General features: G+C 41.7%; 10 protein-coding genes and 1 non-coding gene across 17 annotated transcripts; 6 read left to right on the top strand and 5 right to left on the bottom strand.

The window, feature by feature from the left end:
- Positions 1 to 27,171: 27,171 nt before the first annotated feature.
- On the bottom strand, positions 27,172 to 62,390 carry rnd2 (Rho family GTPase 2). Its single transcript, XM_033644084.2, has 5 exons — positions 62,095 to 62,390; positions 61,502 to 61,589; positions 34,704 to 34,813; positions 31,246 to 31,380; positions 27,172 to 28,262 (listed from the first exon to the last, which is right to left on the bottom strand). Exons 1-5 carry the CDS (start codon positions 62,254 to 62,256, stop codon positions 27,993 to 27,995), a joined length of 765 nt encoding a protein of 254 aa, XP_033499975.1. The 5' UTR covers positions 62,257 to 62,390; the 3' UTR covers positions 27,172 to 27,992.
- An 8,639-nt stretch (positions 62,391 to 71,029) lies between these two features.
- Positions 71,030 to 109,926, top strand: vat1 (vesicle amine transport 1). Its single transcript, XM_033643896.2, has 6 exons — positions 71,030 to 71,696; positions 78,142 to 78,349; positions 94,729 to 94,899; positions 96,154 to 96,243; positions 98,384 to 98,625; positions 104,373 to 109,926. Exons 1-6 carry the CDS (start codon positions 71,289 to 71,291, stop codon positions 104,643 to 104,645), a joined length of 1,392 nt encoding a protein of 463 aa, XP_033499787.2. The 5' UTR covers positions 71,030 to 71,288; the 3' UTR covers positions 104,646 to 109,926.
- On the bottom strand, positions 105,742 to 118,308 carry LOC117267849 (uncharacterized). The gene is made up of 6 exons (XM_033643894.2): positions 118,188 to 118,308; positions 116,964 to 117,147; positions 116,517 to 116,620; positions 113,020 to 115,830; positions 110,644 to 110,852; positions 105,742 to 110,552 (listed from the first exon to the last, which is right to left on the bottom strand). The coding sequence occupies exons 2-6, from the start codon at positions 117,145 to 117,147 to the stop codon at positions 110,465 to 110,467; spliced, it is 3,396 nt and encodes a 1,131-aa protein (XP_033499785.2). The 5' UTR covers positions 118,188 to 118,308; the 3' UTR covers positions 105,742 to 110,464.
- A 2,823-nt stretch (positions 118,309 to 121,131) lies between these two features.
- phb (prohibitin) lies at positions 121,132 to 126,908 on the top strand. The gene is made up of 7 exons (XM_033643892.2): positions 121,132 to 121,264; positions 121,812 to 121,909; positions 123,414 to 123,575; positions 124,276 to 124,418; positions 124,552 to 124,668; positions 124,760 to 124,855; positions 125,910 to 126,908. The coding sequence occupies exons 2-7, from the start codon at positions 121,825 to 121,827 to the stop codon at positions 126,120 to 126,122; spliced, it is 816 nt and encodes a 271-aa protein (XP_033499783.1). The 5' UTR covers positions 121,132 to 121,264; positions 121,812 to 121,824; the 3' UTR covers positions 126,123 to 126,908.
- Positions 126,909 to 127,675: 767 nt separating this feature from the next.
- Positions 127,676 to 148,241, top strand: znf652 (zinc finger protein 652). Of its 3 annotated transcripts, none has more exons than XM_033644938.2 (6): positions 127,676 to 127,818; positions 132,473 to 134,044; positions 137,564 to 137,711; positions 138,091 to 138,206; positions 141,040 to 141,184; positions 144,765 to 148,241. In XM_033644938.2, the coding sequence occupies exons 2-6, from the start codon at positions 132,989 to 132,991 to the stop codon at positions 145,385 to 145,387; spliced, it is 2,088 nt and encodes a 695-aa protein (XP_033500829.2). In that variant the 5' UTR covers positions 127,676 to 127,818; positions 132,473 to 132,988; the 3' UTR covers positions 145,388 to 148,241. The 3 variants fall into 3 exon arrangements, with proteins under 3 accessions (XP_033500829.2, XP_033500828.2, XP_078017889.1); XM_033644937.2 differs by having other exon boundaries at positions 127,706 to 128,012; XM_078161763.1 differs by lacking the exon at positions 127,676 to 127,818 and adding an exon at positions 129,853 to 129,963.
- Positions 148,242 to 150,757: 2,516 nt separating this feature from the next.
- phospho1 (phosphoethanolamine/phosphocholine phosphatase 1) lies at positions 150,758 to 153,451 on the top strand. Of its 3 annotated transcripts, none has more exons than XM_033644942.2 (3): positions 150,758 to 150,915; positions 151,352 to 151,425; positions 151,960 to 153,451. In XM_033644942.2, exon 3 carries the CDS (start codon positions 151,998 to 152,000, stop codon positions 152,763 to 152,765), a length of 768 nt encoding a protein of 255 aa, XP_033500833.1. In that variant the 5' UTR covers positions 150,758 to 150,915; positions 151,352 to 151,425; positions 151,960 to 151,997; the 3' UTR covers positions 152,766 to 153,451. The 3 variants fall into 3 exon arrangements, with proteins under 3 accessions (XP_033500833.1, XP_078017890.1, XP_033500832.1); XM_078161764.1 differs by having other exon boundaries at positions 151,806 to 153,451; XM_033644941.2 differs by having other exon boundaries at positions 151,802 to 153,451.
- A 2,479-nt stretch (positions 153,452 to 155,930) lies between these two features.
- On the top strand, positions 155,931 to 174,125 carry eftud2 (elongation factor Tu GTP binding domain containing 2). The gene is made up of 28 exons (XM_033645779.2): positions 155,931 to 156,062; positions 156,766 to 156,881; positions 156,968 to 157,130; positions 157,685 to 157,763; positions 158,775 to 158,850; positions 159,074 to 159,139; positions 159,239 to 159,274; positions 159,526 to 159,616; positions 159,717 to 159,799; positions 159,902 to 160,068; positions 160,327 to 160,451; positions 160,563 to 160,626; positions 160,858 to 160,948; positions 161,062 to 161,197; positions 161,591 to 161,718; positions 162,062 to 162,255; positions 162,829 to 162,940; positions 163,027 to 163,167; positions 163,505 to 163,606; positions 163,712 to 163,794; positions 164,199 to 164,285; positions 166,260 to 166,386; positions 167,103 to 167,190; positions 168,167 to 168,285; positions 168,598 to 168,692; positions 168,827 to 168,980; positions 173,350 to 173,457; positions 173,543 to 174,125. The coding sequence occupies exons 2-28, from the start codon at positions 156,777 to 156,779 to the stop codon at positions 173,636 to 173,638; spliced, it is 2,916 nt and encodes a 971-aa protein (XP_033501670.1). The 5' UTR covers positions 155,931 to 156,062; positions 156,766 to 156,776; the 3' UTR covers positions 173,639 to 174,125.
- A 10,569-nt stretch (positions 174,126 to 184,694) lies between these two features.
- On the top strand, positions 184,695 to 239,548 carry gjc1 (gap junction protein gamma 1). 3 transcript variants are annotated; one of them, XM_078161710.1, is made up of 3 exons: positions 184,695 to 185,452; positions 188,858 to 188,888; positions 236,229 to 239,548. In XM_078161710.1, the coding sequence occupies exon 3, from the start codon at positions 236,283 to 236,285 to the stop codon at positions 237,738 to 237,740; it is 1,458 nt and encodes a 485-aa protein (XP_078017836.1). In that variant the 5' UTR covers positions 184,695 to 185,452; positions 188,858 to 188,888; positions 236,229 to 236,282; the 3' UTR covers positions 237,741 to 239,548. The 3 variants fall into 3 exon arrangements, with proteins under 3 accessions (XP_078017836.1, XP_033501786.2, XP_078017837.1); XM_033645895.2 differs by lacking the exon at positions 188,858 to 188,888; XM_078161711.1 differs by lacking the exons at positions 184,695 to 185,452; positions 188,858 to 188,888 and adding an exon at positions 226,409 to 226,671.
- trnac-gca (transfer RNA cysteine (anticodon GCA)) lies at positions 222,639 to 222,710 on the bottom strand. Its single transcript has one exon. It is a non-coding gene; the product is annotated as a tRNA-Cys (tRNA).
- Positions 239,549 to 242,454: 2,906 nt separating the features above from the next.
- Positions 242,455 to 269,386, bottom strand: LOC117268318 (alpha-2,8-sialyltransferase 8E-like). Its single transcript, XM_078161712.1, has 7 exons — positions 269,216 to 269,386; positions 251,159 to 251,233; positions 250,887 to 250,961; positions 250,308 to 250,452; positions 243,807 to 243,919; positions 243,592 to 243,684; positions 242,455 to 243,518 (listed from the first exon to the last, which is right to left on the bottom strand). Exons 1-7 carry the CDS (start codon positions 269,314 to 269,316, stop codon positions 243,047 to 243,049), a joined length of 1,074 nt encoding a protein of 357 aa, XP_078017838.1. The 5' UTR covers positions 269,317 to 269,386; the 3' UTR covers positions 242,455 to 243,046.
- Positions 269,387 to 275,813: 6,427 nt separating this feature from the next.
- Positions 275,814 to 281,639, bottom strand: LOC117268182 (alpha-2,8-sialyltransferase 8F-like). The gene is made up of 7 exons (XM_033644403.2): positions 281,186 to 281,639; positions 280,550 to 280,624; positions 280,338 to 280,412; positions 278,393 to 278,537; positions 277,938 to 278,050; positions 277,723 to 277,815; positions 275,814 to 277,653 (listed from the first exon to the last, which is right to left on the bottom strand). The coding sequence occupies exons 1-7, from the start codon at positions 281,284 to 281,286 to the stop codon at positions 277,179 to 277,181; spliced, it is 1,077 nt and encodes a 358-aa protein (XP_033500294.1). The 5' UTR covers positions 281,287 to 281,639; the 3' UTR covers positions 275,814 to 277,178.
- Positions 281,640 to 288,358: the final 6,719 nt, after the last annotated feature.

Here is a 288,358-nt window from a genome sequence, read left to right as displayed (position 1 = left end):
GGTGCCATTTTTCTTTAAAACAGTTTGTGTCTATATGTGTGTGTGTGTGTGTGTGTGTGTGTGTGTGTGTGTGTGTGAGGCTCACTATGGGGTTGTTCTCAAAAACTCTGCAAGTCTGTCAACTCTGGCAAAAATAACTGTTTAGATTCCCATCTCTTGGTGGCGGTTGAGCAGCAACAGCTATAGAGATTTGAGGGGACTTTCTTCCAGCAGAGTACTTTATCACTATTAACTTCCCTCCCAAGTGCCATAATTTTCTCTCCATTTATTCTCTCTCTCCTCTCGACACAAGAGCACTTTGTCTCACTGTTCCTCTGTCTTCCTTGTTCCTCTCCTCAATGTTTAAACCCTCTCATTTGTACATGATGGAGGTAATGTTGCTGTTGCCCTGATCTCCATTTTTACAGGCTGTATCTCTGAATCTAACACCACTTCACTGGGATGAGAAGACAGAAAGAAAGAGTGGCAAAAGGAAGAAGGAGGAAAAACTGTGTGGTCCATCGCTATGAATGCAAATTGCGGCTGTCAAAAACTAAAACCAAGTGATATTAACATTTAGCTCAGACAAATGTGCTCTGTTGGCTTAAAATATAGCTGCTGTTTTCACTGCATCTTCATCTCAAATACCCATTATAATTGGCATTAATTCAGTGTTAGCAAGCTGTGAAAATGTAATTTCCAGTTCAAGAGCTCCAATTGGAGCTTAGCTGAAGTGGAGAGCATTACACTGTCTGTTGAATTGGTTTTGCCAGGCTGAGATTGCCCCAGCTCCTCTGCTGAGAGGGACGGGTTAATAGATCAACGGTGGAGGAGGCTGGGAGAGCGATATGGGCAGAGAGAAAAGAAAAGAGCAGGAGTGTGGTTATTTAGAGGTAAAGGGAAGAGAGAAAAGTATGTGGAGGTGTGAGGTGGGGGGGAGTGAATGATTGGCTTGATTTCCCCAGTGTGTCTGTCATCACTGGGGAGCCGGTCTGGCTCCATCAGCCGGCCAGGAGCTCGGCTGCATCCCCTAATGCCGCTCCTGCCTACATTACACGGCTATTTGGAGGAAGGTACTGTGCTTTGATGGTCAGACATATTGGTCATCATTGCCTCTTTGCAGGGAATGAACAGACAGAAGGGAAAGGCAGTTTCTTATTTGGCCCCCCTTTCCATCCTCACTCCTATAAATACAGTGTGGAGATTTGCTATATTGTGTTTATTCATGCTGAAAATCTTTTATTAGGCCTTTACTTTGTAGACGACTCTTTGGCATTTTCCCGTCCTTCTTCACTTTTGTTTCCTTGTTCTTTCTATTGTCTGATAAATTTTGAATGTGTGTGCTTGTCTGTCAGCTGCTCTTGTGCTGCTGTGTTTTAAAGTTGTGTGAGGTTTGTTCTGTTTATTGCCTGTCTGGTTCCTCCCTGAACCATTTGGCTCTAGTCTGTGTGATAGTTGGATGTCTCTCAGGACTCCTCGCAGCTAACCGGGCAACGCTGGCACATCTCCGTGTTTATGAGACAGCGGGCATGTGTTTGGTCCCACCTGGCAGGGGGAGATTGAGAGGGAGGAGGGGGCTTGAAGGAGTGTGAATGAGAGGCCTGTTGTGACGCTGTGGGGAGCGGGTGGGCATATTGGAGAGCAGCAGGTGCTCAGCCAATCTGGGAGGTGGTCTGAGCCCCCAAAATGGCCACCTCGAAAGAGGGAGAGCCTCTGACTGGCTGCCGATCAAAACTGACAGGGGCAGAGAGCATGTTGCTTTGCCAAGGACCCAGTCTGAGTGCACCTGGCCTGCAGTCACATGACCGGAGATGTCTCAGACAGACCCTGTGTGTGGTGTTTGTGTGTGGCTGCTTTGAAGTCCTTGCTTCTGGCTTGTTTGTGTTGTGACCACATGGGGAGTGGAGGCCCGGCTCTTCCTCTCAGGAGAGCCGGTGGGAGTGACTTTGTCTGTCTGCCAGTCGCCATCGATGTGGCTGCTTTTCAGCGGATGCCTCTTTGTTTTCAGTTAATTTGATTTTATTCTCACACCTCTCATCTCTCCAGGGGTGGCCGGTCAGTGCTCAGCTCCTTTACTATTAGAATATCAATCAAACACCCACCAGTACTGACTATACACTCATCACATCCTTAGCCAAGAGCGTCCGCCTCCTCATCTTGTATCTTTCGAGTGTATACTCGTAGGCCAGCAGACCCATCTGGACATAGAGTAGAACTGCTGCTGCTTCTCATATACAGTATAACATACAGCACTGGTAGCAGTAAATAAAGGATTAGGATATCACTGTGAAGCTAGCGTCGTCTAAACATCAGAGCTGGCCTCATTTGTGGAGCAAAAATGCCCGAGGAATGCATAGTTAAAGTACAAATGTATATTTAATAGTCCTGTTACTCTGGACCTTGTAGAAAGCATGTTAAACCCCACAGCTCTGAGAGATACTAAATGGGTTTTTGAGGAACAGATACATGCATGTGCTTGAGATCACAGTGAGATCATTCTCTCATTAATATGTATACAAGGGTTATGATGTTGTTTTGTATTTAATGAAGGTTTGTGTTTGTTTGCTACCAAAGAAAGAAAGAAAGATTCCCTCCATGCTCCATCTCTTCCTTCTCTCTTTTCTTGGACTCTTCTCCTTGACCCTGAAAGACCACTGACTGCGAAGGGCTTTGACCCAGGAAGATGAAATTACCCCGGGGATATAGTAACTCTCCTGCCCTCACCCACCCGACTGTTGCTGACCCCTATCTGCAGCCTGCAAAGAAAAACTACAGCTATTATGTCATTATTTCCAGCCTCGGCAATAAAAGTCTGTAGAGGAAAATGAAGAGAGATAAGAGAAGGGGAGAGAACAGAAGACTGAAAAGGGCGGTTTATTGGTGTGAAACTGTTCGTTTTTCTGTGTCAGGACAAAAGGGAAATCAATAGGAGATATTGATGTTCAGCTCTAGGCTCAATTGTATCCGTGCTGCTTTGTCATCTTTCTCTCTGTCTCGCTCTCTCTCGATAGTGATTTTGAAGGTGTGTTGTGAAGCGTGTCCGTGTCTTGGTATGACATCAGATGATTGTTTTGGGAAATGAGTTTACGTCAGGATTCACATGTATCCACACACCAGCAGCTGGATTAGGATTCATGGTATCACAGTGACTTTGTCCTGGTAATGTGAAGTGTAAAACACTCACCTGTCACTCAAGCCCTCCGTGTCACCCAGAGATCCAGTGAGTCCTGTGACCTCCTCTGTGAAATTCAGTGACCCAGTCCTCATGATGGAAGTGCGCGCAGGTTCATGTGTGCATTTGTGCATGTTTGTGAGTGTGCACGTGTATGTGTGTGTGCTGTTGAGCCCTTGAGCAGATGGCAGAAGGACACCCCTGTGCTCAGCACCCTGCTCATCACTCACCTCTGTAAATAATTAGTGTAGATGCTGTGAATGACACAGAGAGACTGTGTGTGTGTGTGTCTGTGTAGTTCTCAAGAGAGGTTCTACCATTTTGCATAGGACCAAAGGCTAAAATGCCAAAATTTGCAGACTTAAATATTACTTAATATTTTATTTCAACATCAATTCAAAACAAACTAAAGTTAAAGCCCTGATGTGCAGGATATAAAATATTCAGATTTTGGGAGCTCCTAGTGGTAGTATCAAGGAGAAAAAAAGACACTGCATGCAACATCAGCTCTTGCTTGCACATTGCAAAGCCCCAGATCCACAGGCCAGTATCTCCAGGAGTTACAGAGATATTGGACAGTTCCACCTCATGATTTACATCCAATACCTAGGTTCAGAGAGAATGCAGGATGTAATGTGCCCCTCCTGCAGCGAGGTGGAGATTAAAGGTGTTGAGGTCAGGGTGGTGAATAAGCATGCAGCACATATGACTTTCATGCAGGAGAATGTTTGCATCCTGTGTCAAACACTTGGTTAACATTAGCATTTTTATTACCACTGTCTGTAGTTAAGTTTTTAATGTCCTGCCCCTAAGCCAAGTGTATTTAATATAACCACAATATATCCAGAGGCACAAACGGTCCTAGCTGAAAAGCAGTCATTCACTGCCCTCTCTGATTAAAGTTCCAAGTCTGTTGCACCTGTAACCACACCACAATGTGATGTCACAGAGTACCCACGAACCCTGGAGTATACTTGTACATCACTGCAGCGAGGTGAAGATGAACCCCTGGAGGTTTTCAGGGGGTATTAAGTTGCTCTTTAAACATGCCGCAGTTACCATTGGTAGGTTATAATGGCAGGTTCAGACGGGAGCCCAGCAAAGCACCACAATATACCGGTTCTTTCACAAGTAGTAGCCTGGTTGTTCACGCCAGAGGCAAATTTCTCCATGTTGGTCAAAAAGCGATTCTGCTCCTCTGCTCTTTTCTAATCACATGTTGAGTTAATTAATTGAATTTAATTAATTTCAAAGAGTTTGGGGAGGGGGTATTTGCCCTTTATTTGAAAGAGGACAGTGTAAAAATGTGATGGAGAGAGGGGTATGACAAGCAGCAAAGGTCCCCAGACTAAAATCAAACCCAGGATATTGTGGTAACATGGCATGCACTCCAACAACTTGGCTACCAAGGCCCTCTAATATCAGTAAGTGCTCTTGTCAGATTAGCTCACAGCCCTGAACTGAACAGCCCAACATGGGTGCCGAAAGCAAGCAAGCAGCGTTTCCTGGCATTTTGAGATGTTTCCACCTCCTGTTTGAACCTGACATCAGGCAGGAATTCAAAAGGCATCCAAATCAATGGTACTCATTCACCAGCTGTTCTTACGAAGAAATTTCTTCTTAAAAACCACTGGTGCAATTTTCACAAAGATTCTGACATTCTAACATTTGCTCCTTGGTAAAAACAGACTCTACGCACAGTCAAGAGCACATATGCACATTTTGTGCTGATGTGTTTGCACAGAATAATTTGTTGTTGCCTTTTCTTCAGTTCTACGGTTGTATAAAAAGGATTTATACGATAACATTTTTTTTTTATAATTTGTATTTTTTCATACTTATTTTAGGTATTTTACAAGAAGCATTATTTAAAAGAAAAAACACTACACTAACACATCAGTTATGTTAATGGGAACCATGCTATCTAAAAAGTAACGATTGATCATTTCATCTTTTGGGGCGGGTGGGTCAAAAAGTGACAAAGCAGCACTATGTAAGATAATAATAACTTTGCAATTTGCAATATTGCATTATTTCCTCCTCTCCGTTCCTCCCTAAACACACATACACACTTACACTCCTTGGAGAGCGCTGTGATGCTTGCTTTTGTCCTCAGTCCAGATAATTGCTGCTATAATGCATAAAGTTTGTGGTTTGCTGGTTGGGTGGTAGATTAGCGTGTATTTTAAGCATCTCTTGTGTCTTTTTGTCTGGTTTTATATTCACTCCTGGTACTACAAAATATGGCAGCTAACTTTCTGCAGAATTTCAACTTCAAAACAGAGCGTTTTTTTTTTTGTTTTTTTTTGATATTTGGGATCCAGTGCTCCTCTACCCTCTTCAGACTTTTGGGTGGACATTTTTTACTTCTTCTTCTTCTTCTTCTTCTTCTTCATCTTCTTCTTCTGTTTCTGTGTGTGCGCACGGTCCTGCAGTCATGCTCTTTTATGGGGATTTGTGGGACGTTTACCTATGCTAATTTGGATCAACTGGCACAAGCTTTCAACCGTTTTTAACCAAAAACAGTAAACTTTAGTTGCTTTTGGCTGATCATTTACACAACAGCGGCATTTTGGATGAAAATACAACTTTTTAAAACGGGTTCCAAAGTGCAATTTTCTGGAAACAGCACCATCTCTGCTGTCATGTGAATTTGTCAACACTTCTCCATCAAAGTGTAGATTTAATGCAGCAACTCCACCTCATTGTCCGTCCAGTGCGTTGTGTATGTGTTTTGTTTGTTAATACATCACCACTCCGTAGAGGGAAGCACATGTGCGCAGGCGCGTGTTGTTTCATTACAATGTCACACTGCTGACTACTGGCCTGGCATGTATACTACAGCATTTTTGGTCATATTTGTGGATCCGTGTGCACAATGAGTGTTGTCGTTGAATTTCTTCAAAACGAAAATGAGAAACAATTCTGTTTTCGGTGGATCGTTTTTGTGTAAACATGGCCTTAGGAGGACAATGGGATTTGTCATGAATCTGACATAGACTTCCTTAGGACTTTTCTTAGGCAAAAATCAAGAAAAACTTAGGAAGGTATTGGCAAATGAGGCCCATTATTCTTATCTGTTGATAGGGTTAAGGCAGAGCTTAAAGGGATAGTGCACCCAAAAATGAAAATTCAGCCACTATCTACTCACCCATATGCCGATGGAGGCCCTGGTGAAGTTTTAGAGTCCTCATATCCCTTGCGGAGATCGGCAGGTGGAGCGGCTAGCACACCTAATGGTAGACAGCGCCCCAGACTAACGTCCAAGAACACAAAATTGAATCCACGAAGTATCTCCATACTGCTCATCCGTAGTGATCCAAGCGTGCTGCAGCCGCGTCATAAAAAGTTGTTTCGAAAAACGTCATATGAACTCTGTTTTTAGCCTCACTGTAGCCTGTAGCTCTGACTGCTTCTCTGTGCTCCGCGCTCACGTGTGCGCGCTCAGGGTGATCAGTGATCTCTGAAGAGCAGCAGTCTCGTCAGTACTGATGTCCAGATTCTCAAGTGCAGGCATCGCCAATTCCCAGTCTGAGCAACAAAGACTTTCCTCATCTGTTGGCACTGCTTTGCATTTGAAACAACTACACCACCAGGTTTCCAGTGCTCGACTCCGGTATTCTGCGGCTGGCTGACGGTTAGGCTCATGAGCTGCAGTGGCTGCTTCATCCAGTAGCCTGAGTTCTGCGTCCGTATACTCAGGCTCAGACAAATACGGCTCAACAAAGAAATGCTGTTCCTCCTCAATTTCAAAGTCTTCAGACATGTTGGGCTGTCCTTTGCCCGAAGACCGTAGTGCAAATTATCTTCTAGCTCTGTGGTTACGTTGTCTCGTGAGCGCGGAGCACAGAGAAACAGTCAGAGCTACAGGCTACAGTGAAGCTAAAAACAGAGTTCATATGACGTTTTTCAAAACAACTTTTTATGTCGGGGCTTCAGGACACTTGGATCACTATGGATGAGCAGTATGGAGATACTTTGTGGATTCAATTTTGTGTTCTTAGACGTTAGTCTGGGGCGCTATCTACCATTAGCTGTGCTAGTCACTCCACCCGCCGATCTCCGCAAGGGATGTGAGGACTCTAAAACTTCACTAGGGCCTCCGTCGGCATATGGGTGAGTAGATAATGGCTGAATTTTCATTTTTGGGTGCACTATCCCTTTAAGTACAGGAGGTATAAACCAAGAGCTTTCAACTTCAGGTGGCCTCATGCATGCACTTGCCCAAGGGTCCCAAAATGACCACGTCCACCCCTATATTGGATCTCAACTTTTTATGATTTATAATCTCTGCTCATTTTCTCTTCCATTCCAAGCTGTCAGTCAGACTTTTCTTTTTTCACTTCCAACCAGCTTCATATTGCAGTTTCAATATTTAATTTTGTAAATAACGCACACTTATTCTAGGAACAAAAAAGCCCTCATTCCTTGTTTCCAGGAGACAGACCTGAATAAAGCTGTCTTGAATAATTACCTTCATCTTACAGTTCCATCATTATTGGTGCCCACGCGTGTGCTATACTGCAGTCAGTTCTTCTTTTGCATGTAGATCTTATGTGCATATGTGCTGGGCTTCACAATGCTGCACAAACAAACATCTACAAGCACACACCAAGCAACACACACACACACACTCACAAGTAATTAAGTCTGAAAATCTGAGATTAAATCACAAACACAGGCTAATTTCCTTGGCAATGGCACGGCGAACACATCTCTCCTCATAACTGGCCATTTAGAGTGAGCCTGTGTCATTGTTTTAGCAAAAGAAGTAATCAGCATGAGAGAGATAACGACTGAATTATAGTAGAATAGAAGATTAAAGAAGAGAGAGGAAAGGATGGGAGTCGGATGGAGAGAAAGAAAGCGGGCCTTTGTGAATGTGAGTGCTGGATGTATACATCTATAATCTGCTTAATTTTACATGCTGGTTAAACAGGCAATCCATTTTTAAACACTGCCATTTTCCTTGGCAAGCACTTTCTGTGCCGAGGTGAGAGAGCTCTTTCTTCACTGCCATTTGCTGTCTGGCTCAGACACTGAGACATTGGGGAGAGCTGAAAGCATTAGAGCCATTACTGTAATGTCCTATTGAAGCCATGTCAGTCATAGACACACCTGCACTTGAAAACAATCTAAAGACTTGTTTCTGTGTTGTTTTGCTACTGGAAGGCTCAAACTGAATTTTACTCAAATTTAGGTTCCTAATTATGGTCTGATTTAACTAGAGGTGCAAACTCATTAAGCATGAAAAAGCTGGAAAAGTCTGGCTGAGTTAAAAAATAAAATTAATTTACAATCACTGCAACTAAAAGAGTAGACAGAAGCTGAAATTGCAGTTTTAATTTCAGCTTCTGTCATTTGTGGTGAGTTTGGTATTTGCCCACTTCTCAAGCGTCATTAAGCTACCGTAACAAAATACAAATAAACAACAAATATCTACAATGCTGCCTCGTAATTTAGTTGTTATGTTGTGGTTGTGACAGCATTAGCCTTGCTAATGTTATCTCAGCATAAAGAAATGGACCCATTAAAGGCTAACGTTAACTTTAATTCAGTAGCACTTTGGCTAAGGAGCTCAGCTTATGTTGTAATTGTCTGCAAAATGGTAACGTTACTAACGTTACACAAGTTGCCCCTGAGCTCTAAGGTCAGTAGGCTAATGTTATACAAGTGGAATTTGGAAAAACAAGTTCGCTAGCTAACGTTAGACTCCATGGAAGATACTTTAAGATACATTGTCTTCTTTCAAAATACAGTTCTGTTTTCACAGGAAATTAAAGTTAAAGTTCACAAACTGTCTCGTTTGTCACGTCAGTACAACACCGTGAATTGACATTTTTTTTCTTCAACAACAGGCAACCACCAGTTCATGGTCTTGCTGGATGCGAACAGTGTTTGTTGAACTCATCCACCACCCCTCCCACCTGCCCTAATCGGACTTTCGCAACCTTAACTTTTGTTCTTGTCCTGCTACGTTTCCCTCAGACGCTGTTAAACTATAATGGCGACCGGCTGCATATCATGCCAGTGTAAGAGGATGGCTTTTTTCATCAGTGTCTGATGGCGCAAGTCACTGCCCATGCACCGGATTTCGACAACTTTAGAGTGAGACCAGGTTGGCTTGAACTTAAGAATGCACTCCACATTTTCATATGCCATCCACCACGGACACAGCGAGTATAAAAGTGGGTTAAGAGAGAAGAGAAGAGAGAGAAGTTTGATCAAACTGTAAAACCAAGATTATGGTACTGTATTGCCTATTTCTTGCCTAAAATGTCTTCAGAAACATTTAAGTGCACTTTTGGTTGTAATACGAGAATTTCTGAACAGGAGGTGGGTACCATACTGTTTCCTGTATTGTAAAATAGAAGGCTGAGAATACTGAGATCAAACAGTAAAACTAAACAGTGCTGATCAAATATAAACCAAGATTCTGTTACTGTGTTGCATATTTATGGCCTACAGTGTTTTCATAAACATACTGTAGCTTTTTTTGTCCGATGTGGGGCAGTGCATTCTGATAATTGTAGGCTTTCTACCTCTTGAGCAAAAGCGAATGCCACAGTTTTTCCTCTCTTTTCTCTGATCATGTATCACCACTTTTAAAAGTATTTGTGTCATTCTACTGCATAGACAGCCGAGATGATGAAAAGACCATCTTTCCACCAGTGAAATACTTCTTTAACACCTAACATTACCTCTAAATTGTGATAGCTTTTGGTTGGTTTGCTAAATCAAAACAACTCATTCAGGCTAATCTGCAATCCCAAGCTTGACATGTCGTGATATGTAAGAGATTCTTACTATAAAGGCTATGGGGAGTTAAAAATTGACCTAATTTTATTGTGCATGACATTTTCATTTTACGCAGAACCGGACCCCCCATCCCCAATTTCCGACTGAACGAAATGACTGATTTGGAATTTTAAAAATGTGATTTTTTTCCTAAAAGGTGACGAGTTTGCATTTAAACTATCCTTTGTTTCTCTCTTATCTCTGTCATTTTTCTTCTCCCTCAGACGCAGTAAGACTATATATCTTAGCATATGCAGATGTCACACCACCCCAAACGTTGAAAGATAAGCACCATCCATCAACGTGAAGTGTCTGCTTCATTCATTTAAATTAACTGTCTTTATTTATTCCAAAAACAACCTGGGTTGTGCAGCTGCCAGTTGGCAAATATTTGATAAAAATTAGTTTATAAAGAAAATGCTGCTCACGTTGAAAGTGATGACTGCACACTTTCACCCCCGGAGAATATCAAGTGAAAAGCATTTAGCTGCTCAGAGTAGATTTTCAGGGACTGTGTTAAATATTATTTAACAAAAATCCCCAGCCTCTACAAGAAAGCTATACACAGAGAAATGGATTGTGGAAAATGGAAAACAGAAGTACATCAAGGGAAATAAACCACTAAGTTAAAAAATTATGAGTATTTCTTTCAGCCAACCAGTCGTCGGCTGCGTACCTGCACTTCTAACAAAATCACACGTCCTCGTGGCTGCCAGCTTTAGCTATGTCAAGAAACCTGAACGTGCTCTTGTTTTTGCTGCAGGAAATCTCCCCAGTGTGAGATGCGTTTACGCTTGCATGGCTGTAACGGCCAGTGTTCAGCGTGGTCTTCTGACTCTGCCGAGCTAACTTTCCTCCAGTTTGCCAGACCCTGACCCTGGCTCCAGGCCTGCCCTGGGGGTGTAGGACTCATTTATAAGCCAGGATGACATTCTGGTGTTGGATGCCTCCTCATAACCAGCTTGGTTGGTTTCTGACTGGTCTGAAAATTTCATTAGAAAAGCCACCAGCTGCAGCTTACATGTTACAGGAATGTGAATGAAGAAAGGAGTATCTACCCACCGTGGTTTGAGAGAGGAGAGGGGACAAGATCAAAAGAATTGTTTGAGAGTGGGAAATATATTGTAAACACCTAAATATATGATTTAAAAGTACCTAATAAGACGTACAAGGCTAGCATTTGTATTCAGAAAGCTCCAATACTCTGTTGGATGCCGTTTCCCCACTGAGTTAGAAAATACCTTCAACAGATAGTGTATGTTTTGTGCATATTTATTCTGTTATAGCTACCAAAGAAATATGCAAAAGTTTGGTTGAGGAAATACTTTACTGGATGTTTCTTGCTGCGGCTTGCGTTGTTTCTGGGTGACAGGTTTGTGCGGTGTAAAGTCACTCTGCGGGGGAGGCAGTGATTTATGTGTCATGCAGGAGGGAGGCTACACATCTTGCTGACACAACTCAGCCATCAACAGGAGTTATGTCCACCCAAAACCACAAAGCAAACTCCGAAGGTGGACCAAAACAGGACATAAAGTAAGCTTTGATTATTGCCTCTCACTCTCACTCTCATACACACACGCACACAAAAGCCTCCAGGCCGGCCCTCCTTCACTCGCTGTTTGTTCATCTGTTCCTCTTTGCCCACCAAGAAATGTATGCATTGCCACAGAGCATAAATAAACATGGACACACACACAAGCGAAGGCATAGGCTCACACATACACTTGCGATGCAAAGCAAGCAAACCAGATCGCACTGCAAATAAGCGTATTTAAACACACTCACACAAACAAACATAAATGCCCTCCCAGTTTATAGAAATCAGCAGTAAACCTACGTGCAGTATGCTGGAAGGAAACATGCTAATTACTTTTATTTATTAGCAGATCGTTTCCCAACAATATGTTTCTTTTGAATTAATGAGGTCTATATTGCTTATCTTATCAGACAGACACAGACTGATGGACGCAATTGTTCATAACAAAGTGGAGCATAACTCAACAGTGTTGTCTTTATGAATGTAACTGCACGATAACATGCATAAATAACAGGCATAAATTTGTGGTCATGGTCTTGACGTGTCAATCTCTTGCTCGCTTTGCTCTTCTGAATTACCAATTGCAAGTCAGAGCCAGCCAGCTTTTTACTGCTGCCATTTAACTGCAGAGGCAACGTGTAACAACCCACTCTGCAGCAGCAGTCCACATAACAAAGTTGCCATTCTGTTTCTTGCTCTGGCCTCTGAGTCTAAAGGCAGCCAACTGCCAACTTGGTGATATGCCATCCAAAACTGGCAACGACAGCTTAGCTGGGGCTGGACTGCAGCCAATATAAAGTACCCCCCCCCCCCCCCCCCCCCGGTTATAAACTACACATGCTCACAGAATACTACACAGCTGTGCTTGCAAAGCCAACACAAAGTTCAATCTAATATACAGGAACAAGTGTGTGTGTACTGTAGTCATATGCATGCAGCTACAGGCACACACTTGTAAATCTATTCAGACAAACAGCAAACTATTGAAGCCAGCCTTGAAGCCTCGATCCATCTCATCTTAAAGGAAAAAAAGTTTTCTGAGTAGTTTTGGTGAGAACAATCACAGGAGCACAGTGTCAAGACAGAATTAGTGACCTTTCACAACACAGAGCGAGACAAAGCAGGATGAGGGAAAAGGAGGTGGGCAGCCAGCGAAACACTCTCCAGCCTTTTACGTCACGTTGGAGTGTGTGCTCAGGGCTACACAGGTCTGATTAGGAATGGCTCAGTGGCTTTTTCCCCCCACCGATAAACCACCCATGTCCGCATTTCCTCCCTTTCTCTTTCTCTCTATTTTTCCCCATCTCCTTCTGCCATTTCCTCCTGACATGCTTTTTGTTTTGCTGCTGTGTTTGTGCTCTGAGTACTTTTGAGTGACTCACCTCCGCCAGGTGACTGACAACGTGTCTTGGACATCAGCGAGCTCATTAACATTCTGAAGCATCACCACCATGGTTGCCATGACGTCAGTGTCTCTGTGGAAACTCATTCAGGGATCAGGGTCAGATGCACATTCTGCCACGATCATATTACTATTCATCCCATCAGGTTGTCAGAGAACACACTTTTAATCATTTGTTGCGTACTTCTTGTCTGCTTTCTGTTCTCATCATAATTTACAACCAACATTTTTATTCTGAGCTGTGGATGACAAATAGTCTCCCAATCTGAAATGCCTGCAGGGCGCACACGTATGGGAAGAAAAATCCAACAGCAGTGAGAGGTGACAAAACACCTGACTGGCTCTCTAATGTGTGTTTAATTGTCCAAACCACACTCATATTGTATCCGAAAGCCTGCTAGCTCATGTGAGCAGGAGGAGGGATTCCAGCATCAGATTAGCCGGCCTTACAAACCTGTGCTGAGATACACAAGTGGACATGGGTTTTATTACTCCATAATCACCTCGACTGAGCTGGCGAGAGGCTGAGACACTCTCTCCCCAGAGAGACGATAGATGATGAGCCCGTCTCCTCGCTGATATTATCTTTGGACAGCCGGGGTTGCTTATGTCCAAAGATGCAGCAAGATTATAATTATCTAAAGTGCTGTCCTCATGCACATGGTACACGGTATTACATACAAGCAATTACACATTTTCAGTATCCAGCTGAGTGACTGCATTATTCAAAGCGACATGATTAGTTGTTTATTGTTTAAAGGCCCCAATTATGTCAATTAGAGTTACTTGAACCTGAAATCTGTGACTGTTTTGGGTAAAAAATATGGTAATTTTATTTTATCTGTGTTGTTAGGTGCTAAAATTGGCACATTTACAACAGTTACTGTGGCTGGCACTGCTGTCTGTTCAGTCTCATGTCGCTCTGGGTAGCAGCTCGCTGCTCTTCTGGTTGACAATGCCAACAATGTTTGTTCAAACCACAGGAAGTGTTGTTAGAGATCCTGAGAGCTTTCTTTTGTATCACACAGTCTACATCATACCATCAGTCTACATACAATTTCATCACAATAGCAAATAACAAGCTATTGAAGATGTTTTCTGGAAGATAGTGGACATTTTTATTTAGCTACATATCTCTAAGTCTTCTATATGACATTATCATTAATGGGTGGTGATGGTGTTTTACCTGTTTTATGTCATGATGCCACTTGGTGTACATTGTTTTATGAGTTTTGTGGGTTTCAGGATATGTTTTACATATGTATTATATTGCATCTTATAAATTGTAGACTGTAGTCTATATGTGTTCTGTCATTCAGCTGTCTGCAATACCACTTCTCCCTTGACTGAGTCCAGACCTTTGAGTTCACCCACTCCACTTATTTCCAATTGACTGGTGTGTTTGGTATTGTTACATGAAACAGCGGTTTCTCGGTTAACATAAAAAAAAAAAAAAAAATTAATTATATAATTAGCCAATCAGCGCCAAGAGCAGGACTAACACTGTTGTCAAGCATTGTCAAGTGGTGCGCTGAAACCAATGGGGCATAATATTAACTACGGCGAATGCTATTGACAAGATAGACGCTTCTATCGAGGCTGTTCAAAATCGTCAAGTCTTCTCAGTATTGCCCAACATCACAGTTTGTTTTTGCTCTGCTCTGCTCCACTCTTAAAAGCCCAGCAAAACAGGTGTGTTTGCATAACTATGCATCAGCGTGGTCTAAAAATGATGTCAGATTCAGGCAGTTAGAAACACAGTTTTTGGTTGTTGTCTAGTGATTGGTTAGGAAAAATTGAATCCCTCTCCCCCACAGAAACTCGTCAGAGTGGGTGCAATGTCAGACTGAGATTCTTTCTGATATCTGGCAAAGTTTTCCCTAAATAACAATTAAGTTAAAGGAATACCACAAAAGTCAGTTTGTGTATCAATTTCTCACCCAGTGTCACACTGAAATCGTAAAGAAAACTGTTTTTCTCACATGCCTCAAACGAAGAATCCAAAAACTGAGAAAATTCTTGATGAATTGAAGTCCTAGGCAACTGCATTTAACAACAGCAAAACCATCTGTTTACAAAATCTCACACAACTCATCCAACATAATCTAAATCTCATGTATCCAGTCAAATGCTCAGGACTTCCCAAACAGACCGCAACTAAACTAAAAGTAAAGCTCAATCTATGCTAATCCACTTACAAAAACAATATTTTTCATCTCACTGAATACAGAGCTGCTGGTTTACCACTGCCGCAATCAGTAGTTTGTTTCTATTATTGTGTAACTTTGGTGTTTTAAAGGGTTACCTCAGATTCACCAAAGTCACACAATAACACAAACAAAGTACTGATCGACGTAGTGTCAGTGGAGTTTGGCTTTGAAGAGAGACTGAGTTTTACTTTTACTTTTAGTTCAGTTCCCTGTCTTGAAGTGTCTGTTTGGGAAGTACTAAGCCTACGACTGGATAAATAAGACTTGGATTATGCTGCACGAGTTGTATGAGAGCTTGTAAATAGATGTTTTGATATACTTTTGCTGTTGTTAACCACAGTCACCTAATCATCAAGAATTTCTCCATTTTTGGATTCTTCGTTCGCTGGAGGCATGTCAGAACAACAAAGTTTTCTTTATGAATTCAGCACAACACAAGGTGTAATTGATGCACAAATGGTCACTTGGGGGTGACGTATTCCTTTCAAGTCAAAACTGAGACGTCATAAGCACAACTCTGGTTGCTCTGCCATCTTTGTTGTACATAATAATAATAATTTCAGCTTTTCTCAGCTTTTCTTCACACAGTATTCACCCTCCAGCATGATTGCTGCTTTCCAACATAAGCACATTTAATAGGCCTGCTTCATGGCAGAGATACGGGGATACGACACCACTGTTATTGATCAGACAGGTTTTTAAGTTCAGCTTTACCCAATTATCAAAACCACTGAATTGGAAGTAAAACAGGAGACAACCGTATCTATGAACCGCAAAATAGCTCTGCAGTGCAATAGACTAAAACTGAAATTTTAGTTATCTTAAGGTTCTTCCTATCACAACCGAAAATAAATGTAGAGAACCCTGCAAACAGCTTTTTTCACCCAAAGGAAATCATATCAGGTTTCTAATGGAAACAAACTTTATCTTTTTTTAACCAAATGACATTTACCTTAGTTCCCTGACATATTTCAAGATATGACTTTTCTTGAACACTCATTTTGAAAGAAGTTCTCTCAACAGGTCAAACTATAATGGGAATAGGTGAGATTATCTTACACCATTGGCAGCAGTGAATAGATAATGCTCTCCTCTCCCTCTGTGGTTGACAGTGACATGACCTTTATTAAGGCACTAAAGCCCCAACTGCTCCAGTCGAGCTGCTCGGTGGCCAAACAGTGTACGACTAAAAGGGCATCTCCCTAATGTGTGACTATGTAAATGGGTGACGCCCTGCAGCAAATATGAAATTTCCAGCCGAAGTGTCTAAGGGGGAGGAAGGGTGATGTTGGGATTTATTGACCTCCCCCAAGCAAAACAAAAAGATGAGAGACTGTTTAAAAAACATTAATTGTGGCAGATTAGCAGAATCAGAACAGAATCCAGAAATCTTTCAATCCTGGTTTAAGCATGACAAGCACTTTCTAACTTTGTTTTGAAAAGTGCAGTATACAGTTTATTAATAAACTGTCAAACAATAAGGAGCCACATACACACATAAGATATATCAGTTTCCATGGTGATGTTATACAGCAGGTGGTACAGCAGATTGATGACCTCTTGTCCTCGAATTTAAGTGAACAAGAAAACTCCAGCAGTCTGCTGGATTGTCCCAAAAATATAGAACAGCTGCTTGCAAGGTGATAAAGTACTCAAACTTAAACTTGCTGCTGTAGTTAAGCACCACATAATTAGCTGCTGACAGGTGGTTAGTTTGTCAGCTCGGTCTTATGGCCAGAAACTAAATATTCATCAGATTCAGCCAGATCTTGGAGCAGGAAATACATATCATGTAATTGACTCTCTGCTCCAAGCTAACAAGAGTTAAGAGTCTAGCCGTGCTCTGCAAGGCTATACTTAATACTAATATTAGCATGTTAACATGCTCACGATGACAGTCATAGTGTAGCATGTTAGCATGGTACCTTTTGCTTATTAACAATAGAAAGTTAATGTAACGGACAAAGTACCGGACCAAGCAAAACTTTGATGGTCGAAGAAAGGTCAGAGGATCATCAAAGTTATCATTCTGATGGAGACATGGTTTGTGTACAGTTTCATGATAATCTGTCCAATAGTTATTGAGACATTTCACTTAAAACCATAAATGTCAACCTCATGATGGCACTAAAGAAAATGTTAGAGGATCACCCAGCATTACTGGGATACATCTTCTGGGACCCATGGATGTCTGCACATGGTACCAATCCATCTTGTGGAAGTCGACATATTTCACAAATCAAATCAAATCAACTTTATTTATATGGCACTTTTCATACAACAGTAACACAAAGTGCCTCACAGAGGTTAAAAACAACAAAGATCCAAAACAGAAAACAAAAAGAAAAGAGAAAACCCAACCCTCCCACCCCACATAGAGATACGTAAATATACATATACGCACACACACACACACACACACTAGCTATCACTAAAGAGACATGGCCGAGCACCGAGACCCGAGGCAAGGAAAAAGCCACCTCTGGGGGCCGTCCACACTGAGAGGGCCCACGGTCCACGGCCACAGGGAGCGCCGCCATAGAGACCTCCCTGACCCGGGCAGACATGAGGCTCCACACCGAGGTGCAGTGCTCTACAGCCACCCAGGTCAGAGCGGTCTCCCAATAGCACCCCCATCGGGAGACCAGGAACAACTCTCAGTGTGGTAGACCCCCATGAGGAAACACTGGAGCTAAAAGCTGAGGGACTAAAACAGTAAGACAGCATAAAAGGTATAAAAACAACCAAATAAACAAAAAACTATTTAGCTCATAAAATTGAGTTAGTAGCTAGGTAAGAATGACCTAAAACAGAGACATAAAATGTATCAAAACTAAAACCTATAGGCTAACTAAAATAACAAAAGATAAAGGTTAAATGAGATAAGAACGTAAAAAGAGGAAGGGTAAGAACATAAAAAATAAATAAAAAATAGATAACAGATAAATCAGTTATAAGAGGAATTTAAAATAGATAAATAAAGAGATCAGTTAAAAGCCTGATTAAAAAGATGAGTCTTGAGCCTCTTTTTAAAAACATTAACAGTCTCTGCAGCTCTGAGGTTCTCCGGCAGGCTGTTCCACAATCGGGGGCCATAATAACTAAATGCCGCCTCCCTGTGTGTTTTAGTCCTAACTTGTAGTATGGTTAAAAGGCCGGTGCCGGAGGACCTCAGGGTCCGCAAGGGTTGATATGGTAAAAGCAGGTCAGATAAATAAGAAGGCCCAAGACCGTTAATTTAAAAACTAATAAAAGAACCTTAAAATCAATCCTGAAGCGCATGAGGAGCCAATGCAGCGATTTTAAAACTGGTGTAATGTGCTCCCGCCCTCTGGTCCTCGTCAGCACTCGTGCAGCTGAATTCTGTAATAATTGTAGATTTGAGATACTCTTTTTTGGAAGACCAGAGAGCAGGGCATTACAATAATCTAACCTACAGGAGATAAAAGCATGCATCAGCACCTCTGTGCTGGCCTGAGAGAGAAACAGGCGGACTCTGGCTATATTCTTAAGGTGGTAGAAACCTGCCTTTGTTATGTTTTTAATATGTGGAATAAAACAGAGCTCAGAGTCAAAAATCACGCCCAGATTTTTTACAGATTGTGTTGGTTTAAAATCCTGTAGTTTTGGTAAAAGTTTCTCTCTCTGGCCTTCAGGACCAATGACTAAAAGCTCTGTTCTGTCCTGGCTGAGCTGCAGGAAATTCGCTGCCATCCAAGACTTTATATCTAAAATGCAGTTAAAAAGGGCATCAGTTGGCCCTGTGTCATCAGGAGACACGGCGAGGTACAGTTGCGTATCATCAGCATGACTATGAAAGCTGATGCCGTGCCTCCTGATGATGTCCCCCAGAGGAAGCATGTAGAGATTAAAAAGAGTTGGACCTAAAACTGACCCCTGGGGGACCCCACACTTTATCTCATGGGTTCCTGAGGAACATGTATCCATACTTACAAAGAAGTGTCAATCAGTAAGGTAAGAGACGAACCAGTTAAAAACAGTACCAGAGAGGCTGACCGGGTGCCTCAGTCTATTTAATTAAATGTGATGGTCTATTGTATCGAAGGCGGCGGTTAGATCCAGTAGTACCAAGACTGTGAGTTTATGGTTATCTAAATTGCACCTGATGTTGTTTAAAATCTTTAAAAGGGCTGTCTCGGTACTGTGGTTCATCCTAAAACCAGACTGATACTTCTCTAAAGTGTTATTTGTATTTAAAAAATCATTTACTTGGTTAAAAACCAGTGTTTCTAAAATTTTGCTTAAAAATGGTAAGTTGGATACAGGTCGATAATTATTAAAAATGTTGGCGTCTAAATTGTTCCTCTTCAGAAGGGGCTTCACCACCGCTGTTTTCAAGGAGGTCGGGAAGACACCTGTCTGAAGAGAGCAATTCACCATGTACAGTAGCTGTTCCTCAAAGAATCCATAAAATGTTTTAAAAAACGGTGTGGGAATTGGGTCTAAAAGGCAGGTTGTGGGCTTTACTTGGGAGAAAACTCAACCAAGTGTCCTCGCATCAACCAGGGCAAAACTCTCCAGTGTTCCCTCAGGTAAAAGCAATGATCCAGGTGTGTCGACAGTTAAAATCTGTTGCGATAAAAGACTGGATCTGATGTCATTGATTTTACTTCTGAAGTGGTCTGCAAACAGGAAAATTTTCAACCTGCTGGTGGCTCTAGAGGAAAGTCTGGAGAATCATCGGAGTCTTTTGAAGTCATCTTGGCACCATAAACGTTTAGATGTCCTGGCAATCTACAAAAGAGTTGCTCGGATATTTCAGTCTAGACCAAAGTGGTGGAGCAACAAACCATCCTTAGATCCATGAGCTAGCATGGCTAAAACCAATTTATTAAACTGATAGTGATCGTCCTTGATTATGATTGGCTGAGCTTTGTTAGTAAATTCGCAGCTGTGGCCGCATTACGATTTCTAAGCCACGCCCCCCTCCCCTGACTTGGACAAACTATCAACATTCAGTGACCGGGCGCTATGGCAGGTGTCACAGTACACGGCATTTCGCAGGAAGCAACTGATGATTTCTGGAGACATAATGATCAGATGTCATTGAGAAGTAACCCAAAGGGCCTACACTACGCATTGGAGGGATATATTCATCATTTTATTGTTGAGAAAGTTTAACAGGTCCCAGTGTACGCTTGTGAACCGCATCTCGTTGCCATCACCATCAAAGACAAGTTAAAGTGCCACTGAAGTTAAGGTTTTTGGCTCAGAATATGAGAAAAGGTTAACGGCCTTTTTACAATCTTTACCAAGAGAGTCTCTCCGTTAGTTTGGTGCTACAGTATTTACACTGAATCATTCAGCATAACGTTTGCCAACCTTTATCTCTGTTATTACAGATAAATTAACGAAGCTAAGCTCCAGAAGTTAACGTTAGCTTAACTAGAGCCTTATGGACAACAGCTAACAATGATGTACTATCACCAAAGTACAAAAACTAGAACAAAATAGGCTAATGAACTCCCAGCAAACAAGCTGACATGATGAACAATGCAGCTAGGAGCGAACGTTAGGCTAACTTTAGCTAACGTTAGCTAGAGATGTTAAAGATAACTTTATATTTCTTTCCAGCAAAGTGACAATATGTTGCCTCGAGCACAATGTTGACTTACCTTAGAACAGATGTAGACATCATTGTTAATCTTATTCACATTGAGTTGATGTTGTGGTCTACGGCACAACTTTATCCAAAGGAGACACTTTTCTCGGTTGATGTGTGGTTTAGGAAAGGGTAAAAAATACACCTCGTCGCCCAGCCTCTCAGGATACCTTGTGTCGGAGTTGCATGTTCCCCATGCACACCGTTTGACCATTTTTAAACGTCAAATCTCTGAAAAAAGCTCATAAAACCAAACAAAACTGACTTTCTGTAATGCATTTCAATGAACATCCAGGCAGAGAATGTCCGAGTGTATGGGAATGGCTATACGCACTGTGATTGGCTCATCGCCTTTGAGGGCGGGACATAGCCATAGGTCAATTAGTCACCTATTCTCATATGAGACGCGGAGCTAAAGATGGCTGCTAAATTTCGCTGAGGAACATCATTTCTTGGTGAAAGAATGATGGTTGGTGATTGTGTTTTTGTTGCCATGTGTTTATTTTATGCAACATTGAACATCTGCTCCATGTCATGCCTAATACCTCTCCTTAAGATCCAGACACACCAAACCAACAACAAAGAAATAGTGGCAACAAAGGCTGACTGTTGCATCTTCTCACATGTGCTGTGCATTAGCCAAAAAATTGTACTTGAACACGGCACAAGGACTATACCCAAAGAACTTACTAGCATATACATTCTGAGCCAAAAAGGGAAACCTGAGGACCAACAGGACAGATACAAAATGCTAATTAGCCAGTTAGCACATCAACACCACAACCCGATGTTGAAAAAATGAAGGATACATACCATGTACTAGCGAACGATAACTAAACAATTACGAATCATTTTGCTAAAAAGCTCAATGGCTAGAAACAGAATCTCCACTGACATTCACTGACTGGTTCCATTGACTTCAACACCTATTCGTGCTGAATTCATCAATAAACAGGCAACAAGGGTTGTTGTGTGCCAACGGTGCAGGACACACCTCAAAAACTAACACTGACCAATGACTGACCATCAGCTTGGTGTGTCTGGGCCCTTAGCTGTTCTCACTGTGAACAGTTTCTCGTGGCTGACTGCCTAAGTATCTAACAACCATAGATCAGGTAAGGCACAGCGTTTTAGTCAACCACATATGGAAAATAAACCAGCCTATCTAGGCAGGTCACTTTTGACAAATACTCAAAATTTGTCTCTCACAATTATAAATAAAGCTGGTGTATTTTCCATGGACACCCTCCAATAGGTCTATCAGTCTGTGGAGCCAATTTAAAAACTCAAGAGCAGGATGCTGAGTATCTCTGCCAAACCACTCCATCTTTGCCATCTTACCAGACCTCCCCTCGCACAGCTCAGTGACACAAGCAACTCATACACAACTACTAACCCCTCAGGGAAACACTGCATGTGTGCATTCACCTGACAAGACATGATGGGAAAAAAATACTGCCTTCTAAAATATCAATAACTCAACGCATCAGTCACTCTCCATGCTCTGCTTTTGATTTTAAAAGACATTTTAAAAAAGCATTATCTCTGCAGTAAGATGCCGGTCCCAGATGTAAATTCAGACACACAGGCACACTCAGATAAAGACATACACATACACACTAACTAACTATATGAAAGCACACACTCCCACGTTTTAATTAGCAGCACTTTAGTGCAGAAAGCACTAAACCGTAGGATAATTAATCTCCACAGTCTGTGTTTTCACTGCTAAACCACCTCAGGGAGGGGCCCAGGTTGCTCTCTACTGTGTTGAGTTCATCTGCTGGGAAACAGGAAACAATAAAGTTGAAAATCTTAAGGGGTAACAGGGGAAAGGTCGCCAGATTAATATGCTGTTGAAGGCATTTGCTTGTGCAGTACACCAATGGTCAGTTCCTGCACCATGAATGTGGAATGCCAACAATCTCTGCTGGCTTCCTGTGTGAGTGTGTCTGTCTGTGTGTGTGTGGTTGTGTGTGTGAGTTCAGTTTGGTCACATACTGCCTCTCATTACAAATCCTCTCATGACTGTATGCAATTTGTGGCTCTGCTCTGTAGCCTTTTGTCAGCAGGCAAGCCAAGTACTGTCTCTGTCTGTCTCTGTCAGTGTCTATCACTCCTCCTCAATGTGTCTCTGTCAATCGCTGGGTCTCTCTCTCCTTCTCTGCCATCTCAGGGGACACAACCCCATCTGCAAATTGTAGTAATTAGCCAAGAACGTCTGGGATCGCACGCTTCCTGTGCACATGACGTCAGCTCTGGCCGTTCAGGGATAAGATGACTGGACTCTCTGTGCTTGTCAGAGCCACTTGGAGTAGCAGAGAATGGAAGGGAAACTCAAGAATGCAGAATCAGAGCGTGAACCCACAAAGGTACTTCTAATCCTCCTGCCGTCTCAGCGGTAAAGGGCAAATGGCTGATCAGATTGCTGAAATCGAGGCTAGACATCCTGCGGTAATAAACCTGCCTGTGAGTGGGAGTAGATTGTCAAGATAAACTCAGATGCCAGCCTAATTTTACAAACAAAGCAGCAGCTGATTTGTCTTCATCTTGGTGAGATGTACACATCCGTATCAGCGTCTGGATGACTGCTTTATTTGATGGATATTCTGGCTGATGGCAAAATGCAGGCCAGTGCAAAGGAGATGATGCTACCCAATGCCCACTCTGTTAAATGCACAAACACACACACACTGGCACCACAAGACTAATCCTCTTAAGTCTCAGTCCGAGCTGTGGGGGCACAGCAGGTCTTGTGCTCCTGCTGTGGGTGCTGGCCTCATTTCCACTGCTCATTTCTTGCCCTGGGCTACACCTTCGTACAGCTCCTCTGTGACTCATGTGTCCATCCAAAAATTGTCCCACCTCCTTTTTTTTTTGCTTTAAGGAATACACACCTGAAAATCTGTCTTTTGAGTATCAAACATTTAGCTCCTTGTAGGCTTAAAAGCTGTCCTCAAAGTCTGTAGCTTCCTTCTTTGCAGAGTAGTGTAGTAGCTTGGATTCATGGCAGTTATAATAGATTACAATGAATTGGTGTATCAAAACATTAAAAGCAACTTTTCCATGTCTCCATCAATGATCTGCAACTTCACTATGTTTCAAGCACTAATAGTTTCACCATAGCAGAAATACACTATGTCACACTATTACCACTATGTAGCTCCAAAACATCAATCATATTTGTTTGTAAGGCAACAAATGTCATGACTCATCCCCACTCGTCATATTTTGGACAGAAGAGGCCATTTGCATTGTATCTTGACACAGGGTGTCAGCGTTTAGGTTTAGGCACTTAGTTAGGGTTAGAAAAAGATTGTGGTTTTGTAGTTTTGTTAGTCAACTGAGATGACAAATGACTCACATGACTAATGATGGACTCACGGGTGACTAGCAACTCACGTCACAAAATTACTCAACATTAACTTTTAGTTTCATACGAGCCATGAACACTGTTCTCCTGGGTCAAAGTCCTGTATTGCTGGCAGGGACACACTGTCAAGAGGCAAACCAGGCAAAAAAAAAATTGGCTGTGCAATGACAACTATTAACCACTATAAACTTTCCATTAAGGCACTATACAGTGCACAGCTGCTACCCCCAAAAACCCCTAAGTGGAGTTAATTTCCTTTTAGCTAACTTATAACACCTGGGTACCATCAGTAAGGACAGGGTCTAGGATCACCTCTGCTTGTTGGATCCATCCAACTCTCCTCCCACTGGCTCTGAGCAGACTTTCATTCTCAGTCACTCTGAGCATGTAATAATGGCGTGGATGGGTTCACATTAGAGTTGGTTGAAAGCTTGGTGCATTTCATACAGACGCTAAAAGAATGCAATGTGCGTCCATGTCTGACCCTGAGTGGCATATTTTGTGAGCAATTAAACAAAAGAATTTGAGAAAGATACATTTTTGTGTAGTTGAAATGTTTGTTTTTTTTTCTGTCTCGCCACTTACAGACCCTCAGAATCATCTTATGACCCCTTAGCATTTTGGGAACCACTGCTCTAGAGCACACTGATTGGGCTGTGTATTGGTGCTAAGTGCCTTCAAGGTAATGACCAAAATAACCCAGTGCCAAGTACTACTGAACATTCTTCAGTCAAACAATACCTGCTTTCCATTATTATTGTACAGGTCTAGAGAAAGTGATTATTTGTATAGTCTTGCTCACAGCCAATCACTGCAGGTGTTCCTCAGTTTAATGTGATGTGTGATTGGCCCGCTACCACAGCAGCTACAACCTGTACAGACTGTGGTGTGGGGAAGTCGAGTGCAGTGTATTTGATGGACTTGGCAGTTAAGCATTCCAAGATGTCACCAAAAAGTAAACAAATGAAGTACTCTATTGGTATCAGTGTCACTATAAGGGTGGTGGTATTGGCACTGGTATTGTAAGTTTTAAAATACTACTTAGCCCTAACTCTGACCATATGGATCAATAGTGGTAAAGATAATTATGTTGTAGAACTTTGGACGTTTTAATAAATCCTGACCCCCCATTATGCCTCAGTGGAGGAGTTATGTTTTTCGGGTTCTGCGTCCCATTCTTGTAAGCAGGATATTTCAGGAACACCTTGGCACCAATGTCCACTTGCACTCAACAATGAACTGATTAGATGGTGGTCAAAGGTCAAGGCCACTGTGACCTCGTCTGTCTCATTCTTGTAAAAGCGATATCTCAAGAAAACCTTGAGGGAATTTTTTTTTCAAATATGGCACAAACATCCACTTGGACTCAACTATGCACTGATTCGATCATGGAGGTCAAAGGCTGAAGGTCACTGTGACCTTACATCCATTTCATTCTTGTGAACGCAATATCTCAAGAAAGCCTTGAGGGAGTTTCCTCAAATTTGGTACAAATGTCCACTTAGACTAAAGGATGAGCTGTTTAGAATTTAGAGGTCAGAGGTCACTGTGACTTTATATATAACATGTTTTAGGCCATAACTCAAGAACTGATATGCTAATTATGACAAAATGTCACACAAATGTCAAATAGGATATGATGATACAGTGATGACATTTTATATCCAAAAGGTCAAAGGCCAACTTCACTGTGACATCATAATTTTCTGCAAGAACACTTTTCTGGCCATTACTCAATGTTATATCTAGCAACAGAAGGGGAGACATTTGGTCAGATACTGAATTGTTAACACTAATTGTGGGTGCCCACGCTGAAACTGTGCTGATTGTATAGATCTTCTGTGCTGCCGGGGGAAGATGTGTGTGAAATATCTGTGTTTTCATAGACATAGATGTAAAGTGGAAGTGTGACTTGACTCGCGGAGGCATACAACCACAAAGTGATAATTGTAGTTTTGTCACGAGTCCATTGTAATTTGTCGTAGCTGCTGTTAATCCAATTTACTACACCACTTTGCAAAGGAACAAGCTGTAAAACTTTCAGAGCCACATTTCAAGCCTGCAGGAGTTGTGTAGTTGATACTCAGAAGCTATATTTTTGGTGGAATAATGCTTTAATACTTCTGCACTTCCACCGTCTGTCACTTCCCCTTTTATTTCTTGTCGTAGCTTGTTTCTCTCTTCATCCATCCCAGTGCCTCTGACATTTCATCCATCATTTGAGCTCATCTTGTCAATGGTTTAATATCTGGCTGCGATGTAACAACACCTAAGTTGCCAGACAACACTGACAGTTGTAAAGGTAAAGCTCTCAGTTGCTGCCAGCGTGTTATGACTTACAGCAGACAGGCCTGTCCACTCTCACCTCCGCCTAAATCCTGTCAGGACGCAGCAGCTTGCCAACTTCAAAAACACTCCAGACAGAAAGTCCTGCTGCCTAACAGAAACTGTCCACATTGAGACTGACCAATGGACTGTTTTTACAGAAACAGCTCAGGGAAAAAACAGCTTTGAAAGGTTTGGAGTCCCTGAATCAACTGGACAGCAAAATTGTTCTCTGCAGATGAAAGAGCTCACATGTCATATCATCTGTTGTACTGAATAGGCCTTGAAGCTCCTGCAATAGTATGGAGTCCAAAAACACTACATTAGCGTTCCGGTGCTGCTGCATTGCAGTTCAATTTTGCCAGCTGAGAGGTCTGCACAGTGTGCACATTACCTTGAAAGACTGACTCATTCCTCGGGCTGCAGTGCTTTTTGACTTGCAGGGCAGCATGAGAGCATGGAGATGACACTAAAGCAGAAAATGGACAGTTATTCCTAACAGATACGGCTTTTGAAAGCTGGTAGAGGAATGCACATAGATGGAAGTTGTAGGGAAAAGAGTAAGCCTTGTGAATGATTGCTCCATCTGAGCATATTGAGACAGTTGGTTATAATGAGTAATAATGACATGATCTACATTTGATGCCATGAAATGAAATAAAGGAATGAAACTTTCCAGAAATCATCCTTTCCCTGTACAGCCAAGCTTTAGATTTATTCTAGACTTCAGTGAAAGGAAAACAAAATAGCCCTAACATTTTACCACTTTATTTTCCACAAAGAAACATCTTTAAAACATCTGAAACATCTTTGAGTCAAACTGACACATTTGGAGTTGATGAGAAAAATAGTGTTAAATGAGCAAAAATAAAATCAGATATGTTGTGATTTCTAAAAATGCACTTGTGGTAGTAATGCTCACACACACACCGTCACAATATTTCAGTGTTACAGAATCTCATTTCCAGCTCCTAATGTTTGGTATGAGCCATCATTCATCTAATCACTAGAATCCCTTTTCAGCATTACTGTACATTTCCTCTCAAATATGGCAACAGCAAGCAACTTCAGACAGTGCAGCTACAGATTTAGTCCTCATGTTCGCTGAGCAACACTCTTTGAAAAAAAACAAGTCTCATCCCCAGACGTCCTGCTTCAACATGGTCCTCCACACATGCACTTCACCCTCCTCACTGTCGCTTCGCCGCGGTGCCATCCTCCTATTAGAGTGGTTTCAGGAAATTAATTCCTCTTTAATACCCGGGACTAGACGGCATTTCCACTATCACAGCTTCCTCGTGTCCAAGGGGTTAGTCCAATTTGCCATCATTTCAAAACAACACAAATATGTAAACAGCTCAGAAAATATGCACACACGCAACAAAAAAAAAAGAGGAAAAATCCAAAGCATTTCTTTCCACAGCTTCCACTGTTTCTTTTTTCCTCACTCTTCTGCAGTGCAAAAAATCAAAATACGAAAAAAAAAAACAACAACCGAAAACAATAAATAGACTTCCTCTGTTATATATTTCTGTGTTTATGTATATACATATATATTTATAGTGATGGGTCTCTACATGAGCACACAGCTCTTGGCCCGGTCCTTCCTCATGGCTGGGGCCTCGTCCATTTGCTCAGTCCGACCCGGCAGGGGTGGCAGGGGGAGCTGTGACACTCGCTTCAGGCCTCTGCGGGAACTGCTGCGTTTTAGCTGTGGCTTGTGTGGCCGCCGCACCGACGCCACTGTGGTGATGTGGAACACGTCCCGAACGCTGTTCTCCGAAACTTTGGAGGTGCACTCTACATAGGCTACTGCCCCCATCTGTCGAGCTATTGTGCTGCCCTGGAACACGGAGACAGACAGAGCGAGAGACGATTAGCAAGCAAGCAAACTTTTAAAGGACAGTTCACCCCAAAATCGGTAATACATATTTTTCCTCTTACCTGTAGTGCTGTTTATCAGTGTAGCTTGTTTTGGTGTGAGTTGCTGAGTGTTGGAGATATCGGCTATAGAGATGTCTGCCTTCTCCAGAATATAATGAAACTAGATGGAACTCAGCTTGTGGTGCTCAAAGCACCAAAAAAAAAAGAAACCTCAACAGCAATGTCTCTCTCCAAAAATCATGATGCATTCTCTCAAGATAATCATCAAGGAAACTATTTAATTTCTACCAAACTACACCCGCCAACTGATCACCAGGTAGAAGGAAGCATGCTTCTACTGCTAGCTCACCTAGCACCACTGAGATAGTTAATGTTACGCCATTATAGATTACATCTACTACTGGCGGAGCACAAGCAGTAGATGCACTCCTCTGCGCAGTGATACATTTGGGTGAGTGGTGTAGTTTGGTAGAAAGAAAATAGTTCCTACATAAAACTGCTCGCAACAAGATCTGTGGATTATCTTGAGTAACCATGATCTCTGGAAAGAGACATTGCTGTTTTTTTTTGAGGGGGAGGGGGGGGGTTGGCACATTGAGCACCACAGCTTAGTGCCATTCAGTTCCACTGTATTCCAGAGAAGGCAGACATCTCTATGGCTGATATCTCCAACACTTGGAAACTCAAACCAGAACAATCTACATCGATAGATAGCACGACAGGTAAGAGGAAAACTTTGTATTTGCATATGGCATTTTTCAAAACAGATGAAACAAAAGCTTTTACAGGAAACATTAAAGACAAAGGGTAAGACTGAATGTGACATTTTATCAGCAGTGCCACAAAAAAAACATCAGCTTGAATAACTTGACATCTTCACAAAACATTATTGGTGTATCTTTTCTCCTTTCAATGGTTTTCTTTTTGCATTTTGCATTTTTTTCTAATACAACTCCTGACCATGACACAGCAATGTCTTGCTCCTTTTCAGAGGTTGTGCCAGACACGGGGTTTACTCCACATCAAGGTGCTGTGTGAGCGCTTCACAAAGAAAATGAAATTTTAAGACATACACCCCATCTGTCATTGTACCTTGGCATATGCGGGTGCTATATCTCAACAGTGGAAGACTAAATGTCCCTGAAAGAGGCAGCAGATGCAAGAAAAAGATGTCTGTCTAAACCGTTGACTGAATGTCAATGATCTAAACATGTCTGGAGACAAATGAAGCCCCTCCATCTGAGGCATGAATAATGTAGATGCTCTGACTCCTCAGTCTGTGGTAAGAGAGGGGGAGCAGAGCAGCACAGGGCCCACTGGGCCAGTGTTGACATGGTCTGTGCAGCTATTTAGAGAGAAGAGACTAAACTCTTAACAGAACTCCTCCAGCACTGGAGCTCACCCCCTGAGTAATGTTACAATATACCCAGTTAATTGAGACCGTAAATTGTTTGCTTGAGATCAAATCAGAGGCAAATTTAATTTTCGAGTCCCTCGGCCTCTCTCTTTGCTACAGTTCAGCCTCATCTCTTGTTACATGATCAAGACTTTAAACAACAACGCGGGATCGAGACATGCAAAGGTTGTAACAGATGAGACAGGACTGCATTTCCCATGACCCTGAAATCGCATGCTCTCCAACACAGAGAGCTTTTCATCCCCAGTGGACGTGGTTTGATTTTTATCGTGGCTGTGCACTGAGCCGCATATAAGAAGCAATGAAGTCCTCATTAGGTGGAACAGCAGATTTAGATTCAGGGGTGGCGGCGGCGGCGGCGGGAGGGGGGCCCGAGGTAGAGATTGTCGTGACAAGCGGAAAAGCTCGATCGGATCTCGGGCAGTTTAGTGGGGAAATTTCTGGAGTTCACCCAGTGGTCACTCTCGCCGGCGACTCCTCAGCTGTGTTGGAATTCAATTTAAGATCAACAACAGGATAACAACACAGGCTTTTGGATTAGAACACCAAAATGGTTTTTGTGTGCAGCGTTGGCATCTGCTGTGTGACACACATTTTCTGGGCATGTTGGAGGGACAAACAGTAGTTGCCTCAGATGAAAACAGTGACTGAGACGGAGCAAAACAATAGCATAATGCGGGCCTGGCCACAAATGGTCACCAGCTATTTAACATTAGCTCTGTGGTCTGCCACTCCATCTTTTGTTTATGTATCTTATTTACATGAACTGTCTGTTGTTTTCAGTTGCTGATTTTTTCGGAGGCTGCATGCTATTAGCCTCCGGCGAGCTCTCAGACAGCAGTGGAAAAAAAGGCTCCTTTGTTCTGAGGGCTTTTGTGTGGCGGTGAAAAAGCCCCTCCACTTTTTGTATGTCCAACACGGGAGAGCACAAAATGAACACGCTGAAAGCTGATTAAAATTCACAGATTTACAGAACAGTTTATCATCCCCTCCCGCTTCACCCCATCCCCTTGGCTTAGAGGTCATGGCGGCATGTGAGAAAAGGGCTCATTCATTTATCAATGTCCGTTTTTCTATTCATCCTGCATTTTGAAAATCCCTAAATCTGCATGAATATTTCATTTCAGGGAAAAATGTGTCCCTAGACATAAACTCCACTAACCGCCCGTGCCTCTTCCGCGGCCCTCACCATAAGCAACCTCGCATTGCTTGTCAGCAAATTTCGGTCAAAACGCCAACCCCAGCAACATGTCCCCAAGGGATATCACACAGGTCTTACTCTGCATTGGTTGATTGTGTTGCCTGAGCCCCCTCTCACACTCTCACTATAGAAGCAATGCCACTTCTGATCCAAGATGGAAAAATGGTATAAATCCCTTGATTGCTTTCTAATTTCTTTTCCCATAAACCGTTGTTGTTTTCAAGTCAGTCTTTTTTTCTTTCCCCCAGGGCACCTTCCAAGTCCCTCTCTCATTACTCATCCCACCCCCTTCTCCCCACATATCCATCATCTGCTTGTTCTCACCTGCTCGTGGGTGACAGGGATGAGGCGCTGCTTGGAGAGCTCCCTCAGGGTGCTGACGTCTGTCCTCATGTCCAGCTTACAGCCAACCAGCACCACTTTGGCGTTGGGACAAAACTCCTGCGTCTCCGCTTGCCACTGTTGAGATATGAGCCGACAGAGAGACAGAGAAATACATCACTGGTTGTGCCAAATCTGAGAGCAGAGCCACCTGTACTGACTGGTGAGCTGCTGAGATACAGTGACGACCTTTGGCTCTTCTGACACTGGATACCTGAGCTCGAGGGAGATTAATGCTCTCTTGATAAAAGACATTTCTTCATTTATGTCGAAGGGAAATTAAAACGTCCTCTGTGTACTTGCTTTACAATCTGTAATCCACTTATATCAGCATTACTGAGATTAAATAGGTTGATGAGGTCAATTCCTCATATTTTGGAATACAAAAAACACTTCTCAGAAAAACATTTTTCTCATTATTTTATTGTTTAAGGACTCGTCCACACGTACATGAGTATTTTTTGAAACATAGCTTATTCTGTTTGCTTTGGCCTTACTTTGACTCATAAAATGTGTTTTAGGTCATTGAAAACTGAGCTTTTGTGCCTTAATAAGATTTTCATAAACTCCATTTTCAGTGTCGATGTGTAGACAGGGAAACCAGAGTATTTGGCTTGTGACGTCAGAGTGTGCGCTGTTTTTCCTTTTTCCTCACAAGGAATGGCAGGCCTGTCTGGAGCTCTCACAGTAGGGTGATCTTATATCCGCAGAGACTTCAGAGGTGAGATTTAAAGCATACCCGAGCACACAGACTAGAAGCAACAAACTTCATTAAAAGTCTAATGTTTCAACATCAGATGCGTCTTCATCAGAGCCTTCAGGGTTATGTTTATATTGCTGCCTGTTGGTTTGACATGCTGTTGACAGTGCTTCAGTTGTGTTTTTGTGTTTTCACTTGGACTGAAAATGTTTTGAAGCAGTGCTTGTGTGGACGGGATGTTTGTTTTTTTTTCTTTTTAAGAACAAAGGAGGAAAAACCCACAACAGCGGAGGACAGTATGCTGTGTTTGGGTGTTGACTGGACAAAACAAACAATTTGAAGACATAATTTAAGGCTCTGAGAAGTTGTGACAGGCATTTTCACCATGTTTTGTCATTTTAGAGACTCAACAACAAATCAGGCAATTAATTAAATAATTAAGACATTAATGTAAAAAAAAAGTTGCAGCTCTATAAAAATCCCCTGTGTAGTAACAGACATTAGATTAGATTATTCTGACAGGTATTCTCGTGTTCAATCAGTTAATTGTTTTGGTCATTGCATTGTTAGAAAGTATCGAAAATTGCACATCGTACTTTCTGAAAAAAAAGCTGACATCTTCACATTGGGATTGGATCTAAAGATTCTTTTCATTTTCAATTAATCTGTCAGTTATTTTCTTGATTAATCAATTTGTTGTTTGGTCTATAAAATGTCAGAAAATGGTGAAATTGTCAATCAGTGTTTCCCGAGATGACATCGTCAGCTGTCTTATCTTGTCCACAACCCAAAAATATTCCATTTACTGTCATAGAAGAATTTTTAAGAGGCTTGAATCAGAGAAATTTTTACTTTTTTTCTCAAACTGGTTAATTGGTTATCAAATTAGTTGGGGAGTGATTTGATAATAACAACTGATCAGTTAATTGTTGCAGCTCTACTTTACATTACTTTTTGTCTGACCAACACTCCACAACCCAATGGTTTTGAATTTGCTATCAAAAAAGAGAAAGAAAGACAACAAATCCTAACAACAGAGAAGCTGGCTCAAAAGAATTTTTGGCAGATTTGCTTGAAAATACTTGCTGATTAATTTTTGATTAATAGTCAAATCATCTCAATTCTCAATTCTAAGACATTGTTGATAAAAGCTCATCTTATTTTTCAATAATCCCATGCACTGTTTCACTGTACAAAAAAGTTTAATTACACAAAGAACCATGTGAGAATAAAATCTATCATCATGCCAGCTTGATTCAGATTTCTGCAGCACCTGATGTGTGTTTTACTTTGCTCACTCAGCCCCCGTCAACAAATCTATTTCAGGTTCTGTACAGAAAAGGTTGAGCAGTCTTCCTCCCGAAATCATCCTGAGATTAAATGTCACTTCTGAAACTCAGCTGAACCAACACAGTCTCTCCTCCCTGGGACACAAACGCACGACAGCAGCCGACAGCCCTGAAATATTCCTCATGCCATGTGCAGAATGTCAGGGTGTCCATTGATCCTTCACGTTGAGAACAACCTTTGACCTTTTAAAGCCCACCCCTATTCTGCCAATAACACCCAATCAAAAGCTTTGATTGTTTCACCATCTCTCCTCCCCCAGCTGTCATCCACAAACCTCGGTGACCTGCTTGTTCTTAGAGGTCAAGAGTCTAATTTGGGATGGTGATTGTGCAACAGGTTTTCCATGTGCCCCTCAGTTTCAGAGATTACCAGGGCGACAGCTCGGGGTCAGGGGTCATGGAAACCCCCTGCCAAGGGATTCATGGGAAAACCAAAAGCTTGACGGTGGCTCTGCTTCCCCCTGTTGACAGTGTGCACTGAGGCTTGTGAGATATTTGTGAGTTAAAAAAAAGGTGTCTCGGGTTAGATCTACAAAGTCTGCTGGGGCATTTTAGCAGCTCCCTTCAGACCACTAAACACGTCAACAGGCCAGCCGTGGGAACTGTCTCCAGCCCACAAGCAGCGCAGTTCAAAGGCAAACACACACACATGGCTTCAAGATGAGAGACCACTAAAAGGCACGGGCTTATTTCACATGACACACATGCACGCAAACAAACCCATTAAGTTGGGTGTCTCTGCACATACAATAGGTATTGCCACCGGCTGTAAAAACACGTCCACGACCACAACCCTGCCCTGCCAGTATCATACTTTAACCGCCACCCCAATCTCAACTCCAGTATCACAGCATCTGAACCATAAGCCACCTTACAAATGCTAAGTGCCACCATCTGGTTAACTGTTCTGCATAAAACTCAGATTTTAAATTTTAAATGCCTACAGAAGGGCAATTCTCGTGCTCCTAAACAGGCTCCACAACAGCTCCTCTTTGATATGGCTGATGTAGCTAATTTGCGTATCTGATATTCCTCTTGAACCCACCCGGGTGCAAAGCCTCTCCTCTCATTCTTCACTCTGACCTTCCATTCCTTAGAGGGACGAGGGTCAAGTATCCGTGGACGTTTTGATGAGATAAAGGAACGGGAGGCTTTAACCTCTGTGCTGATTTGCTCTATTGTTGAGCCATGAAAATGCAAGCTGCTGGCACAGAAATCTGAGCGGGTACACGATGCTGATCAGGAGAAAGTGAAATTTTTTCCGGTTAGTTCTCCAGTGTCACGGCAGATATTAAATGCTGATCCCAAGTGTTGAGAGGAGGAGATGAAATTTAAAAAAAAAAAACACTGACCTTCTTTATGACACTGTCCAAAGTCTCCGGGCGGCTAATGTCGAAACAGACGAGAACTGCATCTGAGTCAGGATACGCCAGCGGCCTCACGTTGTCGTAATAAGAGGAACCTGCGGACACACAATAACATATGGCGTAAGGTCACGGTGTCTTCTGTGACATGCTTATGTGTACTTGTTTTTAACTTGAATTAACCCCATGAGGTCCTTCCTCCCAACCATATGGCTCATTCTGTCAATTAAAAACACACTGCTCATCCCTGGAAGGTGATCTAAAGGTCAATAATACATGGATAGCCCATTAAAGCTGAGGCTGTGACATAAACTTGGACATGCTGCAGCTTCAATGCACACTGCAGATGCAAATGAGTCTCGATCTTAACAGTTGTGTGCACATATTTGAGTATCGTTGTCTCTTGGGCTTGCACACAGCTGCGGCCTCCCCTTTATCACAGCGCTTCACGAGGAATGTCGAGGGGTTACTCAGAGAAGCACACACTCAAAAGTGAATTATAGTGGGTTGAGGACTGGAGGACTTGTGCACACAATCCATAATCATCTTGAAACAACAGCGAATGCCAACACAAAGGCCAAACTAAAGGTTGAACCCCTTAATTCTCTCAACTCATCCCTCTTCCTGTCTCTCGCAAATGGTCCTTGTTCTTAAAATCTTCCATTTCTCTCCGACTATATGAGATTCACATGCACTCACACGCCTCTCTCGGCTCTCACTTTTCATTTCTGTACCTTGATCAAATTTGAAGGCGCCGTGGTGCCTCTGTACTTTCACAAGCCGCTCGGTTACACGGGTCCTGCTCTCTTACAGCTCTCATTAGGAGGCTTGTAAAAATATCTGGGCTCTTTCTCTCTCTCTCTCTCACTGGAAATGTGGCTGTGGGCTGTGGGCACTCTCCCTCCTGCCTCTCCTGGGAGCTGGTAAGAACCTGAACCCTTACACTGCAACAGCAACCTGGGCTGCAAAAATTCAGTGTCACAAAGACTCACAAGTTTGGAGACAAATCACATTTTACACTTGCAAATGTGCATAAATCAGTGAATCATACTTGAGTGTTGCAATGGTTTATACAACAACTCCAATATTGCATTTAATCCCTTAAGGTCACACAAGCTGATTATGATAATTACAGATTTTTAACATGCCTTGTACCAGACCTGACACAAAAGGCAGCCAGCGTGTTTAAGAACCGCATGCCCTTGTCTGGCGGGGTAAATGGAGTCAGCACAATGGCGCTACAGCCTGTTTTAGCATCACTATGTTCTCTTTGTTAATGATGGAATGACAATAGCTGCACGCGGCCTGTAGCCCCAGTTATTCAGCCGCCTGTCCCACGGTGACCTGCTCCCTCCCCACGGAGAACAATGCAACAGCCTGCACATTAAAGATGGATGCTTTCTGTGCCTCCGAGTGAGAGGAACAGTTTTGTTTACATTTTGTTTCTCACCAAAATGCACTTTGCTATGAAGGGATCAAATATATTCTGAATGCTTATCCAATCTTATCACTTTTTTAAACGCATGTATTGTTAACAGCTTGCAGGCTTCTTCTTCACTACTTTTATTGTGGCATTGCGCTGTCAATATGTATCACCGCCCTCTGCAGTCAGCACAGATAGGTAGTCTATCGCACCCTTACTCATTTTGTGTATATCATAGATGTATACCATTCTCCACAGTGGTACCCTATTCATTCTAATGAAACTTGCACACTGCATACAATGTAAAAGTTCTTCAGTGAAAAACTGTATAGCCCCTTTCCCACTGGAGAGAAACCCCACTGCCATCCTAACCTGGACAACACCCGCTAACATCCGGCTTTTGCATTTAATGGGAAAGGTTACAATCAGTGTTCACACCCTGCTGTGACTCTGCAGTAGCCATGTGTATTTATCAGCTCCAGCTCCGATCACCTTTGATCGACAGTGATGGAAATACGGCACACGGGTGGATGTGCTAATTCTAGCCTCTTTTCCAGCAAAATAGAATAATGCACCGCCATAAAATACTTCCATCTCCGTCCAAGCAGCACTCAAACATCATTCAAAATCCAGTTGGCACCAAGTTTGACAGAGAGATTGAGTAAGCTACAGATATAAAAAAAAGAGATAACCATCAAATCACTGGTTTTCATGCTACTACTAACCCTTTTTTCCAGCCTGTCCGTGACATCGAATCGACACACCAGATGAAAAGGATACTCATCTGTGGCAGAGAGGTGTACACAGATCTAATTTACTGGCAGTGGAAAAACAGTCTATCGCCTATTTTAACAGGTTTTCCAATGTTTGAAAAACCCACATATATGTGCTAATTTTATTGAGAAAGACTGTTTATAGATTAAAAACTCTTCTGCACACATGAAGGATATTACTTCTCTTTTTTGAAACATATTAGTTTTTATTGGTCCTAATGGCTCAAATTTTGGTGACACAAATTTGTCATGAGACTGGACAGAGTCATTGTGTTCACCCCGCTGGGTTTATTATTAAGAGGATTGTGTTTTCTTGGTTTATGGTTTTCTGTGTTTTTTACCTCCTGTGTTCCTGTGCTGACTTTCCCTCTTTCGCCCATCCACACAGCTACCCTGAATCAGCCTTGTTAGTCCTTTCCTGCTCCCGGAGTTTTTCCCAGCCTATCCGCTCCCTGATGTTCTTCTGCTTAATCACCTCATTTCCTCCACCTGAGCTCCTCCGCCCATCTCTTCACCTGCACTTCATCCCCTCTTCAGAATAGTTTGTATCTAAGCCTTGGTTTTCAGTTCAGTCTTTATTGGATCCTTGGTTTTGTCCTGGTATTATCAGCTTTACCTTGCCTGCATGCACTGTTAATATGAGCTATTTCTTCAAGTTCCTGTTGCCTGCAGTGTCCTGCGTTTGGGTCCAGCTCCTCCACTCTGACATTTTGTTGGAGGAGCAGATCATTTTGTAATGACTGGTTAAGGGATACATTGGCCCTGCTTATACCTGGTGTTTACATGCATCTTGGAGGATCTGTTCACAAGTGGACAGCTCTAAATAAAAGTGTTAACGACCACCAAGACACATTAGATCCGATCGCTGAAACCACTTGCCAAGGTGGTCTAGGACACATTTGACCACATATATCTTTTGTTGTGTAAATGCTAAAGTGTGCTGATGCATCCCCGACCAGGTCCTAATGTAAATTATGTCATCAATGCAGGATGTGGTGGTGGTTTTGGTGACAGCATACTAACGCTCTATAACTTTTACATTTTACAACAAAGTGCACGCGACCATCCATCGTTTTGCCCTGTGGAAGAAGAGTGTGGAATTTTGCCAACACCCATATCTCCAACTATACTAACACAACTGCTAACATGACTAGCAAGCAGCTAGCGACAGATTGGATGTAATACCTGTGTGCAAGGCCTTTGACCTTCGAGAGGAAGTGACTTAGGCATCAATGAAATCAGAACATGAATGGTCAGCTAGAGATGCATGATAGATAGTGTGAGGAGCAATGTATCTCAGCTGTCCACTTGTATTTGGAACACCAAAGCACATTTAATACCACGTGTTAACAGGCTAAGTGTTTCTGGTCCCCTGTGCATCACGTGACTTGCAAGTTCAACTGTTACAACCACTGCAAAATAGCTGCAGAGCCTGGCACTCTTCCTGGGGGCTTGGTGCATGTGAATCAATGCGAAAGCAATAAAGGGACCCTTACACTTCTAGTGGTCAAAAACTTTCTCAAAGTGGTGCCTTTAAACTCTGCAAAAGCCCAAAGGCAAAACATTTTTGACAATCTTGTTTTTCCATTCTTTAAGAATATACACTGTAATTATATTTTCAATGTAATACAGAAGTAAGAAATGAAAAAATAAATGTCATTTTAGACTACACCCTACAGGACATTATCAGGAATTCACAGTCCCCTCCTCGTCTTATTTATACAAGATTGCTACTGTTTTGTACTGCTGAGAGAGCAGGACTAACACACACACACACACACACACACACACTTCCAAAAAAGCCCAATCACACGGATGCCAAGTCCAACAGTCAGCAAAGCACACATTGTACAACAGCGAGCTCTGATTGGTAGTGGTCACACATGAGGTGCTGTAGCTGCTGAAGTTGGTCTTTAGTATGTATCACAGTGCAGCAGACCTGTACTGAGGTTAGAGCTGAAGAAGAAAAGAGACGGAGCATGTGGGGGTGGAGAGGGGACAGAAAAGATTTAATGACTTTGATGCTGGGGCGAGGGCAAGGTGCAGAAGCATGAGATGATGAGAGAGGCAACCGGGGAATTAAAGCAGAATCCAGATGAAGGGGAAGAGATGTCAGATGAAGGAAAGTTGAGACAATAATGCTTGTTGGACTTAAGATGTAATTAGAAGCTGGAACGAGGCCGTTGGGATCAATTTGTCAATCCCCAAAGATCAAAATGATTGGCAGGTCACGGTCGTCGACAGGCCCCATCACAGCGCAGCAATTCAGAGCTCTTCTGCCCTGAGCGACAGGAAGGCTACCTCAGCACTTTTGCAAAGTCAGGAAAAAAGTCCTCTGAGGCAGAGGAGAGGAGAAAAAGTGCTGTGTTTAAAACAAGCCGAGCAGGCACAAATAAAAGCCAATCACCATAACGATCAAGAACATGAGAAGGAGGAGGAGGAGGAGGAGGAGGAGGAGAAAAAAGAGTTTTCTCCTGATTGTAAAATATATCACCTCCACTGCCTGAAATGCACTTGTCCCCCTCCAGCAAAGAGACATGACCAGAGATAAAAGAGGACGTAGCTGTAGAGGAGTGGAGGAGAGGAGGGTGCGCAGTGGGTGTTTGGGTAGGTAATGAAAGCACTGGACTCGGCAGGACAGATCAAATAAAGAGGTATGAGAGCTCTGGGTTGGCTATTGGTGGAGCTGGCCTGTGCCCATTCACTGTGAGGTGGAACAAAAGGTCAATTGAATTTCAGACAGAGCAGGATGAGATGGATGGAGCAGGAGGGTGAGGGAGGGGTGCACAGCCTGGCAGGAACCACTAAAAACCATCACATCTGGCAAGGAATGGGACCCTGCCTCGCCGTGCCAAGGACAGGCATAAAACACCTCCTCACGAAACCTCCTCAAGCATTAGCATTAGCCTGATTTAGCACCGGCGATCGCTTACAGTGGAAAGTAGATTTCTGTCTTTATTTCCAGCGGGCTAATTAGCACTCCACCACTCTGTAGCGCCACCCAGAAGGCTCCACCGAGAAGAGGTGACAGAGGGGGGAAGGAAAGCGTTCCTCACCAGCCATCAGTCGAGCTTCATCAAAGGCCAGAAATCTCAGAGGTCGTTGAGGCGGACAAGAACTTAGTGGAGCGCTAATGTACAGTAATAAGGCTTGAAGGTTTGTGGTATGACTTCGTTTATGTCTCCCGTCCCTCGACATGCTGACTCCCCTGTAGGAGCATCTGTTTGAAACACGACAGCTCTCTATCAGCTCATTCAAACCCTCCTCTGTGAGAATCACCATTTTATGAGGGCAAACAATGAAAATAAACTTAACAATAAAACACAAATGATGCAGTTTTACGGAGAAATTTCTTCAGGAAACCTGCAAAATTGAGTGTGCATCAACATCTAACAAAGCCTCCCAGTCTTCAGTGCATTAATCTGAACCATCACAGCAGGAATTTTCTCTCTCTCTCTGTTTGTTGCATGCTCATTGCAAACGCAGCTAAAAAGCAAACCATTATGCCATTATGAGTGAGGGGGAAAGAATAGTCTATGCCTCGAGGCTCACTGATGTGTTCATGCACATATGGCAGGGAGTCAACAGCAACTAACAGCCTCATTAAACCACATAGACACTGAAAAACACCCATGCCCACAGACAAAGGCGGGGTATAAGGAAACAAACACCCTCTCAAATGTCGCCAAATAAACGAAAACAGTTAGTGTGATTGAGTTAGCCGCAACCTTAGCAACACGGCACATTCAGCACCAAATACACCGCATCTTTTTTCTTCTCCTGCAGCTGTTTCCCTCTTGAAATTCACCTTCAAAGCAAAGGCAAAACATTTCAAGTTGGGGTGGCCGAGTATCGTAGCAACCTGGAGGGATGCAAATGGATTCATTGTGCGGCCCTGAAAGGAAGTGAGGAGGAAGAGAGCAGGAGAGCGAGGGGATCGCGGAGGCTAATGACTCCCGTGCATTGATGATTAGAGGTGACTAAAAAGGAGGAGAAGAAGAAGAGGGTTGGCACATCCTTTAAGAGGTTGTGCAGACTTTTCATTGCTGAAGGTCCAGTTGGTGTTGTGTGAACTCTTATGGTTTCTCCTCAATCAGGGTTCTTATTCAAACAGAGATAAACAGAGGCTGCTGCCAAGACACCCTTCGAGAGGAGGTGGAGTTACTTTGACCCGGTGAACCACTCTGCTGTACAAGACAGCGTGTGTTTTCGTGTGTGAATATAAGCCTGCACAAAACTTTCTTTTACAGTCCCACCACTAGAATCCAATACAGTCTACTGCATATGGTGCCACTGACCTTATTCCCATGGCAGAAATTTTCAACTCACACTCCAGATGGAAAAAAAAAATCTACCTGGATGAGTGGCATAAAACTAGTGCTTCACTTATAGAGACTTCAAAAAAAGTAAACTCAGAATTTCAGCCGGTTACATTAGCGTGGGATTTTCAAGTTTTCAAGCTAGCAAGTTTTACCGTTTTAGAGTTTGGGATATAATCTTCACACTGTCCCAGCCAACCACTGCTTTCCATTCATTTGTGTATGAAATGAAAATAAATTAGGGGTCTGAAACTTGTCTGAGTTCTGTAATCCATCACAGTGAGGATAAAGTCTCCATTCATTTTGGTCAGTGTTACATTTTTACTGCTTGGTAAGTGCAAATTGATTTGCAATACCTCATTACAGTAATGTGACAAATATTAACGCCAGCTCGATGTTCACTGTGATGTTACACAACTCAAGCAAGATTAAAGAGTCGGCTAATTGATTTTCATGAAATAAAGAAATTAATGTAAAAAACAATGGCTGTCTGGAACAACAGAAAAGTAGAAAATTAAATGGGCACTCACGGGTTTACACACAGCTCAGTTTAGTCATTAGTGTAACACACACACTCACAGTGTCAGTTAGGCTTGAGCTTGTCTCTGTGAACAGATATCTGCATATGTATGGAGAATCTGTAGACAACAGGACAAAAGTTTGGTATCGGAAGTGTTTTGGTTTCCATTTGTCGTCAAAGTAATACTGACCAATCAGATTTGAGTGGCAGGTACACAGTCCACGTGGAGAACAAAAGAGGCAGAACGCATCATCCAAAATGCAATCTCAAAATCCACCAGCTATCATCTGACGACACTTTATTCATTAACCTTTTTTCATTTTTTCATTCATATGCAGATATCTGCTTACAGAGATTAGCTGAAATTAGGGTTGGATGATATAGCAAAAATTTTAGCACAGTAATTTTTTCTATGTTGAATCGATATCAATATTTATTGCAATATTGCAATATAATCCCTCGCTACGTGATGGAGGTGGCCTGGCCGACCGCCCCAAACCCAGGCCCATGGGAGAAGGGGGCCCGGGAGCCGCCGGCCCTCCCTCTTCCCTCTAACGTTTATACATACTGTATAACGTTTTATACACAATAATAGATGGATTAGCAACTGTTTTACTTCTGACGATAAATAGTTTCCATTCTAGACTTGTATGGCGATTTAAATTGTTTTATTTAAGGTGTAAAAAAAAAGAGAGAAGACGATGCTGCGATATCATACCGTCACCGCATCCCCCCAAAATAATACCTTGATATTGATTTTAGGCCATACCGCCCAGCCCTAAGAATAACATAAACATCAACTGTGCAAACATGGATTGGTTAAGAATATATTTTGTAATAACACAATATGCCTGCTTTATCTGCCTTAACAAACATACAGCTAGCATGTCATTTAACTTATTAAAATAATGCCGTGGTGGTACTTCTTCAGTTGATCAAACTGGCGGTCATCCAGAATTCTTAGAACCTCAGTTACATCCATAACTCTCAACTTGGTGTGTTTCCCGTCTTGGTTGGCACTGACTCAAGGCATATTTTGCAGTCTTTATCCGTGCTTCATTACTTTTAAGCTATTCACTTTCTCTTCACAATTGATGTAGTGTTAACATTTTTGTCGACAATGTCCTCAGCTTTGTAGGATAACACGAGTTCACTTTGGGCACTTTAGCATAACGAGCTCTCGGTGGCTGTGTGAAGCAAACTGGACGTGGATCAAGAGGAAGCAGCAAGTTACTCGGGCAGAGAGACAGAAGGTGAAACATTTTTCAAGTTTGTGTTCTTCTTCAACATGTGTTTGATAGACTGATCATACTGTCTCCATTTTGTTGCACTTATGGATAATGAGCGTTGTCATTGGTGACCCATGTAAAATGTATCCTAAAGTCTGTTTCATCCCCACCACTGTGGGTTCTGCTCTGACGCTACGCTGCTGTCACTATGTGTGGAGGATAACCCCGCCCTCCTGTTAACAGGCAGTGACACAGAGAAACAGGCAGCAGACTGACTGGCTGTTGTCCCATTTATTTCTGGTGTGTGATGATAGGCATAGATTTCAATAATACAACTAGGTACCAGATGCCAAGATGGCACCTATTCATTAGAATGGAGTTGCTCGCCAAAAATACTTTTCTAGCTTCCGGGTTTATTTCTGTGGTATGCAGCCCACTGAATAGTGATTCTCCTGTTGGCCCTGCCCGCAAGTTCCCACTCAGCTTATAGACTTTACATGGTGATGACATCACATCACAGATTTTTAAATCACTTTTCTTGGCTCGAGCCAAGTTCTACAAATACAAAACCATGGCTCAAAAGTTAAAAATGAAAAGATTCATAATTGACATTGTTTGCAGCCGCTTTGGCGCTCGTCCTCAGCACAGTCTGACGCGTATACTGCCCCCATCAGTTCCAACAGGAATCGACACGGCCTGCTGAAGGCAAAGTTGTATCCGGTACTTACGGAAACGGAAAAAAAAAAGAGGTACCGACATGTTTTTTGCGTGTTTGCATTGACTTACCGAAGTATTGGTCCTCATGACAACTCTAGCTGAAAGATCATTTCATATCAAGTAAAAATCTCCAAAGCTTATCATTATTGACATAAATTCTATCCTGATCCTAGATCAAGATTGTCTTATCACCCAGCCTGAACTGAAATGTTTCTGGACCTGTCTCAAGTTGCTAATCTACTGTTAACCATGAGCAGCACATGAAAGAGGAAGTCTTGGCCCTGATATCTGCTTGCTACATTTTAAATATTGGCTGTTTCCACCAGAGGCTGTATAACCATCAGACCTATTGGTGATGAGTTTGGAGATTGGATTTGACATTAAAAATATTTCACAGTGTTATAAACTGGGGGTGTACAGTTAGAGAGATTAGGGCTTTTGGCAGGGAAGGTCTAATGAAGCATGGTATTGATTGGAATGATAGGAAGCTTGACTCCCAGTGTTTTTGAAGCTTGACTCACACCAGGCACAAATATTAATGATATCTTGTCTGCTGCTGCTTTGATTTGGATCAGCCCTCCTATGGATGTGAAATACCAAATCATGGGAGTAGCCCTTTAAATCAGTAAAAACATGCAAAACCACTGGTACCACTCCTTTAAATTTAGGAAGACGGCTGTTTTACATCTGGGACAAACTTTCCTATTAAATATAGCATAATTGTATTGATCCTGATAATGTGGAACACAACAGAGGTGTATTTATTTTCCTAAAATGACAGTGAAGAATCTCGACAGGACACAGTGCAGTATTAATCGCTTTAGAATCGAGGATGTATTTCTTAGCTTCATTGGATTAATATGGATTTCAGAGTTCTAGTTTCTTATTGACTCCACTATTTTTTTAATTAATGTTTGATTTCTTCAGAGTGAAATCTGTCAAATAAATGTTTCCAGTGCACGATGTTCCTCCTGGTACAGGACGACAGAGCAGATGGGCTGTATACTTCCAAATGACCACCAATGATTAAAGGTCTGTCTCTAATATTGCAACTTTCACTACTACACTAAATATTGGCCTGATTTGTGCAATATGCAGAAGCAACAGAGACACGACTATGTGTCTTATACAAGGAGCTTGAAGCGGTGAATCTGTGAGCGAAAAATCAACTCAATCCAGTGAAACAAACTATTAAAAAGCCACGATGAAGCATCCTCAGATGGCCTGCACTCACTGTGGCTTATATGTTTGGTTGCTCATGCAGTCTGACATATAGGGTATACAAGTGTATGTACCACACACACACACACACACACACACACACACAGATAAAGCTGTTGAACTGTAATAGAGATGGCTGTGTCAAGTTTTCAAAGGCATTAGCACACAGCCGGGACAGTGGAGGTGACACTGGGTTAAATGGCCATTAACCTTCCATGTCTGCAGCCTTCACACAGGGGATATTGATCAAAGCTCCCTGCGCTTTCCCCTGTGGAGGAAGTGCAGCCCTTTGAAGGGCATCGAGCACCTTCCACGGATCTGCTCTGAGCTCCGCTGCCGAGGAGTTAATGCCTGTGTCTGTCGTCCAATCGCAGGTTGAAAAGCGGGGTCGGCCACAGCACTGACAGCACAGGCAAGGGGACAGAGCCGCATTACTGTCTGTCTCCTGCTCGCCCCAGGGGTATGGAGATGGAGTAGTGTGTCCGCTTTCAGTTTTCTCCTCACCCCCAGCCCGTCTTTTATAATCACAGACGCACACACACTCTCATTCCGCCAGAGAAATGGCTTTGCATTTCATCTCCTGTTGTTTGATCTCTGTGTCTTGTCTAAGGCTCTGGTTCATGCTGTGCTTTGCTTTTAAAGATCACTATGCTCCTTTTGTCGCTCACTCCTTCTGTCGATTTATATATTCCCTACCTCACTTTTAAAAAACACCAATCATGTCTCTACTTTGATTTTCCCCTTCTGACTGTCTGAGGCATGACTTTGCATTTGGTGTGGCAGTCTTCGTCGGTACACCCCCTCAGTTTCACTGTTAATTCCTTGGAGATGTTCATGTGTTTAGATATGACAATACAAACATTGCCCCGTTTTTGTTTGTGTGAAGAAGTTAAGTAGCTGTGAACGGCTGTGGGCTGAGCACAGGGAGCACATGCAGGACCTGCCTTTATCTGTTTATGTGTTTCCTCAAGCTCCACACTTCTCATGCCAGAACCGCTGAGTCTTGTCAAAGCTGCAACGGCAGACTGTTTGGACAAGATCCACCAAATAAGACAGTTTAAAAAAAAAACAGACAAGAGCTAGTTAAAGCACACCAGATGCTGACTTGAAGATTATTTGTTCTTTGCACAACCTCTATCACCACTCAGTGTTGGACCCCAGCTGGTTCCGATATCCCCAACAAAGACTGCAAGTCTTTTTGCAGAGTTTGTTTTGTCTGATTGCTCAACTTAAACATGTAGAAGCAGAAGATTTCAAACAGGGATGAGGTATTTTTAAAGAAAGGAGACTAGTCGCTGTATCCAGTTGTACTTCTCAAAAGCTGATCAGATCGGACTTAAGGAGGATTCACGGCTTTATGGGGACAACTAAATGAAAGGCGGCCTGGGTGAACACTATTGACAGTATACCCGTAATACATTTTAATCAGACATTAACACACTAACACAGGCATCATACATACATCACTTACCAGCACCATATTTGGCTTTAACTGCTGCAGTGTAGGCAACATGACCAGATTAGCAGTCAGCACAGTATTTGTTGGCCACGATAATGGCCCTCATGTTTGAGGACCACCTGTTTTGAATTTTGCACTATACTCCGTCTCTCTCTTCACTCTTGCTTTCTCTATGTTTCACTGCATTGTTGTAACATATCAAAAGTAACAACATGCTAGCACACATCTGACACTGTAGGTAATGTAATTACCCATGTAGCTCTAATAACTGCAGCAGGACAGTTGTCCACTCTTGTTAGCAATAACAATGCAAATGTGCCTGTTTGGTAATTCTTTGGTTTCATACCATATCAAAAAGGTTTGCCAGAGAACATGAACAAATTGATTTGTAAGATGTGCAATAAACAAGTCGAGACTTAAGATGGAAACGCAACAAATTTCTGCTCCAATCTTGAAACTCACTGTCCAACAGGATGTGCATGTCTGCCGCAGACTCCATCCACAAGGAGCAGCCAGACCAAAATTCCTACAACAATGAGATATCAACCCTTAATCTTTCACACACTGCTGTATGTCTTCAAGCAATATCATCAGTGGGGGAATTTCAGTATCACCCAACCCTACTGCAGTGTGCATAGGCTTGGACGGTATCTATTTTTCTTTTTTTCCTTCCTGACATGGGGTATACAGTGGATTATGGTATTTGTGTAAGAGGAAAAACACGTAAAAGCTGATCTACTCATGATAGAAATTAGAATAGCATGTAATGTATATCATTGTCTAGCCCACAATTAGCAGTTTTCCTACTCAGACAAGTCTTGCTGAGCTTAAATACAGTATTTATGACCCATAGAATAATGAATAGATAGAAAATGAGCGCCCTTGACACTTGCAATAAGGACCCTTGCTATAATCAACTCTCAGTTAACCAAAGTTTCTAATGCGTGTGACAATGTTCGTCTAAAACTGTAATGGCGTTGGTTCTCTGAGCTGCAGCTTATTAAATCCCCTACATTTGGCAAGGTTGCTAATAATTAACAAAACCTCAAGCTGCATTTAGTATTTTATTTTTTACAGCACCATTTTCAAGGTCTTTGAGATCATGCAGTAATTTTTGGAGTTCACTGCCAGCGGTAGACACCCACTCTAATTCTTTAACCAAGTATTGGTGATTACCATTCTGCAATGAATTCTGCTATCAAAAAAGAGTCCCAGCCGTCCTCAAATAGTACCATCACCTCACGCACACGCAGTATTCAAATTTATCTCTTTCTATTCCTTTTCACCTGTAAAACAGCAGAGATCACATCCTTTATTTCCACTCCTACACATCTTCCAATCTCTGGATTTTCATTAAAACTTGTAATAACACTGACTGCAGCTTCTCTGTCCACAGCTGTCCGTCTGATATGAAAGACGGAGTGAGAATATTCAGGCAGCAGTTACATAGGCATATGAAAGAAAAACTTGTGAGTGGAAAAGGACATCCTCTGCTCCATCAACTCTGCTTCCTCCAGTGCATAACCATCCAAACACATCCCTATCATGGTGCTATCTATCCCCCAGCCCACTCCGAAACCCCCTGGGGAGGCCGCCGGGGAGACATGGCACTACTTCAAGTGCAATTTCACTTCCACAAAGGCGGCAGCAGCAGCGAGAAAGAGAGCGCATTGGATCTTGTTTATAAATAAAGTCATCCATAAATGATGGGATCTGTCGAGTGTGTGTGAGCGAGGTGCAGGTGGGGGGTGAAGGATGGAGGTGAAAGACGGCCTCTCTCCCTGTATCCCCTTACGCTCGGATGGGCTGCAGACGGATGCTGAGAGGGTTTTGCTCCTGTGGAGGTGGGGTGGGGGGGGGGGGGGGGGGGGGGGTGGGGGGGGGCAGAGGGACTGAGAGCTAGCTTTGGGAGCAGCAGAACCAGTCAGTGTGGCTGTTTGAAGTGGCCTGATCAAAGCTGGCGCTGCTTCGGGTTCTGTTGCACTCGGCAGAGGGAGTGGACCGGGAGAAATCACACAGAGCCACAGTTCTCTGGGTGGGTTTCCTGTCTGCCTGGATGACTGAGGCATTCACTGCTGCTGCTGCTGCTGCTGCTGAATAGAAACAAATGCCTGGTTCAGTGCCAGGGTGCATTAGTTTGTGTCTCTTCTCTTGTTAAAGCCAATTTTCCGAACACATGAGCAGTGCCGGGGTAACATAATGTATTACTGTAATAACATTACTATGCTGGGTAACAGGAGTTTGTTTTTTGGTGATTACATTACAGTTACTGGCCTGCTGAACATTATGTTCCTCGTGACACACATTAAAGGTCCAGTGTGTAGGATTTAGGGGGATATAGTGGCAGAAATGGAAAATAATATAATAAGTTTGTTTTGTTTGGTATAAAACCACCTGCAAATAAGAATCTTTGTGTTTTCGTTACCTTAGAATGAGCCATTTATATCTACATAGAGAACAGATCCTCTTCCACAGAGTCCACCATGTTGCACTTCTGTGTTTCTACAGTAGCCCAGAATGGACAAACCAAGCACTGGCGCTCTATAGGGCCTTCTGCCTTTTCACCTCAGCCACCGAAGTTAGCAGCCTCTCCAGAATGAGCCAAACAGCATAAAAAAATATAATAAAATTTCAATTTATTCAGTGATTTTACGAGTTTAAATTAACAGGTCCGTATGTTTTAAGGAGGAAGATACTTCTGTCAATAATTCCCGATAAAAACCTCCTGAACAATGAACACTGATGGAATTCTAACCAGGAGCTCACACTTGGCACACAGGAGAGATTTCAGCTGGTTGCAGTCTGCAATCCTCACCTCTAGAAGCCACTAAATCCTACACACTGGTCCTTCAAATTTAATCTGAATCATATTATGACACACTCAATTAAAAGTCTGTTTAAACATCTGTCAATCATAATGAAGCATTGCTACCATGTTTAAATAGAAGCACACAGGTTTACACACAAAATAAAATGCTTTCAAATAGAGGTTACATTTGTTATATATTATTAATTTAGAATGACGAAGACTAAGTTTGTTTCTCTTTCAATATCTATTAGGGAAAATTATTTTCCGCCCTACTGGCCCATTCGTGTGAGAGCTCAATCACATAAATACAGCACAAAATAGCAGAGACCTAAGTAAAATATTCTTTTGACTCTTAATTCACGCTGTGTCCCAGTCAGATCCATCAAAGAACTTGCCCAGAAAACATGCCATCATCAAACTGTCTGTTATTCAATATAAAACAAAAAAACGTAAAAACAATACAACTCCCAGTTCATCTGCTCGAGCCCCTCGTAGTGACTACATTTAGAATCAATAACTTCCTGTGTCAATGGATTTGTATGCATCATGCCATAGATCATGTTACTTCAGGTCAATGAAGACAGAGGGCGCACAATTAAAGCACACTTCCTCCATCTCTACATACAATAGGCAAAGGCACTGCATTAAATCCCCTGTAGGATTATTTATATGGCCATATGTAGCTGTGTGTTTAACATGGAACAAGAGCGCTGCAGTGCTTTAAAAGTGTGACACAGTTGGCGTTTGTGTGTCTGCGTCCCAGAGGACCACAGTGGATCAGGTCCCAAGGGTGCCACCGACAAACCTCGCTCACAACACAAAGCCTCGAAGGGTGGGGTGCTGGGTGGGGGGTGGGAAAAGCACAGATGTACACTTCTCCTTCTGTCTACCCCTTCTGTCCCCTTTTCCCAGTTTTCAATGTAGTGAACACTTGCTGCTCTTATAACATGCTCTAAGGGCAGGCCCCCCCCAAACTTGCTTCGACTCCCCCACTGTCTTTGCCCATTGGGCGAAGCAGCTGCTGCGCTTTCCAGTCTTATTGTGTCCCGGCTCCCACCCCAGCGCCCCTCATCTGCCCCCATTACGCCTCTGGTCAGCTGAGAAACAATGGTAGAGGTCATAGGGTCAGTGCTGTTGGAATTCCCATACACAAGCCCACTCAATCATACACATGCCCACACACATGTACACATGCACTCACTCGTATCCCTTATACATTTGGCATCCATCTCGTTCTTTTACTATACAATGCATTTTAAACGTGGGAGACCGATATACAGAATAAGACAGCTCAAGTTAAGTTAGTTAAAGCTGCTATAGTCTATATTTTCATAATAACATATTCGACAATGTGAAAACCACAGCTCTCCTCCTTTATGCAGCTTTATAGTGAGTTTTAGCTAATTGTTCAGGCTTCGTATAAATGAAGGCAGCGATCATGTAAGATATGCACTGATGGGAGTAAAGAAGGAAGTAGTATAAGGAGCAAAAGACCATGTCATGAAGCAGGTTAGAGTGCCCGATGGGTCAAACAAACACACGACTTTGTGTGTGAATTATTTTAGGGCACGTTCTCACATGGTTACATGACATTAAGCACATAACTTTACCTGACATAAGTAACCTGATGACCCAACCATGTTTTGTTTCCTAAACCTAACCTGTGTAACTTTACATTAAGTATGTAACGTTCTGTGGCCCAAACATGATTCCTTTACTAAACCTTTCCTATGTAATTTTACTTTCTTAAACTTAACCTACATTACTTTATGTGATATATTTTTCGTTAAGCATTTAATGTTTTGACACCCCATGACTCTTTGCTAAACCTAACCTACATATGTTTACGTTAAGTGCGTAACATTCTGACGTCCAATCATGACTCTTTGCTAAACCTACTTAACGTTAAGTGTGTAACGTTCTGACGTCCAATCATGACTCTTTAATAAACCTTACCTACGTAACTTCATTTTCTTAAACCTAACCTATGTTACTGTATGTTATGCTACTTTACGTTAAGTACATAACCTGATGACGCCTCACCATGATTCTTTTTCTAAACCTAACCTACATAGATTTATTTTCATAATCTAAGTAGTTTTACATGTGTGTAACTTTATGTTAAGTTGTAACAGGACGACACCCAATCATGATTCTTTCCTAAACCTAACCTAACCAGTAGGGGGGGCTAATTTGCTGGGTGCTAATTATAAGATATCATACAAACCAATATCACAGGATACAATGCATTGTTTAGCTGTCCCACCCACAAAGTTTTGGGTCATTCTCAACGCTCTCACTGTATCATTTCCATCCAAGTTAAGCCGCTTTTTTTCAGCAAGAAAGCTCTAAAAACCAAATGTACACTACCTGCTCAGCACCAAACAGCCAACAGACACAGCTGGAGACTAGCTGGTGAACAAAGTGGAGCATTTAGCAGCTAAAGAGACAGATTTTTCTAACAGAAGCTGGCAGAAACCAAAAACAGAACTAAATGAGAGTGATAATTGGTCTTACGTTCATCAGGTAGTCAGAAACACAACTCCAAATGACTGATACAGTTGCTTGTTAACTAGATCACTAGATCATATATGTTCGTGTACATGCATGCTAAGTTGTGTATGTGCATCTGTAATACTGCTGCTTTCTTTAAATCCTCCATTACCACTACCACTGCATTTCATATTATCTTTTAATAAGTGAATCACCGGAGTAGTTTATCAGGTATAGGCTAAACACTGGAAACAAGCACTGGCCAAAATGACCCCGAAAATTACATCAGAATATTAAAGAATGCTAACAATGGCAGTATTGTGCACCATTCGTTACAACTCATTCTCATATCTGCCCCTTTGTACGTCTGCCGTCTTAAATGCCTGCCAAGAAAACTGTTTTATATCTTCATTTATCCTTTTATTCTCTGTCAGTCATGATATAGCTCCATTCTCCTCTTCTAGTAGCACGGCATGGCAAGGCTTAAAACAGGGCTTGTAATCTGAGTCAGTGTGAGCTCATCAAAAGCTTTAAGTGCGCTTTTTCTTCACCACATACCAAAAAAACCTTTAATTCTACCAAGTTAATGTTCCCTCCCTAATAACTTATCACTTTGATTATTCCATTGGCACATTAACTAAGTAAAAGCCATATACAGTCTATCAGCAGTGTGCAGTGCATTTCAGCAGTGGACATGCTATTTAAGCAGATTATACACTTTTGCCTGGTGCTCAGCATTAAGCTGACAGTGCATGGGGGCTGAGATGTGGCGAAGGAATGTGTGGTGGCTCTCGGCTCGTAGCTGTATCCATGGTCACATTAACAGGCTCCTCTGACAGGGATAAGAGATCAGAGGGACTGAGAGGCTGTCTCCTCTGGGGCCTCCAAGAAGTGCTTGTTTTATTGTTTATGGGCGGATGGACATGTGGGACACTCAGGACATTTTGTATGCATGTAAAATGTGCACAACGGCGGGTACATGCCTGTGTGGTGCAGGTGGCAGGCTGCACTTGTGTGTGTGTGTGTGGGTATAGGTGTCTGTGGGAGTGTGTGTGTGTTTCTCTGTGTCACCGAGGAGAGCAGATATTCCGTGTGGTAATTACAGCCTGTGTGTTCCTGTCAGTGCAGCTGGCTGGCTTTCATGCAGCACTTCTGCCCACCCCCTGCTTAACACGGCCCCTGACTGACGGTGACCTCAACGCGGCGCTTGAGATTCCGCCTTGACTAATGGGCTATCAGAGATGGAGAACATCGATGAAGGGAAAGAAAGAGGGGAGGATAAATAAATAGCTCAGAGGAAAAGATAACTGACAGTCCACCTCCAGAGAAGTTACGCTCTCCTGCACATCAACAATTCTTCTCTTCTTAGTACTCTTTGTTTCTTACAGCTACTGTAATATACGGGCAGCCATTTCCTCTTCAGCTTGTTGACCCTTTGTGTAGTAGTCTAAGAATATGTTTCACAGAGTGCTGAGCTCCAGGGATGGAGCACAGCTGCTTGCCTGCTCAAGGACCAAGACCATCCAGCCCAGCAGCCAGGACTGCCGGCTGTCCCCTGGAGTTTCCATAATGTCACACAAACCCACTCAGAGAGCCGAGGTGCAATGAAGTGCAGCACTGTGCGTGAGACCATCATTATTCAAGAAGTTTGGAGCTGGAGACCATTTGCAAAGAGGAAAAGAAGGAAATGCCCGTAACACATAGGGGATTTGTTCTTGTAATGCCAAAATAATTAAAGTAATTTACAACATGAGGTCTGCCTGCGTCCTTATTTCTGTAAGTGCCATTTTATTTATATGCATCCATGTGTGAATATGGAGCAATTATGTTTCGTGAGCTGTAAAATACATTTTAGTTATTGTCTAACGCAAACCTGGACATTTAAGTCTGTCAACAGCCCCTCAGTGGCTGTTAAAATAAACCAAATGCTCACTACATTTACATTTTTCTTCTTACTTGAAGTTAAATTGCATTTATTAGTGACGCTCATTATTCCTGATCATGGGAGTGATCAGCTCAGAAGTCACTAAAATCCTCAGCTATAAAATACCAGGTGGTGTGTACGATTTACAGTACCGTGACACACAAAGATTGCACATTCACTTCACCCCACGCAGCGCCTGCCGCTTGATTTCTAATATGCAAAACGTCTTTGTGGGCTCTAACCATTAACTGTAATCCCCGGGATTATCAGGTGCAGCCTGCCAGAGAGGCTGCAGGCTCATCCCAAACCTGATGCCAGGAGGATGAGAGTCATGGATGAGCCGGAATATATTTTCTGTGATTCTGCTGTCAAGTTCATAAGGCCCCCAAGGACAGACCGGTACCGACTTTGTTCAAAAATACTGTCACAGGCATCCCTATAACTGAGGATGGGGACTGGAGACCTGGAACAAAAGCCCAAGTTTATTTGCAGCACTTGCAAAAAAATAAAAAATAAATCCAACATGCCAGTTACAAGTCAAACATTATTACAAACTGTACTCTGTGCTCAGCCACCAAATTGAAAAGGGAAACTTCCATTAAATTTGTACGGTGAGTTCTTTTCACAAATACAGTAGACAATGTCACACCTGACATGCCTTCTCATGCTTCAACAAGAGTCAGGCTGTGTTCACACTACGAGCAACACAGCACCAGGCTGCAAGTCATTGTCAATGGAGGCCGGTAACATAAAGGTACAAACTGATGCCCAACACATGCTGCGGACAGATGTGAAGTGCTACAAATCAAAGTTAAACTGGCTTCACTGTCGTCAGTCAATCCTATGTTTTTGTTTCTAGCTGTGGTACTGTGTTATTTAACTTAGTCAGCTGAAGCTATGCTAGCTTTATCCACATTAATCAAAAGCATAGCCTAGATATTTTTTTGACCAAATACAAACTTGACATTCAGCTGAGGTGCTTTGTGGCAAGTAACAGACACACGGGCGGCTGTGGCTCAGGAGGTAGAGTGGGTCGTCCATTAATCAGAAGATCGGCGGGTTGATCCCTAGCTCCTCCAGTCTGTATGTTGAAGTATCCTTGGGCAAGATAATGAACCCCACATTGCTCCCAGTGGCTGTTCCATTGGAGTGTGAGTGTACGTTTCAGCAGGTGACACTTTGTATGGTAGCCCTGGCCACCAATGGGTGAATGTGACATATGCTTCTGAGCAACTTTTGAGTCCTGAGCAACACTTCAACAGTGACTCGGTGATAAAATAGCAGGTCATGCTTTCACATTGTCACTTGTAGTATGAGCATAGCATCAGAGTCTACAGCCATGCCAGTGGCTCAGTACTGTGAGCTAATTGCTATTGTCAGCATACTAACATACCCACAATGGTGATGTTAAAGTGGAGACAGACAACCCCGTTACCGGTTCTGTTGCTCCGTTACCGGCCTCAGAGCACCATGGCTGGCTTCCAGGCTTTGGGGCACTTCATGGCACTTCTGCCTCTTGTCTTAACCTGGCGTTCTTACCAAGATGCGCTCTCAGGTACAGACATATGGCACAGGTGGATTTAACGTGAATTGGTACTCAGTAGTACCAACGTAATTTGATCGGTAACCTTAAACATACTCAGTTCCCTACCCAACCTTTGCAGGTAGGCATGCCAACTTTAACTAATCAGCAGTAAGCACAAAGTATAGCTGAGGCTATCAACAAAGTGATTACAATTCATCCTATGGGGGACATGAATGCATGTACCAATTTTCAATCCATCAAATTTTTAAGATATTTCACTCAAAACCACACATAAAAATAGCATGGTGGCACCAGAGGACAAGCCAGATGATCACTAAAGTCATTAGGATACATCCACTGGGGACCATAAATGTCTGGTTGTTGAGATACAGTATCTCAATATGGTCCAAAGTGCTGGAACAAGCAACCAAAAGACCAGCATTACCATCCCTTTTCAGCCATATGGCTAAAAACAGCACCTTCGTCATTACCAGAAAAATTTTGTTTATGTGAATTAATAGGAATGAAAATGCCTTACAATATACTTGTGTCTTCTGTGACACCATGGCAGCATTATATAAATTACTACATCAAAACTATAGGAACTTGAGCTGAGATAATTAACCGATGAATCAACAAATGTTTTCATCTTCCTAAATATGAGAATTTGCTGCTTTTTTCTTTTTCATATAATCAAAAACTGAGTATTTTTGGACTGTTGGTCAGGGGAGAGTGTAATTTACCCCAGTTGGTGGGTAAGAGGCCACTTTCCAAACTTCTTAATGTATGTGTTTGTTTAATTACCAGGGCACAAAGTAGTTATTTAAAGTTACAGTATTTCACAAACATTGCATCTTCTGTTTACTCATTACCCGAAACTGTCATGCCGTTTTCCCCCAGTGCAGGGGAGTGCCTTCCAGCCTGCTATGCATCATCAAAACAGGTTTCGTTTAGGCAGTTATTGCCCTGGGCTGGTTAGGCAAAGAGCGGCAGCAACTTTCAGGGCTTAGGCTCAGTGCATACATTGAGCCTTGTGAACAGCAGTTGAAAGGATGTCATCATCCTCCCTTCAGGATGCAGGCAAAAATAAACAAAAGGTATATTTAGTATCTGTGGTTAAATATGCAGCTCCATTTCCAGCTGGTTGCAACCACCTAAAAACAATCTCATTCTCCAATTGCAAATTGTTGAGAGAAAAGAGAAATAAATGCTGGTTTTAATTATTTAACAGTGAGTCTAACATTACGGTCATAATTCACAGAGACCAGACTGTAAGAGCCCAGAGCAAATAATGTTACAACATGTGATCAGCGTGCTTGCTACTCAGGTCAGACAGCACTTTCTGAGTAAACTCTGGCTCCAGTGAGCTGTAGGCTTGAAGGCAAAGATGTGTCTGTTGATTTTATTTCTGCTCTGCGTTGTGATTGTAGTTCACTCATTCTCTATTAAAGATTAATCAAGTGGAAAGTGTCGAGGAACAGAAAGCCCGCTGAACTCAGCGTGTTTTTACAGGCCTGTGGAAGCCCTACTGGTCCAGCGTGCTGAGAATGTGGAGTTTTTAGAGAGCATAAAGACACCAGGAATGTTGGAAAGTTGGTATGAGAGGAGGGAGACAGCCAGACCGTGACTATGAGGTGGCACTGGGAGTGGCGTTACACACTTGCAGTGTCTTGTTATCGCCTCTCAAGTCAAAACAATCACACCTCTGACTGTGAAAAGTCGAGACAGCTTTGTCACGAGAACTGATCCACAAAAAACATTAACTCTGACTTTAACGGAGGAAGGCTCAATAGAGAAAAACGGGCTTTGAAACTTGTGTGAGGGGTAATTTTTACAGAATCTCTTATAATCTGTGACATTTCCTGATAAATAAATGCTTTTCAGCTCCCTGTCACCGACTGTGCAGCACAATGGTACGTCAAACTGTAGCCAGTTCATGAAAGCTTTTAAATTTGTTGTTGTGAACACCCAGTGTCAGGCAGGTCTATTGCGGGAAAAATACTCCACTGCACAGCAAGTGATGCGTTTCATGTTCCCAGCAGCAGCTACAGCACTTTGTTTGGATATAAATAAGAGGAAAAAAACTGGGCTGTTACAATGGGAAATTATAGCCAGCATCGCTGATCGGTCAAAGACACTCCACAGAAACTCAGATTGCACTGACAGAACTTCTCAGGATAAAGAGTGAGAGACACGTGGTTTGAATGACAAGCGCTCTCTGGGGTGTACAGTGGGAAAGAAACACCACAGCATGAGCTGATTAGTTGCAAAGATGTCAGCAAAAGAAGAAAGAAAAACAAGATTCCTGTGGATTGCCACTTGAAAGCACACTCCAGCATGACTAAACAGAAAGTAAGAGTTCCAGTTCTCATGTGAGAATCAGGTCAGGCATTAGAGAGGAGAAACAGAAAGAGACATGAGTGCACTGCTGTGGGAAGTTCGGGGAAACCCAGCCTGTCATGACTCGGACTTGTTAGAAATAGCACGCACACCTCTTAGCAGGGTATTAGTCTGAGGCCAAGGCTCGAGGGAATATTTCCCAGGCACCCTTACCATATTGGGAAGAGAGGAAGAGTGCATCAGTGCCTTGGGCTCGGTAAAAAAACCCTGACTGGTGTAAGTGTCGACAGTAATCACTAATGGCCCTCAGACAAGTTATCACCGAGCCACATTGACATTTTGACCACTTAACAGCTTCGGTTGCTTTAAAAGTCCATTAGGGCACAGATACGTGCAATGGTAACAGACTACAGCATCTTTCACCATGTGGCAGCATATAGTATAGATACAGTCATACACAGATATAATGATTTTTTCTCATTGGAATTCCATTCAATCACTTTCTAATTGACTTAATTCTCCAGATGGTCCGGAGCTGAATGCAGGGCAGAATACAAAACGCAGCCGAAAGTTGCCCTATGGTTTCCAGAAGCCATAATACCTCCCTGTTTCTGTTTAATGCTTCTTAAAATACCCATTCATTTAGTGCTGCAACACAAACACACACATATGCAGAGACATACAGATTCACACCCGGTAATGACCTCAATTAGATAAACACCTCACCACTGTTCTCACCCATCCTGCAAGGACTAGACCTTGTGGAAGAGCCAGAATTAATGAGACCAAACTAATCAATGGCACAGCAACGAATGCTGGGAGCATTTTTAATGGCAATACACATCTAACCACGCAGGGGAAACGTGAACCAGGCGAGGCGCAAGCTGTTTAAAGAGCCATGCCTCAGATAGCGATCAATAATGCTTTGTGAACGGAGCCGGACCACAGCAGGCAGACTTCACCAGCAATTAAAAGCGAGACAATACTTTATGTGAAGAGGCTGAGAGCTCGGTTGTCAGATACAAAACAGCTGTATTTTGGGGAGAATGGGATGCATCTTCAAAGGAGTAAGTGGAGGATCGACTGATGCAAATGTCGGGTCGAAATTGAACTGTCCAGTGTGCTGTAGACAGCATGGGATACAATTGCTGCCCCCCACCCTGAGGAGAATAATTGGAGACTTACATTAGTGTCTTCAAGAGGCTGAGGTAAAACAGTTGTACCTTGTGAAACTAGACAATATAAGGTATCCATTGACACCAACCATACGAGCATAGCTTGTCAGAAAGAGGGCCAACTAGGGCTCCAAGTGTAGGCTAAATTTTGGCAAGGTCACAACTTTCCCTTTAAAATCTCGCCTCAAGATACCTCTATACCTCAACAGCATGACAGTTTTCCGGAAAATCAGCTTTTTGTTTTGGTGTGCCACCCTGAGATCTTTATTCGCCCCATCTGGCCACCCCTATGAAAACTTTCTGGGGCGCCACTGGGTGCAGCACAATTCATTTCCTCTCAAAAAAGTAGGTTAAAGCAGGTACGAAGACGGAAAGCTCTGCTGGCATTGCTCCTCATTTAACATCCACTACCATGAGGGAACTGCCCATTGGTTCGACAGCCCATTGGTTTGACATCCCATTGTTCCGACCATATTAAACTCATTGTTCCGAAGTCCGTTCCGAAATCATCATGATGCCCTGTGGTTAAGGTCTGGTTAGGTTTAGGCACAAAAACCACTTGGTTAGGGTCAGGAAAAGATCATGGTGTGGGTTAAAATGAAAAAGAAAGTGACAAACACATAAGCCGTGAGCCTGCTCCGCCTCAAGCCGGTCGCAGCGCACCATACGCCCACCGCAAGCCGTTCAGCACCGCGGACAGTCGGACTAATGGGATGTCGAACCAATGGGCTGTCGAACCAATGACATGGACCCCTACCATGATAGGTTCCTTCACTTTGGACTCCCTTTGAAAGCTCAGCACTGTCGTGACAGTTTGCAAGAAGGTAAATCCACAGGCCAGAGTTTACCAAAGTTTAACTCTAAGCCAGAACGTGTCACACGTTTACTTTCCCTCCATGAGTGAATCCACTGATCGCAGCCATTCCATTGAAACAAATTGATTCCACTCTGTTATAAATGATGGTGTGACCATGACTAAGAGCCTGGGCCTTTCACTGCTGCTACTGCTGCTGCTGCTAGTGTTCATGGGAGAAATAATAACAATAATAATAAAACAGCGCTAGTAAAGGGGAGCTGTCAGAGGAAAGGGGGTGAAGCAATAAAAAAAATCCAAATCTAAAAGAGGAACCATGGGAGACATGCTATTTTCTTCAGATGAAAGCCTTTTTCATCTAAGTGCGAGCCAATTATTTTTCTTGTTGAGAGAAAATATGAACATCTGTGTTTGCTGTGAATCAGTGAATAATGGCATACCACACAAGGACCTCTGAACGCACACACAAACACATACACACACAGGAGCACACACAGAAGCACCATACACACACACAGACGCATTAGCCCTGTGGGTTGGGTGACGTCATGTTTGTTGTGAGGCGGGCGGCTCCTGGTTGAAGATTAAAGACTAACACTGCCAAAGGTGGTTTAGGGTTTTAAAGATGGACAGAAGCACAACATTCCCACCACATCATTAGGCTCTTACAGCCCAGAGATAAGGAACTCTTCTAAGCTGTGGCCCCAGGTCCCGGAGGACCCTGACCCCTGACTGACAGGCTCAAGCAGATTTACTCCTCGGGTCAGCATGAGGTCCAAGTAAAAACAACATTCTTTCACTGACTGATCATGTAACACAAAAATAGTCTCGTCATCTCTCCCGGAAGATGGTTTTAGGTTTGGGAATGTTTATGGTATAAGAAAGAATTCTCCCAGGGAAGATCCCATATTCAGTCCTGTGACTGGTCAGCCATGTCACTAGTCAGAGAACTGACAGGAGCCTCTCGGCTGAGATGACCATGATGAGATGCAGATCACAGAGCAGTTAATCCATCCATGCTGACAAGACTTGGATGAAGTGGACCATGGCTTTCTGCGCAGGAGTCTCACTGATGCCATTGCTGCCCGGTGGCCAAAAATACTTCCCCTGGCCAAAGCATGTTCATACACAGAAGCCCAGTCACACAGGAAGTCATTAAAAGGACAATGTAAGGATGATCTGTCACCAGAGAAAGTTCAGTTGTGATGGCGCAACACTGCACACACAGATTCCTATCCTATCCTACCAAAGGCTGTTTTTCTGACCATATCAGCATGTTTCAACTTGACGTTTTTAATGGCTTGGTGTTTTTACTCGGAGAGGAAAAAGCTCCTGAAACAACATTTTCAAAATGACAAGTCACTAAAACTGTAGTTGAAACCTCGATGAATGAATCTGAAAAGAAACTTGAATGAATTTCTTTCATGGGTTGAAGGAGGCTATCTTTATATCAATGATTCTGTACCAGCAATTTGAAGGGAATAAAACTTAATATCACATTGTCAGCTGAAACTGAGGCAAAGGAGGAAACTCAAGCAGACAATACGTCAAATATCTGGCCAATAAGTCAGCAAACCACTGAGAACACTCACTGGTTATGCAGTTACTGGTCCCTTCAGGCCCATCCTGTCTCAATTATCCACGCCCTCACCCATTCCAACCCCTACAGTCTCCTGACCCTGTGGCCAGAGCATGGGAAGAGCCAGCCACACACAGTGGACAGCACAGGAAGGAATGCAAACACAAGACACCAGACATGGAGCTGGCACCGGGGTCTCCAGCAAACACAACAATCATAAATAGCCGATGCACCGAGCTAAAAACAAAAAAAGAATCTCGCAAACAAAAGACATCCATCTGAAGTTGGCAAGGTCAAAGCAATTTGTCAAAGAGATGACTGCTGGAAAAGTTGCAGGGGGGAGTTGGAGGCAGTCCTCCCACGGTCGCAGCCAGGGACAGGCACCATGGCAGGGGCTGGGAGGGGATTGATTTGATGTCAGCCTTTTAAGAGAGACAGTGCAGGCAGAGATATGAAATTGTCTTACCTGACGTGTCCCACATATTCAGCTCAATCCGGTGCTTGTCTATCTCAAAACTGGCTGTGTAGTTTTCAAACACTGTGGGCACGTAGTTCTGAAAATAAAGGATTTATTTTAGTTATCCAATTAAGACGGACAAGATAAGCCTGTGTTTACACTGCCACAGGCTTCAGGTTTGGGAAGAAAATCACATTTGAAAAGATGCAGCAGATAAATAAAATAATGCCAGGCACATTTCACAGAAAAGCTGGCATTGTGATCCCTTTTGGGGATATTTTAGAAATATGGTGATATTATAGCAGGTGAAGACAACGCCTTAAAGTTTTATGGGCAGCACTGCAGACAATAAAAAGTCAATTGAGACATTACAGGACTATTACAGTGATTTTACAGGCAGTCAATGGCAACAGCTTGCTCTCCAGCGCTTGTCTTCATTTAACATTTCTGTCTTTAGGCAGGTGGATGTAACCTGCTGAACAAGTAGTGCTGAAGTTGAACTGCATTGCATTTCAATGGCAGTGCTCACTCATTCACAAACTCCTGATCTCATTGTTCTCCAAATGACAAAACACTCAAGTTGAGACTTTTGACAGACCCACCTCTGGATAGCAGTCCTTGGCAAAAACGTGCAAGAGTGCCGTTTTCCCACACTGCGTGTCCCCGACCACCACAATCTTACAGCGGCTGCCTAGACTGTCCATGGTTTGTCCGTCAGAGGTGTGCTGTTGACGCGAGGATGGATTGCATCCAGCATCCAGCATAGGAGACGCAGCGGAACACAAGACGGGGAGGAAAAATGAGCAAATACATGCGCCGACCCGGTGCGCTTTATCCAGCTGCTTCTGCCTGACGCACAGCTCCCTGGTCCCGCTGATAGACTCTGTGTGTCTGACTGGTCGGCTCCCGAAACCACAGCAAGGACGCGCACTCGCAGCCCTCCCTGGAAACTCCGGTAGTTTGATTACTGGCCACGCCTTCCCAATATTCGCGTCTGGATCACATCACTCAGCTGTAATAGGTTGCTCTTATGGGAAATAAAGAGAAAAAGAGAAAGAGTTCATGGAGGAAAAATTCTACCTCCTTTTCTATCCGTGTAATATCAATATCATATGACCTTAGGAACTTTATATATGAGAACAGGGGCGTGGGTTTTGTGTGTGTGTGTGTGTGGGGGGGGGGGGGGGGGGGGGGATTCTGCGCTGCAAACACTGAATTTCCTGCATTTTGGTGAATGTTTGTGCACCACTTTGTGCCTTTTCTGCATCAATTTATTGAGTTTTGTCAAAATAAAAGTCCTTTGCCAATGCACATGTTCTAAATATTGAGGGGGGGGCTGTGTCCACTGAAATCAACACCTATGTTTGAGAACATCAGAATCATGTAGGACAGAATAACGAGTCAATTCTTCAAATATCAGAATGTGACTCCATAAAGAGCACTTAATATTTGACCTTGTATGTTAAACCTCAGGTCCAAAACATCACTGTAATGTTGCTATAAATGGCAAGCACTATTATCCAAACTCAGCAGAGCCCTTTGAGACCACATGGATGGCACTTAAACTTCTTTAAGGCTCTTATATTCCTATAAGAAGCTTGCCAGTGGTTGCACTCAATAGTTATGAGAGGTATACATGGGTGAATAGATTTCAATAAAACCATGAAAGCAGCCAAGGACTTTTACTGTGGTAAAATCAGACATTTATGCCACAAACTGATGCAGAAAAGGCACAATTTGATGCATGAAAATTCACCAGAATGCAGGAAATGTAGTGTTAGCCACTCAAGTTTTTTTAGTGGAGGACACCAACATCCCCATTTCATATGTGCCCCTAGTGCCAAAGCAAAACCTTGGATATATATGATATTTTTAAACTGGTGTTTCATAATCTTGTACACATTTTTAGCCTACTTGTTGGCCAGCAGTGACTGGATGTACCTGCATGCACAGCTTGTGTATAGGTTTACTGTAACCTGAAACAAACAAAATGCACTCTGGTGGGAGCAACTTCATATGTACTGAAACCAGTTTCTGCAGTGTACTGGGTATATGTCTTGTTCTAATTAGTGAGTTCATCGTTTTCATTTATCACTACAGTGAAGAAGTCACACTCCTCGCAGTGATCAGGATGTAAGGTGTTAATTTCTCCTCTGCAGTTGAAGATGCTGTGATGAATTGCTCTGCAGGAGGGATTATCATGTGTTTAAGTATATGATGGGAGGAAAACCGTTTGAATTAAATGTGTCATCCTTTTAAGAAGCAAAATAGAGGGTTTAATATGCCAGAAATAGCCTTTAAAGTAGCTTTAATATTCTAATCAGAAGAAGTGACAGTGTGTGTGATTATTTTTTCTCTTACTGCTTTCCCTTATTATTTAACTGTTGATAGTGGGGTTTGTTCGCCCTGTAATGATCACTGACTAAAGACCTATTTTTTTTCCCCATCATTGTTGGGACAGCAGAATAAATACTCTGCCTATTATGCTTCTTGATTTAGTGCCAGCATGACCTCCTAATGGAGATACAATAAATGCAACCTACACAGATAAAATAGTCCATCAAATTAAGTAGTTAGAGGTGGCTGAGCTGCCTTTATGGCTCTCATCGCCTTGCGTTTAGTTGATGTCCCTTGTAAGTGCCCCGCTGAGGAGTTATTGGTTTTGTGAATGGGATAATTAAATGACGCGGAACCACGTGCCACAACAGGCCGGCACTGTTGAGTCATGTTTTCTCCACTGAAGGCCTACACTGCCACCCTGTGGACACAAATGGTATTACATTCCATTCAATTTACAAGTGGCAAATAACTTTTAATCATATAGGGAAACAGGAATATCAGGAGGACAATAATATATCTCAATCCAATACAACAGACATGCAAAACTTACCTACACTACCTGTACTTGTCACGTTACTTTTGTGGTATCGTTGGATTGATGGGAGTGTCCTGCTGTTATTAATGGAGGAAGAACTCAGCTCCTTTACTTAAGTAGAAGTTATTAATACAACAATATAAAAATACTCCACTACAAGTAAAAGTTCTGCATCCAAACTCCTACTTTAGCAGAGTATTATCAGATAGCACAGGAGTATTATTAGCTAAATGTAAGTTACTGTAGGCCCTAAGTATCAAAAATGAAAGTAGCTACTCATTCTAAAAATGGCCCCTGTAACTGCAATATTATTATAGCCTATATTAGGGCTGCAACTAATGACTATTTTCATTGTGGACTAATCATTTTATCGAAAATGTTGAAAAATGTCGGTCTGTCTCTCCCAACCCCCAAAATTATGTCGTCTAATGCCTTGTTTCGTACTCACTCCAAAGGGTTTTAGTTCACCGTCATGGGAGAGTGTGTAAAGCTGCCAATATTTAAACATAAGAAGCTGCAATAAGAGTATTTTGGGGTGCTTTTATAGTACTTTTCTATGAAAATGACTCAAACCGATTAGTCGACTACTGAAATAGTCAGATTATTATAATAGTCGATTAGTCATCAATTAGTTGACTAAACGTTGCAGCACTATCCTATATGACAAAATTTAACTGTTCATACTGATGCATTAATAGGCCTCCGTAAGCAGCATTCCAGCGGTCGGGCCCCTTCTAAATGGTCTACAAGAAAAACGCGTAGTCTTTTTTTTTAAGATATTTTTTGGGGCATTTTGCCTTTAATTGATAGGACAGTCAAGTGTGAAAGAGAGGGAGTGACATGCGGCAAAGGGCCACAGGCTGGAGTTGAACCCGGGCCACTGCGGCAACAGCCTTGTATATGGGGTGCCTGCTCTATCCACTAAGCCACTGACGCCCCGAAAAATGCACAGTCTTGAACAATGCTTTGTATTTTATAGGATAATATTTGAATATACGAAGGTAAAATCTTAATCTGTTAACTAACTTGTAACTCAAAAATGTAGTGTTTATGTAGCGGAAGTGTAAAGTAGCATTGAAATATTCAAGTAAAGTAAGATGGTTGCAGTTAGTGAACAATATATCAGTGTGTGGTGTGAAAAGATTGTGCAGTTTCACCAGTGTGATCGTGGCTGCAGCTGCTGTGGAATTTAACCTATATTGTAAGTCTATTGTATTTTTTGATTATGTTCATTCTACCATTGACTCCATGAGAAGCATCAGCTTTATCTTGTTGTAATTGTTTGAGTCTTGTCCTTTTTGTCTGATTAGTAAAGTTACACTGAGGAAGGCAGTTCTGTGTTTATAATAAATAATCAGTTGCATGCACATCCTGCAGGGGTTTGGATATAAGAGCTCTTGTTTGGTTGCTGGTGTTCTTAATAGTGCATATGTTGATATTTAGTGCAGTTTATTTTTAGTCTAATGTTTACTCAAAGTACATGTTTACTGAACTACCTTTAAACTTTTGTCTAAGTACATTTTTACACAAGTAATTTTTATTGCTTGAGTTCAGTATTCTAGTAATCCCTGCTTGTTTCTGGAGAGGTTGTTGCTGTAGAGTTTTTCTAATTTAATTCCTCACTGCTTTTAGTGGAGCAGGCAAAATTACTTTCAGCTCTGTTACATTAGAAGGGTGGCACACATTTTAAAAGCAGATATCTTAAAACCCGGGGAGACTAACCATTTGGGGCAAGAGAGAAAATACTGTGTGCACTTGTGAGATTTGGGGGGACTAACCCTTTAGTTTCAAAAGCACTCCTTTACCCATGAGAACAGCAGGTGGCAGTATGCATTCATTACTAGAGGGTTACAGGTTTTGGTATATTTTGCCTCAGGGCCACCCTGACCTTGTGAGACACAGACAAAAATATTCCATTTCTAATATATATTTGACATTTCCCATATTGCTTTAAATTAATTTCTCTTAATGCTCACAGGAAGATCTACTGCTTGGATCTAATACCTCTGGTCAGCTGGTTTTCTTGTTAAGGGCATGAGGGATAAAGATGCCACATAAGGAGGCAGTGTCGGTGAAAGTCAATTGCACTCCACATATCTACTAAAGGATTTACCTAAATGCTTACTTACAGTAAATGCTAGGTGGATTACACTGACTCTCATGCTGATTACTCAACACAGTCCGCTGCATTTGCCAGCAAGTTGGCGTAGTGTTCTGCATTCCCATTGCCTGTATATTAGTATGTGCTAAGAGATGCTCTGATGGATATGCTACTCAACCAATCAACTCATCAGACCTGTGTGTGAACAGAGCAGAGATGCCAGCGCCAGATCACTCAACAAAAGGGTAAATGAAAAAGAGGAAAAATATATAAATGACACGAGGGAGAACTGGGAAGGAGCCAGTATGCAGTGGCTTCTGGCTTCAGAGCATTCGATGTCTGTACACTTGCCAAGAAGACTGAAACAAGCAAAAATTCCTCCAGACTCTGCATTTTAATTTTAACATCTGCAAATTAAATATGCAGTGCATATATGCTTTGGCACCAACTGTACTAGGCCTTTGTTAAATTGCGATTTATTTGAATGATCCGATAAGGATTTCTAAAACCTCCAGATTGGCCTTTTAATATGCCTTTTCAGTAAATGTGTAAAGCTTTAACCCAGTCAGCCATGCGTGGCTAGCCTTTGGTTCTCCGTGAGAGACTTATGAACCTCAGTTGAATCAAAACATGCCAGAAGTTGCTCCACCGCCAAGCCTAATGGCAGATGTCTGGTTGCACTTTGGATTTAAAAATCATGAAAACAGAAAAGAGCTGTACAAAAGCCATATGCAAGATGTGCAAAGATGGGGTGAAATAAAGCAAATGTCCTAAACTATTTACGAGATATCACCCATATACGCAATCTGCAAAAACATCTAATCTGTAAACAAAATCACCTAAAGAAGACATTTGCATTATTGTGACTGACGTTTCCCAAATCGAATTGATATTGTATCAAATAAAATCGCCGTGCGACCTTGTGAATCCAAAACAAATTGATAGTGGAAATCAGTGGCACTACCCAACCAACCACTGATTTTCTTCATTGCCCCCATGCAGTACAAGTTCGGTGGGATGAGAAAGATGAAAATTGTAATGCTGTGATGCACCTGTGGTGGCAGGAATGAGCACATTTACTTATTCACTGAAGTATTTCCATATTATACTCGTTTATACTCATGTTTCACTACATTTTAGAGGAACACGTTGTGCTTTTTTACTGTACTGTATGATAGCTATATACTGTATACATGGTAGAGATACTAGTTGTTGTACTTTGTACTGTCATGAGAGGACGTATAATTAGTCGATAGTGGGTGAAAAGACTTGTGTGGAAGGACTATGGATGTGCAGAGGCTTTAAGATTTTACTTATAAACTATACAATAATTGAATGACATACGATGCATTATTATTGCTTACACTATCAAACAGTATAAAACAGATGCTCACGGGTCATTTTTTGCAAGTCCAAATCAAGTCTTAAGTCTCTTATGGTTGTAATGTACATTCTATATTTAGAATTCGCTCCGCCTTGAGCAGCTTCAACATCATGAGGCTGCTTATACACTGAGGTTTAACACAGTGGTTCTTAAAGGTCCAGTGTGTAGGATTTAGCGGGTATATTGGCAGAAATGGAATATGATGTTCATACCTATGTTTTTATTAGTTTATAGTAACCTGAAAATAAGAATTGTTGTGTTTTTGTGACCTTAGAATGAGCCATTTACATCTACATAGGGAGCAGGTCTTCTTTCATGGATCTATAAAGAGACCTGGATACAGTGTTGGAAGAGGGACCCCATATTTTCCAGTGAAAGTTGATCAGTGGTACATTTTGCACTCCGCTAACTAGTGTGGGGAAATAATGGCTCAATCATGCAGCTCTTTGAGACTTTACAAATGTTATTTGATCAAATGGATGAAATTCTCTCAGTGAAATGAGTCAAAATTTATCCACAGATTAACAGATGTCATTTTTAACATGTAAGTCTATGGGAAAAGGTGTTTTTGAGACACAGGGCATTACATGACACACACATTTCCACTACTGACCACTACAAGAAATTGGCTTCAAAGCCCAGCCCACTTCCTGGGGGCCTGGTCCTCCTCCTCTCCCGGCACTGTCTCCAAAGTCAAGTTGACATACATTACTAATTCAGTTGGACATGGATTTTCAATTTAGCATTTATTTTGTAGTTGAGATGTTTTTAACTAGCAATTTCATGTTATTATAACAACCTCAGTAATCATTTGTCCTACTGACATAGGATAATATGTTAAAATAACAAACAGGAAAAATCACATTTTACAGTGTGTCTGCTGTTGTTTCTACAGTAGCTCATAATGGACAAACCAAACACTGGCTCCAAATAGAGCTATTAGCATTTTTGTGTAGGCTACCATAGTTCCCCTACAGGCTTGGCCAAGGAATTTCAGTTGGGTGCATTTTGCAACCTCACCACTAGATGCCACTAAATCCCGCACTCTAGACCTTTAACCGCAAGGTCGGCACTTTCAAAGTGATCATGACAAATATCTTAGGCATCACACGATGGTTAAGATATTACAAAAAAATATCTGTGCTATATAAATGATGCTCATCTGTATGTGACTTTTTAAAGCTAAATATTGGACTGTTTGACTTCTTCAGACCTCTATAAACAATTCAAACAATCTAAAAAGGCAACAGATTTTTTTTTAACTTTCTGGAATCAATAGACATAAAGAGGTTGCAAATAGAAATGGGCTGTGACCACTGGTTTAGCAAAGCAGCAACACTGAAAGCAATTTGGCATCTTCTCAAGAACGCTGTAATAATGCATGAAAAAATAACATTTACCTGTGTGTAAGAAACTGAATGGACCAATAAAACATTCAGGCACCTTAATACTTTCAGTAATAAGCAGTTAAGTCACCATAGCTACAGACTATGAAAGTATTCACATCTGCAGTAATAATTTATGCAGACAGCATGTGTGGGATTTGTTATAAATCCCAGTATTTGCTTGGTTTTAATGGAAGTGAAAATATCAGTGTGTTTGTATTTCAGACACACACATCCTCAGAGACCGTCCAGACTCCCTGCAGACTCTATTTGCCTGGCAGAGTGGTGACACAGTACTTTATCCAGGCCAAATTACACCACTGAGCAACATTATGCATTCGGTAACCTACTTAGACAAAAGAGGAAGTCTCCAAACTACACCAGGTGTCCAAGGCAGTGCATCTCTGTTACTGCATCCTATTCCTGCGCTCCTTTAACCGCAGCCATTTCCCGTGATGGATACATTTTCAAAGCCTGTTTAGCTGCTGGAACATGCTCTGAAAATTTCTCCTTGGCCCCACAGTGAAAGTATTATAGAAAGCGTTTGCAGTATGCTTCCCTCCTAATCCTTTTTTCAGACTCCAACCTGCAGTCCAAGTCATTTTCCTGACTGTGCTCTGCTGGTACATTACCATACTGGCCCTGTCAGAGCTAATGAGGAGAGGAGCCACTCTGCGAGCACCCACAGCATACTGATGTATATTCCGAGTGGCTCAGTGCGGTTGGTTGGGAAGAACAGACAATCTGCCTTGTAACATTTTGCCCATGTCAAAGCGGCAGATCAATAATGCCTGCATCCTACATCATTAAGCCCCTGTGGGATATTGATCGGGACACTGCCGACTTTGGCCCCAGAAGTGCTGAGTGGCACTTTACGGCCACAAGGTGTCTCACCACTCCTCTTGTGGTCACATCTCTCTGAATGGACACTGGGCTGGTCCTCAGCTCTACAGGCACAGAGCTGGAAAATGTGAGCAGACTCTGGTTTGTGACAAATATAAGACACACTGCATCTGTAATCACAAAAGTTTAACAATATATTTTTATCACAAATAATATAATGCTCTTTATGAGAGGCCCTGTCCCATGTGTACTAGCTTTAGATGGAGAGGTCATCCCGCCCTCTGGCTCCCTGCACAGAAGCTGAAGAGCACAAAGCAGGTTATATCGTTTAATCAAAACCTGGCCTGACCTCAACACAAACTCCTATTTTTCTCAGCTGCCTGCTCAGGGAAGTTACAACAATGAGCCATACGCAGCCCCAAAGTTCCTGCAGATCTTAGGCAGCATAAACAGACACTTCCTCTGGCTCCTACTGTTCTAGCAACACACACCTCACTGTTGAACAGGCAGAAATGATCACGTTTGCTCAAAGAAATATCAGTTTATTAATTGTGTCTGCTGTTTGATCACATCTGAAGGACAGAGGCACTGTCATCTGAAGATATGTCACAGTCAGACCACAAAAAGGATAAATCAACATCCAGTGTTAGAGCTTATAGTGTCTCTCAATGATTAAACTCTTATTTGGCACGCTGCCTTCTGCTCTCATGATATATCAGCATTTTAATTTCTCTGCAGACTTGCAGTAAACACATTTTGAAGAGAGCTTTTCTAGGGTTGGCTTCACTCTATTTGCCTTTTAGCCATAATGGACATTTTTGCAAATCACCCTTCTGCTTGATGCAATATAGGCTTATCTTATAGCCCTACCCAGACAGACCAAGCCCACCCAATCACAGACGCCAATTCCTTGGGTTTCATCAGCTCTCCGTGTTTTCCAGCCTGCCTCTGTCTCGTCCCACTCACACTCTCTGTCAGAGCTCGGCGTTGACAGCCACTGGCCACTGATCAGCCCACTTTGTCGGGGTTTGTGTCTCCATGCAAGACTGCTGAGAAAGAAGCTCTGACTCTCGCATCTTCTTTTATTCTCAAGGCAAGCAAACGCAACAACACAACAAGCCCGTCCACGGCACCAAAAGCACCAGAAGTGGAAGAAAAGCCTTCAAGTCGTTTTCTAGACTCATTACTGTCTCACAGCTCCCTGCACCATGTCTGGAGAGGACGCACCTGCCGAGCAGCAAAACGCCGTGGACCAGAAGCAGGAGACCAAACCCGCCGAGGAGCCCAAAGCCGAGGCGCCCAAGACGGAGCCCGCACCCGCCGCCGCCGCCGAGGCGACCACCGAGAAGGTCCCCGAGGAGGAGGCGTTCTCCTACCGCGCGCTGGTGCTCACCGGCTATGGGGGCTATGATAAAGTGAAGCTGCAGGTGAAGAAGGGCAAGCCGGCGCTCAAGGCTGGCGAGGTCCTGGTGCGGGTCAAGGCTTGCGGGCTGAACTTCGCAGACCTGATGGCTCGGCAGGGGCTGTACGACCGGCTGCCGTCCCCGCCGGTCACCCCGGGAATGGAGTGCTCTGGGGTGGTGGAGGCTGTGGGGGAAGAAGTGACGGACAGAAAAGTAAGCACACATGGCTCTCAGCTTTGTCCTGTCACTTTCAGTCTCATTTTACAGTGAATGTTTTATTGTTTAAGTGATGAATATTTGCCTCGCTTCGTTTTTGGTGCTACATCTGGGTATGGGCGTGTCAGGCTGTGCTTGCTGCTCAGGCAGTGCTGGTGCTGTGCAGTTTCATGACTTAATGAATTTAATGCCTTTATAGCCTATTGGGTCAGATAATTCACACAATAATAGGTTGATAATAAATATTGATCTGTAGTTTATGTTTGAGCTGCAATCGCTGCCCATCCATTAATTCACTCGTGCGTAAAGAGACAGCTGTTGTTATCTCAAAGTGGAACGCAATGAAGCCTGTGTGTGTTCATGTTGTATTGTATGTGTGCAGAAGAAGCCCAAAGTGTGTAAATGACACGAGCTGAGTACAATGAAGCCAGCAGCAGGCGTCGCCCCTCTTGTCTCCCCGCTTTTCCAAAATTGCGCTTAACAGTGCGCACTTAGATTGAGCAACTCCAATCCCAAATAGTCGCTGAGATGGAGATGGATTCTTTGTTCTTATGCAACATGAGTGTTGAAAGTCTAAAGTCGTAATAGACACATGCAAATCCGCGGGATGCTTTCCGCCCTTGCTGCACCTACGCTGTATGTACTGCGCTTTGATGTGTGCCAAGGCGCGGAAAGCTGCGTCAAGTCAGCAAGAGATAGCGGCAGTGAGACCGGAAATTAGACTGCAGTGCCTTCAAAATTAAAGCCTCGAACAATTGCCTGAGTGTTTCCTTTATATTTTAATGATGTTAAAGGAAGTGAAAATGAAAATATGGGCTAAATATCGAAATCAAGAAGTAGTAATGAGTATGTTAAATGTTTGTCCAACAGGCCGTGCAGCATTTGGTCATATATAGTGCACATGTAAGTTATTGATCTGCAGTTTGTCATCCTGCTGAGGCCTTTATGGCTCCAAATGTAACTGTAAAAATGACGTTTTGGGTGAAGACACGATAGAAAAGGCCACCTCAGCTCAAATGTGCTACTCCTACTTTGCATGTAAGATGTTAATTAATAAGAGACTTTATTGTGAAAGCGATCGCCACACGCCACAGTCATTAATATGGCTGACTTGACACCGGTGGCGGAGACCGGAGTCACCGACGCCTTTTGTTACCGGGAGCGGCGGTGGCGCACAGACTCACCGAGCAGAAAGGGCGAGGCGCGACGCAACAGACAGCATGGTGTAAGGAATAGGATCACTCGCCCTCTTTGTCAACACAGAGCCTATCGCCTCTGTTGTGTTCAGAAAATATTTACAGCCATAAATACATCGCGATCAAAGCTCAAACCCGCGCGCTCTCGACAATGAAGCCAAGTCAATTAAACACTCATAATAAAAAACAGATTTTCTTTAATGCTCAGCCACAAGGAATGAAGTGGTGACAGCAAGAGCGTTATTTGTCGCTTTCTAACATTGCTTGATGAGTCACACGTGCCTATATGTCTGTCTCCTGGCTGCATGGCATCACCACGGTAACGCCTTTGTAAGGCAATTAAACTACAAAGCCAAAATTTTACACATGAGCCAATGATGACTCACGCCACTTATTGTAAGAGCACCACATTTCCTCACATCAGTCACTTAATATCTATAGATAACGCCAGGCTGATCAACAGAGGGATGCAAATGCAGAATCAGTGCATCTGACTGGGAGTGGCACATATGCCAAGTCCTTATTGATGTGGAATCTGTGCAGAGTAATAGGAATATGATTGGTGACAGGTCAGCCAGCAGCAGCCAGACATCATAGAAGGCTGAGACACTTGTGTTTTTAAATAACTTCGTTCCACATTGTCAGTAATGTAGATTGGATTTAAAAGTCACGCACTACACACACACGCACACACACACGCACACACACACACACACACACACACACACACACACACATGCACGAACACCCGGCTTGTCATCAAGGCCTCACACTCCCACATCCCCTTCCAGCCCTTCGCTTATAGAGTTAAGAGCCAATCTTCCTAATGGATGGAGATCTCTGAGATCTGTTGGCAGCCGACTCAGAGGGAATGTGCTGACCCTCATGGCACAGAATTTTTTGGGAGGCTCATCACTCACTGCAGCTCTCTCTGTCTCTGCTTCCCCTCTCTCTCACACACACACACACACACACACACACACACACACACACACACACACACACACACACACAAAGACATGGTACGGGCGTGTCTGATAGTTTGCTACACATACTAAACTATGCACACATGTGTGCAATTTAATTAGATAGTGCAACGTAAACATCAGTGGCTAAGTGAAATCGGATTGATTTTTATTTTATCTTTCCGACATTTGTGCTGAAGCTTGTGCTCTCTAATCTAAGGGCGTGCTTTCTTACACAGATAGAAGTAAAATAACTTTTTGTAATATGAGATAAACATGTTTGCATGTGTCAGATTTTGTATACTCAGGTATAGAAACCATTCAAACACTTATCCCTAGTTAGACACTGAAGGGTTGACACAGGCACCATTGTTGCCCTCCAGTTCCCCTGTCTTTGTCTTGTTTATTGTATCGCCGCTTCTGCCTCTTGTGTCTTTATATTACCCACTGCATGCCTCCCATTATATTTCAATAACCTCTGCAAAACAAGCATCCCTTGAGGGAGGACGAAGTTGAATGAAGTAATACTACAGTGCCCTCACCCGAAATGACCTAAGAGGGAGTGCGGGGAAAAGTTTAACAATGAGTAAGCGAGGCAAGAGGGGAAATATCACAAATCACACCGAAGCTCCCCTGACACCAAACATCAGCACTTTTTTCTCTGCCCCCCTTCTCTTTTTTTTTTTACATTTTTTTATTCTCTCCCTCAGTGAGTTTTGTTCGGATCTGACCCATATGTTCTCAATTACCTCCCTTTGGCCCACATTGTCAGTCTGGTATTTCCTCCATCCCTCCTTCCCTCCCTCTAACTATCTCTCCTTCTTTCGTATAATCTCTTGATTCTTCCTCCGTCGAACGTGCTGTCAGTGAATCCCTCTATCACGTTGTCCTCCCTCTGCATTACTGTCCTCTCTCCTTCTCTCCTTTTGGGACATATAAACACCTTCCTCTTTCATCCTACATGTCATTTTCACCATGATGACAACATTAAGAGCTTTCTCTCATACTGAACATGGCCTGTTGACAGTCAAGCTGCTGGGTTGAAAAATGAAAAAATGAGGCGTCTGTGTTCTGTCTTTTTCCCCCTCACGCTTGTCCACATTCTAAATTTATTAAAAAGTGCATCAAGGCTTCTAATATTTCCTGAGCTGCAAAAACAAGTTGAAGAATAATGCTATTTTGTTAGCATGACATGCTCATTTGCATATTCAGTGGTGCAGCCAAGTGCAAAAAGCAGCATGTAGACCCTCCTGTCTCAGACTTTGCTGTATGCGAGCAGGGCGTGGCCTTTATCTGAACATCACACAAACCGTGTTAGAGCGCAATAACACCTACGCTCACACCGGGGAGATATTATGTTTCCTTTTAATTACATTTTCAGGAGCCGTGCAGGCCGTGTGGGTGTTAGATTTAACCTTCATCTTTTGCCTCAATCTGACTCAGGAGTACTGTATCAGAAATTTTGTTCACGTTCGTGTTTCTTTTTTTCTTTCATAATTTTTTTGCTGAGATCATCAAAGCTCAAAGCCACAGAGCAGCTGACTTGGAGGCCCGCATACCCCAAAATTGAATCACCATCTGATTAGGTCCATTCAAATACAGTTAACTGGAAGTGTCTTTGTTCAGCGCGCCCGCACTCCTGACCCCAACTGTGACTATATTTGATGCAGTGGCATGAAAGCTGAGAAAGGAAATGCGTGTGTGTGTGTGTGTGTGTGTGTGTGTGTGTGCTTGTGTGTCACACTGTGAAGATGTTGTAACAGAACTGTCACAAGGCTTCGTTCGCTTTGGCCTTGAGTGTTCCTACCCCGATTCTGTGACTGACAGTAACTCACATGCTTTACGTGGGCGCAGAAGAATAGCTGCAGTTGCATTTGAATGCAATGTGTGAGTCATATTTGTGTGTGTTTCCTGTAAAAGCCTGAACTCCCCCGTCTATCGATTTGTGCCACACTGTACCCCCAATTAAACCCGCGAGGTTGATGAGTTCAAAGACTCAAAAAGGGGATAAAAAAAACCCTGAGATGGAGATGCAAGTGAGCGAGTCAGCACAAATAACAAAGGGGAGGAAAGAGTAGTAGCCCACGGTGAAAAAGTGAAAGTAGAGTTTGAAAATAAACCAAATGACTCGGCCTCAGACAGAAAAGATGCGGGTATGAAAAGAGAAAGAGAGAGGGAGATCTCTCTAATTGGAGTGGATAGACAGCGAGGCGCATGGCTCCCTCCAGACCATTAGAGAGGCCCGGGTGGAGAGGGTTTGTTCCCAGGAGGAGAGAGCTTGTCTTATGCTCAGCCATGGGGAAGAATCTGGCAGGGACTCTGATGAGTGGAGGGAAGCCAGGGGAGAAGATGGGCCCCATTGTCCTGTCTCGCTGATGAGGAAGAGGGGATACGGGACACTCCTTCGCAAGAGAAAAGAAAGAGGGTGGTGAAGACGGAATGAGATGGTGAAGGATGAAGAAGGTGGGGGGGGGTGAAGTGTCAACAAAGGCAGCAAGACGGAGACACAGGCAGGACGAGACAAGGGACTGGACAAGGGGAAGGAAGATGTTCTAAAGTTGTAAGAGGAAAAGGAGTCAGGAAGTGAAAGAGAAAGAAGGGAAGAGAAAAAGTGAGGAGAATGGAAACGGGGTGGGAGGCAGAGCTGCGTCGAAAGGGCTGAATAAGGAGGAAGAAAACAGGAAGAGAGTTATAATGCTGCAGTCGTCTCTGTTTCCTGTGTCCCTCGAGCGGGCTCTCCTGATTGGTTCGCGAGGGCGCCGGGGGGGGGGGGGGGGGGGGGGGGGTAAGTTTACATCGTGGCTCGTCCTTCTGGAAAGAGACGGTTGTGAGTCGAAGGTTCCTGCTTTGATAAGGACAGCCTGGAGACAGAAAATGACACGATGGTGATTGTGGCGTGCATCACGTCTGCGGCTTCCTCGCTGTCAGGATAACGGTTCTGGAAGATAAAAATTGCTTGATACTCACGTAATGAACAATTCATACTTTGGCACCAATCCTGAAGCATCTAGCATGTTAGACAATAAGAAAAAGTAGAAAGTTTTCCTTTTTTCCTTTTATTCCTCTGTCACTTCATCATTTCCCAGTCAATAAACGTACTCTTACTCTGCTGTGGTTGATCGCTTTTAAGAGCAAAACATTTTGAGGTTTGGTGGACGAGGTGGCTGTGTGTTTGCATGTCTGTCATTGTTGTAAACCACACTCGTACTATTCCTGCTGCACAGCTCGCATCATTCCCACTGTACCAAAGTAACAGTTAGGCCCCAGAACATTGTCAGATAAACTCTGTTAACTATTTTCTTAGCAGTCTTGTGGTGTTCAGAGTTGGTAGCGTCAGGGGGTACACAAGTACCTGTGGTTGGGAATCAGCCCAGTCGCTAAAATAAAATGTTGGCATTGTATCTTTCTCCAAACCAGAAATATGTTACTTTTGCACGTTGCTTGTATCATATTAATGTTTCCAAATGGTGGTGAATGGGGATGATGAATGGTGCCTGCCAAGCTGCAGACCACTGTTTAAGACCAAGAATCAACAAAACCGGGTACTCCGAAAAAATATATGTGGGTAGGCCACTATGTAGGTGGGGCCATACCTGTGTTGTATGTTTTAAAAGCCGTGACGAAGACCTGCACTGGTCGAAACATGATGGCTCTTTTAATGATTGAGCCACTACAATAAAGGCTCTTTAATATTTCCTTCCTCGCCTTTCTATATTTTTTCCGAGTACCTGGATTGCCTTCCTGTCGATCCTGTTGTTTCCCGTTCTCCACAAGCATTCGACATAAGATTTTGATCTGCGTTTGTATATACACAGAGCAACCAGTTGTCTCTCTTTTTCTAATCAACAAAACTGGTTGGGATTTAGTGAGTCTTTGTTGTGTTTTCCCAGCAGCTTTTAAGGCTCTAAACACGAGTGTTTGTAGTGACCATCACTGTTTTTCCAGCAGGGGTAGTGGCACAATAAGCATTTATTTTTTATTGAGACATCCTGATTTCCTAATGTTATTTTAAGCCAAAACAAGACCTTTTCCTAACCATAACCAAGTGGGTTTTTGCCTAAACCTAATCACACATCAACCACAGCATTGTTGAAATGTAAAATTTCAATGTTGCTTCATAATAATGTGCAAATGTAACGTATCCTTGGTGACTGGGTTGTGGGAGTAACTGCATTAGGGTTAGGCTGCATTGTTTTCGGTAACTGTAAACCGGTAGAAACAGAGAGCCCTTTGCTTTGCCTCGTTCTCATCCTGTGTCTCTTCCTGCGCATTCTGTTCCAGGTCGGCGATAAGGTGATGGTGCTGAACCGCTTTGGGCTGTGGCAGGAGGTGGCGGTGGTGCCGGCAAACCACACCTTCCTCATCCCAGAGGGCATGAGCTTCGAGGAGGCAGCCGCCCTCCCTGTGAACTACATCACTGCCTATATGATGCTGTTTGACTTCGGCAACCTGCGGCCCAACCAGAGCGTCCTCGTTCATGCTGCTGCAGGTAATAAGGAGAAGGATACACAGCATACATGCACACAGCACGCACAAAAGCGCTTTTAATTAGTGTCAATCTTAGACTGGGAATGGATGCATCACTCTGCATGAAAGGGTTATTAATTTAAATGAGGGTTGAATTCATTATAAATTGATCAATAATTCATTCACAAACTAAAGCAAACATTGTCTTAGCGTTTCCTGTAGTATCTATGAATAACTCTTGATTTATGTTGTAATCCTTCAACTGAAAACCACATTTAATCATTTTCATCTCCGTACGTGTCAGCGTAGAAACAGACACAAATAAATTCAGTATTTTACCACCAGCCTTTGGAGTAAATCTCCAGAGAACCATTTTGAAATCCTCAGCAGAAGCCGAACACAAAGATGCAAAGCTTGTATTATGACATTAAGGAAACGCCCTTGAATGTTTACTGTACCACCAGACTTCTTCCTTCTCACCACCTCCTGTTTATGCATTTCTTTTCTATATGAATTATGGCTGCTGGAGAAGGTCCCGCTGTTCATAAGTATGAGATATGGCTCAGAGTTTTGCACTCTTTAGGACTGCACTTAACACCGGAGCACCTGCCACCTGGACTGTGAGGATAGAGTTCAGAATGAGTGGGTGGGAGAAAGATGGGGATTGAGGGAGTAAAAGCACCTGTTTCGGGGCGTGATGCACCAAGCCAGATAGCATTTGATTTTGCTGTGTTTACACAATCAGGCCAGCTGGAGAGAATGGGGAGTGTATTAGCCAAAAAAAATGTGTTCTTTACCCGTTTCTCTCTCGCTATCTGCCCGTGTACAGCTCTCAACTCTGGTTCCCACTCTGTCTGTGCAGAGGGAGTCAGAAAGGGATCCCTCGGCATTTGGGACAGTGAGTGGGCATAGATGGCTAAGAGAAGTAAGCACATAACGAAACCTGAGCCTGTTTTCTCTCTGTGAGACAAAAAAAATGACTGTGGGAGACTGCCAGCCCAGGTGGATGGATCCCTCGGTATTAACACAATCGCTCTGAAATGGAATGAATTCATAAGATTGTCATTAAAACGTGCAGTTTCCCCAGAGCTGAATGCTGACAGCTAACAGACTCATAGTTGTGGGATCGGTGGTTACAGAGGAATCCCAAATGTTTGCGTTTTCCATTTCATCCGGCTGATGTCACTCACCCCCGTGAACACATATCATGCCAGAGTTTTCTGTGCAGAGTATGTTTGCTATAGGAGGAATGCTGTGGAAGTGTGGTGTAAGACGCTTCTCTCCGCTGGTTTGGTCGAGGCGGCGTCTCTGGTTTCTCAGGGCAGGCTGCCAGTCTTGGCTCGCCAGCTGTCCGGACATCAGGATTGTAAAAGCACATTACTGAGGCTATGACAAAAACATTTGCTTAACAGTCTGCTTCACTGCACTCTGTCATTCTTTGCATGTGTAAATCATTATCATCACGCTGTATGCTCCGCTCCATTGAGACTTTAAGGCCGTCTTGTGAACATGATAGTAGTACCCTATGTGGAAAAGGTGTTAGCAGTGTGAGAGACGTGCACATCCCTCTCTTAACACTGCCTCCCTGTGTTGTGGGGCTGCATGGCTCACATGGTGCTGGAAGCTGAGTGTGGGTGGGGGGTCCCACCCCTGAGGCTGTCAAAAATTGTTCCTGATATTCTCTGATTAGAGAGATCAAAGGTATCTGCTGTGACAGGGCCAGAGGGAGAGACTGTGATTGTGTCTGTGCCTATCTGTCTGTCTTCTCAGATCTGATATTTTTTAATATTATGAAGGAAATTGCAGACGGGTGGCATATATTCCTCACAAAATGTATCCCAATGCCGGAACTGGTTGTTCTAGCAATATTGTAACACAGTATGGTATTGCTAAAAATATTAATTAGTCTATTATTTGATCAAGAGAAAATTAATCTCCAAGAATTTCGATAACAAATTAACCACTCAAGTCATTTATCTAGCAAAGAAGATTATCTGCTTTCTCTTTTGTATCATTTTGATTTGAATATCTTAGATTTTTGCACTGCTAGAAAGCAATTTAAACACGTCACTTTGGGCCCTGGGAAAATTCCAGGGAATCTAATTTGAGGGTGTGGTTCCCTTTTTGGCTTATCTTTTTAGTTAAATTAGGAGACAGGTGAATGAAGTAAAGATAATTGTTTAATACAGATTACAGGTGTAAAGAGTAACAGATAATGTGGTGATTAAGATTTGATAGAAAGACTTTGGCGTTTAGACTCTACAGGGAGATTTTGTAATTGAGGGATGTCTGCCCTGAGCAGCAGCAAGATCAAGTCCCATGTGGACGCCAGACACTGGTGATGGTGGGTGGTGACTCTGCAGAGACATTTAAGCTGATGAGGCTGATGAAGCTGATGAAGCTGATGAATCTGCGAAGACTAGGCGGGATGGTGATGAAGTGGGGGGTGCGCACGACTGCAGCATGAACATACTAAAGGCAGACAGAGAATCATGTTTAAAAAGACAGTAGCAAGATGATAGGCTGACAATGACAGTGTGTCGCTGGGCTATTGATTAAATGCAATCAGCTGCTAGAACGGCTGATGTCTCAATTGACAGCCCCAGACAATGGCAGCATGAAACTGTTAGTGAGCATGCATGCAAGGAGAAGAAGGCAGATGGTATAGGAAATGAATTACAGGTCTAAGCATGCAAAAGTATAGTCCTCCGTGCTGAACCTTTTTGGTTCCTGGTAGAAACTTTTACAATGGTTCCATACTAAATCCTTTGGTACCCCTTTTCCACCAACATGGAACCGGTTCTGCAAATTGGTTCAGAAGCTGAAAAGTTGGTTCTCAGCTGAAACCAAAAAAGATAGCAGGTATTCCTTGACCTGAAGTGTGAACTATGACAACATCAATAGATATGTCATATTCAACAGGTTGGAAAGAGAGGATGGAAAAGGCAATGATAGAGAAGTCAAGTGAGAAATGTTAATAGTTGGCCCATGGTTGTTTTTTGGGGTTAAACCAAATTTCTGTAATAACAGAACTTAAGTTTGCAGGTCATCAGTGTATTCCACAATTGTGCTTCTGCCAACATCTGTTGCACATTGTGCAACGCCCTCTGTTGATAACACATCCTTGATTACGATGCTCTCGGGCAAAACTGGGGGAAACACAGCCTAGTTCGCTAGATGGCACCAAGGTTCCAAGAACCCTGATCAGAACCGGTTCAAGACCCAGAGCTAGTTTGGTGGAAAAGGGGTAGCAGAGCGTTCTTCCTAGAACCCAACATGTTAGGCCTACAACCATCTGTGAACTTTTGATCCACATCCCCCAATGCCATGTTCAACAGAGGACCTTTCTATGGTGTAAAGGTTCCATCCAAACCCTTTCTGGGGTTCCTACTGAGAACCCTGTTATATTTCAAGGGTTTCATCTAAAACCCACCCAAGAGGCTCTATTAGAAATCCTTTTATATTCCACTTATCATGGTTTCAGTTCAACAGTTTAGCCTGGGGCTTCATGGGTGAGATGTGGTCCAGCACAACCCACAACACTCATGGTTTATAATCATGTTGTTAGGGAGCAGGGAGATACATTTACATTTAAAAATACCATTTGAAACATGGGTGAACATTTCAATATTTGAGAGTGAGGCTCTTTATCACCCATACTTTGAACAATCCTTGAAGAACTCTTTCTTCCAAAAAGGGTTCTTTGGATAAAATGGGCTCTTAATGAAACCCTTAGTCTTACAAAGAGCTCTCGAATAATCATTTCCTCTAAAAAGGGTTCTTCAGTAGCAGATAGTTCTGGGTAAATCCTCAGCTCTTTAGGAAGAACCCTCTTTGAACCCTTATTTTTAAGATTGTTTAAATTACTTTTTCTTTCTTTTTTCCTATCATCCTGAGACACTGAGTGGGGACCCTGACTCCTTCATCCATCCTCAGATTACTTGCAGTTACTTTGCTATTACATCCGACTTAACCCACTCAGATGTCATTATCCGACTGTAGTGTGTCACGTGTATGTGGAACACCACCACTGTTGCCTCAATTAAAATTCTTTGCTTCAGTTGAAATGTTTTCCAAGAATCGATCTCCTTGTTCACGAATATTTTGAGTCAAAACCAATTCTAAGTAACATATCAAAACACAGAGCATGTATTGTATGTTGATTATGAAACACTAATTAACAACTACTCTGTTACTACTTAACACTGCCCACAGCTTCAGTGAACGCCTCAGTTAGCCACACGGTATTAGTATGTGGTTAAATGGCTTTACTTCACATCGTCAGACTGTCTCACAAGACTTTGCCACTGACGATTTCATCAAAAGTCATATATCCAGATAAACAGCAGTGATTTTGTGTGCCAGACATGCCTGCATAGACATTCCTGCTAGATCATTGCCTGTCTAGTAGAGATAAAATATTGAGCTTTTACATGAGATTAACTGGGCCTATTTGTACAGCTGAGAAGTAGCAGTGGTACAGAAGATAGACAGCAATTTGTTTTTCACCCTCAGTTACAGGGTACGGTTTGGTAATTACCAAACAGCAGTATTTGAGGAGCAATTTTCTTTCTCTCCTGCTATAAATCTTTTCATCTAGGCATCTCTCTAGTAAATGCTTGAGGGGTTCATCTTCACTTGATTTATCTGTGGTTGACCTGTTTATTCTCATAATAAGCGTGTAATCCTCTGATTGAATCACATTAGGAAAAATTATCATCCTCTTTTCAATTAGGCTACTTTTAGATTACCTTTTCTCCAAAACCTCCAAAACTTGCAGTTAAAAAGATAATTAATTCTAGATAATTATGAAATGTAATAATATTCATATGCTGTCATCATCTTCAACCTGTATTGACATTTATGTCAAGATACACACGGTGGTTCTTCATCTCGTGTCATTAATGAATAGTGTCAACATTCATTTTCTAAAATGGTGAGTCAAGTCAATTTTATTTATGTGGTCCTAAATCCCTAATCGCCAACATGACACCCTTCTTCCTAAAAACCATAGCAAAACTCTTTAATGGAACAAAGGGGAGACAATAGAGAAGCCTGAGGAGGAACAGAGGAGATATAAAGCGTTAAGCAGAGAGCTTTAGAGGTGCCGGTATGCAGGTTTTGTTACCTTCGGACAGGCTAGCTGTTTCCCTCTGATTCCAGTCTTAATGCTAAGCTAAGCTACCTGGCTGCTGGCTCCAGCTAGTTTGCCAGTGGTATCATCTATCTCAGTGTGAATGAGCAGATTTCCCAAAATATCAAACTAAGTGTAGTTCAGTGAAAACCAAGCCGCAACCTCCAAGACTGAAAAATGAAACCAACATGGAAGTGCCAAAACCTGCAGTTCATCAAATGGCAGCTTCAGGCTAGCTCCAAAAGGCCATTCTCAATAGACCCCCATGTAAGTTACACATTTTTAAGGGCGGGGCTACTTGAGTGATAGGCTGTCTGCAAGGTGTCACTACAGTCTTTGAGTCAGATCCACCTTCTTGTTTGAATATGGTCACTTCTCGCTCCAAAAAACCAAGATGGCAATGGCCGAAATGCCAAAACAATACAGCAGTCCACAAACCAATGGGTCGTGTCATATGCATCTATGTTTTATACAGTCTATGGTGAAGAGCTCTATTTGGCAAATAACCTGTTGAGCCTGATGTTGTAGCGTGGGCCTTATGTGGGAGATGATGGGTATCCATCCTCTTGCCTTTCGCTTCGCCATTGTTCTGTTTGCAGGTAATGTCATGTCAACAAATCAAGAGCTCCCCATAAAGAACATGATTTCCTCAAAAGTGTGGTGACCTTTACCCATCATGATCAGGTGATCAGTGCAGAATGCCGCTCAGACTCAGTCATGCCTTTATGTGTGTGTGTGTGTGTGTGTGTGTGTGTGAGAGAGAGAGTGAGTAAACTCTGGTGAATAGTCCTCAGCTGCCTCTCCCGTGGGTCCACTCCTGTCCTCTCTCTCCAAACAATAGCTTGTTGTATTTCCTCCCATCGTGCCTCCCTTCTCCACCGCACCGCACATCTGCATCCTCCGTTCTCCTCCTCCCCCTCTGGCCCTCCGTAACGTCCGCTCCCTCTGCGTGACCTCCCCATATCCGTGCTCGATTCCTCGTCGCCGGGGAACGTGTGCACGTTTCCCCTTTTGTTTTCCCCAGAGGGCCTGGGCCGGGGGAAGTTCAGTGACATTTGGACGTACCTTGTGGGTCTTCCACTGTGCCCTGCCAACAGCTTTTCCTTTGACCTCACCCTGAACTGGTCCTAATGTTTATGAACCCTGGCCAGCCACCCCGTCACCCCACCCACACTACACATTCCTGCATACATATGGGGCTCGGCTGCTTCCAATGATGACGTCCACCTCTGTTTTATTTATGAGCACTCAAATGACTGCTGGCCAACATCAAGTGTCAGGCATTGTGTTGCAGATGTGGAATACATAATATGAATTAGGCAGTGCTGCAGGAGCCTGTGTCATCAGTTTATCTGATGATTTTGCTTCAGGGCCTCAGCCACTTCCCCCTGTGTGACATTTTGGCACTGATACTGCCAGAGTTTGTGGATTCCAACTGCATCTTCTCATACTGGAGAGAAACACACTCACTAATAGCACTGTAAGGTGCTTTGGCCTGCTAAATAACATGTGTTGTCAATCATCTCCTCTCATAAAACTCCACAGAAGTGTGTTTGAGGCTTGAGTTAGATTCCACACATCCTGACCATTATTAAACTTTTTATTTTTCCCACCAGCCAATTACGGTGGCTTCCATACTTTTGCAGCTGCTTCTCGCTGGAGTGTCTGTGTATAGGATAGAGTTACACCAGGTTACAGTGAGGATTATCTGGAAACGCTTGATGTGAGAGGCTTCCAGCTGCTGCATGTGGGTGCAATACAACCCTGAGCGTGATGGGCAACGGCGGAGGAGTTAAATCCTTGTTAATGGTAATCTATAGAGTTGAGCTACTGGTTCTGGAAGCAATTTCCGCCACTGTAAATTTCTGGTCTCCTTTTGACGACACCCTTATTGTTCAGTGTTAAACATTGAAACAAGGCACTCTTCTGAATAATTGAATGATATTATAGGATTATGTTAATGCCATCAGTTTGAATTATTTTAACTTTGTTTCCTAGAAATCACATATTTCCTGTCTAATTTGGTGTGGCAGATTGCTCTACATACTGCAATGAAGCCAGATGGAGACATAAATCAGAGCTGTTGTAAGTTCAAGATGTTTCACTTTTGGGAACAAGAACATGTGCCATGGTTGCCAAATTCATCCGAAAGTGATCCAGAATCTGAAAGGAAGTTGATGTGAACTAATAAATATTTTATCAGGTTTCTACATTACCTGATGTTTTTAGTTTGACTCACTGTTGCTGGCCCAAACAACAGAATTTGAAACTTTGTGATGGGGTGTTTCGTAGTGATCATTGTCTTAAGTTTCTTGGTACACACAAGCTTTAAGGTTTGACTTTTCATCAAAGACATTATCATTTTACAGACATTACATGAAGCACTGTTGTCATCTATCTTTGTGAAATGAAGCCTCGCTTTGGACCGTTTCTTCCTCTCTGCCATTACTCCTTGTTGCAAGTTTCTAGCAGCGTAGATACATGAGTTTGACATTGTTGTTTCGCAATGTAAAACTGTTAGAAATACACACCAGCATGGTGGCATTAAAGGAACTGATAAGCTCAACTGCAGTTGAATCATTGAATCTCAACTCATAAGCGGTTAAAATATTACTAATACTCTTTAAACTATCTTTAGGTGGACTATCCAAAAAAAGATTTACCCAGACTTGAACTTCTGCAAGGAAATGACTAATTCTATTAGCTGCGTCTGTACAGGAAGTTGGCCTTCCCTGTACCACAATCTTAAAAAAGTGAAGTGTTGTACTGTAAATGCTTTAAGGAAGTGGAACAGGTGGCTGGATTTCTTGGGTTTGGGGAATGAGAGCCCCATCCCAGTGGAGATCTTCATGACTGCTGTCAGACCTGCAGGCGGGGCCTCAGGCATATGAGCCCTCAGTGCATATTTGATTGCAGATGGGACTGAAAAAATGAGCAAAAAAAATGGATGTTGGATGAATGCAAGAAACATAGCTATAAGGAAAGAAATATAATATATAATGTCTTATTTCTCCCAGGGCTCTCCCTGACAGATTATTGTTCTCATTCATTATATACCAGCTAACAACGTCCCTAGCTATTTAAGCATTAGCTCAAGTGTAGTTACATCACTCTCTTTTATGGACCCATTGTTCCTGGGAGCCATGATAAAAGTCTGATGTGCCTTGAAAATGGTTTCCTCTCCTCTCCTCCCGGTCTGTCTGCTCGGGAGGTCTTACCCTACTTTAGAGAATGCTAATTCAGTCTGACCACTAAGCGGGAGTCTGGGCTGCGTGGTTGAACCGTCTCTGTGTTCCCCAGGCCTGGCATCGCCGGCGGCAGATCAGCTGCACTGATAGGAGAGGGAAACCAGGGCAACCTCCAACCCAATCCACCAATCACGTCGCTCGCTCATGCTCTCATCGCTGCAGCCGTTGACAAATGACCCCATCCACCCAGCCCCCACCCTAACCACCACATCCAGTCGCAGGTGTATGTGAAACCTGTGTCAGGGCACCTGTTTGTGTGTGTGTGAAACTGGATGAGTGTGCACCAGCTTGTGTTTCAATGTGCAACCAGGTTCATGGGAGGAAAGAAAGTGGTTTATGTCAGAAATATATTTTGTGTCCATACATACAGATGCATATTGTGTGTGCATCTCAGTTAGCAGTGTGAGAGTCCTAACTCAGGAAACCACAGGGACCACCTTGACACATGAACAAGGGATGTGTTTTAAAATTCACTCACTCGGTAACAAAAAATGGGCTTCCTCTGTGCTGCACAGAGAGAAATTCACCATCAGAGAGAGCACATTAAACTGCTCTTCAAGCCCACAGTATGTTCACACACACACACACACACACACACACACTTACACAGTCATCCCAGAAAAACACTAAGGTTACATAATGCAGAGTAATACCTCAAGAGTACACGTTCACAAACAGCCAACCACAGCTCCTATCACTGCCACAGAGCTCATATCTGAACTCAGTCATAGAGCTGTGCAAAGTGGCAGTAAAAAGTTCATTTATTTAGTTCAGTTTGTTGATGTTGTAACGCCGCCATTGCCAGTTTGGGTGAAAAGAGATGCTTTGGTCCACGTTTGTATTTCATTCTTTGTCAGCCGCTACCACCGCAGGCTAATGATAGGTTAAGAAAGATGTGAGTCCTTGAGGAAATGTGGAAATAAATGCAGAAAAAATCACACAAGAAAACAACACAGAGCTCCGAGACAAGGGACCAGTCATCTCCCTGGTGTTGACAGTAGACATACGGCCCCCACCAGCCCCTGACTAACACCTGATATCATAGCTCGCACAATTGAGAAATGCTGTGATCCGAGATTTTTTTTTATTTACACAACAACCCAAACCTGTCAATGAGAGACGTTTTAATCGGGACGAGGCAGACGTGACGTCCGTCCCGTTATTTCTTCATAAATCTGAAAAACATTTCTGATGTCCCCACCCACCCATGCTGCTGAACTCTGGGTGTGGAGCAATAACAGTGGCCTCAGTGTCAGTCTGGATTCCACTGTGTTTTGGGGAAAATTCCTCTTCGCTCCTAACAGTCATGTTATGGAAGCCAAGTGCAATTTGTGCCAAAATGCAAGTACGTAAGGATTCAGGGGAGGACAAAACCCTACTGTGTATCCTGTTTCTCCACAGAGAGAGATAGAGAGAGAAAAACAAAATAGATAGGTGGATGCTTTTTGACATTTTCTAACTTCCAAGTGTAAACAATTCAATTCAATCTTGAGAACAAATGCAATTAGCAGCAAGAATTTGCTTAAGCTGCTTCCCCTTCCCTGAGGAATGGCTAAGTGTTTATGGATGGTCTTAAATCACACTCACACCATGACCGAGAGAGATGATTCCAGTCCAAAAACGCAGATATAGATGGAGAAACTATAAATCAAGAAACCAAGGAAACAGCTGGAACTGCAGCACTCGGTTAATGAAAGGTTAATATTTTAATCTCTGTGCATATTTGTGAAGATTAGCTGCCATTCAGGACTGTTCAAGGCTGCAGCACCGCTCCTTTGTGATCTGTGTATGGATGTATGGATGTGTGCGACTGTGTGTGTGTGTGTGTGTGTGTGTGTTCGTAAAGTGATGTGGGGAGTGGTAAGGGGTTCTTGGCACAGCTCAGCAGTCTTGTGATAGGAGATCAGGAGTTTGTTCTCATGGGGATTCAGAAACAGGTACCTTCTTCCTCTCTGAGCAACATATTTCCTTGCCTGGAATCACATTTGTACATACCAGAATTTTAAGAAACAAAGATATCTGGTTATAGAAAATGCATTTTTGTCATTTAAAGTAATGATTCAAGGATTGAAAAATAAGAAATCAGTCTTTAAAGGAACAGTGTGTAAGATTTAGGGGGATTTAGTGACATCTAGTGGTCAGGATTGCAGATTGCAAGCAGCTACAATTTCCCCTGGTTAGGATTCCGTCAGCGATAGTTGGTCAGGGGTTTTTTATTGGGAGCAGTTATTTGCAGAGGCAGTGGCGTAAGGAAGTAACGACGGACCCCAGTGCAAACTATTATGGGCCCTGGGGCATACTAGTGTGCATGGACAAGATCAACATTCATATTACCCATTAATCATCATTGCATATCTATGAAAAATATCAAAGTACAGTTTTTGTAATTTATTCATAAATTGTATAACTTATATAGAAAAACATATAATTCTGTTGTAGATAGCTCCTGACTTAAAAAAAAAAACATGACATAGATGGCCTTGTCTTTTTGAGGATATATAAAGCAAATGGCACCATTTTGAAATTAGGAACAGTCTTTTTTCATCATTACTTTTTGAACACATATTCAAGGGCCCGCCCTCTCTACGGACCCCTCCACCCCACCGGCCCCGGTGCAACCACACTGCCTGCACTGTCTACATTTACGCCCCTGTGCAGTGGTCTCTTCTCCAAAACAAATGGACCAGGTGATTAAAACCAGTAAAACGCTGAATAAAGCAGTTTCCTGTTACAAATCAGTGCTTCTCCAACACTTCATGGCACACTGCAGACGGACAGCTAGCCCAGCACGTGCTAATGTGTGCTCATCTAATTCTGATCCAGACATTCAGGAAGTGTTAACTGTGAGTCGTATGATCCGCAGAGGTCTCCTCCTCTCTAAAATAAATGAACCAGTAATTTAAACCGTTAAAAACACTGAATAAAGCAGTTTTACTTACAAATCAGTGTTTCTCCATACACTGATTTGATTTGGAGAAGGGCCATTAGCCTAGCACCTGCTAATCTGTGCTCACCTTTTTTCTCTGATAACTTAAGATATAGACTTTCAGAAGTTTTTACTGGGAGCTAGAAATATGGCAATCTCCGTAGATGAGGACCTGCTCCCTAAGAAGATACAAACAGCTCATTCGAAGATAACAAAAACACAATGATTCTTATTTTCAGGTGATTGTACACTAAAGAAAACTTACTTGTTATATTCTATTCAATTTCTTCCAATATATCCCCCTAAATGTTACACACTGGTCCTTTAAGGATAAGGATTTTTTCCCCCCGATGCTCACTGACTTCATAAAGCAGAAGCAGAAGCAGAAGGGGAATCACTGTGTTTATGACAGCAGCATTGGTTAAATATTAATATGCGAGTGCCTGGCTGTAAGTACGTGGGATTAATGGATGCATCATCCTGTTGGACACATTTTCACACCTGTATGTGAGGGTTGCTACTATGTGACAGAGCTATTTAGTAAAAACAGCTCTTAACCTCCATTCAGACAATGCATATTTTACATTTTCTCACCTTTTTTTATCTTCCCTTCTACCTCACATAAACAGTTGCTTATGTATTTCTGTAAGAACCAATGTGAGGTAAACAGATGCACATTTGCTTGTAGTGTCTGTACATTTGTTATCAGTGTATATCATAAAACCACTTTCCTCTAATCTGCCTATAAATTACTTCTGAATATATAAAACCTTGACACATACTCACTGGCTATTCAAAGCTTGATGGCGACTCAGAGGAAGGTGTGACCCAGTCTGTCAAGCATAAACTGATGACAAACATATGATTACCACCAAATGACTCTTATATGCCCAAAGGAAGAGCAGTCAATGAAACAAAATGGCTCCCTTTGCTCAGTCATTGCCGGCAATTTGGCCGAGGTTTCCTTGGCAACACAAACTTGGTTTCTCACTGAGGACAAGGAGAGATGGTGCTGCTATAACGCAGCCGCAACAACACTCACATCCAACAGCAACAGCCTTGATTTTGTTTTCTCATCAATTCTCCCCTCGGGTGTGATTATAGTAACGCAGAGTTGTCTGTTTATTTCACATGGACATTTCATGTCAGACGAGAACCACAAATAAGGAATGCTTTTGGTCTTTATACTGAAATTAAGGTATTCAAATTATTTATCTTTTATCATCAAGGGGCTGTTTTCTATAGCAAAGCACTTTGAGTTGTTTCTTTTTTTCTAAGTTCAAATAAAAGGCCTTGAAATTAGAGTTTTCTGGTCAGAGATTAAGAAAGAGGATAATGTAATTTGACATTAATGTTATCATTAAATCTCAGTTCTTTTTTTTGGCCGGTGTTAGGGCTGCTTTTATGTGATAGTGTGGCCTCAGAGACTAACTGCCAGGATGTCGTTGAGGAAATTGTGCTATTTTACTGGTTCACTCGCTCAGATAATTTTATGCTGAGATGAAGGGACCAGAAGTGCATCAGTGTCATCTGATTTTCTACATCATATTCAATATATGAAGACATGGTAATTCTGATATTAAGATATACATGATTAAACATCCTAATGGGAATATATTCAATAGAAAAAGGTGTATCTGTCAAAGGGCACCATCTATAACCATTTTGGAGACTTTGAAGTTGTCAGATAAACCCATATTTGTTATGTAAAGAGATAGTGGAGTAATGGCATCCGCATCCTGAGCAAAAAATAAACTCATGCTACTTCTGTGTGTGTGTGTGTGTTGTAATCTGAGCCTCTCTGTTCTGTGTTGCGGTAGCCAATCTGGCCACATGTGTATGATAGTGCATTTAAGTCCTAGCTAGCCCTAGCACTGGCTAGCTAATCACCACCACTCTGCAGTGCGCTCATATGACGGTTAGTGCTAATAACAGCATCCTGATCCACAGGAAAGCGTAACGCCCACATTAATACTGTTAGCGCCGTGTGCACTGTTAGCACCATTAGCTACCTGACGCCAGCTCAGCAACCTTCATGTTGAGAGCCATGTGCAGGCAATTCTGGATCAGTGTCTGAGTCGTAGATATGCTCTGAATGGCACCTACAGCTCCTACAAGTACCTCTGTGGATTGCGAAAATTCTTCTGCATATAAAGGAATAGTATGTAAGATTTAGGGAGATTTAGTGGCATCTAGTGGTGATAATTGCAGATTGCAACTAGCTGAAACTTCTCCCTATTAGAATTCCTTCAATGTTAATTGGAGATTTACTGGAGCTACATTATCCACAGAGGTCTCCCACTCTGCAAAACAAATGGACTGGGTGATTTAAACCATTAAAACACAGAATAAAACAGTTTCACATTTTAATATCAGTGTTTTTATCATGCTCTTGTCGCAGACGGGCTGCTAACTATAGAGGTCATGGCAAAACTGTGAATGGCCCTATCTGGTGTTGGTGTTTGGTTTTTCTGTTCTGGGCTAGAAACATTGCGGTGCACCATGGCGATCTCCATGGACAAGGACCTGCACTTGAATCTTATTTTCAGGTGATTATACACTAAAGAAAACTTACTTATAATATTACATCCAATTTCTGCCAATATATCCCTCTGATTCTGAAACATTGGATTTTTCAGCTAAATAAAAAACCCTAGTGGTTCCTCATAAACTGTGTCTTCACACAGCTAAAACCAGGGCTGCTTTTCTTAGCTTGTGAAAAGCTGACATTTTGGACATATTTCAGCATTTCAGACATTAATAGTGCAACTTCCAGTTTGGTGTTATGGCTGTGTGTTTTCTTAGTGTATGAGGATAAATAAAGATGCTTTTTTATTGATGGAACATGATAAGATCAGAAATGTGCTAGATTAAAAGTATATCTTCCTCTTTCTGCACACGTCTAATCGAACATGCAGAGGCCTTCTTGTGCATGTGCCTGTCTTCCTGCCTTTCTTTATCTCACTGAGTGTGCATATTAAATGTTGCCTTTAGTTGTCTATGTAAGTAAGTAAATCATGATTTCATCATTCATTTAATCCAAACCTGTGCAGCAGTCTTGCAGCTCAGCTATGCCATTAAAAATGAATGTAAACGCACATGTTTTGTGTTGCTTTGTCCTCAGGTATCAGATAAGACGTGCTCTTTATGTGGTCAGGCACAAATGACCTTTGTGAATGCCTTTCAGTTCGAGTCCTCAAGTCAGCCTCCATTTCAAACAAGCCACTGCTTATCAGTAACCTATTACTTCTTGCTCTGGCTGCCTTAGCAAACACTGGCTGAGGCATTTGCCACAACTATGTACACACTTTCAAATACAGCGAACACAAACACAGATATCCGAAACATCCACTGAAGCCCACAGTCTCACAGCACTTCTGTCTTTAAAAGTTATCTTGGACGACATAGCACATTTTGTTTTCAGCTGGCACGGTTATAAGGAGCTGTGTTTATGTAATTTGCAATAGAATGTCATCCAGCTCTCCTTTCCTAACAAAACAGATACCTCAGTTATATTCTTTTTTGTCCTGTGGAATTTCAGACAGGTTGTCTTGAATAAGGGAACCAAAAAATTTGATGTGTCATTTGAGCTACAATGGCAACTTTCTCCAGAGTTAGATACATGTGTGTGTGTGTGTGTGTCTACACATCTGTGTGTGGGCGTCTGTTTTCCCCAGGCCAGTCGGGGTAATGTGATTGTGTTTAATACGCTCTTTACATACCCCCGAGCAAAACACGTCCACGCTGTTATTGACTGGCTCGTTTGGGACAATAAATAATGCAAATCACATTTACCTGCCATAGAAAGTACGTGTGGAATGGGAATTCTTGGGTGCCTTTAGGGACTGTTCTGTTCAGCTTAATATCATATAGGTCTTGGTAGGGCTGCAGTATATGAGGGAAATATGTGATATGCGATAACGTTAGATATTGCAATAATCATACTACCTGTGATAAATAAACAGATAGCTCAATTCTGCCTTTCTGCTGTTTTCAGTATACAGCTTAAATACAACAAATTGCTTGGAATAAAAAGATGAAAGGAAAATATTTAACACTTTCTTTTACTGAGCAAATTGGACATTGAACTGAACACAAAAGGCACCAATGAAAAGAATGATAGTTACATTTTGAAGTGCAGTTTTCTACTGAAACTCTTTTTTAGCTAACACAAAAAAATGGCTGATGGTAAAAACAAAAAAATGAGGTCTTGGTGTTGCCATGAACAACAATATTCAGTCAAAGGGATACTTTGCCATTTTTTTTAACCAGCTTTGTATCATATTAATGTGGCTAGTATGTGTAAATGAACTCTGGTAACCTGCTCTCCATTTTACTAGCACCCAGATCTACCCGCTCATCTCTTAGCTCAAACCGCCGGATGACACGAAATATCTGGCTATAGGGCTGTTGCTTAAACTGCAGATTGTACTTCAGAATTTCCGTTTGCTCGCCACCATGGGCACAAAGCAGATCAAGAGAAAGAAACAACTCTCTCCTTCAGACTCAGATCAAACTGTAAAACTAGGCAATGTTAATCAAACCCAAGATTCTGTTACTATATTGCATGTGTCTTCAGAAACATATTTTAGTGCACTGTTTGGCTGTAATACAAGATTCTGTGAACAGGAAGCGGGTGCTTAACTGTTTCCTGCACTGTAAAAACAGAGGCTGAAAAAAGTAAAACTAAGCACTGCTGATCAAATATTAATCAAGATTCTGTTCTCGCTTCAAATGTTTTCAGAAACATTTTTAGCTTACATTTTAACTAATTTGAGATCGTTTGGTACCAGCTGGATGCCATATTTTTTCCTGTGCCAAAATGGCCAAGCTCACATTATGTCACCCACCAGCGGGAGTGTTTGTTGGTCCAGTGTGGTGCAGTACATTCTGGTAGTTGTGGGTTTTCTACCTCTTGAGCCAAAACAAATGCTACAGCCCTTTTTCTCTTTTTTTCTCTGGTCATGTAGCACCAATTTCTAAAGTATTTGCATCCGTCTACCCCACAGGCAGTCAAGTGTTATTAAAAAACGTCATGTCGTGAAATTTATATATTTACACAAACTCATAACTAATTGTCTCTCTTCCTTCAGGTGGTGTCGGTATTGCAGCCACTCAGCTGTGCAAAACAGTGAAGGATGTGACTGTGTTCGGCACAGCATCTGCCAGCAAGCACGAGACTATCAGCCAGGGTGGAGTCACACATCCCATCGACTATCGCACCAAGGACTATGTGGAGGAAGTCCGCAAGATCAGTCCAAAAGGTGAGGAATTTGGCCGTCTGCACAGGGATAAGTGCTCTAAATTTGGAGTCTGTGTGCTGTGTGGAAATAATGAATCACTATCTATAATCAAGGTTTGCATTGATATACATGTTTATCACTGAGATTGTTTTATAAAGCAAATAGTTCAGTTTTACATATTCCCGTAGGCACAAAGCAATACTGTGAGACTGCAGCTTTTGTTGATCAGTGTTGAACAAACTGCAGACAGTGAGATGATGTATTTTCATACACTTTGTTTTTTTTTCTTGTGACACAATTCTCAGCAGAGCTGGCTGCCATGTACACTAGACTGACAGCATGTAGGGAGTCATTTTTCCTACCGAGCAAACTCATTTCACTAAACAGTGACTGTTTGGATTCTCATCACCATCAATAATGTATCCGCAGAGCTTTATGGAGATGGGGACTCGCTGAGAAAAACGCAGCTTTTCAGCAAAATGAAACAACGTCCAGTTCCTGTTTTTTTTTTTTTTTTTTTTCGCCCACCGCTGTGTTCCTAGCAGGATGGAGACTGTTATTATGCTGGAGGCTCATTTCATAGTCCCCTCTCCATCCCGCCTCTGTTCTTTGTAGCATGGAGTGAGACAGACAGACATTACAGAGACAGATAGGAAGAGAGCGAGAGCTGACACTTTGGACAGAATGTATCTAATTAGAAGCCTGGATCAATGTAGAGCCCTGCTTGCTACCTTTCCCTCTGTCTTTGGCTCTCTGTCAATTCATCTGTGCTGTGGTCAAGGCAGAGTCCTGCTGTGAGCCTCCAACAATCAATAGAACCAGGGTTTAATGGAGCAAGGAGGGGTAGCCCAATTTGAGGAGTCCCCTCTGGCACAAAGGAGCATCATTAAGTCTGAGCCTACATGGCCAGACATTAATAAGCCACTGAGAAACCTTCATAGTTAGGTCTGCTATTCTTTACCATCTGTTCAGATGTATGCTTGTAATTCTCTCCACCTAGGAATGGAATGACAGAGAAACATTTTATCCCTCTTGTCTTATCAGTGACAAGAATGAGAAAACATAAAACAAGTAGGATCTCACCCCGCTCTCCTCCTCTCCTCTCTTGGCATACGTATGGGTTTCTCTTCGTGTAAACATGGCACAACTTGGCTACACTCGCTACTCCTAGTGAACTCTGGCATGCGGAGGGGGGCTGCTGAGGAGACTTGGCAGGCTGCTCTTGCTGAATTCACACCAGCGATAACCGTCCCCTTCTTGTCTGTTCTGCTACAGGGATGGACATAATCCTGGACCCGCTCGGAGGATCAGACACCCATAAGGCCTACAACCTGCTGAAACCTATGGGGAAGCTTATCACCTATGGTAAGTAGTGAAAACCTGTGTGTAGATCAGTTATTTTCAGTGTAGATCCAAGTTTGGAGCAGCTCTATTTAAATCCACAGTGATCCAACACAGCCCCTCCAGGAGTCAATGTAATTAGATCTGGTTAAAATGGTCAAACTGAAAGAGTGCTCGCCAGTATCACCAATCCCCACAGTTTCCCACACAAAATAATCGCATTCAGAAACATTTTTATGAGCCAAAGTCAAATAAAAACGAGGCTTCCACAAGGAAACGTCTTGTAACTGCGGTGGAAAAGACTCCTGCAGAGTTTGCCCCAGGCTGCATGCATCTCTCCAACCAAGCTTCTCCAGATTTTTAATTTTTAAAGTTACCAGAACATTTATGTAACGCCTGAAACCAAATATGTGGGTTATTGGGCTTGGTGGCTGTGCTGCACAGCATGGTAGGAAGGTTCCCTTTTAAAGATATACTATGCAGGATTTTCCTTAAAAACAATGCATAGACTGATACAAAAGTAATCCCTCTGAATCATCACCTATATGACCCACCACAAGTGTGTGGTGTGTGCTGCACAGACTCTGCACTCTGCCTTTTTTTTCTTATTTTGCTGTGGTCGGGACGTTCCTAGGCGCAGTGTGGAGGTGAGGTTGAGAGTTATAAAAAGATAATGACCAAGTGCCAGACTGTAAGCAACACACATTCAAGAGGAAGCTACAAATATTGTGGACACAGTGCTGAAAAAAAGCAAATATAGCAAATGAGAGTAAATTTTGGGGTTGGCTTTCACTTTTCCTGGCAATACTGTTCCCAAACAGTAACCAACAATTCCTGCATACTATAACTTTGGAGATAGCGGCTGACAGAAATTCCCATGAACGCGATATTCCTAACTCATCTTTTTCCTCTAGTTGAATCTCCTTAGCTATACATTTGATTTATTATAATGAGCTATGGCCATTTTTCACAGCTTACTTGTTATTTTTAAATATTAATCCTCTTAACTGCAAAATATCATAACATTTTGGACAATTTTTTTTCCAAAAAACTCTCCCACAAGATCCTGCAGTGTAACCGTTAAGCAAATTAATACAGTACATGAAATGGTCGTGGGTTTCCACACACAGAATAAAGCTGCTTCCTGGTGGGCTGTGTGACCTCTCTGTAGAAGTCCATGTCCTCAGTGTGCTCTGTGTCATCTGTGGGAGGGCCTTTACGCTCGCTCTGTGGCGATGCCAATCTGGAACCAGCATGCATACAACAGTGGGCGGGGTCGGCATCCATGAAGAACAGGGCCTTTCCTTTGCATGCTGCACAAAAACCCACTACCCAGCATGGTGCCCCCCCCCCCCCCCCCCCCCCCAATTCGCCCTCTCTCTACCCCAGGTCCATCCCACCCTCCTGCTCCCTCCGTGCCGGTTGCTTCTCTTCCAGCTTATCAGAAGTATGCATGGCGGAACAATGGGTGTTTTATCCACACGAAACCTGGAATGTGTCTGAATGTAGCAGGCTGGGTCCCCCTCTTCTCTCAGAGCATGCTTTGTGTCCCCTGTTTCCCCTGAGAGAGACACACAGAGACAGTGAGGGTATAGGAGGCTGTGTGAACACAGAGGGAGAGGATGTGGTGGCGGTGAGGGCTGAAGTGCTAAAGAGGTGAAAGGTGTAAGTGACTGGGTGACTGGCAGAGCAAAGACATCAACCAGAACTAAACAGAAGAGGCACCTGAGGCGACTTAATGTAGATTTGACATGTTGCTAAATGACTGATCAGTCCACTACTTTTATCAATAACTGTTTGGCCCATAAATCCAAAGAAATTCAATTTAAAATTACAGAGAAAGTGGCAAATTGTTAAATTTGAGAAGCGGTAACTTGCATGTTTTGCATTTTTCCTTGATAAATGACTTAAGATATTCATTCATTATCAAAATTTGGTCAGTTATTATCGCTCAAAGAGGTAAAAGGTGTAAGTGACTGTGAGAAAGTGGGAGCAGGGGCGTAATTTGATAGAAAATAAACCTGACTAATAAATATTCATCGTCAGTAATCAGTTATACATGAGGACTTAGCAATGTACCTGAGGATACACACACACTGTCTTTCTTAGATTTCTCTACAACAGACTAAAGGTTGCCCTTCTTCCTCTCCTCCTTCTCCATCAGGTGCGGCTAACATGCTAGCGGGCCAGAAGAAGAACCTGATCGCTGTGGCCAAGAACTGGTACCATCAGTTCTCCATCCACACGCTCAGCCTGATCCAGGGGAACAAGTCAGTGTGCGGCTTCCACCTGGGCTACCTGGATGGAGAGACGGAGCTCATCACCCAGGCCATGAGCACCATCCTGGATCTCTACAAAGAGGGCAAGGTCAAGCCTCGCATCGACTCCACTTGGCACCTCGAGCAGGTTTGTGTCTGACTATGGTACCATATATGCTTGGAATTAATCTTAATTGATCAAAATAAATAAATCATCCACTGCATTTAGATGTGATGTAGCTATCTTTCCAGCCCTATATATGTTAATCAAAACATTTTTTGACCTGTATATGAAGATTTGAGCTCCACTTTTTGGTTTCCTTTGGTTCAGTCCATACTCAGAGATGTATTTCCATTAAAGGAGCTCTATGTGATATTCAGAGCATTAAAGGAGCAGTGTGTTACATTTAGGGGGATTTAGTGGCATCTAGTGGTGAGGATTCCAGATTACAACCAGCTGAAACTTCTCCTGGTTATAATTCCTTCTGTGGTCATTGTTCAGGAGGGTTTTATCCAGTTATCCGCAGTGGTCTCGTCATCTCTAAAATAAATGGACCAGACAATTTCAAGTTGGAAGTCAGTGTTTTTCTTATGGTAATTGGTATGTTGGAGACAGGCCACTAGCCCAGCATCTGCTAAAGTGTGTTCACCTTTTTGCTCTAATAACTTCAGACATTCAGGAGGAGCCAAATTATCCACAGAAGTCTCTTTCTCTCCAAAACAAATGGCCCTGGTGATTTAAACTGGTGAAAACATTAAATAAAGCAGTTTTACAATAACTTTCAGTGTTTTTACGATGCTGCTCACTCACAGAGGGACTGCTAACTATGGTGGCCAATGCGAAAACACATATGGTCCTATCTAGAGCCAGTATTTAGTTTGTCAGTTTTGAGCTACTGCAGAAACATGGCTGTGTCATATCTGTGTAGATATAAATGGCTCATTCTAAGGTAATGCAAACACATTTCTTATTTTAAGGTGATTATACACTAGAAGTGTGTTTTATATATTAAATCCAACACACCAGACCATTAATACAACAGCAAACAACTATTTTTTTAAGTGACAATATAGTGGAGAAATGGCGTCCTGAGCAGAGAATGAAGTCACACTGTGTTACAATCAGAGCTTCTCTGTTCTGTGTTGAGTTGATGGTCTGGCCACTTGTGCATGTTAGTGCATGTTAGAACAGCTCATGGGTATCATGATATCAGTACGGTGGTATTGTGGGAGCGTAGCGCCCACCATGCAGTTTTCTCCTGGAAAACACCGTTAGCTGTGTTAGCACAGTTAACACTGTTGCCATTGCTAGCACTGTTTGCCCTTTTCACACTGTTAGCACCATTAGCTGCTAGCTGCTGGCTCAGTTGCATCCATGTTGAGAGCCATGTGCACACAACCTCTGAATCATAGCTACGCTCTGAATATCATACAGAGCTTTGAACAGCCTTTGCATGTGGGTTTCAGATCCATTCATGCCTGGTTGCTGCTGTGACTAAATGCATCCATTTTTACACCATGTGCTTACAGCCCAGTCACCCAGAATCCATGTGAATGCCAGGCGGGTTTATGTGTGCGCGAGTTTAGCAGCGGGATCTGCAGGAGCTGGGTGTGGCTCTCAGATTCAATAAGGCTTAACAATCAACAGGCGAAGTTTGTCCACAAGAAGCAATGTGTCTCCTCGAGCATAACTCACTCAGCCAGACAGAGTCAGATTGTTGCTGACAAAATTAACACTGCTGACAGATATGAATAGAGAGAGTGTGAAAACACCGAGAGAAAGAGGGAGTCAGAGGCTGACATCTTCTGTTGTCAGAGTCGGAGCTGGTCAGTATTTTGGCCCGTGTTGCTGCGGCCGGAGAGAAACACCCGCTGTCTTTCTCCGCCATCTGACGCTCTTTCTCTGCCTCTCCATCTGTCTGCTCTTTATATCAGACTCTTTCTCTCTGTCTTTAGGTTATTGACTCCCTCTCTGTCTCTCTCCATCTCGCTGTATTCTCTTCTTCTCCCTCCTCACAGTGTATCTTTTTTTGCTTTTTCTCTCTTGTTGCTATGGTGACATCCTTTAGTCAGTGTGTGCGTCTGTCTTAGGGAGGGGCCCTGATGTATGAGAAAGAGACATAGAAGGAGCGTGGAAAACAGAGGAGAGAAGAAGGTACATCTCAGTCTGGCTCGAAGCGATTGATGGTGTACAAAAAGCTGTCGGGGAAATAGTCGATCACACAAATGATCGATCGCTACAAGCTGAATACAAATGCCACGCCCTGATGCCATCCATCACAGCCCTTCCTCCATCCGCCGTCAACCTCCGTATTTGCTCCAATAATCAATAAACATGCTTGGACAATATTTGGAAATTAGCATTACCCTTCCCTCCTGTGGTTTCTCGTGGTTCATTATCTACATCTGCACTGACACCCAAGAGGATAATGGTCATGTCTGCAGCCGCAAATAGCACACTCCAGTCCGAGATGCCTGGGAGCCAGAGAGGTCGACAGATCTTACAGAGTGAAGGGTGGAAGTGGGTGGAGTCGTCAAAAGAGCCTCTCACTGTGACTTTCATTCACATTGAAGATGATTCTTATAATTCCCGGACTCACCCCTCCCTCCCTTTCAGTTTCGGCAAGGCGTGTTTCTCATCCGAAGGACACCAGTTGCTCCCTTCGTTTCCCCCTCCCCTCCCCTACACTCCGAACTCCCACACTCCCCCTCTTTCCCATGTGTCTGAGTCGTCAGGGCCACGTTTCAGCCAGGCTTTACGTTGCTAGGAGATGGCCCTGTTGCCGTGGCATTGGTCGTTAGGTGGTCTGCCTGCCTCGCACGAAGAGGGGGATTGGAGGAAGGAGGGAGGGGGAAGCGATGGAGACAGGAACAGACAGTGGACAGAGCTCGGTGGTCAAGAAAAGGGTGGGGTTGGTCTGGCTGGGATTCTCCTCTCGTCGCTATGATTGACAGTCAGTTATATCAAGTCGGTCGATCCATCATCGGAGGGGGGTTTGGCTGATCAGTTGTCAACACAAGAGCGTCTGTCCCCAAAGGCAAGATGATTGGTTAACTCCATTAAATTCAGCTTTTATGTCACAGCCAAAACATGTTACGGTTCCACAGGCTACAGCTTTGATCAGGACCAAAAAAAAACAGGCCTGACCCCGCATGAACCCGCGTAATTTCTGTCCAAGCCAAAACCAAGCCAGCGATTTTGGGCCCAAGCCCAATTGAAAACCTGAATTTCCATGGTGAAAAGAAAATAATAATAATATTGAAATACTTATTTCAAGCAAAAGTCAAGTGAAGTCTTTTCAGTGCGGTAACAAACATTTGTGACACAGTCTCCAACATACGCCCTCTCCTACTGAATGTTCACCACAGCCAAAAAACTGTCATGTGCCTTATATATTAAACAGAGATTGTAGAACATCTTTCCTAATAAGTGAGAGGCGGGAGTCCGGATGGGATGGTGGCAACACAGCCCATACATTATACATGACATTACACAGACTGAAAGGTCTCCATTTAAAATACTGGAATGAACCCAACCTTTTGACAAATTACAGCCTGCCCCTTCCTGAACCTTCCTGAACCCGGAGGGTGGGGCCCAATTTGGTTCAGGCAGAGAATTAAAGCTCTACGACAGACTAGTTTAATAAATGATCCTCCATGATCAACATCAGATAAGCTACTTTTAAAGTTACCTTAGTTTTAACCTGATAAAGTCTGCGCTTCGGAGTCTATTTTCACACGTCTGTATGTACATTGCAAATTTGTTGCTGTAATTCCTCCTGTTCATTCTGGCTTCAAAGAAATCCAACCCGTATTTGTGTGGTTGTAATACATTCAGCCATGCATGACACCACCACAAGTATGTGCTGCTTTTCATTATTTCATTTCATATATTTCAATTCATTACATGCAAGTGATGCATAGGTGTGAGCAGACTGGGGGTACGGCTTGCATCATTGTCCATCCAGGTTCTGAACCTGTTGCCCTCAACCCCTGTGTGCTGCAGGCTGTTTATGGAACTTACCTACAGCTCTTTGGGGCAATGGAGGAACCGCTGCTCAACAGGTCCGCTAGAAATCTGTGCAGTCAGGAAGTGGTTCTCTGGGGAAGAAACAGTGCCGACTCATTCTGGCCAAATACCAACAAGTACCAAAATTTACAAAATAACTGTCTGGCTGACACATTGATTGACTGACTAACGTTGATGCTAAATTAAACAAAACAATCACAGTATTCAGTTCAGGCAAACCGCTCCATCCAGTTCTCGCGACAGTCTGCAGAGTCGAGGAGGACATTGCTTTCTGTGCCAGAGGGCAGGGATGGTGGGTGGGGTTGGTTTGTGAATGGGTGGTGATGAAGCAGCAACAGGGGGGTTGGTTACTGACAAAACTTTGCCACTTGGCACCAGATCAGCCAATAGCAAAATTCAATTGCATAAGCCAGGTTTCAATCGATAGAGGGCAGTCACTATACATATTTTTACACAATATGTAGAATCCACTTAGCACTCAGGTGTCAAGATGTGGACCTGAATCAATGAACAACACTATCAAATACCCATTTATATTGCTTTTCAACTGGAAAAAAAGTAGCCTGGGGGTTTGGTTACTCTTTAAAGCGATTTTAATATAAGGGGGACAAGATTTTCAAAAATACATCCTTAAATTTAGCTTGAATAAAGATGATGCTTTAACAGTAATTTATTGAGGTTCTGGTGCAAAATTCTTTTTTTGTTTCCCTGAACATCATTTCCTTGCTGACTTGCCATAGAGGGATGATAACACAAACTGGGAATTTTGCAGTAAAAGTCTGTAGCTTTGGAAGTTAGCCTCTTCATATCTCTAATGCAGACTGCTGAAGCCTCACTTTATCCTCAGCTAAACATTATACATCATTTCTGTGCTGAACAAGGACTACGGATTTTGTGACCCAACACTAACACTATAATCACATTAGGAAATTATCTTTTTACAGCCAATATGAACAGCAGGGACACGTACAAACACCAAAAATGCTTTCATTGTACATTTGGGCATGTGAGTGTGCATTTAGGGCAGACTTGAAAAAAATGTGAACCTACCCTTTAAAATGGAAGAAAGCACTATCTGATAGCAGCAGTCAATGGACTATTAATTAAACATTATTTTACACAAATTATGATATAAGATTCACATTAAAGCCATCGTTTACTTTCAGCACCTACTAGACCTGACATCCAAACAAGACAAGGATTGAACCAAGGTCTCATATCCATCATTACACTCATCACCTTCTCTGCCTCATACACCCCCCTTTCTGTCCTTAACTTTAAATGCATGATTATGCACACACTACAATGTAGAGATGATATAATTTTCTAATTAAAATGGATGTGTTGTTTGGTAGCACTGGGATATTAAATGAAATGATTACTTTCTGCTTCACGTCTGTATTTCCTGCCCACTTAAAATCATAAACATTTCTTCATATTTATACTTAATATTGCCTAATGTTGAAAGCATCTGTTTGCAGTACGTTATTCCCCTCGTTTATTTTGTTTTCCTTTTTTTATTCACTTTTTGCTGCTGCAACAATTTCATTTCCCCTCAAAGATTATTAAAGTCTCATCTAAACAAATGTATTTTCTCATAAACAGCATATTAAAGTTATATTTGAGCCTGTGCAATTTGTCTCTCGTCTGTGGCATCAAAATAAAAGATGAGAGGCACAGAATGCGAGGAGGCTCGTATTGCTGTCAAAATGTGTTGGTGGAGGAGAAACTGGCTACTACTGTGTACTCGCAATAGATTTTTCTCAATGACAGGTGTATTTTAAATCTCCCCTGCCCTCCTTTCACCCTCCACTCTTTCATCTCACCTTATGTAACTGTCTTACTCCTTCTGTTCCGTCCTCCAGGTGGGCGATGCCATGAGAAAGATGCAGGAGAGGAACAACATTGGCAAAGTGATCCTCACCACAGAGCCCATGCCCGAGGAGGAGAAGAAGGAGGAGGCCAAGAAGGAGGACAAGAAAGAGGACAAGAAGAAAGAGGATAAGAAGAAGGACGACAAGAAGAAGGACGATGGCAAGAAGGAGGAGAAGAAGGACGACAAGAAGAAGGAGGAGGCCAAGAAGGAGGAGAAGAAGGAGGAGGAGAAGAAGGAAGAGCCCAAGAAGGAGGAGAAGTGAGAGGGAAGGATGGATAGTCAAGCAGACCAGCAGGGAGTTTGTGTCCTGGGAGCAGGGGGTGGGGTGTGGGGAAGGATGGAGATGGAGATGGAGATTGATGGGGTGGGAGGGTGGGGGTGGGGTGTAAGAAAGGATTGGAAGGAGTTAGAAGGGTAGATTACAAAAATTATCACACCACTGTCGATCGTTCATCTCTTCCACCTCCCCTCCGCCTCACTCTCTTGAGTCCACCATGACAGTGATTACTCAGGCCTGGCTCCACCCACCCCCTCCCATCCCGTTTTCTTGCCTTTATCACTTAAGGGAAAAAAAAAAAATCCAATCACTTGTAACACCTCGTCCAAACTTATCTCTCCGCCTCACAACATTGAGAAAGATTTTTCCTACTGGGAATGACGGAGACAAGAGAGCCGTGGAGGATTGTGGGTACGGTCCAGGCCTGGGGCAAATTACTGTTTCCTTGACAACCGTAATCCCTGCTTGCACTCCGGCTCCGCCCTCGACCCCCGTGCCCCTCCGCACCTCAACTCCCACTGTGCTAAATTGTTCTGCTCTGACTTCCACCTGCCACCTCCTCTTCCCCCCTCACTGTGCTGAGTCCCCCCCCCCCACCACCACCACCTCCCACACCACCACCACCACCTCCCACACCACCACCACCGCTACCCCCAATCCATCCACGGGCCGGACGCACAGACAGGCACAAAGACAGGCAGATAAACGGAGAACCACACCCACCCACACGTTGCTCTCTTAGTGTCCAGCGCTTAGTTATGTCACTGGGGATGAGTCAGAGATGCCTGTGATTGGCTGATTCTCCCCACCTCCCCGGGAGATATTTGCATCACAGTTTTGATCATGATGTTTGACTGCTGAGACAATGGTGTTAATGCTACAAGGTCTAACTTTGGTTCTCATTTACACGGCCTTAGCTGTGATATATCTTGTATCAGTCTCCACCAGTGGGTGAGAGAAACATCTCAGCAGAGCATGTGTTCCCACCAAATTTCAGCGAAGTTAATATAGTGGCTGCAGTTTTGCACTTGCCTGAATATGAATTTCCCTCATAATGAGCCTTTCTGTGCAGCGCTGAATAGGGAGGCAGAAATCATTGCTCAGCTTCCTTCTCCTTAGTTACAGATTTTTCTAGCTGACCAACTGTTGGCAAGAAGTGCGCAGTGCCAATTAAGAGAGAATTTGTTTCTGTTCAAACAAGCCACAAACACACACACACACGCACGCACACACAAACACACTCTGAATGTGATGAAAGAGGCACTGTCATGCTGAGACAGTGAAGCGTCTGAAATGAGCAAAGTTAAGAAGGTGAATATTGGTCCCTTTTCCCCCCCTCAGAATCGCGCTTTCTTCCTCCCCTGATCCTCCTCGAGGCATTCCATGGCATTCTGCTCCTTTCACAGCGACCGCTCGCCTGTCGATCACCCTGACCTGAGAGAGGAGAATTCAATTCAAGCTGGCGTCCATACTTTGCCTCCCCTGCTTGTCTCTACTCTGCTCTCTCTCTCCCTCCTCTTTCCATTTCCCTCTCTATGGTCGGCATAGCAACAGGCGTCAGGCTCGTCAGAGAAGGCACTGTGGTCTGTTTCTCTGACTCCCTCTCCCCATGTCTCTCTTCTCTGCCTCCCTAACTCTGTATTTGCCAACAGTCAGTGCCGTCGACCAGTATTCCAACAGGTGTAAAATGCATTAAGGAATTCAGGTGATGCAAATGAGGAGGTGGAGCAATTTTCAGGGTTGATAGTATTAGAATACCAAACAGTTTGCTCAAACCTGCTTAAATCAAGTATTGACAATGTGTGCACATAGCAGTACGCCAGCTATAACAGTGCACCGCTCCCTCTAATGGCCAGTATGAGTTTTGTCTCACTGGTTTAATGTCATTTAAAGTAAATCATCATCAATCCCACTGGGTGGACTCTAAATCTTTCATGTAGGAGGATATCAACGTTAAACCTTAGATATTTATCTACCTGCCTGCCTGTCTGTGAGCCCGGCCTCAGTGTTGAGACTCAGATGGTGACTAGTGACTTTGTAAAAAACACAAAACAAAATGTTTGAAAAAAAAAAAAATGAAAGAAAAAAAGTTGTTGTGTTAGCATGAGTGGCCTCCCTCATGTGCTGTGTGTGGTGTGCCATTGTGTGTGAAGATGTGTGTGTCCTCAGGTCGTTTGTCAGGTTTTAAAAGCACCCACCCTGCCCTCCCCACCTTGCCACATTTCCCCCCTCTCACACTACTCAGCTACAGTATTATGTAGCTCCAACCCCTACCCTCCCTTCTTACTCTATCTCTCCCTCCTGTCTGATAAGAGGCCTGTGTTATGAGGACAGTTGGTATTAGTATTTTTGCACTCTGCTCGCTGATCTTAATGCACTTACAGGCATGGCGGTCGCACTCCAGTCCCACGCAGGCTTTGATTCTGCTCCAGGTTTGCAGCCTGTTTCCCATCATCCACTCCCAGTGTATCTGCTGAAGCTCACTGAAAGCACAGGTGGCACACACACACATAGAGACACACACACTCATGTAAAGGTCCCCTCATTTTCAGCTTGCCAGTCCCTGCCTGGGCCAACTTCTCCTGGGTGGCAGCTAAAATCAAAGCATTCATCCATCCTTGACTGTGGGAAGTAAAATGTGGAGCAGGGCAGAGTGGACTGGGCTGGAGTGTGACAGCCACGCTGGTGTGGGGAGTGACTGTGTCCTGTCAGCCTCTGGTTAGTGTTCTGTTCTAATCTGCTGGGCTCCCTTTGTGAACCTGTGGACGGTGCTTCTGTTCCGAGTGCCATGTGAGAAACAAACGCTTCGGTTAAAAGAAAAAAAAGAAGAAAAAAAAAGATGTTTTACTTAATATGTTATTTTAATTTACCTTTATATTTCCGTTTGTTTGTCTGTTTTGTTATCCAAGGGTTTAAAGTTCAAAGCTCATACTATATAATGTGGGGACCTGCCAACCTGCACTCCTTTTAAATGTGATGAAGTCTTTCTGTTGGTCTGAACCATGTGTGCCAAATTGTATGTATATTCCTTCTGTCAATGCTTTGAATATTAACAGTGCATAAAAAAAAATATGAAGACAATTCTGTTTTTGGATGCGTTTCCGTCAACCTTGAAGAAAAGAGAAAAACACAGAAGGGTCGTCACAGTGTGTCAAGATTCGTATCTCAAATGCTCATGGGTGCTGACAGGATTTTCGCTGCAGTTTACAAAAGGTTTAACACAATTTGTAGTTTTTGATTGGTTGCAGTCTTGCTCCAGCGTAGGCCTGCACTGTGCCTCTCTCCTTGCACACAGCTTACCTCAATCCGAGGCACCTCCCTCCGTATTTATATCCTTTTCACTGTGCTTTACCAGCTCTCACATCGTGTCGACCGCAACAGGTTGAAGTGTTTACAACCATAATATTAGTACCACAGTGAAAAGGGACTGGACGTGGGGTGCATTTAAGGTCCAAAACTCCACCAAAAGACATAAAGGTTCACAGCAAATTTCCTCCAAATCCAAAGCTCCATGGTATTCCTCTGTATGGATTCCTCTTTCTTTCAGTTTGTTTCCAAATGGCTTGTATAGCAAGTGAGGGAGCAGATGTTTTCACACAGCTGTGCAGGGATGCCAATACTGTAACACAGCTGCAGAAAAACCCCAGCTTATTGGCTGATCATAGCTCAGCTCTGGCCTGCCCCAGACACAACATTTCCGCTTTACAGCTGATCTCAGTTCACTCAAGGATTGTCGGAGACGTTCCTCTTTTCCTGTGCTGCATCTGCAGAGCGTCAACAGTCCAGAATTCCTCTCCATGTCGCCCCCTTTCTCCCTCCATACACATTCATAGCAAATAAAACATTAGTTTGACATCTGGAATTTGAAGTTGCATGCATTCATCAGCATGTGGAAAACCGATTGTGATCTTTTTCTTTCTTTCAACATTTTCCCCCTCGGTTCATTTGAGCTCAGATGCCTTTGAGATGAACTCAATCAGTTGGGCGGGTGGCCTGCTGCCGGAGAGCACTTCCACCACGGTGAAGCTGCAGAGCAATGTCATCTTGAAATGGCTTCCCAGTCATTCCAGACACTTATGCAAGAGTACTTAGCAACTCAGAGATCAGAGATGCACAGGAGAAAAACCGTGTTTCAAAGTTAAAATTAAAAGTGGTAATTTTCTGAACATTTGCAGTTCTAGATTTGATATGACTAATTAACACTTGTAGTTTTAGGTTTGAAAAAGATGCACTAAGACAATGAGTGTAGTATTTCCAATAGCTACTCTTCTGTCTGTCTTGGCTCGTATAGCTGAAGTCCCTCACAGGCACCCACCGTTCAGCTTTGAGGTGAATTTCTTTCTGTTCTCTATGGTTTCTCAGGTCATTCCAAACAGCAGTTTTCTTCATGTAGGAAACCATTTAATTTCGCATTCACTAACACACATTCTGTTTCACCGTGTTCACTGCACATACTGTCACGCCATCCATGTTCGATGTAAGCTTTAGTATTCCGAGTCAAAATGTGAGGCTCTGTCAAGTGTTCACTCATCCACACTGAGAACCCAAAACAACCACATCTGCCTGCAGCTATTGTTTCCTTAGCGGTCTTCTTTTTTTTTTTTTTATCATTGCAGCAACATTGCAGAGATGCTACGGAAGTACAACCTGGCTGGGCTTGTCATGTACAGTACTTGGATGCATGTATAGTCAACCAGAAAATAAGGCATGCGTGTATGTACAGCTAACCATCCCTTTCCACGATAGTTTAGTTGTCGTGTAGTGGCGTGGTGTGAGGGAGGAGAATGCCCTTCCAGTCGTATAAAGTTGCCAACTGAAGCCAATCCACTGCCCCTTTGTGCCACCTGACTCCCTGTCCTCACCTTCAGCATGGGCACTGTCATGGTCAGCTGGTTATTCATGATACACCTTAACCTATCTCTGGGAATGTTTCAGAAACTTTACATCCATCCTTCTGCACACCTCCTGTTAGAGTTCAGTCACCACAGGTAGTTTTCTACAAGGCATACCCAACAGGTTGATTTCTACGCTAGTTCTCCTCTCTGTCCTTGTGTTGTTTTTCCCCCTCCCCGGTTGCAAACACTCTTCTCGTCTCGACTTTGTTTTTTAAACCCTTTGAATTGATGCTGCTTCTGTGCTTGACTCTGGGTTTACTGCGTGGTGCCATGTTGTCCACATGGCCTCTAGAGCTTGTAACGCTTCAGTGTGTAATGTTACCATATGCCTTACATGTTTTCCAGGACTAATAAAAAAAAGCATAACAAAACGTCAGGAGATGTGCTCTTTTTATTTCTGTGCCCATTCTGAAACAAATAAAGAGAAGCAAACTCATTTTTACAAGATCATTTTACTCAAACAATTTTCCAACAAATATTTTCCTGTTTTTCCTAAACTAGATTATCCTTAAAACTACACTGGACGGTACAAAATGTACAACTATACAGTACCACGCCTGTATGCATTTTCTTTATAAAACCAAGTAAAAACAAAAGAAAATATTCAGGAATGCTTTATGGAATAATCAAAACAATGCTGGTTGGTCACATTTGTCATTTACATAGTTTGAAAAATTATAACTTGAATTATCCAACTTAAACAGAGAGCAATGGTGAGGCAGGTTATAAAATTATAAAATCCAAAATAGCTGCAATGAGTGCTATAACTATTATCTGAAAATATATTTCAATATCTGTACATCATCAGACATTATTATCAAACATGGAAATATAAGCTGCTCAGCATACAAAAATAGTGCAAATGGCTCTAACCACAAAAACATTTTAAACTACATAAAAGTCCTATTTCTAGGACTTGGCTGGTGGCTCCTCGATCCCCTTGGAAGTCAAGACCTCAGACAAGCGAGTCAGATAAGTGGAATCTGGGTAACCGTTCCTGAGGAAGACAAAAAGAAGACTCAGATGTATGGACTTGCGTGGCCTTTAACTCCACAGCTCTGTTAGACACTCCGAATGGCCTCACTCACCCTGTTTTGCCGCCCTGTAGGCTGGTCTTATGTGGGATGCAGTCCCAGGTGACACTGGCCCCTGTGCCTTTGCCTGCCACTGTGAAGGTGAGTCCCTGTTTGAAGGCTTTTTCCAGCCTGGGCAACAGCTTCCTTGTCCTCTCGCTGTCGGGGAGGAAGGATTCAAACACGCCTCCACGAAATGGTTTTCCTGGGGAAGGGTGATCCTCCTGGTAAGACAGAAAGCAGAAACCACAGTCATGAATAAAGTCTCCTGGGATTACCATGCATTAGCTAAAAGCAAAGTCTCACTATTAAAGCTTTATGTGATATCTTAAAGGGACACTTCACCCAAAAATCTAAAATACATATTTTCCCTCTTCAATCAGAGTGTTTTGGTGTGAGTTAGCGAGTGTTGGCGATATCGGCAATAGAGATGTCTCTTCTCTTAAATATAATGGAACTAGACAGCACTTGGCTTGTGGTGCTCAAAGCATCAAAAAATACATTCTCACAAACTCAACAACAATGTGTCTGTCCAAAACAATTATGACCCAGTAACTCAAGATAATCCACAGACCTTGTTGTGAGCAGATTCATGTAGGAACTATTTTCTCTCTACCCAACCATACCTGTCAACCGTAACACCTCGTAGAAGGAAGTGTGCATCTACTCGTGCTTATGCCGGCACAAGTTGTAAATATATGACATACACCTCTGCTGAGCTGTAACATTAGCTAGCTCAGTGAGGCTAGGTGAGCTAGCAGTAGATGCACGCTTCCTTCTGCATAGTAAGGTTATTATAGTTAACCAAAACTAAACAAAAAACTGAGACTAGGTGTGGAAAAAAATATTTTAGTTAACTGAAATAAAAACAAAAACTACATTTTAGGGAGAAAAAAAAACTGAAATTATATTGTGCACTTGCAAAATTAACTAAACTAAAAATATATAGGAAATGTCGTTAGTTTTAGTCTTTGCCAATTTGGTCAAATTTGTCAATACAAGAAGTATTAGGAGGTATTGGTGCATATGTTTATCTTCATGACTGTGTGTCACCTACTTTCACAAAAAGTTGTGTCTGTACTGTAACATGTATACCGAAATTCTTAAGTCTTTCCCCTGGCATATACTGTATGCCCCCTACAATAATAATAAAAAATACTAATACTAAAACTAATAAAAACTAAATATTTTTAAACAAACAAAACTCAACTCAAATGAATAAACCCACTCTGAAAAATGACTGAGATGAAACTTATTTGAAAACAGAAATTTAAAACTATATAAATACTAATAAATAATACAAATATGAAACTATAGTTATTCTGCTGCGTGGTGATATGGTTGTTGGGTGTAGTTCAGTAGACAGAAAATAGTTCCTACATGAAACTGCTCACAATAAGACACGTGGATTATCTTGAGTATCCGGGTCATAATTTTGTGAAGAGACATTGCTGTTGAGTTTTTAAAATGCATTAGTATTATTATTAGTTATTTATTTATTTATTGGCGCTTTCAGCACCATCTAGTTCCATTATACTGGAAAGAAGGCAGACATCTCTACAGCTGATATCTCCATCACTCTGTAACTCACACCTAAACAATCTTCATAAATAGCATTACGGATAAGAGATAAAATATGTATTTATGGTTTGGGGGTGAACTGTCCCTTTAACACACATCATCATTCACCAAAAAATAACTTCCTTCCTAATAAAGTAACTTCCTACTCAACATTGTCACTGTGTATTTTCCAGTACTATATAAATCATAATAGCTGATCCTATAGGAGTCGACTACAACCTGAGACAGTGAACCTATACATTAACTTCTCTGTAATAAAGACCTCACACAAAACAATACAATTTCCTGGTAAGTGATATCAGAAAAAAACATTAGTAAAGCATATTTAAGTTTCACTGAAACTGATGTACACTCACAATCTTCTCCACAATTACTTCAGTATATTCTGTGAAATGCCTCTATTACTGTGGTTCTCAACCAGAGGTCCAGGGACCCCCAGGGGTCCTAGAGGGAGTTCCAGGAGTCCCCAAGAAAATGGGAAATAGTTTCTTTTTACCACTTAATGTACTACTGAAGGGAGGCCAATGTGAGTAAGAGTCATGAGAGTGAATTTTCTGATTACAGATTTTGCTTTATTCATGGTTATCTCCTCAACTGTAGCTGACAGTTGGAGAATTCTGGTCCTAATCATATCTAACAACCAAAATAATTTCAGATGGAGGTCCCTGAAGTTATATCTTATCACGAATGGGGGTCTGTGACCTAAACTGTATCAATGTAGGGGTCTTTGGCAGAAAAAAGGTTGAGAACCACTGCTCTATCAGACAAAACATTTGATGAGAGACAATGTGTTTAAAATAAGTCCCTCACCCCTTGGATTCCATCAGGTATGAGGTAAGTGATCTTGATGGCAGAGTCTCTTTTCTGACCTGGTAGGTTGATGTTATGGAGTTTACAGTGGCTCATTTTGCCCCTAATGCCCGGTTTCATTGGCTCCATCTCATGACAAATTCTGCAGTGGATATGTACAGTGTCCAGGCACTTTGAGCACATGGTAGCACCACACTTTGCTTTCATCAACATCTTGCTTTCCCCACACTCACAGATGCACTCAGGGCCTCCCTGACCTGATCTGGACTCCTCTGGGGTGACCTGGATCTGTGATTGTCTTTGCTGCACACTGTCCTTTTGGGTAGAAGGAATGGTTCTCTCTTTCCTATGAAGAGCCGCATCTTTATCTGTAGGGGTTGTTGTTGTTGTTGTTGTTGAGCCGACATCATTCACATGGTTCGTACTTGTATCATTTCCTGCTTTTGGGTGATTGACAGTTGTCTCAGTCTTCTGTCCATCCATCTCCACTTTACCTACAATTTTCATTTTCTCTTTAATGACTGGGTCTTTGCTTAGTAAGGGTTGGCTGGTAGCTCTGTTCACAAGCTCTGTCTCGCCAAAGTCACTTCTCTGGTTTGTTCTCCTTTCCTGACTGCTATCAGTCCCATCAGCTGTGCCTGTTTGACTCTCTAGCATCACCTGAAGATTGCTGTGACAGTTCAGACTAGTACTTTGGTCCTCGTTTATTTGTAAAAATGTGGATGGATTCTGATTGGAGGTAGTGTGGCCAGAGAAGTCCTGTTGTTCAGGTATTTCGGCTAAATCTCCAGAAAATACCTCCCGCAGTGCAGCACCAACTTTAGAACACAAGGCTTCAGGACCAAGAAGATACAAGCTCTTTTTAAAAATGTGTATGGTAACCTTCTTGAAGCGACTATGCACATCAGAGAGACAAGCCTGTAAGGTTTCATCTGCTGCGTCAGTGATGTGAAGCTCTGACAAGTGTAGCTGGTGCACAGAGAAGTCTGCACTAACCGAATCAACCAGCCTCTGGAGACCTAACTGACATGAACTCACTTTGGATGAGTTTGCCGCTCTTAAGGTGATGGTCAGATCGCCAGCACTATCCAGGCAGCTCTCTTTCATCTGGACATCAGAAGTCAGGTCATCCACTCGGGTGCTGTAGGCTTCTTTGATGTGCTTCCACTTCACAGCGGAAACCATAATTTCTGCATTACAGACTTCCCGCTTGTCCCTCTCTGTCCGGTTACTGAAGCTAGAGGACCTTCCCCTGGCTCTGACTGTGGAATTGCTGGAGTCGTCTTGACTCTTCTTACTTGTGACTTGGGCCTTCTGCTGAGGCATCCCTGAGAAACTACTGGCTCGCTTCAAGGTGGATCCAGACCCTGCAGGTGGGAGCGGAGTACTTCCTGACAAACTGGACTGAGTTGTGCTAAGGGGAGATATTAAACTCTTGAGTCGAGTATCAGGAAAATGTGAGCTGGATGAGGTTTTACTCAGGCAAGAAGCAGTTGAAGGCAATGCATCTCCACTCTTAAACAAGATGTCTCCTCCAGTGTTTTGGGCTAATGCTCTGGAGACACTTTCCCCAGCAATCCCTGCTGTTTCTGACAGTACGTCATGCCCTAACATTGGCCCGAGGCGTGTTTGTCTGCTGGGAGATGAGAGCCCTCGTAAGGTGAAGTCAGTTGGTCGACTGCCTAATGCAGCCAGCCCTGAATCCTTAAAACGAGCAGCTAGTTTATACCTTCTGGCCCCTTCAGCTCTCCTGTCATCCTCGTCTGACCTCAGCAGCTGATCATCTGGAGAATCTACACTGGACGACATGGTGAGGGGGACTCTCTGCTCATCAGCATGAGTTGATGCACCTGAATCGTATGAAGGATATCGAAAAAGACTGGCTACATCCTCTTTTTTACTCCTCAATTCACTTTGGTCCAGGAGAAGTAACTGTTTGGCCTCAGACACATCACTACTGCTCCCAATAATGTAAATATTTTTCTCATCTTCATTCAGAAGAAGCTTGGGTAATCTGACACTTAAGTTCTCCATCGCCCTTTGCAGTCCCCCCCTGAGGGACAGGATTCTCTTGGGGAGCTGGTCTCGACGGATCTTGGCCTCATTCTCCTCATAAAGCCTACTTATTGCCTTTCTTGCCAACTTCAGGCACTCCTGATCTCGACCACCCTCCCCTACTCCTGGTGCTACCTGCAAAAACAGAGTAGTCAACCCCTGATTTGTCATATCCACCACATCAACGCCATACTGACGCAGGATATGCTGGTATTCCTTCCTGCAGTGTTTCTGCAGATACTGGAACATGTCTGCATCCACAATTATTGAGAAGTCCTCTTCTGATGTGGTAGGATGCTCGCGAAGTTGTAGAGCTGCACCCTCTGCCTGGCCAGTATCTTCCCAGCCATTACCACCAGGTGTCAGGTCTCTATATGAGCTGGAATTGTACTCATTAGAGGGCCGGTCAGTGGTAACTTTCTCTCGTTGTTCTCTTTGTTTCTTAGGTTTCCTGCTCTGATCCTCTGACTCCTGAGTAAGAGGCTCCTGTGCCATTGGAGGAGACTTGGAGCTGTTGGTGGCAGGTTGACCAGAGTCGCTGTTTTCTTCTGGTTGTGAGCCTCCAGGTCCAGGACGACCAAACAGTTGTGCCAAAGCAGACTGGACTTTGGAATAAGCGCCATGCAATGTGTACAATTCCTCAGTAGCACCGCAGCTCATTTGGATATCAGGGTGGCTCTTATGAAGGCTTGCCAGTGCCGTTAATCCCCCTGGAAGCTGGCTGAGGTCAACAGTTGCGGATAAACTTAAGATGACCTATAATGGTATAAGAAAAGAAAAAACAATCACTTGTGGGATTTTACTACATTTGTTGGACATATTTTCCAATATTCTATTCAAAGGAGCAGTGTATAGGATTTAAGGGTAGTTAATGGCATCTAGCAGTGAGAATTGCAAACTGCAACCAGCCTCTCAAGGTTAGAATTTCCTCGGCGTTCATTGTTCAGGAGGTTTTCAGGAGCCGAATTATCCGCAGAGGTCTCTTCCTCTCCAAAACAAATGGACCCAGTGATTTAAACCTGTAAAAACACTGAATAAAGCAGTTTCACAATACAAATCAGTGTTTCTCTGATGCTGTTTGGCCTCTCTGCGACAAGCTCTTGTTAATGTGTGTTGACCTTTTATCTGATCAAATTGTTTTTACTAGGAGCCAAATTATTCGCAGAGGGCTCCGCCTCTCCAAAACAAACTGTAATGGTCAGTGAATCTAGTAAAAACAGTGAATAAAGCAGCTTCACGCTACAAATGCTGTTCAGGTCTTCGGAGACGGGCGGTGCAACATGGCGGACTATTTTTCGGACTACTATGTAGATATAAACAGCTCATCCTAAGGTAATGAAAACACAACGTTTCTTATTTTCAGGCAGTTATAAACTAAAGAAACTTTTCTTTTCGGCCCACATATTCCCCATAAATCCTACACACTGGACCTTTAAGTATACCTTGTCTGGGTCCAGGGTTTCATGGTGCTCAGTTACAGTGACTTTATACTCCTTCCCATCCACTTCCAGAATGTGCCGCCTGTGTTGAATAACACTCTGTGCCACTGTGTGAGAGGGGTCAACAGACAGAAATCAATTTCAGTGTGCAAAGCATCCTGACCAAGCACTTAACAATTGGCTACTCCACTGACATGCATGTCAACATTCTAGCTTAGCGTAAATCACTGGTGACAGCCGACATACTGAAATATGTTACTAATACTAATACTAATCTTCAGAGTGAAAGTTAATGAAGCATTTGCAGTTGTAATGTGAGATCTGGATGTTAATGTAGTTATAATAATAACATAGCTAATAGTATTCTCACACCAAAATGACATATTCAGAAATATCTCCCTCCCCTACACTTCGTATGCACGGACACGTACACTCTCTGACCCCACTGACCTCCACTGTCCTCGAAGGTGATGAGGGCAGAGACGGGCGTTGTCTTGACAATGGTGACAGAGTCTATTTCCCCTCCTCCATTCTTGGTTCTCAGGAAGTGGATAAATAGCTTGTCTTTCAGCCTCTCATCCTCAATGTCTGTGGGCAGACCACTCACCCTCACAGTCCTGCCCGGCTCTGCCATCTGCTGGGAGAAACGCAATCATTGCTGTGCAAAAAACTCTTCTAAGAAGTGGACGCAAGACAGCGATACAAAAATGTCATGATTCTGCATAAATGGTGAGCGTGAACATGAATAAGAATATGACAAAATATCCACAACACAACACCTTTTCACGAAGCTGTTAATGTGGAAGTATTAGATAACCACTGACAGACCCCACCCTTGCACGTAGGAAAGGGAGACATATTTGATAATATAACACCCTCTATTGGGGGTTACTAGGACACTACATCAACATAACTCAAAATCTTCCATTTCAGGGTGCAATCTCTAATAGTTTTTGGTTTCAATTCTGAGGAAATAAATCATATTTATGGAGGTGTCTTCTCCAAGTTCTCTTAAGCTGATTCTTTTGCAGGCTACAATAATAAAAGGCTGTGGCAACTTTGGTTATCTTATTGCCATAACTATCAAGAGACATGCTATGTGTTGTTAAAGAACTTTTAGTCCAAATCCCAGCGTGCAGTATAAATATAAATGTGTACATAGTAAATAATATGTGCAGATTGTTGTGGCAGATGAAGATAACACCCCTTCTTCTTCATTCCAACAGTTTGTTGCTGTCATGATGGCAGCTAATTGACTCCTTCATAAACTAGACTAGATTTTGGGTCTCTCTCTCTCTCTCTCTCTTTCTCTCTCTCTCTTTCTCTCTCTCTCTCTCTCTCTCTCTCTCACACACACACACACACACACACACACACAGTATTTGTAATTGTAAATTATATTATGTTGGATTCTAAACTCTTCCTGTCTGATTTGCAGCCGTCCTGCAACATATATGCGCAAAATGTTGAATGTTTATTGCTACAGAAGTCAGAAACTATACAGAAGCGAGCAGGAGAGCCACACTGCAGAGCAGAGTGTCAAGGAAGTGGAAAAGAATCTGACATTTCTACCCATCGCAGATCGCACCGTCGACAGATCTTCTGTTACGCCCGACGCTGTGACTGTCCGTCATTACATCTTGGATACCTGTAAGATTTGTAACGATTACTGACCTTACAAATGTTTCACGGCGGTTTCTCGGTATCTTTCAGAGACCGTCACACTTTAACAGCCATGGAGGAAAAGTGAAACTACTGACTGTCGTGTGATTTGTCATGTCCGCGCGAGGGGGCGGCCAAGTGCCTCTTTCCTACAGTTTACAAGTCACCAAAACTGGTTTGCATATCTGGGGCTGAATGGCGACCAGAAAAAGAGGTTAAGTAAGGGATAATGTATAGTGAGCCGGTGACTGTTGAAAAATAACTGCCGACAAGGAAATGGGACCCCGACTTGTATATTTTAGGCTACACTATAGTTCTACTCCAATAGCTTGCATTTCAGGCTAAAATACTGTAACCTACTTTTTACTTCATAGGCCTTCGTTTCTTTCTTTTCGTTTTTTTAAATCAACTTTTTATTGTTGTTATAACATATAAAACACATAACAATCACAATAACGCACAACATTATTACAATATAATATAATATATATATAGCAGTAAATAGGGTATAGGACTATGACCCAGTGGATGTGCACAGAAAATCTTTCACTTTGTCAATAAGGGCAGCCCAGGCACTGATGGTTGACTGTCTGGCATTATGCATTTTGCTACTGACATCTCCATATATGTTATATCCAATAAGGATTGTAGCCAATGATTCTGGGAGAGAGAATGAGGAGACTGCTAACTTTTTATTTTTATTTATTTATTTATTTTGCTGCTGTTTTAATGAGACATAAGATCTTAAGAGGAGGTATCATTCAACAGGAGCAGCTTTGGACAATATGGCACTTGAACATTAAGTAGATCAGTTAAGGTTGCAGATACCATTAAAAAACGTACACAAGTATAACCACAATGACTCGTTAGTTGTTAAAGATTTACCCAGTGGCTCCCAACATTTTTTTTTTTTTTTTTTGCTTGTGACCCCTTAAAAAGCTTGAACCTCTTGTCATGTTTTAGACGTCCTTTAGATGTTTCCACCAGAAAGAGATTTCTCCTTTAAAAATCTCAGATAGTCTCATTTCAATAAGTGTTTGAGGCTCAATCTAACTGTATTTTACACATACAAAAAAACAAAGGTAAGAGGAAAATCAAAAAAATAAATACAGAACTCTATTGATTTCTTCTTCTTTCCTATCCCATTTGTGATTGCATGACCCCTCACATTAAGGTTTTGATGCTTTGGAGGTGGCCCAACGCCTGAATTGGGAATCACTAGTTTAAATCACCGAACTGTATTTAAAGTGTAACACTACCATCATCTTAACCAGCTCCAAATGGAAATTGCTACTTACCCATCATTATATTGGTATTAACAGTCCAATAATGTCATATACAATAATGTATCAGTCATGGGGCCATTTCTCTGCAGAAAGACTACATTTAGGCTACGTTTGATACCTCAAGTAGGCTACTTATGTACATTTTACTCAAATGGGATTTGAACACAAGACTTTTACTTGTTATCGAGTATTTATTCCATTTTTTTAAATTGGCATTTCACTTAAGTAAAGATCTACTGGTCACATGCAGCCTAACAATACCAAGTTATCCCATTAAGAATAGTTTATTTTAGCCATCTGAACCTTGTAAATGTGTAATATGGGAGGTCAGTCTTACAGATCAATTTACCCACACAACATTTAACAATTCTCTAATTTACTTCATGGTAAGAAAAGTATAAGATAAGATAAGAGATAAGATAATCCTTTATTTGGCCCACAGCTGGGAAATTTGCAACATTACAGCAGCAAAGGGATAGTGGGAGCATCAATAGAAAAAAATTAAATACAAAGCAATATATAATTACGTACAGAAAGTAAACTGTACAAAACCAAAGAGCAGTATATTAAGCAAACAGTATAAAAAGCAATATAATAAGGAAGCATCAAAAAGAAGCAGAATGCAACAAAGAGACTAAATTACTGGTTTACATTATTGACCCACAGAAGTATAGATTTTGCAAAGTTTAACAATTCTGATATTGCACCTGACTGATTGATTGGAAACATTAAAAAAATAAAAGCAAGATATAATAATAGATAGCCAGGCTGAGTGGCAGAATTTACATCATTGCATATATCAAGTGTTGATATTTTGCAGTTAGCATACAGATGTTGCACATGAGTGAAGATTGACTGCCCATGGTGTTAGTATGTGTGGTCTACTGGAAGCAGCGTTGGTTGTAAAGTCTGGCAGCAGCGGGAAGGACCTGCGGTATCTCTCCTTTAAACACCAGGCTGTCACTGAAGGAGCTGCCCAGTGCTGTCAAAGTGTCCTGCATGGGGTGGGACATGTTGTCCATAAGGGATGATAGCTTGGCTATCATTCTCCTTTCTCCCACCTCCTCCACTGGGTCAAGAGAGCATCCCAGGACAGAGCTGGCCTTCTTTATCAGTCTGTTGAGTCTCCTCCTGTCAACTGTCAAGACGCTGCTGCCCTTGCAAACCACTCCATAGAAGATGGCTGATGCCACCACAGAGTCGTAGAGAGGCCTCAAGAGTGTACTCCAAAGAACCTGAGCCTCCTCAGCATAAAGAGTCTGCTGTCCTCTGTTGTATACACACAGTATCTGGTATTGCAGTAGTTGTATAGTCCTTGTTTTGTATGCATATTGACGTCTTTTACTTTTTATTTTCTTCACAGAAATTGCAAAGACTAAAAGGTTTAATAGGTCACAGACATAATGTCAGACGTAATTTTTTGAAAATGTGGGACTTCATGTAGGATTTTAAATGTTTACATTATCTTTTTGTGATCAATTTTATTTTGAATGCCACACTGCACACAAGAAGGTTAGGATTTTAGATTTAAGAACCGGCTACGGGGGAATTTATTTATTTATATATTCAATCAATCATTAAATTAAATCTTCAATCATCTAAGGTCCACCCCGACTCTAGGTGGCAGTAAAGCATCATTACATTGAATGCAAGTCAGTGACCAAAGCCGTAGAAGAAGAGAGTTATCTTTTGTCCAATCAGAGGCTACGTTGCCACATGCTGTGCGCAGGCGCAGTGGAGCAGATATTTCATGTGTTGTACGTCGTGTCCGGTGGAGGTCACAGACATCTGAGCAAAACCGAGGTGAGTTATATGTGCTGTGTGTTCGTGACACTGAAAATACGTAACTGTGTTAACAGAAGTATATAAGTCAATAACTGCAACGCAAATAGAAGACGTTTTCTTATTTTAATCCTTAAATTACATTATATCAACTGTTGAGTAAGGCTAACACGAGCTACTACTACATGTCAGTTAGAGATAACATGCGTACAGTCACCCGGCGTGACTTTGCTGACATTAGCTTTGTTGCAGTTTTAATGTATGACAAATAGCATATACGTAAGATTTTACATCTCAGACCCTAAACTATAATGCGCGGTTTAGTTGGCTTAGCTTGCCAGCTGTCTCAGGACACTGCTAGCTGACAAGCTAATGCTAGCAGGTGGGCTAATTTAGCTAACACCCACAGCCTTGGCATCACTCAGCCCAAGGCCAAGGCTAACTACTACTGGATAGAGGGGATTTATATTGGCTTTCCAAACACCGTAACACACACTTAAATGGTTTACGCTGCGTAGGAGTCATGTTGGTGATGTGTGCTAATTGTATCATCCTCTTGTCCTGTTAGTGGGATTGCTATCATGGCCAAGCTGTTCGAGTCTATTGGGAAGTTGGGGCTGGCCCTCGCCATTGGTGGAGGTGTTGTGAACTCTGCCCTTTTCAATGGTAAGCGCTGGTCAATGGGCATCTATCAACACATAACTGGTTATATTTACCTTGGGCCGGGGTCAATGCATTTAGCTTTTACCTTACTGACAAGTGATTAATATGTCCTTTATGTTAACACTGCAGTACTCAGCCAGGAAGTCTGAGCAATCATGTAGTGTCAGATAAGACCACTAACTAAGTCACTGAGGAATTATTTTGTAAATACAGCTGTTTGACGATGTAAAATTCATCCATCACCACACTTAACTGCACTGCCTCCAAAACAGCTCAGTTTCACAGGGTGGTAGCTGCACTGCAATGTAATGAAATGCATTCACACAAAGCTCAGGTAAATGATGAAAACATATTCACCACTATGACAACATAGGTAGCATTTGATTACAAAAGGCTGCAAATAAGTAAGACACAAATTAGGAATTTGAAAATTAATATATAATACATAAATGCATTGCAAGTGTTGAAATACTCCAAATCTGATACCAAGCAGCTGAAGAAATACTTCAACCATTCACCAGTCATGTTTGCTCTAATATGGCATTCCAAGTCTGACTGTGTGATTCTGATGCTATTTAAGATATTGACTGTACATTTGGCATTAGTCTCTTACTAATTACTAGTGTTCAGCATAGTTTATGTAATGTCTCCTGAAAACTTTTATGGTGTTGTGACACAATTTGCAGTGTTTTCCTATTTGCATGTCATTTTTTTGTTTGTTTGTATTTTCATTGCATTTTGTACTGCTGAAATTGTGTTGTCAAATGAACCATAAATGGCAATGATGGCCATGTAGCACCGTGCAGCTCTTCAGTAATGTAACTCACATGATTTCAACCAATCAGGGTTTTATGTACAAGGTTGGGAAACCACTGGTCTGGAGAAAAGGGCAAGTATTGGTACTCAATGTATATTAGGTATGACCTAAGTAACTCTTTATCGAAACTTCTCCACTCAAATGATACTTGCATTCAATCCATTTTATACCTAGATCCAAGAAAAAAAGACTATTTGTATGGTTTGTCTTGCAGCCAATCACCACAAGCACTCTTCGATTTCATGTTATGTGTCATAAGCCCACTACTGTAGCAGCCACAACCCGTACAGTCTGTGATGTGGTGAAGTCAAGTGTGTCTTTTTTGAAGGAAATTGCAATTCAGTGTGCCGAGATGCCATCATCAAAATGTTTTAAAGTATGGCTGTACTGCACACTAGTGGTGCTTGGTGGCATTTTACACAACTGAATGCATCCATTTACATGATGGGTACCAAATAAACTAGAAAAATGGTATCAAATAGTACTTCAGCACTGCTCTGTTAGTACTCTATTGGTATATGTATCACTTTAGAGTACTAGTATTGTAATTCTTAAAAGGATGCCCACCCCTATTTTCAGCAAAACGTTTAAGGGTTTGACAGTTGCAGAACTATGAATTATGAAGACCTGTACAGTATGCTTTATATACAACCCTGTTGGCGGAGAGACTAACTATACTTCTTTCTACAGTTGATGCAGGGCACCGGGCTGTGATATTTGACAGGTTCAGAGGAGTGCAAGATGCTGTTGTTGGTGAAGGGACCCACTTCCTTATTCCTTGGGTTCAGAAACCTATCATCTTTGACTGTCGCTCCCGTCCACGCAACGTGCCTGTCATCACAGGCAGCAAAGGTACATCGGTTATCTACTACACTGCTGTAATGCCATCCTCAATTTTGCTCCTAAACATTCTGTGTCTTTTAAAACTTAGTCAGCTGTGTGGAGTTTCTGTGAAAACAACTAGCCTCCTGGTAATGCCGTAATTCTTCTATAAGAAGAAAAATAAGCTGGTGTGGCTAATATCTAATGTTACCTAGTGTAAAATGTTTACATTTTGTCTTCAAATTCTACAAACACTACCTAAGGATGTAACTTGTACTGTACATAGTAGGGCTGCAATGATTAGTCAACTAATCGATGACTAATCGACTATTAAAATAATCAGTGACTATTTTAGTAGTCGACTAATCGACTTTTGATAGAAAAGTACTATAAAATACCCCAAAATACTCTTATTGCAGCTTCTTAAGCTCAAATATCGGCAGCTTTACACACTCTGAACTTTGGCGTGAGTACGAAACAAGACATTAGATGACATAATTTTGGGGTTTGGGAGAGACAGACCGACATTTTTCAACATTTTAACACATTTTTCGATAAAATGATTAGTCGACTAATCGAAGAAATAATCGACAGATTAGTCGACAATGAAAATAATCGTTAGTTGTAGTCCTAGTACACAGGAGGTTTTAATCTATGAAAAAAAAAGTTATCTGTCACTTATATGCTACTATGTGCAGTAAGAATAACACTTTGATTTTTAACCCCACAGATCTGCAGAATGTAAACATCACACTGCGTATCCTCTTCCGGCCGGTGACCACCCAGCTGCCACGCATCTTCACCAGTATCGGTGAGGACTATGATGAGAGGGTGCTCCCATCTATTACCACAGAGGTCTTAAAGGCTGTAGTGGTGAGTGCCAGAGTAATTACAAATAAACAGGAAAAGATTTTATTGAGAGTGAGCTGATAAACTGACTTATAAGCCACTATGTTTGTGTTTGTGTGTCTGCATGCGTGTGTAAATTATTTTATTTTTTTGACAGGCCCGATTTGATGCAGGCGAGCTCATCACTCAGAGAGAGCTTGTGTCTCGGCAGGTCAGTGAGGACCTCACAGAAAGAGCCAACACCTTCGGCCTTATCCTGGATGACGTTTCACTGGTATGAAGCTGCAGATACATTTTGAAACAATGTCTGTTACCTTTTCAGCTGTATTTAAATTCAGTGATACAATTGTGTTGTGTTCTTTCAGACACACTTGACCTTTGGCAAGGAATTCACAGAGGCTGTGGAGATGAAGCAGGTGGCCCAGCAGGAGGCTGAGAGAGCCCGTTTCATTGTAGAAAAGGTATTGTTTTTAACACACAGGTCATCCCTGTCATCCATCTACTACTTTGAATTCAGGAACTTTGTAAGCAAGATTTTTCCTGCATAGAGAATTACAAGGCAGCTTGGTCCCACCTCCAGCTCTTGACAAAACTTAGACGGGCGTCATAACTGAAATAACTATTTTCTAACAAGCTTTGCACTTTGTGGATTTCTGTCATTTGTAACTGCAACTGCAGCAATATGCAGATTTGATGGCGCTAAAGTAATCATCACAGTGCACCAGGAAACGTGCTGCCAAAACTGCCAAAGAGAGAAAAAAAGAGCCGTCTGTTTTGGACCATAGCAAAGCGGGGGCCTGCCTGGTGCGCCACAGTGTTTGCACAGTTAACATGTTTGCCACCAGAGCAAAAAAAAAATCACTCAAGAAAACAAAACTTTTCCTGCTGTTCCATGATGGTTTTATATCGCCAGTTGGAGTTTATAAATGCCGCTGCAAAAGACAGTCTGACTCTGCGTTTGTGAACGCCACTCCATTCTCCTCTATATGAGTGTCTGAACACAGTCTTGTAGTGAGACTACAACATTTAAATGGGTGAAATGGAAGTTAAAAAAGTAGTTTTTTAATCAACTTCTTTCCCATTGTTAAGTCGAAAAGTTCAGACATCTGTAAAATAATCAAATTTCCATTAAAAAAAAAAAGACATGCTGTCTTGTAAAAATGTGTGAGAGGCAATTACTAAAATACAATAGTTAATTAAATGTTTCAAAAACAGGGGAAGATCTCCATTTGTGTACACGTGTTAGCCAGAGTTTATCAATAATTGTAAGTTGTTTCAGTCATACCATTATAAAAACTCAGACATTGCTTGTAAAAAAAAAAGTGCTTCCTTGAGTTAGTTTAAGGCATAGTACACATGCACATGTGTGCACATGATCAGGATGGTGCCACCTCTGCCTCATTTTGAGCCAGGAAAAACCCCAGTATGCAGTTTCAATGGGTAAATGGGTGGAAAGTTAAATTACAGTCATTGTGAACTAAGGCAGCTCACAAAATCATCTTTTTTTGCTTTTAGGCAGAGCAACAGAAGCAAGCTGCCATCATCTCAGCAGAGGGAGATTCCCAGGCTGCCTTGCTCATCGCCAACTCCCTGATGGAGGCTGGCGATGGTCTGGTAGAGCTGCGTAAGTTGGAGGCAGCTGAGGACATCGCTTTCCAGCTCTCCCGCTCCCGCAACGTCACGTACCTGCCGTCAGGACAGGGCACATTGCTCCAGCTGCCCCAGTGATAACATCTCGCCTGTTGTCTAGCCCACTTTTGCTTTCACCAGCCATTACAAGGGCCATGGAAGGGGTGGTTGGAGGATTCAGTAAAGGACTCTCAGCTTCACACACATTCCTCCCACTCTTTCTCTAACCAACTCTGGACTGGGCTCTGCTGATAGCAGGATGGTGGGAGACAAAGTGAGAGGTCTGCGTTGGATACATTTATGAAGTCCACTCATGTGTATGGAAGTGGAGAGCAACCTATATACAATATTTTGTTTTGAAAACGACTGCAGTAAATTCTGTGAATATTAGTCTTTACTACATTGTCTCAGAGCACTGCATGTGTGGAAAGCAACAGTGATTTTTAACATCAAGGGAAAACTGTTAGTTATTCCTTTAAAAGATAACATGATAAATTGTGAATGATAAATGCCATTATTGTTGTGCTGGAAGGTCTCATCAAATTGTGTAACTCTGTATATTCAGATCTGTAATGAAAAGCTCTCATTATGATTCACCGACATAACCGACTAGAGGTGGTGTCTTCATTTGACTTAAATTCTCTGTGTGTTCTGATTTGCCAGAGGGATTAAATTTCATAAATGTGTCTGCTTCCTAGCCAATTATTTCTTAATAAATAATATTGCTAGTCCCAATCAGTTGGAACGTGCCTGTCGGATAGTAGAGGATGGTCCTTCATTCTTTACAGTTGTCGCTGTGTCTTTAGTTTGTGTGGAGAAGATGTGCACCCAATGTTTCAGAAATGGCTCAAGTTAACAATAAAATTGTCTTTCTACCTCCCAGTGGTCAGGCTCATTGGTCAAGGACTCTGGGGTGAATGTACAGGGTTTTCTATTATGTGTAATCATAACAGTCACCACAGGAGGGTGTGTCATGATTGCATCCTCTTTGACAAAATACTGTAGAAGGTCAGAAGTAGGTTTAACTGCTTATTTTTTGCCTCCTTAACAGGTGTGGCATTATTATGTTTCAAAATGAGTAAAATAGTTTGACATTGGTAACTTTGATGACTACAAAGTGAAGTGGGGGTTTGAGACAATGGCTGGGAAGAAATCAAAACCTGTAAGAAAATCATGATGGAGTCCTTTTAAATATTTTCTGGTATATAGCTCAAGATACAATTAATTTTAGAACAAAGCATGATTTATTTCTGTATTTTTTATATGCTTTTGAGCAGCCATTAAACCCTTATCCTATTGTTCCGGATGTATTTATCTTTTAGGAAAGATAAATCGTTGAATCATGGATTTTGGTCACTTTCCTGATGCTATTTATAGATTCAGATTGGAAGTTCACAAATAATAAATGGCCGGGACGCCTTGTGTGCACAGAAAACTTCATGTTAAAAGCATCAAACTCATAAAATTGAAGATGTGCCATAATATTTAAGATGAACAGTTGGTTAAAAATAGAACAAAGTCATTACACTTTTAGGATTTCTCCTTGGAGAGGATAAAGCGGTCCTCAGGGTCTTCTCATTATTATTTCATCAATCAAGGATTTCAGCTCAGCGCGTGTGCGCGCGCCGTACCCTGTCTGGTGTTGGAGGGGAGACGAAAAGAATCCAGACCCAGACACGCTGCCGCGCGCCTGCCCAGACAGCGGCCTGAATGCCTGGGATGAGCGCGGGACGGCGGTGGTACGCGCGAGAGCTTGGCCGGGCCACGTAGCGGGGCTGAGGACACCGGTGCGCAGGTATCTCCGCAGCCCATATCGCACATCAACAAATGATCTCACACACATTTGCACAAAGAAACTATTGGCATTGCCCTTTCTAAATGCACATCCGCGAATGTAGAGGCAGAGCGAGCGAGAGAAGTGCGCGTGCAACCCTGAATCTGTGCAACTCTGATTGCACGAACGCAAGAGGGAGGTCGCTCTCGACGGAGGTAAGCCAGCAAACCTGCAACAAAATGTTGCTATATAACTTAACTGTATGCACTTACATGTATGACAAGCATGGCAGCTGCTTGGGGAAAGGCACAGCCAGGTCGCCGGTAGCCGGTGCCCGGAGCCACTGTGAGAATTGTCCGTGAGCTGAGCTAGCACTGACTTTGTGACAGTGTCGAGTTGAGTGGGTTTGTCAGTACAGCAGTCGGGGTTTTGTTAGGAAAGCGGCGCTTTTCATCTTGCAAGACAAGAAAGATACGTCGATAACAAAGCATGACATCTGCTTTTCATCTAGCTTCACGTGGCTCCGATAACTGTCGCACTTTTCCTTTTAAAGTGCAGTGTCGAAATTAAGTGTAACGTTAATGCTAAATATCTGACGTTAATGCTAGCGTCAAGCTAACTAGCCCCAATCTGGGCGGTTTTGGGTTAAAAAAAGTGAAAGTCTTGTATCTGTTGTTAGCTGATGCATGTCAGTAAACAGCAGCCTTCAGATGATAGAGCTTATGCAAGCTAATATTACTGTTCATGTAGTAAAGTAACCTTAACTGCACTAAAATATCTAATGGCTGCACCTTGAGCTAATGTAGCCAAGTTAGCTTGTCATGTGTGTGCAGGTTAGTACCTATGGAGTGAGGCTAGCTAGCTAAGTAGCCTAAGTTGGCCAGGCCTGCAGTGTTACTGCTGTTCGGTGTATAATGTTGCTTTTTTGTTTTAACCCCTTCTTCGCTTTATACACACTGCAACATTAACTCTGAGCCGTGTAGCTGGAAAGATTACCCACAACAAGACGTAGCTATAAAACCAGAAAGTAGCTGCTGCTGCACCATATCTCGTTATACTTCCCAAAATGAAATGTTGCTTTTGCACTTCATAACCCTGTATAAGCTTGTGTGACCCGGTCCTTCCGTTTTTATTTAAGCATGATTTCTTGCTCTACAAATTAACATTTAAACAATTCACACTGAATACGCCCATGTTATCTTTCCCTATTCAGAGGAGAGATCCAGTGTGAACATCAGTGCTGCTCTCAGGTTTGACAGTGACTCTGAGCAGTGATGAGAAGACAAAAACTTGGGAGAGCTAAGATAATACCCACTTTTCTATGATACCTCAGATGATTTATACCAGACCAAAAACACTAAGTACTGCTCTTATGACCCGATTATGGGCTTGAGGGCCAAATACTCACAGAGGCACGGCGCACCCCTGCAGTGCACCACACAGTGAGCTGGTTAAGGTCTTATGAGTTTGGACTGAGTTTGGAATGTGAACCTTCACACGGGTCCTCCACAAGCTGCGAAAGGGAAAGCTCATTAAAGTCTAGACTTTAGAGGGAGCATGGATTTGAGGAGCACTGCTGCATAGTCAGAGGTAAACGTGACGCATTTTGACTGCTTCAGAGGTTTCATCTGCTTTACTGTCACAAGCCAAGCATCTGCGAACCCTCGCACTGTCTAATGCTGTTGGTTGAAATGTTGTATAGTACTGTCGCAGTAAAGCTCCCATCCTGTGTCATTCAAATCTTAAGCCACAGCAGCATCTATCCGGTATATGACTGGCTTTGTGGCTTACCGTATATGAAATTAGTTTTGGTTTCTCATCGTGTCTCTGAAACTTGACTGAGGACAGCTGTAAATTGGTTATTGTTGAATAAACGTTGATTTCTGGGCAAGTTTTGCTGAGCATTAGTAATGCTTTGGATTGCTTAAATGGGCTGTCAGAGAGACATGCACTTTTTTTCCTTCTTTTTTGCGCCAGGGTGCAAAGTTCATCTTTGAAAGCTGTCCAAACTAAAAAAAAAAAAAAAAGAGTTGCAAATGATTATAATTCCAATAGGTTTGACCTTCCGATCTGACAAGGTGATTGTGCAGGCTAATTACCAGTGATACTGATATTGAAGTCTGCGTTCTACTTGATTCCCACATCAAAGGACTGCATTATTTCGCTGTGAGTGAAACTCTGAAATGACTCATCATTGATAATGATAAGCCGGTGGAAGGATTTTACTCAATATGGGTTGCATAACCACAGAGTGTGTTTGTTTATTTGCACATGTGCATTTTCTTTTTGACAGTTTTCCGCAGTCAGTTTAGCACTTTTGCTTGTGTTGCGAATGACAAATTAAATGCATGTTTAAAATTAGCTGTTTCATATGCTTTCAACCCCACAAATATTTATTTTAATCACACACGGGCTGAAAAGAGGATGTAACAAGCCGATTGCATGTTAAATCAGGTTCAGGCAATGGTTTCCCATGCAATTTATATTCCTCTGTCATCCAGACGCAGGATAATCTATTAGGCTTTGTGTCTAAGACAGCCATGTGAGTTGAGTTGCTCTGTCAGTGCAGAGCGCGCCCTCCCCTTGTGGTCTTAATGCTCTCAGAGCTGCTGTCCAATTCTCAGAAAGGATCAGAGTCAGCATGCACAGGAAGGCAGGTGTGCCTGTATGTGTGGATAGCCAAATTCTACATAAATGGCTTTCGCTTGTACTTGTAAAACTGGTAGAACATAAATTCATGTATGTTTGGCTTTAATAAAAGCTCAGCAAACATCATTTAGTTCCATTCTCATAACAGTCTTGCATGGTTTCTTATTTCAGTTTTGCGACATGAATTGAAAGGAGGAACAGGGAGATCAGTTTAGGGTTTACCAAGCGAGATTATAGCAATTAACTGGGAGAACTTACATTCAAATTGAGTACTGAAATACACAGAGCATCTTTTAAAAATGGACCGGTGAACAAAGTTGAAAAAAAATCCTGTCAAGTCTTTCAAATATTGATCTTTTATTTGGAGTTATTCTGGTTTTATTCCTGACATTTGCAGCCTCTGTTCAATCAGAATTAGTGTCGACACTGAACTTTCAGTAATAACCACATATGAAAACACGTTTCAAGTGACAAATACTGCTCTAAAAAAATTAAAGAGAAAAAAAAGATGCTTTTTCTAATTGCGATCAATAAATGTGCTCGTAACTGTCAAAATGATCAGGCTTAACATGTCTGCCCTGATTGCAAAGCTCTACACTCATCATTTCACTTTTAACAGACTCTCTTGCTCCTTTTTCTGGCACTATTGCAATCCCTTCATATTAATCATGGCTCTAAATTAAAGACGAGAACAAAGTAGTCTTTGCGGGTCGGTGGGGGGATGTTTGAATATGAAAGTCCCTCCTGCCCTATTTATGTTTTCTTTGTAGACAGAGGAGCGTTGTGTTAAAAAAGAAATAAGCATAAAATGTTTGTGAAGGCACAGAGGAGAGGATGTTTGTCTCCAAGAAAGGAAATGTGTTTTTGTTTCTTGCTCAGGGAGGTTTTCTAGTGAACAAACCGCCCTTGTGCACACTCATTATGGTGAGTAGGGTGTGAGGTTGTTCGAGGTCAACCAACTGTCAGCCAGTGACACCCTTGCTTACATGTATGCAAAAGTCAAGCACATACAAATGCCGTTACAGCAATATTTTTGTGTTTTAATGCTGTCTTTCTTTTCCATCGTTTACTTGCATGAACACGATGATATTACTGTATATTCCGAGCTGCGCAGCGCTTCAGCTTCATTGAAAAGCTGAAATACAGTTTCCTGTGGTTGTATCTGCAACACAAGCTCCTGAGCTGTGGTTACACTATGCTCTCTAACAGTCAATGGGAGGTGTGTGTGCAAGTTGGTGTGTATTGTTTAAAACAAAAAAAAGAAAAAGCAGACAATCTTTTGTTTAATCAGTGCCGTTGCCATCGAGTTGGTGTGGGTTCGTGTTTTTGCAAAGTGTTCACTTTTGTTAACACTGTACCAAATGTTACGCTGGAAAGATATGAAACATAACTTATTTATTGTTCAGGATTCAGAATGTAAGTGATGCTCAGTGATTGCATCTAAGTTGTCACAGCCCTTTGCAATTCATTTGAGCTATCAGGGAGTCTTCCAGACCTCACGTAAAAAGTTTTATCTAACCATCTTCAAGAAGATATTATACATCTTTGTGTGGTGTATATGCTCTCAAATTAAGATGGTATCATGGTGTGTTTTTGTATTTGATTTTTTTATTAGAAATTTCAAAGCAAAACACCTCAAAGGACTTTCATGTTACAAAATCTCAGGATACCACATATAAGCATTACTACAAAAATATTCCCCAAGTGCCCTCAATACATATAAACATAAATATTACTCTAGAAAGCAAACCCTCACTGCATTTTATTTTCTAGTGAGGTGTTTCAGTTGTGGCCTGGAAATATTCAGAATACTCTGCTTTTGTACTTGAATCCACTCACATTCATTTGTGAAGGCTGTGGTTTCTACTCCCACACACAACACTGAAACATTTGTGGGTAAATGTGGCGCTCAGTGTTGAAAACTTGACATTATGGCTTTAGTTTCAGTTCACAGACTCTGTAGTGGCACCTCTTCTAACCTCATCTATATTTCCCCTGTTTTTTTTCTCTCCCTCTTATCTCGCAGGTAATGCACTGTAAATGGCTCTTCAAGCAATACACAGAAGTCATTTCAGCAGCTCCATGTCTGGCATTCAGTTTGTCTTGTCCTGCGCTGCAGTTTGAAGACACCGGCACCCTGCAGGGCAGCAGCCTTCAGAGAAACTGAATCTTGGATCTGCCTACACCTCACATATAACTCGAGAGGAATTTAGCTTCAAATGTTCAGCATCAAAGATTCTGAGCCTTTGATTTTGCAGTCTGATTTTTAAGCACATGGAACAAATCTTGGAACAGATTGTATGTCTTTCCGACTGCATTTCCTACCTTGGACAGCATGGATGCTCTTTTTGAATCAGGTTGACTATCTGTCGCCTCATCCCCTCCTTCCTGTCTCCTCAGTAGAAGGAGGGTGGGGGATTGGTGTGGTGTCCCCTGCCCCTCCTTGTAGAGTAGGTTAGTCTACCTTGGCACCATAGCAGTTATTCTTTTCCATTGCCTTGTGCATCCACCAACTCCATCCCTCTATACCCTCTCCCTCTTCATGAAATCCTGCAAGAGCCTCAAGGAAGAGGTTTCTGTCCCTAGCCTTGGCGGGATGTCACAGGAGGAGGGACGCAGGGCGCCAGTGTCCCAGTCCTATTTTCACTCCCCTAACCCTGATCTGGACCTGACGGGCAAGCTTTATAAGAGGGAGGTTGGTGGTAAGCCGTATTCTGTCCTAGTGGACAATAAAATGGCAGCCAAGACGTCCATGGGAGATCAGAACATCGGTCAGTTGCCGACTCAACATGCGACTCAGCAGCAACATCAGCAGTATTTCAGAGAGGGAGGAGCAGGGCAGGAGGTGGGGACACACGGGTCCCAGGCTGGAAACGATGGCACCTCTGACGACACTGACGATGATGACGAAGATGAGGAGGAAGAGGGTGAGGATGAGGATGAAGATGAAGATGGGGAGGATGAGGGCTTCAAGCGTGAGCAGATCATCGTGGAGGTAAACCTGAACAACCAGACGCTTCATGTATCCAAGGGGGACAACAAAAGTGGAACCGCGGCAGATGACTCAGAGAGAGCTGGCAGCGACGACGACGATGATGAAGATGAGGAGGAGGATGAGGACACTCCCGATGAGGAGGAAGAAGAAGACGAGGAAGAGGAAGACGACGAGGAAGATGAGCTCGGGAGTCGACGGACAAGGTCAAAGCGGGCCCGTCGTGGTTCTAGTAGCGCGGCAGCTCCAAGCCAGCCACGGAGGAAAAGCCTCAGAACGGCTCTGAGCACCGCCACCGCAGGAATGACCACCAGGGGCCGACGGAAGCGCATGGAGCCTCCGAAGAGCAAGCGCAGGTCGGCCAGATCAGCTCCATCGTCCGCCGGTTCCATGACCACGACGATGGCAGGGAAAGCAGAGGTGGAGGAGAAGGAGATGCTGGCTTGTGAGAAGTGCCCGCGAGTGTTCAACACACGCTGGTACCTGGAGAAGCACATGAACGTCACACACAGGCGAATGCAGATTTGTGACAAGTGTGGCAAAAAGTTTGTCCTGGAGAGTGAGCTGGCCTTACACCAGCAGACTGACTGTGAGAAGAACATCCAGGTAAAGCAAACTTCTCCCCCGTCTCACACCATATCTTTCTCTCGCACATTCACATTTTATTCTGAATAATAGAAAAATGCATTTCCAGGGTTCACCATATTCTTTGATAACATCTTTATATACATAGATATATTTAGCAGCTGCCCAGAACAACTTACTTTCAGATTTATTTTGGGTGCTTTGATGCATAAACCTGATGTTCAAACATAGCTTTTTTGCCCACTGAGTGCAGTAAACATTTTAAACATGAAACTGTGGTTTTTCCTGTTACACGCCCATAAAACTGTAAATAATGAGATTGCGGTCTAGGTGTGAAGTTAAGTAACATGCTAGTTTTGTTTCCGGGCAAAGAATTGTGTCATGAAGTTACAGTATCTGTAGCTAAATAATGGTGTTTTATGCTTTCCAGTAAAGTATTTGTAATATTTAAGCCAGAAAACTAAAAAAAACATAATCTGAACGCACTGTCAAACTGCTAACATGTAGGAAAAAACGTATCGTGACCAGCTGTCATCAATGGTGTCACAAGTGGGTTGAATTTGGTTTTGGTTCTCTAAAACAAAAACGTGATTCAGCGTGTTAATACCCAAGGGTCTCGTGGCTGTTTTGAATAGCTTTATTTAGCGCCTTGTTTTGCTGAACTTGATTTGCATCTTTAGTTTGTGTTAGTTTTCTCCAGCCAACCATGTCAAGCTGTGAAGTTACAGGTTCTCTAATAATTAGTTTGGCTTAATGGAGCAGAAAAATAGCATTTTATCAATGCAGAGCCTGTTAATGCACGACTTGTTTCCAGGAGGCAACACTCAATACTCATGCCTTATTATAATATCTGTAAAGGGACGAATGCAGCAAATTGGGCAGGTGAATTGATCCTAAGTGTGGTTCTTATTTTTTTATTTTTTTATTTATTTATTTTTAAGATATTTTTTGGGGCATTTTTGCCTTTAATGGATAGGACAGACAAGTGTGAAAGGGGGAGAGAGAGAGGGAGTGACATGCAGCAAAGGGCCACAGGCTGGAGTCGAACCCGGGCCGCTGCGGCAACAGCCTTGTACATGGTGCGCCTTCTCTACCACTAAGCTACCGACGCCCCCTAAGTGTGGTTCTTATTAAGCAAATCAGAAATATTGACTGAATAAATGACTAAATATAAAATGAGAAAACTGCTCTGGCCAGTGGGTGGTGCTTGCCAGGTTGCAAACATTCTTATTTACAGCTAAACAGTACACTACAATATGTTTCTGAAAACATTTGAGGCAATGCAGTAACAGAATCTTGATTGATATTTGATCAGAGCTGCCAAGTTTGAAAGTTTGACCAGAGTTTACAAGCAGTGACTGACATGATTGACACCTGTGTTAGGGACTCCTCGGCTCTGATTGGTTGTTTTCAGTGAGCCGCAGTCTGATTCTAGCAAATGCCATTAGATTCAACAGGGGGAGGAGGGACATGGTACTTTTCACAGACTATCTGGCTCATTTACTTTGTAAATAACAAAAACTTATTTTCATAATTGTAGCTTTAATAACAGTGTATCATGGTGGACGTGATACTGAATTTTTACATTGAACAACAGAAAAAATAATCAACTTGATTAGAAATAAATGCAAATATAACACAAATAACCAATTGCACTCCATCACCGGTGGAGCCAAGTTAATCTTCATAATCAGCTTTATGAATCAAAGTGTGAAGAGAGATTGTTTTTAGGTTCACTACACTTTTATCTGGAAGGTCTAACAACTGGTTTGTCAATTTCCTGGTCAAACATGTATCGTGAAGACAAAGGATCATACCATAACAAATCAAAAAATAAATCAGGGGTAGTATAAATATCCTTCAGAGTACAGTGAACTTATTTTAAAATGGTGCAGCTATCAACTGAGCTTCAGGGTTCATGGATAAAATCAGAAACACACAAATTTTTCCCCGGTGCCTCACCAATTTTATGTCAGTGGGAAAAAAGAAAGACGCTGTTGGAAGAAAAAAAATCTCACATGATAGCTTGGCAAGCGTTTGCCAGAGGACATGTGAGAGATACTAAAACAGTGGAAGTCTCTTTCATATGATGAAACCTAAATTAAGCTTTCTGGCCGTCACATTAATTGCTTGAATTTTGGTGTTTTTATATATTGGTGGCAACGTGATGCTGTGGGGATGCTTCTCTGCAGGGCACCCTACAGTCTGCAAGATAACTGCCAGTACAACTGGATTTATTTTCCAGCAAGACAGCAGCTTGAACACAGAGCCAGAGGTCAGGAATGGCACCAAAACAACACTGACTACCTTTTATATGCACAAAATATTCAGGGTTTTGCCTTTTTTCTGAATGAAATGATATTCCTACTAAGCTGTTTACTGGGCTAATAACAGTGATTGTTCCACTAATATTCCTGTTTACATGCAGCTGTGCATACTGCAATTAACATGCCCTGACTTGTTTATCACATCAAAATATGGAAAAGTGGGAATGGCTGGAGCTGCTTATGCCTTTGTGCTTCTTTGCATCAAAATAGGATTTTTTTGTGTGAACGCAGCCTTCCTGTTTTATTCCTTCAACCATCCTCTTGAAAGGGTTGGCGCGGCTATATTTGCGCATACCCAAAAACCAAGTTTAAAAGTAGGTGTGTTTCTCCTGCCATCCAGAAATGTGGGCTTTTCTTTTGGGCATGCACCTACACCACAGCCTTGCAAACTGTTGGCTAATTGATTGCATACTGACTGTAAACAGGCAAGAAGCCGTGTGTCGCAAACATTTAATTTGAATGCACTGGACACGTGTTCAAAAAATGCTCTCAAAACGTGAATAATAACATCATATCCCGAATATCTTAATCGGAAAAGGCCTAAATCAGAATATGTAAATGGAATATGCTGATAACATGACCCGTTTTAAATTCATAATATCGTCATATTCAGAATAATGGTGGAATATTAGCATACAATATTCTGTATTTTCCACTTCAGTCTGAACTTATATGTCTTGCAAAGAAAAATAAAAGTGTCCAAATGTGCGAAGCTGGTTCAGATTGACCTACACTGACATTACGGTGTTTCAAAGGTGCTTTAACTGAATATTGATTTGAGAGGGATCGAATATACACATTTAATTGTTTTGTAACTTGCTTTGACGTTAATTTCCACCTTGATTCAGTTCCATAGAACAAATCACGACAAGGTCCAAGCTGGATAAATACTTCACAAGTGAAGAATATGATTTAGTCAGGAATCACATCTGCAAGCTGAATTAATATTGATGGAATCCACACTTTCCTGTTTGTGTTTTTCCCCCTAATGGCCTCCAGGTTGTGTAGTCTGTTAACTTCCTCAGAAGATGGAGAGGGAGTTCAGGGAATTAGACACATTGTGATTTTTTCCCCAGCAGAGGGAGCTGTAGTATAATGAAACAGTGTTGGCAAATATGAACCATCTGATGGCCATCAGGTGTTGTTTGCTCATGATATCAATCAGTAACAATAAGCTTTATCTTTTTTTTTTCTCCTTGTATGTGTCCTTTAGTGTGTCTCCTGCAACAAGTCTTTTAAGAAGCTGTGGTCACTGCATGAGCACATTAAGATTGTGCACGGCTATGCCGAAAAGAAGTTCTCGTGCGAAATCTGTGAGAAGAAGTTCTACACTATGGCACATGTCCGTAAGCACATGGTTGGTAAGTGGGGGTGTTTTTTTTTTTTGTTTTTTTTTTTTTTTTACAGTTCCTGTTGTGCTGCATTACAATATCACATCCTGTTGGTGTGAGTCACCACGACTCAGAGTTCAGTATGACTGAGCCACAATATAATCACATTCTATATTATAGATATATATTTTTTGTGGCTGTACGCTTACCACTGTTACATTTTTTTGTATAATCATTAGATTAACTTTCTTTAATTAACTTAAATAATGTAGTAGTCGCCTTTATTCATGCACAGCTATCCTGGTTGAAATCTTGATGTGACCTGATCAGGTGTTTGCTGTTGTCTCAGTATTGTTTTCCTCTCTCTCTTTCTTTCTTTCTTTCATCCGTCTCTTTCCCCCAAACCCAGCTCACACTAAGGACATGCCATTTACCTGTGAGACGTGTGGGAAGTCGTTTAAACGCAGCATGTCTTTAAAAGTTCACTCACTCCAGCATTCTGGAGAGAAGCCCTTCCGTTGTGAGGTAAGATGAGCACACACTGTGGCCCCTGTTCAGACATGATCTCTTATATTGTAATAAATCTAGATGAGGTCCAGATCTAGTTGACAGGTCTCAGCAGTATTATATGTTGTCTCACCTGCATCTGAAGCCAGTGCTACATGGACAAAGTATGTGGGAGAGGACATACAGCCAAAAAACACGACCTCCTGCTTTACAGTGACATAATGACCCTGACAGCGGCTTTAAAATGCAGATACAGTCTATATTTGTCCCCAGTGCACCCCATCACAAGTGGATGACACTAAATACAGGTGTCCCTCGGAGGAATTTTAGACTTGTTTATCTTGTTAGGTTGAAAAATGCGTGGCCATGTGAAAGGTCACTCACGCAACACAGACAACATGAGCCTTTTTACCGTGACAGTTCCCAGGAATCCACTATGCATTTTCCAAGCAGCCTAAATTCCACAGCTCAACGATGATTTTTTCTTCCTGCCCGCAGTCACGGTTTGATTTCCTTTCCTGCCTGAACAAATGTCAGAACCTCTATAACGTTGACATACTGGAGTGATGGTATGCATTAAATGCGGCTTTTCACAAACAGGCACACTTAAATGTCATCATCTTCCTCGCATGTCCTTTTTATAATGTATTTATTTTGAGCTCAATTCCGTACTCGGAGTGTTCAGCTGTTTGAGTGGAGCAACTGAAGGTTACAGTTCTGTTGAAGTTGTCCTTGTGTGCCTCCAAAAGGAGCTTCAAGGTAGTTTTTACTCATTAGTTTGAGCAGAGGAGCATCTGTGCCATGTGGTTTGTGACCAACCCCAAAATAGTCAGTTATATTCAGTCGATGCCTTTCAGAGGGGACCGTCCTCCTGTTCTTTAAACATTCAGTGGACAGTTAGGATGTCAGAGTTATACATGGAAGTCAGACCATGTCAAATATTAGCAAGTTCACTAGTTAACCAGAACGTTATATAATTATAGAACTAAGTGTTCAGTGTGTTGGGCTTTAACCAGCAACTGTTATAGATGCATTCAGTCACATTGTGACTTGCAAGCTTATTTCTGCTCAACAGGGTTAGTTACAGTTGATTATCAAACCCTCTCCTCGCTTGTGAATCACAGGAAGTTGACAGATGGGGTGCCTTACTTCCACCCGAGGCTTTTTAATACCCAACCACTTAAAGGGTTGCACACAGGGAACATGTGTGTATGGGTGGAGCTGCTCAAATGAAATGTTTGAAGTCTTTCTACTCTGCAACATGTGATTACATGCCTATTAAGGGTGTATGTAATGTATAGGCCATTCTCCTCAGTGGTCTTATTCTGTAGTGCCATATGGAAACTGCTGGATTTCTTTCCCCACAGACGTTTATTTAGCCAGGTGGTGCCATTGAAATTATAAATATCTCATATTAGGGAAAAACACCTGACCAAGAAAGCCTCATAATGCAAACACACAGTTTGGTGACATGCACCCAAATAATCTGGTTATTGCTGGCTCGCTGCAGTAACCTAATTTCTTAAACCTCATATACATATAAATGAGAAATCTGCTGCCATTATCAGATTAAGGGATTAAGAGAAATCTTGTTAACACAGCTCGATATCTGGGGCCTAAACTACAAAGTCAGTTCAACATGCTCTGGGCCCAGTTGTTCAGAACAGAAGCAATCTGATCAGATTTCAGCTGATGGATAGGATCAAACCTTGAAAAAGGATTCTGAAATCAGAGTAGATCTTGTAATCTAGTCCTAGTTTTAATCTGGATCCAACCTTCAGTATGTGACATTGAAAAATTTTTAGTAGGATTGGGATATCGTTGATCCAAAAATAATAATAATCACGATCAAAGCAGAAGGTTGGAGACTGGGTTGAGTTCAGGAACAAACTGTAATAAATCTTTTAAATCGGTGAAATATATATATTATTTATATTTTGAACTTGATTTGTTTAACAGTTACTGTGATTTTGAACAGCTGTGCACAGGATATCTTTTGGTTGTCTGGCTTCATGAACATTTACCATCTGGATAACTGGTATCAGGAAGCTGGTTTTCATCTCTGGGTTTTCCCATACAGCCACAAGCATGTTCATGTGAATTACGCGTGGTTGTTTATTACGTGCAACATCATCTGAACCATGAATGAAGTACTTCATATGATATGAGATGAAACTGTGATACTAATTACCTACGGGGGCGTGCTGATTTAGCGACAGCAAAAAGTGAAATTCATGGAGTGAAACAACAGAATAAGAAGATGTAGGAACACTAGAAATCATTTCAAATATTAAAAGTAGGCCAACGTTTGAAATATATGACTGTTTATGTGGACGTAGTGGCACGTAAAAACACTTTCACTTCTGTCTGACCAGGATGTTGCGTTTATAATCACAGGGGCCAGTGAACAGTTTGTTTATTTTACCTGGGATTTACCCTGTTAAAAAGGGAACCAGCTTTGTGGTACTGAAAATATTTGTTCCCATTAGTCACTTAGAAAAAAATACCAAAGTTATCCTTTAAGAGCAGTGTTAATAACCTCAATAACCCCAAATCCTACTTCCTATTTACAGGCATTGGTAGAAACTGTTTTTTTTTCTTCTTGTGTGCGTGTAAAAGTAGACAATATGCAGCAGTTTCATAACAGCAGTCCATCAGTAAATAAGATCACATTAACTTTTTCAATGCTCAAAAAGTATAGAAAGAGGAGGACATGAAAGATGTTTGCCCTAATTCAGGGTTTTTTGGTTTTTTTTTTTGAGTGTGTGTCTGCATGTATGTTTGAGCGTTTCTGTGTCCCTGTCTCTTGACCTGTTGTTATCTGAATGCCTCTGTTCTGTCTCCGCTGTAGAACTGTGACGAGCGGTTCCAATACAAGTACCAGCTGCGCTCCCACATGAGCATTCACATCGGACACAAGCAGTTCATGTGCCAGTGGTGTGGCAAAGACTTCAACATGAAACAGTATTTTGATGAGCACATGAAAACACACACAGGTGAGAAACGCACCCACCATCTGGAAAACAGACCAGTTGTGCTGGTTTGGACTGTTGTTTTGGCCTCTTTTGCCTCCAGGGACTTCTTCAGGAATCTGTTGTACAAGGAAAACTCCATCAGCTTTGTTGACTACAGGAACCTATTTCTGTTGCTGTCCTCTTGAGTCAGTCTACTTCTCACTGTCATTACATGTGCATTTATCCATGCATTTCCTGATACATGTGTGATACGGTCTGATACAGATTATTTTGAACTGAAGCTGCTGATTGATATTTTGCACAATGTTCAGTACTTTTAAACATGGTCACAATGAAGCCCTGTTTGCACCAATCTGTACAGTACGAAACAGTCCAGTTCAGTACGCCTTTTTTTCCATTTCCACTGCGAAAAGTTGAGGATGGTACCAATGAAACCGTTCTATACGGCCCCCATTTTTGGTAACCCCTCTGTTGGGGTACTTAGGACACAGATCTGGTACTAAAAGGTGGAGCTGTGAACACTGCAGTCTGTTGATTGGTCAATAGCGGACAGTCACTCTTGCTCAGCAGCTGGGGTCTGAGAAAGAATAACTTGATTCGCTCGGCCGACTGCCGGCAACATTTAAGGTGGAATGTTAACTTGTAATGTTACTCAATGCACGAGTTGACGACCTAATTCATCGTTGTTACATTCCATATGACAACTTTGACCACTACATTAGTTCTTATATGACATACACTTTTTGTAATGAGTGGATCTTCAAGCTTTATATTTATTAATTTCAACCGGATTATGTGAACTGCATATATTGTAATCCTCAATCGGAGAAAGGGGGAAAAAAGCATTGCAGAGTTGCGTTCCTGTGGGCTACGGCAACACTAAACCCCTGAGCTTGCTTGAGAAGGACTTAATATACAAACCCGCTATTTTTCAATATCCTATGGAGAGAGACTCTCACTGCAGTCTGTTTTATGTTATTCTGTAAATGTCGGCAAGCGGCCTCATTCTGTGGACGATAAATGAGGTGCTGGACGGAGCAGCCCACATACTGTTTGCAGTGGAAACGCTAGGGTCTAGGTACCATCAAGGATCTGTATTCTGGCCAGGGTGTAAAAGCCTGGCACCTCTTAGTCTAGTCATCTAGTGAGCCAGATTGGACCCTTTGTCGAGCCAGTTCTGGCCCACGGGCCGTATGTTTGACACTCCTGTCCTAGATTATCGTTCCCACCTATTAGGACTACCTGTTCCAGAGATTGTGGTTGTCAGTGTTGGGGTAGAGTCTCTTGTGGTTTTGTCACAATAATGATATTTGTAACTGCTATAAAATACCTTGAAAAATACTGACTTGGTTAGTGGCAGAGAATAGCAAAAGGACTGTAGTAAACATTAACAATAAGAGAAAGTGAGAAAGCGCAGCAGGTATCGTTATATCAGTACTGCAGAAAATGAATATTGAAACCATTTCAAATATTCAGAATTGATATGTATTGTTAAATTGCTATTTTTTTTTTTTACAATGCTAGTCTCTAGTACAAGCAGGCTCTGACAATCAGTGGTACAGATACAGGGACTTGGAATTTGACTTTCTTGTAAGAAAAAAAACTTAAATTCATACAGCCAACTTTCCAGTCTAAAAAAAGAGCGTGATAACAGAAAATGGGGTGTAAGAAAAATGTTTCACAGTGTTTGGATTATGTTCAGGCTGAAACAGAAAATTAGCCAGAAAGCACTCAGCTGAGACTTACTATTTTGGAGACAGGTGTCTCGCCGCTCTGGCAACAGCCTTCTTTTCCATCTCTGCACCTCTCCGTTTTAGCGTCTACGGTATTTTAATATCATTTAATTACAAAACATGACATGAATTACATGTCATACGAAGTGGTCATTTATGTTAAATCTTTATGTTAAGTCCTCTTTGCGCACAGTTCTTCAGTTATGCCTGATTTATAGTAGGGTGCAATTGATGCTTCAGTGAAATGTATATATGTTTTAACTTATTAGCCGTGTATCCATTGATTGATCAGCCCCCAGTCTGTCTGTGAGCTGCAGATTCTCCTTACTTCCTACAATGGGCTGAGAAATAAAATCAATGAATCAATGAATACACTCACTGTTGATTTCCTCCTCTGGAGCTGACATGAAAACTATTTTGGTTCAGTAAACGTCTGCTGTCAGTCATCCTGGTGAAGGCAGTTTAGCTAGGCTGCTGTCCTCTCTGCGCAGAGTCAGCGTGGGTTAAAAACAGACAAACTTTTTACTGTTGAAAAATACATCATTTCTGTTGAGCCACACTTGTAAAAAGTGTTGAGCGCCCAACTATAAATCAGGCTTTACATTTTGAGAAGGAATGTGAAAGTGCCCGAAGGACTCAGGTTCTGAGTTAAGTCTTCAGACTATTTTATATATATAAATAAAAAAAGTCAGACATTTTTTTTTTTAAATTATCAGATGTTATGTTTCTTCTGTCTGTTGCAAATCTAAATACAGTCAAATTCGGAAATGTTTTGAGATGAAAACTGTGCCAAACAGCAACAATGTTCCTGGACTCAGTCAGTCAGTCAGCCAGTCACCATACACTCTCTAAAAAAGGAAAGACATGGGAAGTTTCCAAGAAGAACATTATAGTGGTAAGAGCAGGGAGACTTCGCCCAGTTTATGTAATGAGAGGGGCGCTCGACTTCAAAGGAGAGCCTGCATATATTGGGGCTTGTAATGACTACCCAGACACATGCTGTATTACATCCCTCTGGTTTTCTGTCCCTGCTGCATTTCTATTTCTAAGACCAAGCTGAGCAGTGCAGCCTCTTCGTCTTTCACTGTTTTTCTCCAGCAGTGCCTGTCGTGGGTGGACACGCTGCTCTCCATTGGCCCTCATGGTTCTATTTGTGATGTGTAATTACGCTACCTTCTCCTCTGCCTGCCACTAGCAACCAAATTTGAGACACACCCAGTCTTGCCCTGTAATAGGCGGCAGCCATGTTAAACACAAACTCCCAAAGTTTGGTTCACTGCTGCTCGCAGATTTTCCATGATTTCCTGAGAGTGCAATGTAACAGTTACAGAAGACTAGCACATTAGCTGCCACCTTTTGATATTCAGTTGGTTTGGAGAAGCTTCACACATAACATGCCAGTGTAAGGCATTTAGAGAGCCCTTCAGCAGCCTGTTAATAGATGGCTGTGTGGGAGGTAGCAGGCATAATTCAGTAGCTCCATGGAGGGAGGTTAATGAGAGCGGCATTCCAACGGAGCTGCTGTTATTCACTTTCACATCTCCTCTCCTCAAAGTGTGAATTGTAATAGCTTCCTGCGGAGTGGGTGGGTTGACAGCGAAGACCCTCAATTCAAGATGCCAACTTATTAGCATTTTTAAAAGAGAACTGTCGCTCTCTGTAGAGAGAAATTAGAAAAAAGTTAACTGTTTTTTTTTAGAGCTTTAATCAGTTGATTATTTTCAATTTGGTAACCATCACATTTGACAACAAAGAATGTGACTCTGATGCATCATATTATTTTCTCTGTGTAGCTCCGGTCTTTATGTTGATTGATACCGTCTCTGTCTTCCTCACACATCAGTCTTTTATTTTCTCAATCTGTGCAGGAGAGAAGCCTTTCATTTGTGAGATCTGTGGGAAGAGCTTCACCAGCCGGCCCAACATGAAGCGCCACCGTCGCACACACACCGGGGAGAAGCCCTATCCCTGCGAGGTCTGCGGCCAGCGCTTCCGCTTCTCCAACATGCTCAAAGCACACAAAGAGAAGTGTTTCCGGGTCACCAGCCCTGTGGTCCTGCAGACCAGCGGCCCACCTGTGCCTGTCCGCCTCTTTGCCAACACCTTCTCCTCCTCTTCCTCCACCTCTGTTCCCAGTCCCTCAGCTCCCACCCCGGCCACCACCTCAGCACCCCTGGGCCTCAATCCAACAGGAGGCTCTATGCCTCCCCGAGGCCCCGTGGGACACACATTCTCCCACGTACAGCTCCACTCAAACCCCTCTCACCACCATCCCCACCCGCCAACAACCCAGCAACACCTCTCAAACGCACCCCAACATGCCCCGCCTCACCCCCACCACCACCTGGCAGTGCCCCCAGTCTCCCACCTGCCCCCGCCCCCGGCCCTTTTCAAGAGCGAGCCCTTAAACCACTGTGGGCACGAAGACAGCAGCTACCTGCACCACATGGCCCCCCCTGACAAGGGCCCAGGGGCCCCACAGCACCACTGAACTGTGCTCCAGCTCTGCAGGCCCACACCAAACCGCGCCTTGTTCCTCCTCTTCTCATAGTCCTGCCTCAGTCTCTCAGTTGCGTGGTCCCTGATGAAAGGGTGCTCCTCTCAAACAGGTTCAAATAAGTCAAGCTACGCATGCACACTTGTGTATGTGACACATCCTCAGTGCACACATTATTTAAGTAAGACCCCGACTTAAATACCATGGTCGACTGACAAAGATTTCACAACCTCTAGAAAATTTTTTGAACATTTTCTTAGGAAATCTATTCGAGTTCTCAATCTGTACATTCATGGGTGTAAAGTATCTCCTTTTCATCAAAAGCTGCTGATGGAGGTTGACGTATGTATTTCCTGGGCTTCATGAATCATCAAGGATCAGTGTCGTTGGACTTTTCTCTTTTTGTCAAGTTGACTTGCACATCGATCAGGACTCTTGCTGTGTGCAGTTCCTCCCCATAGCAATACTCAACCTGTCCTCCTCGTTGTACTGCAGAGCCTCGCCCCACAGCAATGTTTGATGAATGTTGGTTCTGGTTCTACCTGAGCCTTTCTCTGTCTTAAGGCCAAAGTCAAGGCTTTCTGTCAGAGGGGCAACAACAGTAGTGCAAGACGCAGTGCCATAGGTTACAGTAAGAAGGGGGGGAGGAATTTTTGTAGGGGACTTTGAAAAAAAAAAAAAAAAAAGGTTTTGTAAATGGTTAGCTGAATCCCGACGTGGTCTGAGATTCACATCATGGTTAAATGGTGCTTTCCATTCCAGTACATGAAATATTTCTTAATTTTGCTTTTCCGTTTGATTTTCAGAAGTGTAATATGACAACATAACAATGTATTGTGTCAGCCTGGCTTTTCTACAATGGATTTGAGTTTCGACTAGAAACTCAAATTATGCAGGACATGCACCCTCACACTTAACTCAAGCACACACACTCGAAAGACAACAGACCATTGGTCACTGATGTACTCACCGTGCTCAGTGCAACCTCAGCTTTCAGTACTGTTGGTCAACAGATGTTTTTAGACTGTCAAATACTGCCACTGTGAGGGGCCAGACACATGGCCCCATCAGGATTTACCCCACTTCCCTTCGCTGCTGTTGAAATGATACGGGTTACCACGTGAAAGGTCATTTGACACACACAGAACACACACCGGGACCTTTTTCATCACAGTTCTTAACAGGCAATTATGCATATTCCTCTCAGCCTATATTCCACGGTTTGGTGTGGGGCGTAATGTAAAGGTTTGTTTTTTGACTGTCATCGTACTGGTATACTTTGATCCACACAGGCAAATGCGTGTCTAAACCTGTTGAATGTTGCCTACGCAGAATGATGACTGATGAGTCATTCATACGTCTTTTTTTCTTTTTTTTTATGTTCTCTGATAATTTGCTCAGTTTTAAGCTAATGAATGGTTCTGCAGTGTAGACGTACTGTTGTTAGCACACGATAGGAAATGTCAGGATAAAAGGCAGTGGTCATACAACGTCGAATACTCAGAATACTTGTATAGATAAGCATACATGTGATCAGTCAGCGTAATTACATTTATAAATGTAATAGCTGATGGTGTGAATGTTATTTGTTTAAAGTGGCTGGCAGGTATTTGAGCTGCGTGGTTGTTAGCCCTTTCACCCAGTCTGACAGCTATCAGATGTGTGTGTAGGAGCAACATTGAGCTTTGTGTGCGGGAGTGAATGTGTGCATGCATTAGTCGCTACCAGTCCGTCTGTCTGGTCGTCCCCAGTCAGTGCTCTTCTACCAAAAGCTGCTTTTACACAGTGTGCCCCGGTATATGTGTATTTGGGGATACCTGGGATGAACAATAGCAGTAAATTTAACATGATCCTCTCTCTACCACTCTAACCGTACTCAGTCTGATGTGGTTAAGTAGCTCAGTAGATTAGGATGTCCCCTCTTTTGATTTGAGACCTGCAATTATCCTGCCATTTCTGTGGGTCTTAATAGCGCTGCATTATTTGCTTATCATCTTGTCCCCTCTGGTTCACTGCTGTGCTTCAGCAATTTTGCAGTATGGAACTTTGTCTTTTTTTTTTTTTTTTTTTTGTAAGCCTTTTCATTTGTGTGTATTCTCTGCACTTTACTGCTGCGTGGGTGAGGCGCAGGGAAGGGAGGGACTGACAATGCATTGTGGAACAGAGTGCAGTTTTGGCTGCATGGGAAAGGGTGGAGGTGATTTATTTTGAGTGGATGTTTTTAGGCAAGGAAAGGAGGAGAATCCCGGGTGGAGGCGGTTAGTGTGGAAGGGACCATAGCGAACAGGAGGACATGCCTTTTAGTATGTGCGTAAATTTAATTTCCTATTTTTTCAAAAGAAATACACTTTTGCTCCAATATGGACCTCCCCTCAAAGTGAAAGCGATGCTCCTCCTGCTTTGGCGACTTTACACCAGCCCCTCCAAGCTATGTCTGAAATACATTCTTCTTTTATGTTTGTTCAAGGAGTAATTCCTCCCCATCGTGTCCTATTTCGTCTTTCAGTTTGCCTGAATGATTCTCCTCCTCCTTTCTTTGTTATATAGAATGCACTTTCTACTAAAATTCTTGGCTAGTTAAGAAAAATAACATTGTATATTCTTTAAAGATGTTTTAAAAAAAAATCAATATACTTTTTCCCCTTTGTATTTTTAACCACTTAATGTAGCATTGCGTATTTTATTATTGTATCTGGTACAAAATGTGCAGCTTTATAATGTCCTGGTTTGTCCTTTTTTTTGTATGTTATCTGGAGAGTGAGGAGAAGTGAAAAAGTTGGGCCTTTTTTGATAATGTACATTTAACTGACTGCTAACTTTGAGAAGTAAAAACAAGTAGCCATGATAATCACATATCTGTGTGCCTCTTATTATCGTCAAATGCGGTGCAGGACGGGTAATTAAGCATGAAATGTAGAAAAATAAGAATTAAGCACAACACATTCCTGGTAGTAAGCTAAGTACTGGGCTTAACTTTCAGCTGTGTGGTGCGTTTGCACAGATTTGATTTTCTACTATTTCAGGGTCACTGGGTTCTTGGCCTAATGCCTGTAACCAAACAACGTCTGCTGGCTGTGCATGACACTAGGTTCAACAGCTGACTGCGTTGCTTTTCAAAGCATTTTATTTGACAAGGGAAGTTTTATGTCCTCTTTTTTTATGACCACTTCCTTTATTTTTTGATAAACCTTAGGTTTTTTCAACTTCAACCCTGTTGCAGTTATGCGAGTCATTTTACATCCACTAAAAGTGCCTGTTTTTGCCACTTACAGGCTCATATTGATATTGTAACTGTATAACAACATTATGGAAAGGATCCCTACAGAGACAGACCTTTTTATTAAAGAGTAAGATCCTTCTTGTTTAAATAGTAACAGCCCCAAAATTGCTATCGCCAAACCAACCAGACTCCATTTGAAAAACAGCCATTTTAGCGTGTATACAGCCAGCATATTGTCACATCTAACCAGGGTGACTTAAGCGTTTATTTCAATCAAACCAGATTTGGTAATTGTTGAGACAGTGGAAAGACAAACCAAAACAGTTTTGTGAGTTCTCTTTTACTTCTGTCGACTTTGAATTTAGTGTGTTTTACTATGATAAAATTGCTGATTATTTAAATGGAGTCTGGTGGCTTTGGCGACAGCAGTTTCCAGGCTGTTTGTTTTCAAACAAAAATGATCTTAATCTTCAACAAAAAGGTCTGTCTATGTAGGCATCCTTTCCATAATGTTGTCAGGTACTTACAATAATCAGTCAGTGGCAAAAACAAGCACTTTTAGTGGACGTACATTGACGGTGCGTAATTGCCCTGAGTGGTCACATTACAGCCTGTTTCACAGCTGCCGGCTGCAGTTCTCTCACTCAGTCCTGAAACAATTTCAAAAATAGTTGTCCCCATTTGTCACCTAGACTAGAAAACATGAAAAGATACGATTCAGGTTGAAAAATAACCAAGTTACCCTTTAAATAGTGTTTGTTTTTGATGAAGACCTGTGAGATCCTAACAGTAGGTTTCACTGTAAGAGCAGTCAGTAACTTCAGGCAGGAGTTCTCAGCTTCTGTCTTTTTATCCAAACCCAAATCATACCTGTAGATGAGTAGTTGCATTTTGAGAAAGTGTCTTTTAAATGCTTGAAACATCAGATCCAAGAGTGAAAACAGACACACAAGGCATTTTTCTTCCCTGGATATCTGTTGTCCCAACACAACCAGCTTTATTCATACATTAACAGAGCGTGTCTTCTCTCAGGGCACATAAAGACACTTACTGTTGCTGGAATAACTCCTAAAATGCAGCGTGCCCTCTATCACCATAGGTGGCTTTAAGTGGCGCACCAATGAGTCACATAATCCTATACGATAGCTGAGCAGGCCGACGGGTAGAGAAAAGTGTGAGTGACTCACTGATGGTGAGTGGGTGGTCAGGTACTGAGGCTCACTTCACAAGCAGAGGAGATAATAACACACCGTCTGTACATCTCCCATTCCCATTTGGGTTTGAAAATAGTCAGCCACCCCAGCTGTTAGTCATTACGCCTTGTGGTGTAGATGAGGGAGGAGGCTGCGTCTGTCAGCAGGCAGATAAGGAGAGGAAGGCTTCACGCTGTGTTCTTCACGCATGCGTTCGCTGCTCTGAAAGTTGCTGCGCGGTTCATTAATCAGTGTGTGTTTGCAAAGATTTAACACAGACTCCCTTGCTGCGATGCTAATGTTTCTCTGTGGTTAATTATGGAGATGCCACATTTGAGAATATATATTCACTTTTGATACATATAATTCATTTTATTGCAACCTGCCTCTCGTGATACAGCTCTACCTTCATTTCCTGTGTCCTTTACAGTAAAGGTCAGAGGTCAAGTACAGCTTCAGAGCAGCACCGTGCTCACTGTCACACTGACCCAAATCCTGACTGTGCTGTGGAAGGAGGGAGCAGGAAGTGTGTTGCATCAGACAAGCTGAACAATTGAGATTATTCAAATACTTTCCTGGAAAACTTCACCGCCATGCACCGTGTTCTCTCACACACCTCGCTCCAAACTGGGTCAACACAGTTAAAAAGAAATATTGCAGAGTTTACTTTGCTCTCTTCTCAGACCTGGTGTGTTTATTCTCCCATGTGTCTCACCTTAAACACTCCACTGGAAAATGTGTGAGAACAGTTTGTCACACACACACGCACACACAGATCACAAACACACATACACAGTCCTGCGGATATATAGAGCCAGCAGAATATTTACATTTGAGTCCTCTTTTTTTCCTGTCTTCCTTCCTATCCTCCCACAGCTCCCCCCCTCCTCTCCTCTCCTTTTGAGAGTGTCGTGCACGCGCTCAGTAGGCTGCTATTAAATGGGCGGACTTGGAGGCGCGGTCACGCTCACAGCGGCTCCGGTGGTTTTGACTGTCACATAAAAGTGCGCGTCCCACCGGCAGACTGCCGGAACTCTGTCTCTGCTCCCTGAGAGACCGGATCGGACCGGACCGACACCTGGGGGACCGGGATCAGCGCTCTTGGCACAGTAATGCTTTTTATATAGGATTTAAGAGAGTTGAAGTTCGAACTGCTGCAGCTGCTGTTGTTATTGATATGAGAAAGTAGGTTAGTTTTGCAGCCGGCAGATAAGGAAGACAGGCTGACAAGTTTAAACAGAGTTTGTAGGTTGATAAAGGCTCTTGGACAGGTATCTCTGCATTGTGCTGCAGCCTAAAAATAACGCAGTGTTCCTCGGTTGTTGCAAACAAGAGTTGAAATGTGTTTGAAAGACATGCAAGACTACAAATCCAGTTTTTCTAGGGATCTTTTATTCTTACTGATCTGTTTTCTGCATGCGCTTGTGAGAATAATTACGTTATAATATAGGAGACTTCGGGATGTTTGACTATTGTTTAAGCTGCGTGCTGCTGTCACGCACCGCTGTGATGCACTTCACTAGTCACTGTGTTTTCCTCATGCAGACAATAACAGCCGCACAGCTTGAAGGCGCCGGCAGGGGATCAGGAAACACACGACATCAGCGGCATCTACAAAGGTAGGCACACACACACTTACACACACAAAGATGTGAGGCTGTCTTGCTCGTTCATGGTGCGCACTGTTTATGAATGTGCATGCTTGCTTGCAGGATCTGCATGGGCCCCTGAGGGCTCTTCCAGATCCGATTATAGCCGTATCATAACCACAATATCTCCTTCCAAATGTCTAACTTGTGCTACAGCAGGATGACCCCAGCCCTCTCTTACCTTGGCTGGAAGTCCTGTTTGTCCAGAGAGTTGTGGTTTGAAAGCGCTGCTGGCTGCTTTGCTCTTTATAGGTGTTTTTATTTATATAATATTCACATTATGGAGCTAATTTTACATTTATATTTGATTCTGTTTTCACCTCCACCCCCAATCAATGTTTCCCAGAAAGCCATCCTCGGTAGCCTCCACCTTACTGTGGCCTGCCTTGCGTGGGATGCTGCCGCAGAGTGGGAGTTGATGCCATCAGTAAGAGGTGTTGCATAGTAGTCAGATCATGGGGGATTCAATATTCAACTGCTGTTATGTCCCACCCCACCCCCCAGGAGAGGGGGAACCCGCCGGGTCCAGACGCGCACACATCATGGCCTCCAACTCAACGAGCATCCCCTCCGACAAGCGCTTCCTCATCTTCTTTGACTTTGATGAGACCATCGTGGATGAAACCAGCGACGACATGGTGGTGCAGGCCGCCCCGGGTCAGCACCTCCCGGACTGGCTGAAGGACACCTACCAGCCCGGCCGCTACAACGAGTACATGCAGCGCGTCTTGGGCTACCTGGCGGAGCAGGGCGTCACCGAGAGCGACATCCGGAGCATTATGGAGAAGATCCCGGCCACGCCCGGCATGCCCACCCTCTTCCAGTACATCCGCACCCGGCCTCTCACGGACTTTGAGGTGGTGCTGCTGTCCGACGCCAACACCTTCTTCATCGAGTCCTGGCTGCGGCGCGCAGGGGCCCGCCAGCTCTTCCACCGGATCTTCACCAACCCGGCCACCTTCAACAAAGACGGCCGGCTGGTGCTGCGGCCCTTCCACTCCCACGACTGCGCGCGGTGTCCCAGCAACATGTGCAAGCAGGTGGTTGTCAGGGACTATGTGGCGCGCAGGACGCAGGAGCGGGGCCGCCCGTACCAGAGGATCTTCTACGTGGGGGACGGGGCCAACGACTTCTGCCCGGCGCTCGCCCTCGGGCCCCGCGACGTGGCATTCCCGCGGCGGGACTTCCCCATGCACCGGCTGATCACGGAGACCCACGAGGCCATGCCTGGGGAGTTCAAGGCGGTCACGGTGCCGTGGAAAAGTGGGGATGATGTGGTGCAGAGGCTGAGGAAGCTGGTGGCAGAGTAGAGGGTCACACACAGAGACAGAGGGGACACAGTCAAGGGGCCAGCTGACACTTGTAGGCATATTCTCAGGTATAACACAAAGTGTTGAAGGCAATAAAATACAGTCAGTAAAATAAAGTGTCTGCCTGGCGTCCTGCCTGCATGTGCCTTAGTCCAGCCTCGTGTTTTGGTCCGGAGGTCAGAACAGAGGCAGTTTATCATCAGCGGGTTAATGATTATGGAGACCTGCCACCTTCACCTAAAGACAGGGGATCAATGACACAGCAGTTTTTTTTGTTATAACGAATTATGTTGATGGGTAGAATAAAGGTTGAGGGGATCTGCATTGTAAGCTCAGTGGGACGTGGTGCTTATATAGGCCTGTGTGTTAAACTGGGGAGCACCCTTATAGCAATATTTAAAAATGTTATCATCCAAGTGACTTCCTTATTATCATTTCTGAATATGAAATATTAAATTATAATCTCAATAAATGGAATCTGAGTAACACTGCCATCTGATGGGCATTATAACAGAATATTTTTGTCAACATGCTTCTCAGAGGATATATGTCTAATGTAGAAATGTATGACTATGTTGTAGCCAAAGAGTGTTGAACTTGTTTATCAGTGTGTTGTGTCTTTCCTGTGTAGGCCAGGCCTACTGAAGAATAATGAACACCAGCAGGAATAAAGCCATCAACTGAAACCCTGTGTGTGGCTGAGTTTATCATCACACCGCATCAACATTCATGTGGAATAATACAGGCCTATGTCTCCCTGATTACACAGCTACATGTGTCTGTGCCACAGAAAGGCCACATACACATGTTTCACTTTAAACAGACTGGACTGCAGGGAAATTTAGTTTTTGGCACACCGATCATGCACACCACAACTTCATATCAACTCTGAACAAGTTAGAGGTTAAAGTCCTGTGAAAGCAACAATAATAGCACAAACTTATAGTCAAAACAACCTCGAGTACTGCTCATAAAGTCACATGTTTCCCCCATATTAAGGTTCTACAGTTTTCCAAGGGTTAATTTAGTCTTATTATAATTTATTATTAATTTTAACGGGTTAAAGTTTCTGCCTCTAATACAAGGTGATACTAAAACGTGTAGTTTCCTTAGTAGGCTATTACAATATCTATAAATAATTTATTTTGCTTAAACTAATGTAATTAAAGTTATTCAGTCATAAATGCCCATTATAACACACACACACACACACACACACACACACACACACACACACACACAGAGTTGATGGAGGTCATCAGTACATTATCATGAATGACTGTTCACTGCCCTCCAGTGGTCACAGTGTGTAACTACAACAGCTGGAGGCTATGCTACCGTGATGTCCTTTCTCTCCTCTCTGACATGCTGGTAACTGGATGGTTGTGTCTTTAATAATGAGGAGTTTCTTTCAGAATATTATATCTTCTCAACGCCTGAGGGTTGGTGCTTTACCCTCTGGTGACTGTGTGCTGTTTAAATCTCAGCCAAGGGTTAATGTCTAATAAGTGCCCTTTGTTATATGCCCACACACCAATAGGCAAAATTTGTTTCTCCAGTTATTCTGGTAATGACAACAGATCTATAAGAGCCCTGAACCAATGAGATATTACTACATTCACATATGTCATTCCATACTGGAATCTGGAATTTGTGCATGATATGGTGTGGGAGAAGGCTTAAACATTACCTACAAAGTAAAGGGATTTTGTAAAAACTCATTGAAAAATTCTATCCAGCTTAAAACTATGCTCAAAAGTATTTAAGAGAGACATTGATGTGAAGTGTAGTTTTTGTTATGGATGTCCAGAGACTGTTGGGTATTTATTTTTGCACTGCCCGAGTGTGCTTTTACTACTGAGAATATTGATGAGAATTTGTTTGAGGAATTTGTTGTTTGGTTTCCTAGTAAATAATACATAGAAGAGCACTCGTGAACTCATTATTATAATGGTCAAATTTCATATTCATAAATGTAAATTCTTAGAAAGGAAATCATGCTTTATTGCATTTAGCACTGAGTTAAGATAAGATAAGATAAGATAAGATAAACATTATTGAGTCCACACTTAGGAAATTGAAATTGAAACTGAAGGGTGACAGTTTATACTTAGATTAAAAAAAATAGAGATTAAAAAATAGAAAATATACAGCATATATACATATAAATATATAGTTCAACCAATACAAAAAAAAATGAAGAAAAAAAAAGCAATGAAAATTGCACAGTTTAATGAGCAAAGACTTCAGGGGAAAAATTATTTTCTGAAGAATCTACACTTCCTTAAATATTAGTATAAATTAAGATCTGCAAATATGAATACAAAGCATCCCACATTTATTACACAGCATCTCAACAATGCATTCCAGGGCAGATCTGAATTTCAGTTTCAACAGACACAGAAATTCCTGTCAGTGCATGCAGTGTGCACATTTTGTAGTGGACAGCCATGGAGGATTCATTCAGCTGAACTAATTTAAATGTCAGTTATAAATGCCCATTATAAATCTATTATACAGGCCTTATTCGGTATACATCTGATTGAATTTTATTAAGTAATGATCTTGTTCCCTAAATACACAGACAAAGAGAGGGAGAGAGAGGTTGCGAGAGAGAGGGGCCATTTTTTTCAAGTACATTTATTTTATGACCAACTGGAGTTGATGGATGTCACATTACAAATGAGTCTTCACCTTAAGATACAGCAAGCTGTTGTGTCTACTAGGCCTATTTATTTAATGCCTATCACCAACAGTCAGTGGTTATAAAATAGTGTCAAGATTCAACAGTTTGTTACATGGTTTTACGTGCAGTGAAATTCAGGGAGTCATACTCTTAATCTTGCGATGAATTTAGAAACAAAACATTCACAACATACCGAGTAGTAGTTGCGGACCATGACCACTAGAGGGCACTAATGGCACTCACGTCAGCCATCAACATTGCAAGAATGTCAAGCAATTAAAAATAAAACTTCATAATTTGCTGCAGTGACTATGGAGATATATAGGTTTGGTTTAAGAAACAAGTAACGTAATCTTGAGCGATGCGGCGATATAACCTTCCACAATGATTGTGCTTTGAAAAGGTCGATTACGTGTCGAAGTCGTCTGGGGGCGATAGTGAGCGTAACTTTGAACGCTCACCGCTCTCAGAGATCAGTAGAAGAAGAAAGCCGGAAGGAGTATCTCATGCGCATGGCGCTATTTGGGAAATTATTTATCTTCTGAATACATACACAACTTTTATCTTGTTTTGAAACCAGTTTTTGCTCACCGCAGTTTAACGGAACACAGGTAAATTGGTTTTGCTGCCTCCTTATTTTAGTGAAGTGTTGCAAGCTAACGGTAAATAGCAACGTAACAGAAACGTCGCCGTTAAGTCATTCATTTCTTTACCTGTTAGCCGATTAGCATGCTAGTTTTTGGCTCACTAATAGTGTTGCAAACACAAGAAAAAGAGAAGTGTGTAGTTATCGACAACTTCTCACTAAATCCAAAGTTCAGTTTAATGGTTTTGCTGACGTAAAGCTAGTATATGTTTGATGAACAGATATCTAAACTGGCGGTGCATGCTATGCTACGTGCAAAGTTAGCATTGGTTGTGGTGGCAGCCAGAGGTGCCTAATGGTAAGCTAATGGTAGTTATCAGTGGCTTTTGAAACACAAGCAAAGCTAATTCACATTACAGGACATACTACCATCACTACGGAGATGTGAACATGACTAAATTATTGATATTCATTGCCTCACACAGCTACACTTAATGTTTAGTTAACGTCATGTCAATGAAAACTGGCTGTAAGCTTATTTAATTTGATACATGTCTAGTTGTATCCTGTTACGTCCTCTCTCCACAGAGAAAGCTAGTATTTGCTACTTAACGTTAATCTTCATTCATGTCGCACCATGTTGTGTTACTATTGGATCTCATTCACATAGTGGCTTTACCAAAAAACAAACTCTCTAACATTTAGTAACACATGACCCTCTCTTTCAGTTCTCTACGAGATGGAGGCTGATCTGTATGACGAGTTTGGAAACTATATTGGTCCAGAGCTGGACTCTGACGATGATGAAGATGATCTGGATGCAGAGGACAGGGATGTCGACGAGGTACGCTTCAAAATCAGTGTAAACAGTTATGCAGTACTTTAGTTTGTTTATGCAGTATGTGGAAATCTAACTCTGTTCTCTTGCAGGGTGATGAAGATGATGATGATGAGCCTGCTGATGCCGATGAGGATGTCCCCGGTATGGAGGTGGTCCTGCATGAGGACAAGAAGTACTATCCTACAGCAGAGGAGGTTTATGGGCCTGAAGTGGAAACTATTGTCCAAGAGGAAGACACACAGCCTCTCACAGGTTAGATACAAAGAACAGTGTACGTTTAAGAATGTCGAGGATACACATCAAGGCTACCTGCACCTAATGTTTTTCTTTTTTGTATTATTGATTTATTTGTCCATTATTGTCTCAATGAATCATTCTGTCAATAAAATGTCAGAACATTATGTAAAACACATGCCGTAATTTCCCAGAGCCCAAAGTGACGTCTTGAAATGGTTTGTTTTATCAGACCAGCAGTCCAAAAATCCAAAGCTATTTGGTTTATTATCGTACATGACAAGGAAAAGAACAAACTTCTCAAGGTGAAGAGGTACCATCAAAACTTTGGCTGGTTTGCTAAAAAAGAAAAACTGTAACAATTATTCAGTTATCAGAATAGTTGCCAGCTAATTGTCTGTTGATTGGCTAATTGAGTAATCAACTAATTGTTGCAGCTCTAATGCGCATAGTATTTGGTTACTTAATCCATATGCTGTTACATATTTATATCAGGCGTGATAGATGCTAATAACTCATATGCTGTTCAGATAAACATGCAAATAATAACAATGTTCTTCTTTTCTATCTAGAGCCCATCATCAAGCCTGTGAAGAACAAGCAGTTCACCCTGATGGAGCAGGAGTTGCCTGCCACTGTTTACGATATGGAGTAAGTCATCTTCACCAGGGCTGAGCAATATGTCAATATATTTTCATGCAAGATATAGATTTCCACTTTTCCGAAAGCAATGCCAGTATGCATCTCTCCTTTATCACACTCTCCACACAGCTCTGCCCCACTCAGTCACGCACAAGTTCTCAGAGAGACACATTGCTGTTACTCTGTGAGATGAATAAAATTACCGCAGCAGCACGTGTAATATAGTGCTGGCTGCGTGTGTGTGAGGTGGATCTTAGCGCATCACAGTTCTTGTAGCGTTGAGACAGCGCCTGGATGCAGGAGACAGATGTGTTTCAATAAATGCAGTGACAACACAGACATTTAATATACAAGACGTATATAATGCAGACAAAGTGTCTCTCGCTCCTTCCCTCCATCGGCCTCTCTGTTGATGCTCTGTGCATAAATAAGATTGAAAGCCTTATTAAATAAAAATGTTTAAATCATTTTCCAGCACTAGATTCATTTGAAAGGTCATGGAAAATGACTTTTTATCTCCCCCCACAGAAATTGTTAATTATTTAAAGTACAATGGATTTAGGCCTTTTGATACTTTTATACTTATGATAGTTTTGTGCCCTGTGCTGCAAACCTTTGTAGCTACAGTGCTAGGTTTAAAAAGTTAACGTACAGCGCTGCTGTTTATTTAATTTAAATTTTCATTTACATGTTGTGCAGCTGTATATTTTCAAACAGGGGAAACAAATCCTTATCTCAGGTGTGGCTTCGACTTGCAGCTCAACGTGTGGCCCATTTTGCAGTAAATACCAAGATATATATGGTGTATCGCCATTTAGCCTGAACATACTGAGATAAGAATTTTTGTCCATATCCCCAAGCCCTTAATCTAAAAAAAATATGACCATTATGTCCTTTTGTTTTGTCCAGACAACAGCACGCCTCTCTTCTGATCTTGTGTATTTCTCAGCACATATCTTCCATTTACACGTGTTTGCTGTGTGTCTTTCAAGCTGTGATATCTCTCCTCTCTCTTGTCAGATTCCTTGCAGATCTGATGGACGGTCCTGAGCTAATCCGTAACGTCACACTGTGTGGTCACCTTCACCACGGCAAGGTTAGAGTCTGCCTTACAGCTGCCTCTGGCTCAGTTTATCTTTTAGCTGTGTTTTTCTGCTCAGGGCTCTTGGGTGGCATTTTGCCAAACAGCACATGTGCTCCTGAGATGAAAATTTCAGAAGGACAGGAATGTTGTGGAGCATATGCTAATAACATGGCTGCACTTTATACTCGGCAGTGACTCACGGAGATCTAATGAATTTCTTTTTTTCCCCGTTCAGACCTGTTTCGTGGACTGCCTGATTGAACAGACGCACCCAGAAATCAGGAAGAGAGATGATGTGGACGTGAGTGTTGACTGTTACAATAAACACATTTTTGCTGTTTGTTACACTTAGCTTATGTATATGACTGGAAAAACTAACATTGAATTATGACTTTTTCAGCTCCGATACACAGACATCCTCTTTACAGAACAGGAGGTGAGTGTTTGGTTGAACTGTAGTGTAATACTAACACTTTATTGTATCCTAAAATACATTCAGTTACCACATATAAAATTGGCAAGGAATTGAAAACATGAAAATATGATCCACAAAAAATATAGTTTGGCTGGACAGCTTGACTTAGTCTTTTAAAGAGGTGAGATTTCAGAACCTTGTAGCCAGAAAAAATAATTTAAAGAAAATAGATTTGCTGCAAGAGTGATTTTTGTCTTGTGCTTTGTCCAAAGAGAGGAGTTGGTATCAAGAGCACCCCTGTCACAATGGTCCTGCCAGACTCCAGAGGCAAATCTTACCTTTTCAACATCATGGATACACCAGGTATTGTGGGAGCGACTGGATACTTTGTTTTCTGAATGTGTGCTTCGGGTTTTGCTGCATTATAGCAGAAGTTATATAAAACATTGTGTCTCCCTCAAAGGCCATGTGAACTTCTCTGATGAGGTCACGTCGAGCATCCGGATCTCAGATGGTGTTGTCCTTTTCATAGACGCAGCAGAAGGAGTGAGTCTTTTTGGTTTTCTCCCAATCCTCCCCTTTTTCTGCACATATGTCGACAGTCTTCAACCTTCCATATTTCTTAAACGCTTGTGTTTCTCTGCCCAGGTGATGCTGAACACAGAGCGTCTGATCAAACATGCGGTTCAGGAGCGTATGGCCATCACCATCTGCATCAACAAGGTGGACCGACTCATCGTGGAGCTCAAATTGCCTCCCACAGATGCTTATTATAAACTTCGCCACATTGTGGATGAGGTCAACGGTTTGCTCAGGTAATACTTGAAACCCATGACAACACAGTGTCTGCAGAGCAGGGATGGCTTCATGTGACAAAGAGCTTCATATTGGTGGGGGAAAATAAGATATTTTGTGGTTACTGCAATGTTAACGTAGAGAGCTTTAAATGTTTTCTGACATTGTTAATCCTTAAAATGCTCACAGGAATAATAAATATCTTTAAAATGGGAGGAACTTTTGTCTTTAGTGACAAAATCCGACACCTCATATTGGTCATTTCCCTTCCTTCTCAGTACATACTCCACAGACGAGAACTTAGTGGTGTCTCCTCTCCTTGGAAATGTGTGCTTCGCCAGCTCTCAGTACAGCATCTGTTTCACCCTGGGGTCCTTTGCAAAGATCTACTCAGACACCTACGGTAAGATTACTCAGCACATGCTCTCATAAACAATGAACAGACACATCATTTTCTCACCTCATGCCCAGTGCAGTCAGTAAGGTATGAACTAACTCCTCCTTGTGTTTTCAGGTGACATCAATTATAATGAGTTTGCCAAGAGGCTTTGGGGAGACATTTATTTTAACCCCAAAACGTGAGTAACTCATTTGTATTTTAACAGAATGCTAATGTTTAATGCCATCTTCCTCTTTAAACACTTTCTTATGGTATTTAAGGAGTGAGTATTTCATTTTTGTGTCTTCTCCTCCTGTTCCATGCTTTAGAAAGAAATTCAGAAAATGCAAAAATGTTGTACAGGTTTTCAATTAAAGCTCCAACCTCATATGTCTGCCTGTATCTGTCATTTTCTTTTTCTCCTCTTCAGTCGCAAGTTTACAAAGAAAGCTCCCAGCAGTAACTCTCAGCGCAGCTTTGTGGAATTTGTCCTGGAGCCTCTCTACAAGATCCTCTCACAGGTTGGACAACATACATTGTGTGCAATAAGGCATCACAGCTAGCTCAACACTTTCAGGCCCCATCACACGCTGTCTGAGTGTGTAATCTTCACCCAAATCCTCTTTGTGTGCAGGTGGTTGGGGATGTGGACACATCTCTCCCCCGAGTTCTGGATGAGCTGGGGATCCACCTGACTAAAGAGGAGCTGAAGCTGAACATCAGACCCCTGCTGAGGCTCGTCTGTAACCGCTTCTTTGGAGAGTTCACTGGTATGGCCTTATTTCATTTATCTGTCTTTTTGGTTTTGTTTGTGTTACTGTTTCAGCATTTTTGATGTTTTTCAGCATTGGTAGATGCTACATTTTACTAATGTTTTTCATATGAAAGCTACTGGTAACTATAGATGGTTGTTATGTCCAGTGACTCCACAATTCAGCCTGTAACAACAATGTTTTATAGGCCTACTGTTTCAAAATCAAAGAAAACATTTATTATTGAGAGCCCTTCCTTAAGAACGGAGCACTGGTAGAGCGCTAAATATTTTTGACTTTATGAACACACAGACGTTTACATGAGGCATTTTTAGTAGGTTGGGCTATATTCTGATTATTAGTGAAGTATAAGAGCCCATGTAAAGTCAAGCATGAATCTTTTCCCTACAGGCTTTGTGGACATGTGTGTACAGCACATCCCCTCACCACAGGAGGGTGCTAGGAACAAGATAGAGCACACATACACGGGAGGACTGGACTCAGACCTGGGGGAGAACATGGCAGAGTGCGACCCTGATGTGAGTATAATGGAAGCAGAGCAGGAGTCTCCTATTTATTGGCTGGTTAGAAGCAGATAGTGCAAATAGCTGCAATCTGTTTCTAGTCTAGTCGATAGTGTCATCCTGGCTGCTCTTACAGATTAAGCCAACAGGCTGTTTTAATTGTCTTGAAATAAACAAGCTGTTAATTAAGCCAATTTAAGACAAAGCCAGACATTAATCACAGTTTTCTGAGTTCCCTTTTAAAGTCTTACTGCCTTTTGCTGGAGAAAGTTACATTCCAGTGGTAAGACTTTCCTGCCCTATTTTCTGTCTCTCTCTTATCCCTCCTTCCTGCTCACCTCGTGTCTCCTGCCTGCAGGGTCCTTTGATGTGCCACACCACTAAGATGTACAGCACAGAGGACGGAGTTCAGTTCCATGCGTTTGGCAGGGTGCTGAGCGGGACCATTCAGGCAGGCCAGCCTGTCAAGGTCTTAGGAGAGAACTACACCCTTGAAGATGAGGAGGACTCTCAGGTCTGCACTGTGGGCCGTCTCTGGATCTCAGTTGCCAGGTACGCTGAGCAGGTTTCCTAAGTTTGTGAAGTCAAAAAAATCAATAATTATATGAAATAAATATCACTAGTCTTTAGGTTTGCTGCAGCAGTTGGTGTTATCGGCGTTACCCTGTGTTTGGACACACACCAATTACATTACTTGCCCAGTGTCCCCACCGTTGTCTCACTTTTTAGTTCGGACAGATGCAATGATAATAAGCTTCCCATGTCGGCTTCTTACATCAGCAGCAGCAGCAGAGTCGCAGCACAGAGTAGCTGGAGACAGAAATTACTTCTCACGTGAGAGAGTTGACGGACAAGATGGTGGCAGAGGATGTCAAAAATGTCCGTTGTCTTGTTTTATAGATGCATTTTTCACCTGTTAAATGCTTTTAAATTGAAGCTGCAGCAGTAGGAAATGTTTAATTTACATTAACAGTTACTTAATACAGTGCTTTACAGATATAAGCCATCATCACCAAATATCTTAATGCCCGGAGTAATCGGTAACACCATTGTTGTCATGAGTTTTTTAACTGGAGGAAAAATTTTGTCACTGTGGCATTCCTACTTTTTCATACACATTTTCAGATACCAAATTGAAGTGAACCGAGTGCCTGCTGGCAACTGGGTTCTCATCGAAGGTTGTGACCAGCCGATCGTCAAGACCGCTACGATCACAGAGCCCAGAGGGAATGAAGAAGTGAGACATCAGACAGAAATACCATCGAAATCTTTAAATACTGTATGAGAAACAGCACAGTTGACATTTTTTACTCTCTCTGACAGGCTCAGATTTTTAGGCCACTTAAGTTCAACACAGCGTCAGTTATAAAGATTGCAGTGGAGCCCGTCAACCCCTCAGAGCTACCGAAGATGTTGGACGGGCTGAGGAAGGTCAACAAGAGCTATCCGTCTCTCACCACAAAGGTAAATCAACATACAAGTACAGTAGTGGGTCCAGTAGTGCCTTGTAGCAAGATTAGAAAAGGCTGTTAGGCTTGCACTATTTGGGAATTTCACTCCCTGCGACACAAGCTGAATAAACTACTAAATAACCTGTTAATAAAAGAGATAAGACTTTACACACTTTAAGTTGCACAACTGACCAGCTTTATAGCCTCCTGAAATTGTTTTCAATCTGAAAATAAAACTGGGGACCATAAAGTAAGGGCAAATATGAAAACTACAAACTGATCTCAACAATAGCTATGTAGTTAATAAATTGTTCAAATCATAATTGTGTGTGCATGTCTTTATTTTTCAGGTGGAGGAGTCTGGAGAGCATGTTATCTTAGGGACAGGAGAGCTCTACCTCGACTGTGTCATGCACGACCTGCGCAAGATGTACTCTGAGATCGACATCAAAGTAATTGTTCTCACTGCTTTCAAGAAAACAGCCAGAACTTGAAGGTACCACACAGGAGTGGAGCCTTTATTTTCTTTGTGTAATTCTGCTCGTGTTTGTCCACAGGTTGCTGATCCTGTTGTGACCTTCTGTGAAACGGTGGTGGAGACATCATCACTGAAGTGCTTCGCTGAAACGCCCAACAAAAAGTGCGTATCAAACATACTGTCTTTGGGTCTTATTCTCACATACAGTGACATGAGTGGGACTAGTATAGTTTATTAAATTACATAGCCTTTTAGCTTTGGTTGTACAGATTTCAAGGACATGAAACATTTGAAGATACTCCAAGAAATGACATCACAATAAGCAAAAATACCAACGTAGAAACTGGCAGACGTTCAACTGCAGAGTTCATAGAGTTCATAATATTCTCTTAACGTTTCTAAAACTCGTACATGAATTGATATCAAGACTGTTGGATGATGCATTTCTTTTTGGGGAGTTCGGTTTGTGCACTGTTGGAGTCATTGTCAGAGTTAGTCCTTCCCTTTGGCGGAGTGTCTCCCTAACCCAGAGTGAGTGATTGACAGCTGTGTGATGTGATTGACAGGAATAAGATCACCATGATTGCTGAGCCCTTGGAGAAGGGGCTGGCTGAGGACATCGAGAACGAAGTGGTGCAGATCACATGGAACAGGTACGATGAAGAAGATATCACCATCTCCTAATTAACTGAAATGATATAATGTGCCCTTCATGTTAGACATATCTGTAGATGTTCCCCATTTCAGTCTGATATGGTAGTAGCCTTATTAATTTCTCCATATGACGGAGCCATACTGACCAATCATTCATTCTGATTATTCTCTCGGTTAGTGGGGATAAATGAACCGACACGTACCAATGATGATTGCTTCTTTAATTTAATGCTGTCATTGAAGAAGGTAGAGAGATACAGAAATGCCCAGGGCTGAAATTGTCATTTAAAAAGTGCAGTTATTGGATTTGTGCCTCATATTCCTCCAGAATATATATAAATATATAGGTGTGTTACCCAGTTTTCTACAAGCCATCATGCATGGGAGGTAAGAGGTGTGCACTGTCTAGTGTTCATACCATCAATTTTCATTTTTAAATTGGAAGTGACAGCCATTTGTTGCTATTTGATAACTGCTTTAAATCAGTCCGGTGTGTTGTTTTATTTCATTTAGATCCCATTTTATTTCAGAGTTTTGAAAACTTTCAGAACTGCAGTACAATGTGACAACAATAGAGTACATGTGCTTCACCATGTCAGTTTGAAAGTGGCACTAGAACCTAATGCTTAATATAAAAGCAACGTTCATTTCTGATATATGTAACATTGATCATCTCATTGAAATGCAATGTGTGTCTTGGAAACTTTGAGTCGTGGCATTTATGAGGATGCCACTTGACCACTTGACACACACCACCTGCCTGCCCAAATATTGTTGCAGACTGAGTACGCCCTCTTATGGCAACAGCACTCCCTGATGGCAGTGTCCCCCTCAGCAGGACAGTTTACCATGCCACATTGTAGAAAACCTCTCAGGAATGGCCCCAGGAATGTGACAAAGAGCTGAAGGCATCCACCCGGCCTCTAAATTCTAAAGTTCCCAATCTGATCAAGTATCCGTGGGGTATGCCAGTATCCCAGAGCCAAGTCTGATCCACAGTGGGGCCTCCTTCGATTGGACTTTGAACGGACCTGTCAAGGCATGAACGCAGAACCTCAGGAGGTGTCCTGTTGTGTCTGGCACCAGGGTGTTGGCAGCGGATCCTTTGAGTCATGTGGGTTTCAAAGTGGGGTACTAGCATGTTCCAATGGTTGGGATTTGGGGAGTTTGGAGGCCAGGTCGACGCCTTGAGCTCTCTGTCCCGTTCCTTGTGTAATTTTGGAGCACTTTTTGTGGTGTAGCATCGTGCATTGTCCTCCTGGAGGGCACTGCCATCAGGGAGTGCTGTACTTGGTCTGCAGTGGTATTTAGTTGGGTGCTAAGTGTTCAGCGGCATCCATATGAATGCCAGGACCCAAGGTTTCCCAGGCAAACGTTGCATTGTATCAAGATGATGAATGTTGTTCACTTCATCTCTCAGTGATTTTAATGTTTTGGCTGATTGGTGTATATCTTTGTTTAAAAATTGTTTATAATTGTTTAAAATATATACAATAGGACATTTCTGTGTTTAAGTATTTAAGTAAAGGACAGCCTTCTGTACTTTGTGACAAGTGTATGTGTGTTAAAAATCCTCCTCCGTATATTGATCAGTTCACTCACAGTAATTGAATCATGCACTAAAAGCATACATGAATTTTCCCGTCTCTGTGACATGATGAGCATGCATGAGTGTGTGTGTGTGTGTGTGTGTGTGTGTGTGTGTGTGTGTGTGTGTGTGTGTGTTCTGTTCGAGAGTGACTTCCTGTCAGTCCTCGGCTCATCTGTTAGGCCATCTGGACCCAGCGGTGCCAGCATGGAGTAGCAATGCCAAAGAAGTGACATACTTCACACACCATTAAGCTAAACCTTCGCTCTACTCCTCCTCTTCCATTAACCCCTCTGCCCCCGATCAACCAATCTCCTTAATGTCCCCACTGACACAACGTGCAGAGCTGATTTCAACCAGTGGCTGTTCTGTTTCCTCCCGGCAGGAAGAAGCTGGGAGAGTTTTTCCAGACGAAGTACGATTGGGATCTGCTGGCCGCCAGGTCCATCTGGGCCTTTGGACCAGACACCACGGGGCCAAACATCCTTGTAGATGACACACTGCCCTCTGAGGTGAGTCTTATATGAGCCAGGCAGGTGAATTACAGCTAAGTAGGTTTAGAAAATACACATTAATTGCTGCATAGTGCTTACTTCAAATGTTTAGAGCCATATATAGCTGACTAAAAATTATTTTGATTTTAGTTTGTGTTTTAAAATATAATATCCCAGAGTCTAAAGTCATACACTCAAATTTTATCAGACCAACAATTCAAACCCCCAAAATATTAAATTTACAAACAGAAGAAACAGCAAATCCTCAACCACGAGAAGCTGGATCCAGTAAATATTTGTCAGCTTTGCTTGTTAAAGTAATCATAGTCATAGAGTCGTAGTCATAAAACCTTGACTAGTTGGTTGAGTTGTCATTTCTAATCTAAAGCTATGCATTTCTTTGAATCTATAACCCAGATGACCATTATTAAATTATTGCTAATTTATATAGCATTAACACCAACTAGGACATTGTTACCAGTCAAACATCAATCATGAAACATTTGACTTTGAGATGCCAAAAAAAAGCAAAAATCCCTAAATGACGAGAAAGTGAGAATCAGTACTTTTCAAATTTGTTCATTCACACTTTAATATTTACACCATACATTTATTTACATCTGTAAATCAGGATAATAATTACACAAAGCTACTGAAGTCTATAAGGTTTTGCTTGATAACACATCCCATCAGAGAACAAGCGTAACTCTTGTTTGTTGTCTTTTTCTCTTCAGGTGGACAAGGCGCTGCTCGGCTCAGTCAAAGACAGCATCGTTCAGGGCTTCCAGTGGGGCACCAGAGAGGGACCTCTGTGTGACGAGCGTAAGTTCTCTCCTCTTTCTTTTTCACCCCTGAAACATGCTGGTTTTAGGAATAAACCTTTGTTTTCTGTGGAATTTCCTCTTCTAGCGTTGGGACTAGGAATTAATTCAGTGAAACAGGACTCCTGGGAATACACATCCAAATTGTTCCCCTTTATGTGAAAAATAACAGGATAATGGGAAGGACTAGTTACGTTCTAGGTGTAAACCAATTAGGCTTATGTGTACAAAGTATACAAATCAGCCCTATATAATGATATGTTCTCCTCTGTGGATGCGGTTCTGGGGATTCTCAACTCAGCAGCACAACGGGACCTTCCATTTGGCCAAACAGAGACATCTGTTATAGGCTCTTTTATCTTAATTATGCCAACACAACACAATGTATGCACCAGCTTTGCGTGAAAATACTCCAAAGGATTGAATAATGAAGAGCACAATACAGAATCTATCTCATCTTAATCGGAAGACTTTTTAAATGCTAAATTATCCGCTTTAAAGAATTTGTTTTTACAATGAAAACTATTATTATAATATACAAATATTACTTCCATGAGGCTGTTTTCAGCAGACAGATTACAGGCAATGAACTTGGCATTTCATATTTCTCGCAGATGTAGAGAAGTTCAAGCTGCATGTGAAATCTGTGTAATGTCAATTCTAATGTTGATTAACATAAATTGTTTTCTTTTGCCTAAATAATTGTTAATACCATTAAATAATAGACAGAAGCGGACAGATAGGGAGCTCACAGGTTTATGCATATTTCTCTTTGTTGCATTTAGTGTTGCTTGTTATATGTGAAGGTACCTTAAAAATAAATCCACTTCCTGGGATTTCAGGGACGGTGTGCTCCTGCTCCCGGGACAGGGAAAAATATTAATCCCTGGTTGGGAACATTATGCAGTGTGCATAAGGAAATATTTTTTCCTCATCAGTGTTCTGTTACCATAACTCAGTCTCTCTGCTGCCCTCAGCCATCAGGAATGTCAAGTTTAAGATCCTTGACGCGGTGATTGCTCAGGAGCCTCTCCACAGAGGAGGAGGCCAGGTCATCCCCACAGCCAGGAGAGTGGTGTACTCTGCTTTCCTTATGGTGAGATCATCCTCCCTAAGCCTATTCTTCTCCTCGTCTGCCATTAACTTCTCCAGACTTCATTTTCATCTTCACTTTCTTTAATGTTCCATTACTGTGATTACGGTTCGGATTCTGCTGACGTGCGTTCTTTTTAATTGTAGAGCGATACATCACTCTTTAACAATTTTGGCTTCTTTCCTCATCTCCTTTGGCTCTTTCGCTGCCCTTCATCATAAATCCATAGGTCAGCTATACATGGGCTGGCCATACTGTTCTTTTTTATCCAGGCTTTTGTCCTGCCTCTAATGTATGGTCTCCCTTGTGTCGCAGGCCACTCCAAGGTTGATGGAGCCCTATTACTTCGTTGAGGTCCAGGCTCCAGCTGATTGTGTATCTGCCGTCTACACAGTGCTGGCTCGAAGGAGGTTGGTATACTCTCTATATCCTTAAAACAAGTGTCAGCCCAAGCAGAAATGTAATGTATTGATAACATTCGCTAATACTGAAATACAGATATTTGAGTTTTTAAAAATGTAATCCTGTGATTGTCATCTAACAGGGGTCACGTCACTCAGGATGCACCTATTCCAGGGTCTCCTCTGTACACCATTAAAGCTTTCATCCCAGCCATCGACTCCTTCGGCTTTGAGACAGACCTTCGCACACATACACAGGGGCAGGCATTTGCTCTGTCTGTGTTCCACCACTGGCAGGTAAATAAACAGCTTTTCTTCAAATGAACACAACACAGAAAATAAGCTAAATAAAATGCAGATAAATGCGTGTTTCCATCCACTACTGATGATGAACAGTTGGTTGTACTAATTCTCCAGCTATTAAGCCATACGTACATTTCCAGAGTTAATGGTCGCTGTAATCATCTGGCCGTGACGAGATCGCTTCCTAATGTGATTTTAGTGGAAGTGATGGAGGACAAAATCCACAGTCCTTGCTCTGTGTATATATACATCTAAATTTTAAGCTAATATGAGCCACATCAGACAAAACAAATGGGTATTTAATTCTCTCTAAATCCCTTTGCTATCATTGAAATGCAGCTCAGCAAGGAAACGCTGTCCTGGGAAACAAATTGGGGGAAATTTGCACTAAAAGAACTCACTTTAAAAGAATAATACCCACTTGGTTTGACTAACGGCTGCTGGAGCCTCATATGAGCTTCAAAGTAACTTAACTTTGAAATGCATCGTTGCACAAAAAAGGAATATGGATTTTGTCCCCCATCTCTTCCACTAGGGACACTTTAGAAAGGCCAGTTTGAAGAGGAGGATGATCACAGCAACTGATAACTCTTTCAGTTTTGCATATTGTCATGGGAGAAATGTTTTTAGGCAGACTTGAAAACAATGTCGAGAGGGTCTGTCATGTTAACTACTTTTGTTGGACGATGTAGTGTCCCAGAAATACTTGCAATAAATGACATCATTGTCATTTTGAGAACATTTTATGCCACTGATATAATTAAAATAATACAATTGCATAATAATGCAAGTACGTCCTTTCACGGAGCAGTTAAAGTTGTTGAGAATATTCAGACACTGAAATATGAAAGAAATATTTTAACTTTTTTTTAAAAGTCATAACACTTGTTTATATACAAGAAAATATATGTTAAATCTATTTGACCCACAATTAAGAGCCCATAATTACTCAGTTTCAGACTGGTGGCACTTATGACTAATAGACAAGCTTAGCAAAGCTCCGGGAACACAGCAGTTACCTCCACACTCTGGCTGGTGTGCTCCAGTTGGCTCCCCAGGATGGACGGCCTGGGAGCTGTGAGGTTTGCTGGTGTTTTTAGGGAGCGAAGGAAAGACGTTGTTGGAGGTTAAAACTACAAATGACAGATTTGTTGTCCAGTTGGCAGGCGTTCGCAATCAGACTATGTGCTTCTCAGGCTACCTGTAAGGTACGCTGTGTTGTCTTTAAAGTGTTATTTTATTTTATTTGAGACTCATGCAAGTAGGCGGGGTGGAGAGAAAAAAAAAATTATGAAAACGTAGTTTCTTCCAACACTAGAATTAAGATAAAAAATATTCACAAACGAAAAAACACTAATGGTCGGTGATAAGTAGTGTTTAACTTTTGATTGAACACTAAATTAAAACCCTCGGCGCACACTGCAGCACAATCAAATAGATGCGCAACGACTCAGAGCGGACCGGTGGAACTGGAAAATGCATATTAGGCCTACTAGTTACTACTTACGTTTTTCAAGTGATTTCCCAAATTCGTTGTTGAGTTGTGATATGCCATTTGCTTTTGGCAAATCTGGCACTCTGCTTTCTGGGGGCTGTTGGGGCATATTTTAAAGCGCAACCACACATCTGATGACCTCTTGGACATGTCTGCCAGCTCTGAGTGCGCTCGTTGTCAGTATTGGACTGGTCGGGGTTAGTGTTGCATTTAAGGCCTCCCCAAAAAAAAATGGGAAAAAAGCGCCAAAGCTTCAGTGGGTTTTTTTTTTTTTTTTTCACAATTGAATCCCGTGCCGTCGAACGAAGCTTCGAAGCTTCACATTTTTTGGGTCAGCCCTAATAAATAGCACGGTGAACATGGCATATTTGTTTTTAGATTTAAAACAGCTCTGTTCAAATGACAAATCTGATATCTTAATTTGGTGTCCCTCTGTCACCCGTACACATCCTTACATGCACAAACACCATCACATGTTTACTTGCTCACATGCACCGACTCTCACACACGCAAAAACTGAGGCAGCTTGTGCAGCAGAGTGACCAACCTTGTGCACATGTCTGCCACTCTGGCTAAATTCATTGTGATGTGGAGTGTTGAGTCATTAAGTTTAAGTATAATGTAGCTGTCTGTGTCCATGCCTGCCATGTCTGACGTGTGTTTGTGTCTGCACTCTGTGGAGCTGTGTCAGTGAAAATTAACTCCACTTAGGGAGGATTAATACTTAACAGCAAAGTCATTCGTCTGGAAGAAAAAAGGTTTTCCTCAGTACAAATATTTAATGTTTTATCCCCTTGAGGTGAAAATGCAAGTGTTAGACAAGATACTAGACATGAATTATTTATTTACAGGCCTGTCTAAGCACTGGAAAAAAGATGTATTATGGAGTGATCCTTTGGGACCATACAGAATACATGAAAACCACTCTTGACATTTGATCAAGCCTCTATTTCCACACCGTTTACAGTAATGGTTTAGGCCAGAATGTATTATTTAATATCTGTTATTGTAGTTGTGTCAGGGGATTTTCAGAGTGCAAATCATGACACACAACTTGCTTTGTAAACTAAATATGAGGCAGAGCACCAAACAGTTATGAAATCAGATTTCCCCTGGGATTATTCCTGAAATTTTGCTGAAATATACCGTTCCACTTATGCGGCCCAGTGTGATGATTTATTACCGCATCCTCTCGTCCTAGGTTGTCAGTCCTGAACACAAAATGCCCTGTTCCCAGAAGACACCCCTGGGGTCCGATACCAATTACCGCCCCAAATTACCTTTTAAACGTCAAATACAGAGTTTGTATCTGACACAATCAACACTCTGAATGTCCTCCTCTGCTCTGGGCTTCAACAGATGTTATTCCCGTTGGCACATATTGATTAAACTGCCCTAGAAAACAGGAATGACAAGGGAGTCCCTGAACTGTGTTGTTTACCCCATTAAACTCAAGAGGCTATGTGTGCCTCCCTCATTAGTTTGATTATGTACTGCCAGTATTGGCATGCAAACAGCACATTGTTGAGTTACTGTTGTTAGCAGCTCCCATCCATCTGTTGATTGGGCTTCAGCCACTCCATTGATTATTTTTTTCCTTTTCCTCCCGTGTAATCTTTCCCTGAGGCCGGGAACGTCTTATTTAGTCCACTCTACCCTACCTTTTCCAGATCCAGCCTTCCCTCTCTTCCTTTCCCTCCTCTCTTTGTGTTCAGGAGGGGATGTATCATGTATCCATGACATTGAAATCATATTGTGAAGGTCTTACTATGAGCTCCATAAGATAATGGATTTAGTGAATCATTTTAAAAGCCTGTGAACACTTGCTTCTTGTTGCTCAACCTGCTAACACTGCACTGGTCACAAACTGAAGGAGTGTGTACATTGCCTTTCCCATCACGTTGATGGACACACTCCTGACTCAGTAACAATGGGACAGATCTGCAACTGAATCAGATATTCAGTGAAAGGTCGGGGCCACCATTAGACGTGTCCACTCAGTTTGTTAAAGCTCAAAATTTGATGCATGTTGTCAGATTGTTTCTCAGATTAGGCTCAGGTGGATTCCCTCTGTTGACCAGTCAAAGCTGCCATTCGCTCCTTGCACGATATGAGGGAAGTGTGTGAGAGCATTGTTGAATTTTGAACATCTCGGTTCTCTTGGACTGTGAAAAAAGAGGAGAAACTGGTGGAGCTGTGGAGTAAACAAGAGTCTATGTTTAATTCAGCCTGTATCTGATCCACCAACCAGATTATTTTAGTGAGAAATCTTAATTTTAAACGGTTCGCCTCTAATTCCCACAATCTTCCCCCACTAAAATAGCACAGCTAACCAGGGGAGGCTGGTGGCAAGTTGAGGGGACGATTTCAAAATGTGAAGTTTGTACTTAAATCCTGTTTATCTTTATAGAGTATGTTGATGCCAAATTGACAAGAATAGTGTCAAGATGACTCCTTTTATCTGGTGTTCTAGAGTTATGTGTTTTTCCAGACATGAAGGAATTGTTAATATGTCATATTTCTTAAATGGACTTAGGAGCATATTGTTTTTCACCAGGAGCAGGATGGCAAAATATTCTCAGGAGAAATGTTGCAGTGACCCTGCAAGATCCCCAGTCTCTGCAATATCTTATAATGACTGACTAAAACCTCAAATCGTCTTTAGATGTTAGAGGCTGTCAGACTTAAGTCTCTTAGAAGTCTCTTCTTAGTCTTCTAGTGTGTGGTAGGCATAACTCAAAAATCCTTGAGTGCAGTATCGCAGTCTTTCGCAATGTGTATCTCACAAGTTGACATCGCAAATATGATGAAAAGCTACATATTGTGCAGCTCTACTCTGGGTTAACTGGACTTTATATTTCCTTTCAGATCGTCCCAGGTGACCCTCTGGACAAGAGTATTGTCATCAGGCCTCTCGAGCCTCAACCTGCCCCCCACCTGGCCAGAGAGTTCATGATCAAGACCCGAAGGCGCAAGGTCAGCCTTTTGTTTACCTGTTTATCCTTTGGTTTTTCACAGTTGGTGGTAAATTTGACTAATCTCCGCACGTGTTGTTCTGCAGGGTCTGAGCGAGGATGTGAGTATCAGCAAGTTCTTCGACGATCCTATGTTGTTGGAGCTGGCCAAGCAGGACGTGGTGCTTAACTACCCCATGTGAGACTGCAACACTGACCGCAAACCATAACTGCAACGCCAGAACCTCGACTGGTCACTCATCGGCACATCCTACTGTTTTATGGATTTGGGGGAAATAATCTGCACATAATTCATAAAAATAGATTTAGGATATACAGTGGTTATTCTGGATCGCCGAAGACCTTCATTGCCTTTTTAGAACGTCGTCTCCCATTTCCTACTGGAAATCCCCAAACCAACACTTTTAAAGATCCTTAACAAAGGGAGATCACCTGGATCGACCATTAGAGTCTTTCTGTTGCAGAAGAGTTGTGCTCTTTCCTTTTGGAAAGCAGCTGTCAAAAGATTGCAGGCATTTGTTGTGTCTCATTTTTCTTGTTATATGTTTATTTTTTAATGTACAAATTGTCATTGTTTTTGTAGAATAAGAACTTGGAAACCTTTTTTTAAAAAAAGAGAAGAAATTGGATGTTATTGATCTGGTGTGTTTAAATAAAAAGTCTTTGTAATAATTCAAAGAAAGATGTCTCATGTATCTGAACCATCTCTGACTATGACATCCTCACAATAACGCAGCTGTTGAGGGCTTCTGTAGCTGAGATACTGTGTATGTAATTGTTACTTGGAAAGCTTGAGTGCAGTGGACTCAATTCTCTGTTTGTAGGTGCAGACTAGTGCTATGTTGGAGCTGATGTTTGAGTGACTGGTGTCTGTTTGGGACGCTCTGTGGGCGGTGACTGATGGACAGGCTGTGGGATGGTTGGAGGCAGGTGGAGAGGAACCAAAGGTTAGGGTCACATGGCCATATAAGAAGAAAAAGGAATGATGCAGCATGTCAAAGATGACAGTTGTCACCAAAGCAACGTGACTATTGACATGTGGGTTATCTGATAATTAAAAGTTTGCTCGCTTTTAGATCGTAAGTGGCAGTGAGAGAGAGATGCTTATGTGCTGTATGATTTCTGCAGCTGCTTGCAGTTACGTGAACCAGCTTAGCTTAGGTCAGGGATACACAACTTGTTATACCCGGGGGCAACTGTTGCAAAATGACAAGAGGCCAGGGGCCAGATAGTAAACAAACATTAATAATTTATATATAAATAATTAGCCAAGAGTCCTGTCAGGGAGTCCCAGAGATTCTTCCCTGGCCATGTTTTAAAATAAAAAGGCTCTCTGATGATTTTTTTATGCACTCTAGTACCATATTTACAAGTACAAAAAATGTGAATCAATTGATTTTCTCTGAATGAGAAAATGCTCAGCATGTCACCTGGCACCCCACCCCATGGGCCAAATTTGGCCTAAGGGCCACAATACAAGTATCACTGTCTTAGACCATATTTGTGTTTAGGAGGGAAATGATCACATTAGTGTGAGGCTCATCTTTAGTATATTTATTGTCACAGTAAAAAAACTCCAAATGGAGTCGTGTAATTCAGTTTTATTTTATTTATGAACTCCAAATTACACACAACAAATTACAACTTGCCTCAGAAGCCTTTACAGCATACGACTTCCTTCTGTCCCTGGACCCTCACAGCAGATGAGGAAAAACTCCCCCCCAAAAAAACCCTTAACAGGGAAATTAAATTAAATTTAAGGAAAAGGAAATTAAAGGATAAAAAATGATACGGACAATATCAGTTCTTGTAATGTATCTATGTAATAATGATAAATAACACCCAGTTTGATCTTAACTTAAATGCACACCTACGGAGCTTAATGGATGGTGATGACGGTGGGATACTTTCAATTAATGTGACAGGGCTGTGAGGAAAAACTGTGCTAGACTATACTTTATAACGATACACCCATATCAAAAACGTTTGAATCACAAAATGACGCCTCAACAGATACTAATGTCTTGTTAGCACCCAATGATTATTATCCTAAAAATGTGATAACGACTGAAAGTGTAATAAAATTTGCTTTTAACCTGATCGAAATGTAATAAAACCCACTGATGTAATAATCTGACCGATAATATAATAAAGTATCCTGATTGATATTGTAATCACATTTTTACCGATAATGTAATTTAATGCCCTGTCATGTTATATGGCATGTGGAGTTCAATATTCTTTTACTACTTTTAAAGGTACGTAAATATTAAGTTCAGCTTTCTTTTTCATTTCCATTTCGATAGGAAACCCCTTCTGAATGCAGAAATTTCATAAGATAAGGCGAGGTCAAGGAGACACGTCATTTGCTTTGACAGCTGTTTTGCCTTAATTGCTTGCTTAACGTTAGACATCCCCTGCAGCTTCTGTCGTCTTCTCATGATGTCTAATCTATGATCCACTCTGGTCTTATGAACGATCTTTGAACAATGACAAGTATTGGCGGGTTCATTTCCCATTTAAAGGGATTTTAGATTAATGCATTTTTGCCTGATGACATTGTACCACTTGTCATCTGTTGTAATTTTCAAATTCTACATAAAGCCTTGAGTGTTAACGTGACACAGTATTATACATTTTATATACTCGAACACTTTACATTCCTTAAAGCTGAAAGGTCCAGTGTGTAGGATTTAGTGGCATCTATTGGCAGAAATGATGTGTTTTCATTCATTTATAATCACCTGAAAATTACAATTGTTGTTTTTTTGCAACCGTAGAATGAGCCCTTTACAGTATATCCTCTTGAGACCTGAGCTTTTGTTTGGTATGCATTTTCAATTTCTCCTTGCTATTTGGGATCAATAGGACCTGATAAGTATAAAAAACTAAACATTGTCAACGATAATTAAGTCCCAACGTCCTCAAATGAGATGATAATAAAGTCCCAATGAAAAATTCCCAATGTCTGCAAATGAGTACTTTATGATTAACAACATGTCTTAGCTTGTTACTGACACTAAAATTGGTTTGTTGCCATATCAAACTTCAAACATTATTAATCATAAATAAACAAGTTTAATGTGATCAGGTTTTGTACCTTGTCCACTTTTGTGTCAGGGTCAGCTGCAGACTGACTTGGCAGACATGGCTGCCATCTTGTTTTTACGTTAAATACTGTAGTGTGGTCTTACTACCACTAGATGGCGCAAAAAAGTGTCTACAGATGAGGACAACAGGTCTAAGTTAAGCAGAATGAAGTATAAGGTTAAGTAAACCAAAAATTGTTATGTCCTCATATGAGGTCACAGGGTGTCAGGAGGATATCTGTATGCAGAGCAGATCCTCCATGTTGTTTCTACAGTAGCCCAGAACTGACAAAGCAAACACTGGCTCTAGATGGGGCCATTCGCGTTTTTACGTTCTTGCGTCAGCCATGTTCAAGCTCAGCACACCCGAGAAGTTTCAGTTCTGCAAGCTCACAATATATTTTCAGGCGTTATTACATTGTCACAATATGGGGTGCTACAGTCCTTATTCACCCTAATTATTCCACTGTTTGTCCTGTTTGTATGAATGAAAGCACCCACATGTCTGTCACCTAAAGGAAGTGACAAAATTTAAGAACAAATGCAAAGTGCCTTTTCAACAGATGGGATGGCCACAATTAGATTTTACATCTTATGGCTCTGATATCACAAACCTTGATGTCTCATCCTAGGATTACTTTATTACAGTTTTTTAAGTTTAGTTTTTAGATTGGTTGGTTAATAACTTAACAACAGTCTTGTTTAGTTAATATTCAACAGTTGCTACCATTCTCTGTAAATTTAGCCAGACCTTGCTATTTTGTCCAATCCACTGCAACTTCTCCTCATATTTCAACAATTACTGTAGTTTCTCGTGAGTCACCAGACTAACTTCTTTGTGTTGGCCCTTCTAGAGGTGACGTCAGTTTCGAATGTCTGCCCTATCAACTTTCGATGGTACTTCCTGTGCCTATCATGGTGACCAACTGGGAATCAGGGTTCGATTCCAGAGAGGGAGCCTGAAAAAATTGTGCGGCACAAACATCTCACATTTACCATCAAATATTACTGCTAAACATCATGCACATGCTGAAAGAACCAAGGTGAGTTCCATTGAATATGCATGTTCATGGTAATGTTAGTGTAGTTTAAATCACAAAGTGGCATAGGTGTGCTTCCCTGTTTGCATGACAAACTGTTTGTGTGTGTGAGTGTGATGAAGAAAATAGTTTGGGGATAAAAACATGATGTGAAAGCTTTATTCAGCCCGTTGGTAAGGTTACTTAGAGGACTCAGACCAGTGCAGTTTTATTATCACTGGAACAAATTGCCTTTGGTTAATATATTTCATTTTTTTAAAAGATACTATTTTTTAGTTGCTCATGAATTTAATTTTTTTTTTAAATTTTATTTATTTATTTATTTATTTTTAAGAAAAGCTGCGGTGAAATCAGGCATTATGGGCCACAACAATCCCAAAAAAAACCCGTGAAACCTGGAGGGACTGGTTTTCAGTTGTGAAAGATTACCACCAGTTTCCAAGTAATGCTGTTGGTGAAAGTGAATCAAGGTGTAAAAATAAAAGTGCAATAAAAGAACTGTTTGCAGCTCACCATTCAGGAAACATTGTGTTTCAGGGGTGACAGTAGCTCAGTCTGTAGGGAGCTAGAAGGTGGCCGATTCAAGTCCCACATGGACCAGGTACGGAATATGGACTGATAGCTGCCGGAGAAATGCCAGTCTAGAAAAAAACAGCAGAATGAAAACATGAATTTCCCTAAAAGGAGAAATAAATCACGTGTTATTTAAAGTAGTTTGAAGCAAATGGGCCTCAAATGTTTTAGTGATATGTCATCCAGAGTCTTCCTTTTCAAACACACTGGTGGATTACACGGCAGAAGTTCGAGAGGTACCATCTGCTATAAGACTTGATATAAGACTCCATGCATTGCAACCAACACAATATCAAGCTGACCACAGCCACCATGCTCTGCGAATAGTGAAACTGACAACCATTTAAGCCTACAGGTGATGAGTATCTGATCTTTAAAACTTAAATGTTGAGTAGATAATCACTCTGAAGAGCAGCGTTTAACTACACTTCATGATGGATAGATGTGCGAGTCTTGTCACGCCTTCAGAAGACCATGGTGTCTGAACGGCTCAGTCCTTCATCAGTCACCACTGACAATCCTCCCAACAGTCCTGGAGGTGATGGAGATGGGGAAGGTAAGGACGGGGACAGGGCGAGTCAAAAATGGCTTGAGCTGCTTTGACATTTGGACTGAATGTCAATCCTGTCCAGCGAGAAAAGCGTTTTTTTATTTTTTATTTCAGCAGACGTGGGTAGAAGGTGACGGGGGATTCTGTGCCCTTTTCAAATGCTCAGGGGAAGGAGAAAAGAGATTTAGGGAGTTGCTGTAAACATGAACGCACCATTAGGAAGAGCTAAGTACAGTAATGAACTCATCGAGGTATCGACAGGCAGATGCTTTCAGGGTTTGTATCTTCTCACCTCTGCTCAGAAGGCGTCTGCTCCGACACAATGTGATCAACTCTGTGCATGTGTTAAGTAAATGTGCACACAGACGACATGGTCCCGTCATTCCTCCCCTGCGCTGGCATGAGCAAGGATCGTGCCTCGCCTCTGGCGGTCAGACGGATGGCAGCAGTTCTTGCCGGTCTGAACACAAGGGCCCGGAGTGCTCGTTACAATCTGTGGTCCCTGTGCTAAATATAGACAGGAGCAAGACTGCCTCGGTATAGGGCCTTGTTAGGGGCACCCTCCTCCTGCAAGTCAGGCCTTTTCCGTTTTCCTTTTCACCTCCATCTGCTCTGCTACCAACCCATCAGTCACCCCTTTCCTACAATAAATCTGCCCTCTGCTCTTACCTCTCCTTCATCTTGTCCTGTCTCTCGGCACCTACACACCTCTCTGGCTCTGTCATGTGTCCGTGACTCAATCACACTTGTCTCTTTCTGCTAACATCACGAGCAGACCTTTCCCTCCAGAACATCCTTCCCAAAGTAGGAAGCTACAGGCATGCAGGGCCCAGTCGGGCAATTTTATACTGACAGTCTGCTTACAGCAAAGTAGTAGTAGGTTATACAAATCATTAATAGATCTGCAGGCTGAACGAAGAGACTGAAGGTTGAGTCAGCCTCCAAACAATGTCATGACTCCAAATAGTGTCTGCAGGTTGTGAATGACTTTAGGTAAAGTGAGGGTATATTCATGGATGGGGCCTGCTGGCTCCCCTACCAGAGTCAGAACGTGAAAGGTAGTTGGCTTGTTAGTATCACGGATTGATCTCTGAACAGGCCAATCAGAGTAGAGCCTCTGTATGAAGTGACTGTTAACATTTCTGGTTGGAAAGTCGACAACTAGAAAGAGACACAAAATGACCATAAACAGACACTATATCAGGGTTGCTCAAAGTTTGGGTGCCTGAGTGTCAGTTTTGGGAACCAGCATATGACTGAAGGTAGCACGAGAAAAATGCAGTTGCGAATTGTCCACTGGCATTGCTAACTTTTGTTTACAGCACTAGCACTGAGTGTTGCAGGGATGATGTTTTATTGTAGGCCGACGCAGAAGTTAACATTACCCTGGTTCCCTCATCAAATGCCTATATGGGATGTTCCCACTGGATTTTGGTTCATTCGTTCATTCATATTCCGTAACCACTTATCCTCTTGAGGGTCACGGGGGGGGCCTCGAGCCTATCCCAGCTGACATTGGGTGAGAGGCAGGGTACACCCTGGACAGGTCGCCAGACTATCACAGGGCTGACACTTAGAGACAGACAACCATTTACATACAGGTAATTTAGAGTCACCAATTAACCTAACCTGCATGGCTTTGGACTGTGGGAGGAAGCTGGAGTACCAGGAGAAAACCCACACTGACACAAACTCCACACAGAAGGGCTCCCCCACCCTAGGTTCGAACCAGGAACCCTCTTGCCCTCTTGGATAATCCTCACAAATGAACACCACTTTCATTATTTCTGGCACATAAATGCAATTGCTAGATGGTAAAAGCTAACCTAACGTTAGCATGCCACCATAGTGTAGTTTGCTTTAAAGGAACTATACTATGGTGGCATGACTATGACATCGCCAACACTTTGGGGCTGTAAACCCATGTTCGGCTTGTTGATGTTTTGTAGTCTTATTTAGCCGCTTGTTCACAACCAACTTTTTTAAGGCACCTAAAGGCTTCAGAATTCATAAGTGGGGTATTTACTGATATGTTTCATGTCATAGAACACATTGTGAAAGTCTGCTAAGCTTCAGCTAACAGACACCTAACCAAAACCCATTCAAAAAACACGTTGATGTTAAGATGAGGGAACCAGGAGCACAAAAACGTTAACTCATTTTCGGGTTGTAGGACTCATTCTTGCAGCATGCTACAGTTGTTAGGTGCCATTTATTGCAGCGCAGCCAGTAGCTCTCTACAAGCTGTCATCCCTAACCTCATAGATGCTGGTTAGGGCGGGTGGTTTGATGCTGTCTCCTAGTAGTTTATTCAATGTAAATTATTAAAGTAAGCATTGAGATGGACTGCAAATGATATAATGGATGCATTTCATGTAATTTTTTGGGGCCGCGCAACGTACTTTTGAGGTCCACCATTGACCCATGGGCCGCACTTTGAACAACAATTTGTTAGACAATAGGCTGGCTGCATAAGACACACCTCCCAACAACCTGAGTCAGTTGTAACACATGCTGAGATTGAGATGTTTGAAAACTAGTCAGAAAACTAGGAGACAAGGAAAAATACAAAGTTAAAGGGTAAAATGTTGCCTGGATGGAAGCTGGTGTAAATTTGACCAAACAGACTGAACCAAAACATTACAAGAAAATAACCAGAAATAGGAGCAAACAACCACAAAGAGATGCAACGTAGCCTTGAGACACAAAACGACTACAAAACATCTACCAACTACGTGGCTGCTTCAGTCTGGCAGTCTTTTTCATTGTGTGGGGCCTGACGTCTCATAACTGTCCATCTCTGGAGTTACACATAGCAGCTGTTAATATTATTTCATATGGTAATATCTTAAAAAATAGCAAATATTGGCATTCATTTCTTACAATGTATACATTATGTAACTATTAGTAATGTGCAGATCATTATTACTCAGAACCAGGGCTTTACATTTGAGTCTTAACGCATACTTACTCATTTTACAAATATGCCTGGTGGGGAAAAATTATTCAGTATGGAAGTGTCATCATGTATAACCGTATGAATGTATGATTCATATAGGGTCATGCTTCACTGTCTGCATGCAGGCATGTGAGCAGACTTCAGAGTGTCAGGTTAAGATACTGTAAGATGAAGACCTTGAAGGTGGTTAGGCTCCCATGTTAAACTCATCTGTGTGATGTGTGGAATACACTATCTAAGGCTGAATCATTGCTCTGTTACTTTAAGTTTTTGGTACCTCTTTGTCCGTGCATGTGTGCTGTACCAACAGTTTCTCTGATTTCTCTGATTTCATTATTCCCCAAAATGAAGGCTGACCAAGAGTACAAGTTTTTTTGAGTGCCCTTCCAAAACTTTTCTAAATGTGGCCCTGAATATATCTTTGCTTTCTTCATTTACCAAAGAGCTTCATGTGTTCTGACATCTCCCTCTTGAATAGTCAAATGTAGCTTATCCTGCAGAAACACAGGAGGGCGCCATCACTGCCCAGCAGGTCAGTGACAATCTGAGGTCCGGCAAGGTCGGAGCCGTGAGCAAACTTACACAAAAAAAAAAAAAAAAACACGAGCACATGACTGTGTGACTACTGCACTCTAGGGCCCCTGAAGGACCACAATACTGAATCATTCTCTAATCACAAAGATCAGAAGATCCAGAAGTCAATCCATCTCAGCATTTAGCTGCACACACTGATTAAGGCTGCACATGCACGGTGCCTGAGAGGCCTGCAGAATAGAAGGAGGGGGTGGAGGGCAAATTTGTGAGCAAACAATCAAGCTGCAAACTCAAAGCAACTAGCTGTTTCAATTTGCCAAATGAGCCATATGTGTTCCCGTGCTCGGGGCCTTCCACAACAGCAGATTGACCCAAGACGCGGGCCCTCACACAGTGACAAATGGTAAAGCACCTTGAAACCATCCAAATCATTTCCACTAATTTGTCAGCAGGAAACCCGTCTGACTGTGTGGAATCACAGACATCATCCATCCTGTGTGCTTCGGTCATTTCCTTGGAATATGGTTAGCGGCCTGGTGGTGGGCTGTCAGATTGTGTCACTTTGTTTTCCATCCAGTGAGTTAAACTCATCTAAATCTACACTTTATTCAAACTCTGTGGGCTCCAGAAGAACAGCTATGGTCCCAGTGCTGCATCCTTGGGGTCCACCACAAACAGACCAAACACAGTCCTGTTCAGAGAAGAGTCTGTTATGTTACAACTTTGCATTTTGCTTACCTTTGACTGCACTGTAACTTATAATGTTTTTTTTTTTTGTATTTTATTGTAGTTTTTACATTTTTATTTACATAGTCTTTGCTTTTTATCTCATTTCCAATTATGCTTTGTGCACTACATACTGAATACACAAATCCTACATTTAAGTAATACTATTCAAATATTCATTATCAAAATAAAATGACATCTGAGCAGTTAAAAAAATCCATTAAGTACGATTATGCCATTATAAACTGCATAGACGTAGATCCCAGGTGGGACAGAGGGGGCACGTCCCCCTCGACATTTAGAACATATGCATTTGTCCCTTCTTATATAAACATAAACAACATATCCTTAAATGATTTTTATAGTATCCGAGCCTAGTCTCACTCCAACATTGCCGTAATCCGGTGCTTAGGCAGTGACTTGCAGCGTCAGAAACCAACTTAAAAAGGCGTCCTTTAACGTCGGTATGATACGCGGCTAGTTGCCGTTATACCGGCAGTGTCAGCGACGGCGGGACAAGGATGAAAGATAAGGCAGCGAATGCCCAAGTGGGGTGGGTGGGTCCAACAAACACTGACTTTCACCCAAGAGCGGTGTTTGCATACCTTAAGATTATAAAGCCAAACAGTTTGATCTTTTTTCCTGAAGCCAGCCACGTGTTTTTGTTGTCGATAAAAAACACATCAATTCAAGGTGTTGTACTGATGTAGTGTGTTTATTTTGAAAGAGACTGTATGTAAACGTTAAATTTACTGTGAAAACAAAAGTGTATCTTAAAAGAAGACAATGCATGTAACAGGCAGAACTTGACACAATGTCCCAGAACATCAACAACCAACGAACGCAGGGTGCCTTGCACGTCGTATGTGGATGTGGAAAGTCCATGACCCAGCTTGTCAATATGTTACGAGGTCGGAGTGAAAATGTGTTGGATATCCTACAGAAATGCACACACAAGGATATCCTACGAATTTGCACCCCATGAATGATGTTACATACTTAACGTAAAGTTATGGAGGTTAGGTTAGTTAATATGGTTAGGTTTAGGGGAAGAAACATGACAAGAGCTTCCTTTAAAGTGACTCAAAATTCAAGTCCCGTGATTTGTGACCCATCCACCACCCCAACCTGCTTCCTTACAACACTGCGCCCTCCTTTACTCCTATCAGTGCATTGGTCATGTGATCGCAGCCTTTCCAGATATGTATGTTCATCAGTGCATAAGACCAGCCTGACATGAAAGTAGCAGAGGACTTTCATTTGGACAAAATTAAAGATATTTAGGCTACATTATACATGGATGCAAAAAATGCACAAATTGGTGTGTAAACACTCACCAGAATGCAGGACATTAAGTATTTGATGCTAAAAGATTTTGGCGGAGGATCCCTCATGTAGTAAGTGCCCCCCCAATGCTGAAACAAAACTTACGCCCCTGCTGTACCACAGACAAATCAGGCATACTCTGAGAATGCAAATGTGAAATTACCACAAAATTATAGTAATCCTACATTTTACATAACCTACTATACAAATATTGGCCGACAGAGATTGTGATTTAAAAGGCTACTCAGCCATTACAAATTCCTTCACACATGATTATGCGATTATAAACAGACACAACAGAATACTCTGAGAATATTATCGTGATTTCTGTGAGGCTGCATCACATAAACACAAAGTGACGGGTTTGTAAATTGGCTTATTCGCCCTTTTTTTTTTTTAAGGCAGATGTTTGTGGACCCAGGATGTGTGACCTGTCGGGTGCGCGCACTGTCAAAGACGCGTACGCGCAACATCCTGCTTTACTGCTCCCCTGCAAAGACAGGTCGCCACGCTTTCAGTCAGAGAATCCAGCTGTCACTCAAGGAGACCCCCGTTCAGCCAGTGTCAGGCTGTATGTGGCACACGGCGGAAAAGCCCGGTCCCGATAAATACGAGACACCGCTGGATGTAGGTGGACCTCCAGCGATCAACAGATCGGCAACTCCACTGTCCACTCCTCCTGCGAAGAAGGAAAGATGAGGGACCCGAAAGACAATACCGGAGCCAACTGGCACATGTGAGCGATATTTATTACCAAATTCTCTAGCTAGTCACACAGATATGAGCACACTAGCTCTCAAGATTTGGTTGTAATTAGCCGACGCAACTGCTCTTGGCAGCGGAGAAGGTTCAGCCCGTGCCAAAATGAACAGACTATTGTCTAGCATCGCTGTAACGGAATGGGCCCGCAGGAATTTTGGCACCGGTTTTACGCAGCAGACCACATAGTTCAATCGACGTAGCTCGACTGAAGACAGAGTAGGGTGGCTGGCATGGACAAAGAATGCTTACACATCTCGTAGTGATGCTATAAGATAAAAAGACATCAGTGAAACACCCTGCTGGTTCCCTCCCGAGAAGTGGAGCAGATAATCAACGGCGGGATTCAAGTTTGGACCTCACCAAGTCCAAAACGACCTTCCCCTCCCCAAAACAGAATCATCTTACATCTTAAAGCATCTTCACAGACTCGCATAGCGGTAAGAATTTGTCTAATAATTCCCAGTAATGTAATAACTCTCATCTTTGTTCATTGTGTGGCTTATTTCTAACCCAATGGAAGGTGAGGGTGGATGTTGGAGGGTCATGGACGCACCATTTGGCACCATAACGCACAGACAATGCTTGCATCATTGTGGTTCTGTTCTGTTTTAATTTGCACTGGATTTTCCCTGTTTTTTTATTATTATTTTGCGAGTGTAACACGTTGGTCAAGGCCAAGCTGTGAGCAACAAGAGAGCAACTTCACTGTACAAACGTGCTTTTGTGAAGCTGCTGCGACCGGCGCGTTTAATTGACATAAGCTGCTAATTTGAAGTCCATATTGCCGCCCGTCAGCTTCAAATCAAATGCAATTGTAGCCGTAAAAAAAGCAATTACGTCCAGACACTGAAACACAGTGTCTCATAATCTTTTGTTCTCAAATCATTTCAGCAGGAACATGGTGTAGATGGGCGGTGCAGGAATTCTCCTGCAGGAGCTGTTCAAATTAGTGGAAGTACATGCAGACTTTATAATGACGTTATTGGCAAACTCTTGAGATCTATTAATAATGGATATGTTTCACAAGTGTTGAAAAGCGTTGCCTACAATGCATTTTTTGTTTTGTAGTGATTTGTATTGAACAGTGCTGTAACATTATGCAGGCTCACATTATCAAAACCTATAGAGCTGAATTATTTGAAATAATAAAAGTGCTAATTGCAGCTGCAGTGCTTATTATAATTAAACATATTCTCTGCTTAATAGATTATCGTGACTAAATAGTTGCAAAAGATAACCACAACACCACATTTCCAACAATTACCCTCAAAAATCGCACAATTAAGCGTAACATAATTTGCAACTCTGCATTTAAAAACGTGATATTATCTATGATGGTGCCGTTACCCATGGTGCACTAGCTCTCTTTTACCTCTCTTCCAACAGAATGTGCTTACAGCTGCTTTGACAGCCTCTCTGTGCACAGATCCCCCGTTTCAGTGATTATCTCATCATTTTTTAAGTCAATATATCAAAAGCAACACTCCCACCACTCAGCAGTTAACCTGGGGAGCAGTCAGCTCCTGGCATTATTCACCACAATGAGAAACCGTTTCATTGTGCCGCTGGATGCCTTTGAAATATGCCACATTGGTTTCTGTGTGGAGCATTTGTCAACGCCACAGCAGCAATGGCTCAAATATGAGCCACCATAATGAGTTTCTCCCCTGTGCTTCAGAAAATCCTCCTATATGTTAAGACATTGTGATGGATTTGGGATGTTGCCAACCGAAAGAGCTTAGTGCTCATGAATGATGCTCGCTTTCTACATAGCATATGGATGCTATGCATTTATTCAGAATTTATTTTTTGGTAAGCTGCCAGTAGAAGCATATCTACCTCAATTTGCCCTCCATTCCTTCTTCTATATTTCCATCCAGTAAGTGCGCTTTTGGCATTTCACAGCCTTGCAATCAACATTTTCTGTATGTGAAATTATTTCTGCGAGGCAGTCCATCTCTGTCGCCCAACACCCCTCCCACCTTGTTAGCCCTGCACCCCCACTGAGACCATTATCTCACTCCCTGTGGATTGGAGGAGGAACTTGTGCCAATATGGGAGAAGGGGAAGTCGACCCCTGTGCACTCCAGCACAGAGAGAGAGGGATGAGGAGCAGATTCTGTGTGGCAGCGAGTAAATGCCCCATCACTTCAGTTAGTATCATGACCAGTGTGCTCCTGTCCTCTTTTTATTTAACACATACAGCATTTTTCTGTATTATTACACTCTTGGAGAGAAACACTCCTGCTACCAAAAAAGCCATGACTTGGCAGATATAAGTGATAAATTGTGCATGGATGTTTATTAAATGATCAGAAGACGTCCTAGAAAAGTCTGAAAAATGCTACATAGCCTCTTAGCTGGCTGCTTGATTTATAGTATATCCAATAGTATATATAAAATCAGAACATTTTGCAGCTCTTCAAATGAATGTCCAAGAAAAGGCGCACAAAAATGGCTCTTTGATAAGTTGTGAATAGCAACACGGACAATGCTGGCTATCAACCATGCAGCAAAGTGCTGTCTTGACTTACAGATTGCATGATAAAAGTAAGCACAATAGTACTCCATTGTTTACAAGGCCTGCATAGAAAATTTCACACTGATAAAAATATAGCTGTCTTATCAGTGAAATTAAAGTATCAATAGAAAAATGCACCCTGTATTTGTTATACCTTTAGTATACCAGTGGATTGTTTTTATCATGCATTGATGTGTACATTTAACTGCTGTAGTTGGTAAAAGTGGAGCTAATCTGAGCGATTTTTACATACTGTTGGGTAGTTAAATCTCTTACCCCACCATATTTTATTAAAATGTGTGTTTTATCACGTGTTTTTTTTGTAAAATCTTGATCTTAACTAAAGCTGTCAAGTAAATGTAGTGGAGTAAAAACTACAATATTCCATCTGAAGCATAGCATGAAATGGAATTACAAGTACCAAAAACTTTGTGTTCAAGTACAATATACTTGAGTAAATTTATATATTTACACCACAGCACTGCAAAGCACATTTTAAAAACCTTCAGTAATTTCATATCATAATGAATTTTGGTTCCTTTGTTGACATTTAAGTATTTTAATGAGTCAAGGCCTGATGCACAGCTCACTGCAGAGCTTTACGCTTAAATACCATACCATTGAATTCTTAATGTCTTATGATAAAAGGAAAATCAATATTGCCATATACTGTTGGATTTATTATTCCGTTCCTCTTTCAATTCACAGTTAAAAGCAAGCATAATACTCCTGGGGGGTTGCAATCAATAATGGTGTATTAAATTAAAAGCTCAGTGGATTTGCTTGCAATTGCTCAAGGCTTTTGCACACAGTATAGTTTCAGCCTGCATTTAACTACAAATAAATACAAATAAAAGGGGTTTCCATTGACACAGGAATAGAGAATTGCAAAAATGATCTCATGTTTAATGTCACGTTAAACTGTAGTGTTTGTTCCCAACCAGTCAAGGTAACATCAGCATGAGGGCTCCAACCACTCTCAGCCAGATGTGCTACATAATACAGTAACACACAATATTCACCACCATCAGTCATAGATCATAGTTTTGAATCCTAAATTGCCTCATTTCCACCATTAATATCCCTCTAATCTCCAAATATCACCAGAGCATTATGTGTATCAAATTCTCCACCTCTATGCTGTTATTCTAATGTTATTTTTTATGTTAATCACTCGCAATTAAATCAGTCATTTACAATTATCATAATTGTCTAGTGAAATGTCTGCAGGATCTGTTTAAGTCAATTATATGCTTTATAGGCAGCTATTTTGAATAACTGGAGTAATTCACTTCCTGTTTTTCCCAATTCTTCCCTTCAGAATGTGTGATGTGGAGCCAGTACAGTAAGAGGTAAATTTTATGCTTTTAGCCACTACATCAAAAACATACCCACTTATATATGAGGAGCAGGTGCTTTGCAGCACAAACAGTCAACATGTTGCACCAGCAATAGAGAAAAAAAGTCTGTGTGAGTGATTGGTGACCGCAGTGTTGTGGATGAGCTGAGAAATATGCAGAGATGATGGGAGATCCTTCACCGCTGTAGCCTTCCCTAACTGGCTTTGTGCAACATGAAATATCAAGGTATTATGTCTATATCTTGTTTAGCAGACGTGAGCACACTGCCAGCCTTAATCCTCAGAGTGCAGCACACAGAGGGAAAACTGTGTCTTTATGCCTGCCAACGAGTCTGGATTCCCTCTACTTGACACTGTGTACTTTCTGGTTGCCAGTTCCTGTAGATGATATTAAAGTAAAAGCAGAGGGAAGGGGCTTCGCTCTCTTTGTAATTACCAAGTGATTATTGTTAGAGGTCATCCAATGCACCCACTTTTACTCCCCAAGTGTAGTCTCCCCTGCTTGGTTCAGCTGTACTGATTGGGCCATGTGAAAGTACAGTGTAGATGTAATTTGTGGATCTGGATGATGTGATGGAACTCTATCTCTAATGAGCAAATGGTAATTTTCTGGGAGAATAGTTTCATTTTTGATTGAGCGAATGTAGTGAAATTTGTTCTGAAACGTTGGTATGAAAATAATTGGCGAGTCTTAAAATAATTGTGAAGATTAAAAATGTAATTAAATTGTCATTAAATTTAGAAATTAAAATCGTCACGTGTGAGCCATAAATTATAAAGATTTAGGCATTCATGTATTTCACTAACTTAGTCAGCCGACGTGATATTGATGAATCAGTTATGTGCCCGATAACAAGTCTTAGGAGTACAGCAGAGCATGCTTTGTGTCCAAAACGGCTGATATTTTAGGGGAGATTCCAAATATTAGACAAGGACGAGCAGCGGAGGGTTGTGTCGTGCTCTCTGTGACTCATGATGACTCCTCAGGAAAACGAGCCTCGCAGTCGGCCCCAACCATTCACTAAACAGGCGTGTTTCCAGTTGTGGTGGTGCACGTGTTGCCGTGATGCCACAGCAGATCTCTGAGTCCTTAATTTGCAAAAAAAAAAAAAATGGAAGAGAACTGTCTCATTTTGTCAAACAATGGGAATCCTGACCACCATGATTCATGTCATCCATGTAGCATTACTGTTGCATATTAATACTGGAGCAACATGTGTCCACATTGCAAAAGCAGTGCAGTATACCTCCATTACATATTGTTCTATTTGCAATGGTGGTTCTAAGGAGAGGCAGGGGGGACCAGTGCCCCTGTAATGTAGAACATCCACAATGCTGCGATCACAATAATTAATACAAATTCAGCCAGTCCCTGAGACTTCTGCATGACCTTTCGATTTTGTCCAATCACTGCAACCTTACCACAAATCTTAACTATTTAGAAATGGGTAAAATCTTATTTTATTGTAGAGTTGCGTGCAACATATTGTTTCACTCAGCCCCTCCTTGCCCCGTCTTTTCTCTCTTGCTCTCTTTGTTTATCTTAAGAAAACTGCTGCAGGAATTTGAACTCCTGTTAGCATCACACAGCTAACATCAGTTAACTGTTATTAACATGTTTAACGTCAGAGTCAAACAGTTTCGGTGTGGGTGTGAGATTGTTGGGACTGTATAACAGCTCAGCGTTGGATGTTGGATGCTGCTATGTGAGCTTGTGCAATGAGCGAAATGATCACATTGGAGCTCCAGCTAACTGTAATTTTCACTACAGTCTGATAACTTTTTTTACATTAAAGGTCCAGTGTGTAGGACTTAGTGCCATCTAGTGGTGAGGTTGCAGAACTGAAATATCACCTGTGGCCGACACAAAAACGCGAACGGCCCTTTCTAGAGCCAGTGTGTTATTTGTCCATTCTGGGGTATTATAGGAACAGAATGACGGACGCTATGGGAGAGGACCCGCTCTGTATATAGATATACAACTTGTTCTAAGGTAATAAAATGATTATTTTTTTCAGGTAATTATAAACTAATGAAAACATAGTTATGAATATTACATACCATGTCTGCAGATGAGAGATGCACCAGTCCAGCTTTTTCAGTTTCGATACCGATCCCCACGCTGTGGCTTTGAGTATCAGCCGATACCCAATACCGATCCGATACCATGGTTGACCTAAAAAGCTATATACCTTTACATGTAGAACAGAAAAGACTAGAGGCATCAGGCATTGATGACTGCACAGTTCTTTCCTAAGATAAAATGAAACAAGATGAAACAGATTAATGCAATGATGAACTATTTATTTGTAACAAAAATAAACAATTGTGCAACAGCAGTTGAAATAGTGTGAAATACCTCCACATGGCAGATTCTCTCCTTCGCTCCATGACGTATGACGTAGCTCAAGTCGCAATAGATTTAAAGGGAAAGGATCACCTCAGGTATAGGTTGCATTTTCCAATACCTGATCCATCTATTATGATGATATCGGGGCCGATATTCGATCCAGATATCGGATCGGTGCATCCCTACTGCAAATACAATAGATGCCCCTAAATCCTACAATGTGGACCTTTAAAGACAAAAGGCAGACGAAATCTCATTATGTGTTCCCAGAGTGATATTGCCTATTTTGTCTGACTAACAGCCAACAAACTAAAAAAGTATGCATAATCTACAATGATGTGAAATAGAGGAAAAGAACAAGACGTGTTCAGTAAGAGAAAAAGATGGAGACAGACAGAGAGAACCCCACTGAGTGTGGATGAAATCAGATGTCACTTTCACCCAGCCTGTACTCATGAAGAGATATGGGCAGTCTAGCAAATGAAAACAGTCGTGAGTTTCCTTCCCACCGGGAATGTCACTATAACATACCAGGATCAACTCAGACATACATAGTGTGTGCCTGGAAACCCACACACAAATACACACAGATGCACTGAGCCCAGCACGTACAGTGATGTTTACGCTCCAGTCAGTGTTGAACATGCATATTCAAACTGATATGTCATACTCATGAATCTGCGCATGCTGACACATTTACATATGAGCTTGGCTGTTGTGGGCCGGGCTGTGATTCAGGGTGACAGGTCTTATGCCACTTCCCTCGGGTCACAGGAGGGGCGGAGTCACAACGTGACAGGAGTGAAGCCAGAGAGATGCCTTTCATTCACTGTCAGTCTCCAGTGACACAACCTTCCTCTCCGTTTTTAGTCACATTTCTGGCTTCAGTAGTGGTGAGGTAACATTTGGGCTCCTACACAGCTGACTATGCTCATGTGACTCATACCTGTTATTTCACTTTTATCTCGTGTTGTCAGAGTAGGTTAAGTGTATTCCTAACTTGGATTTATTCAGAATATCAGTTCGGCAGTGCGGCTCACGTCATATGGTTTAAGGCCAAATCTGTATTTACTGAGTCCATGAATCACAGGTATATATACATATATCACCACACACACACAAATATACAGGTGTATATTTCACTTGTAAATTTTGTTTGATGTTGCTACACTTTAGTGTACATTTAGATACAAATAGTGCCTTTGAATCACTGTGCTACACACTAACTTGTCGGCAGCAGCAGATGAAAAGAAGGTCTACATTTGCAGCTGCAGTCTGTTGCACCTTAAATGACATTAGACAATAAACAATCGGAACTGCTCTGCTTAACATAAACAAGAAACACATCACTTCTTGTGCAGACTGCAAGTCTCGTGTCTCAGGTTAAATATTTTATAATTATCCTCTAGGAGTCAACAGCTACATCGGTAAAACGTAAAGATATATATATTTTCACACATAGTATCACAGAGGTTCCTTCAAGACCAAAGAGAAAATCACTGCATTACAAGCAGAAGTCCTGTATTGAAAATCTTACATAAGTAAATGTACATCTGCATATTATGCTGCAGAATAGCCCCTGTGAATAATATATTATTACATATTATATTTTTTGGATTATTATTGCCGATGCATTAACATATAAGCAGTATTTTAATTTTGTAGCTGGTCAAAAGAGGACTAACTTGAGGGGTAACTTTGGTATTTTTCAACCCGGACCTTTTTCTTTTTTTCCCATGTTTTTGTGTCCAAGTTACTAATGGGAACAACAGTTTTGTTTGTTTTTTGGTCCAGTATTGAGTGACAGGGCTGCAACCAGCACCCATGAAAACAGGCTACAGTGTAACTACTCAGGGCATATGTGCACCCTCAAAGTCACTAAACTCCATTTAAATGAATACTGTTTTAGTGTGTATAGAGGCAGCATATTTTTCACTGGGGCTGAAAAATGAAGCCACAAAATGCAAAAGTGCCCAAAACTGCAGTTCCTCGAATGGCCACTTGAGGCAGGCTCCAAGAGCGGGTCAGTCCCCACAGACCTCCATGTTAAAATGCCCAACTTTACAGCAGAAATAAACATGTTTACAGCCTGATGGGAAAAAAAGGGGCTGGTCTCAATTGCTAATTTCCCCATTCATGACAACTGTAAGGGGTGAATTTTTACATAACTCACCCATGTCATTAAGTCATTAAAGTTATGCATGATTAAGGGTGGGGTTGCTTTGATTGACTGTCTGCGAGGCGTCACCACAGTCTGAGTCAGATCCACCCTTCGCTCCTCCACAGCTCCACCCTCTCATTCAAATATGGTCACTTCTGGCTCCAAAAATCCAAGATGGTGACGGCGAAAACGTTGAACTCAACAGGAGTCCACAAACCAATGGGTGGCATCACAATAGCTACGTCCATATCACATCTAACTGGGTGAATTAAGGGTTTCAGTTAACCAACCCAGAGTTGGAACAGTGAGTTTTATTTTGTTTCTGTTGACTTTGAACGGAGTGTGTTTTAGTTTTAGTTTTGGAGTCTGGTGGGTTTGGAGAAACCCTGAGTGCTTTCACAGGCTGCAGCCCGTTCAGTAAGTACTGAACCACTTTTAAAAATTTGTTGTTCCCATTAATCATTTACATGCAAAAACATCGGAAAAAAACACCTTAAACCACCTTTTAAATGTTGGGCTGTTTTATCTGTAACATTTGTTACTTTATAAACCTAATCTCAGAGATTTAGCAGATCTTGCAGTTGGTCACCTCGCCAAAGCTGCTAACTTTGACTCAAGTTGATGGGGTTTGATGTCATAAAGGTTGAAATGACGTTTAACAGACTTTCCCAGCCTGGTAAGAACAACATCCTGGGGGAAGCCCTTATTACGTGTGATACTTGAGATATTTTTAAGGTGATATAATAAAATCAGCTTCAAGCCCCACATACATTTACTGGTTTCAACTTTCAGAAACCCATAGCAGTCAAAAGTTTTTAACAACCTCACAGTGTTGAGCCATGTGACTCTGAGTAATCCTGTGAAACACTATCAGCACAGGTGCAGTGGAGGAGGCTGCAGAGATTTCATTAAACACACAAAGTCACCTTCATTATCTGAGCAAGCACACACAGGAGTGATCAGCAGAGTGCGGATGACACTGTGGAGAACATATTAGAATCCATATGGGGATCTGTGCCACAGAGCTGCACATGGCGGAAGGCGTGCGCTGATCCGGCCACGAGCGCTCACGCCTGATTGGCCCAGCTGGGGCAGCCATGGTCGGGCGACGTCCCCCTCGCTCTCTGTCACTGGCGGAACAACAGAGCAGCCAGGTTCACGGACCACGGCCGACACCCTGTCACCGCCTTGCTGCCACACTCCGCCACACACTGAGGCACACACACACAAAAAAACACCTAGTGCACAGGAACAAGCAGAAATGTGAGGAAAGCTTGACCACAGAGGAGAGAAAACCCAAAGTAGTTGAGGACAAAATGTAATTCTGGAAAGGAGACATTTTTGGGGGGATATTTTTGTTGCCATGAGTCACTGTAAAAATGTCCAAATGCTCATATTACTCCCATTTCATCAGTGCTGTGTCAGCTGTTGCAGACCCTCCACCCATCCATTGCCACTGCTTGCCACTGCAAAGGGTCACAGCCTCCACTGTGTCACAGAGCTTATTATTTACCTCATGATAAATGTATACCAGTGAGTGCATTTTCTTTTCCAGCACACAAAGGAATTTGTTGTTTTTAAGACCCTCACAATGATATTATTAATTAGCATTTGTTACTTTTATTTCCACCATTGCTAATAAAATCATGTTAGCATGTAAACATCAGTAGCTTAGTCTCTTTCTTGGACGCAGTGTTTTGAAACTATTCAGGCCATGTGACCCAGCAGCATGGTGGCTCTTTAAATGTCTTAGGGAAAAATTTCACTCAATTAAACAAATACAAGCAGGGGCACTAATAAAAGCTCAAGAGAGACAAGCTAGCACAGAGTTATTTTTAGCTGCTGTTCCATATACAACATGTTCCTCCAGACACAAAGATGCTCCGGGGTCATGCTCAGTGTTTACACAGCCTCTTATGGAATCCTCATACCTTTGACTAGATCTAACTGGAGCCTTAGGAATCATTAGAGTAGGTTTTTAGGATGTATTACAGGCAGAGTTAAGGTAAGATTTAGGTTTTTAAAAATCAACAAAAATGGTTTATTGCTCTTACAAGTGATACTTTTCTGAAAGATGGTTCAGTAATAACAGAAGGTCGATCTGTCCTTGAATATCCAACGATTTTATCTTTACGAAAGTTTTATCCAAAACAATGTGGTACTTGTTGATGGATAGCACGTGACTAAATAATGAGCTGAATCAATTTATATAATTTTCAAGCAAAAACTGTCAAACATTCACTGATTCCAGCCTCATAATTGTGAGGATCTGATGAATTTTTTTGTGTTATGTGAAAGAAAACTTGAATCTTTGGGTTTTGGACAAACTGTCGGATAAAAGAAAATAAACTTTTTTTGTTTGTTTTATAGACAAAGACAACAAAAGATTAATAAAGACAATAATAGACAGATTAAAGGAGTAGTGTGTGGGATTTAGTGACATCTAGTGGTGAGGATTGCAGATTGCAACCAGTTGAAACATCTTCCACATGCTTAACTCCAGGTTAGGATTCCTTCTGTTATGCAGTTCAGGATGGTTTTACTGTGAGCTGAATTATCCACAGAGGTCTCTTCCTTGCCAAAACAAGCTGACTCAATGATTTAAACATTTAAAAACACTGAATTAAGCAGTCTTACATTAAAAATCACTGTTTTTCTGACTCTGTCCAGCTTGTTGTGTAGGAGCTGCTAACTATGGTGGCCAATGCGAAAATGCACATGGCTTTATATCTACAGTAGTGTTTGGTTTGATTGTTCTGGGCAATTTTAGAAACATGGTGGTGCAACATGGTGATCTTCGTAGATGATGATCCCCTATATAGATATAAAACAGCTCATTCTAGGTTAATAAAAGAACAACAATTATATTTTTCAGGTGATTATACAAATAAAATATATACTTAATAATAATAATAATATTATATTTAATTTTTGCAAGTAGATCCCAATGAATCCTACACACTGGGCCTTTAATTGACAAGGAAAACAATCTTTGCAGTCTTAATTTACCATGGAAATAAATTTATCTTGATCACTGTTTTACTTTGTAAATCACATTCACATTTTAAACAGCAATTTCACTCATTATGTAATTTATTTTCATCAATAAAAAACAACAGATGGCCACCACAAGTTCTCAGAGCTTAAAGTGGTGTCTGCAAATATTCATCTTTTATCTGACCAACAGTGAAAAGACTGCCAAGTATAAATTATTCTCAGTGATATGAAACTGAGGAAAGCAGCAAATCCTCTTTCTTTTTTTGAGAAGGTGCAAGCAGCTACATGAATAGTGTGAGCAAAAGGTAGAGACGAGCAGAGAGAAGCCCACTGAATGTAGATGAAATCGAAATGATGAAATAATAAGCAGGTTATCTAATAATGGAAACGATTGTTAGCTTCAGTCATAAATTTATGACTTATTAGATTCTTCAGTTCACATGTGTTATAGAGTGTTTGATTTGATTGTGATTGATTTAGATAGTTCAGCTATATTGTCATACAGACATTGTTGATGTTTTACTACCAGTGAATCGAGGAAATCCCCCTCATACAACCTGTCAGCTTTCTATTCATATTTTTTGGGCAACAAAACAACAAATGTAGCAACTCCTTTTACCTTTCTCTTTCCTGTTACATCACCAACACGTGATGTGTCTCCCAGGACAGCCCTGTCCTGTCCTGTCCTTTCCTCTTCCTCCTCTCCTGGAGTCATGTTTAAACAAAGTAACATTCATACATGAGTGGGTTTCCATGGCCACAAGGCCTCAGGATTATCATAGCCATGGCCCACCATGGTGTGATGGGTAGGAAAAAGCCCAAAGGCGCGCACAGATGCTCTCGTGCTACTAGTGTAGCCTTGATGATAGCCTTACGGGCTAACACTTTGAGACCCTACGTCTAAAAGAAAAAAAAAGAAAAAAAAAAAAGATTCACTTGACAGAAATGCTTAAGGCCTAACTTTAAATAACTCTGCGCTGTTTCTGTTTTTTTTCCTCTTCTCTGTTTATTATTGGTTTGGGCCTCTGCTGCACGAGACCGTCTTGAATGCTGTTTTTAGGAGTCGAGGGAACGGAGCCTCTCTCCTAAAGAAGCCTCAAGACAGATTGTTTACATAAAGATTACATAAAGAACGTGTTTGTTCTGAGAATGATAATGACTTAGTGATTGTATACGCAGGCCGTAGGGGAGAGCAGCAGCAGCCGCTTCCTCGGCTGGCACAGTGTGTTTGTCTCTGGATCTCATCACAGCTCCTTTCTTTGGTTTGGCATGGGAGCACAGGAGCAGTCGTGACCCCTCAGCTTCAGCCCTCCTCTCTGTCTAACCCTCAGGGCATGCACATGCATTTCCCCCTGAGGTCAGTGAACTTGTCTCAGGCATTACCCCTGATGATTTATTCTTATTGGCTTTGTCTTGATTTCAGAATTAGCGACCCCTATTGTTATCTTTATAACAGCCATCATGATTTAATACTACAGTAAACACTCCTTGAGAAGGTCCTTCATTAAAACACAACAGATAAGCTACAGGTGTTAACAGTTTACAGTGCAGTCAAACACGTGTGTGTGGTTTTTTTTTTAAAGAAGTCAATCAAAATAAAATGGTGACCTGATTTCATGCTGTACACAGTGTGAGTGGTTTTCCACACAACAGCAGGACGTAATAAAGTCAAGTTAATTACCTTGCTGAGGAGCTGGAGATGTGTTCACTGTGGTGGCTGCTCCTACTTCCTCCATTACTCCCTTGCAAAAATTAACACTAATCGACAGACAAATAAAGTGAAAAAAGGACTGTTTTATTTTTTTTAGATGCATATTGATTACCAGTTGCGTTAACCACAGTGACACATACAATGTGTGTGTTTGAAGCTAGGCTGCATATATAGCTTCTTGTTCACGTGAAGTGATTGCACCTGAGAGGGGCATGTCCTTCTCAGACAGGAGTGCTTGGGTGTCTCTAGGATAAGTAGGACAGATCCTCCAGAGGCAAGGCAAGAGTCCTTCCTAGCATTCACTGAACACACATTGGAACAGGTTAACGAGTCTCCCTAGGTGTTTGTCATGAACCCTCAGCAGACTGAGGTGGTTTCAGGGTACTGTGATCATTGTGGCACTCTCTATTAATGTTGTACAATTTCAACAAATGTAACCAGTGTTTTCAGAGTCATGTGACTTTTAGGCAAAATATATTTCTGGATTATACTTAAGGGTGGACACTTAGTGCTCTATCTCTGCTGTAAATGATTCATTTAAAAACTTTTATATTTTTTAAAATCTCATTATTCGGCAGTGGACACATTGGAAAGTGTAAATTATGAGGTTTCTGTCAGTATTTTTTTTCATGCTTGTGTGATAAAAACTCTGACATATTTATCTTAATCCTGCTGAGCTCCGCTGGCACAGGTTTCATTTAAGAGGCCCCGCCTTCACTTCCAGCAAATTGTTCGCAAAGCATTGTGGGGATTTTATACCTGCTGAGGATACACACATGCATCCTTGGAATTTCTCTGAAACAAGGACTCAGTCCTCTGTGGAATTCCTTGATATTGGAACAGTCCTTTGGCTGGGTTCGATGACGTAGTCTCCATTTGAGGAGCCTTCCTTGACTTTGAGAAACACCCCTTGTGTTATCCTCCTTTCGTCAGGTGGGATCATGTGATCTCTTGATGGGGACTTCTGACACTTTATCACTGAATGTAAATACATGGATTGGTTGTTGTAGAAAAAGTGCCCACATAAGAAGTCTAAAAAATGGGGCTGCATTTAATGAAAATCTTAAGGATTATAACTTAAAGCACAATATGGCTGGATAGTAAATAAACCCTTTTATGTATCAGTGGTTATGTTTACATGCACAAAATAGTCCGATTTTGTCCCTTATTCCAAAAAAGACAATACTAAGCTTTTTACAGGCCCAATGAAAAAATGAATATCCCACTAATATTCCTGTTTACATGCAGCTGTGCATACTTTGATTAACATGCTCTGACATGTTGCTTATCACGTCAAAATAGGCTATCGAAAAACAGCGGAAGCCGTTTGTCATTTTGCTTCTTTGCATCAACATAGGATTTTTTCCTACTGGTGGTGGACTTGCAGGACAGCACAGCCCCTCTCTCTTTCATCCTCCAACCACCTTCTTGTAAATGTCGGCATTACAATATTTGCACATATCGAAAAACGTGTTGATATCCAAGTCTTTTATAGAGTTTAAAAAATAGGTGTGTTTCTCCTTCCAAGCAGAAAAGTGTGCTTTTCTTTTGGGCATTCATCTCTATTCCCCAGCCTTGCAGACTGTTGGAGAGTTGGTTTGTGTCCAACACATCTACGACAACCTACAGATCTGACTGTAAACAGGCAAGAGGCCATGTGTCACAAACTGTGGTGTAAAACCATCAATTGAGATGCATATTCTGGATGCGCTGTTTACATGTCCAAAGAATGCTCCTACAACCTGAATAATACTGTCATGTCCCATGTGTCTTAATTGGAAAATGCTACATTCACAATGATGCCTAATTCTGAAAATCCAGATGGAATATGCTGTTTACATGACCCGCATTAAATTCAAAATATCATATTTGAAATAATAGTCGAATATTTATGTGCATGTAAATATAGTTAGTGAATATAGAATACAAAACAACTCAGACTCTCGGTTATAACTTGGGGAGGATGTTTTCCATTTTCCAATTTATACTTGTGTTTATGTAATCTCCTGTAAGAACAGAGACTATACATAGCCACAAACAAGAAAATACTTTTCTTCATCCATAACTTGATGTAGGCAAATGTAAGCACAGCACTGTGAAGTCTTTAATGTGATGTAGGAGATTTCATTAGGTTGCAGTATACACTGTGCGCCTCGGCTGGGAGACATCCTGAAGGATCTGCCTCAGGCAACAATTGATTTATGGAGTCCATACTCTTAGCTTAGAGCACATGTGGTTTAATTCTTTTACATTTCTTGAGAAGACACATTTGCTCTTGCTTGTGCTGTGGTTGTATTCCACTGAGATTTTTAAAAAAAAAACTGATCATAAAATTCTGAATTTATGTCTATATGTCTAAACTTGGCCTCAAAATGTGAAGATCCTGTTCCCTTTTTTAATCTGTTCCTCCATTATTTTCTCTCCGCTCCTTTTCCTGTCCTCGCCTTGCTGGACAGCATCCAGACTGTGTTGATGACAACATGAGCCTGGCATCTTTCATTTCTGGGTTTTAGATCCAATATCAGTGTGAGCACAATCCAATTTTTGCACAACCAGACCTGTCAGTTGACATGGCAAGCATGATTGGATGATTAAAGTTGCATTGGAACAAGTGTAACCGTAGGCGAGAACATATTGCTGCAAAAGGGCTCTTTTTGTTCTCCAGTCTGTCAGTATGTTTCCTTCTCGGCTCCTCCAGCCCTCTATTGCCTTTTCAATCTTGTCTATCTTCCCCTTCTCTGCATCCTTTAAGTGTTTTGTAGGAAATTTGATTGCTCAGTTCCGTTTACATTCACTCACCATCTGCTGGATTTGGCTGCGACTGTGAATCAATTCTTAATGTCGGCAGCTTTGTATTCACTTGCCTCCTCTATTTCTTTGCGCCTCAATTTCATCTTTTTTGTGGTCTTTGACTTCTTGTGATCTCTAAACATTAAACAAATACACGACTCCCAGTAAAGAACAAAGACACTTCAGCCAACAATAATAAAGAAGAAGCCACAGTGTGTTTCTGAATAAAAAATACAGATTGCGAGCAGCAGTGAACACAAAAGACTGCATATCTTTTGGAGTGGTTATGAGTAGTGACTCTTAAATTAGATATGAAATTGTCTGCTTTTGAAGTAGTGCAGTCATTAATAGTAACAATCCTTTTTTTTCATTAAACTGATTGATCATTGTGTACTCAAAGACTTTACGCAGATTTTTTTATTGCATACCCACATAGCAAACCATTTAACTTTGACTGTCTTCCCAAAGAAGCAATCAGGAAAAATACCATCTTTGGTTGAATCATTTTGTCTCATGAACACACACACACACACATTATGCTCATACACTGTAAAATGTACTGACTCACAACTAGTCAAATAAAGATAGAGGCCCTAAACATTGCAGTATGATGCACTAGGTACCCCTCCTGCGTCAGTTTTGGATGCCCAGGGACCTCATGTCAATTTACGCTGATTAGATGCATTGTGTGTTTTCAAGATAAACTGTAGTTTTGACAGAGTGCTGTTTCTGCTTGTTAAATGCATACAGTCTTTTTTAAGTAGAACTTAGATTGTAGATGAAAAAAAAATTCTTAGGTTTATCTCCTTTGGTTTAGTCGACAAAGGTATGCAGTTAGGTTAAGAGAGACACATCATGGTTTGGCTGAAAATAAGCACATTTGTTACGAACTTAATGCAATGTCACGTACTACTACTACACAAACTAGCACACTACATTGTTATTAAAATAACTCAACTGACTTTATGTTTCACGCGAGACACAAAGAGCTGTCTACCGGGTGAAAGTCCAGAGTTTGTTTTATCTATCCACTTCCCCTCCTGCCAGCTCTATGCTGACTTTTTGCTGTTTATATTGTGATAGCTGCCTGGAGCGTCAAAAGATGCTGCCATCTGGGTCATCTCATACAGTCGCTGAAGGGTGCCTCCATGCGTCGCTGTCTGACTCAAATGGGCCACTGACTAAGCGTTGGTATTTGATGAGTTGGGAGTGAAACCTGCAAAAAAAAAGCAAAAACGCAAAAGGGGAATTTGTCCCACCAGGCTTCTGTCCTATGTGCACCTACACCTATGTAGGTTTTTTAGTTTCTTCTAGTTATTCAGCCACAACTAAAAATTAGATTTATATAATATGAGGATAAGGTAAAAACAAGAGTCTATGTCTATTTTTCCCGAAGGGGACATGAATGTCTGCAGCAACCCATCCATTGGTTGTCTGACAACAGACTGACATTGCCATCCCTGGATCTATGTCAGCAACATAGCTACTGCCACACACTGTTATCCATTTACCTTTTGACTTTCACCCTTTAATCCGTCATTTACAGTGACATGTATGTCGCTATGTGGCGGCTCTCTATGAATTACTTAAATTAATTCAGGCTGAACTCTGCATCAACTCTGTCTCTGAGTATTGTTGTTTGATAAACCTTGGCCCTTCCTGCAGCTGGGGTCTTCAGTCAGCCTGCTTTGCTCCTCAAGGCGTACAGTGGCAGTGGAGTGATAGTGTCCATGGAGCAGTCAGATGAAAGTGAATGATGGCTGATGGATGCTATGCACTGGCACTGAGTTATTACCCAGAAGTATAATAGCTTGGGAGATCCTTGTTGCCTGTCATCTGTGGCCAGATATAAATATGAATGATGTCCTGTGGATTCGTCAAAAGAAACAGGGTCAGGGTCAGTGTCTGCCAACACATTTGTATGTTTTTTTGATTGGGTGTGCCACAACCGGAGGGATCTGATAAAACATCCTTGAGCGAGATGCTTAACCTCTACCAGCAGAGGGTGAATTACCCCCCCAAGGGAACGAACAAACAGCTGTTACAAAAAGAGAAGATGTTGTACAGAAGATGTTGTGTTTCCGTCTCTGAGATGTACATGGCGTACATTTTAGGGAAGCAAGAAATCAAGGTTTCAGGCCTGCAAGAGTAAATTCTTTGCAGGTTCGACTTCTTACAATCTTGACATTCTTTATGGTATTTCTGTTAACATTACTGGATTTATGTTAGAGTTTAAACGCTTGTTCCTTTGTGAGGAAATATTGGGTAGGTGATCTCCCCTAAAAGACTTGCACCACTGTGAAATACTTAATATAATAATTTCTTCTTTGTAATTAATCCATTAGAATAAACACGTATTATATGGCTCTTTGTCTGTACTTGATGTAGAGCAACTTTGGTTTTAAAATGTTTCTTTCTCAGAAGTCGTACAAGAGGTATAGATTACACTTTTTGGACTAGGATTATTTCTTTCCCGTGTAATAATCCAAACATGAACATATGAAAAATTAATGGTTCTAATCCGAAAAAATTGTGAGGGGGCAGGAGGAGGCAGCTGGAAACAGACTGCTCAATCTACTGAGCTGTTGCCACAGGTGGACAAGAATATTGGTGTTAAGTGAATCGTTCGTGTCAACAGAGAGACTCAGTTACAGATTATCAAGGGTTCATGTCAACAGCTTAACCCAAATAAAACCTTAATTAGAATATGGAGTTGCTCTGTGCATCGTCAGGGTGCATGTATGTGTGTTTAATCACACACATTCGCGCCAACACGAGCCCTGAGCGCACAGACGTCCCCGCCTCTTACTCCACATGAGCTCAGCCAAAATCATCTTCTCAGCATTCAGTCACTGTGATGGCAAGGATGTCTCTGCTTATCTTGAGTAAACAAATTCAACTGCGTCTGGCAGTGGCATTTGGCCTCTGTGTGCTCTCCTTCCTGGCAGCACGTGTGTGTGTGTGCGTGTGCAGAGCTGCTGCCATCGGACGGAGCTTGGATCGTGAAGTCAATGGTTGCTCCTCCAAGATGTCTGATTTAAACAGCCACGCTGCCGCAGGGCGAAAGCCACATTTCATTACACAATGCTAATTAATTTTAGCAGGAAGTCATGCGTGTTTCCAACTGATTGACTCATTGTCACACCCTAAATAGATGTCCACGACTCATGATGCTCTAAGTGCCAATTTCACGCTAGCTACAGGGGTGGAAGTTAAGCTATTAACTTGTTTAAAGTGAAATGTCAGGTGCTAAGAAAAAGATGACTTTAATGGGACAGCTGTTAATCAGTCACTCATTAGTGTTGTTGCATTGTATTACATCCTCAGGGACCTTTTTGTGATTTACATTCTATTAATACCTCGCTTTAGGTCTGCTTGTCACCTCTATGGTGAGCGCTGACATTGTCAGCCCTGACAAAGCAGAGAGGGATGAGCTCAGTTGGCAGGTCTCAGGTCTGCTTTGGCCTGAGACAATGAGCTTCACAGTAAAGCCAGGCCTCTGTACAGGAGCAGCCTAATGCTCTTATGTCCCCCTTCATCTCGTTCCCTATGTCCTGCTTTACCTCGCTTAACCCATTTGTCTTTTCGCTGTGCGTCCCCAGCGTCTCTCCTCTCAGGTCAATTCTAGCTGAGCTCAGAGAGCCATTATTCATGGTCACTCATAAATCACCCATCTAATCTGCTGGCAGAGAAGTACCTCTGAGCACCAGAAATCAATCTCATCAATAAGGAAAGATATTGTGTGTTTTTGTGTGTGTGTGTCGGCATAATTGACCCTTGTGTTGAAGTCTGTAAATCTTATGCTCTGTGGGGGATTTCCTCCTGCCGTCCACTGCTTGTTAGTTTGTTTCACATCACTGCTGCGTCTCACTGAGAGCATACTGAATCCTGTACTGGATAAGAGCAGGATGGCATGTGCGCACTGGGCCACACAAACACAAAAGATGTGATTTCTAGACTTTGCATATTCATAGTCTTGTCATAGCTAAATTGAAATTAAACATAATCATTTCGCCCTCATTAGAAAACCGTGATTTGTTCCTAAAAAGCCTGAAGCCAGATTGTCTGCAGCAAAAAGCTGACAACAAATGGACATTAATTACTACTTCTTTTATGCTTTTTCTGTGCTGAGCTGAAGGCTCTGTTAACCCTTTCCTTCATTTTAGAGTGCCCCGCCAAAATAAGAGCTTGTGGTAAAAATAAAATGCTACTTAACTCATGTGAGAATTGTAACCATTTATTTATTAAGGATTATTTTTTGGCATTTTCACGCTTTTTGGACAGCTGACAGTGAAAAGGTAGACAGGAAACAAAAGTGCCCGAAAGAGGGGGGTATGAAATGAAACAAAGGTCCCTGGATGAAATAGAAGTAGTGTTCTGAAACCTTTTATAAGCATGATAAGGGTCACCTTTATTCGCTTTCAAGTGTTATTTAATAGGAGATCTTAAGCATTTCACTATTGTTTATCATTTATACTGTTCTTTTTTTTTCTTAGATATATCAAGTTCAGTGTTGAAAATTTAGGGGGAAAGTTAAAAAAAAGTGGTGCAGTAAATATATACACTAGTGTTGCCTAAAATACTAATTTATTGATTTATTTTCAATACCCATTTTCTGCAGTATTGTTACACCGGTACCACCTGCTCTTTCTTGCTCCCTCTTATTGTTAATGTTGACTGCGGTCACTCTGCTGTTCTCTGCTGCTAACCAAGAAAAAAGTTGCCATTGTCATGTTATATCCTTGTTATATTTAACTTTAAATAAACATTTAAATTTGTTGACCTCAGTGTTGTTTTCCCCTTGGTATTGAACATGGGATCAAATATTATTTTTCAAGGTATTCAAAGTTAGAATTTCCAGTGTCATGACGTCATAATATACACACCTTTATTCACTTGGGTTTAACGTTTTGGTCTTGAGTCAAACTCTCTGAGGTGTGCAGTATAGCCCTGTCTTTGTTTGGAAACTATGATCTCCTCTGTTTGCTTCTCAGTGGCTGCCATGGACACCCAAAACAGAGCTATGTACATAAACACATTCTCAGTGCTCAGCTCCAATCTCTGGCCTGTGAGACGGGACAAGATAAAAGTGATACTTGGCACTTGAGTTATATGTATACAGTTTAAGGGGGCATCTGGAGTTGAAGTAGCAAGTGTCTGAGCTGCTGTTAAATGCTCTTCTTGATACACCACATCCCACACACGTTGTTTGAAAGTTTGGCACAGAGCAAAAGATATGTTAGTGGAGCGTGGGGCACCCAGAGTTAAACAGGAGACCACTTGATCTGCAGTCAAACTCTGCCACTGAGTTATACGTAGCTACCCCCTTCTTCACTGATGTTCATATCTGATATGAACATATCTCTCTTTGGTTTGCCTGGTCATAACTGAGAGCAATGTTCCCAAAGGGTCGTAAGAGATTTCTGAAGACAATTAATATTCATATTTATATCAAAGACAGGAGAGGGGGAGAGACGGGACAACTTGCAAGACTGAGATGCTGCAAAGGACTGAGCCTATGTGGGGCGCACCCTCTACTAGGTGGGCTACCTGGTTAAAATTCCAATTGTTCCACTGTCATCGGGGAGACATGCTGCTTTTCATTGTCTCATGTAATTGTTTCTTCGTTTTTCTAGGCTGACATGGAAGTTAGCTTCGTCCTGGTTACCGTCTCAAAAAGCCAGTGGGATTTATCCATTGGATTTTGGATTATTGCCAAAAGCCTTATGACAAACAAATGGTTATGATGCTTAAACCCATTTCAGACCAAAGAACCGTGACGAGACAAAACCATTTTAGAACGTTGCAGACAAAAGTTGCAGCAATGTGAATTGGCTGGTCTGTGCTCAATTCAAACCGGCTGATGGTGTCACCTGCAACTCAGCTAAATAAATTGCCGCTGGTTTGTTTTAGAACGTAAAGCTTGCCACGTGTTTCAACAGCCAATCGGCTTGTAGTGAAGTCCACCAGTCAAGTCAGTGACCACAGACGGCGTATTTGCTTGCTGTTTACCATGCCCTCTGTTTCCATCCTCACATGTGCTGCTGTTGGATGGTTGGTCGCTGCTGCTGCTCACTGTATGTGCTTATGCAACCCCCCCCCCCTTCCTTCAGGAAGCTTCAAATTATATTCAGCCACAAAGTAAGCCTGAAAAGCTGAAGTCAGAATGGAAGTATAAAGAATTGTTGCACTGAGATGATACACAGTCTTATCTAGTTGCACTGGTTTGCATTGCAGAATGGTGCATTGCAAGTAGTTGCCTGTTTCAATTCCTCTCGTCGCAAATCTTTGGTCTTAACAAAACATTTATGATACTTAGACGTTTTGTTCAGCAAGATAATCTTCACAAATAAGCCACCACTTTCATGATTATTGAAGCCTAAACACAAACGCCAGAAGTTAAAAGATAATGTTAGGCTATAAACAAACTACACTACAGATGCCTGACCTAACATCAGCACCATAACAAGACTGTAAAGCCATGTTTGGTGCGGCTCGACATGATGACGTTCTGTAGTCTCATTTAGTCACTTGTTAGCAACTGCCTTTTTTAAGACACATAAACGCTCCAGAGTTCATGAATAGGGTATTTACTGAGGTATTTTATGTCGTAGAACAAAATGTGAACATACTATTTCAGGCATCTAACCAAAAACCAATTCAAAAAACCCACCGACTTTGAGAGGAGGGAACCGTGAGTGGTAAAATACTTACTTATTTCCATGTTTTAGGACTCGTTCCTGGGGCACTCTGTGTTATTGGATTGTAGACTGTTGGTCAGACAAAACAAGCAATTTAGAGACATCACTCTCTGCATTTTTCCCTATTTTGTGTCATTTCATAGACTATTTGTCAGATAAATCAATAATGAAAATGAAAATTCATACATTAAATGCAATAATCAAAGTCAAATCTGACTGTATCTCAGTATTGTTAAAAAAACCAACGTTTTTTTTTGTCACCAGGTGTTCTGGTTGGGTTGCTGGTCACTGGCCCGTAGGTATCGTACTGTATATACATGACCTCCACCTTGCAATGAACCATTATTCTCATCCAGCGGCACGTGGTGTATGTGATGTGTAAAGAGCGACTGTCTGTCCTTATGGTCCTTTGTGGATGCTGATGAGGAGGAGGAAGTGGAGGTTTTGGTGAGGGGGATGGGGACGGCGAACAGTAGTGAGAGCAGAATGAGGGAGGTTAGTGGAAGGGTGATGGCGTACTGGGATTTGTGGGGGCGGGTAGCGAGGGCCCAAAGGGAGGAATGTGGGGGATGGTGAGGAAGGATACTAGTGTGCTGAGTCTTCCCCTTTCTGATATTATAATGCTTCTATACTGTGGGCTGGCTCTATTTTCTACCCATAGTGCCAGACTATGAATGGGGGTGTTGCATGAGAGCATTGTCTATGCACAGCACTTGGTGCCACAGGCTGAAACAGGGCACTCCATTCATGCACTCTCTCTGATTTTGTCTCATTAGACTGGGGGCGCCATGCGTGTAAAGCTCCCTTTGTGTGTTTAGGTGTGCATGCATGCCTGTTTGTTTCTATAGAGTGTGAGAATTGATTGCGTCGCTTGCAGGGTTTTCCTCGGTAACATATGTGTGCATCAGGCATAGGCTAGCATCTGTATTCATGGTCTCTTATTTCCTCCCTTGTCACGGACAGAGGATGACACAGGATAAGACTTCATATCAGGGAAGGAGGGAGGGGACTACTCTCTCCAAATTCAGTCAAGATTTCCCCACCCTCAGGCCAGTTGTGAAATCGACACACGCTTTGATGGCTGCGTTACCCTTGTGTTTGTCCAAAAACAACTCCTAACTGTGCGACCCTTATTTTAGAGCCTGTGCCGAATCCTTGACCCGCAAACGTGGTTTTTGTTTTCACTTTATACAAATGTTGAATTGAAACATGCAGAGTGGGGCAATGAGTGTGTTTGAAACGCACCATCAGCGCTCTCCTCGGAGTCATCTCTCATCACCATTCTGTTCTTTGTATCTATCAGTCTTTCAGACAGCAGAATGGCCCCTACAGTGTAGACTGAGGCTGAAAGCTGCAGCTGCTGCACACACTGAGCAGAGGCAAGGGACAGCACTCCCCCTGCTCCTCCACACACACACACACACACACACGCATTCAGAGAGAGAGAGAGAGAGAGAGAGAGAGCTGCTCCTCCCTGTTTGTCTGATGTTTTGCTTTGCTTTAATAGCAAGACTGATGCCATTTAAATCTTTCGCTTCAATTCACTCAATGCAAATCCAGCTGCATAAGTGGGTTACCAAAGTCCTTTACAAACACATAGGCGAGAACAGTGAACGCAGCCCATACAGCCAGCCCAACTTCATTTATTCTAATGTCAGATTTTCTAAGTGATACATTAACCAAGCGTGAAAAATCTGCAAATAACAAAAAAAAGTAGCAATGTGAAGATTGCTGAAATTTGTCTTTTTTTTTTACACACTACAAAAATGGTTTAGCCCTTCAAAATCAATGTGTACCCATTTCCACTTTCAGAATTTTAATTAACAGATTAACATCTCACACGACCATGCCAAATTCGCATTGACTGGGTTGTGCGTTACTAATGATAGTGATAATTGTTATCTGTGATTTCCTTCATTTCCTTTGACTCCACTGCGTTTCTAAGGAAACTATTGTACATAGGGCTCCACTACATTTATATGACAGACATTGTTAAGATTTAATTTGCATATTCAGATTTTCCACACCTCATAAAATACGATGCATTGTCAAAAATTACATTTAAAGAAGAGATATTAATGTGAGTCCCAACATCCTGTCAATCAAGGTGAAGAGTATCAGTAAATATATTTACCCTAGCTTGATGAGTTTGTTAAATTAATAATGGCTACTTTGAAATAACTTTTGGATGTCTTTTGGAGTTTGATCTCAGTTACTGGGCAAGAAGTGTCCCCATCCACTTACTGTGTCACCTAGTAATAATGTTTGCACGTCACTAAGCTGCCTTCTTAATTATGCTGTTGTAGCAACATAATCACTGCCTGCATTATGTTCAGAGACAATGTTTCTTTCAGGTAACGAAACACTACATTCATGTACCGCGTAGGCTTCACAAAGAGGCAATTGGGGAGAATGACGGGCGTACAGAGTGCACAAGCTTGACTAGCTCCACCTAACTGTTACTACATTAAAACAGAACTTACATGTTAAAGGCATTACTAATAATGATCTCATAATATATATATATATATATATATATTTAGATTATTTTTGTGGGCTTTTGCCTTTAATGGACAGGACAGGGAGTGAAATGGGGAGACAGAGAGAGAGTGGGGGCTGACACGCAGCAAAGGGCCGCAAGCTGGAACCGAACCCGGGGCTGCTGCAGCGAGGCAGATGCCTCTGCACATGCGGCGCCGGCACCATCCACCATGCCACCAACACCCCCATGATTTCATAATATAATAATACATACAATACACTATAATACTTCCAATCATTCTGCAGTATGAGTACTTTTACTTTTTGACTTTTGTCAGGTAAAAATTACCTACTTTAACTTGAAATTGTAAGTGCAAATCTTTAAATTTTAATGAAGCATTTTTACATTACAGTACCTACTTTTAGAGTAAAACATCTAAATATTTTTTTCAACTCTGATAATGTCATATAAGCCAAAAAATGCACACAAACATTCTCCTACTTAATGGTTCAGTGAGTACGTTTTAGGGGTATTTGGTTCCATCTAGTGGTGAGGATTGCAAATTGCAACCAGCTGAAACTTCTTTCAGTGTTTGTTCTTTAGGAGGTTTTTACCAGGGGCCGAATTATCCACAGAGGTTTAATCCTCTTCAAATCAGACCAGGGGTCTCGTTTATCAAACAATGCGTAGGATCCATATTAAAAATGTACATACAAACGGGGCGTCGATGGCTTAGTGGCTAGAGCAGGCGGCCCATGTATAAGGCTGTTGCTACAGCAGCCCGGGTTCAACTCCAGCCTGTGGCCCTTTGCTGCATGTCATTCCCTCTCTCTCTCTCCCTGTAGGTTAAAAGTTTCTCCCATCAAGTCTGTTTTTATTAGTGATGGCCAAATGAGGCCTCATGAACCACTGTCTTTATTTTCTGAAGCCACCAGATGGCGCTGTCTGTTCAACAAAGGTTTGAAAGCACACTTCGTTGCCAGTCGTTCAGCCTTTATATTTAAACCAAGAGCGCCATCTGGTGGGGTCAGAAAATAAAGAAAGTGGTTCATGAGGCTTCATTTGGCCATCACTAGTTTTTAGAGACCGCAACTTTTGCTTAAGAAGTGGCGTACGCCTCTTTCAGGCCTCGTTTTGTGCATACGCAATGTTTACAAATGAGACCCCAGGTGATTAAACCAGTGAAAACGCTGAATAAAGCAGTGTCACGTTACAAATCTGTGTTTCTCTGACGCTGTTTGGCATGTTGCAGGTGGGCCACTTGGCCAGCACCTGCAAATGTGTGATCACCTATTTTCTCTGATGATTTAATGTGTGCTCACCTTGTTTCTGATCCAGATGTTTGTTTTTTTGACCTGGACCTGAGGTTTTCTCTTCTCAAAAACAAATGTATCCTGTAATTTAAACCAGTAAGAACACTAAACAAAGCAGTTTACAAATACTCGTTTCTCCCATGCTGTTTGGAATGTCAGAGATGGCCGCCTGCCTAGCACCTGCTAATGTGTGCTCACCTATTTTATCTGATGACTTAAGATGTAGATGTTCAGGAGGTTGTTAGCGGGACTTTTAGCAGCATTATCTAGACCCAGGGTTATGAACAGCTCATTCTAAAGTAACAAAAACACAACAATTTTTATTATCAGTGGAATATACCCTCAAGAAAACATACTTATTATATTATCTGCCATTTCTGCCAATATGTCTTGCTAAATCTGGGCCTGGCCTGGACTTGTAAGATATGCATGTATATACATAAACATAAAAGCATGCTCAATCCACTTGTACTCTCCAATTCCCTTACTCCGTTTCACAGCACACACAGATACAGTAGATGACGATCATTTTAGAAGCAACTGTGGTATTTATACATATTTGGGGTGATATTTAAAGAAAACCTCCCTCTCCTTCATGTGCCCTCCCTCTGCCCGGCTTTTCAGCTCCTGTGGTATTAAAGATACGCCTCTGTAAATGAAGTCATCCCTAATCCCGTACGTGCTGCGTGGCCCCTCTGACGAAGACTCATAAAGGTGAAAGTGCTGTGTGATTTGTTGGATATTATTAGCATGTAATAGGGTCTTAGAAGACACGGAAAGAGAGGGAGCGGCACACGCTGTGCATCCAGGTGTGTGATATTTAGCAGCAGCCGCCGCCTCAGGAACAGATCTGTCAGACAAGTGAACACACACTGTAATGAAAGACTGGCCACTTCCCTGGAGAATGTGAATAATATGAATAAGAATAACACACATGTACAGTAGTTTGTGAGCAGAACAGTCAGAGGTTTAAACAAACACAAACACACACGCACACATTCCCTCTGCCCTCTAAACCTGTCACCAAAGGCAAAGGTGCTCTGCACATGCACCTACACATGTAGACACACACACACACACACGTCGAATATGCTCCATCCCTGCCTGAAGACACAACAAGAAACATCTCATTCTGAGTCACTCTCAGCCTGACTCACACCCGGACACACAAATACACACAGAGACACACACAAACACGCACACATACACTCACAACACATCCACAGAGCTGCTTTTTTCCCCTGAAGAGCGCTCTGCTTTACCAATAACCTTAACTTGGTTACTGGGGCAAATTTTATCTCTAATTCATCATATATTATATACGCTTACTAAGTCAATACACACAAACACTGCCTTCATTCACACACAGACCTTCAGACTCCTCCTCTTTCAGCCCTCCCTCCCTCCCTCAGTTCCTTCTTCCCTCCTACTCTTCCTCCTTCCTTCGCTAATGAGTCTCTGAGTGTGCAGGTGAGCCTGAGCCTGAGGAGGTGATGGCTGTGCGCTTCCGCGTGTGTGCATGTTTGTCATGGCATGCATGATTATGTGATGATAACGTACACATGCTCACGGAGTTGCGGCTCACCCCAGGTTGACTCGTCTCCTCGCCGCTAATTAGAGATGAGAATCTTGAAGGCTGATGAGTTGAAGACTTTTTATGGCAAAGCAATAGATGAAGTGTGGTTCAGTGCTGCTGTTGTTCGTGTAATGGAGATAACATGAATCTTTAAAAGAACATACGCAGTTAAACAGAAAAAGTTAGGAAAATAAATGCACAGACTAAGGAAAAAACGATTTAACAAAGTGTTATTGTCTGTCTATTATGACAAAGATGATCAGCATTGCTGGCATCCAGAATTGAACTGGAGACCTCTTCATCTGGAGGTGTCACTGAGCTATACCTTCTTATTCTAACCCCATAGCTTGTTACACTTTAGTAAACAAAGTATGAAGCTGCCAAAACCCTTAAATACAAGAAAATATTAAAATAATCACAGAGATAATCACTTCGAATATGAAAAAGATAGATGTTTCACTTTTTATACACATGAATACAGTAGAAAAACATAAGAAATGAAACTAAAATACAGTCTATTTACATGTTGGATGATTTTATTCCAACTCTTCTTCTTCTTTTTCATTGAAAGTCTGTTTATTGCATTGTAAACATTGTTAGTGAAACTGTCAAAGAAGTATTTTACTGCTGGAAAAAACGTCTTTTAATAAAACTAGGCATAAAAAAGCTTTTGAAATAAATACATAAAGGAAAGTATAAAGGGCTGTGCATTCATTTTTGCTCAAGAGGTAGAAAAGCTTCAACCACCAGAATGTGCTGATGGGTGAAGTACTTGCAAGTTGGTTTCGGCTGGTCCAAAAACAACATGGAGCGAGGCTGGTAACAAACAATCTTGTGTTACAGTCAAACTTTAAAGGTCTACAAACATGAGATGCTGCATGAAAGCCCCCCGTCAACACTAGTCTGTGTATATCTACACTGTACATATGTACACATAGTAGTCGGGGGTGTATTCACCAACAAATAGACTGACTCCAATTTACAGCAATACATTTAAGAGTAGATAAACACAAAGGTGGCACACATATGGAGTCACAACTATGACTGTATATAATGTGTATTTTCAACAGAAGTGTTCTTTATCTGTAGCTACATGTTCAAACACTGAGAGATAACCACATGAGCTGTATACAGTGGTTAGATACAGGGCTCTTGTAATCTTATTTTGTAACATCTTTGAACAGCAGTTTAAACCTAAAGACGTAGCTATATGGAAAAAAGTGAAGTAGAGATGAAATGAACATGCATCAACATGCTGAGGATCTATAGTATACAGCCTGTGTGTTCCAGCTCTTATGAGGTTTAAAGCTGCAGGCTTTGAAGCCTTTTTTCACAGAGCTGTAAGCTCCTCTATTGGTTGCTATGTTGGCTCTAACATGCCGCAAAGCTAGGTCACATGTATAGAGAGCACTGTTTACTTTAGTAATAAACAAAGGTGCACTCAGAGTCAAACTGGGGAGCTGCTGATCTGCGGTCAAAGGCTCTACCACTGAGCTAAAGTCCCTTATAGATGGGGGCCTCTTTATTAGTTATTTTAGCTTCATTTGATGCTGAATTTCACCCAAAGACCCTCAAAAACAGAGCTATAAGCGACTTTCGGTTGCAGATATTTTCAATGTGGGGGTTAACACACAAGCCTCTGAATGTTTGTGTTTGATAATGAACATGTGCTTGCAGATGTTGCAGCCTCCATTCAACCGTGTCAATTAATTTGCTCCATGCTAATTACAAACAAGAATCAACAAGGGTTTGATATTCTCAAAGTCTTTTCTTACAGTTAAGGGTGAAACACAGTATTTAGACACAGCTGTACATGAGATGGAGATACATGAACCTTGTAGTGAGATCACACCTCACAAACTGTGCTCAATTTCACTGTCTTACCATTGTAACCAAGTAAATCTATTAACTGTCAAGAAGCAGACGAAATAGTTAAAAACTGATGACTATAATGCATTTTAGATAGTCTGCATTCTTACTACTTACTCTTACACAGAAGGCGGATTTCCATACACTGCATGATAGGTTGGGTAGTTTGTTTATTTGTATGCAACACTATTTATAGTGTGAAGGGATAGTTCAGCTTTTGTAGGGCAATAGACAGTACATTACATACAGTAGATGTCAGTCAGCACACTTACAGTTTGAAGAGGCAGGCTGGAGTCCGACAAGCAAAGCAATGTACTACTGATGTACTGATGTAATGTACTGTGCATGTGGGTCAGCAACAAAACATATGTTAGCCACCTAAAAAAAAACAGTCCCGCCTGGAAAATCAATAGCACTTAAAGTGTACGCTATATTAGGAGTATTTTCTGCTAATGGTTTTAGTTTCCCGTCATGCTCTCGTCAAAGCCACCAGACTCCATTGACAAAAACAGTAATTAGCTCGCTGAACACAGGAGCTGCTGGACTACCTCTGCCTTGATCAGTTAGTTAGTTTGGGTCATTGTGTGACTAGTGAATCCAAACTAACCCTTTTGAATGCCAAAGTCACACAATAACACACATAAAGTAACTGTTCAAGGCAGTGGTAGATCAGCAACTCCTGTGTTTAGTGATGTTAAATTACTGTTTTTCTCAATGGAGTCTGGTTTGAATGTAACAGCTTTATTTCCCCTTGGAAATTACTGTCTGCAGTGAAAATATTCTAAATATAGCATACACTAACACTTACATACTGTATATATATATTTTAGGTGGCTAAAATATATTTTGCTGCTGACCTCTCCACAGCAGTACATTGCTTTGCTTCCATGTCAAACTCCAGCCTGTTTCTCCAAACTGGCGGCATGCTGACTGACATCCACTATACAATATACTGTCTATGGACCCTACACAACCCTGCATCAAAAAATCCAATCTACCATTTAAGTCAGTATCTACGCATGAATACATGTTCCTATTCATTCTACCCTCTCTGTGTTGAAGGGGTCATGGCATTAACAAAACTAAACAATACCGCCCGGAGAGGTGGGTGAGCGGTGAGTGGCAGAGCTGCAGATCAAGAGGTCCCCACTTCAAATCTGGGTGCCCCCTGTGGAAGCATTATGTCCACACAGAGTGTATAAATCCTTATGCTGTTTATTGCAGCCTAAGAGTGCTGATGATGGTTTTCTATCATCCCTTGCGTAGAGGCTGGAGTGAAACACTGAAACTAGCAGAAAACTCAGTCCTGACACTGAGATTAAGAACCACTGGCACATAACACAGAACATTACATAACATCACAGCCACAGGTGTCATACTGTGTACTAGTGCGTTCTGAAAGTCCACAGGTTTCCGTTCCAGCCAGACACCATACACACTTCGCTGCAGGTAATTGAACTAATAAATCCCTCGCCCCCTCCCCCCTGGCCTGTAGAGAGCACTTTGCATCAATATTGATCGGCTGAAGTAATTTTGTACTGAGGCAACAGTTTGTGCAGATATTCCAGCAATTAAACAGATGATGACCTATAAAGTCTAATAGAATTAATATAGCCTTACTAATGGCCCAGTTGAGTAGGCATTTTTTCTTGTGCTGATGCAGTCATGCTCATGTCCTGCTTGCGAAATTTGTCGGAGCAGAATAGATAGTGTATGTAATCCAGTGCTTTCACACCATGTTGACACCTAGAGGTTGTATATGGGATCACAGGGGGCAAGCAGAGTGTAACTGGGGACCACTCAGCTGTAACCCCTCACCCACACTCTTGTCAAGCCTTCTCTTTGTCTTGAATAATAGTGCAACTCCATCTAGAACAATATTAAAAAACTTTAATTCTCTGAAGTTCTCGCTGAAGCACTTAATGATGCTTTTTCATGTCTTTGCGTGTGTATCTTAACTGTTATGACAATATTTGTGACCTATAGCAGATGCTTGTTCACCTCAGGTTGACTCATTTTCTTTATGCAAACACAGACTGCCTGTAATTAAGGGCTTTTCAGCTTATGTGTGACTGTAAGGGCAGCTATATACACTACAGATTTGAAAAATATTACAACCTTTTTAACCTCCCAGAATTATTGTTCTTCTAAGACTTTTTACTGCCAGTTAACTGATGTACTTTTCTATGACTGCATATTTTCTGATCACTGAGCTGTTGGGCTGCAGCCACACAGTGCAACACTGTAGAGTAAAATAGCGTAATTACAAGAACTCTTTATGCCTAGGGTAGTATTTAGGGTATGTACTTTATTATCTACATTATGGTGTAGATAATACCAAGAAGAACCATCAAACGTTTTACCACTGAGCTTTACCGTCTGATTGTCATAACTGTATGTTACTAAATTGCTTTCTGAAATACATTGTTGTGGCAACATAATCGCTGCCTTGATTATGTTCAGATACAGCGTTTCTTGAGGTTATGAAACAATCCATTCTAGTGCTGCGTAGCCTTCAGAAGGAGGTTACTGGGAACGGTGGTGGGTGTACAAATTGCAAGACCTTGACACCAGAACTTTGGCTTCACGTCTAGACTGCTGTCTTAGGTTTTGGCAACACATGCACTTTGGTTAAGGTTAGGGAAAGCTCATGATTAAATTAATGGTAAAAAAGAAAAAAGAACACAACTAAAAAATGTTTTCAGTGAACATTTTACAGATACGTGGTATAGATTTTTTCTGGGTTCTCCATCTTCCTCCCATGCAGGTTAGGTTAATTGGTGACTCACCTATTGCCCATAGGTATGAATGTGAGCGTGAATGGTTGTCTGTCTTTACACTGCTGGCATCAATGAAAGTAATCGTTAGTTGCAGCCCTACCTGACACCATACCTAAATTCAAATTAAATCAACATCTAATGACGTTGGTGGCCAACTGGGTATGTGTCAGCCCTGTCCAGTGTTCAATGGATTTTTACATTTTTACAACTGGTAGGTTGATTAGCAACATTTTCTCTTTATGATAATAGAAAAAACGATTTGCTCAGTGTGAGGTACCTCTCAAAACATATTTGCTCAAATTAGTTGTATATAAACATTATATCTAGGAGACAGGGCAGGCTCCTGACCTCAGTCCTTTCGTCTTTGAACAAGTACAATCCTCACAGAATCTGCACACACTTTGGTTTTGACTGCACTGACACAAAAACATCCGTACTATCACAAGGCAGGCGGCCAGAGTTGAACAGCAGACCTTCTGACCTGCTGTCAAATGTTTGGCCAGTGACCTATACCAGTGGATGTAATTAGGCTAAATGCTGTCCAAGCATTCATTCCAATGGAAGCTGCTCATCCAGCCCAAACACCAAGAAAGCCTCTCACTCCCATGTTGCTCTCACCATGCTGCACTGGGCCCACATATGTGTCTTCCTCTGGCTTCATAAACGACACAGACATAATATCTTGCAACAGTTCAAGGTGACTTTTTCTGAATAATTTTCCCACAGTTTATCCCGAACTGCCGAATATTTAAATCCACAGACACACAGTTTAACGAAGCAATCAGGACACTTCTCCCAACTTTATGTCTGTTGCCACTTGAATGTTCACACCACACACGTAGTTTACAGTAACAGCTACTTGTGTGACTCTGTATATGAAATACGCAGACAGGGTGAAGAGGTTAAGTTACTGTTTGACTAAACATCAGAACTGGAAGGGGGTGTGACTTACAGTAAAGACCTCGTTAAAGGAATACTCCACCCACAAAATCATCATTTGTATATCTTTTACTCTTCCTGTGTTACGTTGATTTCATGCAGAAAAGTGTGTTTTCTCGTATGCCTACAGGTTAAACAAAGAAATCAAAAATGGAGAAAATTCTTTATCAATTAAAATAAAAGGGGTTTGTGTTGAATAACAGCAAAACTATATCAAAAGTCTCATATATCCAGGCACGTGCTCAGTACTTCCCAAACACATGCATTTTTGTTAAGGGCATGTACATACGTTTAAACTCTGCTTAGTGGAATGTAGCAGCTGGGTTCAAATTGCCCAGGTGTGCTATGGGTATCTGGAATTGTCTTAAATAGTAAGGTTCTAGTATACAACTAGACAAATGAGACTTTGCTGTTTTTAAACACAGCCTCATTTTGCCCAAATCATCAAGAATTTTTGTTTGTTTTTCAATTCTTTCTTCACCTTGGATGCATGTGAGACAGTTTTCTCCATGATTTTAATGTAATATTGATATAGAAATGATCATTTCGTGGAAGATGTATTCCTTTAAATTGTTTTTTTTAACTTTCCCGATGCCTGTTGAAGCAGAAGGCGGACACAAAAAGATTTTTTGTACAAATACTGAACAGTCTAAAGATTGCTGTGAAACTGGGCTGACTTGGGCAACAGAAAAGTTTGTCTTGGGTGCGTGGGTAACAGACAAACAAGAAAGGAGGCGATACCCACACACCAATGTAACTGGGCAAGAAAGCCACAAAAAGGTCCACAGGCTGAGATCAATGCAAAAATAACCAATTTATTTAAGACACCCGTGCACAGATAAAGGGTGCTTAAAGTGCAAAAATGATAACGAGTGATTAAAAACAGATGTTTCAGTCCTTGACTATCATCAGTGCTACTGACATGAGTGCTTCACAGAACAGATATAGACACAGACAAACTCCTACTAGGTGTGTTGAATCAATCGACTGGCACCACTAATTAGATGAGAGCTCATTAGCCTGCAGACCTTCTTGTGGCTTTGTAGCCCAGTTGCATTGATGTGCAGTGCATGTATCTCCTCTGCAGTCCTACAAACACTGAACACCTGTAGTTGAAACAGGATGTTGAACACAACAGAGTGGGTCACAGTATGTTAAGGGCTCATTTATGCTCAATATAAGATATGGAGATGGAGACAGAGACAGAAGCCCTTTTTAAATAGGAATTGTGCAAATTTGCAGAAAAGCCCAATCAGTCTTCTTTCAGCATTGGCCGTATAAAAACAAAATCAGGGAGTGCAGCAAAATGCCGCCTGCCTACTTTTGTTTATACAGAATGCGTCTTTTTCGGGGCAATGGGGGGCGTGAGCAAGTAACAAAACATGTAGCTCAGCCTTGGACGTAAACAGTGACGTACTCCGAGGGAAGCCGCAGCTGTCCTTTGGCGATTCTCTCCTAAGTCAGCCCGTCCTTCACCGTCCCCGTCATCTGACGGTTAATGGCCTCTTTCTTTGCGAGGGCAAGGAGGGCTCCCAATTCCTTGTCTCCCCAGTTGCTCATCTTTACAGTGTCTGTCAGGTTTGCGTTTCCCTCTTGCTACTAGCTGCTCGCTAATTCCTGCTATCAGCTGTTTCCTGTTAGTCCACCACCAGTGGGCAGCACGTACAGCGTCATCAACAGCTCCTTCAACAAGGGGCGGAAGGCCATGGCGGAAGGCCGCCTCGCTCTTTTTAAACCAGGATGGTTCCGCCAATATGTTTACTCCTACGAGGTGGAAAATTGGGCACCTCAGATCAACATGCCAATCCGGCTCTGTGTGTCTAAACGCTCACAGCTTGCCGGCAAAACGGCCCAACATTCACCGAAAATCTGGCAGTGTAAAAGGGGCTAGAGACGTCCATAGACATTGTTCATGTCTACCTAAAGCTTACTGATATGGTTGAAATGGAGCAGTTCCACTACTGATCGTGGAGGCAGTGTAGCGTAGTTCAAGCAAAATAAGATCGTAGGAGACAACTAAGAAATTTAAATAATGGCAGAACGGAACAAAATGGTAATATAGTGAAAAGAATTTTCAATCCACATGTAAGGGTGTATGTACTGTATATAATGACCTTCTCCACCACCGCCTCCTTTGTTGTTGTGTGGAATTTTTGACGCTGCTCTCTCGTGCCATCTATTGGCTCTATTTATGCCATGACACATGAGGCCAGTGACGCTTACAACACTTAAAACGAGCATATTTATTTTCGTACAAAAAGAAAGTATAAATGAGCCTTTACTTAATAAAAAGCGAGGAAATGTTCAAATGCAACTTTCTGGTGGTAAACTTGGAAAGTCCTGACTTCACATGTTGATGAGGACCACTTGCATACACTGTGCTGTCGTCTTTAAAGATTCCCTGTTTCCCAGGGAGTTAAACATTTCCATGAAATCCCTGCTGTCTCAGGCTTAATACACATTAATAGCAACCCGTCAGTCTACAAACCAGAAACAGAGAAATTGCTGTAATGGCTTGAGAGGAACCGTATTGTGAAAAAAGAAAATGACAAGAAGACATCTGACAAATCCGTCACTCAAGCCACTTCTTAAAAGTGCTTTGATGTTTACATGGACGATACACTGTCAAATGAGCCAAATTAGTTTGGTTTATGCAGACAGGCTGGGGGATTATGGGAGTTAAGAAACCCCAATCTCCTCAATCCATCTATGAGCAGTCTGTTTAATGACATGCTGACATATTTTTTTGAAGGCTGTTTACATGCACTTGTATTTCAGGCTCAAGATTGTGGGAGTGTTGATAAATTGGTTCATATGTCAAGCAGTGAAACGCCTATGCTGTGGAGCGACACGAGAAATGACGGGTTTCTTTACACATAATCCAACACGATCCTCATGTTGTCAAACCGCATGTACCGCTACATGTATTTATATGTATTCTGTACGTAATCTAATGCACACACCTCTATGAAATCATTTTAATACTGTTTTATCTTGTCAAAGTGTATGATAAGCAGCATGGATGGAAGCCCAGGTTTACACATTGATGTTTATATCACAGCTACTTCTGGACTAAATATTACGATCCATTGACACCAAAACAAATCAGATGATACAGAAGTCGGACTGTATCCAAATAAGTATTCCCCCGTTCTTTTTTTAAACTCTTTTAAACCTGTAATCTCATGAGAACCTTTCCCTGGCCACCGCGCTACACAGACTCATCTCCACAAGTTGGATGTATTTCATTGAGATCCGATCAGTCTTAGCTGTGTCTGATGAAGGGCAAAGAGTTTATGTTACAGTCACAGTCAACTGATTTGCACTGCATCATTAACTCTAATCTCTCTATATATTTATATATTGTCTCTGTGAGGATGCCAGCATATGCACACCGACCACAGCTTACAGACATCTGATATTAGCAGTCTCTCTAATGCTGCACTGAAGAAAAAAGAGATCAGGATCATAAGTAGACAATGAAGTTGAGTTTTACTCATTTATATGTGTATACACACACACACACACACACACACACACACACACACACACACACGTGTGTAACATATACAATGTCCCACATATTTTGAGAAGTACGGGGGACACAATAAAAATTTTGCAATGTAAATCAGAACTGAAATGAATACAGGAAATAATTAAGGTAGCTAAATTCTGCCAGTATAGTACTAAATACTCTGGACATTTAAAAGTAATATTGTCATGGGGAAACATTTTGAAAAGAGGGTGAGGCATGTCCCACTGTCTCCAGTGGAAATTACACCCCAGTATAAATATGTAATGGGAGAATAGCAACCATCAACAGTGTGGATAATATACATTTTTTCCAATGTGAACACAAAATACATTGCCTGCTTAAAGCCTTCTTAAAGTTATTCAGTAGTTTGAATTCGTGACACACTGAGCGACCTGCAGAGTTCATCAACATGGGAGAGCTGGTTTGACTGAGCTGAAACTGCATAAGGAATTTCTACTGGAGTGCCCACTGGGTTTAGGTGCTTATGTATAATGTAGTGTACACATGGCTATTTTTTTCATTTTAAATATTTTCTTGAAGGGGGCACCCAGAATTGAACTGGGGACCTCTTGATCTGCAGTCAAATGCTCTACCACTGAGCTATACCCCCTTTGCTCAGTAACTGGCAGTGACAGTGCCATGGAACTGTTCCACATTATGTCAGCAGAAAATGAAAGTAATAAATCATCTCCACCGGTGTGCTGGCTGAGTCTGCAGAGACGACCTCGACTGTGGCGTAAACAAACACACACACATACATAAAAAAGTGGCTTACATGGCAATTTAGTGTGTATTACTTACAAGAGTTTGAACACGGGGTACCCAGAACTGAGCTGGTGACTTTTTATTTTGCTGTCAAACACTCATAGCCTCATCAGCAGAGGCCTTTAGTCTGATTAATTGTCAACAGCTACCATCATTCCTCCTTGGTATACACATTATAGCTATTATTTTTTTCTTTGATGGTTTTGGATCATCATTATCAGCACCGTCAACAGCAGCATCAAAACATCACATCTAGTGCAGCTTGCTATAATAATCTGTGTGACTGAAGAAATTACTTCATGAAACTACTCACATCAAAAGGAGATGAGGGCGTCAAATTTTTCAAGGTTATTACCAAGATGACATGTCCAAGAAAAAAAATAACATATCACCACTTATCAGCTTCACACTTTCAAAAAAAATGGCAATAGCTGTACATTAAAGAAAAACATATTAAACAGAAGCTGTGCACTTTGAGCGACATGATATGAATTTAAAGAGGATTTATGCCCCACGATTTCTCAGCACATGATCTGTGAAATTTGGTGATAGCAATTGGTCCGCTCAGAGGAGAGAGATAAGAAAAGAGGCTGAGATAGCGTGCAGTGCTAATTTGAGCAACCACCGCTACTGAGTGGATTTGGACAATATCAAACGAACAACTTTTATTGTTGGTAGCGTTGCATGATTATGACTCTGTGAGAGGGCACAAGGGAGGGAGCAGAGGGATGGAGAGAGGAGGGCATGCAGAGGCTGAAAGTGATGGGGAGGATTATGAACAAGTGTCCATATATCTGCAAGCAGAAACTGCAGTATATGTGGTCGACATAAAACATCCAGAATGGCCAGGGTCAGATGATTCTTTGGATATTTCCCAACTTGTATCTCAAAGAGTTTGCAGTGTCCTTTTATGACTTTTCTAACTTTCTCTATCAACTAGTGTTGTTGGGTCTCTTTATATAGTTGGCAGCTCACTTCCTCTTAGAACCCCAAAATCTACTGGCAATCATTGCAGGCAGCATGTTGAGCATCAATTATTTGTTATGCTTTGAAACATTGGACTTGGTATAAACCTCATGGCCAGTGGTGTGAATAATACTGTGAGTGTAACCCAACTGATACCGGAATTTTCAGGCAAATACAGAAAACTGAATGGAGTTTAAAAAAATTCTAAATCTTTGTTGCCCAAACTTTTCTCACGTAACATTAATGTAGCTTATATTTAAAGACAGTGACCAAGATGTGTAATGAGCAGGACTTTTTATATCTAAACATTTGGTAATGAACTAAAACTCAAAGTACAGCTGAGGGTGATATGAATGCCAGTTTTGCTGCAGTGGCGCCCCCAAGAGGGGGACCGGGGGACCATGGCCACCCTGATAAAATTGCTGCCCCTGTGTTGCTGTGTTATGCTTCGCTGTTCTTTCAACTTTGGGTTGTGTTGTTTATGTGCTAACTTCCTAACTACCATCTTGAATCGATCTTGTTGATCTTTTGGTTTCCCTTTTTGGACGACAAGTACAGACCACTGCTGCCCGCTGCTATTTCCGCTCATAGTAGGCTGTTGGCTATAGTCTTTGCAGTGTGTTCAAGTACTACTTTTTGGCCGGGACACAGCCGATGTGAGGCGATACAACAGTTGGCCTTTGTCGTCACTAGTTCTTTTATGTCGGTTTGATGAGTCTTGACCTTAAGGGTGCTTTCAGACCTAGAGTTCGCTTGCTTGGGTCCGAATCAGGGACTAATTTTGTAACAAAGTTGCATATTTTCTTAGTGTCGGTTCGTGTTCTCACGGCAGCATTTACAAGTGGACCAGATCAAATGCCTTGCTCGAGAAAGCTGCTCTTGATAGGTCAGAATTTCCATGCGGGATAAATCCAGGAAGTAAACAAAACACTGAAGAAGAGTACACTTGCGAGATAATTGTGACACTTTCTAATGTCACAATGGAGGGACAACTACGCAGGTTGATTTCAGCGCTGGTCATCGTGGACTATATTGCTGTCATTGTTCATTTTAGACAAACCATACAGTTTGAAAACGAGGCACCGCTCCAACTAGAAAACAATGTTTTGATGCATTGGGTGTGCAGGAGGAGGTGCACATTAATAATCCTCCAGGACTGTAACATGCTCATGTTTAACCCAAACAATGCGTAATGCGACTGCAGTTGGTTCGGATTGAGTTCGGAACACGTTCTCACCACAAACGAACTGCACCAGAGTTTGTTTGTAACCAGACCGACACCAATGCTTTGAGAAGGTCTCGGTCCGGTTGTTTTGGTGCGCACCCGAGTGCGATTGCTTTGTTCACACCTGCCCAAACGAACTGCACCTAAGGGGCAAACAAACTTAAGTTTGACTGAACTGAACCAAACTGGGCAGGTGTGAAAGCACCCTTAGAGGTGGCATGCTCATTTTTTAAGCTTGTCTAAAAAAAAAAAACCATTTCTAAGTACTCTCTGGTTGGCAAATGATATAATGGAAACACTGTTTCTTAACTGTTGCAAACAGCTTTGGTATTTCTATATTGAAATGTCTTGTTAGTTGTCTATATATACCAAAATCTGCTAAGCTAAAATGGTCTGATACACAACTTTAAGAGTCGGGTTATGCCAAAAAATAGCCGGCTTTTGCACACATTTTTATTGTCTCTCATGAAAGTCAGCTGTACACACAAGAAGTGACAGATAGTTACAGACGAAAACAAAAGAGAGCTCAAGAGAAGTTCAAAAGCTGGCTCCCTTTTCACCTCCGAACAGCTGGTAAATCATGCCGTGAACTGGGAGAATGCTGTTAAGTTTAAGAAATTATCAGACACAGTCCCACATGAATCCACTGTTTCTTGTTGTAAAGGGATAAACATGTTACAAAGGTTTATCTCTGTTTGCATTAGTAGCTCCTGCTCTCTTTTTATGGAGGCAGAAAATCTTCTCAGTGATGTTTTTACTGGTAGGTTGTTCCCCCTAGAATTTTGTTTGGACAAACATATCTAAGCTTAATTACGTCTACTCAACGTGCATTATGCACTTGTTTTGTTTCCTTTTTTGCAAACCAAGCACAAATTGTTTTACTATGTAGAGAAATTACAAGCTTTAAGTTATTTAATTAGGATCTACTAGACTCAAAAAGCCCCCTTTACTACAGTTGGATTCACTATTAGATGCACCATAACACTGTTACAAAAGCATAAAAGCCAGATGTCTAATTGCTACCCTTACCTTCTCCTGAAAGCCCGTCTAGTGCCCCTCACGGATAGCCAGAGGTCTCACACAGTCAATGAGTTGAGTATCTTTTACCTCCAAAACCACATACTTCCCCTTCCACCCTATCACTGTCTGTCAGTCAGACTTCCCCTCCCTTCACCCCTCCAAGGGGTATTAAATCCCCACCACCTCCTCCTCATCCTCATCATCACCACACATACAAACACACACCCATCCCCACCCCCAACCATGACCCAGTTTGAGAGGGGATGAGGGGGTAAAGTGAGGACCATTTTGAGTACCACGGGGAGAGAGGCAAGATGCTCTGCCTCCCTCATTCCTCTCTCTTTCAAGAAGAGCTCACACTTGGTTAAGCACACATACTGAGGCTCTTCATGAGAGAACGGCCACAGAGCCGTGTGTTTTGTTTTTGAGTTTTTTGTTGTCTGGATGCCGTTGTTGATTTTAGGTTAGTGATGTTTGATGTCAGCTGAGGTTAAGGGGTATGTAAAGGAGGCTAAGTGGGACGAGGAGACAGAGATGAGGGGCCTCAGGTTGAGAGACAAAGGACACAGTACCTGGTGTCTGGGAGAAGAGTAGAGTGAGTATGCTGCTTCATCACTTTACTTTCTGCTTGTTTGTTGTCTGTATCTGCTTGTATTTTTGTATTAAATCATTTGAAAGTGACTTTAAGTGATGACAAGGGAAATAATCTCTCATTTGTAACTGATCAGTTCTACCAGGAAGCCAAACCTCTTGACCAAAGGATACATATTTACAGTGTCTAGTGACAATGTCATGTCTTCCTTGACTTGCTCGTACTCTTTGGGGGAACTTAACATAGCAAAAAATACTATTTACATGTATCCTTTCTCTGCATGATGTTGAATAAAAGGCATAGTTGCACACAGAGAGGCTGCTCCTGCCTCAGAGATTCATCCTGTAACATATGGAACCAGTTTGCCGTTGCGTTTCTTCCCTTCGGACACTGTTAATGAGGGAATTTTTAGTTTCTCACGAATACTGACAGAGAAGTGCTCCTTCCGAACCCGCCTCCCTCCTGCAAAATGAAGACGAAGAGCTCATTCATCCATCTCAGCAAAGACTTATTCGTCTCAAGATTCTCTCACTGGCCAAGGTCCACGTTTGACCACAATGTTGAGCAGTTTCTATTTTTATCCCTCACTTATGTCTTCTGCTACACGTTTTATGAGCCAGAGGCCCAAATTGGGGTGTACTCAGACCTTTGGAATTTACAGGTCATTTGTGTGTCATGGCCGCGCGCATTGATCACTCCGCAAGTAAGTTTCATGTCTGTGTTTGTGTGTCTAAGTACAAGCACCACACATTCTGGTAGAAATTAGTGTATTAAATGAACGTGATTAACAGCTGTGATGACCTTCTGTGTGGGTGAACTCAACTTAAAGCAAAGTCACAGTTGACATGCATATCTTTAATCACTTCAGGGACTTTTTTGAACAAAGTTGCTGCTCAGAAAAAAAAAGGACAACCAGAAAAGTTGATAAGAAATCCATTTTTAGCTACGCTGGATTTTTTGGGTGGTTTGAATATCTCTGAGAGCCTAACAAAGGAGCTTATCTAGCCTTCAGAGGAGGAGAAGGGGAACCACAATACAAGAAGCCCCTTGTGCTTCTTAAGCCGAGCATTTGCTTGTGGTCGGTCTTCCACGCAGTGCTGTTGTGGTGGTTATCTCCACTCATATTGTCAAATCACAAGCGGAGAGGCCGGTGACCTTTGTGTGATATAATTTTGTTGGTTTTAGATGGGGTCTTGTAGCTTCACATCAGCCATGGTTTAACCCACATATGACGATCCAGGGGGTTATCATGGACAGATGTCCGGCCAGCAACTGTGAGAGCAGATTAGTTTGATCTGTGCAGTGTGTGTGGGACAAGGTGGAGGCTTGGAGGGGCATCAGTGAAGCCTGAGGATGCCACTGGCAGAACAGAGGGAGAGGGCAGTCTGGCAATGACCCTCAAATAAGGAAAATCGGAAGAACATCAGCCTTAACAGAACACGCTCAGAGGTCCCAGTCAGTTGTCTCACAGCTCTCTGATGCTTTCATTGTGTTTATTGTTTAAAGAAGCATTTGTGTTCCTGGTGACTGGAATTAATAAGATATTTTATAGACACTAAAATCATCCACATATCTCTTGTTGGCTCTGGCTTACCCTGTGATTAGACTCTCTTAACTAATTTATTTATTTTTGATGGCTATGGTCTAAAAGAGGCTTATTAACTTTTGACTACACTTGGCTCTTGGACAATAGGCTTCATTGTGCCAGAAATGATATCGCGTCCCAATTAATTATTAGCTACATTGTTCTTTTTTTCAGAATAAAGGTTTCTTATTTTATGTAATTAATCTTTACAAAGCCAGCATATTAAATCCATGAACACATTGCAGAACTTTATTGTCGGCGGTGAAGACAGCTTCAAACTCTGCCGCCACCAGTTTTCATTGAGTTTTCTGTTAATATAAAATGGAAAAAAGTGGCTTCCTCATACTAAGAGAGGGATATTTGTGAAGCACGCAGCCTGATTTAAAGATCTCTCTTTTTCTTGGCTTTGCCTCACTGCCAGCCGACTGTTGAATACGTTCAGTATCAGCAATAAATGATTGAAATCCTTTTTGCTGTGAAAAGCACACTCCAGATTTGACTCTAGATTTGTTTCATTACTTAGCACAAATTATGCTAAACAGACATTTATATATTTTTTTCTTGAATGAAAACTAGCATCTTGCCATTGCTGTAGAAAAATTAAACAGAATTGCACAAGAGATTGGCATCTCTCCTTTTTGCACAATTGACAGAAATTGCAGTTCAGTGTTATCCTGGTAATACCGCCAAAGAATGGCCATTATAATGTTATTGTTGCTTTGCTTGTGTTGCGCTTAATGATGATGTTATAACTCAAGGTAGCCCCTCATGCACATTCATGCCATTGCTTAAGATGCTATACCGAGACATAGGTTAATAAAGGTAAAGCACAAGTACTTGTAGCGGCAGTGAGGAAAAATATGACATTGATATTATAATATGTAGCCAATAGGCACTACTGCATATAAGACCAATAAACAAAATATGAAAAGTATGACAAAAGTATAGTTTATATCATTTGCTGTTTCCATTTAAAAAAAAAAAAAAAAAAAAGTGTAGATAGTGAACAGCTAAAATCATTGCGCACATGTTGCTCACCTGAAGTTGCTGCAAAAATAATCATGGAATTAATTAAGTTTAAAGCACTGTACTGTACATAAAAAAAGCAATTGTAACCACAAAAAAGTACAAAGTCAACAAGAGGAGTGTTTTAAAGGCAGCAGATTAGCAGGATCAAGACTAACTCAATCTTAGCATGATGATGACACAGACTGATGTCTATTCCAAGCCCATACTGACATTCATACTCCGCAGGGGGAAACGTACATCTGTTCTGTGAGCTGACTGATGGATAGCGACTGCCACATCTGTACGGATGTTTGAATGAGTACTGTGTGAGATTAACAGAGAAGTGGAGACGAAATAATATAAAAAACTACGATATGATCCAATAGCTGCATTTACTTCACATGCAGTGAACACACAGTAATGGTTTTATGTACAGGAACAGTTTTGCGCAGCAGCTTAATGTTGCATCATTCTATAAATGTATGTTGGTATGCTTCACTTAACTGAAGTTTATCTAGAGGCAAATAAATCGAATACCCTCACATTCACTCATTAGAGCTTTTCCCCTACCATTTACAGTATGTTCATTATCTAAACCGCTCTTGGCCTGTGTTTATTAATTTTAATGTGGCTTTGTGTGTGTGTGTGTGTGTGTGTGTGTGTGTGTATTTATTTGTGTATCTGCAAAAAAACAAGCAGTAATATGTAAAACAGTTTAAAGGCATAGAGAGAGGATATAGACAAACTACTGGGCCAATCAGCCTCATATTTTGTGTGTACATTTATGACTGTAGGACCTCTCGAGGTTGCTGAGATTTAGAAATGTAAAACAAAAAAAAACAAAAGAACTTTTATTGACTGTTTTATACCGTCATTGACTGCTGACTCCTCACTCCTCTTAGCTGTCTGATAGAGGCAGCAAATCATTATTAAAATCACATAGCAAAAAGGTATTTCTGGCACAATTCTATCCAGCACTGCTGCTGCGTCGCCTTCCAGCTGCCATGGCTGTGACCCGGCTTTGTTCCATACTCAACACTGTGGCATTTTGGAAGCAAAGAGTTTTGCCTGATTTTGTAGACTTGCAGATTTTGTTGATTTGGACATTTTTCCTTGATATTAGTGCTTCTAACATAAGTGAGTAAGTAGGCTGCGTGGTTAAATCATGTCTCTTTCTTTGTCTGTTTTAATCGTGTTTATTGCTGCTAATAACTACTTTGTTGTGTTGTAGCCTGTCGACAAATACATTACCAGTCAGTCAAGTTATGAATGACATGGATCACAGATTTGTGGCTGTGTTTTAGTTGTTAAAAATACATTATCATCCTCATTATATTGTAGGCCTTTTTGAATTCCATTTTATATTACAGTTCCTGTTAGAAGAAGATCTGTTCTGTGCAACAAACATTTTTCATTAGCCTCTGGAACACTGCTGAAAGACGCCGCAGCGTGTCTGCTGGAATTACGAGAATTGTCAGGTGACTGCAGCCAGAATGCAACAGCCTGGCAGAGATCTGCGCTCTACTGAGTGCACTTTTCTAGTTAAAAGTGCAGTTTATTAACACTCCAATACAGAAAGACTCTAAAAAAGCTTTTTCCCTCAGGGCATGAGGACAGTGACCTCTGACCTCTGTATATCCTCTACCTCGTCTAGTATATTGTCCTCTGTGAGTCCTTTGCATTGCACATTTGCACTTGTGCAAGTATAAAATTGTATTGTATCCTTCTATTTTCATATACTAAAAAATTCAACCTTATTGACTCTTATTATTATTCTCTGTTGCACAAAGCCTTTTTTTATAACAGCCAGCTTGCATGTCATTGCACGTTTTGCCTGAGCAAGTGACAAACACAGCCTTTAAATCTTTTGTAAGTACATATACATCTACGTCAAGAAACATTATTGAAAAGTCTCACGTGAACACAAAATTGTTTAAAAAAGACTCAAGTAGAACTTCAGATATAAGTAACAAATTGTTGCTTTGCAGGGATCATAAAACCTGTTATTTTATTTGTTTGTTTACTGTTTTATTTCCATGTCACGCCAAAAATCATCTTCTTGCTACACATGTCAGTGGACAGTAATTGATGGTGTTGCTGAAATGTGATATACAGAAGCCATGACCTGGCACACCTGTTATGTATCGTCACCTGTTGCTGCACAGGACTCTCCTCAATGATGCATGCGGTTACAGCACATCTCCCTGTTACACAATTACAAGCCTTGTTCACTTGAAGTGTTCTCCTGCAAGAATCGGGGTAGACCTGTGGTGGGCTCATTCCCCCTGGTGTCCCTCCCAAGCCCGGGACCTTCCAGCTGGAGCACTGTGTCCACATGATGAGTCATTACCGTGAAAGAGGAGCACCTCAGCTAACCCTAATGCAGTCTTCCTCATAGTCATGGTGCGTTTGTGTACAGAGACATTGTGGCTCTGCTCCGCATGCTTTTTGAGGGTGTTGCACGTGTGTGTGTGTGTGTGTGTGTGTGTGTGAGTCTGTCTGTATGCTATATCTGGATGTCAGTCTCTGTGGATCCGGAGGGGTGAGGGCCAGTGACTGAGGGGATCCCTCCAGTGACGCTTACTGTATTTGTAGCTGTCTGATTGAATCGCCGTATGATGTCGCGATGTGAAGAGTTAACCCCTTAGGAAGAGATATTGTTGTCCTTTGACCTTGCACTGTTCTGTTGGGGCTATTAGCTGTATGGGCTCAGATGTATCAGAGAGACTAATAGTTTGATGAGCCGTAATTACACAGTCATGACCTTTTGGGCTAATGGCTATAGAGCCACTGATCCTGAATGTCAATCCCTTTCAAAGATCATTACTAGTCTCCTCTTACAGTATATAAAATCACAGTGGGATTACACTGAAAGGAGTTTTCCTTGTTTCCTTTTCCAACTTTAGAACCGAAGTCTGTGTGCTTTTTGATGTTTTCATGTGTGACATGATTTCCACCAATTTGCTGTTCATCGTTTACATCAGAGTAACAGACAGAAAGCCGGCCTGCTGTGTCTGTACGGAGGCTGACTCACCCCAGTAACTTGATGCACAGAGTCAGCTTCTTACCCCTAACTGCCCCACTAGCTCCCGCAGACATAAATTAGATGAGAAAGCAAAATGCCAGGTTATATGTGGCTGAGGTAGCAGGAGTATTCAGCCCAGGCAGCCATGTGCCCGGGCTGGAGCGTCTCTCCTGGTCAGGAGGGGGTGTGACAGTTCCTGGTGCACAAACTTACCTAAGAGCTCTAGAAAGTGAATACAAGGTTGTATCAAAGGAAGTTCCTCTATATCTTGTGAACGTTACATCACAATCAATTTTGGAAACAAAACCAAACCTAGGGCTGGGAAATATATACATATATATTTCATTGATATTGTAATATGAGACCAGATATCATCTTAGATTTTTTAATATTGTAATATATGTATTGTTTTTTTCCTGCTTTTAAATGTTGCATCACAATGAAGTGATGGAATTTTCTGAAAATACCCTACTGTTCTTGCTTTCTATTCTTTGTCTTTACCCACTTAAGCATTATATCCACATTCCTGATGATTATCAATCAAAGTTGTCTTGAAAATATTTTCTTAAAGCGCTAATAGTTAACCCTAAAATATTAACATTGAGATATTTGGACTAAAATATTGTGATATTTGATGTTCTCCATATCACCCAGCCCTACTCTGGGTCGGTCAGTCATTACAAACCCACAGTGCTTCTAAACTCTATTGGAGATCCCAAAGTTTCAAAAAAATACCAAATGTGTGTGAATAAATGTGTATAAAATGATGCACAGAACATTTCAATGATTTCCATTTGAGCTAATGGTGCAGCCACAAAAACATGAAAACTTGGGTGTGAACTTTTTACTCAGTGTAAACATCAAGAGCTCGAACATATAAATAGAACGTACAGGAAAACCATATGATAAGGGCTTAAGATCAAAGAGCAACCTCCAAAACTAAAAAAAAAAAAAAGTTCCTCTAATGGCCTCTTGAGGCTGGCTCCAGAAGCGAGTCAATCACCATAGACGCCAATGTTAAAATGCCCAACTTTACAGTAGAATTAAACATGTTAACAGCCTGGTACAAAAAACAGATTTGGTCATGACAACTGGATGGGGGTGAATTTTTATGTAGGTCATTCCTTTATAGTTTGTTGAGGCTTAAAGTTTTGCATATTTAAGGCTGGAGCTGCATGAATGACAGGCTGTCTGTGAGGCACACTACAGTCTATGAGTCATATATTTATAAATATATATAAGGATTAAAAAAAATTGTAATTAATTAACTCGATTAATTGCATTTTTATCAAATAGCAATATTTGACACAATACGCAAAGTTTTTCAATTCAAATAAATTTTGGTTGACAACTGAATCAGTGAATAGACATATACGTGAACTTAAACAACAGAAATGTTTATTTTTCATCTATATTTATCTGTGGATTTTTCATCTGTCTACTACATTCACAGATTAGTGCAAACTCAAAGTGCAATTATTGCTATTATATTCAACATTTTAAGACTTTTTGGCTCTGAAACCCATCATCTGGTCTATTGTGGGCTGGCTACGCTGCTTGCCTGTACCAGGACTGTCGTAGCTCACGTTAGCTCTAGGGAGCAACATTTTTTGCATTGAGGTGATACCATAGGCTTTTAGTGCTGCGGTGATAAGAAAACTCTTTGTTGCAAAAGTTGCACACAACCATGCTCTTATCCAAGCTGCAATCGGGAAGTTTAAAAAACAAAAAGTTTGCCCAACAAGCCAAACAATGCTGTCTTCCATCACTGTTCACTAAACTTTCTTGTGCGCTGATGTCACTCAATGCATTCTGTGCATCGTCTTCACGGCTAGCAAACAAACTTTAGGTGCATTACCACCACCTTCCAGGCTGGAGTGTGTGCAGTAGTGTTACTGGTGTGCCAGAAATTAGGGAACTGAGCAAGGTGCGATTAAATGCGTTATTTTTTTAACACATTATTTTTATGTAATTAATTATTGAAATTAACATGTTAATTTCCCAGTCCCAGCCCTAATACACACACACACACACATATATATATATATATATATATGTGTATATATATATATATATATATATAAAGAAATAATGCCCTTAATTTGAATACAGCAAGAGCAGGGAGGGCACACATCAGAGAGGAAACTCTGACTGAAGGCAGAAATCCAACAAAGTACATAAGTAATAACAACTTGAATTCACTATGTCATAAATATTTAATTAAGTTCACAAGTCCTATGAAAAGAAGCATTGCTATAGATAGTCCAACACTGCACAGACAGCAGAAACTGGAAAGGAAGGGAAAAAATAAGTATTAAAAGAGGCACTAACAATGAAACATCTTTGCCCTAAAACATTAAACAGCAGAATAACCTTACCATTATATTAAATCAAAGCAGTTTAACCTTTGCAGCTGACTCTCTGTGACTGAATCTGGTTAGTATTATCTAAAGGACAAGAGTGCAGCACAGTAAGAGTTATGTAAAGAGGTGCAATGATGTAATGCGGGAAAAGTCAGACAGAGCTCGACCGTGGAAGGACACCGCTATGACTCTGTGTGCTTGTGGCAGCCTCTCGCTCCGCTTCGGCCATTTGCTGCTTACTCATACGTGTTGGTCACAGACGCTCACAGTTAGCACTCTCCCAAGGACTCAGATGCTTAATCTGATTGTACACAGTTAAGGCCTCTTACTGTATGTGGGTAATATGCGTACTGGAGTGTGTATTTACACACAAAGGATTCCTGACATCTACCTCCTGTGTCCCAGGCATGCCCTTATATGGTCAAAGTGATCAATATGACCCATGTTTCATCGCTAGCCTTTTTCCAAACATTCCCGCCCTCTCTGCTCCTACTGGAGACACAAAGCAGAGGGCTGGGAGCTCCTACCCGTCTCCTCCAGCTAAATTTTCCCTCTCGCTGCAGCTGTAGTTCACTCCGACTAAGCTCTCAACCTGCTTGGTAAGGATATAGTCCCTGGAAGCCCTTTAAACCCCAAACTAAGCTAGTATTCATGGTTGGATTTTCCTCTCAGTCTGGCTGACAATAAGCCATGCGCTATTGCGGCTTCATAAGGGGTAAAGTTCTGTGGAGGTGTCATACTCATCCCCCAAAGCTGCCCTGAGGGACAGCAGTGTTTGGGTTCAGCTCCACTGCCTGAGCTAATGTGGGTCTGCTGTCTGACTCCCTGCTCCAATGGTTTGTGCCCGGCCACCTGCTGATTCTGCTGGTTTGGATGGACTGCCTGGAGCCCAGACCTAACCTACATAGGCAACATGTCCCTTTTCCTAAACTGTGCTTAACTGCACACACACACACACGTACGCACATGCACAGACGCACAACACAATGCTATTTACCTCCCAACCAGAACAAACCAGTCAAGTTAATACAATCCTGAAAACTGCACCTCACACAGAAGAAGGCTCACTAAGAGGATTTATTCTTCAAAAAGAGATAGGCCGTTAAATAAAGTGAGTGTGTATTTGGCGATAGCAAATTCCCTATTTGGATTATTTTGCCTCCTTCTCAGTGCTGCTTGATGCTATTTTTTAATACCGATATCCTCTTTCCACTTGGTCTTCTAATTCCCTAAAAGAGCCCGAACTTGACAGCGACCTCACTGTGGCACAGAGCCCCGAATTCAGTGTGTGTGCATTTGTGCTGCAATAAGCAACAGATCAAATTAAAGATATATTGATTGCCTAAGCTAAGAGGGGGGAACACTTATTTTAATTAAGGCAATTATTATGTCACCCCTTTTCCCATCTTCCTACTGAGTTTGCAGAACTAATGCCATTTTCCACAGTGATAAAAGTCTAGAAAAATCTGCACAAATCTCACTACTTACTCCGTTTTGAAATTAGCATTTCCTGTGAACTCATATTCTTTTCCTTTTTCTCCCTCTTTCTTCCATTTTCCTCCTGCTTTACTTTGTCCAGAGTCTGTGAGCAGGTGAGAGAGGGACACTGTCTGCCCCACTGTCCAGCGACACCATGAGCTGGAGCTTCCTCACGCGGCTGCTGGAGGAGATCCACAACCACTCCACCTTCGTGGGGAAGCTGTGGCTCACCGTGCTCATCGTCTTCCGCATTGTTCTCACTGCCGTTGGGGGAGAGTCCATCTACTACGATGAACAGAGCAAGTTTGTCTGCAACTCGGGCCAGCCGGGCTGCGAGAATGTCTGCTATGATGCCTTTGCCCCTCTATCTCACGTTCGCTTCTGGGTCTTCCAAATCATCTTGGTGGCGATGCCTTCTCTCATGTACATGGGCTATGCTGTCAATAAGATCGCACGATTGGATGAAGCCAAAGGAGGAGGTGGTTCTGCTGCAGTTAGAACAGGAGGAGGGGGCTACACACACAGAAAACCCAGGAAGATCTGCTTTGGAGCACGGCAGCATCGGGGCATTGAGGAGACTGAGGAGGACCAGGAGGATGATCCCATGATCTATGAGGTACCAGAGATTGAGCCCCCTAAAAGGCCACGGGATCCACTGCAACCCACACCTAGACCCAAAATCCGGCATGATGGGCGCAAGCGTATAAGAGATGAGGGGCTGATGCGGGTTTATGTTTTACAGTTGGTGACTCGTACACTGCTGGAAGCAGGCTTCCTTGCAGGCCAGTATTTGCTGTATGGGTTCCGTGTGATGCCCGTGTTTGTGTGCTCGGGGAAACCTTGTCCCCATAGTGTCGATTGCTTTGTGTCACGGCCTACAGAGAAGACCATCTTCCTGCGTATCATGTATGGTGTCACTGTCCTCTGCCTCACGCTCAACGTTTGGGAGATGCTCCATTTGGGGATTGGTACCATCTGTGACATTCTCCGCCGTCGGCGCTGCCCACCTCAGGAGGACGAGTACCAGTTGGGATTGCTTGGCACCAACGGGGGTGTGGAGGGCTCAGTAGGGGGGACAGGGCCAGAGGCAGGCTCTGAGGGAGGGGTGGGTGGAGACGGGGCTGCGGATTACGTTGGTTACCCCTTCTCATGGAACACCCCATCAGCTCCACCTGGCTATAACATTGTGGTAAAGCCAGAGCAGATGCCCTACACGGACCTAAGCAACGCTAAGATGGCATGCAAGCAGAACAGGGCAAATATTGCCCAAGAGGAACAGCAGCAATTCGGTAGCAATGAGGATAACTTTCCCACCGGAGGGGAGGCCCGTGTGGCTTTGAACAAAGACATGATCCAGCAAGCTCATGAGCAACTGGAGGCGGCCATCCAGGCATACAGTCAGCAGCACCGGGCAGAAGAGCAGCTTGGAGACAACCAGGATGACAAGCCCCAAAGTAACATTATCCAGGCCCAACCTCAGCCACAGCCTCAGCCCCAGAAAGAGCGCAAGCATAGATTCAAGCACGGAAAAGGTGGCAGCAGTGGAGGAGGCAGCAGCAGCAACAGCAGCAGCAGCAAATCAGGAGAGGGTAAGCCCTCTGTATGGATTTAACCCCAGAAACAGTGACGTGTATTGAAACCATGTATATATTGGAAACTGGATGATAAGTTGTTGCAATCTTCCTTGGATATTTAAACACCACTGTGCCTTAAAGAATCCTGCAAGCTGGAGAAGATGTGTATTTGTGTACTAAAGTGTGCAAAAGAAACGTGATGTTGCAGCTGACAATTTGTTTTGTCTGGGCTATCACTGTTTAACTTGAAACATCACACCAACACAAACTGTTGGCTGCAGTCTGTCGTTTACATGTCTCGTTCTCTTCAAGTCCTGAAGCAGATTATTGACCTCTGTTGTCTTCCCGTTTATCCTTTCTTAGGGGTTTGAACTTCGGAAAATTACTGAACGATAATGAGTTCTGTTGCAAATCAGATTGATCCCAGATTTGGCTTAGCTCATTTTGTGGCCGCTCCTCTGCATAGACAGCGTCTATATAAATACATTGGCATCCTAATTCTTTTGACATCAGACTGAAGTATAATCACAGTACAGAGGCAAAGGGATGCCAGGTCATTACTATGTTCTGGCAGGCTAAAGCTATGTTTCCATATTGTAATGGCATTATCAAGAATCACATCATAACAATGCAAAATGCAATAAAATGAAACATAATTCAGTGGCAGCACCTAAAGCAGTGACGTGATAATCCAGTGAGAGCATCACCTTCCTGAAGGCTGTATCCTGTCAGTCATGTTCTGTGTCTGCTTTCTCTCCAATGTGGATCACAGTGTTATGTTGCTGTGACTTTGCATTTGACAGTGTGTTTGTATATGTCTCCTGTTCTTTTCTCTCTTTTTTTTAAAATATATATATAACTGTGCTACACTATCTGCTGCTTGGAAAATGACGAGTATAGCAGGTGGATCTGAAATTTTCTGAGAGAAAAAAAAAGTTCTTTTTATAAAGGTGCACATGCAATCCAGTTTTTATACCTTTCTCTTCACTTCTCAGTTTCTCTTCCTGGCTCTTCATGGCTATTGAATAAGGCTGCTCAGCACTCCACTGGTGTCTCATCTGCCTTGTAGTTGACTGCCCCCTGGTGGTATCTTCTACTGGGCTTCCTTTATTTGGAAGTAGATACCAATTGCCAATGCTACCTGCATCCAGCAACACCTTAACCAGCTGTAGTGTTCCTTTTCTATTGACAAGCCTTGTGTCGGTTAAGTCTTCTCAGCGCTACAAGTTCAGTGTTAGATGCACAAGGCTGCAATATCACCACGTTGTAATGGAAAAGGTTTAAAGCCATTACTATAATATAGTGAGACCAAACACTGTTTGTGTGATGCAAGTGTCAGTGCCAAGATTTTATGCTGGGCTGCCACGAAGCCTGGTTGTTTGTAGCTTTGGAATACTGTGGCCATGCTACTCCAGTTGTGGAATAATGCCTATGTGAGACCAACCCTTTTGTAAAAGTCACTTGTTTTTTGTATTACAGTACATGTATTGCTTTTCAGAGTGGGTTTTAAATAGCAAACTCCAAAATGGAGTCAATTTTTGTGTTTGAGCCAGTGTTTCATATGAAAACACTTTTTTAAAGAACCGTTTTTGTAAAATAAAGAAAATGCAAGATCTTTAAACAATGAATTAGTCGTATGGATATTTATGGTTATTGTGTTTGAAATTGCCTTCCAACTGTAAAAATGTGAAATATGACATAGTATATTTTTATAATATGTCGGCTACAGTGACTTATTGATGTAAAGAAAAAAAGCCAGACTTGTCCCTGTATGTTACAGTATTAATATTTAATGTATGTAGCAACCTTCTGGGCTGTGTTTTAATAAACAGTGTTACTCCTTTTCCAACATTGTTCTGAGATCTGCTGAACAGCTGTGTGTGCAGGACAACGTGGATGGTGAAATAAATTGAGGAAAAGACATGAAGTGCCAAATTACTCAAACCATTCCAAGCTTTGCCCACAGTGGCTCTCCAAACAAGCAGCAGTTCATTTCAAGACGGTAAATTAGGGAGGGAGCAAATCCGAAAAGCCGTGACATTATGTTCTTGATTTAATAAATCTTGTCTGAAGGATCTGAGGATTTTCCCAGCAAACAGTAAACGAACTGGTCAAACCATTGTAAGGCTGGGCATTGTGACGTGGCTTCCTTCACATGAACACAGTGCACAATACAACAGGGAAAGAGTCTTTCTCACATCTGTTCAACATGCCGGCCAGCAGCAGACAGTCATAAATCACCAGAAGTATATCAGTCAGCTGCTCTCCAGAGCAGTGATTGACACTCCTTGACACATTGACGCTCCTTCCCAGTTAGCCACAGGTGATTTACCGAAAGTTTTCCAGTCAGTCAGTCCTCGTTAAATACTTCCCCAGTAAGTCAAGTTTCTCAGCCAAAGTATTCACTGCATTTTGTTGAAGACAAAGAAACAAATTGAAGTGTAAATGGGAAACAGGCAGCTGGTGATGTTTTGCTGTTAGAGCCAGCTGAAGCCACTAGAGGGCGACTTCCTGTCAAGGAGGGAGCACTATCGAGAGAGAGGAAGGGGCGTTTTGAGAAGGTGCCATAAGGGTACTGAAAGACCCCATCTGCTCAGAGTCTGCACAACTGGCAGCTTGGCCTAACATCGCTAAAAGTATTCTAGGTTATGTGGCTCAGACTTGTCTGTTTTTAGGGAAAAGAAATGAATTTAAGCAGCTATCCAAGTCAAAAGAGTTACCCTGTGGCACAGTTATGTATTTGTGTCACCTTGTTCTCTTTTGTCTGTTGACTGACTGAGAAAAAAGAGAGTAGGGTAAATAGAAAGTGTGCTTATTGGACCGAAATGGCTTTTACAATTACTTGTATCAGGGGTTATTCTCTACACATTGTCACTGTCCTGAGAAAACCATGTCTCTCCAAAATGTCACCAGGGCTTTTTAAAGAAACACTAAAGCAAAAGCAAACACAGGACAAGCCCAGGGTAAAGATGCCGTGTCAGATTAGGCACTGACAGTCTTAAATAAGTGGGTCAATGTGTAATTTGACACTTACGACATTGCATTTGCTAGAAAATAATAATGAAGGCCTGTTTTTCTCAACCCATAAAGAGCATCTAAACGTTTAGGTTTACGAGTTTGTCAGTATGTCCATGTTGGTTTCTCTCTGGAATGTTCGTTTGTTGTGTAAGTACATTGACTCTTTAAGGATTTTCAGCCAAAACATATTGGTAATAAAGTACTGACAGTTGCAAGGTGGCAAAAAAGAGCTGACTGACATTTAATTATCCCTCATACCTGGCAGCTGAAGGAATTATAAGTGGAAGCACCTTACAAAGTGGTTGTATCAGAAGTCTTTTGTGGGTCTTTTTTATCAGGGATACCACAATGTCCACCCTCAGCATCTGTCTGTCTATGTAAAACAATGTCTGTGTTCAGAAGATGGACTGTAGTGTTTCCATACATGTTTCTTATAGTCACCCATGTGGGATGTGACGATAAAACCAGTGATATTATCAATACAAACTCTGATTCATACATGCATTTGTGTATTTGTGTGTTTTTCTATGCCTTTTGCAAAATGTACATTTCTTTGAGTGCCATACTGGTATCCCCTGGCAAAGTTTTTCTTTTCATATTCTTTGATGAAAACATTTGCATGTGAAAAGACCTATTTTCCTACAAAAAAATAAATCAGAAATGCATATTGAATAAAGTGTCTGTATCTTTTTTTTTTTTTGGGCTGCAGAGCCAAGAGAAAACGTCTGGAAATAAAAGGCTTCTCATGTTGAAAAGTTGAGTATTGTCCTGTTCTTGTTGTCAGTATGAGATATGTGTTTGATTTTGATTGGTGGAGAGCAGCAGGTCTCTGCAGTCCTATCAGGAGAATTACGGTCACATGGGCTGATGTTGTGTCACTGGCAGGAACAACACAGGAGACCTAAGAAGTGCCACTTCAGCTCATGTCAGCTGTGTCATTTTGGTTGTCACTTTGGCAGTTCATTCGGTGACAGTTGAACTTCTGTTTTATGATGAGAGAACATTTGAGTCTGTCAGGCTTTGAATTATATTAACTCATTACAAGGTAAATTAGCTACTAGTTTTAAAAGCTGAATTGTCCCTGATATAATCACTTCCTCGATCAATCCAGACTGAACTAAAATGTTGAGTGGAAGGATCTTCTGCTTGTGATAAGAGAACATCTGAGTCTTTGAGACTATAAACATCTCCAGACTTCCCCAGTGTAACAAATTAACCAGGCCAAAATTATTGAATTAAACAAAAATGACGAACAATAAACAAACATGCATATAACATCAGGCTGCTAGCAACACTGACATTCTCCTCTGAAGACAGTTACATCACAGTGAGTTTGCTGTTATATTCACCTGTCTGAATGTGAGTCTTGTGTACCTCAAAATCCACCTCTGCTACAGGTTTATCTCCTCTGCTTGTTTATTCTTAAGGCATAATGCAACCAGTCCACTAAGCCTCTCTGTCCCACTATTACCAGTCCACTAAGCCTCTCCGTCCCACTATAACCAGTCCACTACCCCTCTCTGTCCCACTGTAACCAGTCCACTAAGCCTCTCTGTCCCACTGCGTTAATCAAAGTTTCCAGTCACTCTGAGCTGAATGACACCCTGTGGTCACATCAGAGATTATTGTTACAAAAGGCAGAAAGGCCTCACACACCTCACTGTAGATAAAAATTCCTCAGATCGCAGAAAACATAGATAAAGGACTGGTTGAAGTGTAAATAAAAAGTTTGATGCTAAATAATATGAATGATAATAAATCAGTGGATCAGCCAAATCTGTAGTTTGTAAAGAAATGCTGCATGAATCTTGGCAGGTTTGGGGCATGTTATGGCTCATTGACACTATATTATAGAAGCTGAGACCTCTTAAGAAAAGCTTTTGAATTCCACTCCAGCAACGAAATACAAATATATATATATATTTTTTTTTTTTGATAAATATTTATTCACTTTAACATTTTTCCAAAAAAGAAAGATAGAAACACCCACATGATTCTAAAACTGGCTCAAAAAGAGTTATCTAGTTTGGTCACCTTCATTATGTAAATTATTTCTCTGAATGAGAAATACACTGTTCAGACTTTAAAAAGTATGAAAGGCAATGCTCCGAGTTACACAAGACAGACACAAGTCTCAAGACAAAAGCAAATTATCCCATGGTCAGTTATTTAACTGTCATCAGCGACTGTGTAATATAAGGCACTGCAATATAAACCCCCACAGGGTCCTCAAAAAAGATCATAATTTAAATCAAAAATAAGATAAAATAACTCCCTCCGGCCTCCAGTTGGAACATTGATGATGATAAATACAGTTTTGGGAACTTTAATCTGATGAACAATCTTCCAGGTGAAGCCTGAGAATCCCCTGATTGTGCAGCCGCAACAAGAGCTCAAACTCACTCGACATGGTGTGGACTCCTTTTTTAGGTGCTACATCATCATAGTAGTGGTTAGTCAGGGCGTAGAGTCCATGCGGGTGATTACCGTAGGGCCAGAACCCATACAGATGCACATTGGTACAGAGTTCCAGTGCCAGGCTAACCATCATGAGGCCGGTGCTGTGTCGATTTTCTTTTAGGCCTTGGGAGCGCCAGAAGCGGACCAGACTCAGGAGGTAGTCAGGATTTAAGTACACAGGCCGCATGGGGATTTCAAAGTCTTCAACACTGTAGGCAGCCCGCTGGCACACATTAGTGTTAAAGCCATAGGAGAAGGCGGGACAAAGCAGCAGGGAATTGCCGTAGCTACGCAGACTGTCCACAAAAGGACGATGGCGCTCCAATAGAGACTGATACCTGAAAACAAACAGCAGATGTCAAGCAACAAGACAAAAGGAAGGATATAAGGTCCTTAAATCCTCTTGCTCACTTGAATAGAAAGATGCTTGGGTTTGCTGTCACAAGGTCAGTCTTGATGCCCACATCTTCCTCATAGCCATTTTCCAAAGGAGGTAGGTTGCACCTGAACAAACAACAACAAGATATAGAGATCATCAAAAGCAATTTTCAATCAAGGGGAATTTAATTATGTTGATAAAGGTTGTTATCAGCCTTTCAGTGCACTACAACAGACACCTTTCTCACCTGATAACAAACTGAGCTGAATCGATCATCTTTCCACAGCTGCTGTTGGTCAGGATCCCTCCGTTCCCAACAACAGCACACGTGTCCCGTGTTTTGTTTTGAAAAGGATGCTCCTGGAATGAACACCAGCAGAAAAGGTTTTACAAAACATTTTTTTCAATTCAATTTTTTTTTAAATATATATCCCAATATCACAAATCAAAATTTGCCTCAGAGGGCTTTACAATGACACCCTCTGTCCTTGAACCCTCATAGCAAATAAGAAAAAAAGTCCCATACAAAATAAATTCACATGGGGAAAACAATGGAAGAAACTTCAGGAAGACCAACTGAGGAGGGATCACTCTTAGAGGATGAACAGATGTGTAACAGATGTCAAGTGTACAAAATAGACCAAGATAATAAACTTACAGTAAAGACAGTCCGTATGACAAAATGATACACAGAGGGAGGGTGGGAGAGAGAGAGACAATAAAACTGATCCTGATTGTATTATACTGTGTGTGAAAGAGCCATATTAAGGGAGGGAAATCTATGACCGGATCTTCGGACCAGTTTTATGGGCTTTTATCAATCTATCATGCTATCATCAATATTTTTATGTTTTTCTATTGACGAGGTGTGGTCAAAGCAAACGGACATGTTGTACTTTATTGTTCATAAGTGACAAGTTTAAAGATAAAACACTCATAAACTGTTTATAAAACCCCCAGAAAGTTAATGATCTGTAATATTAAAATCAATTAATATTATAAGCATGTTCCCTAAATGTGGAATATGATTCGTAGCCTGGACATCTCTGTTCCACCACAATGCTTCAGAGGACAAAAGGATGTACTATATTGTAACGTCCTCTGAGGCAAATTGTGATTTGTAATATTGGGCTTTAAAATAAAATTGAATTGGAACTGCGTATACAGTGCCAGCTTATCTGTTGTTGTGACCTATGCATATGATAATGTGGTCCTACTCCGTCAAGGTATAATGCAGCAGACATTCAATTAGTCTAATGCTGCGTTCACACTACAAATGACACAGCAAGTGTTACCAGCTACATTATCGCAGAGTCGCCGTGGCAGTGTCGCTCAAGTGCCTGCTACCGTAGCTACTTTGTCACAGACTTGTGTGTATCTACTGCTGGCCACACAACACCTCAACTGAGTGTCATTCACAGTTCATATATGGTTATAGATATATCTGTGATCCATGTCTGAGCTCTGGTGACGCAAAGATGGTGACGTGTGAGAAGATAAGATGTAAATTGTACCTATTGTTTTGTATTGGGCTAGTTGTTTTCACACTTACTGCTCTCATTACTATTCCAGGAAATCTGCCATGTCGACAGGGCAGAAAGCTGAGTACATACCAAGGTGGAGGGAATGTCATACTGAACCTGGCCTATAGAGAGCACAATGCTTCTTGTCTTGTCACGTTTATCCATCTATCTACTGTAGATGCTCAATGCCAGTTACATGTAAAATACAAGTTACAGGAAGATGCTTCCAGTTATTCTGACACACCACCATAACCCCATATCTCATATTACAGTTCAGTGTAAATTAATCTTGTTAATATTTTTCTATGTTAAATGTATCTGTATCTGTATGTATACTTGTTAAAATCACCACTCTCTCAAACATGTCCCCATACTACAGGTACAGAGAAACATTGTCTCTGTATGATAACTAGTTGAAAAGGGCGTTTTGACATGGTGTTCAATGGGGATTGACTAGCTTCTGTAGCCAGCCTCAAGTTTGCCATTCAAAGAACTGCAGTTTTTGGCACCTCCTCGTTGGTTTCATTTTTCAGCCCCAGAGGTCTGCGCCTGGAAAAGAGTTGAGAGTACTGCTTTTCCCAATCTGCCTGCTCAGTCCTTCCTTCAGTCTCTTTCTCACTTCCCCATCCCTCATTGCACTTCTTCATTTGTCCATCAGATGGATGTCTCTCTCATTTATCTGCCCATTTGTTTCCACCTTCCATCATTAGCCCTGCAGTACCAGCCAGGTTGGCAGTACAAAACTGTGAGTGTATTCCCTTCCCCATTGTCAGTGGCGTCTGTGTGTCCTGTATACTCCATTCTGCATCCTGTTACTCAGGACAAACAAGGAATTTGACTTCGGTAAACTTTGCTCTCAGTCAGGGGCGACTGCTCTGAGACAACAAGGGAGGCTGAACTTCCCCTAAAATTTCACAGAAGAAATGGTCAAATATGCACTATTGAATTTACAGTAAAATAAGAATTTACATTGCATAAAACATGTGCTAGGATGCGTTTATCATCATGACTATGATGTTCAAACATCAGTTGTTTATCACCAGTTTTCAAACACGACCTCCCTGTCATACATTCTCGTGTCAGCATGGTGGACGCAGAGCCTCCAGGCATTCCTATGAGACAGCGCTGAGCAGGTTTTTTTCATGCAGCAAAGCGAGACGGTCATTGGATAAATGTGACAAAATATATTTGCGAGTGCCGTCTGGAGTTCTTTATTTCTATAAGTGATACAGCTCATTTTCACAGTTAAACCCATCTGAAAATCTTTGAGGTGTGTTTTGCTGTGGTTCTATGGCATTAGTGTGGTTGAAAAACAGCTTCAATTAAATGTTCTTTTTATAAGTTACTGCCTCGCTACAATATGACAAATTTTATCATGTAAAACTTAAAGTGAGCTTCCCCTGTTTGAAAGACCAGCAGCCGCCACTGCTCTCAGGGTACCAGTACTGACAGCTGGAGCTGCTTTGCTTTGAAAACAGTTCCATTTGTGTGACAGAGAGGCATCAACATACCTGAGGTTAAAGGCAAGGCAAGGCAAGTTTATTTTTATAGCACAGTTCAACACAAGGTAATTCAAAGTGCTTTACAGAGACATTAAAAGCAACAAGACACAATTTAAAACAATAAAAACAGTCAATTAAAAAAGAGAAATAGAAATTGAGAATGATAGTGTTAATAAAATACAGTAACAAAAAATAAATAAATAAATAGCGATAATAAAATACAGTAACATAAAATAAAAACAGGCTCAATACTTTGCATCTAAGAGCAGTAAGAAGTAGAATAATAAAAGGCATAAATCAGCAGTGTGTAGTTAAAAAGTACAGGCAGTAGAATACAGCAGGTAAGTATTTAATCTAAGAGTACGCTTCAGTAAACAATAGTGTTTTTAGCCCTGATTTAAAGGAGCTGACAGTTTGAGCAAACCTCAGATCTACAGGAAGTTTGTTCCACAGGTGAGGAGCATAATAACTGAATGCTGCCTCACCTTGCTTGGTTCTTGTTCTTGGAACAAAGTCAAGGTATGAACTTTTTTCTGGAGTGGAGCCATTTTCAAAGAAACTGTGTCTCATGTTATAATTATTTGTCTGCCACAGTTGCCTTTATCATTAAATTTACTGTGTGTTGCTTTTGTCAGTGGTCAGAAGAGTTGTACTTTTCTTAGTCAAATTTGTTTTCGAATCCTGCTCGTAGCAAATTATTTTGATTTGATTTGATTTTGCTTTATTATCAAAAAAAAAGAAATTTGTCTTGCGTCCCACAATGTCAACTGTTTCACCTTTAAACAAAAATACAAAATAACATTTAGCCAAAAAAACAAAAACAAACACACAGCAAATGCTACAAATCATAAGAGACATTTCAAAAAGTGGATGCAGTGCAACAAATGAATCATTCTCTATTACCTTCAGTATTCAACTCAGGCGCACTGAGGCTACATTGAAGCCATACTTTGATTTAACCTCGTGAGACCTGAGCTTTTGTTAGGTATGCATTTTTAATCTCTCCTAGCTATTTGGGATCAGTAGGATCTGTGGCCTGTATCACGAAGTGAGATCAACCTTTCCTGGGTTACCGAGACCTATCCTGGGTTGACTAACCCTAACAATGGCGATCAGGATAATCGGTATCACGACGCTGGATATCAACTCGGTAACTCAACCCAGAATTGATTTATCAAGAGCCGTGAACGCGCACGCAGCGGACCAATCACAATCATGAGAGAAGCGCAGCGTCACTGAGCGTCCTCACAGAGCGCCGTATGTGAGGGAAAAAAAGTATTTCTCGTGAGGATCAGAGATTAATTCTACTAATATATGAGGAGGAGAAAAGCAACATTACAGAAAAGGCCAACACCGTGGCAGCTGCAGGAGGAGGAAACATGCGTGGCAACGCATAACGGGATGAATAATGTTTAGTTTTAGTTTAGATTAGTTTATTTGCACATAATGTTAAAAACAGACAGTATAAAATTTACAAGATTAAAAAAAGAAAAGTGCCGGAGAGGTTAGAAGCCACTAAAAGCTTATCAAAGAAATTCCCCTGTCAAAACATCAATGAAATCACATAATAGACAAGAAAAAAAACGGGTCAGGAAAGAAGAAATAGAGGAGGAGAGAGGGAAAAATCAAGACAAAACAAGGTAGCAAATAAAATGATGTGTAGGTTAAATTACTCATCACTGGTTCAAGTAGCTACGGTACCTGTACCTGTACATCTGACACTGATCACACCCTTGAATCCCATGAAATCAATGCTGCGCAGATGAATTGCGTGTATTACAATTATCGTCTAACATCATTGCGTCTGATAAATTGGTCTTCTTTGTCATAACGTTATATATGCTACAATAAAGCTTAAAGCTGACGCCACAATTAAATCATATCAACACCAAATTGATAGTCTGAATAAAATCATCCTGATATTGAGCTGTGTTAGAAATTAACAGCTGTGCAAAAATATAGGCTAGTCTCCCTCTTTAAAAAACAAAAAGGAAAATCCCTCAAACACCATGAAGTGTAGACATGATAGGCTACTTTCTACATTTCCAGCAGCAAAGCTGTCAATTAGGCCCATTATCTTTAACAGGGATCATTTCCTCCAACAAAACAAAATGTTGGCACTAATTAATGGTGCTATTAAGTGTCCACAAATGATCAGTTTCTTTCTTATGACATTTCGACTTCTTTCCACTCCTTTTTGAACAGTCTTTTCATTGTCTGTTGTTGTTGCATTCTTTTCTTTTTTAATCTTTCAAATCAAAATCAATCAAATTAATTAAACTTCCCGTCATGACTGGGCTGCATTTCTGTCAGCGGAGTCATTTTTTTCCGAACAGCTGATTGGCCAGTGGGTGGTGCTTTTTATAGGATCAGATTCAACCCTGAACTTACCCTGCTCCGGAGCAGGATAGCCGTTCAGAGTAAGTTACCATGGTGATCTACCCCGATAAGAACTGAACCGGCTTCGTGAGACCGAAAACCCAGGGTTAACCCTGAAGTTACCTCGCTAAGACATTAATCCTGCTTCATGATACAGGCCCCTGGTAAGTATAAAAAACTAAGCATTGTCTTTAAACAGGAAGTAGTATTTGAAGTAAATTATGTCCTCATATGGGGACATTGGGTTTATTTTTAATAGCCACAAGTAATAAAGTAGCCTATAAAACAGTTCATTTAAATGCCTGAACATTGTTCATTTTGTAACTCTGTATGAATTTTCCTTGCTCTTTACACCGAGCTGGAAAGTCCCTTTTGTCTATAGGAACAGTCTGTCACTCCTAATTGTGTGAAATGCTGCAATAACATAGTCCCAATGTCCACAGACGAGATGATAATAAGGTCCCAATGTCCTCAGTTACTTCCTCATTAACAGTGTCTGAGCTTGTTACTGTAGCAAAAACTGGACAGATTTTGTATAAGATATTAAACTGCAAACATTATTAAGCATAAATAAATATTAAGCATAATAAAGTTTCAACCATAAAATTTGTTCAGGTTTTGTACCTTGTCCACTGTTGAGTCAGCGTCAGCTGCAGACTGACTTGGCAGAGATGGCTGCCATCTTGTTTTACATGTATTACTGTAGTTTATTTGTACGAGCTTTTGTTAGTACTACATGGCACAAAAAAAGTGTCCACGAACGAGAACAACAGGTCTGAGTTAAGCAGAATGGAGTATAAGGTGCAGCAAACCCAAAATGTGATGTCCTCATATGAGGACGCAGGGTCTCAGGAGGTTGATGTGTTGACAGACTGAGGAAGTCATTCGTTCCTCAGTCAATCAGGTCAATCAGTCCTGTGGGACTCTAAATCTTCTGTGTGATGGCAAAAGCTAATATTCTTTAAAAAATGTGTGAGCAGGGTTGAAATGATGTATGCTATAAGTCATATTATATTGCATGAAAAAAAATATAACCTGCAAAGGGGGTGAAACTCAGCAGCTGAACATTATACTGAAGATCTAGAGGTCCCCACTTCAAATGTGTGGGTGCTTTTCGCCCCACAAAACAGTTTCTGGGAAATTTCATAACAAATAAAAAAAAGGCCATGATCCAGTGTGTGTCATCATGTGTGTCAAAGAGCCAACATGTGAGTAGACATGTGACCCAACTTGCCAGACCAAAGCAGTGAAATAGTCTCAGTGATGAAACATTTCAGGAACAATCAAGACACCAAACAAGCAGCAGGTGGTAATGATGGTAATATTCATGAGGGTCAAACATACCTTTGCGAAGGTGCTAAAAATCTTCGATGTCACCTTGAGGGTCCTCGTCTTTTCCCCGTCGTACACAATCATGGATCCCACCGGAGTGTTAGCCTGAGTAATGATGGCCTTGTCAAAACCATTGCACTGAGTGCTCAGCTGTAATCTGGGGAACCCAAAGGTATTTATTAAATAACATATAAGACAGTCAGGAGCGTTGGCACTGACTGAGTTTCATTATTTGCAAAATACAGCAGGATCCAAGGTCCTCATCTGACGAAAGATAAATGTGTTAAGATTTTATTATTTTTATTTTATATCAGAAAGCAAATGGACTCAGCTGCAGCTGTTCATTAATGTGCCCCTCCTGAGCATGGCTTAATGTACAGTTCATTGGAACTACATTTTAAATCATACTCATTGTACGTTCCTGAACTGTACGGACAATTCTTGCCTGTATGAACTGACACTGGAGATACAGCACATCTGTGTATGCATAGACACATTTCATTGCAGTTCTGGTTATCTTTTTGTTTTGATTCATTTATGTATTTATTTATTTCACAACTTTCAGAATAAAATAAATCAAAAATAAATTACCTGATTTTTTGGTAATTGTACTCGTGCTTCTCCCAAGTTTTAGAATAAAGCTCTTTCACTTTGTCAAGGATCTCTCTGTGACACACACATGGAAACGCACACACAAATACACAGTCAGGTGTATGATCTCTGTAGTGTTGACATGACTTGCTCTGATTCAGTTTCAGTTTATTTTATTTACAAAAGGACAGTACACATTAATCAACAGTGTGATTAAAGCATACACAAAAGAATGCAATTTAGGGAGAAGCAGTGATGGTGTTTGCTCTTACTTGCAACCTTCACAGAGTTTAGTGGGTGGAGGGTGGCTTTTCTTGTGGCGAGGCAGACTGTGGGACACCGCATCACTGTGGAGATTAAAGAGAACATCAAAACAGGAGAAACAGGACAGGTGGGTAAAAGGTTGAAAAGGTTTGACAAAATCAAACTGAAAATATGCAAATGAAATGAGCATACAGTTGCCACTGAAACAATGGCATTCCATGCTGAAGCTGATAAACAATCAGTAAACAGAAACTATGACCAATGACCTATAATGACCCGGAGAACTGTGGCACTCTTTATATTGTACTCAAAGTACAACGAATTATGAATGAGGCAAAACATATTGAACAGAATAATATCCACGTCAAAGCACAGTTTGCATTTTAAACTTAAAATATGCAATTTAGAGGCATGACATTTCAAGCACAGACTCACATGACTCCTTATGAAATGTATTCACACGTCTGGACAAAGAGAGCCAAATCAGCCTCTTTTTATCAACATCAAAAGTCATTTCACACTTAGTACTTTTTTCTTCACTGCTTTGTGCACTCTGGTAAAGAGTGGACAAAGACTGTCAAAGTGTTCGAGAGCCCTAACCCTCCCAGAGTGTTTTATTAGTGGTCAGATCGTCAGGAAAGGGCCTTTTTAAGGACATGTCCCATGACAAGCAAAAACGCATTCACATCACATCTCAGTTTGTGCTTTGCTAGACACCTACTCTACGCTCTCTTCTCTCCACTTAAATGGCTCTTGTTTCTGGTAAGTAGGAACAAAACTTTTTTCTTTAAAATGCTATCTTAAGATGTTACGAGAGTTTGTGTCTGATTTTTTTTTAAATTCTACTGGAGTTTTAAAAACAGCTCTAAGATGCCTAGAAGAATCCCAGGAGTGGGAAATTTCATCAGCAGCTCTGGAAAAAAGACCACAGTTCTTAGGTAATGCATTGCACACACATTATTATTTACATTTAGATATTTCTGTATTGTCTATGAGACAAAGAGATATTTGTATAACACAGAAAAGTTTGTGATTTTTCTGTAGAGGAGCAACATCTATTTGATGAAATTCTGTGCTGAAGGGACGACGAATGCTCTCGGCCAGTTGCTGTAAAGAAGAAATCTCCCGCCAAGAACTCTGGAAACTGTTGTGAGTAATCTTTATCTATAACGTGTGAAATCAAAACTGTTGTTTAAATAAATCTGTTTTAATTCCAACCTGGATCTATTTTTAATTTATTAACATACAGTGCAGGCCAAAAGTTTGGACACACCTTCTCATTCAATGTGTTTTCTTTATTTTCATGACTATTTACATTGTAGATTCTCACTGAAGGCATCAAAACTATGAATGAACACATGTGGAGTTATGTACTTAACAAAAAAAGGTGAAATAACTGAAAACATGTTTTATATTCTAGTTTCTTCAAAATAGTCACCCTTTGCTCTGATTACTGCTTTGCACACTCTTGGCATTCTCTCCATGAGCTTCAAGAGGTAGTCACCTGAAATGGTTTCCACTTCACAGGTGTGCCTTATCAGGGTTAATTAGTGGAATTTCTTGCTTTATCAATGGGGTTGGGACCATCAGTTGTGTTGTGCAGAAGTCAGGTTAATACACAGCCGACAGCCCTATTGGACAACTGTTAAAATTCATATTATGGCAAGAACCAATCAGCTAACTAAAGAAAAACCAGTGGCCATCATTACTTTAAGAAATGAAGGTCAGTCAGTCCGGAAAATTGCAAAAACTTTAAATGTGTCCCCAAGTGGAGTCGCAAAAACCATCAAGCGCTACAACGAAACTGGCACACATGAGGACCGACCCAGGAAAGGAAGACCAAGAGTCACCTCTGCTTCTGAGGATAAGTTCATCCGAGTCACCAGCCTCAGAAATTGCAAGTTAACAGCAGCTCAGATCAGAGACCAGATGAATGCCACACAGAGTTCTAGCAGCAGACCCATCTCTAGAACAACTGTTAAGAGGAGACTGCGCGAATCAGGCCTTCATGGTCAAATAGCTGCTAGGAAACCACTGCTAAGGAGAGGCAACAAGCAGAAGAGATTTGTTTGGGCCAAGAAACACAAGGAATGGACATTAGACCAGTGGAAATCTGTGCTTTGGTCTGATGAGTCCAAATTTGAGATCTTTGGTTCCAACCGCCGTGTCTTTGTGAGACGCAGAAAAGGTGAACGGATGGATTCCACATGCCTGGTTCCCACTGTGAAGCATGGAGGAGGAGGTGTGATGGTGTGGGGGTGTTTTGCTGGTGACACTGTTGGGGATTTATTCAAAATTGAAGGCACACTGAACCAGCATGGCTACCACAGCATCCTGCAGCGACATGCCATCCCATCCGGTTTGCGTTTAGTTGGACGATCATTTATTTTTCAACAGGACAATGACCCCAAACACACCTCCAGGCTGTGTAAGGGCTATTTGACCAAGAAGGAGAGTGATGGAGTGCTGCGGCAGATGACCTGGCCTCCACAGTCACCGGACCTGAACCCAATCCAGATGGTTTGGGGTGAGCTGGACCGCAGAGAGAAGGCAAAGGGGCCAACAAGTGCTAAACACCTCTGGGAACTCCTTCAAGACTGTTGGAAAACCATTTCAGGTGACTACCTCTTGAAGCTCATCGAGAGAATGCCAAGAGTGTGCAAAGCAGTAATCAGAGCAAAGGGTGGCTATTTTGAAGAAACTAGAATATAAAACATGTTTTCAGTTATTTCACCTTTTTTTGTTAAGTACATAACTCCACATGTGTTCATTCATAGTTTTGATGCCTTCAGTGAGAATCTACAATGTAAATAGTCATGAAAATAAAGAAAACGCATTAAATGAGAGGGTGTGTCCAAACTTTTGGCCTGTACTGTATATGAAACAGGTGAATCGCAGTCGACGCCACGGGCGTCAAACAATAGACTGTGTTTACATGAAAGGCAAAGAGACGAATCATCACCAGAGTTGTTCTCATACACCCAAGATCTGTCATGAGGACTCTGATAGACAGAACTTCAGAGATCTGGTGAAACTGATCACCCCAGGGAGCAAATTTGGAAAGCCCACTCAACCAACCTGAGAAGATCCCACACAGTCAGTACTTTTTATCCAAAACGTGTAAAATAAAATATAAAACTGTTGCTTAAATAATTCTGTTTTAATTTCATCTTGGATATGTGTTTTGTATTTGTCAAAAAGGAGAATCTCACACAACACCTCGGGCACCAAGCAACAGGAACAGACTGTGTTTGCATAAAAGGGCAAAGAGGCCAATCAGTACCAGGAAGACCTGTGCAGAGCACTACATCACCTGCATCGGCAATTACAATCACGGACAGTTCAAACATAGGGGACGTTGGTCATGAAGATTTGAAAAATATTTTTTTCAATTCCACCCCTGTTGCAGAGGGGTCAGACATCAAAAACTGGATGAAAGCCCTGATAGAGTGCTACAGTGCACGTAGTTTCAGTGCGGATGAAATCCACACAACAGCAATACACAGTGAGACAAACTACACCACACCTATGGTACAAAGAGTTGACCCCCCACTTCAAATCAGGACTTTTAAATATGCTCAAAATGAACAGGAAGGTCTGGTGAGACGCAGTAAAGGGCCGTCCACACCAAGAACTATAACTATAAATATAACTATAAATATACAGTTTTAAAAATCGTTCTAAACTCAAGTGGAAGGCAGCGTCCACACTACAACTAACGACAACGATAACAGTGGACGATATCGTTCGGATCACTTTCAGAGCGATTTGATGAACGATAGAAACACTGACAGCCAATCAAAATCCATCCGAAATCACAGGTCGAGACGTTCATCATGTCACTACGTCACTCACAGACTCATTCAACATGGCGGACGACAGAGGAGAGAGGCTAATCATAGACATATAGGCCCAATTCCAATCCGATCCCTTACAGACTCATTGACTTAGAGGCGCGTTCATGTGAAGTGCGTGAGTGTGTGTGTGGGCTGTCCCATTGTCAAATCATTAAGTCAGTGAGTCAGTGAGTGAGCCCTTTATGCCCCCTTACCGCAGGTCAGCATCGATGCGGACTTACGGTAAGGAAATTATCCACAGTTCATAGCGTTGTGACGCCAAATACAGGGGTTGCCCTCGGAACACCGAAAACACGGTCGGCACATACAGTACAGGCCAAAAGTTTGGACACACCTTCTCATTCAATGCGTTTTCTTTATTTTCATGACTATTTACATTGTAGATTCTCACTGAAGGCATCAAAACTATGAATGAACACATGTGGAGTTATGTACTTAACAAAAAAAGGTGAAATAACTGAAAACATGTTTTATATTCTAGTTTCTTCAAAATAGCCACCCTTTGCTCTGATTACTGCTTTGCACACTCTTGGCATTCTCTCCATGAGCTTCAAGAGGTAGTCACCTGAAATGGTTTCCACTTCACAGGTGTGCCTTATCAGGGTTAATTAGTGGAATTTCTTGCTTTATCAATGGGGTTGGGACCATCAGTTGTGTTGTGCAGAAGTCAGGTTAATACATAGCCGACAGCCCTATTGGACAACTGTTAAAATTCATATTATGGCAAGAACCAATCAGCTAACTAAAGAAAAACGAGTGGCCATCATTACTTTAAGAAATGAAGGTCAGTCAGTCCGGAAAATTGCAAAAACTTTAAATGTGTCCCCAAGTGGAGTCACAAAAACCATCAAGCGCTACAACGAAACTGGCACACATGAGGACCGACCCAGGAAAGGAAGACCAAGAGTCACCTCTGCTTCTGAGGATAAGTTCATCCAAGTCACCAGCCTCAGAAATCGCAAGTTAACAGCAGCTCAGATCAGAGACCAGATGAATGCCACACAGAGTTCTAGCAGCAGACCCATCTCTAGAACAACTGTTAAGAGGAGACTGCGTGAATCAGGCCTTCATGGTCAAATAGCTGCTAGGAAACCACTGCTAAGGAGAGGCAACAAGCAGAAGAGATTTCTTTGGGCCAAGAAACACAAGGAATGGACATTAGACCAGTGGAAATCTGTGCTTTGGTCTGATGAGTCCAAATTTGAGATCTTTGGTTCTAACCGCCGTGTCTTTGTGAGATGCAGAAAAGGTGAACAGATGGATTCCACATGCCTGGTTCCCACTGTGAAGCATGGAGGAGGAGGTGTGATGGTGTGGGGGTGTTTTGCTGGTGACACTGTTGGGGATTTATTCAAAATTGAAGGCACACTGAACCAGCATGGCTACCACAGCATCCTGCAGCGACATGCCATCCCATCCGGTTTGCGTTTAGTTGGACGATCATTTATTTTTCAACAGGACAATGACCCCAAACACACCTCCAGGCTGTGTAAGGGCTATTTGACCAAGAAGGAGAGTGATGGAGTGCTGCGGCAGATGACCTGGCCTCCACAGTCACCGGACCTGAACCCAATCCAGATGGTTTGGGGTGAGCTGGACCGCAGAGTGAAGGCAAAGGGGCCAACAAGTGCTAAACACCTCTGGGAACTCCTTCAAGACTGTTGGAAAACCATTTCAGGTGACTACCTCTTGAAGCTCATGGAGAGAATGCCAAGAGTGTGCAAAGCAGTAATCAGAGCAAAGGGTGGCTATTTTGAAGAAACTAGAATATAAAACATGTTTTCAGTTATTTCACCTTTTTTTGTTAAGTACATAACTCCACATGTGTTCATTCATAGTTTTGATGCCTTCAGTGAGAATCTACAATGTAAATAGTCATGAAAATAAAGAAAACGCATTGAATGAGAAGGTGTGTCCAAACTTTTGGCCTGTACTGTACGCAAACGGTAACGTTAGGGAAGGAGAGCAAAAAAACAGATAGGCCTAGATAAACAATGAAACATTACATTAACAAGGATTTAAGATGGTACATAAACACACATGAAGTTAGAGGAATACCAGTGGTTATATTCCACACACAAAGAATATATATATCCATATATCTATATATATATATATCTATATACACGATAGATAGATAGATAGATAGACAGATAGATAGATAGATAGATAGATTCTTTGTGTGTGGAATATATGCTGATAATAACCGATAAATGATCACGCCCAGAGCCGCCAATGTTAACAACATTTTGTAGAGAGGGGGATAAGTGCTGTCCCATTCCTATTTGTAGCATCTGGAGCCCTTTCAGACTCTCACACTCAATCACTTACAGCTGACGTCAGTTAAGTCAGTGAGGGTTCAGGGCTTGAGTCTTTAGGAGCCGGATTGGAATTGGGCCATATACGTAGACGCCGCATCAAGTGGGTTTGCCCGCTGCTGCGATATGTCAACATCGCCGCCATATTGGATGTGGCAAGGCTGTGCTGTAAACTAATAGAAGTGAATGGACTTAATTTCATAAAGCGCCTTTCTACAAAGAAATTTACGTTAATGCCTCTCGTTTATTCATTCACACATGCATTAATATACTTGGGAAACAGTTAGGCACCAAAAACAATGTATTTGATCTTCTCAGATGGCTAAGATAAGAACTTTATTGATCCCACACAGGAGCAATGCACGATGCATGATTTCGGAACGGACTTCGGAACAATGAGTTTAATATGGTCGGAACAATGGGATGTCGAACCAATGGGCAGTTCCCGCTCATCTATTGAGTGGCTGGTAAAGTTTTAATATTAACAAGCTTTTTTTGGTTGGTGGACAAAAATGTTAATTTTGCACCCTGTCTTCCTCTGATTATTATGGAAATAACTAGCTATGTATGTAAGCGATTTGAATGTGTAAAAGTGTACATGTGTCCCTGTACATGTTTTGTAATTATAATTTTTAACTTTTCAAGGTGACAGCGCCCCCGAAAGAAATGGACTCACATCAGAGACGCTTATCACCTTAGCCGAAAGAAGAGAGGCAAGAGTGGGGATGCAGCTAAATTTGTAAAGCCATACAAATACGCAGGCATACTGGAATTCATGATCCCGCACCTCCAGTACAGGGAGTGAGTATATGATCAATAATCACGTTTGATGTTGTACAAATTATCAAGGAGTAAATTTACTCAGTAAGGACCTCACAGAACATAAAACAAGATGTATTTCTCACATTCAATTGTACAATATAGCAAACCACATGACTAAAATTAAGTTATCTTTATAGAACATCAGGTAACCTGCAAAATCAGGATGAGGAGGCAGATGAGGAACCATGTGAGGGACAGTCAGAGCAGACGCCGCAGCGGCTGAAAAGAGCAGATCCAGGGACATCTACACCCAACTCATCTTCAAAAAAGAGTGCTGCAAGTGCTCAATCTAGTCTGGACACTGCTATATTAGAGTACTTGGAGGATAGGAAACAGCAGCAGGAGGATGAGCTTGACACATTTTTTAAATCCATGGCTACCTCCATGTGCAAGATGCCGGAGAACACCAGGGCCATGCTTAAATTTAAAATCCATGAGCTGGTCCATAGAACTGAAATGGAGACCATGTATCAGATGCACTCTTCTCAGGCATCTGTCTGGGACAGTAGCATGGACAGTTTTCACTAGGGTCCCAAAGAATGTGTGAAATAAAAAGGTTTGTACTTAGAAGATTTTATAAATGTTCTTATTGTTTCTATAACTGACTAAATGAAGAGCCAAAAAATTATGTAAACAAGGCATTAAGACATTTTTATAATGTTAGTAAACTGAGGTGATTAGAATTTTAATTAGAATTCTATTAATCTAGTAAAACAAAAGGTTTAAAATTTTGCTTTACAACAAAATTGATTGATTGATTGATTGATTAATTGATTGATTGATTGATTGACAAAAGTAAATATGATGATGAGCTCCAAATCTTATTACTTTTCTCAATAACATGAACAATAACTACAATTCAAGTATTCAGTTAATTTACTGAGCCACTCCAAAGCAGGCATTCTGCTGCCATGGCACTGCTCCAGAGGTGGGAGAGTAGAGTGGAGAAGAGTATAGTGGAGCAGAGTATAGTAGAATAGAGCAAAATAGAGCAGAGTATAGCAGAGTAGAGCAGAGTAGAGTAGAGCAGAATATAGTAGAGTAGAACAGAGGAGAGCAGAATAGAGTAGAGAAGAGTAGAGAGTAGAGCAGAGTAGGGTAGAGAAGAATAGATTATAGAGTAGACCAGAGTAGAGTAGAGTAGAGTAGACCAGAGTATAGAGTAGAGCACAGCACAGTAGAGTAGAGCAGAGCAGAGCAGATTATAGAGTAGAGCAGACTATAGTAGAGTAGAGCAGAGCAGAATAGAGTAGAGCAGAGTAGAGAAGAGTATAGTAGAGCAGAGTATCGTAGAGTAGAGCAAAGTAGAGCAGAGTAAAGCAGAGTGGAGTATATCAGAGTAGAGCAAAGTAGAGCAGAGTAGAACAGAGCAGAGTAGAGCAAAGTAGAGTAGAGCAGAACAGAGCAGAGTAGAGCAGAATAGAGTAGAGCAGAGTAGAACAGAGCAGAGTAGAGCAAAGTAGAGTAGAGCAGAACAGAGCAGAGTAGAGCAGAATAGAGTAGAGCAGAGTATAGTAGAGTAGAGCAGAGCAGAGTAGAACAAAGTAGAGCAGAATAGAACAGAGCAGAGTAGAGAACAGAGCAGAGTAGAGCAGAATAGAGTACAGTATAGAGTAGAGCAGAGTAGACCAGAGTAGAGTAGATTATAGAGTAGACCAGAGTAGAGTAGAGCAGTGTAAAGCAGAGTATAGAGTATAGCAGAGCAGAGCAGAGCATAGTAGAGTAGAGCGAAGCAGAGCAGAATAGAGTAGAGCAAAGTAGACCAGAGTAGAGTAGAGTAGAGCAGTCGAGCAGATTATAGAGTAGAGCAGAGTATAATAGAGTAGAGCAAAGCAGAGCAGAATAGAGTAGAGCATAGTAGAGCACAGTAGAGTAGAGTAGAGTCGAGCAGATTATAGAGTAGAGCAGAGTATAGTAGAGTAGAGCAAAGCAGAGCAGAATAGAGTAGAGCATAGTAGAGCAGAGTAGATTATAGAATAGAGCAGAGTATAGTAGAGTAGAGCAAAGCAGAGCAGAATAGAGTAGAGCAAAGTAGACCAGAGTAGAGTAGAGTAGAGTAGGGTAGAGTAGAGTAGAGCAGAGTCGAGCAGATTATAGAGTAGAGCAGAGTATAGTAGAGTAGAGCAGAGTATAGTAAAGTAGAGCAAGGCAGAGCAGAATAGAGTAGAGCATAGTAGAGTAGAGTAGAGCAGATTATAGAGTAGAGCAGAGTATAGTAGAGTGGAGCCGAGCAAAGCAGAGCAGAATAGATTAGACCAGAGTAGAGCAGAGCAGAATAGAGTAGAGCATAGTAGAGTAGAGTAGAGCAGAGTAGAGTAGAGTAAAGCAGAGTATAGTAGAGCAGAGTAGAGCAAAGTAGAGCAGAGTAGGACAGAGCAGAGTAAAGCAGAGTAGAGCAGAGCAGAGCAGAGTAGAGCAGAGCAGAGCAGAGCAGAGAAGAGCAAGACTTTGGACCACAAAATTATAGGGTTTAACTACTGACCATTCCATTTTGTCACTACCGAAAGGATTATGTCACTACTGAAACTTTACCATAGGTTTCGGTAGTGACTGTTTCGGTAGTGACATTCCTAGCTATTTTTCAGGATAACTAAAGAATGTTAGCAGTCACATGGCTAACAAGCACATGTTTGAAGAGTTGTTCACACAGAAAAACATAATATTTTGCATAAACCCCCTAAATTTTTACATAATTGAAGAGAACATGTGTTCGGTAGTGACAACTTTAAAAGTTACACACTGATTTTCAGACTTTGGAAGACATTTATTTAAAAAATGATGGGAGTCAGCGACTTACCATGCAGCCATCTGGGATGGGGTTGCAGTACTACCCCCCTTCTCAGAAATTCAGGGGTGTGGCTAAAATCCAGACTCAACCAGAGCATTAAAACTCTTGTGTTTCGGTAGTGACGTGAAAACAAGGGACACTATTTTTTTTTAGCATAGTTTCTTAATTTAAAAATTAATCCCACAATACATCTAAATCTTTCAACTTCTGTTTAAACTTAATCACAAAGATGTTGAAAAAAATATGAAAAATGTAAAGTGTAAGTGTTATTTACATGAATTGAATTTTAGAGGTCAGGGTTGGGGGCAGCTACTTCCCAATAGAAAGTACCCTATAAATGGTGATTTTGTATATATTTATCACTTTTTCATTTAATGTCCTGGGTTTCAATAGGTCATAACATAATCTTTGTAAATATCTATGTCTGAATACTCAATTTTATTATTTTTGTTGTTTTTTTTGGTAAGGGACAGCACTTTGCACAAAATCGGTAGAATGCCCCAAATATGAAACAACAACATATAAAACAAACTACCAGAAAAGTAACTATACAGTAGCTATCAAATAAATGTAGCTTGAGCAGAATGTACAGTATTTCCCTCTAAGCAAATGGAAATACCCAAAGTACATCAAATTTGTACTTAAGTAGGCTACAGTAGCTACTTGAGTAAATATATATATACTTAGTTACTGTCCATCACTGCATTTGTCTCATCATTATGCTTTCTGTTTACATTTTTATGGAGACTTGACAGTTTACTTGGTACACCTAGAAAAAACAACAGCAGTTTAATATTGTGTTTAAGTGTTGAGTTATAAATTGTGGTGCTGTTGAACTGTACTGGATTATACTGACAGCAGTTTCTCATTTAGTCTGTCCTCACCAATATAAATGGGATCAAACAGGTCAGATGTGAAGAGGAAAATTTTATTCAGCCACACTTCAGACATCAGGTATACAATTCATATCAGATAATCAATATTTAAAATACTGTTGAATAAATACTACAATAAATACAATTAATCTTTAAACACAATAAATAAATTACAATAAATTCTTAAAATCATTATTGAATGGTAAAAACACATAGGCCTAAATAAGCGAAAGAACATGCAAAGAACAATAACATGTTACAACATTTAATAATATAAGAATATATCTTATACTGAAACTGAATATTGCCCATTAGACATTCCCCTAACGAATTACATTTCATATTTAACCACTACAGAGATATCAGCCACAAATTTCAAAAGGACTACCTGAGAGAGGTTGCTCTCTGGGGCAGCCTGAGCGCTCAAACACACGTTTATTATCTATGAGCGCTGACACCACTAGATGACAGCGGTGTCAGCGCACATGAGCGCTGACATGAGCGCTGACATGAGCGCTGACATGAGCGCACATGAGCTCTGACACCGCTGTCATCTAGCGGATCTCAGTCACATTCAACTGGGCTCTATATTAAAACATCGACCACGGGTCTGACGTTTAAACTACGCATGAAAACACTTCGTTCTGTGACAAAACAACAGTAACATATCTGTAATTATGGCTTACAATTGTGTGCCTTTCCCTCACTTGTCATTTTCCGATGATTGTTGCGAAATGCATGCTGGGATACCTGGCTGTCTGAAGTCCACACAAGTCTGCTCCGATGCATCCCCGGTGAAATGGGTGTGGCGAGAACACATCCGGGAATTTGGACTGAACTTGGCTAGATGTGAACTTTGAATTGGAACAGTACTTGGGCTGTGACTGATGACGTGTCACAAGTCCACAAGAACACAAGTCCGCACAAGAACGCAAATTGAGAAACGGCTATAGACTTCCATGTAAAATGCTTTTTTTTTCTAAATGCAGGCACTCCAATGCAACGCCCCAACGTGTTGTCATCATACATAAACCACCAAGTACCATTCATGTGTTCCTCGGATGGTCCGATTTCCCATGTCGGGAAGTCAATCTTACTTCATTGTGTGTTCATGAGCGTTTGGTGGTAATGTGGAGACATCATGGACATTACAAAGAAGATGTGTTGTATTTTATCACTCAAAATGTTTAAAAAACACGTCGTCAACCGTTTCAACTGAAATATTGCTTTACGGCCGGAAACTCATTTTTTCGATTATTCCGACATCACATGAGGCAGCGCCACTGCGCAGCGGTCACATTCAAGATCAACATGGCTAATGTTTCTGGCTGATCCAAGAGGTTTTTTTTAACCATATAGGTTAAAAAGAAACGACACACAGTGCGCCCAAATTCACACCTGTTCATTCCTCTCTATGGATTTTCTCCGCAACCGTTGGCGAGAAGCCACGCATATCACGTGGAACAGCGGAACTGTAGCTTTGTCGGACACTTGTCGGTAGTCCAATGTTTACACAGGGAAAAAAAATTATAAAGTTACACTAAAATTATGTATAACAGAGCTTTCATACAGCTTTGCACACACATTATTCTTGGATGGATTACTCGCGAATGCAGGGTCGCACAGAAATGCCACGCATATCACATGAAAGCGCAGGAGCAGAGCTTTCCACTGATACCACACACATCATTGTGCTGTCATCCCTTCACGCTATACATACAGATCAATTGTCTACAAAATGAAAACCTGACGAATTTCTTTACAATCCATTATACAGATCTTGTTATCAGTCACTTCATATAGTGAGGAATATCGTATCTTACCACGTCTTAGGCTTGCGTGTGTTTCTCCCTGTCTATCCACATTTGTAGTCCAGCTTTCAAGATGCAAATATCTCAATATTGTCCAGTTGACCCTCCATCAAACTTTGTATGACAAAACCAGCCACTTCACCTTTGCATACCCAGACAACTGTAGCCTAATTATGCATGCATGACAGGGCCGTAGTCACCATATACTGTACATTGAGGGGAACATGTGTCCCCCCCAGTGCCCAAAATGTCTCCCCAATATATAACTGAAACTGAAAAACAACAACAAAAAATGTTCAGGTTAGGTCAAAGAGCAGTGATACTATGTGATGTGCATTGAATTAAGTTGTAGGGTATGCCTGCATTTTGTCACAGTCTCCAGTCTCCTTCACCCAGTATGTTTTCCTTGCCACACCCATCTCATCAGGCAATTCCACTCACCTGTGTTCTTCAGCACACCTGTAACTCATCTCATGCAATCAGCCCAGCATACTTAAGCTCCAGCTCCACACACACCAGTTGCCAGATCGTCTTCGCTCTCATGCAAGCCTTTCCGGCAATTTGTCTTGGACTGATCACCCGTTGCCGACCTGTTTCGTCCCCGTTCCTGCCTGCTCGCCTTGCCCTCGGACTGATTGCAAGATCCCGACCTGTTTCTGCTCTGACCCTGCCTGCTCGTCTGATCCCCGGCTATCGACCTCGCCTTCTGACTCTGACACCGAGCTTTCTGCCTGTAAGTCCCAACTGTGCTGGTTATCTGATCCCTCGTCTGTCCCCGACTCTCCAACTGTCTGTTCCCCCGCAACTGTTCATCTGGACTGCAAGTCACGTAATCTCCTCGTGGACGGGAGGTTACGTCTCTGACTCCCATCCCGGCATTGCAGGTTCAAACCCTAGCTGTACCAGTGATTTAAAAGACTCTGCTCCTGTTTAGCACTCATTTCCACCTCATGGCTTAGAGGTAACGCCGCCGACTTTCCCCCTCAGCGACTCGGGCACGAGACTCGCCTGAAGCAGTTACACATTTTCCTGTGTTTTTGATAAAGACTGTTGATTACTTCATCTGCTTGCTGCTTCGCATCTGGGTTCTTTCCTGTGAGTCTGGACGTGACACATTTATTTCTTTAATCAGAACACAAAAGTAATTTCCACTTAGCTATAATAAAATGTTTTCTGATTAAGACTGAGAATGACTCAGTGAATACCTTACTCAATTTTATTTGATTAATGGTAAAACAGGTCTCTGTTTACATTCAAAGGTATTTGTGTGGGCAAACTGATGAAAATTAGTCTGTTGATGACCACAGTGGATTGTTCAGTCATTGTAGAGCCAAATTAATTCAAATTTACCCATTGAATGGGTCACCCCAGGAATCATCACAACAATTGACCTACCTGAGAAATTTGGCAGGAGCCGCCACTGCTATGTAACACACCAAAGAAGAGGGGAAACCCTAAAAAGCATAATATGTCTCCTTTAAGGCAAGGCAAGGCAAGGCAAGTTTATTTGTAGAGCACAATTCATACACAAAGTAATTCAAAGTGCTTTACAGAACAAGAAAATTCATTAAAATCACAATACAAAATAAAAACATAAATAATCATTATAAAATGAACTTTCAGTCATATGCACAGTGAAATAGAGCTGTTTTGAGCCTAGATTTGAACATTGTCAGAGTAGAGGCCTGTCTCACATCTTCAGAAAGACTGTTCCAGATTTTAGCTGCATAAAACTGGAATCCTGATTCCCCATGTTTAGTCCTGACTCTGGGCACCAGCAGGAGGCCGGTCCCTGAGGTCCTCAGAGTCCGAGATGGTTCATATGGCACTAACATGTCAGAGATGTACTTTGGTGCTAGGCCATGGAGAGACTTGTACACAAACAGAGCTGCTTTAAAGTCTATTCTCTGAGCCACAGGAAGCCAGTGTAGAGACCTGAGCACAGGACTAATGTGCTCGTACTTCCTGGTTCTGGTCAGGACCCAAGCAGCAGCATTCTGGATGTACTGCAGCTGTCTTACGGCCCATTAGGAGAGGCCAGTGGGCAGGCCGTTACAGTAGTCCAACCTACTAGAGACAAATGCATGGATAAGTCTCTCCAAGTCAGGTTTAGACACTATACCTTTGATTTTGACAATGTTTTTAGATGGTAAAAAGCTGCTGATGTTATTGATTTGATGTGGCTGTTAAAGTTCAAGTCTGAGTCCATTATTACCCCGAGATTTCTAACCTGATTTGTAGGTTTTAGAGAGAGAGACTGGAGGTGACTGCTGACACTTTCTCTTTGTTTCTGTGGACCAAATATGATGACTTCAGTCTTGTCTGAATTTAGCTGGAGAAAGTTGTTTTGCATCCACACACTGACCTGTTGGATGCAGTGACAGAGTGAATCCACTGGTCCATATTCACCTGCTGTCAGTGAGACATAGATCTGAGTGTTGTCTGCATAATTGTGGTAGGACACATTATTACTTTGTATTAACTGGCCTAAAGGCAGCATGTAGAGATTGAACAGAAGGGGTCCCAGGATTGACCCTTGGGGCACCCCACAGGTCAAGGCCATGTGGTCTGAGACACAGTTACCAATTTCAACAAAGTACTTCCTGTCTTCTAGATAGGACTTCAACCAATTTAGGGCAGTGCCAGAGATGCCCACCCAGTCCTCTAGTCTCTGTGAAAGGATCTCATGATCGACAGTGTCAAAAGCAGCACTCAGATCTAGCAGGACTAAAACTGAGACTTTGCCTGCGTCAGTGTTCAGGCGGATGTCATTTGTCACCTTAATAAGAGCGGTCTCAGTGCTGTGATGGGGTCTAAAACCTGACTGGAAAACATCAAAGGAGTTGTTCATTAGGAGAAAGTCAGTAAGCTGTTGGTAAACAACTTTCTCAAGGACTTTGCCTAAAAACGGCAGATTTAAAATGGGCCGGTAGTTGTTCAGTACTGTGGCATCAAGACTGCTCTTCTTTAGGAGAGGCTTTATGACCGCAGTTTTCAAGGTCTTTGGGAATGTTCCAGATTGTAGTGACATGTTAACTATGTGAGCGAGTGGTGGTAACAAACTGCTCAGCACAGACTTTAGAAATCTAGTGGGTAACACATCGAGGCAGCATGTAGATGAACTCAGACTGGTGATGATCTTTTGGACAGTTTTGTCAGTTACAGGTGCAAAATGAGTCAGCTCTAAGTGTCTAGGTGGCTGCAGGGTTGTTATTGGTGTTGTGGAATTGATGGCATTTTTAATGGTCTGAACCTTGTCACAAAAGAATACTGCAAACTCATTACACTTAGATGTGGAGATCAGTTCCAACGGCAGTTACACCTACACAACACACACACACACACACACGCACGCACGCACGCATGCACGCACGCACACGTCCCATACACACATCAAGACAACCCTGACACTTTCCCTGTCTACAAAACAACTTTCAAGTCAGGACAGGCCAGTTTTCTTGTGAAAACGGACATACACACACACACACACACACACACACCTCATGTTACTGTAACAGCAGATTGTTTCCTTATTTTAGAATCATTTTCTGCATAATGAAGAAAACTCTGTCTGTGGGCGTGTCTGTCTGTGTGTCTGTTCCACGTTTTTCTCCTCACTGACTTGGTCAATCCATGTGAAATTTGGCACAATTTTAGAGGGTCATGGGAGGATGTGAATGAAGCAATATTACATCAATTGGCCAAAGGGGGGCGCTATAGCAACCGATTGAAATTGCAAACTTTGAATGGGCATATCTCATGCCCCGTATGTCGTAGAGACATGAAACTTTGCACAGAGATGCCTCTCCTCATGAGGAATAAATTTGCCTCAAGAACCCTTAACTTGCGGTATATAGATTGTCCGCCATTTTGATTTTTTTGAAAAACACTTAAAATCGATCTTTTCCTAGGAGGTTTGACCGATCTGTATGAAACTCTGTGAACATAATCTAGGGACCAATATCTAAAGTTCCCTCTTGGCAAAAGTTGGAAAACTTACTTAAACTGAGCTTCTATAAGGCAATGAATATTGCGGAGGGCGTGGCTCATCACATAAAGGTGTATAACATCTCAAGGGTTTCACCGATCACCACGCAACTTTGTAGGCATATGACCACACATAATTTGAGGGGACCCCTCCATTATTAACCCAATCAAACAAAATGGGGGCGCTAGAGAGCTAATTTCTTATCTAGGCCTAACCGCCATATCGATTTTTACTAAACTTGGTAGATATGTAGAACAGGACGCCTCAAGGTGACTGGAGAAATTTAACTCTAATTGGCAACTGGGTGGCGCTATAACAACAGAAAAATGCTTAAAAATGTCTAAAATGCGACCGATCGCTGTGGCTCCTCCTGTAGCCGAATGTTGTTGGTTTTTTTTATAATTTTTGGTATGACGAAGTCATGGTATGGTATGCTGCTGCAACAATATATAAACACTTTAACTATCTGCCTTTCAGCATGCTACCTCAACTACCAATGTACAGTTTTAGCCCACTAACTATCCCACTATTGGCAATGGTGCTACTGTAGTTTCAATAAAGCAATCGTACTATCAAATTCACAAAAACCCTGTCTGAATACATTGCTCTTCTTAATGGGTTCAGTTGACTATTTAATCTGCAATTTCCTACGACCTGTATCCCAAACACACACCATGTGAAACTGTACGTGGGCAACTGTGCACTCAATGGGTATGGACTAGTATACATAAATGTCAGAAAACACACCTGTAAAAATACATTTAAACAACTTCCTTGACCACGGAATCCTCTGCTTAAACAACCAGTTCCACCTATTTCATAACACACAAACACACACACACACACTCACGCTGGACACACGCACACTGTACACTCTCGTGCACATCACACACCCATACGCCCTATACACACGTTTCAAAGGGTATATCTTATTTATTTATTTACTTACTTATTTATAAGTACATTGTGCCGTATGAGACGTATTCACTCATAACTGGGTAAAAAGAGTAAAATCAGCCTCTTTTTCTCAACATCAAAGTCATTTCACACTAACTACATCTTTCATGGCTGTATAAAGGAAGATCACACTACAACACCTAAAAACATCTGCAAAAACACAATCAGGAAAGACACTATCGTGCACCTAAGTTAGTTACTGTATAAAGGAAGCAAACTCAATAAACCCTGATACTCTCCTTCCTTTAAAACACCTTTGAAGTTATGACTGGCCAGTTTTCTTTTTATTTACTACTATTGTATTGAAGAACATATACACATGATGCTGTATGAGACGTATTCACTCATAGCTGGGCAAAAAGGGTTAAATCAGCCTCTATTTCTTTTTCACACTAACTACACCTTTCACGGCTGGGTGTCTTTTGACAAAGACAAAGACATGAGTGGTAAAACTGCAAAATGCTTCAATTTTCCCCCAATATCATTAGCTGCTATAACAATATATTCTCCCACTCTAGTCTTGTAGCCTTGTCAAACCCCAGCATGCCTCTTTATCATGCCTCTGTCTATCTTTTTACCCCCATTAACACACCTCCAGCACAAAAAATACAAAAATCTTCTTGACTTGAAAAGGCAGCTTTACACTTACCTGTTGTTGACCATGGACCAGAGGAGAGTGGTCAGCAGGGTCCCCAAACAAATAAAAGTGAACATCCAACAGATGCGTAATTTCAAACGCAGTACCCTCATAACTGTCCCCTCCTGCTTACCATTAGCCGTCTTACCTTTTGTTCTTACACTCTATCTCTTAATGCTTTCATTATTTGGTCTCTCTTGCCTTCCTTTGCTTCACTTTACCCACCCCCTCCCTTCACCTCCCCTTGCCACTCCTACTCCTGCTCATCTGGATATTGTTCAATGTAACCTACATGGGAGATGTGTGACAATAAAAGCAGTTTTATTATCAATGCAAAGTCTGATTCATATGCATTCATTTGTAACAAAGTTTCCTTGTGTTATACAGTCAGGTCCATAATTATTTGGACAATGATACAGTTGTCATCATTTTGGCTCTGTACACCACCACAATGGGTTTGATGAGGATGAAAGCTGAAGTGTTTGGGGCTACATTATCTGCTCAGATTCAATTAAATGCTTCAAAACTCATTGGACGATGCTTCACAGTGCAGTTGGACATTGACCTGAAGCATATTGCAAAAGCAACCAAAGACATTTTTAAGGCAAAGAAGTGGAATGTTCTGCAATGGCCAAGTCAGATCATCTGACCTGAATCCAACTGAGCATGCGTTTCTCTTGCTGAAGCCAAAACTGAGGGCAAAACACCCAAAACACAAGCAGGAAGTGCAGACGGCTGCAGTAAAGGGCTGGCAGAGCATCACCAGGGAAGAAACCCAGCATCTGATGATGCCTATGTGTCCAACACTTCAGGCAGTCATTGACTGTAAAGGATTTGCAACCAAGTATTAAAACTGACTGTTTAATTGATGATTATGTTAGTTTGTCCAAATACTTATGAGCCCTTAAAGTCGGGGGACTGTGTGAAGAAATGGTTGTCATTCCTACACGGTTCATACTACATTTTTGAAAAAAGCCTTAAATGAAAGCTGAGAGTCTGCACTTTAAGCAGGTATTCATTGTTTCATTTAAAACCCATTGTGGTGGTGTACAGAGCCAAAATGATGACAACTGTATCATTGTCCAAATAATTATGGACCTGACTGTATATTCTTTGATGCTCCCTATGGGTTGGGAGTGAGTTGCAGCCCCAACCAAAGAAGTTCAAGTGTATCAAGGTCTTGTCCACAAGTGAGAGCAAAATGGAACATGAGATTGACAGGAAAAAAATTCCAAATCATTTTTTTGACCATTGGCAAAAACGGTATCAGTGAAATTTGATTTGTGGTAGACAGATATTATTCAAGTCTTGGTGGGTTCAGTGTTTTTTGTTTTTTTGGACTATTGTCAGTGTATTATGCTATCATCTGTTGCAGTACATTCACCCCCTCACGTCTCAGAAGAATTTTCAAAGACTGCTTAGAACCCGTGACCACTAGTCTTTGTGGCGAAACCTGAAATCTTATGTATTTTCCAATGCAGACTGCATTCGTGAAATAGTAGTATAAGCATTGGCCTGTTAGGTAGGATCTTTTTCTTGACCCATGAGCATCTCATCTTTCTGGTTTTCCAGTTTGGCAGCATGTCCAAAAACAAAACATCCACATACCTTATGATTGGAACACACTGTCTCCTACCTGGCAGCTGAAAGATTTTCCTATTTAAAAGGAAGTTTTCTTGCTTATTTGTTTAGACCTGCAGTGTTGGTTACCGGTGTTGAAATAATGCTAACAGCTAGACAAATACTCCTTTATGAGCTCAAACCAGTTGTATTCATCAGGGATACCACACTGTCCACCCTCTTCATCCATCTATGTCTATGCAAACAATGTCTATGTTCATACACATACATGCATTCATGTGTTTGTGCCTTTTGTAAAATGTGCATGTCTTTGAGTGCCATTCTGGTATCCCCTAGCAAAGTTTCTTTGTTTTACATATTCTTTCATGGTCCCTATGGGTTGGGAGTGAGTTGCAGCCCCAAGCAAAGAAGTTCAAGTGTATCAAGGTCTTGATACAGAGAGCAAAATGGAACGTGAGATTGACAGGACAAAACTCAAAATCAGTTTTTTGACTGTGGGCAAAAACGTTATCTGTGAAATTTGATTTGTGGTAGACAGATATTATTCAAAAAGAGCCTGAAAATTATGTTGAGCCTGAAAATGATCACTCTGAAATGACATTTAGTGTCTTTATCCCAGACTAAAAGGGGATTTATGGTTGTGCGCAGATCCTACACACATAGCCTACGCACATCGCTTATGCCCTTGTGAGCATTTTTACTTCTGCAGTAGCGTGTCTGTGTCACTCTGCAGTTACACCTCCAAAACACTAGTCGGCGGTGGAGGTTTCTGTGAAGTGCTGTAAAGTTTGATTGATTCAAAATACACATTAAACACACATTAAATATGGCTTAATAGAGACAATTTCAAACACAAGTACTCAAATCAGCTTCACTACAACTCATAGCATTCACAGACAAACACTTGTGTTAATCCGGACACATTTTCCCCACAAATACAAAATGCTAACATTATTAGCACAAGCCAATGGCATTTTACATTGTATAAATTAGCCTAGCAACTAGTGATCTTTTCATCTTCTCATATAAAACCAGGGACAACAGCAACATTTAACAAAGGTAACGGCACACAGTTCGGCTCCATTACAACTCACAAAGTTAACTGACAAAATAACTGTCCTGTACTAACACGTTTTTTTTTTTTTTTTTTAAACAAATTCAACATGCTAACATTATTAGCACAAGCCTATGGCATTTTGCATATATTGATTAGTCTAGCGGCCGGCGATCTTTCCCTCTTCTCCAGGGACACCAGGGACAACAGCAACATTTAACGAAGGTAACGGCACACAGTTATTAAATAAATTAAAACATATACAGCAGATAAAAGTAGAGCATGCTAAAAGTAAATACAATAATAAATAGTGTCTAAGCAATAATAAATAGTGTCTAAGTTATCTATTAGGCTACCATTCCACTCTAAATAGATTTTAAAATTTCATTCATTCATTCATTCATTCATCTTCTAACCGCTTCATCCTCTTGAGGGTCGCGGGGGGGCTGGAGCCTATCCCAGCTGACATCAGGCGAGAGGCAGGGTACACCCTGGACAGGTCGCCAAACTATCGCAGGGCTGACACATAGAGACAGACAACCATTCACGCTCACATTCACACCTATGGACAATTTAGAGTCACCAATTAACCTAATCCCCAATCTGCATGTCTTTGGACTGTGGGAGGAAGCCGGAGTGCCCGGAGAGAACCCACACTGACACTGGGAGAACATGCAAACTCCGCACAGAAGGGCTCCCACGCCCGGGATCGAACTGGCAACCCTCTTGCTGTGAGGCGAGAGTGCTAACCACCACACCACCAATATAATCTTAATACTATTTTTGCTTATTTCATTATTGTTATTATTGGTTTACTTTTTAGTAGTATTGTATTCTCTGAGGATGACTCATTTTAGTAACTATTTACAGTAAAAAAAGAAAAAACAAGCAAACAAAAAAAAAAACATTTTATACACTGGGCCCTTAAAGTGCTCTCTGAAACTACACCTGGCATGGCTTGCGTCCAACAAATCAAAAAATCAAAACTTTGTCGTAGAGCTAAACCAAATACATCATTTGAAAGGCCTCAACCTGGAGAGTAACATATGTCAGTATGAAGATTCTACATGGCTCCTGCTTTAAAATACTGACCTTTGAACCTTGACCTCATGTTTTACTTTACTTTATTGAGTTTATTTGAGCAGGGACAATGCATACTAATCAACAGTGATAGACAGTGAAACATGCATAAACTGTAAGTATGCCAGCATTAGCAAGGTTGCTAGTTTTCAGCTGCAGTCCCTGGGCTAGATGTTAAAGCCAAAAACAAAATATATAAAGAAATTTTTAAAACTAAATGAGCAGCAAGTATTTAAAAGGACATCCATGCACTAGACATTCATGCATCTACGCTTAGGACATTCATGCATCTAGTTACATATGCAGTTAGGGCTAAATTAAAGAGTGTTACCTCTAGATCTAGGGGCAATACAAGGACATTACACGGTCAGGTGACACAGAGTACAGTTGGACTTGCATGCAGATGGTCATTCAGGCAACACACACACACTAAGCAGAGCAGGTAAACATTAGGTACAGGGACAAAGCAAAGCCAACACACGATCATGCATTGCACAGGTAAACACACAAGGAGACAGTCAGGAACAGTCAGGCAAGCAGGCAGGCATACAGGGTTGGGCAGCTGCGACGGGGCTAGTGAATGATCACATGCCTGATTTTCTAACAACCAGGTTGAAGGTTTGAAGGCTTATAACTCAGCAACTAAAGGGGGTACAGACATGAGACCAACTGTTATAGAGAGCTCTTGACCTCAGCTATCATGTGAGTGCAGTCAACAACTGGGGGTGCTGTCAGATATGGGTAAAATATGGTTAAAATTCATTTTCACCCATTTAGAAATTAGATATTTAAAATATTATTACACAAATGTGTTCACCATCCCCTTAAAGTCCACAGTGTACTCTCAGTTCAGTATTTACAACTTCCAAATCTAGGAAAAACACTTCTATTTTTAAAAAACTACAATTCCCTAGGACAGCGCCATGCAGCTTGATACATATCAGCAACATAGTTGTAGTTCTTCTGATTTGCAAAAGTAGGGTTCTAAATAGGGTCATAAAAAGATATATCTACTGAATATATCAAATGTCTAGTAAAGCAGAACTAGTAATGACACTGCGCCTAGATGAACTATATTGAGAAAAAATAAGTTGGCTAATTTCAGATATTTTAGTTAGTACTTTAGAAACAACGTTTTTGTGATGGTAGTTCTTCCAGCTTGCAAAGTAGAGTTGTAAAATAGGGCACTCACGGAACCCATCAGCTGTATTCGGCATCTGACTTCCGGCAGACGGCGATACAACCTCTGGGGGCAGACCCCCGATTTTTTGGCATTCCGGTTTGATTTGGGCAGAGGAGGCGAATTTCCATTTCCGACTTCCGTTTATAAGTAAATATGCTGAACCATTGCAATGAATTCAGAGTTTGCAGTGACGCCAATTATGTTCCGCCTCGTTAGTTCACCGTATGGACCGTTTATCCTGGCAACAACTGCAGCCGGCTCAAACATGATTGGTCAATATCACGTGGACTACAAACAGCCTACAACCGGAAACCAGGGCTCTTCCGCTCTTCTTCCGGAGGCAAGATCTCCGGGGTTTGCCTACAGACTCTACATTCACTGAATGTAGAGTCTGTATATGGAGACTATAAAATAGGGTTGTAAAAAGATATATCTACCTATATCAAATATCTAGTAAAGCCGAATTAATAATTACACTGCATCTAGATGAGCTGTGTTAAGAAAAAGTAAGGATGTTGGTTAATTTCAGATATTTTAGCTAGTACTCTAGAAACAGTATTTTTGTGACAGTAGATTTTTTGGGGGCTTGTAGAGTTGTAAAATAGGGTTGTAAAAAGATATATCTACTCAAATATCTAGTAAAGCCGAACTAGTAAATACACTGCACCTAGATGAAATATGTTAAGAAAAAGTAAGGATGTTGGTTAATTTCAGATATTTTAGCTAGTACTCTAGAAACTGCGTTTTTGGGATGGTAGATCGTCCGGCTGCAGAGTTGTCAAATAGGGTTGTAAAAAAGTAAATCTACTGAATATATCAAATATCTAGTACAGCCAAACGATCATGTTATTCTTATTATTATCATTGAGGGGAAATTATAACAGAGGAATATAATTTCCATTTTAATATCAAGGACACTTTAGTGTTTTTATGTGTATACAGAGATATCATTGAGGAAAACAACGCTGACGTGACGTTGTTGAATCAGGGAATACGTGTGTCCACCACAACAAAGGATCCTAATTGACTTTACATTGGCATTGTTTCTGTGGTACCGGCACGTAATTTTAACCCATTACGTGTTGTCACCACGGAATGCAGTGTTGAGAGGTCGTGGTCATTTCACGTATTTCTGTGAGATCAGGTTGGAGGGAAATGGTGTCAGTATACAGCGACAGACAGGAGGTCTGTGTCACTGTGACGCGTTGTTACAATTCTGGGGAGGTGCAAGTTAGGGCTACGGCATATGCTACAGCGTAGGCTACGACGTGGAGCCCACGCCATATCTACAGCGTCGATTCATCGCAGAACTATAAAATGCGTGTTAAGAACATTTCACAGCAGACCTCATCTGCCTACCTGTTTCCACATAATTATTAATTATGTCTATGCATTCGCTGCCAGATTGTCAGTGTCGCCTCTGTGTCCTGTATCCCGGACCCTGTTACTACTGTCTTCTACACCAGTGAGGAGGTGCCCAAAAACAGATCAAATCAACTGCACAGTAATATTGATCTGACCATTCTCGGTCAGAGTGTACGTGTCTGTGTGAGAAAGCCTATTTAATATTCCAATAAACTAATGTTAACATACAGTTGTTGAAGAAGTATTCAGATCTTTTACTTAAATACGTTTCATAATTAATCTGGAAAATAAAAACAGTGTTTGAGGTACACATTTCAAGTTTTCAATGATTACAAAGTGTACTTTATTTTTTTTGTGATTGACTTTTTATTCATTTTTCTTTCAGTAAATAAAACAACACACATGTGCCAACTAGGCACACAACATATAACAAGGGGAGGATCTGAGTGTTACATAAAACAGCAGAATCAACAGTAAAGTATACATACATAAACATATATCCACACCCTTACTTTTCTCAACAGCTCAGTCAGTTTACAGATAGTAGTCAGGTATAGACACTTATTCATATGTATGCACACCACACCCACTCTTACTTATTCAACATGCATCTTTGTATACTACATCTTTGTTTTTTAATGGGCGTACACATCAAAACTAAATAGTATAAAGATTCTGCATTTGGGAAAAGGGAAAGTGATTGCTTAGAGGGCGTGGCTTAATACAGTTAATCTAAATGTTTAGACATTTCACATTCCAAACAAAACAAATCATAATAAATCACTAGTATGTTCAAAAGACCTGAATTTTTTCTGCACATACACAGAATTCTGACAAATTTGCTACCATGCAACCTTTAGTTTATTCAGAAGTCTGTCACACTATATTTAAGAATGTGCTAAATTAATTAACTATATCTCAACAAATCTTCATTTACATGTAGCCAAAATTGACAGACATTCTTTGGACACTAGATATCACATTTAAAATGGCATTCAGTTCGGTTTAACAGTGAGCCCAGAGTGACATTTGATAACTTGCTGTAATTTGGACTGTATGCACATCATCTAATTTTTAAATTTTTTAAATGTTATTAAAGTACTTAACAATGCACCCAAAACCAGCAGAAAGAATGATTACTATTTGTTTTTCGCCAACGCTTTACTGTTGTAGTGATCTAAGACTATCGAGAAAAAAAAACAAAACAGTTTTGCATGTGACGTTATAGCCGTTATAAGTTGTCAGAAGATGTCTTCCTGGTGAGCGGTTACAAAGGTTGATCTGTGGGAGAATAAATATGAGAGCAACACAGAATACCTGAGAGCCTTACTGCATTATATTCCATTTTATTTTCAATTGTCAATATGGTGCTTGAATTTTGTGTTTTATTTTACATAAATAAAGACATTTCCACCAAAAATTGTTGCATAAAAACATCACCAGGATGCTGGAAATGAAGTATCAAGTTTCCTGTGGGAGGATCCCCAGACACCCTGCTGAAATGGTGTCCCCACCAATGAAATGAAACACCCATAGACCTGCTTTCTCTAGAGCTGTACCCACTGATCAAGCTTCTTTTTGCTTATTCTAACACATCGTGGCCAAACCGATGAATCCGTTGACCTCTAATGCAAAAGTATGTGAAAGACTAAATGAGTGAATGGGCTACAACAATTTGTTCTTGTCCAGTCAGCTGACCCTTGTACTGGGAACTACTTTTCACCTGATTTGCAGTCTCCCAGATGAAGCCTGAGCACCCCCTGACTGTGCAGCTGCAACAAGAGGTCAAACTCAGCCGGCATTGAATGGAATCCACTAGCTTTTTTGTCATCATAGTAGTGGTTAGTCAGCGCATAGTGTCCATGTGGGTGATTGCTAAAGGGCCAGAACCCGTACAGATGCACGTTGGTACAGAGTTCCAGTGCAAGGCTAACCATCATTAGTCCGCTGCTGAGCCGTGCTTCTCTTAGGCGTCGGGCGCGCCAGAAGCGGGTTAGACACTGGAGGTAAGCAGGGTTGAAGAAGACAGACTGTATGGGGCTTCCAAAGTCCGAAGTTGTGTAGGCAGTCCGTAGGCACACAGAAGTGGAGAAGCCAAAGGAGAAGGCGGGAAGGAGCAGCAGTGAGTTGCCGTAGGTACGCAGACTCTCCACAAACGGTCGTCGATACCCATTTAGAGACCCATACCTGAAAATAAACAGAAGTCAAGTAACAAGGCAAAAGAAACATTACAAGGTCTTCATCTCTTTTGCTTACTTCTTTTTGAGGATTGTTGGGTTTGCTGTCACAAGGTCAGTCTTGATGCCCACATCTTCCTCATAGCCGTTTTTCAAAGGAGGTAAGTTGCACCTGAACAAACAACAACAAGATATAGAAATCGTCAAAAGCAATTTTCAATCAAGGGGAATTTAATTATGATATTAAAGGTTGTCATCAGCCTTTCAGTGCACTACAAGAGACACCTTTCTCACCTGACAACAAACTGAGCTGAATCGATCATCTTTCCACAGCTGCTGTCGCTCAGGATCCCTCCATTTCCAACAACAGCACACGTGTCCCGTGTTTTGTTTTGAAAAGGATGCTCCTGGAATGAACACCAGCAGAAAAGGTTTTACAAAATAATTAAAATTTTTGGCACCTCCTTATTGGCTTCATTTCATCTCCGCCTGGAAAAGAGTTGAGAGTCCTGCCTTTCCCATTCTGCCTCTTTGGTCCTTCCCTCAGCCCCATTCTCACTTCCCCATCCCTCATTGTAATTCTCCGTTTGTCCACCAGATGGATGTCTGAGTGGACACGTGACCCTTGTCAGAACTTGCCAGACAAAAGCAGTGAAATAATCTCAGTGATGAAACATTTCAGGAACAATCAAGACACCAAACAAGCAGCAGGTGGTAATGATGGTAATATTCATGAGGGTCAAACATACCTTTGCGAAGATGCTGAAAATCCATGATGTCACGTTGAGGGATCTCCTCTTTTCCCCGTCATACACAATCTTGGATCCCACCGGAGTGTTGGCCTGAGTAATGATGGCCTTGTCAAAACCATTGCACTCAGAGCTCAGCTGTAATCTGGGGAACCCAAAGGTATTTATTAAATAACATACAAGACAGTCAGGAGCATTGACACTGACTGAGTTTCATCATTAGCAAAATACAGCAGGAGCCAACGTCCTCATCTGACTCATGTAAATTTATTATTAATAAAGACTATCATTTTTAGTTTTCATTTTATGTCAGAAAGCAAATGGACTCAGCGGCAGCTGTTCATTATTGTGCCCCCCTGAGCATGGCTTAATGTACAGTTCATTTGATCTGCCTTTTAAATCATACATCATATGGACAATTCTTGCCTGTATGAACTGAAGACACTGGAGATACAGCACATCTGTGCATGCATACAGTTTTTTGTAATTCTAGTTACCTATTTTGTTTTGTTTTTTTGCTTATTTTCCTCATAACATTCCCAATAAAATGAGAAAAATATAGCTGCTGTGCATCTTTAAGGGAAGGTAAGCAGGTCAACAGTAGGTGCCACATAAAATTGGTATCCGCTATATGGAAGCTGGGAAGTTTTCAAAGACTCCAATATGTATAAAGAAAAAGATAAAGAAGATGACAAAGAAAAAGGAACTATTATGAATCATCTGGCCTGATCTAAGAAACTGCAACATATTTGTACAACACACCAAAGTAAAACTACTAGGATATGGAAACCGCAATGGATAAACTGTGTTCATACAATCGCTGAGCTACACAGATAGGGAATTGAAAAAGAAGGAGGGGAGGTTGGGGAAGAAGAAAAGGAAGAAGAGGAGGAGAAATGACAGATCAGTAGAACCTTACGTTACGTGTTTACAGCCCACAAAGCAAAACGTCTGAGAGAGCAAAAACATGTTTAATCTGCACCACCTGGAATTTGAACTCACAGTCTTTCAGTAGCAATGGCAAGTTGTTATCAAGTTGAGCTCCCTCACCTGTGCAGAATTGGGAGGTGACTTCACACTATGATACAGCCAACCACCGGGGTGCAGCAATAACAGCCATATGTGTATTTCAAACTGACGTCAGAAATTTAGTTAAAGACAAAATTCTGAAAATGTGCATACTTCATCTAGACAACAGAGAATATAGCTGGAATGTTTTTTTGTTTTTTTTGTTTGTTTTTTTTTTTACACAAAGATTGATTAATCCACAAGTGGAAAAGTGATGCTTAAAGATGCTTTTCCCCCCCACTGACTGCTATAGGCTTCGGGATGGCAGAATTAAAAATGCCGTCAAAAATTCAGTTTTTGACGTACAGTTCTGAAAATTAACACACGTCATCTACCCTGAGAGCAAAATATTTACATTTATTTACAACAGCTTTATGTAGTGAGAGTTTGCAGTGGCTGTTTAATGCATTTTGATGCACTGTAGGCTCAGTTTTTGATAACTCTAAAATTTAGGTCATAGCTTTTTGTAGGACTACCTGAAGATACTGTGTAGCAAGTTTGATGTGAATTGTTCAAAAAGTGCAGGGGAAGATAGGTTTAATTAGTTTTATAGTTTTTTGATAACAACAGAGGCATGGACAACAGAATTTGCATTATTTGGATTTTACAAACGTGTCTTCGCAATTTGGCCTCTGTTTTATTAAAAGTTGCAAAGCTGTAGGCCATTTAGGTGATTTGTTATGAATCTTTTAAGGGTTTTTAAACTTTTGAGAAACTTTTTGGCATTGTAACTCCACCATCAGGACTATTGGCCTCCAGGTTCTGTTGAGAAAGTTTAGCATGGGACTGGAACTATATGCCACGTTGGGTTTATTTTTATGCATGGGAAGTTAAATCTTAGGAGGAGAAGGATATTGGCAAATACAAGGGGGATTACCTGAATTTTTGGTAATTGTACTCCTGCTTCTTCCAGGTTTTAGGATAAATCTCTTTTACTTTTTCAATGGCCTTCCTGTGATACACACATGCAAACACACAAACAAATACATAGTTAGGTGTATAATCTCTGTAGTGTTGACATGACTTGCTCTGATGAAAGCATAAATAATTGTTAATTTAGGTAGAGGCAGTGATGGTGTTTGCTCTTACTTGCAGCGTTTACAGAGTTCGATGGGTGGAGGGTGGCTTTTCTTGTGGCGAGGCGGTCTGTGGGACACCACATTGCTAAGGAGACCAAAGAGAACATCAAAACAGGACAGGTGGGTAAAAGGTCGATGCCAGGAAATCAAACTGATGATACAATGGGCTCTGAGCCCATATTGGCACTGAAACAAAGCATTTTGGCTTAACCAGTTAAATAATAACAAACATTTTGAACAGAATGACATCCACTTGTCAAAGCATGTCATTCCAAGCTTGACATTTCAAGCATAGACTCACATGGCACCTTATGAAATGTATTCACACATGTCTGGACAAAAAGAGCCAAATCAGCCTCTTTTTCTCAACATCAAAAGTCATTTCACACACTTTTTTTCACAGCTTTGTGCACTCTGGCAAAGAGTGACATGTGTGAAGGTGGACAAAGACTGTCAAAGTGTTTGACAAAAGTGACAAAATCGTCCCTTATTATATCAGCATCTTTTTCTGCTCTGGTCTTACAGTCCTCTCAAATCCAAGCTTTGCCTCTCGATCTTTCGCTCCTATTAACACACATCCAGCACACAAAATGTCCTCACTGTTATATGCTCTATAGGTGGATGGGAAAGGTAGCTTCACACTTACTTGTTGTCAACCTTGGACCTGATGAGAGTGGTGAGCAGGGTTCCCAAACAGAGGAGAGTAAATACCAAAAAGCACAGTGACTTTAGAGTCCGTCGCCTCATGACGCTCCCCTGCTGCTGAACTTCACCTGCTAGCACTCTCAACGTTTTTTCTCACACTCTTGTCTCACAAGAGTGTTAAAATTTGGCCTTTCTCCTGTTTCATGTTTTATTTTACTTTACTCCTCCTCCTCCAACTCCTCTTCCTCTGCCACTGCCTCCTCCCCCTATTTCTGCCTGTCTGGTTTGACTCAGTAGCCCTATTTACACCTTGTGTGTTCTTGGTTTTTGAGTTTCAGTTTGCTGTGTTCTTCCCTTCCTGTGTTACTGTGCTGTTTTCCCTCCTTTACCCAGCTACACACCTGTCCTGTATTACCCTCATTAGTCTTTCCCTGCTCCTGAGTTTCTCCCAGCCAGCTACACACCTGTCCTGTATCAGCTTCATTAGTCCCTACCTGCTCCACAGTTTTAACTCACCCAATCAGCTCTCTGTCTCATCACCTCATTCCCCTGAGAGGCCGTTTACACGTTGCCGGCTATTTTCATAAACGGACATTTCACCGTCTCCATTTTCAAAAAATTCTTCGTTTACACTTAACCGTGTATATATACACAAGAGCATGCCAAACCTGTAAGTGGCAGTGTAACGAGAAGCTCAAGCCTTCCATGTATCCATTGTCACCATAGCAACATAGGTCGCACTTTTGACACAGGCGCAAGTTCCGGTGCATACTGTGACGTCGGCTGCCTATAACTCCGTTTATCTCTGTTTATCTCAGTTTACATGCAAACGCGCAACCGGAGTTTTCCAAAATCTCCACTCTGGCCGGAGTTTTTAAAAAGACTCGTTTTCAGAGGAGAAATCTCCGTTTGCGTGTAAACGAAGGGCACAAACGAAGGAAGATGTCTCCGTTTATCAAAATCACCGTGTACGTGTAAACGGCCTCTGAGCTTCTCTGCCCCCCCGTCTTCACGTGCACCTCACCCCCTTGTCAGTCAAGTTTGTATTTAAGTCCTGATTTCAAGATTCAAGATTCAAGATCCCTTCATTGTCATTCAGCAAAACATCAGTGATGCAAAGCAGAACAAATTTACGAGCATGGTACGGTTACAAACACAGATAAATAAAAAACAAAAACAGTATATAAAAAGAGAGCTTTACAAATAATAGGCCTATATATACATACACATATGATTGTGTTGTGTTGCACATATATAAATAAATAACATTGCACATTTGCATACCAGCTGCCTGGCTGTGGACACAAAAGCACAATCAGCGGTGTATTATTTTGTTGAGCAGTCTGATAGCAGCCGGGTAGAAGCTGTTACTGAACCTGACAGTGCCGCTACTCAGGCTGCTGTACCTCCTGCCTGAAGGCAAGAGGGAGAACAGTTTGTTGCAGGGTTGAATGGAGTCTCTCAGGATGCCGGTCGCTTTAGCCAGTAGGCATTTTTGAGCCAGATCCTCTATAGGTGGCAGTGTGACCCCAATAGTCCTTTATGCTGTCCTCACCACCCTCCTCAGGGCCTTTCTGTCTGAGGTGTTAGAGTTCCCATGCCAGAGAGAGATGCAGCTGGTCAAAACACTCTCAGTGGTGTCCCTGTAGAAGGTGGTGAGGATGGATGGATGGATTGAGATGAGCCCTCTTCAACCTCTGCAGGAAATGTAGATGCTGGTGAGCCTTTTTCACCAGAGAGGAGGTGTGCAGGGACAGACAGGTTTTTGGCCACATGAACCCCCAGGAACTTAGTGTTCTGTACAGTCTCCACAGCAGTTCCGTTGATGAGGACTGGGGTATGCATGGACCGTTTCCTCTTGAGGTCAATCACCATCTCCTTGGTTTTCTCGACGTTCAGTACAAGGTTGTTGTTCCTGCACCAGTTTGCAAAGAGCTTCACCTCCTCTCTGTAAGTGTTCTCCTGGTTGTTCTGGATCAGGCCCACCACTGTTGTGTCCTCTGGGTACTTAATGATGTGATTCGTACTCCACTTCATCAGGATGAACAGTAAGGGGCTCAGGACCAGTGTTGGGGGTCGTTACTCAAAAAAGTAATGTATAACACATTACACATTACTTAGGAAAAAAGTAATCCATTACTTTACTTGATTACTCCCTAGAGAAAGTAGTTAGTTACAATACTCGTTACATTACTTGTTACTCTGTAAAATTGCCTGAAATGCATTGTCACATAATTTGCCAGTTAACGATATAGCATTAAACCTTACATATGTGTAACAATCCTAAGGTAGGTATAATTAACTAGATGGATATACCCAGAGTCGGCTTCACGAGGGGGCAACAGGGGGCAGTGCCCCCCCCCCCCCCCACTTCATTCACTGTGCCCCCTCATTTGCAGTGTTGTGTGTTACAAAGTAACGCGTTACAGTAACGTAACTACTTTTATTGGGTAAAAAGTAGTGTAACGCGTTACTACTGAAAATATGGTAAAGGAACGTAGTTACTTTGTCAGTTGGGCACAACGTTACTTTTCCCGGGGACAGATTTGACAGTGACACTGCCTGTCTGCCTCAGCTGCGCACTAGGCAGGAACTGTGACAGTTGCCATGTCAACAGTACAGACAGAAGCGCCAAAATCAAGAATCGTATGAGGAATATGGAAGATACACGCCCCTCCTCGGATTATTTTAACGGTTTGTCAACCGAAGACAGGTTAGTTTATTGTAATAAGCTAACAATTAGCAACGGAGTGAGGTTTCCGACCCAACGAAATGGCCTAAGCTACAGTGGCCGGACATTTTTTTATATCTTGTGGAGAAACCCGGCGTTTATACGCATGAAAAACTCAAGGCATATAAATCCCTTGATGTGTATGATTTTGTACTTTGTGGTCATGTCCAAGATATTGAATACCGGGATTTATCTGATGGTTTTTGTGCTCTACGGACCGAAGTACTGCCGAGCCAGCGACAAGGACACAAAACAGTAACGTTAACTAATGTACAAGACCTGGGCGATTCTGAACAAGTCGACCAACTATATACTGACAGCCAACTGCACTTGTATGGCTGGGTAAGTGTTGTTTAATGTAACGTTAACCTCGCTAGTCAGACCTCAGACATGGGCAACATACGACCCCGGAACCTCAAAAGAAATCAAAACGACCCCCAAAACATCAATAAAATGCAGCATTGTGTTAACAGAAAACAGAACAATCATAACCTGCCTACCTTCCTGGCGCTGTGTGAACGGCAGCCTGTTGCAGCAGCTCCTAGTTTGTGTATTTTAAATTGCTGCTGTGACATTGAAATTTCCCCCCGAGGGGTTAATAAAGTACCTACCATACCATACCAGAAGAGAAAATGAATTAATTTATTCGTGCAGGTCTGTAGCTTACTGCAAAGTATGAGTCTGTTACACAAACACAGTCTCACAGTTACACACGTAATAACAGAACAGAAAATGATTTATTCATGAATATGACACTATTTGTTCAAAGATAGTGTCTGTGAATATTAATATTTTCCTCATTCAGTGATGCAGCAGGTCTGGCAAATAGGCTATTAGTAGTAGTAATCTGTCATGTAACAAATTCATGTAGCCTAGTTAACACAAATTAACTCTCACTCTTTAATCTTTATTTTATCACCAAAGTGGTAAATACCAGTGGGAAACTCGGATTTTTTCACATTTAGAAAATGAGATGGGGTTCTACCCAAAGTCAAGCACCATAAAAGTAACGTAAAAGTAACGAGTAACGTAAAAAGTTACTTTTCACAGAGGGTAACTAAGTAAAGTAAGGGATTACTTTTTTTAAGAAGTAACGAGTAATGAGCAAACACTACTTTTTAAAAGTAACTTCCCCAACACTGCTCATTTGTTTAAAAGCATATGTTTTCTCCCATCAGTGTAATTGTAGCGATGATGAGCTCAGAGAAAACCAAGCCGGTTTCAGGAATGAAAGATCATGCAGTGATCAGATTGCTACCCTCAGAATCATCATCGAACAATCCATAGAATGGCACACACCTGTCCATGTCAATTTCATTGACTTTGAAAAGGCATTGGACAGTGTTGACTGTGAGTTGCTATGGAAGCTAATGGCACACTATGGAGTACCCCCCAAATACATTAACATCATCAAGAACACATATCAGGGTATGCGATGCCAAGTGCTTCACCAGTGATGTGCACAAGATAAAATCAATATGCTCACTGGAGTAAAACAGGGCTGCCTAATTTCCCCCTTCCTCTTCCTCCTATGCATTGACTGATGCATTGACTGGATCATGAAACAAACAACCCACAATAAAAGACTGGCATCCAGTGGAGTCTGACAGAACAACTTGAGGACCTCGACGGATGACATTGCACTACTCTCACACAGCCATCAACAGATGCAGGACAAATCCCAACTGCTAGAAACAACTGCAGCTGGACTTAGACTCAAAATAAATGGATCAAAGACTAAAATCATGCAGATTAATAACAAAAGCATGAACCCATCAGGGACCAGACTCTGGAAGAGGTTGACAAATTCACATACCTGGGAAGTGTAATCGCTGTGGACGGCGGGACAAAAGAGGACGTCAAGACAAGAATAGGAAAAGCAAGAACAACTTTCAACATGTTAAATAGGATCTGGAAAACCAAAAACGTCTTACTCAATACCAAGCTGAAAATCTTCAACTCCAACGTTAAGACCGTACTGTTGTATGGATCAGAAACCTGGAGGACCACCAATGACATCACCAATACATTGCAAACTTTCATCAACCGCTGCCTAAGACACATCCTTTGGATCTTCTGGCCGAACAAAATTAACAACATCGACCTGTGGGAACACACCAAACAAGAAACAGTGGAGGTCCAGCTGATGAGGAGAAAGTGGAGCTGGATTGGTCACACACTTAGAAGACACAAAACGGCAATAACCAAACAGGCATTAACATGGAACCCACAGGGCAAGCGAGACAGAGGAAGGCCGAAAAACACTTGGAGAAGGAGCACAGAGCAAGAAATAAAGAAGAAGGGACTGACGTGGACCCAGCTGGAGAAGATGGCCCAAGACAGACAAGGATGGAAACATTTCATCAATGGCCTATGTTCCGAAAGGAATACAAAGGCCTAACTAACTAACTATGAGGTGTCAGGCCAGAGCTTCTTGTTCATTGCACAGCCGGTTCACAAGGTGGGCCCCTAAGCAGACTTCCCTCTTTCTCTCCTTAAGTATTTGCAGAGTTTCCTCCAGAGAAGTTGTTATGCCAGGCGTGGGGTGGTTACCGTGTGTAAAGGTGTTATGGTTATATTACTTCATACTTCATACAGAAATACACTGCCTGGCCAAAAAAAAAGTCGCCACCTGGATTTAACTAAGCAAATAGGTACGAGCCTCCTATTGGATAATTACTGCATGGGCGATTATCTTTCAGCTGGCAACAAGTTATTTAACCCCAACTGGTGCAATGAGTTGCTTCTCATTTCCTAAACAACCATGTCGAAAGACACATCTCGTGGTCGTGGAAAAGATGTTAGTCTGTTTGAGAAGGGTCAAATCATTGGCATGCATCAAGCAGAGAAAACATCTAAGGAGATTGCAGAAACTACTAAAATTGGGTTAGGAACTGTCCAACGCATTATTAAAAACTGGAAGGATAGTGGGGACCCATCGTCTTCGAGGAAGAAATGTGGCCGGAAAAAAATCCTCAATGATCGTGATCGGCGATCACTTAAACGTTTGGTGAGATCAAATCGAAGAAAAACAACAGTAGAACTCAGGGCTATGTTTAATAGTGAAAGTAAGAGCATTTCCACACGCACAATGCGAAGGGAACTCAAGGGATTGGGACTGAACAGCTGTGTAGCCTTAAGAAAACCACTAATCAGTGAGGCTAACTGGAAAAAAAGGCTTCAGTTTGCTAGGGAGCATAAAGATTGGACTCTGGAGCAATGGAAGAAGGTCATGTGGTCTGATGAGTCCAGATTTACCCTGTTCCAGAGTGATAGGCGCATCAGGGTAAGAAGAGAGGCAGATGAAGTGATGCACCCATCATGCCTAGTGCCTACTGTACAAGCCTGTGGGGGCAGTGTTATGATCTGGGGTTGCTGCAGTTGGTCAGGTCTAGTTTCAGCAACAGTATGTGCTCAAAGAATGAGGTCAGCTGACTACCTGAATATACTGAATGACCAGGTTATTCCATCAATGGATTTTTTTTTCCCTGATGGCACGGGCATATTCCAAGATGACAATGCCAGGATTCATCGGGCTCAAATTGTGAAAGACTGGTTCAGGGAGCATGAGACATCATTTTCACACATGGATTGGCCACCACAGAGTCCAGACCTTAACCCCATTGAGAATCTTTGGGATGTGCTGGAGAAGGCTTTGCGCAGCGGTCAGACTCTACCATCATCAATGCAAGATCTTGGTGAAAAATTAATGCAACACTGGATGGAAATAAATCTTGTGACATTGCAGAAGCTTATCGAAACAATGCCACAGCGAATGCGTGCCGTAATCAAAGCTAAAGGCGGTCCAACGAAATATTAGAGTGTATGACCTTTTTTTTTTGGTGGTGACTTTTTTTTTGGCCAGGCAGTGTAGATAAATTCAATGACTTTCAATGAACTGTGTACATTTATGCATATTTCCAGGGCCTTGAAATATTTTTTCAAATTCACAAACTTTCAAGGATTTCAAGGACCCATGGGAACCCTGTTGATTTATCATGTTTTATGTGGCCTTTTGAGACTCCGTCATAAAACATGGTAAATGTTTAGCATCTGTGAGCCCCAGGAGAAAAATGTAGGCCTTAGGCCTACAGATAAGTTTAAGTAAGAAACCCAACGTAAACTGCCATTTATTTCTTCTGCTAAATAATGTAATTTAAGGCAAGGAATGATCATGGCATGTAACTATACATGAGCAGTTAATTACCTGGAGTTTTCATTTGAAACAACCCAGTGTTGTATGCAATTCTATATAATAAGGCCATGCCATATCTCAGCATTAATCAATTAATGTAAAATCATATGCCGTTCCCATGTCTGTCCACTAGATTGCTGTAGAAGGCAATGAGTGAGCTTAAAGCGATACTCTGCCATTATTCAATTCATAGCTCTGTTGTCTTAGGTCACGGTATGCTGTCTATAGAACAGCGAGGAGGTTTGGTG

This window comes from Epinephelus lanceolatus, chromosome 18, assembly GCF_041903045.1.
Source record: "Epinephelus lanceolatus isolate andai-2023 chromosome 18, ASM4190304v1, whole genome shotgun sequence".
Lineage (NCBI taxonomy): Eukaryota > Metazoa > Chordata > Actinopteri > Perciformes > Serranidae > Epinephelus > Epinephelus lanceolatus.
The sequence above is the reverse complement of the archived record's forward strand: the minus strand, read 5'-3'. Positions and strand labels throughout refer to the sequence as shown.

Bases quoted from the DNA above. Each gene is read 5' to 3' on its own strand.
- gjc1 (XM_033645895.2), top strand. From the start codon at position 236,283: ATGAGCTGGAGCTTCCTCACGCGGCTGCTGGAGGAGATCCACAACCAC.
- LOC117267849 (XM_033643894.2), bottom strand. From the start codon at position 117,147: ATGGCAGAGCCGGGCAGGACTGTGAGGGTGAGTGGTCTGCCCACAGAC. The intron at 116,621-116,963 runs GTCAGTGGGGTC...CCTCTCACACAG, and splicing joins CACCTTCGAGGACAGTGGAG to TGGCACAGAGTGTTATTCAA. The intron at 110,553-110,643 runs GTGAGTGAGGCC...TGTCTTCCTCAG, and splicing joins CTACAGGGCGGCAAAACAGG to GAACGGTTACCCAGATTCCA.
- LOC117268182 (XM_033644403.2), bottom strand. From the start codon at position 281,286: ATGAGGCGACGGACTCTAAAGTCACTGTGCTTTTTGGTATTTACTCTC. The intron at 278,051-278,392 runs GTATGTTTGACC...TGTTCATTCCAG, and splicing joins TTTTCAGCATCTTCGCAAAG to GAGCATCCTTTTCAAAACAA. The intron at 277,654-277,722 runs GTAAGCAAAAGA...GTTTATTTTCAG, and splicing joins CCAACAATCCTCAAAAAGAA to GTATGGGTCTCTAAATGGGT.
- znf652 (XM_033644938.2), top strand. From the start codon at position 132,989: ATGAAATCCTGCAAGAGCCTCAAGGAAGAGGTTTCTGTCCCTAGCCTT. The intron at 137,712-138,090 runs GTAAGTGGGGGT...CCCCAAACCCAG, and splicing joins TGTCCGTAAGCACATGGTTG to CTCACACTAAGGACATGCCA. The intron at 138,207-141,039 runs GTAAGATGAGCA...TCTCCGCTGTAG, and splicing joins AGAAGCCCTTCCGTTGTGAG to AACTGTGACGAGCGGTTCCA.
- LOC117268318 (XM_078161712.1), bottom strand. From the start codon at position 269,316: ATGAGGGTACTGCGTTTGAAATTACGCATCTGTTGGATGTTCACTTTT. The intron at 250,453-250,886 runs GTAATTTATTTT...TGGGTTCCCCAG, and splicing joins TACAATTACCAAAAAATCAG to ATTACAGCTGAGCACTCAGT. The intron at 243,519-243,591 runs GTGAGCAAGAGG...GTTTGTTTTCAG, and splicing joins CCAAGCATCTTTCTATTCAA to GTATCAGTCTCTATTGGAGC.
- phospho1 (XM_078161764.1), top strand. From the start codon at position 151,911: ATGGGGGATTCAATATTCAACTGCTGTTATGTCCCACCCCACCCCCCA.
- phb (XM_033643892.2), top strand. From the start codon at position 121,825: ATGGCCAAGCTGTTCGAGTCTATTGGGAAGTTGGGGCTGGCCCTCGCC. The intron at 124,419-124,551 runs GTGAGTGCCAGA...TTTTTTTGACAG, and splicing joins AGGTCTTAAAGGCTGTAGTG to GCCCGATTTGATGCAGGCGA. The intron at 124,856-125,909 runs GTATTGTTTTTA...TTTTGCTTTTAG, and splicing joins CCCGTTTCATTGTAGAAAAG to GCAGAGCAACAGAAGCAAGC.
- vat1 (XM_033643896.2), top strand. From the start codon at position 71,289: ATGTCTGGAGAGGACGCACCTGCCGAGCAGCAAAACGCCGTGGACCAG. The intron at 71,697-78,141 runs GTAAGCACACAT...ATTCTGTTCCAG, and splicing joins AAGAAGTGACGGACAGAAAA to GTCGGCGATAAGGTGATGGT. The intron at 96,244-98,383 runs GTAAGTAGTGAA...CTTCTCCATCAG, and splicing joins GGGGAAGCTTATCACCTATG to GTGCGGCTAACATGCTAGCG.
- rnd2 (XM_033644084.2), bottom strand. From the start codon at position 62,256: ATGCTGGATGCTGGATGCAATCCATCCTCGCGTCAACAGCACACCTCT. The intron at 61,590-62,094 runs GTGGGTCTGTCA...CTTTATTTTCAG, and splicing joins CCAAGGACTGCTATCCAGAG to AACTACGTGCCCACAGTGTT. The intron at 28,263-31,245 runs GTGAGAACAAGC...TCCGTGTTCCAG, and splicing joins TCCCTGTCACCCACGAGCAG to GGCAGCACAATAGCTCGACA.
- eftud2 (XM_033645779.2), top strand. From the start codon at position 156,777: ATGGAGGCTGATCTGTATGACGAGTTTGGAAACTATATTGGTCCAGAG. The intron at 157,764-158,774 runs GTAAGTCATCTT...CTCTCTTGTCAG, and splicing joins GCCACTGTTTACGATATGGA to ATTCCTTGCAGATCTGATGG. The intron at 167,191-168,166 runs GTAAGTTCTCTC...TGCTGCCCTCAG, and splicing joins GGGACCTCTGTGTGACGAGC to CCATCAGGAATGTCAAGTTT.